This window comes from Paroedura picta, chromosome 4 (assembly GCF_049243985.1).
Source record: "Paroedura picta isolate Pp20150507F chromosome 4, Ppicta_v3.0, whole genome shotgun sequence".
Taxonomy (NCBI): Eukaryota; Metazoa; Chordata; class Lepidosauria; order Squamata; family Gekkonidae; genus Paroedura; species Paroedura picta.
In genome coordinates this window covers 54,871,878-55,159,507 of record NC_135372.1, presented here as the reverse complement: position 1 = coordinate 55,159,507, position 287,630 = coordinate 54,871,878, and the positions used below count along the sequence as shown (strand labels likewise).

General features: G+C 41.8%; 10 protein-coding genes and 1 long non-coding RNA gene across 23 annotated transcripts; 8 read left to right on the top strand and 3 right to left on the bottom strand.

The window, feature by feature from the left end:
* Positions 1-390: 390 nt before the first annotated feature.
* Positions 391-45,354, top strand: LOC143836790 (uncharacterized). Of its 3 annotated transcripts, none has more exons than XM_077336311.1 (31): positions 391-457; positions 12,959-13,154; positions 16,086-16,222; positions 17,888-17,979; positions 18,482-18,830; positions 20,313-20,345; positions 21,246-21,275; positions 21,802-21,843; positions 22,706-22,747; positions 23,611-23,652; positions 25,323-25,361; positions 26,559-26,585; positions 27,033-27,071; positions 27,834-27,851; positions 28,759-28,791; positions 29,358-29,384; positions 31,117-31,158; positions 31,647-31,688; positions 31,787-31,828; positions 32,794-32,844; positions 34,511-34,540; positions 36,653-36,688; positions 38,945-38,989; positions 39,281-39,337; positions 40,931-40,969; positions 41,748-41,780; positions 42,960-42,989; positions 43,147-43,182; positions 43,482-43,523; positions 44,288-44,326; positions 45,197-45,354. In XM_077336311.1, exons 2-30 carry the CDS (start codon positions 12,959-12,961, stop codon positions 44,321-44,323), a joined length of 1,707 nt encoding a protein of 568 aa, XP_077192426.1. In that variant the 5' UTR covers positions 391-457; the 3' UTR covers positions 44,324-44,326; positions 45,197-45,354. The 3 variants fall into 3 exon arrangements, with proteins under 3 accessions (XP_077192426.1, XP_077192424.1, XP_077192425.1); XM_077336309.1 differs by having other exon boundaries at positions 40,928-40,969; XM_077336310.1 differs by having other exon boundaries at positions 392-457; positions 12,936-13,154; positions 40,928-40,969.
* A 53,677-nt stretch (positions 45,355-99,031) lies between these two features.
* Positions 99,032-101,842, top strand: LOC143836789 (uncharacterized). Its single transcript, XR_013230736.1, has 5 exons — positions 99,032-99,050; positions 99,712-99,750; positions 100,440-100,478; positions 100,581-100,619; positions 101,803-101,842. It is a non-coding gene; the product is annotated as an uncharacterized LOC143836789 (long non-coding RNA).
* A 5,502-nt stretch (positions 101,843-107,344) lies between these two features.
* On the top strand, positions 107,345-125,630 carry LOC143836661 (uncharacterized). Its single transcript, XM_077336210.1, has 15 exons — positions 107,345-107,398; positions 108,587-108,637; positions 109,185-109,217; positions 111,818-111,859; positions 111,993-112,028; positions 112,754-112,795; positions 113,835-113,876; positions 115,412-115,447; positions 115,987-116,025; positions 117,904-117,936; positions 119,029-119,055; positions 122,661-122,696; positions 122,970-123,014; positions 125,301-125,342; positions 125,451-125,630. The coding sequence occupies exons 1-15, from the start codon at positions 107,345-107,347 to the stop codon at positions 125,523-125,525; spliced, it is 633 nt and encodes a 210-aa protein (XP_077192325.1). The 3' UTR covers positions 125,526-125,630.
* A 138-nt stretch (positions 125,631-125,768) lies between these two features.
* On the top strand, positions 125,769-128,258 carry LOC143836660 (uncharacterized). Its single transcript, XM_077336208.1, has 9 exons — positions 125,769-125,802; positions 125,933-125,971; positions 127,329-127,373; positions 127,471-127,506; positions 127,606-127,650; positions 127,757-127,792; positions 127,905-127,949; positions 128,059-128,094; positions 128,210-128,258. The coding sequence occupies exons 1-9, from the start codon at positions 125,780-125,782 to the stop codon at positions 128,256-128,258; spliced, it is 354 nt and encodes a 117-aa protein (XP_077192323.1). The 5' UTR covers positions 125,769-125,779.
* A 1,025-nt stretch (positions 128,259-129,283) lies between these two features.
* On the top strand, positions 129,284-149,612 carry LOC143835382 (uncharacterized). Its single transcript, XM_077332898.1, has 12 exons — positions 129,284-129,315; positions 130,585-130,620; positions 132,677-132,715; positions 132,825-132,857; positions 136,088-136,126; positions 141,612-141,641; positions 144,832-144,873; positions 145,476-145,517; positions 145,617-145,682; positions 147,302-147,328; positions 148,331-148,360; positions 149,492-149,612. The coding sequence occupies exons 1-12, from the start codon at positions 129,287-129,289 to the stop codon at positions 149,544-149,546; spliced, it is 468 nt and encodes a 155-aa protein (XP_077189013.1). The 5' UTR covers positions 129,284-129,286; the 3' UTR covers positions 149,547-149,612.
* Positions 149,613-155,077: 5,465 nt separating this feature from the next.
* On the top strand, positions 155,078-185,622 carry SLC35A3 (solute carrier family 35 member A3). 6 transcript variants are annotated; one of them, XM_077332893.1, is made up of 9 exons: positions 155,078-155,202; positions 159,423-159,555; positions 172,999-173,203; positions 173,657-173,811; positions 173,903-174,025; positions 177,092-177,263; positions 179,283-179,401; positions 181,110-181,243; positions 183,504-185,622. In XM_077332893.1, the coding sequence occupies exons 3-9, from the start codon at positions 173,017-173,019 to the stop codon at positions 183,592-183,594; spliced, it is 981 nt and encodes a 326-aa protein (XP_077189008.1). In that variant the 5' UTR covers positions 155,078-155,202; positions 159,423-159,555; positions 172,999-173,016; the 3' UTR covers positions 183,595-185,622. The 6 variants fall into 6 exon arrangements, with proteins under 6 accessions (XP_077189008.1, XP_077189010.1, XP_077189011.1 ...); XM_077332894.1 differs by lacking the exon at positions 155,078-155,202 and adding an exon at positions 155,224-155,427; XM_077332895.1 differs by lacking the exon at positions 159,423-159,555 and having other exon boundaries at positions 155,109-155,202.
* An 8,262-nt stretch (positions 185,623-193,884) lies between these two features.
* SLC71A1 (solute carrier family 71 member 1) lies at positions 193,885-219,150 on the top strand. Its single transcript, XM_077332885.1, has 12 exons — positions 193,885-194,149; positions 203,278-203,373; positions 205,083-205,145; positions 207,799-207,926; positions 209,627-209,741; positions 210,570-210,788; positions 211,007-211,120; positions 211,459-211,530; positions 214,097-214,209; positions 215,201-215,298; positions 215,656-215,819; positions 217,657-219,150. Exons 1-12 carry the CDS (start codon positions 194,063-194,065, stop codon positions 217,861-217,863), a joined length of 1,476 nt encoding a protein of 491 aa, XP_077189000.1. The 5' UTR covers positions 193,885-194,062; the 3' UTR covers positions 217,864-219,150.
* Positions 219,151-221,732: 2,582 nt separating this feature from the next.
* Positions 221,733-241,915, bottom strand: SASS6 (SAS-6 centriolar assembly protein). The gene is made up of 17 exons (XM_077332880.1): positions 241,768-241,915; positions 238,284-238,344; positions 236,383-236,462; positions 234,955-235,059; positions 234,412-234,583; positions 232,478-232,555; positions 231,523-231,642; positions 231,228-231,419; positions 230,786-230,980; positions 230,018-230,107; positions 229,753-229,932; positions 228,908-228,989; positions 227,231-227,352; positions 226,547-226,672; positions 225,986-226,080; positions 223,387-223,481; positions 221,733-223,286 (listed from the first exon to the last, which is right to left on the bottom strand). Exons 1-17 carry the CDS (start codon positions 241,833-241,835, stop codon positions 223,207-223,209), a joined length of 1,941 nt encoding a protein of 646 aa, XP_077188995.1. The 5' UTR covers positions 241,836-241,915; the 3' UTR covers positions 221,733-223,206.
* Positions 241,901-254,214, top strand: TRMT13 (tRNA methyltransferase 13). Of its 2 annotated transcripts, none has more exons than XM_077332884.1 (11): positions 241,901-242,051; positions 242,615-242,661; positions 244,046-244,112; positions 244,696-244,758; positions 246,216-246,285; positions 246,564-246,670; positions 248,280-248,447; positions 248,736-248,802; positions 250,085-250,159; positions 250,884-251,313; positions 251,893-254,214. In XM_077332884.1, exons 1-11 carry the CDS (start codon positions 241,923-241,925, stop codon positions 252,086-252,088), a joined length of 1,419 nt encoding a protein of 472 aa, XP_077188999.1. In that variant the 5' UTR covers positions 241,901-241,922; the 3' UTR covers positions 252,089-254,214. The 2 variants fall into 2 exon arrangements, with proteins under 2 accessions (XP_077188999.1, XP_077188997.1); XM_077332882.1 differs by having other exon boundaries at positions 246,213-246,285.
* On the bottom strand, positions 252,267-264,884 carry LRRC39 (leucine rich repeat containing 39). 5 transcript variants are annotated; one of them, XM_077332886.1, is made up of 10 exons: positions 262,647-264,884; positions 262,087-262,368; positions 260,823-260,928; positions 260,110-260,266; positions 258,355-258,491; positions 257,942-258,087; positions 257,660-257,716; positions 255,931-256,083; positions 253,685-253,824; positions 252,267-252,404 (listed from the first exon to the last, which is right to left on the bottom strand). In XM_077332886.1, exons 2-10 carry the CDS (start codon positions 262,209-262,211, stop codon positions 252,364-252,366), a joined length of 1,062 nt encoding a protein of 353 aa, XP_077189001.1. In that variant the 5' UTR covers positions 262,212-262,368; positions 262,647-264,884; the 3' UTR covers positions 252,267-252,363. The 5 variants fall into 5 exon arrangements, with proteins under 5 accessions (XP_077189001.1, XP_077189002.1, XP_077189003.1 ...); XM_077332887.1 differs by having other exon boundaries at positions 262,087-262,307; XM_077332888.1 differs by having other exon boundaries at positions 262,087-262,275.
* A 138-nt stretch (positions 264,885-265,022) lies between these two features.
* Positions 265,023-287,005, bottom strand: DBT (dihydrolipoamide branched chain transacylase E2). The gene is made up of 11 exons (XM_077332881.1): positions 286,892-287,005; positions 284,788-284,911; positions 282,421-282,496; positions 280,320-280,501; positions 277,980-278,107; positions 276,612-276,867; positions 275,389-275,555; positions 270,617-270,694; positions 269,793-269,984; positions 269,363-269,434; positions 265,023-267,242 (listed from the first exon to the last, which is right to left on the bottom strand). Exons 1-11 carry the CDS (start codon positions 286,940-286,942, stop codon positions 267,075-267,077), a joined length of 1,494 nt encoding a protein of 497 aa, XP_077188996.1. The 5' UTR covers positions 286,943-287,005; the 3' UTR covers positions 265,023-267,074.
* Positions 287,006-287,630: the final 625 nt, after the last annotated feature.

The following is a 287,630-nucleotide window of genomic DNA, read 5'->3' as shown; positions in this document are numbered from 1 at the left end:
TTACTTAAACAGTACACAAAAATGCTTTGAATCACATAGACATCCCCTCCAAAGAGAGCATATTAAAAAAAAGAAATTAAAGCAATGCCATGGGTCCTAGGTTGTCCCATTTACTGTAAGACTTTGAAAGCTGGTAATCAGGTATGTGAAGCTAAAAATTGATGTGAGAATTTTTTTTTAAAATCCTTCAGCTAGTAGCTTTGCAAATCTCAACAGAAAGGTGGCTTAAAGGTCAGGGATGACTACTGCCAGAGATCATTTCAACAGACCTGCTCTTAATTTCTGGAGATGGAGATGCACGTGTTGCTGATTGGCTGCTTTCCATCTCCACCTTGTGACCGTTTCATCCTCCTGCATTCTTATTTGACTCAGTTCCCATTCAGTTCTACACTACGAGGCAGTAGTACACAGGGTACAGAGGTACCAAGGCTGACTGAACCAGGGACCAGGCATTAAGGTAGGTTGCTGGGACTCTGCAAAGGAACAATTCATCTGTATCATCCTTTTTCATAGATGGTGGATGGCACTTGGTGGCTTGTCTAACAGTGCTATCCTAAACAGGGTTCAATGCTTCTATTGAAGTTAGTGGGCTTATAAGGGTGTCACTTCATTTAGGATTGCATTGTGCATCATTTAAGGCTAAATTATAGTAATCCACAGCTTTGATATCTACCCTAGTATATGACATTAAGCAGCAGTTGCTTCTCTGTATCTCAAGATGCAGGAGACTAGAAGCCGTAGTATCCATTTTCATCATGGAAGCAAACGTTTAGATTTAATTTCGGATCAATATTTATTTGTGTGTAAATGTCTAAGTTTTCTTACATCACACCCTTCAACCAGCTAGTGAACGGCTACTCTGTATGACTGAACCTACAACCCGTGGGACTCTATGGAAGTTCTCATATCTCTGTTTCTCTGGAAGAAGTAAGAGAAAGTCCTGAATACAAATATTATGCTAGACCCAGAAATTCCTGTTGACAGATATGTGATGATTGAGTATGCTAACATCAAAGTGAACAGGGCAAACTTTAGAACCCTGAAACTCACCTGGTTGTCCATTCCAAGATCAGGGAGAGAGGTGAGTAAAATAGTAGGGCACTAGATGAACAGCATTATTTCAAGATATTTTAAGCTTCTTTGCTTCTGCGTTCCTTCCTTTTCCTGGACACTCTGAGGACTTATTCCTGCTAGTGCTGACACCTATGTTCATAGGAGTTTATGGAATGTACTTTCTCGGTATCACCTCAACCCCATGCTGGTTATTCTGGAAGGCTGGTTCTCTGTACGGATGGATGCAGAGAAATTGAATCAAAATATGAAATACGCCCCATCTAATCTTCAATGACAAACCAGATTTCTAAAAAAAATTCTGTGGCACCACACTGTCTGCTTTTCACAGTCATTTTTTAAAAGACTGTAATTCTTTTTCTAGAAAAGAGAAAAAGCTCACTCCCGCCCCCTTGTGCCTGTTGCGCAAGGGAGAATGCCTCTAATATTGTAAGTGCGCTCTTCTCTCTGCAGTTAGGATCATCGGGTGAGGAATGCAGTCCCTGAAACTAGCCTTCATGGGAGTGGCGGGCTAGAAACTTCGATAAATAGATAAATAGATAAATAGATAAATAGATAAATAGATAAATAGATAAATAGATAAATAGATAAATAGATAAATAGATAAATAGATAAATAGATAAATAGATAATAGCAGCATCCCAACTGGCCAGGAAAGAAAAAGAGTTACAGGCAGTAATGTGTTTTTCACTGAGACATGAAAAAATAACAGACTAAAGAATCCAAACTGGTCCAATAGCTGCAACAAAGAAAATAAATACAACTGAATTTAGTAGCCAAAACAAGTAATTGTGCACATCAGTATTTTGGGGGGGGGGTAACCTGATGATAGACGGGTCATTGGACTTAGTCTCCACATCAGCGAGAGGTTGGGGACATCTTCTTCAGTCTGTACAAAGGTTTCCATGTCTGTCTGGGGAAAGATGGCTAGGTGGAGACCAGGGGGCACTTAGGGGGTGGATATCAGCTCTGTCTAGGAATTGCTGGAAACTCTGTGGTAAAACTGTGGTTTCCCCCCAGAAGTGACATCATGCTGTCAGTGGAGTGATGGTGGGAAATGAAAGAAGAAACAGGGGATCCTGTTTCTGGCAGGCAGCCCTAGCCTTAGGGAAGGCTGACATCAGAAACATGTGATGCAAGAAGGGGGAAAGGCTTTAGATTGGAGAAGCAAAAACTGAAAGTCTCTGCAATATTTTTGCATTTGTCAAAACTTGTGTGCATGGCTCAGTGTTGTGCTTGTGCTGTAGGCATACTGCGTGTTCCTTTGAGCACTCAGAGTACAATGTGCTCTGCCTAGAGGGGCAATGCAATGCTTCTCCCAGACAGCACGTACATACATTGCTGCAGTGTTTGTTATGTGGAATGCAGTTGTGCAAGAGGGATGGTGGCACCCAACCTGATACAATGAGCCATGAGTAACACCACATGCACAGCCATCATGGGCTTGCCAACACACCTGGAGAAAAATGTCCTGTCCTTTTAATAGAAGTTTAATGGGTAAAAATGGGCAACTGAAGCTTTTCATGGCACACAGGTAAATTACCAGGTAAATAACATAATGTAAATCATCAGATAAACAGCATAAGTGGATAAAAAGTGGATAATTACCAGGAGGTAAATCACTGGGAGCCAAATGACGAAGTAAATAACGACTGTTTCCACGCAAGGAATTTTCCCCTGGACAGCCTCTGGTTGCTGGCAGGTTTTAGAGTCCCCTCCACATGATCCCGCCTGCATCCCAAGGCTATCCAGTGGCTGGCTCGAGTTTTGCCCAGGTTTGCCTCAGGATTTGAGAAATGGCAAAAAGTGGATTTGCCACTTTAAATCTTGCATCCCATCAGTGAGCAACCAGAGGCAAGCCCCTATGGAGGGGGAAAGGTGCAATAGTCTCTGCAGCATAGTCACACCCTTGCACCCGCCCTAGCCCTCTCCATTTCCTTCTCAATTTTTTTAATGGTGCAGTCCATGTTGCAGCACGACCAAAAAGCTACATTGTCAAAGGTGAAATAAAATTTTCTGCAAAATGTCCAATGTCTTTTTGGGGTCAGGCTGGCAAAACGAGCCCCATTTCTGTTTTCTGGAAGTGGGGAATGAGCTGGGAAAGGGGAGGGAGAGATGACTGAGCAACCTTCTCCTTATCATACGGGGGTCTGAGCACTTTGTTTTAAAATCAATCATTTACACAAAATGACTTTTTGGGCCCCAGGGACCATGTTCAATGTCTCAGAAATTCACCAGATATAAAGTCCAAAAGAACACAAATCCCCCCCCCCAAAAAAGGGGGGGAGCCATGCTGTATCATTCTGGCATTTTTCTATAGCAACGCAGCAGTGTTCATCTTTATTAAAAATGCATCTGTGTTGTGGCTTTACCACATAGCAACACAGAAGTGCCTTAAAAAATAATTTTGGGGCTTGTGGAGGAAGAAAGTTTCAGTCCACAAGAGAACTGCTGTGACAAGCCAAGGAGTGGGGGAAGAAGTTTGGCTTTTCCCCACTTGCAGCCTGGTTGGGAAGCGAAAAGCCGTGATGGGAAAGAGGGACAATGCAGGAGGAGTCTCCTATGAGGAAGGCTGCAAATGCAAGGTTTACCATCCCGTGTTTGCAAGTAGGAAGCCATGCACAGCCTCCATGCCAACATGTTGCTATTAAAGATTTTTCTATATGGTAATTTTTAATGGGGAGGAAAACAGTAGTAGCTGTGTTTTTCCCTTTGTTGTACAGCTCCAGTGCTGAAGCACCCATCCAGCATTTTAAAAAGTGCTAAATGAGCCAATCCACTCCCAACACCAGCAGAAATTAGGCAGGATAAGCATTTCCTGGAACTCCTTCCATGCCAGGAAAATATTCCGCTGCAGAACAGCTGCATCTTAATGTTCAGAAGGACCCATTAAAAAGGGAGCAATGTTCCCCACCAGCATTCCTCTGCAGCCATGTACCACCATTAAAAAAACATAACTATAACTTTTCAAGGGCTATATGTTTTCATCCGGATGGCTGCATATAGCCTTTCCACTCTAGGAACAGAAGTGGAAAACTGAAGACAGGTCACATCTTTTTATTTGTTTTGTGTGTGGGGGGGGGGGTAGGGGGGTGTTACTTCGGCACATGACTACCACTGACTACCTTGAACAAGTTCTTTTCCACCAGGTTTTTCAAGCTACTTTGAATGCTACAAATTCCTTCTTTAAATTAGGATATCAAGAACTCTCAGAGACATACATAATTTTAGCAATTAAGCATTCTGCTCGAACAATTACCATGTTCCCCAGAGGCAGAAAGAGTGACTTCATTAAAACCGGTTTTGCTGGCTGCCTGCAGAAACTGTCAGTGTGCACCCAGCATGGATTGGCTCTCATCTCTGTGACGTCATGGGACTACTTCTTTCTGTTTTTAACACAAAACAAGGAGGTGAATGTACAGTGCAGTAAGCATGCTAGATACTTGAAAAAAGAAAAGGGCAGACAGGGCGAGGCAGGGGTAGGCAAACTGTGCCCCTCCAGATGTCCATGGACTACAATTCCCATGAGCCCCTGCCAGCAAATGCTACTTACCCTTGGGAAAGGAGAGGGACAAGCCTGAGAACTGAATCTGTGTAGAGATCACTGTTATTTACACCTGATGTCATGATGCTAAGACGGGGGGGGGGGAGCAGAGCTTACTGCTCAAGAGATAGAATCCATGTGTTTACCACCGTCTGTTTTTAAGGTACATTTGGACTAAACTATAATTAGAAATGGAATTATAGGAATGTGTTAACAAGATGAACTAAAATCAGCTCTGAGTTCTCATGCACAATATGTTAGTGTTTCAAAGGATTGTACAGCAAGCCTTTCATTTGTGCAGGCTTTCTCAACCTTGGGGTTTCTTGAGGGCCCGGGAAGGGCTTCCTGAATGGGAGGGAGTTAATTAATTTTTAAAATATATGTTTATAATTTATTAAATATTTATGGGGTGATATGACCTTATATGGTTATGTCAACTTGCCCCCCCCTCCTAAAATGGTCAGTGATGGGTCTGGGGGGGGAAGGGGCTGGATTGAAAAGGTTGAAAATGGAATCGCCCATTCCTTTGATGTTTTGCCACCAGGACAGCTCATGAGATTGCTGACAGCTGGCAAAACTCTCTTAGAAATATCATCCAAAAGTCTCTTCCAGCGTTGAAGGATGCAACTTCCTGAAACAGTGTAAATTCAGTGGTGGTAGATGTAGGGTTGCCAGCTTCCAGGTGGGACCTGAAGATCTCTTGGGATTACAAGTATTCTACATACAACAGAGATCAGTTCCCTTTGGGAAAATGACTACTTTGGAGAGGAGACTCTATGCCTTTATATACCACTATAGAAGAGGTTCCTCTCCTCCCTTAACGCTACCCTCCCCATACTCCACCCCTAAAATCTCTAGGAATTTCCCAACCCCCAGTGAGTAATTCTCATGTGCACTTGATAGCATCCATGTTCCTCCCTCAAGTCTCTTTCCCCACTAGGCTATTGGGAAACAATTTAGGAAGCTTGCTGTTTAAATCACACAGGCAAAGGAACAACAGTAGAAGGGAGGATAAACTTCTCTCTCATCTCTTCTGCAGTTCCTTGCCAGTCATTTGCTCGAACACTTTCAATATTAATATTTCCTTTTTGCAGTTTAATTTCGCAGTGTTAATTTCCTGATTTCCTCAAGGTGTTTTCCCTCTCTTTTTTCTAAGCAATATCTGATTATTTGGTAATTACCGTCAGGCTTATACCATCATTTGTGTCCCCAAAAATGGTTCTTCCAAGTAGTCCTTTCTGGAAAATGGCTTTAGGTAAAGTTAATACCTGGGAACTAATTCCTTTAATGGTTAATTTGCTAAATATTTCAAGGTTTTCCTCTCACTCTTTCTCCCCTGTAATGTAACTCTAATGTCTGTTTTCCCCATGGTGGTTAAAAACTCTAGGGGCAGTTCCGCACAATGAAAAAATAGCGTTGCACCAACGCAGTGATGTAACGCTAAAAAATAACGTACCTCCAGCCATTCCTTACCTTTTGGCTCTCTCGCTTTCCTCTGTCACCTTCTCATGCTTCTTAGCACTCTGCATGCCTGCTTGAAATGGCAGAAAAGAGCAACATGTTTACATGGGACTCTCCTCTGCCTGTCTATCAAGCCAGGCAGACAATCACCTTTCTCCATGTTTTAAAGGGCCTGTAATGGCAGCTAATTTTTTTTTTAAGTAAAACTTCTCAGTTGAGACACCTATTCATATAATCATAGGTGCATAGTGCTTTTTTTAATGCCACCCCTTTTCGAATCATGAGCCTTGAAACTTTTAAAAATGAATCTCGTTCCCGATTTTTTTTTGGAGGGAGACATTAAAGAGGCATATTTTAAATATGAGACATGTTTAAATAGAGAGGCATGTTTTAAATGAGGGGGATTTTTTTTTTGCTTTGCCTGCATGAATGAACACCTATTTGTTGCTCCAAGCAGTTTGCTTTTAAAAAAATACCCGTCCTTGGGAGAAGGGAGAGGGAGGCAGGTGTGAGGGCGGGCATTGGAGGCGGGGATAGCACTACTTCGGCTCCACACATTTTCTTGGCATGTGGCTTGCTGGTTGCTCTCCTCTGGCTAGCGCTACATAGTTTGGGGAATCTACTTTATGAAATCCCTGAGGTAGCGCTTTAAAATGGAGGATGTAGCTATCAGTTTGCTGCTTGGACACTGGATGTTGGTGACATCATGTAAAATGCCAAATATATGGTGTCTACATAAAGTAAGCGTTTCACTTTATTTCTTGGGTGTGGAATGGCCTTAAGAAACAATGTCCTTTAGCATACAAACTACAAATGCAAATTTCCTTCAGTGTATTGCATGAGTGACAATTTTCTGTATAGAGTTCTTTGACACTGTTAATGCATTGGCATCCATAGCAGCATTAAAGTATCCATACAGCAGTTTTCCATGTACTTTCCTTGAATCAGCCTCCAAAAGGCACCATTTCTCCCCATGACACCTGATAGCTATAAAAAACCCTCTAATAGCTATATGGATTTAGTGCTATATAACCTTTTTGATGCTGTTGAGCAGACAAAATTGTGGTGGTGGGGGGGGGGGGCTGCAACAAGGCAAATGGCACTGACGTGGACAAGACCTCCAGAAACTCATGTTCTCATTCACACAGCATACAAAGGCACTTTGACTGTTAATTTCTGCAAAATATGATCTGATATTGAACCATGCTTTAGAAAGATTGCTGTAACAACGCAGGAGAAAACCTTATGGATGGATGATTAGGGGTTGATATTGCATGGATACCCCAAAAAAATTATGTGTGGAAGCATAGATTCAAATGGGCAGCCATGTTGGTCTGAGTCTAGCAGCACCTTTAAGACCAACAAAGCAAAGGAAACCCCCCAGAGTATTAGAATATTTTTACAATTTATACATCCAGCAATATGATGAACTCTGTCTATGTTCCATAGATTTAAATATGCAAGGGTTATTTTTTTAAATTAGGCTTTTCCTGAAGCATGGCTTTTAGAGGATGCATTAACATTTAATATTTTAACAGAATTGCAAGTTTTTGATAACAGTGGAGAAAAAGGCACACAGATGCTGTAGTTATTTAGCTCCCAAAAGTCTTGTAGGGTCTTTTCAATGTGGCAAGTGCATGGCCCCTGCTTTCCAGAGCAGCTCCACCTGCATCTTAAATATGGAATAGGAGAAAGAAAAAAGAGAGAGAAATTCTTGGCCTCTTTAAAAAAAGGAATCTTGGACTAGGCTTTTCCTCCTCCCTCTGGAGTTGAATCAATCGATACCCCATAAGACAACAAGAGTCAGAGGTTGTGAAATGCCAATTAGAGTTGGGTAGGGCATGAATTACATCATTTATCCGAGGGAGCAAAACTACCTGTACCTGAAAACCAGCTTATTAGCATTTCAAATGGAAATTCCTGAAGGAGTTTTCCTGGTTACCTAAGTCAAAATTCACATATGCCAACTAAAAAAAAAAATTCAGCTTCTTTCCCACTGTTGGTGAGATTGTTTTTGTAAATATCTCTGAAAGACAACTTTAATTCTCTGAATTTACAGTTTTCATTTGGAAAAAGGACAGAGATATGCCTTTCTCCTTATAGCTCTGAATTGAAAGGTGATAGGGAGGTAATCTTTTTTTTAAAAAGCTAGGAATTCAGAGAACTTGTAACACACACAGAGTTATAACATATCAGTGCAGTGATATCCAGCTACCTGTAAGAAGCCCTCCCCCTGGTGGCTGTGGGACAAAATGGCTGCTGTGAGGAAAACATTTGCCATGTAGGTGACACCAGATTTGAGCTTTCCTCATCCTCACAGTAGACATTTTGGCTTTGCTGTGATCTAAAACTATTAAGCAAAGGTGTTTGAGAAAAGATTGGTAGGGCTGCCAGACTTTGGGGGCGGAACCTGAGACGGCAGAGTTTGGGGAGGGAAGGGTCTTCAATGAGGGAGAATACCCCAGAGTCCGGCTTCCATTGTGGTCATTTTCTCCAGGTAAACTGACCTTTGTCACTTGAAGATCAATTGTAATAGAAGATGTCCAGCTACCACCTAGAGGCTGGCAACACTAAGGGGCTTTCCGCACCGGGATCCTTGTAGCAAATTGTTTGCTGAACGAAAAATCGCCATTTAAAATAGTGGAATTCGTCATTATGCATACCTGACTTTGTAGTGGAATCCAGTTGCGTTTCCATCGTTTCCCACAAGCTTCCGGTCTCAGCAAAAATCGCTAGAAAGGAAGCGCTATTGCCGAGCTCGTCCCGCCCCTGGCCGTCAAGCAGCCAATGGGCAGCCGTTAGCATGCTCCCAAACAGCCCCTTTCCCTTTAAGAAAGGTTTTTTAAAAAAAAACACACCCATTGCAACGAATCTGTGTTGATTCGTTGCAACGGAGAGACCCATCCAGCTGGCAGGTGTGTTTGAGCTGTCGTTTCATCGTTGCCACGCTCCCCCCGAGTGAAAAAAAAAATCCCCCCCCCCTCACCGGCCCGATTTTCGGCCGAAAACAGTGTAAAAAATAAAGGGAAAATACATCAGCAAACAGGCTTCTCTGTTGTTTGTGCTTAGTGACTAAACAGCTCTGGGGAGGGACTGAAGCCGGGGAAGCCTCTAAACAGGCTCGCTGGTGGGTTGAACTCCGCTTGCTCGGAGAAAAAAAAATGGCGATCGCTTCGCCGGAAGATCAGAGGAGAGAGCCAGGGGGAGGGACTTTGTAGAAACCACAACAATGGTAACGCACAGAACTTTCCCGCTAGTGTTGCAGATTGGTTGCAGGAGTGTAGCGCTTTCCGGAGGGTGAATCCACTTTTGGGGATTTCCCTGAAAGCGCTACAAGGAAGCACTTTTTGTGGATCGGTTTCAGGTGTGTGGCAGATTGTCAACGACGTTGTGCATAATGGCAAATCAGTAGCGTTTTCAATTGGCAACCATTGTGCGATTTTGAAGGCGTGCGAAAAGCCCCTAAGGATTGGTGGAAAGCCAGGGGAAACCCCAGCAGGTACAGAAATGGACAATGATGCTGTGGAGAAACAGGATTAAAAAGCCTTCCAAGCTACATCTAACTTGGGACAAATGACCTGTATGGAAATATATGTAAATTTAAGCTGGCTGTCTCTTTTTCTTGAGGGCACCTAGTTTTCATGTATAAAGGATAATTAAAGCTCATTATAGGCTCCTATGGTGAAAGAAAAACCTCCTTGACAAAGAAAACGGGCTGTATACTGAGTTATATGCTTCTGTGCTGAACTTTTTTAGTACAAGAAACTACAGTTTGGAAACAATCCGTAGTGTTTCCTGCACATTCCCCTCTCAGAGGGCTCCCTCTAAACGACTCTCTTTGGTTCACGGTTGTTTTCTGGATGCTGATGTTTCCCTGTGAAAAGGCTTTTGAAATTTCATTCCATGTTTCTTAGGCCTGACAGACCAGCTTCTTTTCTGTCACCTTTTCCTTGAGCAGGGGTGGCCAAACTGTGGGTCTCCAGATATCTGTGGACTACAATTCCCATGAGCCCCATGCTGGCATGGGCTCATGGGAATTGTAGTTCATGGACATCTGGAGACCCACAATTTGGCCACCCCTGGCCTAAAGGAACTCTTACATATAGGTACTCTCTGAAGTCACATGACTTTTTGGTAGAGGTTCCTCCCTTTCATGGGTTTGAGAGAAACCCCTAAGTTACAACAATGGAATAATTAGCTTTTCTGAAAATACTGGTGCTGCTATTTTGCTTTTGGTTATATCTAATACCAGTTCTTAGATATTTTTAGATGGATGTGGGAGAGGTAGCAATTTTTTTGAAAGCATGCTCTGGAATTCTACAGAAATCAGCTGGTAAAGCCCCATGCTACATGAGAATCATTTAACGGTAGGGTTGCCAGGTCTGGGTTGGGGAATACCTGGGGATTTGGGGGGGGAGGAGTCAGGAGTGGGTGAAATTTGGAGTGGGGAGGGACTTCAGTGAAGTATAATACTATGGAGTCTACCTTCCAAAGTAGTCATTTTTTTCCAGGGGAAATGATCTCTTTAATCTGGAGATGACCTGTAATTGCAGGGAATTCCCAAGTCTTGCCTGGGGACTGGCATACCTATTTAACAGGAAATTAATTAGCAGCCACACGAAGCTTTTTGAAGGCTCCTCTGATCTTCAAGGCAGCCACATAGGGATGCTAATTAGTTTATAAAACATAAGGGATTATAATGGATTCCATGCAGTTGGCTCTTCATTACATTTCCACACTTCTACCTCTTTGATTATCAAGGACAGTTATATACAAAAAAACCTTTGTAAAAGAAATACTACTTTCATGAATATTTCTTACTGTCTGTAACTTCACCAGTGCCATTATGATTTCTTTTTACAGCTCTTATGGTCTTCCCAAAGAGATTCTTAGAAAACTACATCCAAAATCCTTCCTATGCCAGAATATCAACCTTTCCATAAATCTAGGTTCTCGGACTCCTTCTGTAGTGAATTTCCTTATAATAGAGGAAGAGGCATGCCATCCCTTAGATGCTTTCCTGCTCCTACATCTACTCATAGCTCTGTTTACTTTCATCCTGGGGGTATTATCAAAAATGGGTTCCCTGCTCGAAAGCATCCTGAAAACAGAGATAGCCACCACCACACTCCAGTCTTAAACCGTGTTAACAGTTAAGTGTCCCGACCCAATGAACCCAGAGATCTGATTGAGAGATTAAAGATTTAGAATTAGTTTTTGAGGGAAGTCGCGGTAGATCAATCAATATTAAACTAGAGCGAGTTTGGTGTAGTGGTTAGGAGTGCGGACATCTAATCTGGCATGCCGGGTTCGATTCTGCACTCCCCCACATGCAGTCAGCTGGGTGACCTTGGGCTCACCATGGCACTGATAAAGCTGTTCTGACCGAGCAGTGATATGAGGGCTCTCTCAGCCTCACCCACCCCACAGTGTGTCTGTTGTGGGGAGAGGAAAGGGAAGGCAACTGTAAGCCACTTTGAGACTCCTTCAGGTAGAGAAAAGCGGCATATAAGAACCAATTCTTCTTTTTCTTCTTCTAACTCCATCCACTAATTCATCAAAATTACTTCTGAAAGGAAGAACTTTACACATTTTAACATTTGATCTGAGTATAAAGGAAGCAGGTGATGGTATGCAGAAAACAGGGACTGTTAACTATGTTGGTGTGAACTGAGTATAGGGTTTTTAAAGGTACAGCTATGGGAGGGACATGGAGAAGAGAAGGAAAGTAACTAATTTTAGTGTGGTGATACCTTCCATCCTTCCGAGGTCGGTAAAATGGGTACCCAGTGCTTGCACAGGAGATACCTTTACCTTTAAAGGGGCAGGTGGGGAATGGCATCATGAAACTTGGCATTTTCAATATCCAGTTGCTCCTTCAGGTTTGCTGCTTCTGAGAAGAGATCAAAAAGAGCTGCAGAACTCAGGCTAGGGAACATTTATTTGGGACTTTATATTGGGTTTCTGTCAATCTTCCTGTATCTGAGTGAAAAACCATTCAAGATTAGAAGCTTTTCTTAATTTTTTCCTTCAAATAGAATCATAGAATCATAGAGTTGGAAGGGGCCATACAGGCCATCTAGTCCAACTCCCTGCTCAACACAGGATCAGCATCCTAAAGCAATATTGCTCACACTTCGTACTCTTGAGCTGAGGCTTATACCAGGGTAGTTCCATCCCCTTCTTCATCTCCTTCTAATCCCTCCATTCTATTTGGAATTTTCGTGGTTTGCTTTGCAGGGAGATAAAAGGTCTTCCTTCTTATCTGTTTTAACATTAAACTGTTTATATACTGTATAACACTTTGCCAATACCTTCTGAGTCATGCTTGCGGGGAAAAGTCCTATAAACAATCAACATTTTAAATATGACCCATAGCACAGCCTGCTTGCTTGCTTGCTTATTTAGTTAGTTAGTTATGTGTGTGTGTGTGTGTATGTATATGTGTGTGAGTGTTTGTTTGTTTGTTTATTATATTTATATACTGCCCTCCCCTGAGTATCAGTGACCAAGTTTGGTGTTGGAAGAGCCAGAGTTCAAATCCCTGCTCAACCAGGGAATCACTGGTACTCTTGGAGAAGTCATTCTCTCTGTTTCATATGTGTCAAACAGATATCACAGTGAACTTCTTAAAGGTTCATTTTTACCAGATAGGTTTTGCCGATAATATTATGAATTTCCTGCAATTTTGCTGGGGGTTAGAGTAGATGAACCTGATGGTCCCTTCCAACTCTATGATTCTATGAAAAGATATATACGCACACACTCACACATACTGAAGAATGACAATACAGTAATAATGCATTTATTACCATCTTTTCTTGTTTTTGTCAACAACAGTTCTATTTTCTTCTTCTAGCTTGCCTTGTTCTGTTTCCTCAGATGGAGAAATATCCTTTCTTTGTGGTTCTGTTTTGTGCTGCATTCACGTCCACTGTTCATGGATACCCATATGGTGATGTTTCAATAGCTTGTGACTCCATGTTACCAGACCATGGAAGAGCACCACAGACGTCCTCCCCGCCTTTTGTTATCGCTGTATCTTTTGATAGATATGATCCAGGAAATGAAATACAAGGTAAATTAGATATGAGTATACATTGCATGAATTTACTGAGATCATATGTGGTCAGCTGGTGGACTGGGGAAACATTCAGCTCACCATAGATCTGTGTTTAAGGCAGAAAGATAACCTTGTAACTACCAAAATGACAGATGTCTGAAACAGGTCCTAGTTGTTGTGAAACATACTGACTTCTGTACCATAGACACAGATTTTGTAATGACATTTTATCATCCAAAGGTGTATAGAAATTTAGCTGGGAATACTAAACATGCCCCCAAAACAATTTGAGTAGATTTTTTTTCCACAATTCGCTAACAACAGCTGCTTTCTATCTTTTGTGTTTGCAAAAATACACTTGAAAGTTTGTAGGCAATGCATTCTGAAACAGGATTCAGTGTGGGAAATTCCTAGGGGCTTTCCGCACCGGGATCCATGTAGCAAATTGTTTGCTGAACGAAAAATCGCCATTTAAAATAGTGGAATTCGTCGTTATGCATACCTGCCTTTGTAGTGGAATCCAGTTGCGTTTCTATCGTTTCCCACAGGCTTCCGGTCTCGGCAAAAATCGCTAGCCAGGAAGCGCTATTGCCAAGCTCGTCCTGCCCCTGGCCGTCAAGCAGCCAATGGGCGGCCGTTAGCATGCTCCCAAACAGCCCCTTTCCCTTTAAGAAAGGTTTTTTTTTTAAACACACCAGTTGCAACGAATATGCGTTGATTCGTTGCAACGGAGAGGCCCATCCAGCTAGCAGGTGGTGTTTGAGCTGCCGTTTCATTGTTGCCACGCTCCCCCCGAGTGAAAAAAAAAGTCCCCCCCCTCACGGGCGCGATTTTCGGCCGAAAACAGTGTGAAAAATAAAGGGAAAATAAATCAGCAAACCGGCTTCTGTGTTGCTTGTGCTTAGTGACTGTAAACAGAGGGACTGCAGACGGAGAAGCCTCACTGGCTAAACGGAGGCTCGCCGGTGCGTTGATCTCCGCTCGCTCGGAGAAAAAAAATGGCGATCGCTTCGCCGGAAGATCAGAGGAGAGAGCCAGGGGGAGGGACTTTGTAGAAACCACAACAATGGTAACGCACAGAACTTTCCCGCTATTGTTGCAGATTGGTTGCAGGAGTGTAGCGCTTTCCGGAGGGTGAATCCACTTTTGGGGATTTCCCTGAAAGCGCTACAACAAAGCGCTTTTTGCAGATCGGTTTCAGGAGTGTTGCAGATTGTCAACGACGTTGTGCATAACGGCCAAACTGTAGCGTTTTCAATTAGTAACCATTGTGCAATTTTGGAGGAGTGCGGAAAGCCCCCTAGAGCAGTGGTCCCCAACCTTTCTGAGGCTGGGGACCAGCAGGGCATCGGGCCGCGCCCGCGCAGACCGCACCCGCTCATCGGGCCGTGCCCGCGAGCAGCGCCCCCGCGGGCCACGCCCGCGGGCCATGCCCGTGCATCGGCCCGTGCCTGCACGGGCCACGCCCGCTCATTGAGCCGCGCCCGCACGGCCGCGCAGCCCGACCCTGATTCCCTCTCCCCGCCCTCCCGCAGTAAGAAGCTTCCCGGGCCGCAAGGTTAGGGCCTGGGAAGTTTTTTACTGCGGGGGGGAGGGGAGAGGGAGCCGAGGCCCGGCGCCATGGCCTTCGCGGCCCGGCACCGTGCCGCGGCCCGCAGGTTGGGGACCACTGCTCTAGAGATCTAGGGGTGGTGCCTGGAGAAGGGTGGAATTTAAAGGAAGTTGGAAGATCAGTGGTGATATGATGCCATAGAGTTTGCCCTGAAGCTGCCACTTTCCATAGGAATAGAGGCTTAAAAGGTCAACACCAGAACCTTGAATTGAGTTCAGAACCAGAATGGGAGTTAGTGAAGATGGGACAAGACTGGGATTATATAGGCCTTACCACCCACTCCAGCCAGTACTATGGCTGCAGCATTGCATACTAACAAAAGCTTCTGAGCAGTTTTCAAGGGCAGCCCCATGTAGAGTGCATTGTAGTAATCTAATTTATGTTGCCAGGACATGGACCACAGTGGCCAGATCCGGACAGGGAAATAGGCAGCTGATTATCTGCTGAAACTGGCAAAAAGCATTCTTAGCCACAGTTGCCCTCTTCTTATCCAGCAGTTATTCCTGTTCCTTGAGCTCCTGAAAATAATTGAAGATCAATCCACCTATTGTGTTAATTGGAGTCCTTCAGTTCAGCCATATACTTGGCTGAACGAATGGTTGTTTCATTTATCATTAAAATAGAGATTATATAAATATATTGGGGTTTTTTTGTTAGGATATTTATTTAGACTTTTTCTGTTAGGATATTTATTTAGACTCACCTAAAAGGTAAAGGTAAAGATATCCCCTGTGCAAGCACCGGGTCATATCTGACCCTTGGGGTGACGCCCTCTAGCGTTTTCATGGCAGACTCAATATGGGGTGGTTTGCCAGTGCCTTCCCCAGTCATTACCGTTTACCCCCCAGCAAGCTGGGTACTCATTTTACCAACCTCAGAAGGATGGAAGGCTGAGTCAACCTTGAGCCGGCTGCTGGGATTGAGTGGGTCAAAAATAAAGCTTTGAAAAGACAAATTCCCATAATTCCCTTTTCCCTCAAATAAGATATTCTGTGAACATCTGTTCTAGTATTACATAGTTGTCTAAATCAGGGGTAGTCAACCTGTGGTCCTCCAGATGTTCATGGACTACAATGAGCTGGCAGGGGCTCATGGGAATTGTAGTCCATGAAAATCTGGAGGACCACAGGTTGACTACCCCTGGTCTAAACTGCTTTTAGATGCTGACAATTGCTGTTCTACACCATGAGTATAATTGTTTACAATGGAGAACACATTTGATGAATGCTTATAACTGATTGATCAGTCAGTAAAGTTCCTGTCTAAAATGAGCTCTCCATGTCAAAAATTTGTGATGGAAAACTTATAATTGTATATCTGTTGTTTTTCCCTAGTGATTCTAGAAGGAACATCACAATATGGATTTAAAGGATTTATGTTACAGGCCCGAGAAGTTGATGGAAATATTCCTGTCGGTACATTTCGCATCATTGATCGAAACACACAAGGTCTTGCATGTGCCAATATTTCGGTATGCATTCATTTACTTAGCCTTCTAAATGGTACCACTTGAATTTATAATAAGAAATATGTTGGGTTATTTAGTTTTTTAATTTGTTAGGGACTTGTTGCTTTGTTAGCTAGTGTCAAATTGCTTCTGACCAATGATGATCTTATAGAATCATTCTGGTTCTATTCCAAATTACTAGGCAGACAATACCTTTAATGATCTTATGAATTCATGATATCCAAAATGTTCCGCCATTAATTCAGCCTGGAGAAAAGGAGGTTGAGAGGGGACATGATAGCCCTCTTTAAGTATTTGAAAGGTTGTCACTTGGAGGAGGGCAGGATGCTGTTTCTGCTGGCTGCAGAGGAAAGGACACGCAGTAATGGGTTTAAACTTCAAGTACAACGATATAGGCTAGATATCAGGAAAAAGTTTTTCTCAGTCAGAGTCGTTCAGCAGTGGAATAGGCTGCCTAAGGAGGTGGTGAGCGCCCCCTCACTGGAAGTCTTCAAGCAAAGGTTGGATACACACTTTTCTTGGATGCTTTAGGATGCTTAGGGCTAATCCTGCGTTGAGCAGGGGGTTGGACTAGATGGCCTGTATGGCCCCTTCCAACTCTATGATTCTATGATTCTATGATTCTATGATTCTAATGATCTTGGTCAGGTCTTGCACAGTGGCTTCTTTGATTAAGTCAATCAATCTCATGTTGGTTCTTCCTCTTTTCCTATAGCCTTCTACTTTTCCTAGTGTGATTGTCTTTTCCAATGAGGCTTATCTTCTCACCATGTGATCAAATTATGATTACCTTAGTTTGCCTGAGAGAGAATTCAGGCTTCATTTGTCTAGATTGCATTTGTCTTTTTGGCAATCCACAGTAGCTATAAAACTCTTCTCCAACGTTACATTTTAAACTCTTTTATTCCAGTCAGCTTTCTTCACTGTCTGACTTTTGTATACATGCACAGTAATCAAATTCTATTGTATAGCATATTTGGTATTAAACATCACTGTTTGGTATTCAATCCAGTAGCACCTTTAAGACCAACAAAGTTTTATTCAAAGTATGAGCTTTTGTGTGCGTGTATCTGAAGTAGTTTATGTACACATGAAAGCTCATACCTTGAATAAAACTTTGTTGGTCTTAAGGTGCCACCGGACTCAAAAGCTGTTCAGCTGCTTCAGACCAACATGGCTACTTGCTTGAATCTGTTTAATACTCAGTTATTTTGATGAAATCTAAAATAACAGTCAACATTTGACAGTATCAAACTTGAAATTATCAGTATTGATAGTTTCTTATAGATAATTTGCAACAGTTCTTAGTACATTTTTTGCTAATTTCATTCATTTAACTTATCAGGAAACATCCCCCAGGGCAAAAAACTGTGATCCAAAAAACCCCTCTAAAAATCAGAAATGTGAAGTCAAATTTTGCTTCCAAAATTCAAATATCAAACTTTGAGGTCAGATTTCAAAATAAAAATCTGAATTGCAAAATTTGAAAAAGCACTGATTTGTTTTATATTTCAACTGTAATTGTAATATTGATGTTTGATCAAATGGCACAAATAGTAATTGCAGTAGTAATTCTTAGCTACTGTATTCATAGAAATGCCTTGACTTTCATGAGCAAATATGCTTGTGTTTCCATTATTCTCAATGTTATGCATATTTCCATTTCAGAATTCAGCATTAAGTCACATAAATCCTAGTGTAAAGTACCAAGTTAAAACGGCCTGGGTTGCTCCTCATAATACAAAAAGGATACGACTTATGTAAGTTGTAAATGTATTGTTATAAGATATTTATAAAGAGACTAACTTTTTACAAAGAAAGTGGCATCTTGAAATAAATTATTGAAAACTTGGTTAAGGCTTTTGATTATAAAATTGTAGTTCAGCAAAATTAATGGAGGGGCATGTTATCAAATAGGTAAGGATCCTGAAGTATTGAGGAACCATTTTTATAAAGAAGAGTAGATATTAAGGGGTCAATAAACAAGGTAAACACATGCAATTGAATAAGGATTAAAGATAACTCTGTATGCACAAGCACTGTATGAGCATACAAAAAAGAAATATGGTAGGTCTGAGCCCTGAATTAACAGATGGTTCAGCTGAATAGAAGCCTGGCAATTAAAAATTAAGGAATTCCTCTATATCAGTCCACTTACTGCTGAAAATAATTTGAGAAATGTTTCTGCATTTATTATGTGTAAACATAACATGTTAGAAAAAAGTCACACACAGTCATTATATCTCTATTTTTTTCCCTTAGAGGAACTTTTGTTCAAAATCATGATATCTATTGGGTTGGTGTTCACAGCAAAACCCTCTCACCCAGATATTCAGAGGCAACTAATGATTCCAAAACTGTCAATGATTCTTTGACTACTAATACCTCGTTGATAGCCAATGACTCTTTAAGAGCCACTGTTCCTGAGAACACTACGGATTCAGACACATATGTTGAGAGTGATGGAAATTTTGATTTCAACTCCTTGATGGGGCCTGAGATAGACTTTGAGACATCTGAGGAAACCGATGATTCCAACAGAGAAAATGAGACACTTGACAAAACTGAAACCCCCAAAAGAGGAAATTCTACAAGGAAAGGCAGGAGGAAGGTACCTATGAAATGCTTATTACACCTACCTATTTATATATGAAGAAAAATGGGGTTTCAAATGAAAATTACACATGCACATATTCTTAAAAAATGTGACCAAGAATCAATTGCTCCAGGTGCATATATGAATACTTCCTCAGGATCTGTTTTTATGTCATTTTTGTACTTCCTTATGTTCTACTATCCATATAAGCAACAGGGATTATTGACAATGGAACCAAACTTTATGGTTACAGTGGGGATTTCATCAAAACAAATCCCTGTGAGTTCTTCTCACGCACATAAGTACTGCTAAATATTACCTGATGTTGAGCAACCAGCAGAGACTATTTTGATTGTATGTCTGTTGGTAGAATTTGCTGGGAGAATTCCTTTTTATTGGCATCCCTGTGTGATCATAATGTTTGGTAAACAGCCAGTGATTGGCTGGTAAACAGCCAGTGATTATCTACTGGACTGGTTGCTTGGGGGAACAGTCTTAGCCAATGGGTGAGAGGGGCAGCTTCTCTGGGCCCTTAGCTGGGAGGGGCCTTGCCATCAATGGGTCTGCTCCCCAAGATCAAGATCAAGAAAAGCAGACTCCTGCCACCGCTCATACTCACCACACCTGTGGCTCAGGCAGCAAGCTTGTCATGGCAGCTGTTTGCACCTGCTCCATTTCAGGCTTAGGCAGCTGGCTTCTGGTGGCAGTGGTGACTCCTGATTGAGATCCCTCCAATTGAGGGCAAAGCAGAAATGGCATGGCCATGATTCTGGAGCCCTAACTTGGAATTTTGCCTATGGCCCTAGAATTACTAATACTGATCCTGTGGTTGCTGCTGATGGATAATCACCTGAATTAACAAATGACTGGTGTTACGTGATAACTAAGGGTGAATTTATGCACTTAGCAGAACAAGGGTGAAATGAAGTGACGGAATGGATTATAGCGCTTCTGAATAAAGGTGAAGCATTCTTGTTCAACTGTTTCCCCATCTGAAAAACATGTCATGGAGAAATGATCTAGTACAGCTCTTTGCCTACTATGCTAGTTTTCCATTTCCATGTTATGATAAGCACTGGAGACCATATCAATGAAATCCCCTCACCCCATGCACTTCTGTGGGATTAAGTGGTCCAATCAGTTCCACTATTTCTGGACTGTGCCACATAATGTTTTTACACGAGTAGTCTGGCCATATCAACTGGCATTTTTACATGTTGATTTAATCAAGGATAGCAACAATTTTTGGGTTAGATCCTGTTTAAGATTGCTGTGGGTGGGAGGGGGCATTTTTCATCTGACTTCTCCTCCTATGCTGTTCATGGGTGTAGCAGGAGGCTGAGATAAGAAAATCATTTTTGAATGGGATCATTGGAGTTCACAGTGAAGAATTTCATCAGTAGAACCATTCATATAGAATCATTCTGGTTCTATTCCAAATTACTAGGCAGACAATACCTTTAATGATACATTAACATTTTTAATTTTTCTTTTCAGTCCCTTGTGAATGTGCAGATCAGATGTGGAGAGGTAAGAACCTTTTCTTAATAATTCCTTAAAGTTTCCCATGCCAGCTACTTTTAATTGCATAGTGACCAATCTATGTTTTGTTGCTGGATAATTTCATAAAACATAGCAATGTGCACCTGTATCTCCCTCCCAAAACAATATTAGGACAGAAATCCTATGCAAATTCTCTTGGGAATAAGCCCTATTTAACATAATTAAGCAGAGATGGATCTCTGAAATACTGGGCTGCTTAGAATCAACCAAGATAGGAAGACCTCAATTAATTTGACTTAACAATATTCATTACTCTTTTGTACAGTCTTGAAAATCCAGAAAAGTTACATTTATCTCACAATTTTTTGGAAAATAGAAGGATAGCTGTATTAGCAAAAATAAATAGAAGGCTTCTAGTGCCTAACAAGATTTTGTTTCTGTTATTTGTTTTCATGGACTACCATTTCCACACTGGGAACTTTGCTGCCCCAGCTCCCATGCAGGAGGCCAAATCTGGGACAGACAAAATGCACCGGGCCAAATGCTCCCCCGCGCAGGAGCAGAATGACTCAAACACCAGCCTACAGTCTGGTGCAAAGCCTCCAGAGTGCAGAAACAACCGTTAGTGGTTCTAGTTCGTGAAATATAATTTTAGAATTAAAACTCATTAGCATGCAAAGCACTTCAAGACTCCCAGTTATTTCTTACTGACAGCCCAGAAGTAATTTTTACTTACTTGAGGCAATGAGAAGAGTAGCAGTTTTACATTTCTGATTTCATAAAAATCGACTGTTAGCTTTATATTAGCTTTATAGTAGCGCACATCCTTTTATGACCACAAGTTTTGAGTATTTTCTTAAGCCAGTAAAATAGTTGCACAGTTCTTTTGAAAAATAATTCTTCATGTTTTTTTTTGTTTCTTCACAGGGTGGATCAGGCAGTGGTTCTTGTGGCCAGGTAAGCATTAATTGTCCAAAACCTGCTATTCTTCATAATATCTTTGCATGTTTATACAGGGTTGAATCCCAAGGTTATCTTTTGCTAAGTCAGTGTCTGCCTTCAGTGGAAGAGTCTTCTTTCCATCCTTCATTGGAGGAAGACTTCCACTTAATAGAAGAGAATAGAAATCTAAACTATTTACCATCCAACAGTATTATTTGAACAACAAATTATTGCTTCATATTTCTGAAAGTCTTAGTCGACATCTCAAAATCTGGAGTCAGAAAGTCTACTAGCCTGGTTAAGAAGTGCTGCCTATCTCTCTTCGTCATTGTAGTCTTGGCCTTGTTCATTCACACCGCAGATGTTGCTAGATTTGGTAAAATGTCACTTTAAATTAAAGAGAATTTCAGGATCATTCACTTTTTAAATAAATGCAATGTTTTTCTTTTTTCATTTTTAAATTATGTGATTACAGTTGCTTTTGATCTAAGTATATTCCTTGCCATATTCTAATGTATTTGAATGCTTCATTTATTTCCAGGGGTCCAAAGGATACTCTCAGAGTGGTGGCAGCCAGTCCAAGGTAGATGTAGCTTTCCTTATATTACTTAATTTTCCTGTCCCTTCTCAAGGCTTATTTAGGGCTGAGTTATACTATTATGCTTTAGCAGATGGCTACTTTCCCCCTGCAAAGAATCCTGGGAAAGGATTATTTGCTCTGGAGTGCAATTAAAAAAAAATCTTTCCCCCCTCTGTTGTTTTCCCCCCGAAACATCCCAAGCTGCTTTTGCCACTCTGGGATTCTAGATATATGATTCCTACTTTGGGATGGTTTAGAGGGGGAATATCTGAGGGGAAATGGCATGAGAAGAAAGGCCTGATGCCATTCTCACCACCTCTCTACTGTTCTACAATGAGCTTTAAACCACAGTTTGAATCTAGTTTCAAACTCAGCTTTTAAACCAAGCTATGTATAATGTTTAGGTTTGTGCAGATGTAACACTAATAGTAGTTAGTACTCCAAAGGGGAAGAGGGGGAGAAACCTGAACGTTAATGGGAGGTGGGGTGGACATAGGGTTGCCAGCTCCAAGATGGGAAAAACCTTGAGACTTTGTGGGTAGAGCCTACAGAGGGAAGGGTTTGGGGAGGTAAGAGAAGAGAAGGGAGGAGAAGGCCTTCAATGGGTATAATGCCATGCAGTCCATTTTCTCTGTCGCCTGGAGATGAGCTGCAATTCTGCAGGATTCGAGGTCCCCCCTGGAAGCTGGCATCCCTAATTGCGCACAGAGCACACTGTCCTGAGAAGCACATTCAATCCCTTAACATGTTTAAGTGACCAGGAAACATGATGTTTGCCTGAGCCTCTCAAATGCCTATAATTTCTGTGCAGTACATAACAAGTAAGGGTTCTCTCAATTTATTACGGATTTTTTAAAAATTGCAGGTTGTTGTAGTTAAACAAGGAGGCAGCACTGGCTGTGTTGGAGTAAGTATTGTCTTGATTTAGAATTATGTCCTGGTGTAAATTTTATCTAATATATTTTGTTACCAGAGGCCTTCAAATGTGTGATGTGTGTGTGTTATTGCAAAATAACATGGAGTCACTTTGCAAATGTTCTCAAATAGGCCACCATGTTTCTCCAAATTGTGGGCATTTTGTCATCAGTGTGCACTGAGACCTATGTGAATTGTTCAAAGGGATCCATTAACAGATTGACTCTGAAGACACTTCATTTTTCATACTTTGCAAGAACTTAGATTGTTGAGGATATTTTGTGCATTTCACCAAAGATCTGTTGCTTTTGAGAATTTGCTTCCGCACTTCTGAAATCAGGTTTCTTTGATATCTTTTACTCTCTGCACGGTGGATTTCTGGTGAAACAGTCCCCATTCCCCATAGCTACAAATTATGGGTGAGACTGTGATAAGCTGAATGCAAACCCTTGTGAAGTCCCATCTTCTTCTACACTGGGCAAAAAATCTCTAAGATAACATGTTTCTACAGCTCTTTCCTACAGCCCATGTTACTTGTCTTACAACATGTATCTCCTGCAACTATTTGCTTTGTGTGCCCTTTCCTGCACCTGCTGTCTGCTCATGATACATTGATTTGGTACATAGTTTCAGTGATGCAAGGATGGAATTTGGCATATACTTCTGCTCTGCCTTTGGTTGGACTTTGAAGGACTTCCAAGACCATGATTCTGTTAAATTTATAGAGGGTCACCATCCCCTTGTCCCGCAGTGGGGAAATCCCTTTAGTGATTCGCTATTCTATACTTATTTTGTATGTCGTGTATGTTGCTTAGTGAAAAAAAAATAACATGATTCTTTTATATTTATCCTCAGGGTGGCGTTGCAGATGTTTACAACAGACATGCTTGCAGAGATGTAAGTCTTGCTTTGTCAATTGTTTCTATTTTATCAATGCTTACTGCTCAATACAAGTATTTTCATGAATTCTAGAACAGTCGTGATAGCACTTATACTTTCTGAAAAACATAGCTGTTGTACTCTGTCCAGAAAAAGAATGGAAGGAATCCATTAGTTTTGCTAACTGTCTTGACATGCCACAGAGAACCTTTGCTCCTAAACAACTGGGTATTCAAAACAGGCAATATTTTTGCTTGAAATGATTTCTGCCTTTCTGAGTCCATCTAGAGCAATGCTGACTCTGACATGATTTTTGGATGTTCACAGGATGAAGAAGAGCTGGGGGTTTTGTACCCCACTTTTTACTACCTGAAGGAGTCTGAAAGTGGCTTACCTTCCCCCCTCTTTCCACACAGAGTCTTGTAAAGTAGGTGGAGCTGAGGGAACTCTAAGAGAACTGTGATGGCTCAAGGTTCCCAAGCTGGCTGCATATGGAGGAGTGGGGAACCAAGCCCAGTTCTCCAGATCAGTGGCCACTGCTCTTAACTACTACACAAAACAGGATCTCAAGCAGAACAACAATTACCATCCTTGAAGGTGGGGGAGACATTTCTAGGGCAAAAATATAGAATCATAGAATCATACAGTTGGAAGGGATCTCTAGGGTCATCTAGTCCAACTGCCTGCAGAATGCAGGAAATTCACAACTACCTGTCCACCCACAGTTACCCCAGTTCTATGCCCAAATGATCCCCCCGCAAACAAACCCCAGAATCCCTAGCCAGTCTGGCCTGGAGGAAATTTGTATCCCGACCCCATAGTGATGGTCAGCATTTCCCTGGAGATGAAAGAAAGAGCTACAAGAGCCAAGCATGGACACAATTCCTTCTGCCCATAGATCTAAAAACTGTCAAGTCACAGTCAAAGGTGCAGGAGCAGGAAGAGTCATGAATAAAATTTCAGTCATTTTTATTGCTATACAGCAGGCATTTGAAGGAATTATTTATATATGGTGGAAGCTTTTCCACTACCAAGTGCAGTTCTCTCTTGCACCTCCTATTTCCTTTTCCAGAAGAAATGAACAAATTGCTTGTGTCTTGCCTGCATAAGTACAAAAACAATATTTATGGATAGAATATTGTAGACAATACCATGTTAGGTAGGATTCTTCATTATGAGATAATTAACAAATCCCTGTTTTTCCATGCTTAAAAAGTTATCAATGCAAATACTTATGCAGGACTCATGAACACATGAAGCTGCCTTATACTGAGTCAGACCATTTGTCAGTGTAGCTCACTATTGTCTGACTGGCAGCAGCTCTCTGGAGATCCAGGGAGGAGTCTTTCACAGCACCTTTCTGCTAATTCTTTTAGCTGTAGATGTTGTGGATTGACACTGGGATCTTCTGCATAAGGAGCAGATGTGCCACTAGCAAAAAATGGCCTCTCCCCTAGATGCTGCCACTTCTAAATCCTGAGAAGCAGAGCAGAGGCATCCAATTTCTTCTAATGATACAGATTTTACCCACTCTTGAACATTTACAGTTGCAAAAAGCAAATCAACAACTTTGCTTTCATTGTGTTGGCTGAAAAGGCCACCACCCCAGGCTTATTTGAACTCCCAATATATGTTGAATCAAACTATTTGGTGAAAGGTATTTTAACTGAATTTTGGTTTGTTAACAGAGTGCTGCTGACATTAGTGGTCAGTCTTCTTATGGCCAGGTAAGAGTGCTCCTTGTTTTAGGTTGTTGGGGAGAACGGGTTGCAAATATAACTTCTCCTCATGATTTAACTGCTCTTGTGGGTGGTTCAAAATACATTCAGGCAGATTCAGCACAATTTCAAAATGTGGATTGAACTGGGATATACAGTGTCAGAAGCTTGATATACAATAAACTATTCACAAAGGGGTAGATTAAGCAAAAAAAAGTTTTACTTATGACAGGGAGACCATTTCCATCATTTCTACCCACATACTGTTCCAGGGGGATCCACAAGAGTTCTGCTTGTTGTTAGTCACACACACTCCACCCTCTAAAAGGGACCAACTCCCATCAGGAGGCCTGGACACCTAATAGTGGGGAGGGGTTTGAGCTGCCTCAAAGTCTACACAGAACACAGAGTCTTGGAAGGGCAGATGCTGTGGGTGTTCCCTGCTAACTGGTGGGCATGCTTCCCAGTAGCCTGGACGTGCTGCCTTCACAACCATGTCCCACTGGCCACCCCTGCCAATGGCAGAGCAGGATCCTTTATGCACACATTGGATAATGTTTTTTCAGTGTGCTTTTGCATCTGAATTGTCCTGTGCGGAACAGAACAATCTACTTCTAAAGTGCATTGAAAGCGCATTATCCAAAGTGTGCATAATGGGCCCAGGAGTGGTGGAATGTGCAACCCAGCCCTGCTTGTGCCTTGTGACAGCATAAACACCCTTTCCACTGGCATAAATCAATGTAGGGGTTAGTCAGTCCCTTACTTCAATTTACCCCCTCCCCTTCCTCAGGATTGCTCAGTTAAGCCTAACTATTAAGTCTTGACATATATGTTGACAGTAAAACAATGTTTTGTTTTGAAAATACTCTGGTGTTCATAGTGATTTGGCTGGGGAAAACTTTCTAATACTTTTTAAAGGTATTTTACCTGAGAAGAGCAATAATAAATCAGGCTAACAATCTTAGCTGTTTTGTGCTTTGTTTAATGGTTTGCTGCTTTTTAAAAATGAATACTTTATACTTTCAATTTTATTTGTGCTATGGATTATTGTTTGTTGTGTGTATTTGATTTTATTGTTTTTTTATTCTGTTATCACCTTGAGTGATAACAGATAGCAGAGAGGCAGGATATAAAATTGTTATATGGGTCATATGGTATATATATGTAAATAAATAAGCATATATTTGATTTCTCTATTTCTTGCAGTCGGTGTCTGTAGAGAAAGGACCCAAGGTATGTTTTCTCCCCATCTTCAATAAACTTTAAATGTCAGATTAAATTTTAATTGGCTGTAAATTGCCATAAAGTTATTGGAGTGATGATATTTCAACAAATGCTTTTATTTATGCTTTTCTTCTGCACAGCTGTAATTAAGCCAGTCAGATAATGTCACTCAACAAATCTTTCCATCATGGGAGGATCGTACTTAGCCATTACTCTGACTTGGGGTAGGGGAAGAGAAGGAAGATTATTTCCTGGCATCTGTAGTGGTATTCCATGTGTTACCTATCCAAAATTAGTATACAGGGAGTGCCTCTGCAATGCTATGTCCTTATCTAGCACTCCAAATACTTTCACAATTCTTTTTTTACTTGCACAACTGTTAATTCTTTTCTTTGCCTTTTCTCCCTCTATTGGAAATAAGTTTTCTTGGATAATCACAGTGTTTTCTTTTTGCAGGTGGTATCCTACCCAGAAAGTCAACCTTTCCCACCTGAAGTAAGCACTTCCTCTACTTTACATTTTGAACACTCATTTTTGACAATTCCTAGAATAGAGAAACAGACATGATGGCAGTTGACTATTTTGTTTCAACCCATATAATTACCTCTACAGGAAGGAACAGGAACAGGGGCTTTTCTCCTCAAACAAGCCCCAGCAGCACATTCTGCTATTTTATAGGCAACTGATTTAATTTATTTAAGAACATTTGCATATACTGTGTTTTCCCTGATGCAGTCAGGACTTAAGGCAGGTGATATTAGCAGATAAAATACAAAACATCTATTATTTAAAACACAGAGTTTAAAACAGGTGACTAAAGGTGCTAATTGAGAAGATAGTATAAAACAGTTAAACCAGAATCTATCAAACTGTCCCATACGTTTTAAAAAATAATTTCATTTTATGCATGAAAAAGTATGCATCCATGTTAAAAAAATGGATACGTTGCTAAATTGGTGCTCCTGCATCTTATGTTGCATAGTCATGCCATTTAAGCATTTACACTTATACAGTATAAATGCATTGCTAAATCAGTTGTTGTTTTCATAATCTGTTACATGGTTTCAAGACTGCAGTGATCTTGGGTCATATGGTATTTGACCATTTATTCCAAACCCTAATCTTGCTCAGCATCTCTTGTGATAAGGGCATTTGTGAAGATTTGGCAGCAAAGTTTGAATTTTCTAACTTTGTCTACTTTATGTAAGGTAAAAGTAGTAATCCAATAATTTCTTTTTCTCCCCTTTCTCCCAATAGCGTGACCCTTATTCATCGGTAAGTACACTTCCTTATTAAAATATGAGAGAACAATTAGAATAAATCATTTGCCTATCTACTCTAGCTCCTCCACCTAAGTATGAATTCACACATGCTGATTAAACTATTTTATTCTTCTGTCCTGTTTAAAAAGAGAAAGTCAATTTTAAATGTGCTTATCCTGGGATTCTACATTCATTGATGGCCACGTGGGAAGGCAAATTTACGACCGCATTTCAAAACCTTTTGAGCTTTACAATACACATGCTGTTTTAGTTTAACTTCGCTGCCTTTAGCTTGAGACAATATTTTTGTTGATTGCAGAAAGCACATCCTCTGCTAGTGACATCTAGGGAGATAACAAGATCCTGGTTGAATTAGGTCATGTTTCATAACAGCACACGAAATTTAAAATAAGGTATTTTGCAATATTGCCTTGACTACATGAATGTGTGGTTTAGTTTACTTGAAGTTATTTTTCATTAGTGTTTTAATATTAGCAGCAGCAATGGAGAAGCTTCACCACTTCACTAGTTAAAATATCCTTGGGTGGCATTTAGCCAACCACCAGTATCATTTATCTTGTGTAGGACCTAATTCAACAGAACATTTTCCCAACTTGCATGCTTATGAAGTTGGAATGACAAATAATTTAAGCAAGAGTCATCTAGATCTTGGTCATCTTACTCAACATATCTGGCTCATTTGCTAGGACCAGCTCTATGAGAATCCAGTTTACTTTGGAATTTGTAAACATCTTTGTATTCATATACACCCTATACATTCCTACAGTCATTCAAATTTTGACTGTTTTCAAATGCCCACGCTTCAAGGCACCCTTTGTATGTCTCTGCTCTACAACCTTAGTGTGTTGCATTGGATTTTGGGAAATGAGACAAATTAATGGTTTATCATTTCATTTCAGAAATATGGTCATTCCAAAGTCATCTACTCCCAGGTAAGAATCCATCTAGCATATTTATGACAGACATACAACTGCAGAATGGGGCTTTGTTAATTAGATTGGGAGAGAGGCTTCCTAATGTGCTGACAACTGTTATTTTGATATTGCCTTTATTTCCAGGAATATGTAGGCACTTTTCTTTCATTGATTCATTCATTAATTCCATGGAGTGATCTGAGAGATGATCATCACCCTATGGAAAGTTAAGCTGGCATTTCTCTTTGTATCCTTGTTTACTGGAGACCTGCTGGAGTAAATTGAAGGATACTTATTTTTGTCAACACAAAACCTGCTCATTCACATCGTTCCATCATAAGAGATGTTATTTTAGAATGTAGTCCTAAGCATACATCCTACAAAGTATCACTGTAATCATAAACAGATTTAAACCTTCCTAAATCCATTTAATTCAGCGGGCTTAGAACACTGTAACTCGGCTTAGGAGTGTTTTGTTAGTCCCCTTCAACAAAGTACAATCCTGAGCAAACACACTTTCAAAAGTGCTGCATGTCACACTTTTATATACAATTTTTTTTACTATTTTCTTGGTTCTTCCACAGAGTTCCTCCAGTAAAATCCAAGTCCAGGTAAGACTCTTTCAAAAAGTTCCAGGATGATATCAATTTGAAATACCTTTTTAAAATGTTTGTAAAAATGCAGTTCCCTACAGCCATCTCTGTGTTGGGAAATATCTGGATATATGTGGAGTGGAGCCTGGGGAGGGCAGAGTTTGGGAAGGGACCTCAGTCGGGTATAATACCAGAGAGTCCACCTTCCAAATCAGCCATTTTCTCCAATTTTGGTCAACTGGAGATCAAGCATTAACAGTGGGAGGTCTCCAGGCACCACATTTCTAGAATCATAGAATCAGAGAATTGGAAGGGACATCCAGGGTCATCCAGTTCAACCCCCTGCATAAAGTATTCCTTCATTCATTTGTTTATTTATTACATTTTTATACCGCCCTCCCTTGTGGCTCAGGGCTGTTCACAACATAGTGACTCAAATATAATATACGATACAAGATGCTCCAAAATTGGACTCAGTAAATTGCATCAAGTTATTGAACATTTAAACCATTAACCATTTAACCATTTAAATGTGTAACCATACTTAATAGATTGGCCAGACTGAAGATTGCCTCACAATGTATCCAGTAGGCATATCTAATGCGAGTGGATTCTGGAGGGCCCAGTAGATATTATCAACTCAATGGCCCCTACCTAAAGCTTGGAGGAAGAGCTCCATTTTACAGGCCCTGTGGAACAGGGCTCAGATCCCCTTTGGGAGCTCATTTCACCAAGAGAACATTCTGGCCCTGGTTGAGGTCAGACATGTTTCCTAAGGAGGTTGGCAACCCTGAAGAGCAAATGTTTAAAGAAACACAATCTAAAAGCTTCGTCTGAAAGCACACCCTTTGATCCAGTATGGACAAGATGTGTTCTTGTAGTTCTTGTGAAAATGTGAGCAGTATTCTTCCCCCCCCCCCGATATCCCCTGGCCTCAGATATGGGAGAAAGGGTGTTAACAGTTCTCCTCCTGGCTTTACTCCTTCCAGCATCAGGAGATAAGGTTCTACATGTCATCATCTATTGGCTTCCAACCCCCCCTTAACCTCAGTCCTACTACCTGCACTGAACTTTGGCCCTGTTCTCAGCCTCTTATATTGGGAAATCAACCCATCAGATCCTGGAGCCAATTGCCTTCACTGTCCCTAGGAGTTTACCTCTTAAGTCCTGCTCCAGTACCTGGCCCTGCCTGGACTATAAGTGGTCAGGTCTGATCTCCCTAGAGAATATCCTGTTATCATACATTTTGTCCTTTCATGACCCATCACCTGGCTGGACATTGGTAAGACCTTATAGAATATTGGGCTGGAACCGCCACCTCAGCCATTGCCCAGTTCCCACTCCCATCATCAGAGTAAGATTTGGGCAAGTTCTAAAGAAACCATCCTGCATGCTGTACCCCAGAGCTGGTAGCAATCCTTTCCCTCTCCTGTATAAGCCACCAATTGTGGGTGGGGGTCAGAGCCAACATTCCTCAAGAGTTGGATTCTTCTGGTGCTTTCAAAGCAGGAAATTCTGCAGAGTGGACGCCATTGTGAAGAAGGTTATATCCCATGTTAACAAGATTTTGAGCATCACTTAACATTGTGCTCAAGAAACTATATAACACTTTCCTGTCCATTATCTATCCTTGTTAACATATACATAAAAAGAGGTCATTAAACCTTTTGCATGCAACAATCCTGTCCTAATTTTATCTTTACATCATTTTGGAAACAGCAAAACAACTGAATCCTCATTCCTTTAACAGGGTGGCCAGATTTCACCAAGTGGTGGCTCTGTATACGGACAGGTAAGTGCTCTGTATTTTCTAACAACATGAACAAGGAGTTCTGTCTTTAAATCATTTTGGAATAAGGTTGCTAGTAGAAGGAAGGAGACTCAGGGGGGGGACCAGGAAGTAAATGCAATGCCCCCGTGTCACCTGGAAGTGATATAGCATGTTGTGGACATCAGGGTTGACACTCTGGTCTGTGGGCAAAATCCTATGGTTGAATTAACCTCTTACCATAGAGTTTTGTCCAGAAACCAGATTGCCCCCCCCCCCATGTCACCAATATTCCTACATTGCTTCTGGGTGATGCAGGGATTTTGAATTTACTTCCTGATTTTCCCTCCCCATGCCTGGTATCTCCCACCAGTTCCTGACAGCCCTAAAATTGGGGTAGGGGCTCCAAACTGTGTGTGTGCGGGGGGGGGGGTGTCCACAGGCCCCAACTGGGGATTGAGAACCCTATTTTGGAAACAGCAAAATAACTGAATCTTCATTTAAAAAAACAGGGTGGAAAGATTTCAACAGGAGGTAGCTCCATATATGGACAAGTAAGTGCTCTGTATTTTCCCAACAATATCAACAATGAGTTTCATCTTTAAATCATTCTGCAAACAGAAAAACAACTGAATCCTCATTTTTTTAACAGGCTGGACAAATTTCATCAAGTGGTAGTGCTACATATGGACAGGTAAGTGCTCTGTGTTTATCGAAGGATTTGAACAAGGAATAGGGATTCCACTTGAGGCAGGAGATCCCCCTGACACTCAACCGGCCAATCAAAGGGAATGGTAGCAACATCCTGATGGCATCGGAAGTGACATCAGCGTGTTGCTGGAAAACCCCACAGATGTTCTGGTATTTGAAAAAACTCTATGGTAAACCAGTACATATTGGAAACGACATCAGTGTGTTGGTTGGGATGGGTCTCTGCTACCTGGTAATTCCCTTTGTCCCTCCCCCGGTTGCAAGGGGGCACCTGGGAACGCTAACAAAAACTAGGAATGTTCTCTATTTTATATTTATTTGAATATTATCCCCGAACGTCCTATGTTATTTTCTGTCCTATATGTGACTAAATGATTCTGTAATGTTTGACATATGGAATTTTAAAAAATTATTTTTTTAAAGGAATGAGAACTGCATCTTTGTGCTCATTTGTGATAGCTACTAGCTACTTTGTGGGGCAGAGACTAACATTTTGCCAGTGTAGGATGAGCATTTAATTTAATAATTTTCTACCACTCAGCCTTTTCTGGCAGTGTTATACAAGTTGTGCCTGTTAACTGCTAGCATTAATTTACACATGCCACGAAGCAGCACTTCCCATGATAAGGACAGGAACAACAGGTGACTACCATCCACCTACATTACATGAAGTTTCACACTTTCTTCCTTTGATCTCATTGCCAGTCTCATCGGGCTGCTGCCAACAGCGATTTGTCTGATAAGCAATTAAAAGAGTCCATGAAAAGGCTGTGCTGAGGATGAGATTTAGCAGGGGCTCCATTTTACTTGCCTTACTTTAAAAGTTTTTGATTATTTCTTTTAGCTTTGTTATTGTGATTTGGAGGATTTTCTTTTTATATATATTATAGGAAAGCGGCTACCCCTCCCCCCAAAAAATAACCCTTCTCCTTTATGCTTTCCCTTTAGGGTTCATATCCTCAGAGTGGCCCATCAAAAGGCATCCGCATTACCATTGAGGTACCACCATTCAGTAACAAATCAGTAGTGGAATGTTAAAAGTGATATATCTCAAATATATGATGTACTAATCCAACTCAGAATTTAAAATAATATTTCCATTTAATTGCCTTAGAAATCTTATCTACAGTGGGTGAGCAACAGGGCTGTGAATGTCCTGTACTGTGCGGAGGGTTGTACTAGTTCAGGGGTAGTCAAACTGCGGCCCTTCAGATGTCCATGGACTACAATTCCCAGAAGCCCCTGCCAGCAAATGCCCCGTACTAGATACTAGATACCCCGTACTAGATGATGCAGGAGGTCCCTTCCTGTTATTCTGTGATTCAGAAGCAGATAGGGAGAAGCTGGGGGAGATTGAGAAGTGGACTGTGTCTCTAATAACTAATAGATGTCTACTTAAACAGTCTACTATATTGTATATTCTAATAGCCACCTGTGGACCCTTCAGTAGATAACTAAATCTGTGGACCTGTACTCTAGGGTGACTTCCCAGAAAAATCTGACTTAAAAAAAAAAACACCGGGGCGTGGGGGTTAAATTTCCTCTCCTATCTGATAGGGACCAATGGCAGTGACACAGCATCCTGGAAGCCACACTATGCATGGCGGTGGAGCCACAGTGAGCCTGGTGGCAGGGACACAGCAGCTGGGAGTTGCTCTGGGACCAGTGGCTGGAGATGCAGCAGCCCGGGAGGGGTACTGGGCCAGGCATTGACAGTCCAGCAGCCTATGAGCTGGGTTTAGTTGCAGTGCAGGAGACACAGGAGATGGGGGAGGGGATATGATTTCCCATCCAGCAACTTTGGCACTTCCATCAAGCTAACTGCTTACCACCGGTCTACTGAAAGTTAAGTAGGAAGAGCAGCAAGAGTGGGATGGGATAATTGGGAAAGATGGGGGTAGTGGAGTGCCGCTAGGAAGGCTAGGTGAGAAGAGATCAAGGGCTGGGGTGAATGAATGCCAAGGGTGTGGGAGGAGTACAGTGCAGAAGGGGGTAGGTGGGGAAAGCAGCAAAGGCGGGTGTGAATGAAAGCCAAGGGTGGAGAGCGGTAGTATCATGATAAGGGTGGGGTACTCAGGGAGGGCAGCAAAAGTGGGTTGAGAGGAGTGCCAAAGGTGGGAGGGAGATGGGGAGAGCCAGCAAGGGTGGAGGTAAGTGAATGCCAAGGGTGGGGTGGGGTGAGGTAGGTGAGGTGAGCAGCAAGTTTTGTACAGGTCCCCTTGTCTATATATCTGTTTCTTGAGTGAGGTTAGATGTGCAGAGATCTAAATCCTTGGACCAGGCCCACACTGAGATAAAGGACTTGGGTCCCCCCAAGTTTGCAGAAAAAACAAAAATAGTAAAATATTATATAATATTACATAAAAACAAAAATGTTATCTGTGCAAGTGCAGACAATGCAGCTACCTCTGTTGGAGTCTTAGTGATGACAGTGGGATGGGAGGGCCACTGCGGGCAAAGTGTGGAACCACCCTGGGCTTGCCAGCATTGGTGGTGGTGGGGGGGGGTTGGAGATGGGAGCACAGCATCTCAGCAGCAGAAGCTTTAAGGCTGGAGGGCTTTGGGAACCTCAATGAGCCTGGCAGCAGTTGCCTAATCCATGCTGGGCTTGACAGAAACAAATCCATTGCTAAAATTAGTGAGCACTTGCTTACTTCTTTTGCAGAGTGGGCCAGGCGGCCGGGTGTGTGATAAGGTAAGTCATCCTTTTTCACCAGCGTGGATTAGAACTGTTTAAAGAATGAGATTGCCTTACAAAGATGGTGCCCCTTACAAAATGACACTCTTTTTCTCCCTTAAAAGACAATGCCTACTAGTCCCTAGTCTCATCTCACTGCCACTAGCATAGTTTTCAATGCCACTATTTGATTCATTATAATGTAATTTTAATTATAACATTTAGCAGTTAAATAGCACTTGAAAGTGTTCAACATGTCACATTTAGTTTGGGATTGAGTTAAGTGAGCTGGTCATTTTGGATTGACTGGGAAATAGCCAATTGGAATTGAGTTGATCAGAGGGTTGTGCGAATTGATTTGCTTGTGTAGTTTAATTCGAATGAACTTGCTCAGTGGGCGGAGTATCTATATTGACTTGAATTGATCAGTCATTTGGATTAATTACTTAGGATAATTTAATTTAGTTGATGTGATCAGAAGGTGAAATTCATTTTGGAGGTGAATACTGGGTTGGATGTCTCTGGGTGCACTTTTTCTCTCCTCCCCCCCCCTTCTGTTTCCCACCTGTGACAATGTTTTCCACTAGATTTTTCTCTGCCTGTGCCTCTCTCCTCCTTTTTTGACAGCCCCAGGGCCTCTTCTGCATGATGGATAAGCTGATGAAAACTCACTAAATACATCGTTGTTTTTCTGATCTCTGCACAGAAGAGTTAATTTACTCTGCAAAACTGATTTTGCTCTGCATGGTGAACTGCCTCTTCGGTGCTTTAAGCATCTTTTAAGCGTTGTTTTTGAAGGATGCTTTTCACCGATTCATTTCTCTCCTGCCTGTCTCAGACGCTGTATTAGCCATGCAAAGAAGATCTTTAATTATGCAGATTAGTGACTGCATTCAAGAACAAAACAGAGTTGGCAAAACTACAGGGGGCAGGGCTATGAATTGTTTCATGCAGAGAGCATTGCAACATAGTTTTTCAACATATTATATTCAATGCAGAACGATTGTAATATAATAAAGCGGTCTAAACTGGTTGTTTTTTCAACTGTTTTATTTGGCTCCATGCAGAATACCTCCAGCAAGGCCCGTGCTTTCAATGGCAGTGGAAATTAGATTTTGTTTTCTACCCTTTTATGCCTTTTGTCCAATTTCTCCCCTGCCTCCCACAATTTTGGTTGATTCCCTTCTTTGTCCTTTTTGCTTATTGCCCTTCTTTTGTCCCCCCCCACCTTCTTCTATTTTGTTTCCTCTGCTTTTTCCCCTGCACTTTTCCCTTCCCTCTGTTCCTTCTTCACCTTCGCTCTGTTCAGGGGAGGTGGCAAGGCTGGGCGTGCGTGCGTGCGGACATCAGTGTGTGGCATCTCTGGCGGGGTCTGTCCCAGCTCTGCTCTCTCTCCATGCTCTGTTTGGCACAGCCTTCCTGCTCCCACTGACGCTTGCAGACGCCAACCCAGCTGAGCAACCCGAGCCAGCCAATCGCTTCCCTGGGTCAGGGAACATGTGGGAAGAGTCTTTCCCATCCTCTGGGTGCTGGGAAGCCAGACCTTGTGCAGGCTGAGGGCAATGTGCTGGGGCAATGGCACGCATGCCCACAGAGAGGGCTCTGAATGCTGTCTCTGGCACGCGTGTCATAGGTTCACCACCACTACATTAGATGTTTGGTAGTGGTGTCAAGTTACAGCTGACTTATGGTCACCCTGTAGGGTTTTCAAGGCAAGAGACTTTCTGAGGCAGTTTGCCATTGCCTTTCTCTGTGTTTCAGCACTGATACTCCTTGGTGGTCTTCCACCCCAATATTAGCCAGAGTTGACTCTGCTTCCAAGATCTGATGAGATCAGGGTAGACTGGGCTATCTAGGTCAGGTTAGAAGGCATGCTTAGTTTGTCCTAAAGCATATTAGTGCACATTTGTGCAATTTTGTTGATTGCCAGAGAAATTAGACAAAGTTTTATGAGCTAGGCATACAGGGTTAGTTTCTTCTAGACCAAGACCCATATCTGACCTGGAAACTTTGTATAATCATGCTAGAAGAAGCGTAGACTGAGTGGAGGCTGTGTGCCTGTGCCTGTGAATGAGAAAGACCATGCCACCTTCTCTCAATGAAGTAATGACTGTTACTTTTCTTTTACAGAGTTCATCCACCTATAACCATGAAGCTTGTATCAAGGTATGTATCTTCAGGCCAGTTTTGAAAGTGGTAAACATGGTGCCTCTTTGTAACCACTCAAGGTGGTGTTCTAGTTGGCTCTTACACTAACATGTATTGTGTGGGCAGTAAGTTATGGCTGCTGACACGATAGCTCCTGGCCATATAATGTTGGCTCAGAGTAAACAGCACATGAGGCCCATCAGTGAAACAATGTGTAACCAGAACAATTTAACACTGCCAGTGGGTAGAACTAAAATTAATCAAACACCATCCTGAATAAAATCGCCTTCAGCTGTCTTCTAAATGTTGAGAATGAGGAGAACAGGTGCACCTCCTTGGGCAAGTTGTTTCATAATTGAGGGGCTACTGTGGAGAAGGCCCTCTCATGCACCCACCAGATGATGTTCTCTGGTACATGAGACAATCAAGAGTGCCTGTCCCTGTGCAGGAGCATATGGGAGAAGATGTTTTTTCAGATACCCCAGTGTCAAACCATATAGAGCCTTTAAGGTCAAAACCAACATCTTGGATTGGGATCAGATAAGAAGCCCGAATAATTGTTGTAATATTGAGGACACATGATACTGATAACTGGTCGTAATCAGCAGTCTGCACTAGCTGCAGTTTTCAAACATTTTTCAAGGGTATTCCCCAATACGGTGCATTGCAATAGTCCAGTGTGGATTAACTAAGGCATGGATCACTGTGGCTAGATCTGAATTAGACAGGAACAGGTGCAATTGACACAACAACCCAAGCTGGGCAATGGCTCTCCAAAACAACAGTCCCTGATTTTCTAAAGGGACTGCTATATCGGGCAGTACTCCCAAGCTGGGAACTTGACTTTTCAAAGGGATTGTAAATCCATAAAAGGCAGGGGAAATACTGATCTGTCTTGTCAGGATTAAGTTTCAACTTGTCCGTCCTCATTGTTTAGGACAACAGCTTCCTTGGAATTGGGTGGAAAAGCAAGGTAGAGCTAGTTATCACCTGCATATTGGTAACACTGCAGCCCATATCTCCTGATCACTTCTTCTAGTGATTTCATGTAGATATCAATAGAACAGGGGATAAGTTTGAACACTGCAGAACCCCAGATAGGACTCAAATCACTATAATTTGGTGCCCTTTAGGCCCATCACCAAGAGGTGGTATCTAAATCTGTTGATCTGCTAGACCTCCTTGTTCAGCAGAGTCACAGCTCCCTTGTCTAGTTCTTGGAGGAAGTCTTTGTTCCAAACTTCAACCTAAAGCCAGATTGGAATGGGTCCAGAAATCAGACTCTTCCAAAAGCACCTAGAACTAAGAAACAACTACCTGCGTTAGTTGGCCAAGGACACATGTAGTAGGTCTCACTTGTCCAACCAACCAATCTTTATTTACGGTCATTTAGACCAAAATTTTAAATGCACTACTATACAATAGCAGTTAGTAAACGGGGAGGTAATACATTAAAAGGTTAAAAATGCATCAACAATATGTTCCACCATAAAAGCATTAAATACCGTTGACTATTTTACAAGGATAAAATGAGCCATAAAAGCAATAAAACTATTAAAGCTGTTAAAATATAAAGCAAAAAACAAGATTAAGAGACATACCATATCCTCATATTCAAACAGCACAAGCTGAAAGGTGCCCATATAAATAGGACAAGTAGATAATCAAGATACATCATCTGAACATATATCCATACTAGCATCTAACCTGGAGCAAATCTTGGTAATTTTGTTTCCAAAGAAATTAGCAAATTTTCATGTAGTCAGAATTCACTGGCACTACGATGTATGAATCCTCAAACCATACAGAACAGTTCTGTTGGAAGACAGCATGCAGATGAAATGGTGACCATTAAATAGGCTCTAATATTGGCTCCATGGCATGTTCAGTCAGCCCTGCTTTGACTTTTCTGCCAGTGACACTCTAACATCCCTCTTTTTTCATTGCTGTCACTTCCCTAATAAACCAGGGAAACTGCATGGCTCTATTGTGTGTGTGTGTGTGTGTGTGTGTGTGTGTGTGTGTGTGTGTGTGTGTGGCTAAGGTGGGGAAATCCCCAAGCACATACATTTAATGCAATAATGACAAATACTTAAATATTTGACTCTTTTCCTTTGTAAAAATAATCCTGTCCATACTGGGTTGCCTTTTCGTATGAAAAAAATGTATTCGGTTTAGTGTGGTTTGTGTTTTAACTGTTGCTTACTTTCTCAAACAAAATGCTACTTGATCGTCCTTTGCAGGCGGCACTGCTAATTTCCTTCTTCCTTACAGGTCCAGACTGCCAGCTCACAAGGCAGCAGCACTTATGGCACACAGGTATGGCACACCGCGATGCTTTTTCCACTGCACAAAGAGACAGCATTACATTGTGGATGGAGTGGTGGATGTGGAGTGGGGCGACCCATGTTTAAATCCCCATCAGCCGTAAAATTCAGCGAGTGACACCGGAACAATTACCATGTTTCAGCATAACTTTCTTCACAGAATTCCTGCAAGGATGGGGATAGGGCTGGGGGTGGGGTGATTTTGTATGCTGCTGGGTGCTTTCTGAATCAAAATGCCCAGATAACCCTTTAACCACTGTATGGCGGTCTGTTTTCTTTATAGGGCCAGTCTTCACAGAGCAGTAGCAGCAGCAGCAGCAGCAGCAACTATGGCACACAGGTAGCTATACTTTCACAATGATCGAGTCAGCCAGTGTTATATAGTAACTGGAATATTGGTTCAATCTCCATTCACGAAGAAACTCCATGAGTACTACTGGATCTGGCACGATGCCTTAACCTATCTATCTATCTATCTATCTATCTATCTATCTATCTATCTATCTATCTATCTATCTATCTATCTATCTATCTATCTATCTATCTATCTATCTATCTATCTATCTATCTATCTATCTATCTATCTATCTATCTATCTATCTATCTATCTATCTATCTATCTATCTATCTATCTATCTATCTATCTATCTATCTATCTATCTATCTATCTATCTATCTATCTATCTATCTATCTATCTATCTATCTATCTATCTATCTATCTTTATATACCGCCCTCCCCCGAAGGCTCAGGGCGGTTTACAGGGAACAAGAAACAGGTACAGATAACATAAGGAAACACATGTGACAAAAGCAATAACAATACAGCAATAATAACTCCAACATGATAATAGCAGTAATAATAAGATAGAACTGCAAAGGAGCCTCAGCTCAACTCTTACTGGGACCCAGTGCGTTAGGCAGATTAGTGGTGGTCATAGAGGAGGCGGGAGGGGGGGCTGAGGGCCAATTGGAAGCGATGGTCCAGGTCAACCTCAACCAAATGCCTGGTGGAGAAAGCTCCCTTTTGCAGGCCCTGCGGAACTGTTTGGGTACCATCGGGGCCCTGATCTCCTCTGGGAGCTCGTTCTACCAGGTTGGGGCCAGAATAGAGAAAGCTCTAGCCCTGGTTGAGGTCAAGCGGGCTTCTTTGGGGCCAGGGACCACCAGGAGGTTGGAGGTAGTAGAGCGCAAGGCTCTTTGAGGGGTGTAGGCGGAGAGGCGATCCCTCAGGTATACTGGGCCCAGGCCGCTTATGGCCTCAAAGGTTTGCTATTTTGCTGTGAGGCATGAAAGGATGCACAACAGCTCCTTGAAGAAGAAATCATGTATGTATACTTCAGCTCCTTGAAATAATTATGTTTTCATTTAAATCGCAGTACAAAATATTCTCAGCAGTTTTTCATTTTAACTTTTAAAATATTGAAAATTATTCAGACCATTCAAGGGCATCTAAAGTAGAACCAGTAGTAACAGTTTAGAACTGATTTGAGGGTCTATGAAATACCACTGAAACCTGAACGATTGCTTCATACAATTAAGATCTATGAATCTGGTTGTTTACAATGAGCCTTTTTGCTAAGGAGTACAAGATGGGGGAGGTACTGACTTTCTGCCGCCCCTTTTGCATTGGGAACTACTTAGGAGTGGGGCTTCGGAAAACAAATTGAACCCTATGTTGGTATTTTAAAAAGTACTCTTGATTTCTTGGCAGACCTCATCTTCCCTCACACACACACCAAGTAATAATCCTTTTTAAACTGTTCTGTGTGAATGATTCCTGAATGAGTGTTTCAGGTTTTTGATGTTTACTGATTTTGAGGCAGCTGTCTAAATTCTTTCATTTTAAAGCAATTCAGCAAGATACTAATGAATAGTATGAATATAGCTTTTAGACACTAGCAGTACAGTTTTTGTTTCTTGTTTTTCAAGCAGAGTGGATCGTACTCAGGCAGTGGCAGACCTTGTGGTCAGGTATGTTCTGATATTTAGAAAATTATCACAGTGTAATCTAATAACAGACCAGTATGCTCAAAAAGAGGCAAGGGCTTTACATGTGTATATTTCAGGGAGGGTCTGAAATGTCTTGTTGCTTTTAATAGTAAACCATGGAAAAATTGACAGGTGCTACAGATGTTGCAAATTCTTCAGTTCTGGCACAAATATACCGCATTTGAGAATACATGCTGGTCTGAGGTGTGAAAGGAGTTTTTGCTATCAAATTTTTTTCTGGAAGTATAATTGGTTTCAGGGCTTCATACAATGAGGCAACAGGTTTCATTTATTTCACTGAGTTCATAAATTCTGAATGCTCTCCTGATCTTCCCAAGAGTTGTACCTGAGGAAGGCAGAGTAATCTCATTTCCTTTGCAATGAAGCAAGACTTCCCTGCCTTTCTTTTGTAGCTCATCTGATGTACTGTAAATATGAGCACATACTGGGGAAGGAGGATGGGGGACTTGCATGGCACAGTACCTTCTAGGTTTCCAGTACGGTAAGGATACAAAAGAGAGCCCAAAGGAGCTGTAAAAATTCAGCAATGCTATGCAGATCAGAGCAGAATTCTGAATAGCCTTCTTTCTCTTCCCTCTGATCAAAGCCTCAGAAGGCAAGTTCTATAAAAAATGGAGGCATTTCTTTATTGTAGAACTAAATGCTCAGAATCAATAATGTGGGAGTTTAAAGGAAGAAACTTTGAGTTCAAATACAACCCTCTCCAACAGCAACAACAATAAACTTTTATTTTGAACAGGGAACTACCTATGACAGCAATCCTTGTAATCAGGTGAGCCTCTATTTTTTCTTCAAAGACTCATTCTTTCTAGTTTTAGGTAGTTTGGGTACATGGCCCATACATAAGAGCAGTGGTTCCTCAACCTTTTTCAGGCCAAGGACTGGGGGGGGGGGAGAGGGAGGCCTGGGAGGGAAGAAGGAGAGCAGCGCTCTGGGGGGGGGGAGACTTGGGTGCAAACGTGCAGGTGCAGCAGCTCCGGGCCTGCACATTTGCGCCCGCTGCCGAGTACTGTGCTCCCTCTTCCCCCCCCCGTGGCCTCCAGGCCTCCCTCTCCCCTAGGCTTCAGTGATTTGGCTGATTGCAGTGAGCACCGCACTGCAGGGGGAGACAGAGGCACGCCCAGTGGCGCACCGGCGCTCGCGCCTCCCTCCCCCCGCCATGGGTCGGTACCAAGGGCTCTACGGCCTGGTACCGGGCCGCAGCTTGGGGGTTAGGGAACACTGCAGTAGAGTATGTGTTTGGCCTAAGCCATGTAAAATCAGTGTGGGGTGTACAATCCTTTCTTCTGTCCATATTTTGTTACAACTTTGCCCCCCCTGTATTTTTTTCTAAGAAGAACTAACCTCAAAGCTGGGGGGGGGGCAGGAAAAGGACTGAATGGAAAATGTAGTGTCCTTTCTTATCTACCCGTTCTCTACTTGGAATCACAGTTCATTTTCCTGCCTTATACTAGACTGGTGATGTCTCATCTTCTTGAAAACAAGTCAGCCACATTCCATCTAGTTAGCTTGTGCAGAATCATGGTCAGCAAGCCCAACAGTTTTTAATATTAATATTGAATGTGGTTCGAATGAGCATCAATGTCACTTCATAGAATGGGAACAGACTAAGTTAATTAGAAAACATGTGGGAATTTCTCAGATGATCCTCAATAAAAGGCCATCAAAGAAAATATTTACACAGAAGATGGGGAAGTGAGAAGGGATCTTTAAGTCTTATTCTTCATGTGGGTAACATCTCACCTTTGAAGATTTGTATGAAGACAATGAAGGAAATTAGTCTGAGGGAAAATCGTGCAAATACAAAATATGGATAAATGGGGAGACACAATAGAAAATACCAGTTGAAACCTCTGGAATCACTGGGTAATTGAGATCATGTGAGGGAACCAAAAAAATTTTGGAAGCAGATGCAGCTCTGTGAAATAACTGGTTTCTCGATTCTTCACAGGGCCAGGCATCACAAAGTACATTCAATCAGGTATGTGTACTTTCTTTGTGTTGTTTCTATTTTAATAGGAGGCAGAAACAAAAAATGCTGCTAAGAAATATTTTGGCTCATGTGGTAGTCAAGCCTTTTTCCAGCTTCTCACTGGACAAAGAATTATGTAATAAAAGATTTTGTGTTTTTTTCATAGGGCCAATCATCATCTTCAAAGGTCACTTACAACCAGGTAGGGGCACTTTTGTTGTCATGTTCTGGTTAGATAAAATGCAGGAAATTGCATGGGGGAGACATGAACAGAAGCTATCAATCTGGTAAAGAGACAACCAAGGACACACCCAGTACCCAGTGGCAAATTCTCCTGTACAGTTCACAGAGTAACTTTTGTTTCCTATTATTTTTTTGCTATTCCTAGGTTGTTTTAAACTATAAGCACTATAGTTTAATATCTAAACATTAGACATATTTTGAAACTCAGCTGAATATTTAAAACTATTGATAATACTATTCCCCATTCTTTTTCCATAGGCTGGTTCCAAATTTCAAGGCAGCACTGATCCCTGTAATCCGGTAAATTTATTATTATTTCTTATTCATTACTGGAGAAACTGACTTCATGCAAATTAGATTGTGTCCCTTTAAGGCCCTAGTGAGCATCTACTTCTCATGGTGAGCATGTGTGAGGAGGAGGAGGCCAGAGGTAGACCTCCTGCCTCCTGAAGTAACCTGCCAGCAAGTTCTGCTGGCACTGGTACCACTTCCTTAACACCTCCATTGCTGATATGTTGGCAACTGGGCTGCCAGATCTAAGAGATAGGACCCTTTCTATGAGGTAATCAAAGAGCATGTGATCTGGAACATGCAGGCAGTGACAAAATTGTCTGCTATAATAAAATTAGAGCATCATTTTCCCGTGGAGAAAGAGCACTGGAGGAAGGAGTTATTTCCCACCATTTTGCTGTTCCATATGGAAACAGAAAACCAACTACCTGAGTCTGAACCAGCAAGACAGTGCTTACCTTCTTAACAATTATGTGGATTAGATATACTTTACTAGTTACATTTTGGGTTCCCATGGTCATGATTTCATTGAATAAGTAAGGAAGCGGGCATCTGAGATTTCTGGGGAGTCCGTGAGGAGTCTCTGTCAAAAGACATATATATGAGTTAGTCACAGTCCTGCTAGAGGTCAGTTCTGTCAGAGCTCACTCAGCCTCACTTACCTCACAGGTTGTCTGTTGTGGAGAAAGGAAGGGAAGGTGATTGTAAGCCGCTTTGAGTAGTGAAAAGTGGGGCATAAATACCAACTCTTCTTGTCATTTTCTTCTCTCCAGAGCAAAGGTACTTCATACAACAGCAACAGGTGTTAACTGGTAAATATCTGTTTCTTATTACATGGGTGTAAAGTATTGGCTACAACATGCATAACCTAAGTCATTAGCTGACTTTACTGACTACAAGGAAAACCAGGGGACTATGTTTATTGGAAAACAACCAGGTCTAGAGCACGCAGCTAACTGCAACCCCTAAACCTAATACTTTGGGGGCTAGAGGAGAAAAATAAGAATGGTTCAAGATACAGTAAAATGATTTGCAGAAGTGTTCCATGCACCTAAGGTTGTTGACTCTGGGCTGAGTGCTACGTGGAGATTTTGGGAGTGGAGCCTGAGTAAGGTGAGGTTTAGTGAGGGGAGGGACTTCAACGGGGTAAAATGCCTCCTTCCAAAGCAGCCATTTTCTCCAGGTGAATTAATCTCCTCTGTTGCATGAAAATTAGTTGTAATAGCAGGAAATCTCCAGCAACTCACCTAGAGGTTGGCAATCCTAGATACACCACTTCTAAAATATTTTTGGTGGCATTTGAATTGCATAATAGTTTATGCTATGGCCAATTGTCAGGAACATTACCTTGCTTGCCTCTCTGGAACAAATCTCAGTTTCAGACATCCAGTCTCTTCTTGCTCCGTCCATTACATGGTTTTCTTGGGTTTGGGGTAGCAATGTCAATAAATACACAAAGACGTTCAGTACACTCCTGTATAGGCATCCAACCTGTCCACTGGAACAGCCAGCCCTAATCCCTAGAATCCAGAGTTGTCTGGGATTGATCCTGATAGATGCTCTGTCACTGACCCATCATGTCATAGTCCCAGACACCATATGTATTTTGTAATGAATCTGACCCAATTGTTATAAGGAACTTGAAAGATATACTTTATGATATGTATATTCTTGTATTGTAGCAATGAGTATGGAAACAGAGGATGTATCTGAAGCTGCACAAGACTATATCTAGCATAAGAGAGAATGAGGTTTCAGCACCAGAAGAGGACTGGCACACTCAGAAGGACAAATGCACTGGAAAACATTTATCTGTGTTACTTCTTTGACACATGAGGTTGGCGGAAAGAAACTTTCTTGTTTGTACAATTCAAATTCAGAAATAAAAGAAGTTTTAACCTACAGTTTCCTCAAACTTTCCCATCATTTGCTTGAGACCAACATGAGTCCCCACCTGAATCTATCTGCTGTCTTCATTTATCCTATGGAAGACTTCTTATGTGTAGAGCTGGCAGCCATAACTGGAAATCAGAGCCAAGGGCTAATTCAGCTCTGACAGCAACAGTTCTGTGTGTTTAAGTGGAATTGCCCCATTGTGTACAGAAGGAGTACACAGGAAGAAATGCAGAAGTTTTCCCTCTTGGCCACTTGCTTCTTTCCACAGGCACTGTGTCTGTCAGTACAAGGCAGTGCCACTAGATGACACTGTAAGGCAGCTTTCCACTGATGTGCCAATTATCTCTTACTGGGGCCATCAGAGCCAGTTGGGATTTATCAGATGCCTGTATATTGTATTGATGTGGGCCTGGCGTATCCTAACACTGAACCATCTTCACATTGGTAGACATTGCTGGGGAATGCAATTGATTAGTGGAGGCCTTTAGAGTCCCAATGGCCAGGAGATGCTGTGAGAACTTGGATGTGGTCCAGGAAAGGCCAGGCAGGCCTGAGTTTAAAGCATTGCCAAACATGATAGAGTGCTAGGGATTCCTGACCCTGGCCTCTGCTAAGATTGAATGAGAACTAGAAGTCTTATATGCTGTGATATGGCTCAACAACATAGTGAATCTCACCAGATATATTAATAAGCTAAACTAATTATGGCCTATACCAGGAGTGGCCAAACAGTGGCTCACCAGACATCCATGGACTACAATTACCATTAACCTCTGCCAGTACCATGCTGGCAGGGGGGCTCATAGTAATTGTAGTCCACGGACATCAGGAGAGCCACAGTCTGGCCAACCCTGGCTTAAACATGCCAACCTAATCCAAAATTCCATTATCCATTTAATTCTTCAGCATTGACTTGCAGGAGGACATTTTGGACTGGAATAAGATGTGACACACAGTTATTGTGTATAAACATGGCCACAACGTTATTACCTCCCCAAGGGAGGGTTGGCACAGGATGGGAGAGGGGGCCTGACCTAGCAGTCAGTGGACTGCACCAAAACCTGCGGTTTCCAGAGGTGCCCTAGGATAGCGGTCCCCAACCTTCTTCTGGTCGGGGACCACCTCCAGGGGTGGGGGAGAGCCAGCGGCCCGGAAGCCGCAGTTGTTCATAAACGTGCATGCCCAATTGCTGCGCATGCGCGTTTTGGCCACCAGGTGGCGCTAACACGCATGCGCAGAGTTGCCGTGCATGCGCATTTTGGCCACCAGGGGGCGCAAACGCAGTTCCGCGCGTGCATGTTTGCGTAGCTGGCGCGCCAGCTGCCACACCGGCTGCCACGCCGGCCTCTTTTCCCCCATCTCACTGCAGGGGGGGAGGCAGGCGCGGCCGCTGGCGGCCCGGTATGATGGCCTTTGCGGCCAGGTACCAGACTACGGACCGGGGGTTGGGGACCCCTGCCCTAGGGATCCGCACCATCCCCAGCTGGGAGAGCAGATCCCCTTGCCTACTGAAGTCAACCCTTCAGGAGGCGACCTATGTGGGGGAGCCACCAGGTGCCCACCTGCTTTGTCTGCCCCCCCAGGTCACCTGGCAATGCATTACTATTATAAACCTGGACATCACAAAGAAGATGAAAAAGGGCCCTGCCCAAGTGCCTATCAGGGAGAAGACCCCCAACATTTCTGCTTGGCTTCAAACAGATCAGCTAGTTCCATGATATAAAGAATAGCTGGGTGGGTTGGCAGCAAGCAGCAAAAGCTGAAGTATTTATTTATTTATTTATTTATTTATTTATTTATTTATTTATTTATTTATTTATTTATTTATTTATTTATTTATTTATTTGATTTCTATGCTACCCTTCTCACACTGCTTTTGCTGGGGTGGCAAGCTCTACCCCTCAAAGCAGTCATTTTTGCCTTGGAAAGCGATCAACATAAGTCTGGAAAACAGCTGTAATTTGGGGAGATTTACAGGCCCCACTGGGAGGCCAGTAACTCTACATTTGGGTTAATTGAACAACACCTCACCAGGCCAGATGCACTTGAACTGTCTCTGAGTATCAATGTGAGAAAAATAAAATTTAAAAAATGGCAGCTGGCTGATATCACACCTATCTAGTAAGTAATAAAACCACAGAGAGAGAATTGCATGCCCCTCTGACAGGAAAAGCCTCCTTCTCTCTCTTTATGACTAACTAGGCTGAGCACAAATCACAGTCCCCTATATGGCTGCTGAGAGCTCAGTAACCTCTGGACTCTGGGTTGGGTATATGGTTTCCAGGAAACAAATTAAAATGATGAACAAGGATATTATTATATTTAGATTTATTTCCCACCACTCTCGGTGAAGCTGGCTCAGCATACAAGAAGTCCTGACCATAGATTTACTGGAAATACCTAGAGCTTCCTGGAAGTGATAAGTGTAGCTCTAGGGTCCGTTCCACACCCAGAAAATATAGTGAGTCACTTACCTTTTGCAGATGCCATATTTTTGACATTTCAAACGATGTCGTCTGCATCCAGCTTCCCAGCAGAAAACCGGCAGCTACAATCTACAATTTAAAGCACTAGCTGGGAAATCCTGAAAACTGGATTCCCCCAGCTTCGTAGCGAGAGCAGCAAGAGAGCCATCAGCAATTACTCACAAAATGTTTGTGCATGACCAAAGCAAACAAAGTAGTGAGATCTCCATGTTAAGTGCCTGACCACCCCCCTGCCTCCCTCTTCTTTCTCCTGGCAATGGGTTTTTTAAATTCTTTAGCAAAGTGCCTGGAGCAACACATACTCGTCGCTCCAGCCAGGAAGTACAAAAAAAAGTTTCCTCCAATAGTTGATGCACAAGCATGCCTCTCAGATCACCCCCCCACCTCCCAAAAAAGGTGAAAAAATTACTTATCCTAAGCTTCAAGGCTGGGGGTTGGAATTAAAATAAGCACTATGCATCTATGAGTAGATGCATAGGCGTAGCAATGGAGAAGTTTCACTTTAAAAAAAGATCACTTTCCCTTTAAGACTGGTGAGAAAGGTGATTGGCTTGCTGCCATGATTGACAGGCAGGGAGAGACTTGTGGGTATGGCGAGTCCCTCTCCTCCATTTTAATCAGCTGCGCGGAGTACCGGGAAGGGTGAGAACAAAGCCAGAGAGTGAGGTGGTGAGGAATGGCGGGGGGCATAATTTTTATAGTGTTAAGCCATTGCACTGGCTTAACACTATATTTTGAGAAGTGCAGAATTGCCCTAGGAATCACCGGAGATTGTGTGGTGATGAATTTCTAGATATTCCTAGAAGTGACCAATCCTTGTCACTTCCAGGTAGCTCTAGGTATCTCCAGGTTTTTTGAATTGGAAGTCATTAAGACATTGACTAACTGAAATTAATCCTTCTCCCATTGATTTTAAAGGGTCAAGCACTATGAACCCATCAAGTATACCAGTGTCATGTACTTGGAAACAGCGTGCACGCTGGTGGTTACATGGGACCCCATACACATAAATAACAATACTATTAATGTTATAGTTATTTATATGTATGGTTTCTTGTATAGTTTTCACTTCTATGTAAACCGCTCTGAGCCTTTGGGGAGAGCAGTATATAAATGTGACTAAATAAATAAACAAACAAAAAATTAAATAAAACAGGGAGAGCTGAGTTTTGAAAATTGCTGGGACTCCTTACCACACATCTTACTGGACCACATTCAGCATGGACCTAGTCCCAGTATAATGAGTGGTTAGGCCTTGATACAAACCCAGAAATCCCCAATTGGAAGCTTGTCTCTGCCATGAAGACCAACTACTTTCATGAAGCTTCAGCATCTTATCCGCAGTAGGAGTTCATTATTATCACTAATCTGCTCCAGAGTGTTGTTGTAAAGATTACAAGACACTGCATGTGAAGTTTGTTGAACACTTTACAAAGCTACTCAAATGCTAAGTAGTATTATTAACATTATAATTATACAGCCAGAAATGAAATCTGGCAATTAGAGATGATATAGCAGGAAAATTTATGGAGCTCCCGTTTAAATGTGGATCTGCTTTTGGTATTAAACTTAGAGATTTGGTATAACATGAAAACACTACTTCTTTGTCACTGGGCTGCAGTTAAAAATCTATCTATTCTTAGCTATAAAACTCCTTCAGTGGTTCCATTCAAATAATGATTTTCTAACTGAACCTACTTCCGAGGGCTGTTTGAAAGTTAAAATGGGATCTGCGCTATTGGAGATCTACCCTTAAGGCAAGGCAGGTTATTTTAATAAGCATTTTGTTGTTATGTGCGAAGTCGTGTCCGACCCATCGCGACCCCATGGACAATGATCCTCCAGGCCTTCCTGTCCTCTACCATTCCCTGGAGTCCTTTTAAGTTTGCACCTACTGCTTCAGTGACTCCATCCATCCACCTCATTCTCTGTCGTCCCCTTCTTCTTTTGCCCTCGATCACTCCCAGCATTAGGCTCTTCTCCAGGGAGTCCTTCCTTCTCATTAGGTGGCCAAAGTATTTGAGTTTCATCTTCATTAACAAGCATTATGGATCACCAAATACATTTCCTAAAACAGGTAGCATTATATCTGTCACTGTCTGCCTTTTCAGAATAAGAGGGAACACAGGTCTGATTTACACATTCACATATTACTTGATGGTAGCCACCTCAAGGGATTCTTTGCAGCTGTGAATGGGGCCACTGGAGTCATCACACCATAAACAGAACTTTCTTTCTGTCTAGAGTACAATTCATTTTTCGATGTTATTGGTTCTCACATTTAAACCATTGGTCATCATGCCCAGTAACTGGCCACATTGGGGATCTTTATGTCAAGACTGCAAGACAAATATGATTTGAAAGAAAGAAATCAAGTGTCAAATGTGCATGGTTGAAGTAAACCAAAAGGAGTTAGGGGTATTTTGCAGAATTGCTTCTCTTTTTTAGTCTATTTGCATTTCAGGCAAATCAAACAAATGGGGCAGCAGCAAGTACCTTGTGCAAAAATGAATAGTTTGAGCATTAAAAAAAAATCAGAAAATTTCAGAAAATTTTGCAAAATGGCTATACAAAGTCAGCAAGCTCCAAAAGTGATGCATATTGGCTGTCACCTTTTGTGGAACAGATTAGTAGTTGTGCTGCTGCCAGCCTCTGTTTCTTTGAGACAAAAAGTCACACAACTGGTAATATTTCCTAGCTCAGAATCCAGATAAGAACTTAGCCAGCTTCTAAGATCCTCCCGCCTCTTCTTCCTGGCCCTGGAGCTGTAGTTTTTGGGTTGGATGGGGGAATATATATACAGCTTTCTTGTCTTAAAGGACTATTAGATACTGGCATTAACTGGTCTCCTAAAAAGAACTTTTACCCACCCCAGACACCCAGGCAAGTGGGTGAACTTTCATTTAGTCTCTTTTAGTGTTGTTATTTTCATCATTTAGGATTTATATCAAGAGGTATTACACAATCAACAGGATGAGATATGTAATAAACAATGTGATAAATTTTAGATAGCAGAAATTTGAAACCAAGCAGAAATTGAAAAACCAATCTTGAACAAAGAATAATATGATGCACTCATGTAAGTTCAAATTAGTGTTACCACACTTAGTGAAAAGGGAGATATACCTAACTCCAGGACTGTGGCTGCTGAAAAGGTTGACTCATAGCCATGTACAGACTTTCCTTCACATTGAGCTCAGTTTGTTAACCTAGTTTCAGCAGAAACTGGATTCACAGATTGATGTCCAGCTACATCTCTGATTATCAAAGCAGGGCTGTGCAAAGAGCTGACTGGCTGGTCTATGTGTCAGCCCCAAAGCCAACTCCTCTTGTTGACTAAAGTGTTCAAAAACACACTTTTTAAAAAGCTATTTTACTAGGTAAACATGCCAGTAAACAAAGCAGATAGCATGCCTGAGGCATGTTGGAAAGAAGAAGAAGCAGTCAAGATTTGATCCTTGGCTACGTGAATGGATTTATTAAGACGATATGTGTGTCATTATAGGCAAGATGTGGACAATTGAGGAAGCAGAATTCACTCCACAACCAAAACCTTACACCTGCTTACGATACCAACCAACATATTATCTTGTGGAATCTATGACTATATTTCTATTACAGCTTGCATTCCCTTTTTAATCCTGTTACTCACTTAATGCTGTGATTCCCCAATGGACCCACCCTTTTCTTTCTTAAGGAAAATTACTCTTCTCCCTTTAGAGGCCCTTCTTTGGGACTACCAGCCTCTGGCCATTATTCTAAGACCTGATGTAAACATTCAGAATGATCTAATACTGTAGCACTGCTGCGACTGTTCTGCTTCAAACTGTAGGTGAGACTCTATTCTGTTTCAAGTGAAATCCCTCAAAACATATCTCTACAGAATATTTGGTGGTAGAAAGGGCCATCAAGTCACAGCTGACTTTTCATGTCCCCGTTCAGAGGCAGTTTGCTTAGCTCTGCATAGCAACCCTGGACTTTCTCATCCAAGTACTGCTGTCAGAGGTTGTTTCCCTGAGACAAAGTCACTCAGCTGACCCTGCTTAGCTTCCAACAACTGACAATATGGGTATATCCAGGTCAGGGCATAGAAGATTTACATACTGAGAAGAAGGAAGAAGGTGTGGAACCATCTGAATGTATTGATTCTCTGTGTGCATCAGACAGGTCTTCTTTTTTTAAAGGGGAATGATAATGAAGTGGTAAAATCACTGTAGAGCTAGAATGCTGATTTTTTCTAAAGATGTATATAGTTCTAATAGCGTGAAAACAGAGAAATAACATACAGTGATAGCAACTTTTGTATCAGACTTCTTATTTACCTTATTCAGTCACTTGCTAGAGTGCTCTTTAGAACAGGAGATGAAAAGAGTCACATTTGTATTCTGTCTCACAGCCTGTGAGCTCATGAAGTGACTGGCAACATCTCCAAACCAGGATCTGGCAGCAATACCCTCCCCCCTCCCCCTTTGTATCAATCCATCTAAATTCTGGCATCCATTGCTAACATCCTGGTGACACCATTAGGAGAGTTGGATGTACGGTGTAATGAATCTGAGGAGATGCAGTAGTTATCCATAATCAAGTATTTTTGAACTGCAAATGAATGTGCATAACCATTTTCATCTAGATTTAATCAACTATCATTTATGCATTCGATACTGGTCATTTGTAACTAGAGTGTGTCCATCAATTCATACTGTGCTATTGCTGAATAGTTTAATTTTTGTTTCCTCCTGCCTAATCAACCTTAGTCCCTCACCTTTGTTTTTCCTCAGGAACTCCAAATCATTTCTACCATATTGTTGTTGTTGTTAGGTGCAAAGTCATGTCCGACCCATTGCAACCCGATGGACAATGATCCTCCAGGCCTTCCTGTCCTTCACCATTCCCCGGAGTCCATTTAAGCTTGCACCGACTGCTTCAGTGACTCCATCCAGCCACCTCATTCTCTGTCACCCCCTTCTTCTTTTGCCCTCAATCGCTCCCAGCATTAGGCTGGGATAATTGATAATTTAAATAAATGTGCATATTTCTAAACGCTCAATAGAGACACCTTTTAATACTATGAAGAGTGTAAGGTAACTTGACTTTAATAACAAAAATTATTTAGATGGTCTTTAAAAAAATCATACTCCACTATAATCCCACATCAAGAACAAAGTGACTTCAAAAAACAGACAGATATGGTCTTAATTTTCTGCTATGCAAATACGGTTTGCTCCCAGTAATTAAAATTGGTTCTACCTATAAAGTTTTAGTTGACCGACAGTGCTGTGTAAACAGAGTTAACATCCTTTGAAATCCATTGAAATCCATCGGCTTAGAATGGTGTAACTCTGTTTAGGATGGGACTGTAATTTATGGATTAAACCAATTAAAACTGATAGCCCTAAAATAAACAAACCATTATACTGAACACTTATGCAAGGTCCACTGATGCATGAATGTTATATGGCAGTATTGCTGATTGGTGCAGCCAGGTTTCTGTAGCAAACCATCTGATTTAGAGGATTTCAAACTTTTCTGGGCTTCACTGTTGACCAATGTTGACTTGGACTACACCACAGATTACACCCAGCAACCCCTGTGGAATACATCAGGTTGGTAGTAGTAGGTAGTAATAATACGCACAACATGTTCTAGATAAATTTGCCAGCTACTAAACCTTCTCCCTGATGAACCCCTGCATGGTGTCTGAGGAGCCCCAAGGCTGTAACTCAGTTAAAATTTCTGATGTAGAGTCAGCTTTTAAAAAACCAAAACTTTGATGTTTTGTTTAGGGGACAATGCCACAGCACTTGTAGATATAGGCCGGACTTATGAAATCTCTGACTTGTCTGATAATTTAAATATTAGTTGTCTAGTCTAGTGGCACAGGAACAAAGAGGGCTTCCCTCTGCACTGGCCGCCTTTTAAGTTTATCAGGGGGGAAGCGTTCCCTGCCCCAGTCACGCACGTGAGCAAGTAGTACAATATCCCCCTTCCCACTAGCTCCGGCACGGGAAGCGTGATATTCCTGCCACAGTGCCCTCTCACCTGAGCAATGTTGGGCCACTGCTTTATTCTGGCACCAGTAGTAACTAATAGCCGGAACATTCTCACAGTACTGAATGTCACCATCTATGAGTAGAAAGTATCAATTTGTCTGTAAAAGTGAATTGTTATGCCATGTCTAGAAACAATGTATTATCATGAACTGTGGAAGAATCAACAAAGTATTTATTGTATATGAATATGTAAGCATGAGACATGTAAAGGTAATGTGTTACTATGCTAGCTCTGCATTAGATGTCTAATAGACATAGCTGCTGTGATTAGTACCATATAAGGATTTCTTCTAGTTATTTATAAAGATAAAAATGCAGAAAGATTAGCAAACAAAGGTTCCCAGATTGTACAACAGATTATTTATGTGTCAGTAATATTCTATTATCATAAACAATCTTACATATATTGCCAGACTGACTCTAATGCGCAAAATTTCCGCTGTCAAATATATGCAAATACAGCAAGGGTTGAATGAAGTTGCTTTCCATTGTGTCAGACCATTGGTCCATCTAGCTCTGTATTGTTTACTCTGGCAGTTGTTTTGTAGTCTGTCAGACAAATAAAGGTCTTTTAAAATATCAGCCATCCTTTAAATAGAGCAGGAATCTCCAACAGATAGCTCACAAACTTCACGTAGTGCCTACAAAACCCAGGAAAAGATTACACTATCTCTCAAGACTCAAAGAGCTTGGGCAGTAGCTTGGGTTATTTTTCATTATTCAAACATTGTTCCTGTTAAGGAAAAGGGTAGCAATCGAACTAGAGATACCAAAGAATGCAAAGCTTGTGCTTTTCCACTGACTCCCTGAAGATGGTTCACAAATGAAGCTGAACTAACCATAAATAATGAAAATCCATACTAATTAATTGTGCTCATAGTGTTATGTGTTTCTTACCTTTCTGACTGTGAAAAAGTTCCAGGGGCAACATTGCATGGGCTGAATTCCCTTTGGAAGACAGAGCACTAGAGTCTTATGGCTTTTAAAAATATTTGCTATATTTACAACTATACAAGCAGAGAATAGATGGAGACAAATAGATGAAGACATTCCTTCCAGGCAGTACATCTGCTGCCCCATATCAGAGAGATTTTGCACCTCAGCCAGTTTTACACTTCAACCAATTGAATCTATCTTCTCAGTCCCCTAAATTGGAAGGGATCACTTCCTCCATGATCTGATGGGCACTTGACAGAGCTGTCACGGGGCCATCTAAGAATTAGTGTTCATTGAAAAATGGAAATTCTTTTGTCTTGGGCTCTGGCTCTCACCAGATATAAGCAATTTTAGGCCAAGTGCATAGTTATAGACCCATTCACAGTAATCAGATGGGTCTTTAAAAACAGATAATAATATGATTCTATTTTGAAGATGTTGCTTGGCCCAGGTGACTTAATTCTTTGCTTAGCAGGGAACATGGGCTTATGCTTCCTTTCCAACAATCTCATCTTAATCATGAAACTATGCTGTACACTATTGAAGGTTGCTCAGCAAGATGCCTAAGTTAACACTAAATGAGAGGATAAAACATACATTCTCTTTTGAATCATACTAGACAGCAATTCTGTCCTCAGTTCTGTGGCAGATAAAACTATACTTCTATATATTCATGGATGCGATAGAAAGATGTTACGATTCATTCTGGGGCCCATCTTCATGGTGATGCACAAAAAAGATCAGTCAAAATGCATATATAGGGAAACATTGTATTGAGAGGGCTCCTATGTAGAGATGGCCAGATTCAGTAATTCTGAGGGCTACTCTGGCCCCTAAATTGTCTATTTCCTTTGTGTTTTCTTTTCACCACTGGCTTCCTCTCTCTCCCTCTTCCCACCCACTGCTGCTTTCTTTCCCTTTTCTGCCCTCTATTATCCATTTCTCTCACTTTTCATCTGCCCCACTGTTTTCTCTCCTTTCCCCATCTCCCATTGGTCCTTTCTCCCTTCTGCATGCCCCTTAGCCTCTTTCTCTCCCCTGTCACTTTCTTTCTTATTTTGGCACACACACAACCTACACACTGTGGTATTTCCATTTGGCCAGTGTTGCCACTTGATGTACTTCCTCCATGAGTGCTTTCCTTGAACTCTATGCTGGAGTTGCTTGGTTACCCCAGAATGCCATCCGTGATCTCATGACGTTTCATAATTTTCACCATAATTTGATGAGGAAGACCGTTTATGCACTGGAGGTTTCATACTGAGCTGCAGGCTGGAGTTTTAGTCGTGGCAAGTTGCCCCACCTCTTCCTGCATCCACAGAGGGAAGCATTTGGCCCAGTGCGCTACATCTGCCCCCGATTTGTGTTCCTGCACAGAAACTGGGGCAGTGAAGTTCCCAGTGCATAAACGGTCAAACTGACACATTTGGAAAACACAGCTGGCCCAGAATGTAGCAGTCCACCTTATATTTGGATCGAAACATGGAGGACATATTAACACCCTATGATCTCCTCTGTATTGCTTCCTGTTTCCAAGCAATATTCAAGATGCTGATTTTGACCTTTAAACTTGTAAATAGGGATATCTTAGAAACATCTCTGAAATCAACCTCAGGAATAGTGGTTTCTAAGCAAATATGCATATTATTGGTCTGTGACACAAGTGGATCTGAGACGGCAGGCCCAATGTCTGAACCCCCCCCCCATGACCTACATGAATTGACCTTTCAGAGGAAATAAAAGAAAGCACTTGAGGGAAGACAATATACATCTTATTACTAGGAAGGAAATTATAATACATTATCTCCTCCCACTGGATTTCTGCTCTCAACTGCTTTTTAAAAGATGGATAGTTGAAAAATTCCTTTGAGTGCTAATTGGCTAATTTGGCGCACTGCGGTGATTATGATGTCATCATAACTCTGCAACAGACTTTGCAACCAAAATAATAAACTGTGACTATGAATCATCATCTACAACCCATTTCTCAAAAGGTTAAATGAGGCGTCCACAAAAGCCTTATGACATACTCAATTCATAATAGAAGAAACTGAAACAGGGAAACTTTTATCTAAATTCTCAAAAGTGACACAGAAAGCATGTCTCCTTCTGTACTTAAAAGTTTAGAGTTCATTTTGCAAAACTACCTAGCACCTGATTGCAACCATCATATTCTGAAATAATGGTGAATCCTAAACTATTTCTATTAACAAAACAAATCTGGGGGCCATTTCGCACGGCTTAAAAATAGCACAATGGTTGCTAATTGAAAACACTACTAATTTGGCATAACCCACGACGTCGTAGACAATCTGCAACACTCCTGAAACCGATCAGCAAAAAGCGCTTCGTTTTAGCGCTTTCAGGGGAATCCCAAAAAGTGGATTCACCCTCCGGAAAGCGATACACTCCTGCAACCAATCTGCAACAATAGCGATAAAGACCTGTGCATTAACATTGTTGCGGTTTCTTCAAAGTCCCTCCCCCTGGCTCTCTTCTCTGAGCTTCCGGCGAAGCGATCGCCATTTTTTTTTCTCCGAGCGAGCGGGGATAAACGCACCAGCGAGCCTCTTTCTGTTTAGAGGCTTCCCTGGCTTCAGTCCTTCACCTTTAGTCACTAAGCACAAACCACATAAAAGCCCGTTTGCTGAAATAAAGTCCCTTTATTTTTTACACATTAATTCAGCCGAAAATCGGGCCCGTGAGAGGGGGGGGGATTTTTTTTTAACACTCGAGGCAGCGTGGCAACGATCATACGATCAAACGACAGCTCACATTAGGCAGCTGGATGGGTCTCTCCATTGCAACGAATCTACCCAGATTCGTTGCAATGGGTCTGTTTTTTTTTAAAAAAAACCTTTCTTAAAGGGAGAGGGGCTGTTTGGGAGCATGCTAACGGCTGCCCATTGGCTGCTTGACGGCCAGGGGCGGGACGAGCTTGGCAATAGCGCTTCCTTTCTAGCGATTTCTGCCGAGACCGGAAGCCTGTGGGAAACGCTAAAAAACGCAACTGATTCCACTACAAAGCCAGGTATGCAAAACGACGAATTCCACTATTTTAAATGGCGATTTTTCATTCAGTGACCAATTTGCAACAAAGATCCCCGTGCAAAATGGCCCTGGGACAAATCATTTTAACCCTTCTTTCTTCTGTAACAGTTTCAATGAAGTTTCTTAGTAAATCAAATGCAATATCTAGACCAAAATGAAACTTATTCAGTAATTGTGTGAATTCGGCTTACCTGAATGATAAAGGGATTGTTCTTCTCATCATAGCTATACTTAGAGTGCTAGGCTATGGTCGGTGAACCAAAATTCAGATTACTGGTATCAAAACTTGTTTTTCAATATGAATCACGGCAGTTTTGAGAGGATCATTTTGTACTATGAAATTGAAATGGAAGCTTAATTCTATTTGATTTCTGTAACTTGTTTTCCTCTTTATTCTTATTTTAGCATAATTTGTGATATGGTTTCTTGTTACACGGGTTCTCTCACTCTCTTGTATCAAGATCATCTGCTTTTTATTTAAAATATTTATATCACAGCTTTTCCACAAACAATTCAAGGTGGTTGACAGTTGCAATACCTTCAGGAACAAAAATTTAAATAAATGATATTGAGAACATTAGCCAATTTAATGGGGGTTTTAAGGGATTTTATTGTGTTTTATTGTATGGATTGTTTTGTGTAACCCACCGTGAGCCATTTCCGAGAGCAGTGGGCTATATATCCAATTAATAAATAATAAATAAATAATAAAATGTCCCTCCACACAAAATTTGTCCCATCTTTTTAGCCATTTTTAGGGGTCTCTTCTTGGCTTTTTATTTTTTCTGAAGAGGAGGGCTCTGTACAAAGGGAGCAATGCCTTGAACCCAAATTAGTTTTGTTTCTATACAGTGATGTCAGGGTGTAGCCAAATCTATTTGACTATTGTAGCTCTGCTTTTATATCTTGTTTATTTTTCGGGTGCTTTTCATTTATTTTCTTTTTTATTCTGGCAATGTGGCTCACCAAATGAAAAATACAATACAGACTATTGCTGGGAGGTGGTGTGCATAAATTTAAACAATTATAAAGAAAAAGACAAGCCTCCAAGTTTTTTGGGGGGGCTTACGTGGAGGAAGGGGCTGAAACAAAATAAGACATAAAGCATAAAACTTGCTGCCAATTGGAGCAGGGAACATCAGTGGACCTTCACACACACAAAATAACACACTTGAAGGCTGTTTGTATTCTCTTCACACTGGGTTTTCTTTTTGCATTGGAAATATTTGCTAGAGATAATTTGGCTCTGCCCTACTTTAGTACAAATTGTTAGGTTCATTCACAATGCAAATCTTTCCATCAATTTGGGTTGATAATCTTTTAACAGGAAGTCTTTTGCACATGTAATTAACATGGCAATATATTGGGGAAATGATAAATGGGAGTCAGAGAAAGACAGAATATCTAAAACATGTGTTCACAATAAGAGCTGTTAGAAATGTTTAGATTTCTGAACTCATATACTCGCTCCTTCAAGCTTAAATGTTCGGAGAAAAATACAGAATCCCACTGAGTACTGAGGGAGAGGGAAGTAATGAAGCAAACTGCTATTGTACCAAAGGTGATAGAAACAACATGGTAGATTTTATAGAATGGTCTGCATGATATTACAGCCATCTGAAGGTGTGTGTATCTGGAACTGATTGGCACTTGGATGGAAGATCTTCAGTTTACACGAACACATGAAACTGCCTTCTAATGAATCAGACTCTTGGTCCACCCAAGTCAGGGCCATTCTGCACCTGATAAATATAAGTAAAGGTAAAGATATCCCCCTGTGCAAGCACCAAGTCATGTCTGACCCTTGGGGTGACGCTCTCTAGCGTTTTCATGGCAGACTCAATATGGGGTGGTTTGCCATTCCCTTCCCCAGTCATTACCGATTACCCCCAGCAAGCTGGGTACTCATTTTACCGACCTCGGAAGGATGGAAGGCTGAGTCAACCTTGAGCTGGCTACTGGGATTGAACTCCCAGCCTCATGGGCAGACAGCTTCAGACAGCATTTATGCTGCCTTACCACTCTGCGCCACAAGAGGCTCATCTGATAAATATAGTGAAACGCTTACCTTATGAAGATGCCATATTTTTGGCATTTTGCACGACATAGCCAACATCCAGCATCCAAGCAGCAAACTGGTAGCTACATCCTCCATTTAAAAAAAAAACACTAGTTGGGGAATCATATAAAGTGGATTCCCCAACCTATGTAGCATGAGCTACAGGAGAGCAACTAGCAAGCCATATGCTAAGGAAATGTATGGAGGCAAAGCAGCGCTATCTCTGCCCCCAATGTCCCTGCCTCCCGGGGAAGGGTCTTTTTCCCATTTAAGCAAACTGCCTGGAGCAACAAATAGGCATTCAATGATGCAGGCAAAGCAAAAAAAATGTTTTCCCCCACAGTTTAAATACAAAGCATGCCTCTCTAAAGCCCCCCCCCCCAATCAAGGACAAGATTAATTTAACAGATAACAGACTTGTGATTCCATAAGGAGTGGTATTATAAAAAGCACTATGCATCTATGATTAGATGCATAGGTGTTTCAATGGAGACATCTTACTTAAAAAAAATTAGCAGGCACCGTGGGCCCTTTAAAGCATGGTGAATGGGAATTGGCTGCCTGGCTTGATTGACAGGCGGAAGAGAGTTGCGTGTAAAGCGCATTGCTCTCTTCTGCCATTTCAAGCAGGCATGAAGAATGCAAGGAGCCCAAAAAGGCAGCAGATGAAAGTGAGAGAGCCAGAAGATGAGGAATGGCCAGAGGCGTGATTATTTTTAGCACTATGCCATTTCACTGGAGTAACGCTATTTTTAAAAATGTGCCGAATTGCCCTCGATATTGTCTACTCAGACCGGCAGCAGGTCTCTAAAGTCTCAGGCAGCAGTCTTTCACATCACTGACTGCCAAAATGAAACTGCGGTAAATCTGGTTGATAATATTGTTTTTAGAATATTGTTTGTCACATTGAAAAGGGGGCTTTTGATTAAGGGATCGTTCTCTGTCTTCCTATGAGGTGAGATGTAAAAGTTCCTCTGGAGAAAAGCAGGGAATGGGAAACACAAATATAGTTCCCTCTCACATTTAAAGCAACTCAGCCTGTTTGGCCATGCATTGAAGGACAAGGATACCACTAGCAAGATGCTGCCCTTGGAAAGGAAGACTCGCCTAGTCTAATCATGATGCATCATAATTTTCTTCCACACATGTCCTTAACAACAAACCCCATAACTTTTGTTTAATTTCCACACCTGTAAAATGGTGCTAATAGTTTCCGGTTTCACAAGTGTGTTATGGGAGTTGGAGATTAAAGCACTAATGTCTGTCTGGAGATCTTAGTAAGGTCCTAGACATGGAAGTACAAAACAGTTTACCATTGAAACAGAATAATTAATCACCAGTCATGTGATGGAACTTGTGTCCTTAATTGGATATTATTGAATGGTGATCTGAAGCTCTCTGAAACTTCTAAATCCAGTATATCCTTTGTGGCTCACCTATTACCTTTAGGGCTTTTACTCATGGGGCAGTCATCTATGAATCATAGGTGCTTCCCTTGTCAATGAACAAGTACATGTTTCTCTGGCCTTTCCATTATGTGAGCATTTTTTTACATATCAACCAATATGCTAAAGACCAATTCACATGCTTTGTCAGCCCAACAAATCTTTTGGAGTACAGCACGCTTTCTCAACCAGCATTTTGTGAAACCCTGGGATTTCTTAATGGCCATGGAAGGGTTAAGAACCCAGAAAGGTCAAAATAAGGGAAATGAATTTAAGCCTCTGCACGGTAGAACACAATTTTAAAAATTTAGTACTAATATTTATTAAAATTAAAAACCCAAGGCTTATTGCACAGCCTCAATAAATCAGTGCATACACGCATACAAATGCCTCCACTGACCAGGCACATTTCAGTGTTTTTGCCTTTATCAATGGTCAGGCAGCCAATAAAAACAGCATACGTACAATACAAGAAATACAAAAATTGTTATATACAGAGTTAGCTCCTATACATAAAATGATATTGTATACTCAGGACACTGTTGGCCATAGTCAATTTTGTGGACTAGAAGGCCTCTAATGTTTCAAAAGCAGGCCCTGGTCAAGGTAAGCACTTTTAGTGTCCAGGAAGTGTCATGTAGGAGCCAACCTTCATTCAAAGTATGCTGTAGGCCATGGAAGGGTTTCCTGAATGGTTGGGAGTTAAGTATTTATATATATATATATATATATTTTAATCTATTCAGATTTGCAGAGTGAAGAGCTTTGTGAGGGGCATAAGGAACTAGATGGTCCCACAGATATGCTGGACCCAACCACAAAAGTCCTTAAAGGTCAAAAGTCCTTAAAGGTCAATACCAAAAACTTGAACCTAATCCGGAATGCAACTGGCAACCATTGCAGCTGCCACAGCACCGGCTGAAGGTGTTCTCCTGAGAACCCTAGCAGTTGAATTCTGTACAGCTGTAATTTCCAGGTTAAAGGCAGCCTTGCATAGAGCAAGTTATAGATATCTAGTCTGAAGGTGACCATCATATGGATCACTATGGCCAGATGTTTCATGACTAAGTAGGGTATTAGTAGCCTCGCTTGGCGAAGATGGAAAAATGCCAGCCGGGCTAGTTTTGTGACCTGTACCTCCATAGATAGGGAGGCATTGAAGGTCACCCTCAAATTCCTTGCCAAGGGTGAGATCTCCAACTGCACCCTGCCCAGGCAGGGAAGATTCACTTCCTGATCTGGCTCTTTCCTACACAGCCCTTTCTCCCTTCAAGTGGTCCAAGGACTGTGACTGGTTATTTCTGTCCCTCATTACTATACCAATTACTATACCAATAGGGTAAAAGGAAGATTTGTAGAACGTGTATAAGGGGGTGGATCACTGCCTAACCACTCAACCCCCCACAACCCCAGCTCATCTTCTTTCAGAAAGCATGCCTAAACATATTTCCCATACAAGACCAGCTAGGCTCCTGCATGAAAGACAAAACAGAATGGCTGAGATATTGTCCATTTTGGGCCCATATGATTATGGAAATGTCTCATAGAAAGCAAATTCCCACTTGCCCCCAAAGTTCACATCGTAATTGGCTGATCGTGGAAAAGGTGGGTAATTAAATTCTGCCTGGTGGCAGCCTGAGAAGGTACGGGAAGTGCCAAGGGCTAAAATCCCCTCCACTGATCCTCCGCTCACACCGCTCAGGCTGCCCTCCAAATTCTCCACTGGGCAATGCATGTTTCTGCATGCCATTTCACAGAGGCCAAGGCAAATGCCTCCCTTTTTTTTTTAGAGGATTTTTCCATTTAAATAAAAGGGGCCTTATATAGCTTAACTTTCAGTAAAGAATAATCTGAGGAGGACTGCTATGCAAGGAAATGTTCAGGCTACAAGAGAAATAAAACATTACTGTGGGATTTCTTAGGGCAGGAAGTGTCTAATTGTTTTTGACTTGTACAAGAGCTGCTGCAAAAGGATTTGGGCTTTAGTTGCTCTTGCAATATAATATTTAATAACAGTTAATCATAAGTTCCTCTGAGGCAGATGAAGGGAAGAGAGCGGTGACTGAAGCATTCAGGTTGCAGGTGCTGACATAGCCACAAAATTTCACTGCCCAAAACCTCACCCAACTTCTTCACCAATGTCACAGCACACAGGAATGCACTACCAGCCTCTCAACACCTTCCAATAAACAGTTCCTAGGATGACATCACAATCCTTGTTTGATTGACAGATTTACTTTATTTATAGCCCACCTGTCTTAACAGCAGTCAGGGCAGTCAACTTATCTTAAAAAGACATGACTTTAAAAAAAGCAGTATATGCAATGAGTATGTCAACAGATGTTTATATATATATATATATATATGCTACAGAAATGTAAGAAATGTAAGAGCAAGAGCCTCTTGTGGCGCAGAGTGGTAAGGCAGCCGTCTGAAAGCTTTGCCCATGAGGCTGGGAGTTCAATCCCAGCAGCCGGCTCAAGGTTGACTCAGCCTTCCATCCTTCCGAGGTCGGTAAAATGAGTACCCAGCTTGCTGGGGGGTAAACGGTCATGACTGGGGAAGGCACTGGCAAACCACCCCGTATTGAGTCTGCCAAGAAAACGCTAGAGGGCGTCACCCCAAGGGTCAGACATGACTCGGTGCTTGCACAGGGGATACCTTTGCCTTTACCTTTTTACAGAAATGTTAAAGAATACACACATAAGGAATTTGTAATCCAATAGATTCCATGCACAATGGCACAGGCTGCATAGCAGATATCCACATAAAAATGCATACATCTCGCTGGTTTGACAGTTGTGGAAGTCTTGAGGCAAATCTGTTATGATTGGACACATTTGTTTGCTGACAAAATTTCTCTTTTCAACTTTTATTTGCTGACTGAGTCTCTCAGATTCTGCCCAATTTGGATATCCAGTTTTGCCATCTGAGAGGTAGGAAAAAATAAAAATGGAAAAGCACATATTTTGACATATTTGAGGTTCACACTGGCTGTGAGCTGCTTTGAGATTCCTTGTAGGTACCAATAAATAAATATGTTTTGAAACTGCAGAGAAGTAGGTCCTTTTGAATCCTGAAAATGACAGCTATCTCCCCTGAAAGTGGTTATATTTCTTCCATATCTGTAGTTACTCCTATATATTTTCTAAACTTTAAAATTTTGGGGTATTTTTAGTGAAATAGTTATGCAACAAACAATTGGTCTCTTTATACAATTTTATGCTTTTTATAAACAGCTTGTTGCAACTGTTACAATAAAACTATTTTTTAAAGTATGTAACCTTTTTGTAAACATTACTTTCAAAAATTCTCCTTCCTATGACCACATTATCTGGAAAACAATTAGAGAATCATGTCTAACAACTCTGATAATTTTAAATTTAAAATTGCGCTTAAAGGTATGTTTATTGTTCACTACCCTCAACTTTTCTAAAACATCTGGAAACATTATTTCCTTCCCAACCACAGTACTAACGTGGTTCTACAGGACTAAACAATTTAATAAAAAGCTAGAAAATACACATGTATTCCAACTACATTGTAATTCTATTTGTCCATTTTACTACCCTGGAATATTCTCAGGAGCTTCCTGTGTACATTATTCTAAATGGAAATGTTAACTTGAAACAAATCTGTTTTGCAGCCTCTATTTCCATTTCAATTCAGGTAATCTGAAGGTCAGGGAATACATGACTCATGAACACTGTGAGCAGCTATCGCTAAATCTGATGGAGGATTCCACTTCTGATGTCCTAATTTTTGAGGAGGAGATGCTGATGTCACCGATTGGCTCATTTTCCTCCCCCACCCTGCTTGTGATTGGAAGAACCACATATTTACTTCACCTCTGCTTTGTTTCGTTGTCATTTTCTGCTCATCCTCTGGCACTCCAGGGCTGTACTTACTACACACCATTCACAGGTTTGCTCCTGGTTGCAAGACTCAAGAAACAAAGGTGTGTTGGCTGGAATTTGTGGGATGAGAGGGAGAGGCAATGTAATTTCATCTGCTGGTTTTCCTTTCCCATACTACTGGTTCACGTAAGGATTCAATTACAACAGGGGAATGCTATTTTGTGCTGGGCAATGAACTGGATGCTCGTCTTTGAGCCCTGAATTCATTAGGATAATGCTGAAAATCAAAAGAATCTTGGACTTAATCAGAGTGCCATGCTTAAATATATGTCGGCTTCTTCTCTTTTTTGCAGTGAATATGATTTTGAGGTTTTCTCCCTAGGGATACAATTTTTCTCTTTGAGTTGATATTATATGATATTTACAACTGAAATGGTAGAAAACATGTACCAAACTATCTAAGCTTAAAAATTATTATAAAGTCATGCTAAATCACAAGTGGGCTGCTGTTTGAGGCAGATGCTCTGTTAAACACATGGTTGAGGGCAAGACCTCTGAGATTTCATAAAACAGTATGATTCTTGCATTTATAGAGCTTGCTCTCTTCAGGTCTAGATTGCAGGATCAAAAAGATGTTCACCTGGAAACATCCTTTAGTAATCTTGGAATTATTCTTTGTGACCTTTTACAAACTAGAAGAGAGTGATTGCCTGACTTTCCACTTCTCTAGCTCAGGGATCCCCGTAATGGTACCTATGGGTGCCCTGACACCTTTCCTGCTGCCTACCTAATGTTTTTAGGAAGTGGACTGGGCCAGATGGGGCTTCTATCAAGCAAAACCTCTGACTGGCCGCTGGTGATGTGATTGGCTGTGCAGATTTTTGTAAAACTTGCTTTGGCAACAGCAGCCACCACAGCACAAGTATATTCCCTATGTCAGTGAGGGTAACCCCTGGCAGTCATTTTGAAGCTGGATCCACCTCCTGCAGCAGCCATTTTGTGGCATTCTGTGGCAGTGCCCACCACACACTGTCAGAAATGCAAAGGTCCCCACAGGCTCAAAAACATTGGTGATCCCAATTCTAGCTCATGTGAGTAATAGATTAGATGGCAACAATGAAACCCTAAGCAGAGCTACCCCTTTAGAAGGGTATAAGTCTGCTCAGGATGGCAATGTAATTCCTTTAGTGCAGGGGTGGTCAACCTGTGCTCCTCCAGATGTTCATGGACTACAATTCCCATGAGCCCCTGCCAGCAAATGCTGGCAGGGGCTCATGGGTATTGTAGTCCATGAACATCTGGAGGAGCACAGGTTGACCACCCCTGCTTTAGTGGACTTTACTAATTTCAGCTGCATGAGAAGGAAATGCTGAATGAGGAGGAACAAATTCCATGCATGCATAGAACTAGGATATCAGCGGAAAGGATAAACTAGGACATTCCCCCCTGAAATCTAACTTTGTATATATAGTGAATTTTTAAAAATTATGATGGAGTAGCATTCAGTCATACAGCCTTTGCAATTGTGATACAATAAAGGAATAGTTTTACCATCTAAAAGGCAGTGCATGAGGACTTGGATTATAGAAATCTGAGTAAGCATAGCAAATTAGGCATCATGCTGAGGGGATATATTGATTTATAATATAGAAAATGGTATTATAAGAATTCCCTGAGTTTTATCTGGTTAGACCAGGCTTTCTTGGTTTCTTTATGATAGGCTTGGAAGGGGTAGGAAGGGGATAGATCCTGAGTGAGCATGTAGACAACTATGCTTCCTTACCATATACTGCACAATTGTGCAGCAGTTTCTCAAAGGCTGAAGAATGTTTCAATGGTTTAAAGTTTAAATGGTTTAAAGTTGGAAAAGGCTAGACCCTGGAAGGGAGAATAGCGGGTGGATGGAACTTTTCTCTACTTTATTGTTGTTGTTGCCCTAGGTGATGTACGAGAACAGTTCGGGTGTCAAACATGTTGCTCCACTGTGACCCTTTCCACACTGGCAGAACTGCTCCAGGCTGCCTCCAGTTCTTTGTAATGGGGCAGCTTGCTCTGCCTCTTCTTGGATCTCTACAAGGAATGATTTTCACTGCAGGACCCAGGCCACTCTGGACTATTCCTCCACACGAGGCAGCCAGGGTGAAGAGGTTCCACTGGGCTTTGCTGTGACAGGAGTGGGGGAATTGCTGCAATGCAATTCCACCTTTGTGAAAATTTTTAAAAATGCCCCAGTTGGCTCAGCACTGCTGCGAAACACTGCGGAGCTGACCGGGGCATTCTTTGTCCCTTCTGGGATGCCTTAGGCGGGGGAGGAGCTGGGCCTGGAAGGGCTGACTCTTCCATATGGGCCTGCCCTGAAATAGGCCCCATTGGCATCTGGGGTAAAAAAGGAAACATGGAGATATCCGCATTCCCTTGCCGTAGGGCAATGGAGGGCCTGATTTGGGCGAGGCCTGGGCCAGTGCCAACATCATCTGGAAGTGGGGATTAACCCTGTTACCAGATGAGCACTAGCCCGGTCTTTAATCATCATGTGGAAAAGGTATCAGCTTTCTGCACCTGAGCAAGATTTTTTTGAAGATGCCATTCTTATTAAGGATATGATTGGTGGCTGCCTGTGATTATTCTCTATGGTGGTCCACCTGGTGGAACAACTTGAAGAAGTCTGGAAAGTTTCTCCACTTTTATCCTTAAGCAGAATGTATGGAACTCCTTAGGATGGTGTTTTAATGAAGGGGATGCTGTTGTACTTTTAAGGTTGTATTTACAAGCTTAAATACAACATTAAAAAGAGCCAGTGTGGTGTAGAAGTTAGGAAAGGTGACTTCTAATATTCCCTGCTCCTCCACACACAGCCTGCTGGGTGACCTGGGACTTGTCACAGCGCTAATAGAGCTGTTCTGACTGAGCCATAATACCAGGGCTCTCTCAGCTTCACCTGCCTCACAGGGTGTCTGTAGTGGGGAGAGGAAAGGGAAGATGAGACTCCTTCGGGTAGAGAAAACTGGCACAGAAAACACAACTACTACTACTCTTCTTCTAAATAGTATTTATCATTGGATTAGATTTTTGTCTTTATGGAAAAGATGGACAGGAAATCAATTAAACCAGAGTCCAGTAGCACCTTTAAGACCAACACATTAATTAATTTGCCTTTCTCCTCCTTTTTGTGTAATAGCTGCTACCTGTGGTCAGGAAGAGATTTCTTACTTTCCCAGATGTAATTTATGCCTTTCACTTATATTTCCGTTGGAGGAAAAATGTGAAGAGGAAAATCAGATTAAGGAAGACGAGGAGAAAAAGGGAATGCTGCATCCTTTTAAATTAAATTCAGAATGAGAGGCAGGTAACCTGGCTGGGATGAGAAAGTGGGAAAGGAATGTGGCAGCCAGGCTGCTCCAGTGTTCCACCCTAGGTGACGTGCCTAAGGGCGCTGCTGTGAGAAAAGGGAATAGGCCAGATTCTGAACAATGTTAAGGCTCTGAATTTGATAATCTGACAGTGGTGCAGTGCCTGGTTGTAGCAAAAAATAAGAGCACCTTGAAAGAACGTTTTGTGGTTTAAAGTCTTAGGATCTATAGCCACCACTCAGATTCATGAAGCAGTTTGGAAAGAGCTGCTAAGCACAGGAATTTATGTAGTTTTTTGCAAAAGGAATTATTTTTCTTAATGCGGTCTCTATTTGCAGTTTGCATGCAGCAAGGTATTTAAAATCCCCACCATTCCTTACCTAATTCCAACTCACCAAGCTGCTATTTTTCCTGTCTGTCTCTCTGCACACACATGTGACTCTCTGATCTTCTCTATCCATCAGTTGGTGGGCTGCTTCTCACACTGGTGAGAGAAACTTGCATTTGCCACCAGCAGGCCACTGTAGCGCCCTGCTGAGGCTACTAGTGTGATACATATCCTTTCCACATTTACACTTGTAAATTTACACTTCAGGCATCTTAGATGTATACTGTAAAATTACTACAACAAAACTGGGGTCCAATGGCACTTTTAAAACCAACAAAGATTTATTCAAGGCGTGAGTTTTCGTGTGCATGTCCACTTTCCCCCTGCTCCTTTCACAGGACTATGTGGTGATGTGTAGGGGGAAAGTGTGCATACACACAAAAGCTCACACCGTGAATAAATCTTTATTGGTCTTAAAGGTGCCATTGGGCTCGGATTTTGTTGCACTACTTCAGAACAACACAGCCATCCACTTAAATGTAAAATCCCTATAATGTGAAGCAGCCCTTCAGCACATCATTTTGGATGCTGCTTTATGTTCTAGGTCAGAATAAAGCAAAAAAGCAAAATGTTCAGGGGGAAGTTTCCTTCCGTGTATCCAGCAGACATAACACATATTATTTTAAGATCACATTTTTCCAAACCTGTGTAATGTAAATGCTGCACAGAGCAGGTGAGTCAGAGAGGAAGAGTTCAAAAACACAGCAGGCAAATCACATGAAACCATTGTTTATCACACTTCTTAATAGAACAGCACCCACATGATGTACTTATATTTTAATTAGAGGCGGGATAGGTCAATATCCTCGCAGGAAAGTGTGCAACCACACCTTCCTCACTGATACTGATGCAAGACTTACATGGAGGAATCCCATGGGAATGCCATTCACCATGCCAGCCCAGTTTCTATTTCTCTCTCCATTTTCCCCCCTTCGATGTAGTGATCATTTGTCTCTATGAGCATCTCATCTTTCACTCCCATTTATTGTTTGTGACAATGGGAAAGCCTTTACTCCTCCTGTGGCCTGTTTCAGTTCTTTCAACATCACTTTCACAATCGCCTCATTTATTTGCTGATGCTGTAACTTATTGATCGCTGAGTGCTTGGTGGTTTAGGTTCCACCTCCAGCACAGAAGAGGAACGCGTTTAGGAAATCTTCAGCAAATGTGGAATGTTTTCTGCTTAGAATTCATGCTTGCAAATGTGGGAATGATAGTGAGCATCAAACTCACTCATGTTTCTATACTTTAGGGATCTCTGCATTGACGTTGCACACAGTGCTTCCTGTGCAGACCCAACTGAAAACCTTGGGCTTTTTGCTATGTGGATAACCATTGGAAGGGGGACATATCTCATTCAGGGAACTGATGGGGATTCAATAAATCATTATACTGAATAAGTCCCTCCAAGGTCCTCGTGATTCCCACCTTACCTAAAAATCTGTGTGGGTAAGCCTGTAGGGAAGAGGCAAAGTTGTACCTAGAATATTTATTTTTATTATTATTTAAAACATTTGTATACTACCTTTCTAACTGACTCAGGGCTCTCAGAGCAGATACAGACTATGGACTCAAGATATAGATTTGGATCACATAAGTGTGAAAGAAAGGAATCTCAACAACCTTTCCTTTTCCATTGGAGACCCTTGAGCTGCTTCAGGGATGTTCAAGACAAGTGAGGGATGCTGGAGTGGTAGGAATTGCCCCCTCCCTCTACACTTGCATAAGTGTTTTGCACAAATGAAGCACAAGTTCACACAAAGGAAATTCTCTACTCTTCATCTCTACCCACACCATTCATGAAGAGCCTTGGCGACTATTGGGGAGGCTGAAGGGGGCTGCAGCAGGAAGCAAAATCAATAAAGATCCCTTGTGGTCTATGCATGATTGATAGGATCAAAAGCCTTCTTCTTTCTCTGTGCTGTTCTTTTATATTCTATTTTTTTCCTGGCTTTTGCTGACGCATTGGAATTCCCTTATTTCTGTGGGATTTTGTGCAAAATAGCTTCCCTTGTCCATGTCTTGAAACACCTGTAGTGAAGAGTATTTCCACCCAGCAATGCTTGTGAAATTGAAAGGAATGGGGAAAGACTATACGTAATCTCAGTTTTAATGACGGAAGTTGATGGGCTCTGAATCAACATGTCAATCCAGGTTCTAGGTAGGTGTAAGTCCAGATAGATAGCTAAACATCCAATAAAAATGAGCATGATTCACCAAAGGTGAAATACTGCACTCAATTGTCCTCTTAGACTTCATGTTGGCTCACTGTAAATTACAAGATTGCTCTTCATAGAAGCAATAATTTCTAAGACAATGATTCATAAACCAGATAAACCTTGCTTAGGGTAGCATTCTTGACAGTTCAAGCTTTCCTTCGAGTCTTAGGAGCCTTTCCCCTAACTTAAGTGGCTCTTCTGCTGGCAGAGGAAGGCTCCTTAAACTGGAGGAGGGTTCCTGAACAGGGTGGTAGGAAACACATACTGGTCTGGTTGATAAAATCTAAAATGACAGTAGTCTTTTGTGCAATGTCATTGTTATTTCTTCTTGGTCATTGGTCAGCTCATAGAGTATCATGAGTAACCCCTGCTGTCCTTTGATAGATCTTGCTCTAATTTATGTTTTATTTATATTTCTAGACTACCCCCATTGACCCTGTCATCCCATAAAATAAAATTATGGTTGATTTTACTTCATGTTTTATCTTATCTGATAGTTTCTATTCTTGTTAATCTCCTTGAGGCCAGTTGCAGGAAGAAAAGAAAACAGAAAATTTTAAAATAAATAATAAAATAATTCATGCTTTATGTTCCTCTCTAACTTCAGAACCTACTGTTTTGGAGACCCTCATTGGGCAGAAAGGCAGGATATAAGTGTTTTAAATAAATAACCTGCCTACAAAAAAACCCCCAAAAAACAAAGAGATCTGAATAACCCGCCAATGATTCCCCACATGGGATTTGTTCAATGCCTTACCATTAATATCTCAGAGACTAAAGCCTGGCTTCCTCATTACAATTTTTAAAATCCAGTTGCTTGTATGGGGAGATTGGAATACGCATGATCCTGTGGATATACATGGCCACAATTTAGTGAGAATAGGGCAACATGCTTCAGTATCAGAAATCCAAGTTTTTGTAGGTGCATATACTGAAGTTAAAAAATAAAAGTGGATTGTCTTATTCATACAAAGTGGTGACCACACATGTTGTGGGAGGGGGTCAGGGGTAGCGCACTGTCCTGTTTGTGAAGGTGAAATACCAAAATTCTAATGACTGAAGGGGATTATTTTTCACACATGAGACTTAAAGTGCATTAAGGCTCTTGCATGGCATTCTTGCATGAATAATGTTAACCAGAATAGATTGTGGAACAGAAAACAAGGCAATCATTTCAGATTTCAGTCAATGCAGACTATATTTGTGTCAGAGGCAGATTTCAAGAGAAACCAATTTAAGCCTCCTTTAAGAAAATGCTTTACTGTCTTCAATCAAGATATTCTAGCTTGACTGGCATAAGGGATAAATTTTGCTTATAAAAGGTGCACCAGCACAATGATATATTAATGCAAGTTACCAGTCTACAGCACAGGTGTGATGTTCCTGGTAATCTTGTAGCCCTGGCTTGTGACTTAGAATCTTGCCCACACTGTTGTGTGCCTTTCTAGACCCTTACTGCTTTCAGCTCATCAGCTAAGCAAACTGTGTAAAATCACTTTGAAGCATGGTGGGCTACATATGTCTAAAGTGCACTAGAGAACGGTATTGCCTATTCCACCCAAAATCTGGTCCCTCACATTCCATTATCCTGCTTTGTTTTTATTTGGCTCCAAGATGAAGCACTATCTCTTCTTCGCATTTCTGCTCTGTGGAGTCTTCACCACACAAGTCTTCTGCCTTCCATATGGGAATGTTTCACTAGCTTGTGAATCCATGTTGCCAGGCCACTCCATAGACCCACAGGAATCCGAATCACCCTATCACATTTCTGTATCATCAGATGAATATGAACCAGGAAGAGAAGTAAAAGGTAAATAATATAATAACCTTCTTTTCACTATTATAGCTCCCCCCTAGCTTGTTGTCCTTCTTATTCAGAACTTCTTGAACAGAAATGGAGCAGGTTAATCTCACCACCTTGTGAGTAGAAATGCAAAGGGAATATGACGCTCCAGGCTAATGAACTTATATTGCCACTTTTACATCTGCTACCACTGTGCTGATATTTCAGAAGGCTCTATGTGAGGGTGTCTCCACGCTCAATATTTTTGGATATGTTTCCTGAGTCAGAGACTGTTTTGTCCTCTTTATCAGAGTTCATCTGGGGGAGTTCACTTACCAAAGTCTCTTTAGTCTCCCTTAGTCCTCAACTAAATGTGTAGGGCAATCAGAAAGACAATGCAAGGTTCTAGGTTCATATTCATGTTGTTCAGCAGTTTGAGTTCACCATACAGATCCTTATTTTTTTTTGCAGCTGGTATGCATAGAATGAACAGTTCATTTGAAATTATTGCTTTAAATGGCTCTCTGTGCCATTTGCATCCATACTGCAAACTGATGATATTAAATAACTTATTATGCATGATAAAGGTTTTTTATCCTTCAGCCGTTTTACCAGAGTAGCAATTGTGCATGACGTATTTTACCAGAGACTTATAAAACACATTGGATATTCCATATTCCACAACTTCAGAAAGCACTATTATAGATTTCACACCCATTTTAATATACCTGACAACTTGAAAAGAGGTCTCAGTGAAGCAGAATGTAGTCCGAGGCATGATGGAATACAGCATTGTGTGAGTGGGTGATAAAGTCCAGGGACTAAAGTTTACCTGGGTTGATTCCATTGTCATGAAGGAGAAAACTGGAGATATTTTGTAACTTTGTAGCATTTATTGGATTTACAATATCAGCTAACTCTCATCAGATACCTATAAAAAGAGAGATACTGCACCCTTTAGATGCTCCCACCAATGTCTCCTGATTGTCCTTCTTTATTTCTCATTTTCTTAGTCTAAAATAGCCTATTTCAGCCTATTTTTCAGGCTTTGAGGCACCAGGAAGTGATATCAGCTGGCCCCATCTCTCTGACACGCAGCCTGGAAGTGATAGGAACCTTGGGCGGCAAAGGCTTAAATGGCTGCAGCTCCTCCCCTTCCCATTCCCTCCAGGCCCATCATTGGTCACTTTGGTCCCATCAAGCAGTCTAATTAAGAGTAGAATTTTTTTTACAATTAAAACCCTTTTTCTTTCACAAGGTAGGTGGGTTCTCTCCAGCCACAATTTGGGTGGGGGGAAACATGCTGCGGTACCACTGAGGCACCTTTGTGGTACTGCATGGTACCTTGGTTGGGAAACCCTGATCTAAAGGCTATACCTTCTTTATACCGGAAACCACCCCCACCCCATACCTTTTGCTTGGCCAGAGATATTCAAGGCCATTCAAAGCACATGTTGAGTGGTAATATCTCCAAGCAATTAAGGAACATTAGTTATTATCATCAGTCACAGAGGTCAAGCATATATGAAGGAGCCATTTCTAAATGTCAGGTTTGCTACATCTCTCTTTAGTGAAGTTAAAATGAGGTATATATATAATGTTATGGTACTTATGATTTTTTCAATATTTATTTATGTATTTGTTTATGTATTTGTTTGTTTGTTTGTTTGTTTGTTTATTTATTTATTTATTTATTTATTTATTTATTTATTTATTTATTTATTTATTTATTTATTTATTTATCAAATGCTGTTTTTCCAGTGAACATAGAAGGAACACCTGAAGTTGGATTTAAATGGTTTATGCTACAAGCTCGAGACATTGAGGAAAACATCCCAGTTGGTTCATTTCAGATCACAGATCCAAATACACAGGGTGTTGACTGTCATAACCTTTCGGTATGTGCTTATTCCTTCAGCTTGGACAGTTAATATGTATAGGCAGACCTCACATTCCTGCTCATCCTAAGAAATCCCTTTCATCTCCCAGAAAAATTATTCCTAGAATTGTGGGATCCATATGGATGGGAACAGGTAAAATCAGATTTCTTTCCTCTTCCATCACTGCAAAAAAAGGGATATTTCTTCCTCACTCCAGGACTCCAGCTCATACTGAATTTTGTCTAAGTGGGTCCAATGGGTCCTGTGACCCCAGAAGTAAACTTCCTGGTGACTTAAAGAGATTGCAGAAAGAGAGGAATGTCTACTACTGTTTGTAATTTTGGGGTTATTGTTTGAAGTATTTACAGTCACTGTAGAAATCTGGTGAACTGTGGTTTATAAATAAGAATAGGGTCAACCCTGGCTAGTATTTGGATGGGGGACCTCCATGAAATACCAGGATCATGATGTGATAGCAGGTAATGGCAAACCACCTCTGTATGTCTCTTGCCTTGAAATGCCAACGAAGTCTCCATCAGTCCACAGTGACTTAATAGCACTTTCTACTACCATACTGAAGAAACATGGTGCTTATAAAGCTCATCATGCATTCATTCCTCAGATAAGCAATTTGAACTGGAATGGGACAAGACTTCTGGTCCTTCGCATCTAAATAAATTGTTTACTGTGGAAGTGATAATGTTCCTAAGCATTGCCCAATATCTGGTGGGAGATCTGAGCTTCTACAGAAAATATAGCCAGAATATTTTTAAATAAAATAATAAATGAAGAAAAAAGCTTTAGAGTATTGCATCAACAGGATTCAGCAGTGCTTCATGGTGCTCTTAAATGCCTTGTTTTTGGATGGAATATAATTTCAAAACTTTGAGCTATGTATTTCCTGTGCAAGTTTGGTCTCCAGCATTGCTGTCAAGGGCTTGTATTTAAATTAGCAAATGTACCAACATCTAAATGACAGATTTCATGTCTGCTTTTAATTTTTCAGAATTCAGCAGTAATTCAGACAAACTTAGATGTGAAACAGAATGTAACGGCACTTTGGGTTTCACCTGATGCTAAAATCATTCAATTTATGTAAGTAGATATTTGAAAATCTTCATTTTAATTTTTACTTTATTTTTTATCCTCAAATTTCTGTCTTTTTCTAACATCCATTGATTTAAATTTTCCTTTTCATATTTTCTTATTTTATGTCGCTGTAGTTGAGGGGGGAGCTCAGCCTCAAGCTCAAGGAAGGCCTCAAATATAGACATTAATTTGGGGGGGCACTTGATAACTTTTGCTACTTTGTTTGTGCAGCCTTATTAGGACACAATCTGAAATACTCCCCTTTTTATTTTTAGAAAAACTAGGGACCTGAAAAGTTGGAATTTATCTAGGCCTCTCTGAAAAGGCCTAATTGAGCACCCACAAAGAACTGCTGAGGGACAGCATGCGTTTGGAAATCCCACACCTAAATGTTTCCCTCGTATTCATTCCTCATCAGGCCTTCTGAGTTTCTCCCTTTTATTCCTTTGAATAAATCCCAAAGTCTATTTTTTTTTGGGGGGGGGGTGGTTGATACACCTGATGCTTTCAGATTTTTCAAGAAAATAAAGCTAGGAGCATTTGCTTCCATCTTTCCCTATTAGAATTACTTCAGCTGTAGTTAACCCTGGTTGATCTAAACATCTTATGTAGAAGCTGTTTTGAAACAGCCACTGCATGGTGAGGACTGAACACCATGTTTGACATATAAGGTAGGTTTCTCTTGAAACTGTTGCAGCAAAAGTTTCCACAGCATCACCAAATGTAGCACCTGGAGATCTCCTGCTGTTGCAGCTGATCTCCAGATAATTAAAATCAGTCCCCCTGCAGAAAACAGCTGCTTTGAAGGGTGGAATATATGATATTGTACTCTGCTAAGGTCTCTCCCCAGGCTCCATCCCCCAAATCTCCAGGTATTTTCCAAACCAGAAGAGGCAATTAATTTTTAATATTTTTAATGTGTTAAAATTTATCAGGTATATGACTATATATGGTCATGTCAACCCCCCTCCATCAGGATCAATATCAGGATCCAGATGGTATATTAGTTTTAGGAAAGAAAAGCTAGAAAATGCAAAGGTTGTTCAGAATTCAGTGGGATTATGATTTCAGATTGTTTGAGCAAAATAATGTGATATAATGTATGCCATTAATGTTGCTAAATAAAATTAAAATACATAAGACATTTGACATTTTTGGCAAACATTGGCCCTCATGAGATAAAACAGGAAGCTCTTCTCAACCCATTGCTAAGTATTGTTTCCCCTGACTGGCTCTCCAAGGTCACAGGCAGAAAAAGATCCTTCCCAGCACCCTTATCCAACTTCTTCTTTGGAGTAGAGTTGCCAGGGATTTAGCTAGGATCTTCTGTATGCAAAGCATGTGCTCTAACACGGAACCCTAAACCCATCCTTAGTCAACTTAAAAAAAAACAGTTTCTTAATAATTTGTTGCCCCATACCATATAATCAACAGAATATAAAATGTGATTATTACCTTTTCAGAGCGACCATTTTTCAAGATCCCGAAACATACTGGGTTGTCGTTCCCAGTGTAGTCCTCATTCCCAGAAATTCCAGTGAGGTGGCAGATGATTCCAAAACTGATGGTGACTCTCAGTCAGCCCAAATAACACCCAAAAGCAGGAAGAAGGTTTGTTGAAATTGCTTGGTCTCCATTACTTTTCCTTTTAAATATTCTGGTTTTGTACCAAATGTGTTGTTCCACTGCCATAGCAGAAGTTTTGCAGGCAGAACAGCTGTATGTCCTTTCCACTCCCACTCCCCTCACTTTGCCCACCATGCTGTTCCTTGATCTCCAGTAGCGGAATGGGGTTGGAGGGGCTCAGAGGGCTTCAATACAAGAAGCTGTTTTTTGCACCTCACTTTTCACTACATGAAAGTGGCTTGCAATCATCTACCCTTCCTCTCCCCACCACAGACACCCTGTGAAGTAGGTTAGGCTGAGAGCTCTGAGAGAACTGTGACTGGCCCAAGGTCACCCAGCTGGCTCCATATGGAGGAGTGGGGAATCAAACCCAGTTTTCTAGATTAGAGGCTACTGCTCTTAACCACTGCACAAAGCTGACTCTCTGAAATCATGCACCTCAGTTTCACGGTGATGACAGTAGTTTATCTCCAGGCCTATGGATACATTTCTGTTTTCAATGTTGATTTAAATGGGAATTAGCTAAACATGTGCTTAAATCTTACATTAAACACAACAGGGGGATTAAAGGTGCTCAATTTTGGCTGGGAGGCCAGTAAACGTGAGCTTACACTTCTGGGCCTTGGTTTATGCTGTTTCGTTTATGTACATGGAGAACACAACCAGTCTACGAAAGACTTGGCTTTATGAATTACAAGCCAGCTGTGATTCCCATATCCAGAATTGTAGAGAAAGCTGCTTTCTTCTGCATCTGTGCCTGATTCATGCTAATTCTCCCACTGCCCCTGCTGCCATGGTCATTATCCATATTCAGTGTTTTATTGTGGCAGCCTATCATTTGAACTAGCTTCATGTCAATGACATGATCCTACATGAATAAATTCTAACTTGAGTCCCTTTCACTATACATCAGATATTTTGTTTTCTTTACAGTCTGCTGGTATTACTCTAAGAATAAACTGTGGCCAGGTAAGTATTTTTGAACTATGATTCTCAAGATATCTTTTATACATCAATTGCTTTTGATTTCATTAAACCCATTAATTGTCTTGTGAGTATGGTTAATTTGAGACAATACTTCTTAAAGATAGCACTTTTTTTGCTAGATGTTTATTTAAGGTGCCTCAAGATAACTGGTGCAATTTGAAGCTGGCATCTTTGCCAATATCTTTAAAGATATAAGGAGGGAAAGCATGTTCTGAAACATGTATCACTCTCTCTTTTCCACACTTCTTTGCATGCTTGAAATTGAACTTGCACATTTTCCCCGTCTTGGTCCAGGCTTATTTACTCAACCTTGGGAAATTCCTGGAGATTTGGGGGTGATGCCAGCAGGTGGTGAAGCATGAGGAGAGGAAGCTATAGCCTCTATGATACTGTAGGGGAGACTTTTCCTTCCAAAGCTGATCTTCCTGGGGAACTGATCTCTGTAGCTTGGAGATCAGCTGTAATTCCAGGAAATCTCCAGACCTGACCCGGAGGCTGGTCCAGGGACACAGAAAGAGGTTCAAAAATTCTATTTAGCCGTTACAAAGGCATTAAGAAGCATGAGGTACTTTCCTTCTTCTGAAGCCACTCTAAAGAGAAGCCTTCTTTGTTATAATCTTCTGGCACTATACTGAACCAAAGGATGCATATTTGGGTGAAAATTCTATTGTATCAATAATTTTCTGTTACTTTCAGGGTGGCAGTTATGCAAGCAGCAGTGAGTGTACCAAGGTAAGCAATCCCCCCCCCCCAAATTAAGTGCCATCAAGTTGCGACCAAATTATGGTGAACCCAACAAGGGAATTTCAAGGCGAGCATGATGCAGAAGTAGTGAGCCATTTCCTCTCTCTGCAGAGTTTTCACTGGTGGTTCTTCCAAGTACTGACCCTTCTTAACTTCTGAGATCAGATGAGACTGAGCTATACCAAGCCACCTCCTCCCTGGTGACAATTTTAGTGCCTCAGTTACAATTCTTTGGACTCTTTCTTAGTATTATTCATATAATCAGTATTTCCACTAGCAAACATAATGGGCCTGTGCCTTTTTTTATATGGCTCTGTAAATTAAAAAGATCAAGAAGAAATTTCAAAATGATCTAAAGAGGGCTGAACTTACTCAAGGTTCTCTACTAGGCATCACATGTTGATGGCAGTTGAGCAACAGTTAAACAAATGGAAAATAGAATGGTGAGGAAGAATTGGCATGTTGAATCCCCTAAGATCTTATAGTATTTTGGAGGGGATATTTATATTGCGGGGAGTTTTTAATTGTTCATCCCTCCCCCATTCCTTGAAGGCCCCTCAACTTCTTGTTCTTGCTACTGCTGTATTGTTTCCCGTAACACCTTTCCCTAAGTAACATGCCAGAAATTTCTTCTCTCTTCTGATTTCTTGTTGATCTGCTACAGCAAATTTATTCTTCTTGAGGTTGCAAACTGTTTGCATGTGCTCTCTTTTCCATCATATTCAACCTTCCCCTGACCCAGAAACCCAATTACTTTACAAAATAGATAATTAAACATAAATATTATTTATTTATTAAATCTGATTGTTGCAGGTATATCAGGGTTCCTCATCAGCCTCTGGCAGTCAGGTAAGTCCCAATTGCATCGTTTGTGTGTGGTTGTGACAGTTTCTGTCTCAAAAATACTCAAAGGCTGGCTGGTCGTGCTGTTGGAATGTTGCCTTCATCTGTATATCCATCAGCTATGTCATACTGCAGCCCTGACCGTGATCTTGCCATAATGCAATGAGTAGTACATTCAAACAATGTGATTTATGTGAAGGGCAGCAAGTCTTTGGGCTGGTTTACAAAGTATACCCATTGCAATATTAAATAGTGCTTGTGGAAGAAAAATACCATAGTGGCTACCCTAGATAGCTTTCCCTTTTTACGTGGGAATCAGTTTACATATCTGCAAGTCATCAACAAATACCAAGCAATTAATAGAGATCCTGTGCAGAGTTAGCTTAAACATGTCGATTTGAATAGGCTGAGACTGGAATTGCACTTATAAGAGATGACAAACCATAGTATTGTAATATATATATTTTAATTTCAACGTAAGTACAATTTGCCAGGTACCCCCAGATGTCCCTCCAAAAGTGGGACAATCTGGTCACCTTACCGTATGGTAAACTGCTACACAAACGTAGGATGCTTTGTGCAGAAATCAAAATATAGATGTACTGCAGAACAACTTCCAGTTGGCAACATTTTGTGTGAGTTTGTGCTATAAGGGCACTCACCTCAAGTCATGTTTTTACTTTCTGACTTCCCATATTCAGTTAAGATTGAATCATGTAACCACACAAGGGCTTTGAATAGACTAATAGCAAAGTGAGGTGGGCAAACCATCTCATCTCATCCTGCATTCTGTCTAGAATGCACAGGATATCCAGGCTGTGAAAAATGGCATTCTTTAACATTGTATTTGAAAAACAGTGAAATTTGATTTCTTCTCAGGGTGGTAGCAGGCAGCTCCAGGTAAACTGCTTCCTCCAAGTTACTAGAGGTTACTAAAGCTCTGCTCAAATGTAATTTCACACAAATACAATCTGCATACTGTGTGTGCATGATTGCCTTTCAACATTTCTTGAGTAATTCTCATTCAATGCATGTATAGTTGAACATGTGGTTGAAATTGCACTATGTAGATACTAACCCCTGATTTAATTTGTTGTTTCCTTTTTAAAAACTGATCAACACATGTACGTGCAAGATGTACATGGGTTCACTGCAACATGCAAATAGGGATTAATTTGGTATCCCATTGAGCAAAGACATAGCGTGTGTGTGATGTATGGTTATGAGCAAGCTACATGTATCCTAATTACGTTTATTTAGAAAGAACATTCATACCTGCATGGGGTAATATATTGTGTGGATTTGGGATTGTTGTATTCAAACATCTGTCAGATGAAACACGCCAAAATAATTTGAATGTCTTGTGTCTGTCCATCAACCTCATGCTTGATGTATCTCCTGCTCTGCTCTTAGGTTGTGTCACATTATCTGCAACAATTAGGACTACTTTTTTGAGAGTGTACCCACAAAATTGTCATGGGACGCTTTTACCCCTTGGGAACCACTGCTCTAAGGAAATAGACTAAAAGAAGGAAAGCACATGCAAAACAAAAGGCTCAGCAGATCATTAGCTTGGATCTATTCTTCCTTTTGAAATCATAACAAACAATCCTGGTTCCTTTAAAGAGATGTTCTCCCAATGACAACAGTTACTCCCAAATAAGCCTTCTCTTTCCAGAGTGAATGGATTGTGCTGCAAACAGCGATCGCATTAAGCATTTTTTAAAAAAAAAGAAATAATCCATTTTATTTTCTTCCAGGGTGGTGTAGGATACCAAGGAGGTTCCCAAAAAAGTGGCTGCCTTGGTGTAAGCATATTCTTTTTAGAACTATTAGTCCTTATTAAACTATGGCCGTGGTATTGTGAGCATTTGGATATTACTAGGAATGGCCATGAACCTAAAAATTCTGGCTTGGTTTGGGACGGCCCCCAAACTGAACCCCAAATTGCACAGAGCCAAAAATGCCCTGAACTGAACTGACCTGTTCAGGTCCCTCTTTCTCCCAGCCACAGGTTAAATGCCTCAAAGCCATTTCAGCCTAACAGTGGTTCTGGTGAGCCTGTCAGTTGTTAGGCGGAAATGGCTACAGGTCATTTCACTGGTTCATTTAAAAGCGGGGGGAAGCAAAATGAACTGGTGAAATTATTTGCTGCCATTTCAGCCTAACAGCAGGGTAGGTATGCCCGTCAGCTGCTAGGATGAAATAGCTAGCAGCCATTTAAACCTAGCAATGGGGTGGGGCAAAGCAAAATGAGAGGCAAAAAGTAAGAAGCTGTTTTCTTCTCTATTTGTTACACAGGGTGGAGTTTCAAGTGTCTACAGCAAGTACGGCTGCCGTGATGTAAGTTTTCTGGGAGTTTTGGTGTGTGGTAGAAGGCTGGTGCCCTTAGCTCAGCACTTTTTGCTGGGTAGCTGTCCTGTTCTTTGCAATAAACCATATTTTTTACAAGCATGCTACTAACCAACATCGCCCTGGATTGTTTTATCCATGCAGCAGAATTGAGAGGTACATTGAACTGGATCATTTCAGGTTTCAGTAGGCAGCTCACATTCTTAATGTTCCCATATGTAAAAATTCTCTGTAAATAAAAATTCAGAATAAAGGATCTAGAAAAGCCCATATTTGTTTTCCACTTGATGTTTTCCACTTGATGTTAATTTTTAATTTAGGATGAAATTTGACAAATGTAATCCCTGCTTTATAGTTTCGTAAAATAGAAGAACAGAATTGTAATGACTTTCAATAATGAATAATATATTGATCTAAATAGATTGGATTAGATCCTAGGAAGGATGGGGGAAGGGAAGGGGATTGTTTTGCTGATTCTTCCCTCATGCTGTTCCTGGGTTTTCCCTCTCCCTTGGGAACAATGTTTTGCAGGGATGTTTGGGTATACATTAGGAGCCAAGAGGGTAAGTTGTGCTTTGAGGATGAAGATCCTTCCATCAGTAGAAATTTCTAAACTATTGAGCCTAGATAGTAAATGCACATTTAAACTTAAATATGAGTTGCATGTAGGGTTGCTATCTTCCAGGTGGTGCCTGGAGATCATCCAGAATTATAATTGAAATTTAGGCTACAGCGAGGGTAAACTCTACTGCTTTGTGCCCCCTTGAGATCCCTCTCTTCCCCAAACCCCACTCTCCCAAGGCACAACACCCAAATCTTCAGGAATTTCCTGAGCTTAGCTGCAATTTAGGTACAGATGTAAAAATGTATAACAACCTTTACATTTTTTTTTCACGAGGGGATCTTCTTTTTCTAGAGCACGCCTGGGTTAGTTGTCCCTGAGTTCTCACTGAAACTATCAAATCTTAATCGACATAACAGTGCACCTTAACAGATAACAGTTTCTTAAATTCTTACTATTAATAAATTAAGGTTTGCTTTATTTATAGGGAGGCATAGAATACAGTAGCAACTCATATGGACAGGTAAGGATGCTTTATCTATAATATCAAAACCAACCAAAAATTTTATGGTATTTTAAATGCTAACAGATAGATGAACTATTACCTCAGCAGACAGAATATTTTTTAAAGCACGTACATGAACACAGATTTTTTTCTCCATGAATCTCTTACTGATAATAGCATTCATAAATCTGATGAGGCAATTTCTCATCTGCAAAAAGCAATTGCCTTACCCTGGGGTCCTTCTTGTTTTGTTCATTAAGGCCCTGATTCTGCAAACTGCTAAGTATTGTACTCAGAACTAGAAAACTGTATACAGATTCATATATATATAGTGAATTCTGTGTACAGAACTCCCTGTATTTTTTTTAATTCAACAGTGCATGGGGATTATTTATTCATTTATTTAGCACATGGCATATGTGCATTATAGCCAGGAGATCCTAAGACTGTCTGGCTGCCAGGCCATAGACATGTGAAGGTGGTTTGCCATTGCCTGCCTCTGCATCATGACCATAGTGGCTCTTGGAGGTCACCCTTCCAAGTACAAACCCGGGCTAAGCTTGGGTAGAATCTGCACTCACATTTTTTTTCCACTGTAAATCTTGCTGAATTCGGGTCAATTTGAACCCGTATCTACAGCCTTCCTTTCCTCTGATTTTAAACATTCTGCATTTGCATTGTCCCAATTTTCAGTCTACTTCCCGCTTGATTGGGGGGGGTGGTTTGGTGAAGCTGCAGCAAGCGTTGAAGGAGCACAAGGCTGGAGAATGCATTCTTTCCTGCTTTTTTACTCCCGATGATACAGCCAGAGCAAGCTGGGGGAGGGGCAAGTGGAGCATGAGGCTGCTTGTTTATCATTCTTTTCCTGAAGGCTGGCGGGGGGGGGGGGGGGGAGCAGCAACCTCACAGAGAATGAGGAGGGGAAAGTAAATCCAAGAGGCAAATCTCTGCTCATAGAAGTGTGGGCTTTTGGAGTGCAGTCACTTCAAAACAGGCCCCCAAATGTGGGCCAAAATAAGTCTTATGAGGGAATGGCAACAGGGAACCAAGAAGTCTTTGAACTGACACCATGACCAATCAGCAACAGACTGGTTCACTAAGTGCTGGAGGCATGGGGCAGGAAGTTAATCCAGCAAAATGCTAAGATCTATACTTTATACTGGGTCTCTTGGAGCAGTTTCTTCAAATATAGCGAGTTATATCCGCTCCTGGATATTGTAGGGGAAAGGTAGTATCACTGTGAATCAATCATAGACGTTGCAAAGGGAAAATTTAAAGCAATAAATATAAAAATGGAAATCGAGTAACATGTAGATGACTTTCTTTAATTGGGGGTCACTGGGGATAAAAAGCCCAGTGCAGATTCACCCCTGCTTCCCTCAGCTATCCAAGTCAGGAGATGCATGGAGACTTGATTCAGATTGGGCGTGTGGCACAAGCCTCAAGGTACAATTTTTCCCATACCCATAAATTATTTTGACTGATGTTTCTAGGTTAACAGTTTGCCAAGTGTGAAGCAAACTTCCTACAAAGGTGTGGTAGACTCTTAGGAAAGACAGGAACTGCTTCTTGATTGCCCATCCCTGCCACAGATATCAATATTTGCTTTCTGTTTTCCTTACAGTCCGTTTCAACTCTATCAGATACAAAAAAGGTATTTACTCCTTTTGAATTAAAACACTGAAGTATTTGTCCACAAGATGTCCTTCTATACAACCAGCACACCTAATGATCTTCAGACCACACTGAGACTGGGGACAGGACTAGGGTAGAGTACAATCTTCATTGTATGAAATGTGATATTAGGTTCACTTTTCTCGCTTGGTATAGTGATTAAGAGAGGTGGCTTCTAATCTGGACAGTGGGGTTTGATTCCCTGCTCCTTCACATCCATTCAACTGGGTGACCTTCAGGTTGTGGGGAGAGGAAGGGAAGGCGATTGTAAGTCACTTTTTGAGACTCCTCTGGGCAGTGAAAAGTGGGATATAAAAACCAGCTCTTCATAACACTATAGTTGGTTGAAGTTATAATGTTACAGTCCTATTAGAGCTGTTCTAATACAGCTGTTCAGTCAGGGCCTCCTCAGCCTCACCTACCTCAGGGTGTCTGTTATGGGGTGAGGGTGAGGAAGGGAAAGGTGTGAGCTGCTTTGAGACTCCTTTGGGTAGTAAAAAGCAGGGTATTAAAAAAAACAGCTTTTCTTCTTCTTGCACCCCATGACCACAGTCAAATGTGCCTTTCAAGACATTAGACACTTCATTGAAAGCCCATGTACATTAAACGTCCCCCATTATGACTGATATCTGTTGATAGACTTCTTCTAACACTCATTGTGGTGTTAAACACTGAACTGGAAACAGGAGAAGTTCTTATATTGGTATTCTCCAAATAAACCATCAAGTTACCTGATGCAATTCTATTGAAAAGAGCACCGTGACCCTCAAAGCAGAATCTTCAACTTGAGGAAGCTTCCTCCATTCCCTACTAAAAATTTGGGACAGACATAGGCATTAATTGTAACTAGAGCCAGAGTGCCCTCCACCCCTGTCCAATGCTGCTGTGTGCCCAGCCAACTGGGTTGATCTAATACACTTTGACAATCACAGTAGCACATAGGATATGGGCATCTGAATCCAATGCAGAGGCACAGCACCTCCCATTCTGGTGCAAGAGCTGAAACTAGACTAACAGAGCTAGCCTCAGCAGTGTTACACCCTTCTAAGCTCATTGAAGTCATTGGGTGTAACTCTGCTAAGTCTGGGGAAGCAACAACCATTGCCACATTCCCTTTCCCATCTCTCCCTCCACCCTCACAGTTCAGCAAGAGAAATCCACTTACAGAAGAAGCCATCTGCATATGCTCCCAATGTGGATGTAAAATACACACCTGTATCTGTGTTGCGACGTTCATCCACAAATATAATTGTTGACTAGTTAGTGACGCTGATTGTAGTTGTGCTCAACTGGAGTTGTGCTCAGAGATTCTAGGCATAAGCCCTCTTTCTTGTTGATTGCCAGGGTACAATATTCTCTTCCCATTGGCTGTAATGGCAAAATTATAATTTATCTAATAATGGTACTGGACAATACCATTATTTTGGAACTATAAAACTTATTAAAATTAGAATACTTTGGTTTAGGTGCATTGATTTATTTGTCCTTTTGATTATTTTCCAGATGTTAGGGCCAAATCTGTGTTTCTGAATGAGCTGGCTGCATTGTTTGTTTTATGACAGTTTTGTTTTTAGTTGAAATTTCTTTGCATTTTTCTTTTTATACATTTCTTATTTTATGAATCAAAATGATATAAGGCAGAACAAATTAGTACTATATAAACAATTCCTGTGATTAAATTCCAATATGATTTAATTTGGTTGTTCTGTTTTGGCAGACTTTTCAGTATCCTCCTAGCAAACCCTACCCACCAGAAGTAAGTTCTTTTACAAAACTTCATTGATTCATTCCTGCAGTGTTCTTGAGCCAGTTTGGTGTAATGGTTAGGAGTGCAGATGTCTAATCTGGCGAGCTGGGTTCGATTCTGCACTTCCCGCATGCAGCCAGCTGGGTGATCTTGGGCTCACCACAGCACTGAAAACTGTTCTGACCGGGCAGTGATATCAGGGCTCTCTCAGCCTCACCCACCTCACAGGGTGTCTGTTGTGGGGAGAGGAAAGGGAAGGCAAATGTAAGCTGCTTTGAGCCTCCTTCGGGTAGAGAAATGCCGCATATAAAAAGCAACTTCTTCTTCAACAGGTTTCATTTATTCCACTGAGTTCATAAATTCTGAATGCTCTCTGATCTTCCCAAAAGTTGTACCTGAGGAAGGCAGAGTAATCGCATTTCCCTTGGAATGAAGCAAGACTTCCTTGCCTTTCTCTTCCCTCAGATCAAAGCCCCAGAAGGCAACTTCTATGAAAAACTCAGGCATATCTTTATTGTAGAACTAAATGCTCAGAATCAATAATGTGGGAGTCAGGGAAGCTGACTATAAGCCACTTTGAGCCTCCTTCGGGTAGAGAAAAGCGGCATATAAGAACCAACTCTTCTTCTTAAAGCTTTCATGAATGTAACATTCCAACAGAGCACCTAACTGGAAGTCGCCTAGTGACTCTTTGTTTCCTTGTTGGATGCAACTTTAAAAAAAAAGATATTTGGAAAACTTATGAGTGATATGCTTTCTTCACAGCGTACATCAATCACATCGGTAAGGATGCTTTTGCTTTCTTTGTTCTGTCCTAAACAGGTCAATTCACACTTTAGATTACTAGTCATAATGAAATTTATGTTCAGTTGCCCGTCTTAAGTCTGGGTGCCTGCAGACCTGTAATATGTGAATACATTACAGTTGCTTTCTGATACTGCTCTCCCACTAAATTTTCAGTTTTGTGGGGAATAATATGTGCATCTGAGAAATATGGAAATGCCATTTTGCATAGTTTTTCTGATATGTATGATTTGACGTGCTAGAATTGTTAGAAGAGTAAATAAGGCAGTGAGGTTGCAAACCCTGATTTAAGAGTGGGTAAAGGTTTATTCAGGAATTGTCATACTTGATAGTGCAGAGTTGGGACAGAGATAGGAGCTGACTACATGCCTGACTAAGAGAGAGAGAGAACTGTGGCTTCCGAGAAGAAGCAGGAAATTGCCCCTAAGAGTAGCAATCTGGAAACAGACAAGGAATAACACAACAGGAGAGAAGTTCCTGACCTCACTATCCTAACAGTCTTCTTGCTGTCCCCTGCAGGGTCTTCTTCTCTTCTTCTTTGTACACCAGACATTGCCTATTCCAAGAAGAGCTTATATTTCATTCCACCCACATCTGTCACATAAACCATGTGCAAGCCCATGATACATGCAGTAACAACATCCTGCTATATCAGACCAGTGGTCCATCTAGTCTAATGATAGGGATGCCAACCTCCAGGTGGGACATGGAGATCCCCCAGAATCACAGTTCATCTCCAAATTACAGAGATCAGTTACCCCGGAGAAAATGGCTGCTCTGTGAATACTAACTTGCTGTTGATCCCTGACTCTAAAGTGGGACACCTGGCCTTGACCAGAGCTAGGACCTTTTTGGCCCTGGCTCTGGCCTGGTGGAATGAGTTGCTGGTTGATATCTGGTCCCCAAAAGAGCTGTCAAAGTTCCTTGGGGCCCGAAAAAGGGCTCTCTTCTGCCAGATCTATGGTTGAGGCCATGGTGGCTTAAAATCATGTAGGCCTCCCTCTTCTCCTCTCCTCTCGAATGTCCCCCGGCCCGCCCCCAGTATTTTACCATTACAATGATTAATCTGCATGGCTGGACAGCAGTGATTGGGGAGAGGTGGGGCACTTAATAGGACTCTTATTGTCTTTTTAATATTGCATGGTGTTTTTATTTATTGTTGTAAACCATCCTGAGCCCACTTGCTTGGAGGGGTGGTAAAAAAAACATCAGATTATAAATAAAAATGAACAGTATCTGTGTGTGAGCATATAGTATGAATGAAATTATTGTTGGTTTCCTTTTAGCAACTTGCCAACTCTCACTATAAGCATATTCAGGTAAGCATTCGTTCCCTACTTTATTCAGAGCAGATTCAAGAGCCCTTGGTGCAGAGTCTTCATGGTAAAATGTAAAATGAGGAATGAAGTGAGAAGAGGTTGCCGAGTTCATTGTTTTAAACCAGTGGCCTGCTCTTTATGGCCTGAAAGCTGCATGTGGCTGCTCATGTGCCGTCATCACTGACTGTTCTTCTGATTCCAATTCCTGGGGACTCAATTTACTTTAGAAAGCAAATTCCTGGGGACTCGATTTACTTTACTGGTGTGCCTCCAAATAAATGCATGCAACAAGTTTCACTAATTGGCACGGCAGCCATGAAAGCTGTAAAACTGTATTTAAAAAATGGGGGATGACATTCTCAGGATGCCTAATTCTGCACAGAATTCCAGAGTCCTATACCTGTAAAATCTTCAGGAACATGGAATACCCCAAATGTTTAGCCGGGTGTAGATCTCTGAAAAACCATTGTCTCCAGGGCTAATAAGTAATAAGTCAGGTTGGCTGGTCAGATTCTGCAGCTGAATTAGAGGAAGTTCTTTATGTGTGGTTCTGATAAGTTTGCAAAATAGTAGAAAGAATGCAGTATTCATAATCACACTATTTCATTAATGTAAGAAAATTCACTTCTGTTTCCTGTGCAGAGCACTCAATATGGCAGTAAAGTACAGGCCCAGGTATGACTTAATCTTTAAAAGTTTTTTAAACATGTATACCTTTATAATAACAATAACTGGCTTGTAGAAAAGAGCAAGAGCCCAGTACTAGCCAGCATCAGCCCTACTTAGCTCCTGAGATCTGACAGATTTGGACTTGTCTGGGCTATCCGAAAGGTGAAAAAGACAGGCACAGTACTGGGTCCAGTGGTTGTCCTGCCAAGGCTCAAAGCTACTCATGTAGATTGAGGCCTATAAATTAACTTCACAAAAATGCTGTAGAAATGATATGTGATGATAGTTCACATGCACACACACACATCAGAATAAGTGCCATTGAAATCAACTGAATTTTAGAACATGGGCGAAGTGCTAGTATATCCAGGATTTTGTGTACAACTTAATAACATTATTTTTACCATAATATTGTGCTTACTTGCTTTTTTGTTGCAAAAATCCAAAACCAACCAGACATAAAGTTCAATAGTTATATTTTCCCCTCAAATGATTATTATTATTCCAGTAACTGTTATGTTATACACTGTGAGTAAATACAAGTAGTTACCATCACTTATTCTACTAAGTATGTAGGCACATGGGAAATACTCATTTATAGCATGTTCCCCGTAGCAAGGAGACTTTTAACAAATGAATATTTGTTCCAGATATCCATCTCCCTATTTGAGTATGAGTACACTGTGATAGACTACCACCTCAGGAAATCTCAGTACAAATTGTGACAGGATACAGCTTGGTAATCAACTGCTTTTTCCCCTACAGAGTTCGCAACCCCAGAGTGGCATCCGTATTACCATCCAGGTAGATATAATCAGCTTTCATTACCCTCCAACCAATAAAAATGAAAAAAAAAGCTATGAGTCCAGGGGAGCAAGGTTCCTTTTGCTGGAAGAATGCCTCACTAACAAAAGAGAATCAGAAGATCTGACCCAGTTTGTTTTTTAGTCAGGTCCTATCCATATTGCTGTGTAACATTTGAATCATCACTTTCAATAGTTTCTGATTTAGACAACCACTAGATTTCAAGCCCATTTTATACTGTCATAAAATGGGCGCTAGACAGCTCCCCCCGAGAACGGAGAACGACGTTCTCTCGCCCTCCGGAGCGCCCTCGCTGCAGCGAGGGGGCTCCGGAGGGCGAGAAAAGGCTTCACGCAGCTCCCCATTGCCTGCTTCGGGCGGGATGGACACTTGGAGGGGCTAATCAGGAGCCGCGAATCCCGGACCGGTCCCGTCCTAACTCCTCCCCACTACCCCTTACTCTTTTATTCACTCCGTGGCGCCCGTGGCGCCACGGGCTGTGTACAGATAATTATTAATTTCAATGTATTAAGCCAGAATGTTCTAAATGCTGGATTTAATACTAAGCAATGGAGGGGCAATAGCTTGTAGCTATTGATGGGACCATTATCTGTAACCCAGCTTTATGAGAATAATTGGTGGTCTTAAAACAAACCTAAATTGCATGAAACTGCTTGGAATATTTAATAGAATCATGGAGATGGAAGGTACCTCCAGGGTCATCTAGTCCAACCCCCTGCAAGAACTCACAACTACCTGCCTACCCACAGTGATCCCAATTTCATCCACACCACCACCAAAAATCTCCAGAATCCAGCCTGGCCTGGAGGAAATTCACCTATTATCCCACATCAGCAATCAACAATTCCCTGTGTATGCAAAGAAGAGAGACAAACACTGGCACATCTCTTCCTGCCCACCCACTCACAATCTACTTAAGTTCATAAAATCAGCATTTGTCTCAAAAGACTATCTAGCCTCTGCTTAAAAACTTCCAAAGGAGGAGAATCAACCATCTCCCAAGGAAGCATGTTCCACTGAGGAACCACTCTAAATGTCAGGAACTTCTTCCGGATGTTTAGCCAAAAATTCTTTTGAATTAATTTAAACCCATTGGTTCTGGTCTGACCCTCTGGGGCAACAGAAAACAACTCTGCTCCATCTTCTCTATGACAGCCCTTCAAGTACCTGAAGATGGTTATCAATGGAGGGATAAGGAACACCTGGCTTACTGATTGTGAACAGAAACCTGATTTACCAACAATCAGCTTGATAGATTGTCACTTTCTTTCTGGGTGTCCCACCTCTTCCTGCTCCTGCATGGGGGAGCATTTGGCCCAATGCATCTTGTCCGCCCTGGATTTATGCTCCCACATGGGACCCAGGGTAGCAAAGTTCCCAGCGTGGAAATGGTCATTGACATGAACCTAACAGATCAAGTGATTGGCTCACATTTGATTGCCACCTTCAAACACAGTTTGTGGTGAAATTTGCAGTTTCCTTCAAAAGAACAGCATTGGATAAGGAATTGAGGGACTAGTAGTCAAGCTCTCCACAACTACTTCCCAAATTCAGCTGCTCGCAAATCCCATAGTCACTAAGCCACTGCTCCTTCTTTTCCTCATCCTTGACTATGGTATTGAAAATATCTGATAGAACTACACGGGGCACAGTCATCTCAGTGGTGATCCAATTGCTAATCTTTAGTTTAGTCAACTGATTACAGGTAATCAGAAAACAAGCTGTGTATTTGCTTGATACCTTTAACAACAAAGAGAACCCAGGGCTACAATTGACCTCTGTTTCATGTGTTCCTCTTCCATATTTTTCAGACTAGTACAAGTGTTAGATTTCTGGGTTTTCCCCTTTAAAAAGATTTAATTTTTTTTTCTGCGGAATTATTTGCTACAGCCCTGATGGCCCCCTTGCATTATAATCCATTTGCAAGCAGGTTGTGACTCATTTTTGGATGCCAACCCACAGTTTGCGAAAAACTGCTATACCAAAACATTTAAACTATGTTCTAAAAGTGTCTCTATTGGTTTATTTTCCCTCAGACTGGACCAGATCCACGGTTCTGTGATAAGGTAAAAATTATTTCATTCTGCTCAGAGTTGACTGAATCTCAGAAATCATTTCCACACAATTTTGTTCACATTAAGGTTGATAAGGATTTTAGTAAGCCTGAACTTATTTTTTCTATGTTCTGCTAAGAGGTTATATGAAATACCAGCTGCTTTTGAGCTCAGTAAATGCACTCTTGATCTCAACCTGATTTAATAGTTAATTGATACAAATATACCATTAGGCCTAATTTGTACACGTCCAGCAACAAAGCACAGTTAGGTTTTCTGAGATAAGTCAGGTTTCTACCAGTCCATGTTGATGATTCACTTCTGTGCCCAGAAGTTATATGCACAAATTATATAGGATAGAGGCGGCCAACGAACATGTGTTCCAAAATATTTTATTCCTTCCCCCTGGTAGCCATACCCAAAATACTTCCATGTTGTAAAAAATTAAAATTCCACATTGATATCATCCAGTGTATAAATTTCTGCAGTTGTGTATCAGTACTGAGGAAATTCCCAAAAAATATAAATCTCAAAGATTATGGCTAAACTAATGCTTGATTTATGATTATTCCATTGTTTACTTGCAAGAGAACCACTTTTTCATATTAGGTTACATAAAGGCAATTGTGACTCCCTATTCTAGTCAAATACATGCTAATAGAGCTTTTAATGCATTATATAACACTATATAATTTTCTCTTCAGGAAATAATGGCTTTAGGGTTCTCTTTTTCTTTTATAGACCTCAACCTCCTACAGCATCCAAGCCTGTAAACAGGTAAACATGTTCAAAGCATGATTGTGCATTTCAAAAACAAAACCTGATAAACACTTTCCACCCCTTATGAAGCAGGTGTAAGAAACATGTATTCTGTATTATCACATTACCCCCTAATGAAACATACAAGATTAATGGCTGGCTCATGTAGGGATATATATAAAGCACTAGATTTCTCAAAAGTGGATGATTTGAGACATAATGCCTAGCAGCTGATTGTAGATTCGAAAACAAGCATCCTCCCATGACAGGGCATAGCTTCCAAATGGGCACACCCTGCTGATCCAAAAGTGATGCCTTTGGCAGGTTTCTAAAGCACCTCCTGCTCCACTGCAGTAGAGAAAAGCCATGACTGTGAGAAGAAGAGGATGTGGCTCAGTTAAAGAACATCTGTACGGCATGCGGAAGGTCCCGTGTCCAATCCCCAGCGTCTCCAGTAAAAGAAGGGGTGTGTGTGTGAAAGTCCTCTGCCTGAGACCCTGATGAGTTACAAGCCAGAATGAGCACATAATATTGGCCTTGATGGACCAAGGGTCTGATTCAGTATAAGGCAGCTTCATACCATTGGCTCTTGGCTTTGGGGAAAGAGTACTTCTGAGAAGAAGCAAATGGGCACCAGTAAATCTCTTTCCTATTGTTTTTATAAGTAGAAGAACACAAATGAGTAGCACATCTTCCTCCTTGGGCATTTTCCATAGTGTCTGGAGTGAAGTGGTGTCATGTTAGAATGGAGAAGTTTCCCCCCCCTACACATTCAAAGAGAAGCATGCAGGAATCATGGTGCAGTAGAACATAGATATTAAGTATTGAGAAGGACCTTTCTCTGCCTGAGATTCTAAAGAGCTACTGCCAGAGCAAAAAATATAGCCATACCAGCGATGCAACTTAGTGTAAGGTTTACATTGTATATTTTCACATACGTTTTTCATTACCATGTAGAAAAACATGTCAATCTTGTGATTTTTGCACATTCCATTTCTGTTTTCTTCCCAGAGTATGCAGTCTACCACATCACAGAGCAGCAGTTCTTATGGCTCACAGGTAAATTATCTATCAGTACCTGGACAGATATCTTGAAACATGATCTACTGAAATCAGTAGGACTGCAGAGGGCTCTTTTAGATGTTATCTTAGTGGTAAGGGAGCTGCTGGAGGTTGCGTCAACTTGAACTTCCATGGGAGGAGCTCATGATGCAGCTTCTTCCCATGCCAGTTGACACTCTGGTTTCTGGGAAGGGCACCCTTTAACATGGGAGGTAACCCTTTGTGGGTTCCTCCCATGTTCTTGTTTCTCCATAATAGCAATCTTCTCCTACACAAACGCTTTGATCCAAATATATGCATGTGCAGTTGAAGAGTTTGTGTTCATAACAACTCTCTCTTACAAAGCATTCATTGCACTGATACCATACTTGGCAGGAAGAAAGTAACAGCAAGAACTAAATCCATCCCCTACTCTTGAAAGTGATTATTGCTTTTCTCAGAGGACTTTTTAGTCCTGGTACTAGTTTCAGAGAGAAGAGGCACATATACAACACAGGTTTGCACAAGATTCCTCATGTATCTACAAATATATGCATACAACTACTTTGAGTCTGTTGTCCCTACCTGGATAAGCTGAGAACATCAAAGCAAGTTTACTTACAAGGCTACTACATACAAGGATGGCCAACCACTGGTGGTAGTAGTCACCATTGGATAACCATTGTGGATAACCAATGTGCTAAGAAAACTCCACGGAGTGCAACATAGTTTACCTGTTACTGTAAAGGGTCTCAGAATAAACCCTAACTCTGCCCTCTGTTAATAAAAGTGATGAACATGCCAGGAGCAGAGGTGAAATAACATGTCCCTTGACATATCAGTAGATGAGGGAGAGGAAGCAGAAACAATCAGTATAGTTTTGTACTTGTATCTCAGCACTGCATTCCAGACTGCACTGAAAAGTCTATATGTACATATGAGAAACTAGCAAACACACTTGAAGTTTTGAAATACCTGCATCTTGCTAAGGTTTTTCCTTAATAATTAACTTACATGCAATCTACCACTAATGGAGCAACTATCTGTGAGCAAAACTCCGCTAAGTAATACTTGGATAACATTAACTAGCTTCACATTGCCTAGCAACAATCTCTCTTTCTCAACTTCTGATGCTCAACAACCTTCTCTCAAACTCTTGTGCTTTTCCTCTTAAACTAAACAACAAAATAAAACAACCCACCTCCTTTTCTGCTCTTGTATCTAATAATAACAGACCCATGTTTTACTTGATTTTTTAGTTTTTCATTCAGGTAAGAAAGGGAGCATTTTCCCCATGTCCATTACGCACCAACTAAATTGTGAAACGTGTCTATGGCTTTGCAGTCAGAAAGCACTGTGTGTCTCTCCTAATCCCACTCATTTTAGGAAAACAGTCCTATACTATATGGGCCGAGTGTGAAATGGGGGTAGTTTATTCCAACTGGAGTATAATGCATCTCCCCCAGTGAGACGAGACATTCTCTGTGTATAAGAGAGGCTTAGGACTAAACTACATGATAGGTTTGTTTACCAGTTGTCTCAGAGTTTACCACTTTAATCAAATTCAGCTCCAAGAATACCACTTGAAAGCCTTAGACGCTGATTTTGCTGATAAGCAAGCAAAAGCATGGGTGGAAGCATGGGTGGAAAAGGGGGGTCCTGCTTCCCCTCTCCCTTGCCTCCTGTGGAAAGCTGTTTGCCAGTCATATGGGAGTCGTTGAGGAACAATTTGGGAAACAGGAGCTCCTTCATCCACGCTATGGACGCTTATGGACAGCCAAATCAGCTTCTGGGTTTTTTAAAGATTTTAAAGGCTTCTGAGACATCTTGGAACTGAGGTTTGACTGATCAAAGTGGTGAACTTGGGGTAGCTGTACCAAGACCTTAAGAAGCTGTCTGGTGAAATACTAGAGACTTCTCCTCCTAGGATCTTAGAGACAAACAAGCAAAAACAATTACTTCGGAAAATTATGTGAGCTCTACAGGTTATCCTAGTGTTTGGTTCTGTAACGATGTTGCCTTCATACACTTATTTCAGTAACCTGCACATTAAAGAACTGAGCCTATATCATGTGAATTTCATGGGACCTCCCTAATCTTCTGGCAGTGCTTTAATTCTTTTGGTGTAAAGAAACACAGCTTAATTTTATTTTGTCCCTTTAAACAGCAGTTTACAGAACCTTCACAGGCTGTTGACTATAGAAGCTTCTAGCCATTTTTAGGGTAGCTTGTTCAGCAAATTGCTTATTATACTTCATGAGCGGTACCTAGAACTCAGCACAATATTCACATACTATTGCCTTACACATTGGTAGATGGGGGTGGATGAATCAGCAGCTAATTTAAAATATCAAGCCCTGCCTCTTGGAACAGATGGGAGGAGTAGCTCACATGATGAACTCCCTCAATCCTCTAATGAGAAGGACTTATCATTATTATGCTTAAAGATCCTTTTTCAAATCAATATTTGCAGATGATTCCACCATACACTTGAAAATAATTTCATTTTGATAGCAAAATTACTAACAGAGTAGTCTTTTCCATTTTTCAGCAGGGTGGATCATCTTCTTCATTTGGTAGCAGTGGATCATCTTATGGTGGCAGTGGATCCTCAAATTTCGGTGGCAGTAGTGGATCCTCAAATTATGGTGGTGGAAGGCCTTGCAGCCCGGTGAGTAAAAATATTTTTGTTTTTGAGGAACAGTGCAGTTTAACAATAACAAGAAGATGTATTAAAATTGTGCTATATTCCCTAACTGTGAAGAGAGCTTATTTTTTCCGATGTTTACAGACAAAATTATATTATCATGACAATATCATGTCCATTCTGGTAATTTTGATTAGTACAATTCTTCAGAATTTATATTATGGTAACAATTTTTGCATGAATAATTGTAACTGTGATTGTTTTCCTAAGGGCTAGAAATTTTCCCTTATGTCACAGTATGTCCCCCAATGCACTGGGATTCCTAATGAGAAATTTAAAAAGAGATCTAGAGGATAGGATCCAGGCCTGAGTATAAACCTATCCAAGCATGGATCATTAACTGAGGTGAAACTGAGAGACACGGGATGGTTTACTTTTCAAAGTCAACAAGATCAAAGTTTATTTCAGAGAAAACATAACAGGAGTTATGAGATGCTAGGTTTTGGTATCAGGAAATCAGGATAGCATATCTGGATAGCACTCTGTTGCAAATAAACTCTGTGCTACACCCAGCAAAACCCTGCCAGCCTACTATCATCCACTCTGTTTCCTTTACAGAGGCCCTCAACCTAAAGATCTGACCTCTCCTCAGATCTTTAATTCACACTCCCGTTAGATTAACTCCTCTGTCACAGCCTCAAAACGTGGGTTTTTCCCTAAATCCATTAGCCCATGTGTTACCTGCCTCAGGCTCAGCAGATTCCCTCCCACCCACCCCGCTTCCCCATAGCATTGTGGTGCAGTTGTGAACCTACTGAAGTTTCCCGAGCTTTTCTCTGATATTTCTCAAACCTGCTTTTGCTAAAATATTTTGGGAAATATCACAATACAGCCAGGATGGCAGCCACAAGAGATTGACTCTGTCTCTGCTGTGGCCATTATTTTCCTCCTGCCACCATGTATTTTTAAAAACGTGTTGATTTAATATCTTTATATTGGTATATAGTTATCTACTAAAGAAACTGTTTCTGTGAATTCTTAGCTTTCATCAAAAACAAATGAACTTCTGTTGTGGATATATGAAAAGGAAACTTTCTGGGTGACTTGGGCAGGAAAACTGCCACAGGGAAGCCACACAAACGTATTGCCACGTGGAAACTACCTGCACCTTCAAAGCCCCACTACTTACAACCCCTGTCAGAGCTTAATTTTTCCCAGCACAGCTCCTACTGTCTGATTCAGAGCACTGTTCTCATTGGCTTCTGTACCTCTGGGATATATTTCTGTGCTCTGTCTGCAAAAGTAATGATCAGTTACCCGCATTCAATTTTTTAATTTATTTTTATTTTTTATTGTTTTGTTGGTTGATGAACCAGCAGTATGGGAAGGTGGTGATTTTCATTAACTAAATTTTGCTTCCTTCACTAATAAATACTACTTCTCATCTTGACAACTAATCTCCAGTTAGTAGCGATTCTCCATCTAGGACAGGCTTTCTCAACTAGGGTTTATGAAACCCTGGGGCTTCGCAAACCCTGGAAGGGTTTCACAGACCGGGTGGGAATTATTAATGTATTTTCTTTTTAAAATATGTATATTTATGTAATGTGACCATATATTTCTATGTTGTGACTTCTGGTGACATGACTTCTGGGGGTGTGGCAGAGAGATGTAGCCTCCTGACATCATTTCCAGGGTTTCTCAAAGCCTGAAGAATGTTTCAGGGGTTTCTCAATGGTAAAAAGGTTGAGAAAGGCTGATCTAAGAAAAACAAATTATGATAAAAAGTCCTCAGACATGATGCTATACTTCTCTTTTTTTCAAAGAAAATGATGATAGATTGATTTCTTCCTTAGGGGTATACGTATGATGGTAATCGTTGCAATCAGGTAAGTTTTTGGTTTCTAAAACCTTTATCTAAATCACCTCTTATGAGTTGAATCCATTGACACAAGAATCATGGCTCTTTCCTGTGTCCTTCCCCTACAGCCCTTTGTGAAGAAAGTTTATTAGCTACAAGGGTCAGAAGGCTATAGTGGGGAGGGAGAAAAATTATTCCTTCTTTATCCCATCAGTGAAGCTTCTCTGATGAAAGACAAAAAAAGGTTTCCTTCTCCACTGCCACCTCCCAACCCATATGCCTATTAGATCACCTGAGTCCTGTGATCTTGGGAATAAACTTTCCCAGGTCAGAAAGGACTGCTGCCAAGTGTTTGTGTGTGTGCAGGGGGTGGACTGACAGCATTTTCTGCTGACTGATCATGGAATCCAACCCAGTAGTTAGAACTGTGGTGTTGCAGAACTCATGCACAGATTTAGGCTTCTGTCCATGAATCACATTTCTGGATTAAGTCCCTTCATATGCAGAATGGTTCTCTCTAAGGAAACCCCCACATCTAGTGCTCAAGCTGGATATTCCTGTTTCTCTATCTCTAAAAACTATTTTGGTTGTCCAGGAGATACACCTACTATCTGTTGTTTTATGTGTGTTGAATGAAATGTATTTTAGGTTTTAAATTCAAATTCTGCTTTGAATTCACTTGCCGGCAGGTTGGATCATCATCTCAACAAAGTTATGGAAGTAGTCAGGTAAAGAGATTCCCTTCTCTTTACATCTCAGAATATTACACTCCTAGAACTATTGTTTGGCTTCTCATTCTTATAAGTTCTGACACATAACGTATAGTTTGCTGGTTGTTCTTTGCCTTTTAATGTGGAAAAATCTGGATAAATTCCCCTTGCCTTATTCCCATCTTCAAATTGCATTTTTTGGTGTAAACAACTGTAAAGAAAAATTGATTGAAATTGTATTCACTAACTATGTGGTACTGAGGAGCAAGATTGTGTCCACTGCACTTATCCCTCCACTCAATTAGGAGAAGCCATGACTGTACATAGGATCAACATATGCAGTTGTTGGCCCTGCTTTTTGTAAGGCATCCAGTTGCGTGAAAGAGCTTGTGAATGTTCCATTGTTTCATACCTCCTACAGAATGTATAGAGGGGAAAGTCAGGGGACACAATCATATTTATCCCCTCTGTGCATTCTGAGAATGCAGCCTGAAGAGGTGAACTCTTGTCTTGATCAGTTCTATTCCAACTACGTGTACTGCATATTTTATGGGGGTGGATCAACATCTCAACAAAGTTGTGAAAACAACCCGGTAAAGAAGATTTTTCTTTTCATCGTATGCTATTGTAGTTCATTTTAAAAGGCTTCTGAGCTAGCCAAAACATTTTTGAATGTAATGAAATATTTCTAATTGTTTTCTTTCTAGGGTGGCTCATCATCCCAGCAAAATTATGGAAGTAGTCAGGTAAAGCTGCTTTTCAAGTACCTATTTCTTTCCGTATGGCTACTGCAAGCGTTTCCACTTTAAAAGGTCCCAATTTGAGGCAAATAATGTTTTCTCTTGCAGGGTGGATCATCGTACCAGCCAAGTTATGGAAGCAACCAGGTAAGGTAGATCTCTCTACTAGTCTTCTACTATTACAGACCTACACTGCTGCTTAGCTTGTAATTTTTAAAGGTACTGGCAAAATGAAATATTTGTATTTTCATTCCAGGGTGGAAGTTATGGAAGCAACCAGATAAAGCTGATCTTTCTATAAAACTCACCCTATTGCAAAATTGTTGCTTTGCTTGGCATTCTTAAAGGTTCTGGTCTGGAAGACCCAACAAGACAGATCTGATCTAGGATTAGGTTTGTGGAAAAGGTTGTGTTTCCCATGAATGGTCATCACAGTCTCTACTGGATACTACTGGAACCAGCTTCTCTGCTTGAGAAACAGGTGGAAGAGATTGCCAGTGGTGCTTTCCTACAGTTTAGGCTCATCTGCCAATGTTGACCATTCCTGTAGAAAGTGGATCTGGCCACAGTTATGTATTGTATACCATGTGCAGATGTCTTCAGAAATGTTTTGGAAATTTCACGTGATGCAAACTGAGCTCACCTGGCTGAGCATATCTCCCCAGTGTTACATCAGCAGTACCATATCAATTTGTTTCAAGGACCAGTTTAAACATCTAGTGCTGACTTTTAAAGCCCTAATCAGCCCAAGACTAGGGTGTCTGTGGGACCAGAGTTTCACCCATATGAACCTGCTCATAACTTAAGGTCATATTCTGAGGTCACAGGCCTGCATGGAGTGAAATCATATTGGTAGCTTGAGGGGAAGGGCACTTTCTGTTGTGAATGAGTTGACTCAAACAACTTCTTTGGCTTCTTTGTTTGGCCTTCTGGAAATTGATTAAAATGTTATTCTAGTTGAGGGGGTTTAATGTAAAACTTTGCTGCAATTTGAATTGGTGTACTGCCTATTGGTTTGTTTCTTTTTGATCTCTCATTTTGTTGTTATATATTATGGAGGTTTTATAGCTGAGCAGTTGTTTGGCATCATCTTTTGTATTTTTAAAAATATTAATCTTTATGGTAATGGTATTGCAATATTGACCTCTTTTAGCTATTTTTTACTACTCGGGTTATCTATGACAGTTTGTCAGGCTAATTTTGTAGTTTTCTAGTTTTGTTTCTTTGTTTTTGCTTTAAATTTTGTTAGCTATTCTGGGTACCCTTGAGGCAGAATGGAGGGGCAAACATGTCTTAAATAAGTAAATATTTTCATTGGCTTGTTTTCTAGGGTGGATCATCATGGCAGCCAGGCTATGGAAGCAGCCAGGTGAAGACACTTCTCTCTAAATCTCACCCTGTTGCTTTTTGTCCAGGATAGGGTCCTGTGATCCCAGGCAAATTTTGCAGGGGTGCTATAGGGAGGAAAAAGCTCTGCTTGCACAACCATTGGGCCCATTTCTGTGTGATCAAAAACACTAGGTTGCAGAGAGCAGGGTGTTGCATCACAGTACAGTCATGTAGCTCAGCAATAAGGAGTTGCATGACATTTTTGTAAGCATCTCCTTAGTGGTACCTGCTTCCTGGAGGTCTGCATTTGCCCCCAAAATATAATTTTTTAAATAAACACAAAATAAATCAGAGGGAATAAAACATTTAAAATCAGGACAATGGGGATACAGGGTTAATAACAGAGCTCTAAAACTGTTTTTATTTATTTGTTTGTTTGTTTATTATTTTGACTTATTGCCCGCCACTCTCATAACTGGCTTGTGATGGGTTACAACAGTCCATTAAAACCCCCATTAAAACCCATCCGGATATTCATCAGTACAGACTCCTAAAACAGACTCCTAAAACAATTTGAAAAACCATGGTAGTCACTGACCCGCAAGCCCCTCAAAGATCTAATATAGGAGTGGGAGGAGAGAGCTCAGATCACATGGCGGGTGCTATGCCCTTAACGCTGGGAGGAGGCATCAGGTATTCTATCTAAATTGGGAAAGCTAGAGGTCTGTCTTCAGTTTTGCCATAACAGAAAAGGCACACACAGAGAGAGATGTCATTCTCTATTGAGAGGAGATGCCGTTTTCCTTGCCTGACTGCAGCTTCAAAAGGTCAATTGTACATCTTATTGTTGCCATGATTGTTGGCCAGTTGGTGTCTTCCAGTGTGCTCATGCCCCACAGAGGGCAAGAGGGTGGTGTGCACACTGGAAGGACTGTGTGACCAACAATCCAATTTAGAGGGCCATTTCGCACGGCTTCAAAATAGCACAATGGTTGCTAATTGAAAACGCTACTAATTTGCCTTAACGCACGACGTCGCAGACAATCTGCAACACTCCTGAAACCAATCAGCAAAAAGCGCTTCGTTGTAGCGCTTTCAGGGGAATCCAGAAAAGTGGATTCACCCTCCGGATAGTGATACACTCCTGCAACCAATCTGCAACACTAGCGCTAAAGACCTGTGCGTTACCATTGTTGCGGGTTCTTCAAAGTCCCTCGTCCTGAGCCTGTCCTCCAAACTTTTTTTTTTCTCCGAGCGAGCGGGGATAAACGCACCAGCGAGCCTCTTTCTGTTTAGAGGCTTCCCTGGCTTCAGTCCTTCACCTTTAGTCACTAAGCACAAACCACATAAAAGCCCGTTTGCTGAAATAAAGTCCCTTTATTTTTTACACATTAATTCAGCCGAAAATCGGGCCCGTGAGAGGGGGGGGGATTTTTTTTTTATCACTCGAGGCAGCGTGCCAACGATCATACAATCAAACGACAGCTCACATTAGGCAGCTGGATGGGTCTCTCCGTTGCAACGAATCTACCTAGATTCGTTGCTATGGGTCTGTTTTTTTTTTTTTAAACCTTTCTTAAAGGGAAAGGGGCTGTTTGGGAGCATGCTAACGGCTGCCCATTGGCTGCTTGACGGCCAGGGGCGGGACGAGCTTGGCAATAGCGCTTCCTTTCTAGCGATTTCTGCCGAGACCGGAAGCCTATGGGAAACGCTAAAAAACGCAACTGATTCCACTACAAAGGCAGGTATGCATAACGACGAATTCCACTATTTTAAATGGCGATTTTTCATTCCGCAAACAATTTGCAACAAAGATCCCCGTGCGAAAAGGCTCAGAGAGTTTACTTGTACATATATGATTCCTTGCCAGAATGAATAAAGGTAAAGATATCCCCTGTGCAAGAACCGGTCATGTCTGACCCTTGGGGTGACGCCCTCTAGCGTTTTCATGGCAGACTCAATATGGGGTGGTTTGCCAGTGCCTTCCCCAGTCATTACTGTTTACCCCCCAGCAAGCTGGGTACTCATTTTACCGACCTTGGAAGGATGGAAGGCTGAGTCAACCTTGAGCCGGCTGCTGGGATCGAACTCCCAGCCTCATGGGCAGAGCTTTCAGACTGCATGTCTGCTGCCTTACCACTCTGCGCCACGAGAGGCTCTATGAATATATCTTGATTAATAAAATTCTATAAAATGAAGAGATTATAATGAATATTTTCTTTCCTGGTTTTCCACAGGGCAGTTCCAGTTCTCAAGGAAACCGCAATCCTTGTGATGGGGTATGCCTCTTTCTTGTGGTTTGAGACATTTGGATAAAAATAGCCTGATAGTGGGAGCTTTCGTATGTGCAGTGGGCCTATGTGAATACAGAGTAATCACTGGGTTATCTGAATCTAGTATAAAGTTGGATTCACACAAACACTGTTTTCCATATGACATGTAACATTTGGCTAATGGTAGAGGTAATGGTAGATATTGCTCTTAGAAATTAATTTAGCCTCAGTTCTCTCAGTGTACCCTGAAGGACTGATTTTTAAACAAGGGTGGGATGTGATGTGTGGAAGGAATCTGATTTTACAAAATTGACATACCTGTTGGCTGCCCAAAGTAGTTGCTTTATTGCTTTATTGCAAAGGCAATTTTAGAAACAGACTAGAATGGATGATTGCTGAATTACAAGTTATTACAACATTTAGGACAATGGCACTCCCAGGGCTTAACAGAAATATTGAATTTTTATCTTAATACACATGCTAAGTCACTCAATGTTTGTATCTGTTTGTTAACACTTTTATGTATGCTAATTTGTTGCTATTTGCTAGGTTTTACTTACCACTTTCACCCAATCTTAGCTATAGTTATCGTTATAGTTATGCATCCTGACACCAATTCGCCCTTTCTGGCAACTAACATACCTTCACACCTATATGTAATGGGTGGCGATTTTCAACATATCTGAAGAAATGCCCAGGCACACAACAGCTGATACCCAGAATTAAACTTTGTTGGTCTTAAAAGTACCACTGGACTCAAACTTTGTTCTGTTGCTTCAGACCAACGCCTGAATCTATAATAACAGATTAGACAGAGAACTAAATTTGCATCCTAAGTCAGTCCGTATGCTTCCCCAGAAGTTATTTTCAAAGAGGGGTATGTTTACAATATTTTGATAGTATTTCAACTAAAATTTTGTTTTCCCTCCCAGAGCAGTTATTCTGGTACAGCATATAGCAGCAGCAACTGTCCACAGGTAAAACCACTTCTTTTCTGCTCCCTTACTTCTCATTGCTTAAATAGAGCACTAGAAGGCTCCTGTGATACATCTGTCTCTGTGCTGCAGTACAACTGCCCAAACAGTTTGCATAACAAGCTGTTGATTTTCTGATTGTTCCTTTTGCAGGGTGGATCTTCCCAGCAAAGTTTTGGCAACAGTCAGGTAAGGCACAGCATTTATGTTAATGCAAAACTGACTCCCCCCCCCCCCCCCGTACACCATAAAAAACTAGGTGGGGGGGGGGGAATGTGTTACATTTGCACAGCTATTTCCAGTCATACATGTGTGTGCGCAGACACACAGATCACTATTAAGGGTTCTTATATTCAGAGTTGGGGTGCTCATAGGAAACCTCATTCATATGACTGTGCTCAGGCATGGATCGGGCAAGGGAGAATTTCCCAGCAGAGTCATTTCTGCTGAGGAAATGGATAGTTTACTGTTTTTCATAAAATTGAATGAGTTCCCAAAAGTTATAGCTGTTGGTTAGCCCCATGTATTCTCAACTTCTGATATTGGAAGAATACTTCTTCCTCTGAATTGAACTTTAGGGACTCTCCACTTTTACACACAAAACACTTAATCATAGTGCACACAAAATGTAAGGCTACCTGCTCTCTGAAGAGCCCAGTCCCTGTGTCCCTAAACGAGACCCAGTGCTGGGGCCTGCCTCCTCCGAGAGCACGGCGTTGCCCTATCTCTCTGCAGTGGGACTGCTAGAATGATCCATTTGCAGGCTTCAGGCAGCATACGCTGGGCCTGCAAAAGAGTTTTTATTTTTTTAAATTAATTTATATCTTGTGGAAATACAGATAACAGATAAATACACCCTAGCATGTAGTCTGGAGACTGCCCTTTTAATCTATCAAGTGCTTTAAAAAAGGGGTTGCATTCAGATATCATAACCCTCTATTTATCCATGATGGACATAAACACAGCTTGTTTTTGTGATCACATGCTCCTTTGCTCCCCCCCCCGCCCGCCCGCACACACACACACACACACACACACACACACACACACACACTTCTCTTCCCCTTGCACACAGAGTATGATTAAGAGCTTCCTGGTCAAACCCTGTTGTGATGCTCAAATATAGGAACCTCAGCAAATAGGAATTTGCTTCCAGTCCTCACCATAAACTGAGATTCTGAGCCATTCCCAATTTAAAATCCCAGTTTGAAGGGTGTGCACAACTGTGAAAACAAGCTGTGTTCATGCTCTTCATGAGCAAATAAAGATCTGCATGACATTTGAATGCACCTTTACTTCAAATCCCAACTGAGAAATGTGTGGTTTATTCTTTTTAAGGGTGGATATCAATCATCACAAAGCTATGGTAACAAGGTATGTAACTTACCTTTTTCTCATTTGGAGCCATGACTTTCTGTTTCCCTTTTAAAAATCTGGAACAAAAATGCTGTTAGTCCATGTCAGAGGAAGTGTCATAAGAATCCATAGGATCATAAACCTTTGAATTAATATAAAGGTCCCTACAAACAGGTATTCTAATAACTGAATTAATGGTGCAATCATACGAAACATTGTTTCTAGTATGATAAATTATGTTGACCACATTTAGTTCCCAACAATGAAGTACCCGTCTTGTATAATTTTTGACAGAGAGGACAAATCAGGAGAACACCTAAATTTCTGGTCTTCCATAAATATTCCATAGAGATTTAGGAAACTCATGGTTCCTAGATAAGGAAAATCATGGGGAAGGCAATGCCCTATTCAGTTATTGATCCAGACTCTGAATGTCGGATGTGATTCAAATGGTCTTACACATGTTCCATCTGAGGCTGATTCTGTGGGGACTTCCCCTACATGAACAGCAGTATGCTTCCATAATAAAGGGGATAGTCCAAATAACACTGTGTTCAGTTCAAGCACAACTCCTCCAGCATCCAGCACCTTTACTCTGGAGAAAATATAATCTAATTTTCTTCAAAGGAGAGAGTGGCTGTGAGTGGAATGTCCATCTGGACACTTTCCGGTAGTCATCCCAGGGAAGGGGTAAGCACTTCAGTGTGACAGGTCTAATTTAAGCAATGCCCACTTTCAGCTCTTTAAAGGGTTCCTTTAGTTTCTTTAATTAGCTGCACTAAAATCTTTCAGTGCAGCTAAACGCGGGGGGCAGAAGGGGAAGGAGTCCTTTAAAGGGCCAAAAGGGGCTGTTGTTTGCTGGTGGGAGCCCCTGCAAATTGTGGCAGGAAGCAACATTTAGTGGGGTGTGACAGTAGAGCAAATATTATGGGAATAGGTCATGTGGACACCGTTTTCACCTGTTCTTCTGTTGCTTGTTGTTGCTTCTTCCATGGTGGGAGAACATTTCACATACCTATATGGAAGCAGTCAGAATATAAATTGCAGGTGCATTCTAATTTAAATACTGTGACATTTGTACAGCTTTAAGTAGTTTTCGGTTTTATAGGAGAATCCATAAACAATTCAAGGCAAGCATGACTACTTTCACCTTATGAGCCGCACTCTCTGGGTGCTCTGAAATCTTAGCCAATACTGCCCTCTGTAGTCTGCTGTGTGCTTTCAGAAGAAGACACATTGCAATTAAGAATAAAAGAATGAAAAACTGGTCAAATAAACCTGCAGACAGCTCATTCTTGATGTTCCTTCTAATTTCACACCACCACCACCCATTGAGTGGAGCAGACTACATCCTGAGCAGAATGTAACTGCCGTAATCTTAAAATGAGCTACGGGTAATGCAAGACCCTGAGTGGCTCCAGAGGGCTGCTGAACAGGGCTGCCTGGGTTAAGAGTCCGCTTGGCATAGTGGTTAAGAGCAGCCGCATCTAATCTGGAAAACCAGGTTTAATTCCCCACTCCTCCACATGCAGCCATTTAGGTGACCTTGAGCCAGTCAAGTTCTCTCAGAGCTGTCTCAGTCCCTCCTACTTCACAGGGTGTTCATTGTGGGGGGAGGAAGGGTAGGCAATTATAAGCCATTTTGAGACTTCTTCACATAGTAAAAAGCAGGGTACAAAAAAAACAGCTCTTCTCTTAATAAGTGGCCATTCCAACGTACAGCTCAGAGGGAATACTGTTCACCATGAGTTGGTTCATCATAGATAACTCTGGAAACAAGTGAGGAAGTGAATGAACCCATCTCCCAATCAAAGACAGATTCATATCTCTTCACATCATGCCAAGGGTGCATTAAGTCTCCAAGGCTGGAGACAGATAATCTTTTTTAAAGACAACTGAAGCCACCATGATAGAGACATCAGGGTCCACAATACACATGTACAGGTGCTCTGCTCTTTTGACAAGAGTTGACAGAGGGTAAAGAAGAAGGCATTTGTGTGAATTTATGAACATGAACACAAATGGCTCTAACATAATGGCTCTGATCATCTACTCCCCACCAGAATAAGACCGCTCTTTTATGAAATTGCCTTAGTTGGACCATTGGTTTCCATCTCCATCCGCTGTATTGGGATAGCTCTTCTTTTGTCAAAATAACTGATTTCCTATTTTTCGTTCTCAGCCGGGTTCTCAGATTTCTGGCGGACGCTACAGCAGTAATGATTGCAATGTTGTAAGTAATCTTTCTATAACCCATTTTATACATTGTCCTTAGTCTTCCTCAAGCCTGCCTCTTAATCAGTTAGTGATGTCACTTCCGGTGTGTGTGACAGGGAGACATGACCAGTTGGCCACTTCTGGATTTTCTTGAAGCCTGAAAAATTATTTTGGGGCTCCTCTATGGTCAAAAGGTTGAAAAAGGGTGGGGTAGAGTGTTGGACTAGGGTCCAGGAGACTCTGCTGTGGAAGCTTCCTGGGTGACCCTGGGCCACTCTCAGCCTCATCTACCTCACAGGGTTGTTATGAGGATAAAATAGAGCTTGGGCCCCCAATGGGGAGAAATGTGGGGCCTAAATGAAGTAAATAAATACCATCCTTGTGGACTAGTAGCACAGTTTATTCAAAGATTTGATTGTCTCTTTTAAGTGGTTAATGTCTTGTACAATTAACATCAAGTCTGAGGATTCAAGTCATTTCCTATATACCACAAATAGACATAGCTTTCTTGGTGCTCTGGTACAAAACACTAAATCTCCAAAACCTCTGTTTGTTTCTCCCAGGGTGATGCCAAAAGTTACGGTGAAAAAGCTCTGGTAAATCATACTTTCAAAATTACATTCTAAGCAGCTTGTTATTTTAAACTGTACGTATTGTAGTTCCAATTAGTCAAAAGATATTGACTGTTTTCCAGACTTGAGCACTGTGGTCATCATGTATGTCAGGGCTTGGCTAATGCATATAGGGTAGCTGATGCTAGTAGTAATTCATACCCTCATAGGCTTGGTTTGCTTCAAAGAATGTTATTCTGTGAGCTTTCATAGAACCCAGAAATACCTTTTTGAAAACGCTACAGAAAACACTACTGAAGTGGAAAAGTGTAGAGTACTTACTTAAAATAGGTTTAAGTGATAGTCACTTATGGCTCAGGACCTCATGTGGCTGTTTGAGGTTCTACATCTCCTGACCACCATTCTTCAGTGTAGCATCCACCACTTGTTTCAGGAATGTTGTCAAGAGCATTGTGCAGCTTTTAGTTGGCAGGTGGTTCCCATCTTAAATCAGCTGCCACTGGAAGATGTGAACATTCCTGAGCTTCAGGCCTCATGCCAGAGATGGATATAAAGAGATAGTTGACTCCAACTCTCTGCAACTTCTGGGCTCTCAAGTAGGGTATCCAACCTCCAAGTGGGACCAGGAGACCTCTCAGAAAAACAGCTGATCTCCAAGCTATAGAGATCAGTTTCCCTGGAGAAAAGAGCTGCTCTGGAGGATAAGGTCTATGGAATTACAACCCTCTTCTCCACAAACCCTGCCCTCCACAACTCTGCCCAACTCAGAGTTGGAAATACTAACCTCAGCACTTGGGTGTCTTTTAATATAGGGTAGCATTTCTCTTTTAACATTTCATCTAATAAAGAACTGTGGAGAACATGAAAGCTTGTGCATAATTTTGGCTCATAATTTGGACTTGTAAGGCCTTCCCCTCACTCCAAGTAAACAAGGTTAAGGCTAAAGGTTCAGTGGTGCTGCAGAGAGACAAATAAATGTTTTTAGTTATATCTTTCCAAATAATAAAACATGTACCATACTGGCTCATGACTCGCCTCTTAAAACAGGAGATGATTGGCCATGATGGGGTGATATTCTACCAGTAGGAAAAAGGCAGTCTGAGGACTCTGCCCAGCAACCACTGACAAAACAGACTGACTTTTTCCTATTGGTAGAACATGCCCCACTATGGGAGAAACTGCTTCCTTCCCAACTGGAGTTTCTCTTTTGCTGCAGCCAGATGGTGTGAGGAGATGTGACCAACGCTGCTCCTAGCTGTTTGGACATGAGAGAGCCCATGCCCCTGTGTGCCTGCCCTGTGCTTCTCCAGGGGTCGCCTGTCCCAGGATGCAGCTTGGCCTCCATGGAGCACCCCAGCCCTTTGGCCCTCCTGTGCCTTCTCTCCCTCACTGACATGCACACTGGCAAGGTGGAGGGGTGTGACACCACCTGCCCCACCGTCTCCAAGAGATGCCCACCTGCACTCCCTTGCCAGGCAGCCAAGCTCAGACAGGCCTCTGAACCACGTGGTGAATCAAGGAGCCAAGCCAAGGCTCTGGAATCCCAGAGGTATAGACTCCCCCATCCCCAAGCCTTAACAAGCACAGGAGCAGCCCTAGGGCTGGCTGCCTTGGTGTGTCCACTGACTACCTTCTGTTCTGTCCCATCCTCGAGGGGGGCATTGCCCTGCTTCGTTCACACAACAATCACCCTGTGAGGTGGGCCAGGTGGAGGGAGAACAGTTTTCTGGAGTCCATTGTATTTCCTCCCACAACAGGCATCATTACTAGTATTTACTATAATTATCATTCCCACCTACGGTTGAGGACATTCCTGGAGATCTGCAGGACAGAGCCTGGAGAGGGCAGAGTTTGAGGAGAGGAGGGAGTTCAGCAAAGATTTGCTGCCATAGAATCCACCATCCACATCTGCCATTTTCTCCCCTGGAACTGATCTCTTTGGTTTGCAAATTAGTCATAATTTTGGGAGAACTCTATGTCCTCCCTGAAGGTTGGTGACCCTAACACTAATAGCTATATCTTACAATGTGTGGTGTTTGATGGGTGGGATGACCCACTGGACACACAGAAGTCATTGAACTCTTTTGGTTGATTGACATTGCAAATGTATTTCACAATTTCACAATTGTGCTCATTGATTTTTATATTATAACATTCATAGACCTACAGCCAGCCAGCACAACTTCTACAGTGCCCAATTAGGGCCTTGATAAACTTGTGTTTGTCACCCACTTGGGACTGTAAAATGAAAGAGGCATTGTCAAGCATCCAGCTATTTGGAGGGATGTGGCTTGCTGGAATAGGGTTGCCAGACCAAATCTGACAAATTATTGGAAGGTTGGGGGTGAGGACATGTAAGGCATGACATTTGCTACATCACTTCTGGATAAAACCAGAGTTTCTGGTGATTCCTGGAGCTATTTCTGGGTTCTTCCGAGAAGTGACATTGCAACACAGCTGAGGGTGCCTTGTTTGCTTGTTTAAAAAAATTCTCCTGCTGTCTCTCAGAGCAGTGCCAGGCAACTAGGGCAGCCCTAATTATGAAGGTCCCTCAAAAAATTTGGAGGGGGGGGGAAATCTGATTTCATTTCATTTACTTCATTCCACCTCTATTATTTTAACAGAGCTCAGCAAACTGCAGAGGCAAAAGGGCTGTTGATGCTCAAGTAAGTACTCTCTCAATTACTACAGATAGGATGAATCCCCCAATATGCTTCTGTACAATGTTAATTTGTAGAACAAGAGAAGCATGGCTTAGTATCTGTTAATTTTGGTTTATGCTTTTTTTCCTGTTTACAGAATGCACCTAAAGATTTCATCACAAAGATTCAAGAAGTAAGAGAGACCTCCTACTATATCCCACATATGCTACATGTATAAACTGACCTCCTGCTCCTCTTCAAACTCCCTCACTGAACTCTCAACTCTCAGCTGCCATGTTGGAAGCCCCTGTTTCAAAGTACAGGGTGTAGGCCCTGGGGTGCCAGCCCCAAGGAAACCGGTGTGCCTTTTCGTGGAGCTTGACCTCTAATGGATGCTGAGTAACATTTGTGAGCTGTGGTTCCACCCCCTGGAGTTACAGGAGTCAGGTGACTCTCTTCAGGCAGCAGATACCCCTCCCAGCAGGACCATGTTCTTGAGTCTACAGCAGGAACTCGAAGGAGATTTTCCGACAACAATACTTCAAACACCTGAAGAGTGACATGAGCTCAAGCACATATAGGCACACACCCCTCTGTGCATTTCGCAACAGTTCCAAACTCAAGTCCCCTATTAGAATCCTCCATTCCAAAGGTTTAGATGCAAACCCTGGGACACCATTGACAAAAGCTCTTCCAAAGTAAAGCCAAATGCACACCAGATAATCCTTACCAGGGATTTTGGCAGCATTGAGCCTTTTGCATCCACAACGGCAGATGGGTGATAGTGAAATGATTGTTTTCCAGCACTAAAAAAAGAGGAATATTCATGAGCATTCTTATTAAAAGTATAATAGATCACAGTGATCTGTTCAGTGATTCCTATAATTAGTACTTAGCATCCTTTACTTTTTTCCACAGGCTGCATCTCGTGCTCTAATAAGGAAGACTCGTAGTGAAAAAGTAAGCAGTGCCCTAATTCTGTAGTCACTGGTTTGTGAAGCAGACCCTAATGTCATGTACTGCATTAAAGTTCCCCCAAATAGGCAAACTCAGGACTTTAGACAAGAGATTCAGAAGTTTATTTCAGGTTAGAAACTTACAGGAACACAGCATAACTGGAAAGCCCTGCAGTGCTTTAGACAAGGATCTCACAGTTCAAAAGGTACTTTACAGAAAGAACTCCCCTGCCCCCAAAAATGCGCAGCAAGGAATCAATGGGGCCGCCAGTTGCCGTGGAGGAGAGCAGGCTGGAGGGAGACGCGAATGCTCCAGCAGCCCGTAGAGGGTGTGCACTGCACTTACGCAGCACACACAGCGTAAAGGAGGCAGGCAGGACCCACGGCACCTATAAAGGCGCCTTGCATATGGGTCCTGGCCTCTTCGCCCAGCACACCGCAGAGCAGCTTCCCTCCCACCCTATGTGATAGATAAACAGCCTTGAGGCTGTGTCTGAGGTAGATGGTTCATGGTTAATATTTCATCACAGGTGCGGGTTTCACATGGAATGGAGTCTTTTAGCAGGGAGTCTGGTGGGTGATCGGACTCCCTGGGGTTCAGGGCCTCCATAAGAGGCAGCATGTAAACAAGTGCAGCTGACCTGGCTGGGGGCCACGAGCTCATTTCCAGGCATCCTGGGAGAAGCCAAGTGAGGTGGGCGCCAGGTGACTCCCCCTTATAGGTAGCCTCCTGTAGGGCGGACTTCAGTAGACAAGGGGATCTGCTCTCCCAGCTGGGAATGGTGCAAGTCCCCAGGGTGCCTATGGACTCCACTGACTGCTAGGTCAGGCTCCGTCTCCCATGCTGCGCCAACCATGCTGTGGGGAGGTAATAAAGCTATGGTGTGGCACTGGTTGTGGCGGGAGCGAACGGCCGCTTTGGGCACCGAAGCGCCCAACCCTACTTGTTATTGATAAGTATCCTGATTTAGAGAGCAAGCATAAAGGTATTAATACATAGCATGAGATCAATTAATATTTGGTGTACTTTACTCTTTTCACAGGCTGCATCTCGTGCTCTAGTACGGAAGGCACAACATGACAAAGTAAGCACCACTCATACATGTTTCCTTGGCTTTTGATACTGTGTTCCATTGCTGTGTTCCATTCCATTCCATTTTAGCTGAGTCCCACAATCTCAAAGAGCCTCTTGTGGCGAAGAGTGGTAAGGCAGCCGTCTGAAAGCTCTGCCCATGAGGCTGGGAGTTCAATCCCAGCAGCCGGCTCAAGGTTGACTCAGCCTTCCATCCTTCTGAGGTCGGTAAAATGAGTACCCAGCTTGCTGGGGGGAAAATGGTAATGACTGGGGAAGGCACTGGCAAACCACCCCGTATTGAAAACGCTAGAGGACCCCCAAGGGTCAGACATGACTCGGTGCTTGCACAGGGAATACCTTTACCTTTACCTTTACAATCTCAAAACATGAAAGAAAACTGCCAGAAGATGACATTTTACTGCAAAGAGTCCTCTGCTTGTGACAGCCGTCTTCTTCATGTGTACTCAGTAGCTGCTTGGTCACAGATAATGGATTATCTCACTCCTGCCTGGTGTTGCAATTTCTTCTTTGTGCTAAGCAATACTATGTAACATTTTGTCTTTCACACATGTAGGATAATGTACTTTCAATCTGCTTTTGCAGCTTCTAAAGTGCATTGAAAGTGCATTAACCGGTGTGTACAGAATGGGCCCCAGTCTCTCTGCAGCTGGGTGGCACAGCCATCAAAACACGGGACCGGTGTTACATAACACGGGGAAATGAACTTAGAAAATGCATATAGAAAGGAGCACCTGTGATTCTCTCAAAGAGGGTTTCTGATATGTTATCAGCCACAGTCGGATGCCTCCTTCCTCAGTGTTTGTGAGCTGGCAGTAAGGTTGGCATCCACCTCACCAGGGCTATTGCACTGGAATCCCTTTGCTGTAACTGCTAGGCTACTTGGTAGTGGCTAATCTGAATACATTGGTGGTCTTTTTCACCATGACGGTATGTGCAGTTCAGGCTCTCTTTCCATTCCATTTTCCACTGCCGATACAAAGCTTCATTTTATGCTTATCAGTTCAAATGTCTGAGCTGGCTGAGGCAGGTCATGCTACACTATTCCTCCCCCCCCCCCTCCAGTCAGGTCTGCCAATCCGTTTTGGTTTGCTTTGTCTATCAGTGCAAGAAACTTGTAGGAGTTGCTCCAATAAACCCCTCCTCTCTCACTTTCCTGTACCGTGTTATGTATAAAAAGTAACTGGATGATACGGACACATTTCTGATCTCACCCCAGTTCTGCCTCCCCACCCACCTTTCAGCGCTGGGATAAAAATGTATGCTGGCACATGCGGGGGAACTCCCAGGCAGCCATGTTCATAGGAGAAGATGTGATCAGACATTTCATATGAGGAAGAGTTCATTCGGATTACAATCTGTGCAACTGCTTTCTGAGGAGTGTTCCATATTGTAGCACTACACAAAGCGGCTGAAGAGTTAGAATATACCTATTTATACCTTGTTAGAATATACCTATTTATCTTCAAGGCTTTAAACAAAACCAGCACATTAAGTTTCCTTCCTTCGTTTTTTTTTCCCCTTCAGATCCGTACTCTAATCAGAAAAGCTCGGAGTGAAAAAGTAAGCACTGTCTGAGATGATGTCTTCCATTTTGACTTTGACTGTCTGTCTGAGAACCTGGCAATGTGTGCTATACATGGGGTCACCCTAAACAGAGTTAAAGCCTTCCTAAATCCATTGAAGCCAGTGAGTTCAATGAGTGCTAAGACAGCACTGATATACTAACCAATGTCAAAATGAGGTGAGTTCAGAATGCAGAGTGGGGGGTTTCTGTTACATGTGGATGTTGGCCTAGGTGTGGTCTTGGGAAAAACCTGACAAAGAGCATGCCGTGGGCCTTGTTTCAGAGAGGGCTTCATCCACCACAGTGCAAACCCAGCCTTCTTAGCTCAGAGTATCCTTCTGAAAGACCCATGCCTATTACTTAAATTTATGGCATTTTATTGCTAGAACTGCTAGTCTTTTAAGTACGTGGTTTGTTTTATTCTTCTGGAGGCCAGTTAATAAGATTTTCCTCTTTCATTTCCTCTTTCAAATAACGTCATTGATTTAGCCCATTTTTATATAAGGAAATAATTAGCATTCTTGCTTTGTTGTAGAATGAAACATCTGCTCCACAAAGCAATAACAATGGCCAGGTAAGGACGTTAATTATGCTGTTGAAATTCACAAACACTAGGCTCTTAGTATGAATTTGCTTGCAATATGTGAGCGCTTTCTGCTAAAAGCAGAATATAATAATTGAAATAATTAAATAAATAATATGCATATATTGTGGGTATGTATTGTTGTCCAGGGGAGGGAAGGGTTGTCCATCATTAGAACGACATCCCCTCTATGATGTTTAAATGCTTGACTGCCAGCTAAGAGGGAAGAAACTAATATTTGCTATCATGCATGTTGGTCCTGCAAACATCACTCTATCAGACTGGCTCGTACAGAATGAAGGCAGTGGGAACCTTAATTACTGATAAGCAAGGGCCCCAAACTCCCATGGGCCCTGTTTTGGGTCTGCAGGGGCAGAGAGAGCGAGAAGTTATGAGGAGTCGCCAGTCCATCTGTGTCTCATGGCACAGCACAGCAGAGGTTGAGGAGAGGGGGGTGGGCTCCGTAGCTGCTCCATAGAGACATTTCCACAGGCCTGCCCAATCAGACATGGCCTGTTGTGGCAGCTGGCAGGACCTAACCAGTGGACTTTGTGGAGGGAGTTTTCATTCTGGTCCAGCTAGAAGAGTTATTAAGGACCCAGCTGTGCCACCTGGATAAGAGGTCAGGAGTGAACATTGCCTCTCACATACTTTCTTCTCCCCAGAGCAAATTCCATCTTCCCATTTTCAGTGCCACTGAGGCATTCAGTGAACCAGTAGGACCTGTATGGCACATGCATAGCTGCCTTCAAAACCGTGGTTCCAAGCCACCCTCTCTGCCTCTTCCACAGTACATCCCTCCTGCTGTAAAATATAAGGAACGACCAATTCAACAACCTGAGAGTAGGAAAACTCAAAATTCAGTGATGTCAGATCACATGGATGTTTTAGCACTGTACTTTCTGAGGAAAGATGGAAAAGAAAAGGAAGATACAGGGGTGCTCCTTTTCACTACAGCTACACAGCCTTTGTTCTTCTTAAATGAGGGATCTTGATGTCAGTGCTAAAGTATCTATTCAATATAGTCAAGGGAAGGGGTGCCCCCCAGGGGGCAAAGGGACATCATAGCTGACTTTCATGGTCACCAGAGATTCACCAGATGCAATGTTGTTCCTTAATTGCCTCTCTTTGGGATGCAGCAAATTCTACACAGGCTTCCTCACGAGTGCACCTGCCCATTTCTGCCCCTTTAGCTCCAGGAGGCTGAACTGTTCCTCTGCCTTGGAGCAGTTCCCTTAGGCCTGTCCCAGTCTTGTAGCCTTATCTTGCCTAAGGGCTCCATCTCCTCCTTTAGGCTCCTCTTTCTTCCTTCTTTGGACCATCAGCTTTGCATAGGCAGCTTCATTCCCTACCCAACTCCCCTGTCTGGCATTTCCCTTTTTATCCTTGTGTTGATCAAGCCTTGTTGCTCTCTTAACTCCTTGCCTTGCCTTACCCCACACCATCTGGGTTTGCACAAAGGTTGCTACTATCTTATTGTGTGGTGTCCTGCTCTATCCTAGAGAACCTGCTGCCTTTTGCCCAGTTAGTGGAACCTCCTCTGGCCTCCGCTGCCACCTTCGTGCTGCAGGGGGATTTAATTTAAAGGAGGGTACAGTCCCATGACCCATTTCCGATATCCTAAACAGTATGGTACTTTTTAAACACTTTTACTACTTCTGTGTTATGAAGATGTTCTTGTTGAATAGGCCTATATAATCTATGGTATATATTTTATACAAAAATTAGTAAGCTCTTTAATCACTGATATGTAAATTCAAAACCTTGGCCTGAATGGATGAATGAACAAACAAATGAACAAACATTTTATTTATTTGTTTAGATAAATCACATATTGAGACATGAATTTCAATTTTGCCTTCTTTATAGGATGGATCATTTATGATATCTGCCTATAGACAGGTAGGCAAATTGTCCCTTTGACTAAAACTTGATATTACTGTTTCTGTTGACTGAACATTAAAGTGGAGGCAAAAACCCTTGATTTTCTATTCCTGTCTGTCAAAAGCTCACCCTCCTACATCTAGCTGCCCGTGAGAATCCTCTCTTGCCTTTTTGTATCCTTTCTGTAGCCCATTTTGGTCATCTTCACTCATCTTGCCTTTGTCTCCTTGAGGAGCTAAAAGTAACAAATCTCTTTCTGACATTAATAGCATAACTTCCTTTTTCTTTCATTTCAAAGTCGTCAGGTACAGCATGATGCTATTGATGCAATCTGGTAATGCATACTGGTCAGGGATAAGATTTCACACACAGTATTCAATTGTCAAACTTTCTGAACACCATTCAGGAAAAAAAGTACCTATACAGCTAACCAGTGCTTATTCTCTACTCATTGTTTACTTTGGCGCAACTGTTAATGCCATTAATATACATTTGTGGCAATTACTTTTTACTGTACTAGAAGATTCCCAAACATTTTTATTATAGAAATAATAGCGACTTTTATCATGATTTCTGTGAAGATTAATGGCATAATTGTGCACATAGTAGAAATCTTGTATACTTTGTCTTCTGGTACAACTACTGAGCTTCAGAATTTCTACATGCATATGTTTTCCCATGGTTTTCTGTGCCTGCTGAAGTTTTCACGTTGAACTGAAATATGGACTAAACCAGTTCTAAAGGCACTCTTATATCTCATACAATTGTTACAGCTTTGTTTTAAATAACACTACGTGGAAATTTATATTACACTTTTTAAAACTTGATTTCTAAATATTTTCTTTATAACTTTAAAAGAGACTATGGAGAAAAATAAGGTCCTCTGTTCAAATAATATAATGTAAGAACCATTATTTCAGCATCACAAATGAAGAAAAATAGAAGACACTAAATATAAAAGATTGTGCAGTGGGAGTTGACTTATCTCTGCCATCTAGAAGGGAATAGGAATTCAAGTGGGAATAGGAATTCAAGGAATGACGTGTAAATGTTCCATTGCATGAGACTTGTTACAACAAAGATGCAACTAAATGTTTTATATCTCTACAGAGAGAATGTGTTTGCCCTGGTGCACAGGTAACAGATATTCTTCTCTAAATACATAGCATTTATTGTTTGTCACTTAATACATCCCTGATCTGTGCTTTTTTGCCATACATAACACAGCTCTGTTTCCCCTAAGATGTGATGGTTTTTTTGCAGTAAAAGGAAAATACATACTTGGAATTTATGCAAAAGAAACATATTGAACCTCAGGCTTGGTATTCACAGTGGCTTGGGAGCTCAAAACCTGATACTTTCACAAAACCCATTTCCACATGGATCTTTATTGCAGAATGCACCTCATTGCACCGAGGAAGAAAGCAATTGCACCAATCGTTTTATTAGTGTAACCCACAAAATTCTCCATGGATGCAAACAACTCCATTTCTTGGTTAGGATAGTTGAACTTTATTTACCCTGTGGTATTTTACTCACTGAAACACTGCAGTGAGAAAATAACACCATTGCTGGGAACAAAGGAAACGTCCTGTTCTTGAAAATGAATGTGATTACCATTTTTACAGGGCTCTTTTTCTTACAAATATAGAGGTAGGAGAGAAGTAAGTACACTTTCTACGCTTATTCCAATGTGTCTTTATCTTTTTTTTTTAAGGCTCAGTTCAAAGAATCCACTGTATCATTGTTTGGACAGCCATGAACAAATCACAGATTATTAATGCACTCTCCCCCCTCTACTTTCACATGCAGCTTCTTTCTCAGTTAGCTGTTTAATGTTATTTATAATTTGCCATCAATCTAACAACCTAGTACTCCCCCACACACACGCACACATACACACCCTTTATACAGATTAAAAAATCCATGAGGAGCACCTAGGGCTAGGTCAGATGTTTCTGAGAATTTATTAAGCACCTCCAACTAAACAGAAAAGATCTTCAAATTGAAAAGGAAAAGATTAGCTCACTAGGTCTTGTGAGTCTTCTTCATGAGCTTTTGGCCACCATTTTGGTTGCCTCAGTAGCTCTAGCCAACCCAAAGGTGGCCTTACAAGCTCTCCGTGCTTTAAATTTCTTTTCTGTTTTATGGCAGAAATAGAAGTCAGAAAAAAGAAGAAGAGAGAAACCACAGATACTGTGAAGAGGAGTAATGACAGGCCATGGGGGTTGCAGGGGTGGGGCAGAAAAGTGATAATTGGAGAGAACGGAGAGGGGAAGGAAGCAGAAACAAAGGCAGAGGGCAAGATAAAGCAAGGGCTAGCATAGGGAAAAGAAAAAGAGTCAGAGGAAGTGTAGTAAAGCATAGTAAAAGGTAGGACAACTAGGAGCCAGCAAAGAGGGGGAACAGGAGACAACATGGTAATTGGAAGAGATAGGATTCCCCCCTTGTGTCCATGTAGCTCCTGATTCAAGCCTGCAAACCATGGTGGTATAGTGCTTGCTTTCCAAATCAGATTCAGAAACTATGGTTTGATGTAGTTTGAGCTATGGTCTTTCTAGTTTGCTTTTCTGAGTCAAATGTTGTGTTGCAAACTATGATTGGTGCTAAACAAGAAGCAAAGGGAAAAGCTGCATTGAAGAGCACATGAGGGAATGTATTACACCCACATTTAGTTAGGACAAGGTAGGATGGGTTGCACACTGACCATAAAACTGAATGTTACTGAAGATTTTATTGCAAACTGTACAAATGATCACTGCACTGTAGGTGCCTTAGTCAATAGTACATTTGTAGTTGTGAGCAACTAGGCCAGTGTTAAGAACCAGTGGCTCAACTACAGATATGCATGTTCTCAAAAATTGTATTTAACCACTTCAGTTGGGAATGGACACCATGTCAGCAAAGTGTGTGGACTTTACATAGATACAAGGCTCCCGCTTACTAGCTCGGTTCATCAAGGTGTCAAAGGACTTAAAGACACAGATACAATACTTAAGTTAAATGAACATTTTAAATACATTGTATAATCATTAAAAATATGCCGGGTCCTTGGCAGGTGGAGTGCCATTGTATGGAATGAGTACAAAGGTACTTGAAAGCACAATAAAGCTGAGCTTTGTGCTGGGCTGCAGGCTGGAGTTTGAGCTGGGGCAGGTTGCCCCACCACTTCCTGTTCCCGCATGGGGGAATATGTGGCCCAGTGCACCTTGTCTACTCCCAGATTTGTGCTCCCACACGGGAGCTGGGGCAGTGAAGTTCCCAGTGTGGAAATGGTCCAGGAAAAGCATGCCAGTTAAGGACCCTTTACAATAAGACAGCATTGAAACAAATGGGACAAGTGGCAAAAGACACATGAGTCAAAGTATGAGTGCTCCCTTGAAGCATTTCTTCTCACTTTGGTTTTGGCTCCCTTGTTCCAGTGTCAGTCTTTTGCGTGTTCTTTTCTTCATTACATATAGTCTGTTCTCAGAGCTGGTTTTTTTTAATTTCTTGATTAAATACTTGCTGGATGTGGTTGTATCCAGGAGTGCGTTAAGGATTTGCGGGGCCTGTAACACCAAAGTAATTTTAAGGATTTGCGGGGCCCTAGCAGAGTACAGTTGCAGCAGTTGCAGCCAGACTGGAGGCAGAGGGGATCTCCCACAGTGGAAGGGGCGTCACTCCAAATATCCTTAAAGAGAAAAAAGGGGGCAGAGAAGCTACAGCCCTGATCCATGGGGGAAAGGCACTGTGTGGGGCTCCTGGAAGCACAGGGGCTGTAGCATGTGCTACAAGGATAAACCAGCCCTGATTGTATCTATTTACCTTTCTGCTCAATTTTTCTTATTCTTAGATGTTTGATGTACTGTACTCAGTCATAGGGGAGTAAAGGGAAGTTATAGCCAGGTTTAATTTCAAAACAATTGTTTTTAAATACTATGAAATGCTGGAGAGGAAGCACATGGGATGCTGGTGAGGAAATAATGATGTACAGTCCACACATGCATTTCCTTTCATTTTAAAAAAGATTGTGTAACAAAGAGTGGGGCAGTGGTTAAGAGCTTCTTAAGTGGTTAGGTGTGAGGCTTCCATCCTATTCTACTCCATTGCCGTACTAAGAAGCATCAATTGTGTCAGACCCTTGTATGTTATGTATAGAGTAGAAATTTTATTACAGTTTGCACCAGGCATATAACAGAGGAAATTATACAATGCATCCGAGATAAAACATGATATTAAAATGCATATATATATATATATATATATATATATATATATATATATATATAATTAAAAGTTATTTTAAAACTTGGTAGTAAAATGTATAGTGGATTTTTAAAACTAGAGCAGAAATAACTTTGAGCTTGAAACAAAATCCTCATTTTTCATGGCGGACCCTACCAGCTCCACAAACTCTACATACTATTGAACAAAATTTAGCAACAGGTTTAGTGATTTTGGGGGATTCTTGTATGTTACATAGATAATGCCATCTTCTTACATGCATAGTTGTAAATTGCTAGCATGTGTGCATCCTGTAAGCCTACTTAATGCCAGCAGGTTTACAACATTCAGGAATATATGTTGAACACTCGTTCATACTACTGAATCACATCAGAAATGCATGATGGGGACCTTTTACATATGGAATGCTTCCAATAAATAACTTGGGAAGTATATAACTATTCCCCCCCCCCCCCAATAAACACACATACCAGGATTTAGAACAGTATAGCTAAACTTGTTTTCTCTTTCTCTAGGGATCTTCCTCTTATGGCAGCAGTACTTATGGTCAGGTGAATATTTGGTGCCCATTGCCTTAGAGTTGTACTAATATTATATTTACTGGCCACCAAAGATAAGAATTAAATAGTATTTAAATGTTTCCCCAATATTGTTACTGAAGCGATAATATGATAACACTGGTGTAACTGCCCCTGGTTTTCTTGCAGGGAATATGCAAAATGCATGGTTCCTTGTCGTATGCTGGATTTTTATCAAGTTGTATAAGGTCCAGGAAAGCATGTTGATGAGATGATACAAATACTCTGTTTTGTTTTTTAAAACAGGGTTCATCTTCCACATATGGCAGCAGTGGGAGCTCTTATGGACAGGTAAGTTTTACAAATTAATTTAGATACCTTATGCTGCACTCTTTCACTCTTTCTTCCCATGAGCCTTCCAAATTATGTACTGTTGTTGTCTTTAAAACATACATTTGCCCTCTCAGCTCAGCTTGAAACATATGAAGGTGGCACTTTCTTTTAACTATGATAGATATCTGATTTAAAACACTTGGAAGCCTAGATCCAACCTTTGTAGTCATCCTCGAAGCTCTGAGAGGAGGTCTGCTGGAACAGTCCTAACAATGTCTATGCTTGTGGTGTAAATGCCTGTAAAGGAGGTGCTATCTGAACCCCTTACAGGGGTCTCAGATTTCATAAGGCACACTGTTGGGTAAATCCCAATGGGTACACTTTTCAGGATTCAGGGATAGAGATGTACACCAGGAAAAAAATTGGTACTTTTAGGATTTGAGGTTTCCTGAATTGAATAAATCAAATTACTGATTTGGTATGTTAATTTGAGTTTGGCTGATTTGGGTAACTTGAGCCTATTTGGCCAAAAACAGCTGCCACGCAGTTGATTCTACTGTGGGGGAAACACTCTCGGGGGATCAGTTGTTTGGCAGCTCTGGAGGCATTTAGAGGGCCCTGGGTGACTTTAAATGCCCCCAGTTCCCACAAAACAACTGATCCTCAGGATCAGCTGTTTTGGCAAGGGCCTTTAAATGTCTCCCAGCATACCCCTCTGAGGCTATGGAGAGGCTGCTCTCTCTGCAGCCTGGCAGGTGTCTGGTAGGAAGCATTTAAACAGCCCCCCCCCCCTCAGGCTGGGGAGAGCAGATTCTCCACAGCCTGGACGGGGGTCAGGGAGGGATTTACAGAGCCTGCCAAACAGCTGAACCTGAGAATCAGTTATTTGGTGTACTCTCACTTCTCAACCCTTCCCAGGCTGCAGAAAGCAGGTTCTTTGTAGCTGCTTTGTAGATCAGCTGTTTGGTGGGCTCTCCCCCCACCCAGGCTGTAGATAACCTTCTATGAATTGCCTGCATTCTTCAGGGAGTTGAACTATATGACCCTGTGGATCCCTTCCAACGTTATGATTCTATGAATTCCCATTGTGAGCTGTATGAATTCCCAGTGCAAGCTCTCTAACTCTCCCATATGGAGGCAGTAGATAAAACACACAAGTAGGTTTTCACCAACAGCTCCTATGGAACAAAACTGAGCAAGTGGTCTGCAACATAGCTCTGGAGCTCAGGTATCTGGATCAAGTACATTCTCATACATCCGGTTTCATACTCCTTCCTTCCTTCTTTCTTATCTATTTCTTTTCTTCTTTCATGTCACCAGGAGCCAATGGTCCATTAAGGCAAAGGGGGCAGTGTTCCACCAGCCTTGGCTCCCCACTTTGTCTCTTTTAGAGTAAAACTAAAGTACAGTCACAGCCTCAACAAACTCACTTATCAACTCAAGGTCCCCTTCTTAATCAAGACGGGGTTTTTATTCTGAACCCAGCCAAGTTCCTCCCTATACTCACATCTAGAGGACTCTTTTTCTTGATGTCTCTTACTGGTATGGGCTGTTTTCTGAAGTTCTCCACAGCCTGGAAAAGGTCTGGGGGGAAGGCATTTAAAGAATCTGGCAAACCGCTGATCCTCAGGATCAGCAGTTTGGTGGGCTCTTTCTCAATCAGCCAAATTTCAAATCAGCCAAATCAAATCCAAATGAATTTGGGTTTGTCTGAGTCAACTGGTTTAAACTGATGTTTGATTTGACTTGGGTAAGCCTGAAAAGTACTCAACTTAACATTCATTCAAGTATTTTTGGTCTTATCCAGAAAAAATTGTTTATCGGGAATGCTCAGAAAGTAGTATTCTGTCCCTTTCAAGCCATTCTTAGGGCTCTGACAACCAACCTGCAAGGATTTGCCCAAAAATGTACTCTATTTCTTGACAGTGGGGAAAAATGGAGGATGAGAAATATATTGTACAAGTGGGAGGCCCATAAGACTTGCAGGGGGGAAGTCCCATGTCCCCCTCCCCATGGCTGAACTAGCAAGGCTCCAGGCCCCACCAACTAGCAGCTTGTGTTGCTGCCACTCCACCCTCACCCCAGACCCAGACCCAGAGCAGCTGCCAGCATCCTCTTCTTCTGATTAGGGCCTGCTGTAATTTTGTGCATTATTTTTAAAGTTATGCTAAAAATGTGCATTACTTTATCTCTAGACTAAATTCTTTCTGGTAGTTTTATATAAGCATAAAATTAACACCGTATAAAACCACCCCTCTCATGATTACAGTATCTTTTCTGAAGTTTTCTCTCTTTTCTGCACAGAGTGGATCATATGGCAGTGGCAGCCCTGGATCATATGGGCAGGTAAAAACTTGGAATATATTGTAATATTTCAATAAAAGTTTTTTTTTTTTTAATTGAAACCTTCTCACCCTGCACCTTTTTTTGAAAATAATGTCTCCTTTTGCACAGGGAAGACCGTATGTTGGCAGTGGCACGTCATATGGGCAGGTGAAAACTCATAAATATATTGCATTGTTCCAATAAAAATGAATGCACTTTTTAAAGAGGATGTTTTTTTAACCAGATGCATTTCCCCTCCTTGTAAAAAAAATATCTCTTTTTGTACAGGGTGGACCATATGCTAGCAGCGGTGCATCATATGGACAGGTGAAAACTCTTAAATGTATTGTTCCAATTATGATACTTTTAAAATTGGAACCTTGTTTAATTGAAAACATTTCCACTCTCTAGTACAGTACTTTAAAAAAAAAAACCTCTTTTTGTACAGGGTGGACCATATGCTGGTGCTTCATATGGACAGGTGAAAACTTTTAAATATATTGTATTACTCCAATGAAAGTGAATGTGTTTTCAATTGGACCCTTGTTTAATCAGAAACATTTCCCCTCCTTGGTACAATACCTTTTCTGAAGATGTTTCTTTTTGTACAGGACAGACCATATGCTGGCAGCAGTGGATCATATGGACAGGTGAAAATTCTTAATACTTCGTATTTTCCAGTAAAAGTGAATGCATGTTCAATGTGTTTTTGCAGCTGGATTTTGCTGTGCTGTGTAGAATGAGGACAGGTCAGAGCACGGAATAAATGCCAATTAAAAGGGGGGGGGGCTGATTAGAGGTAATGAAGCTTATTGGCCTGGACAAGGTAGCTAAATGATAGTTGGAACACTCTAAGAAGAGAATACCTGAAGAGGCGAAGGTTAAATTGCCTTAAAATGTGTAAAGTGAAATCTATTGCTTAGGAAGTATAGGAATATGCAGCATAAAGGACCAGTTGGACACTGTAGCATGTTTGCAACTTTTAACATTTAAATGGTTCTCTGCAGAACATTAATTCATTCTGGAGGAAATACTTTGTCTGGTTTTAATGAATCTGCCACCCTTGGAATATTTAAATTGAAAAGAGCAAAAGCACTGAAACATCAAGGGTCTTAGTGGGGCACCAAAATCAAGTCAGGGGCTGTCTGTTTGATGACTCACCCAATAGATTGGGAACCCATGGCAGAATCCATGACAGCATCTATTTGCAATACTTGGTCTCCCTGTTTTAGTAGGCATCTGCCCCTTTTTGAAGTGAAAGGATAAATGCAATGTTATTTGGCACTTACCCCAGGTACCACTATTGGCTTTTGAAACTTTTCTGACCAAATGAGAAAAGTGCACAAAAACTGATGGAATTATGACCATAGGAATAAATGTACCTAACATTTAGAATGAAGTTTATTTCAAATATTCTTTTCCTATAATAATCTGAATAACTTCCTCTTGGTCAGTTTATGACATATACATGTTAAATTATTATGCAAGGAAGGATATTAGTTTGATCACAGAAGAAGCCAATTGCTGCAATAATATTAGTTTGACCACAGAAGAAGCCAATTGGGCCAAAACATACCTGGTTAGAGTCAATATTGGTCACTTTTGTCACTTCGGAATATCATTACAGATTATCAGTGCTAACTGAGTCTATTGTAATGGCCAATATTTGTTTTTAATCTATTGTGAAATAAATACATGTATTTTCATATATTCGTTACTTTTTAAATTGACTAGCAGAATCATTTGGCCTGTATGTTTGTGTCTTTTAAACCATTAGGGACTTAATTTAAGTTCCCCCAGATACACACAAAGTTCCCGCTTATGTGTGGGTTGCCTCATTTTGCTGTCTTATTGATTAGTGTAGGGCCACCTACTATATTATTAGAGAGTTTTGAGACTAAGAAATATATAAAACAAAAAGTTTCTGAAACAAATGGAGTGATTGTAGATATATTATGCTCGTACGGTATTCTAGTAACAATAATTAAATAATGGTTTCCTTTACAGGGTAGACCAAGTGGAACATATGGCAGTGGTAGTCAGTATGGACAGGTAATTCATTTTATTGTATTGTTTCTAACAACAGTGAATGTGCATTTTGAGTTATAACTTCCCAATACACTACACTTAAAAAAATACTTCCATCCAGGGTTCACCATATGGAAGCAGTTCCCAGTATGGACAGGTACTATATTTTATTGCATTCTTTCCAACAGCAGTGAACTTGAATTCCCTCCCTCCTCCAAAGAATCTTGGTTGAAATAATCATTTTTTTCCTCTGCAGGGTGGGCAGAGTGGGGCATATGGTGGCAACACCCAATATGGACAGGTAATTATATTCTCTACGTGTAACCTAGAAATGCATTTTTAATTGCAACCATTTCAGCTTCCCAAGTGTAGCACCTTTACTGAAATAAAAATTCTCGTCTATCCAGGGTGCGTCATATGGAGGCAGTTCCCAATACGGACAGGTAATATATTTTATTGCTTTCTTTCCAGTGACAATGAACTTGAATATTTACTTCCTCCCCCCCCCCCTTCTCCCAAGAATCTATTTTGAAATTTCAGCTTTTTTCTCTATAGGGTGACCAGAGTGGGACATATGGTAGCACCACCCAATATGGACAGGTAACTATATGATCTCCCAAATAAACCTGAAAATGCTTTTTTATTTGTGACCATTCCTTCCTCCCAATTATAGCATCTTTTTAAAAATAAAAAATTATCTTCTATATAGGGTGGGTCATATGGAGGCAGTTCCCAATATGGACAGGTAATATACATTTTTGCATTTTTCCAGTAACAATTAAGTTGAAATTTTACTCTTCCCACCCACCAAGAATCATTTTGAAATCAGCTTTTTTTTTCTTTTCTTTTTTTTGGTACAGGGTAGACCAAGTGGGTCATATGGAGGCAATTCCCAATATGGACAGGTAATTGTACAGTTTTCAGTAAAGGAATGCATTTTCCAACCTGAAGATGCATTTTTAATTGAAACCATTTTCTCTTCCCAAGTACAGTGTGTGTAGGACAGGGCCTTTTCCATGTTAGCCCCTCAATAATGGAACAGTCTCCTCAGGGAGGTGAGCCTGACCTTCTGTTGATCTTCAAGAAGCAGCTGGTTTTATCTAGGACTGTATTTTGATTGATTTGGCTTCTGTTATCAGAGTTTTTAAACTGTGATTTTAGTGAGATTTTATAATTGTGTTTTTCATATATTGTAAGTTGCCTTGAGCTTCACAAAGACAAAGGTAGCTAACTAATATTTTAAATAATAAAACAATAATTTGTTTCCATACAGGGTGCACAAAGTGGCTCATATGGTGGCAGCAACCAATATGGACAGGTAACTATATATTGCATTTTTCTCAATTAAAGTGAAATGCGTGTTTATAATTGCTACCCTTCCTCCCTCACAAATACAGTAGTTGGTGTTTTTTGGGGGGGAAGGGGTTAAAATAAGTCCTTTCCATCAAGTGTGGACAAACTGAATCAAATGGGGGCATCACCTAACCTGAACAGGTAAACAGTCATAGTTTGTATATTACATTATATGAAATGAACGTGAATGCATGTTTTTTACTGGAACCCTTTCCCCATATGAAGATCGATCTCCTACCTGTATCAATGTCTCTTTTCTGTACAGAGTGGATCATATGGCAGTGGATCATATGGGCAGGTAAAAACTCTTAATATATACTATTTCAGTGAAAGTGAATATGTTTTTTTAACTGAAACCTCCCCCTCTCCAGTATATTACCTTTTTGGTAGTGATCTCTCTTTTCTGTACAGGGTGGGCAGAGTGGCAGTGGTGGATCCTATGGGCAGGTAAAAACCCTTAATTTATTGTATCATTTCAATAAAATGGAATCTACTTTTTTTAAAACTGGAACCTTCTCCTCCACTCCAAAGTTTCTTTTTTGAGTAATGACTCTTTTCTGCACAGGGTCAACCAGGTGGATCATATGGTGGCTCCAGTGAATCATACGGACAGGTAAAAAGTCCTAATACATTGTTTTGTTCCAGTGGATATGAGGTTACATCGCATGATAATGATTCTTCATGCTGCTTTTATTGCTACTGCAAATGCGTTCACAGTGGCAATGGAACATCCCCAGGATAAGCGTAGAAATGGATTCCTGCCTCACATCTGTTGTCTTGCAGCTTTCACTTTCCATTTCTTTCCTGTCAATCTGGGCCAATAGAAAAACAAACCGCTGTTTGTAATTTCCCCCTCAGATATGTAATGAAAAGAGCTACGTCTGGTTTTCTCTTAAATGAAAGTTGGAAATTCAGAGGAATTAGTTGGTCAGTACAATGGAACATTCAACAGTCATTGCTTTATAGCACAACAGTAATTACAGATTTTTGAAATCAAAACAAAACCCCAAAAAGACTTCTGCTGGCATTGAAGGGAGACTGGTAGTCTCAAGAGGCTGATATAGCCTTTCTCAACCTTATGTCCATTGAGTAACTCTTGAAATATTCTTCAGGATTCAAGTAACCCCAGAAGTGATGCCAGCTGGCCACACCTCCATGCCCTGCCCCCCAAAGTCATGTTTACAGTGTGTATGAGAACAGTCCTAGGATTGGCAATCCTAGCAAGACCTGAGAATATATTTTCCAGGTTTGGAAGTGGCTGCCAGGGCAAGGGGAAACCTGGGAAGAAAGGAATCCCTGTGAAGGCCTTGCACAGTCCTTGCACTGTATCTAGGTGTAGTAGCTCTTGACTAGGGATGCCAGGTGGGACCTGGGAATTGCCTGGAATTATAGCTCATCTCTAGATTACCATCAGTTTCTCTTGAGAAAATGTCTGCTTTAGAGGGTAGACTCTGTGGCACTGGACACAGACCTATCTTGCTTGAATATCTGACCTGGGCTCTGGTGTAACCCTGTTAGTAGTAGTAGTGGTAGTAGTAACCCTGGTTGAAAATAACTGGACTGATTAAGGAAAACAGCATGGCAGGACAGCATCTAAATGCACTTGGAGGATTGTGTTCTTGCAAACACATTCTCAGGTCTTTGTAACCCGCCACAAGCCTGCTCTGGGCAAAAAATCCAAGTAATAATAATAATTTTTAAAAAGACAACAGCAATTCTTGTCTGGGGAAAAATGAATGTAAGGCAGAGAAAAACATAGAGAGGATGATTAGAGGACAACATACTAAAAAAACACTCTATTTCGGAAGAAAAGATTTTTGTGGAAGCAAGATTAAGAGAATCCTTTTTCCTAAGTATAATTTCTTTTGTCTTTTCTACACAGGGTGGATCCTATGGTAGTAGCAGTTCCTTTGGAAAGGTAAAGACTCATATCTGTTCCACTTAATATTTCTGGTAAAGGCTTGGAGGAGGAGCTGGTCTTATGGCTTAATTGCCATTCAGCTCTTAACACCCACTCAGGGCAGCTGTCCCACCCATGAGTGCCTCCTCCTCCAACCAGCTTGCCTGTCTCTCTAGCGGCCAGCCAATCACCTTCCATCCCCCACCTCTGACCGCCTCCCTCTTCCTTCCACTTCCTTCTGAGACTTGGAGGCTGCAAATCCCTGCTGTATGAGAGTTGCTCCTGCCGGTGAGTTCCCTTCCCGGGGGCCTCCAGCCTTTCGATGTCCCCTGGGGGGACGGAGAGGCCATTCTCAGAGTTCTTCCACCTCAGCCTCCCCCAATCTAGTGCCTGTTGTATTCCTGAATGCAAAAGGCTTTGCCCCTAGTATGTAATATAATGTCCAGTAAATGTATTTCTTTAGTGGAACTCTGGTCCCTGTCCCCCACTACAAGTTTAAAACATAACCACATATGGTTACTCATAATCGGAATATCATTCTTTTTCAAAAATGGGGGGAAATCTTACAATAGGAATTGATTTATAAATATGACAAATACAAGCCCCATCACTATTAAAATGCATATGAAAAGAAACATAAAATGATAAAGTAATGATGAACAATAGACCAAGTTTAAAACACATGAAAGCAACCTTTCCAAAAGCAACGTGGCTAAATAAGATATTTAAACGTTCAAATACAGCTCTAGCCCATATTTTCTTGACCACCAAAGCACAGTGTACTACTGTAGTAAAGACAAGCTAATCACAGTGTGTGAGAAGTAAAATTAATTTCTCTTCCACTGTGGAAGGAGCTGTGTCTTCAAAATCTCAGCAAAAAGTTTGCTCATAGGCTATATTTAAATATGACAGAACAAAATTAAATGCAAAAGATCTTCCAGAACTAAGGTTCCATAGATACATAAATATGAAACAATTGGTAGTTCAATGTAATGTAACATCCAAAACAAAGGAACCCATTGACCTAAGTTTGCAAGACCTGAACAAGGCTGGTAATGATAGGCCATTTGGGAGGTCTTTAGTTCATAGGGTCACCATAAGTTGGAAGTGATTTGACTGCACATAACACACTCTAGGTTTTGGACAGCTGTATTGGACAGATAGGAAACTCCACTGTAATCTCTTTTAATCTCTTTTAAACAATTTGAATCAGGAAGAAAACCTGGAGCAAGACATAGCATTGTCTATCCAGCCTGGCATCAGTTTTAAGGCTGGATATATTGGAACCAGCCAAAGGAACACCTCAGGGTCATCTAGGAATTGTTATATAAAGCTTGTAATATGGCAAGCTAATATTATGCCCTTCAAAATGTTTCCAAAAGTCTGGAATAAATTTCCAATTAATCAGTCCTGTGTTCATGTAGCCATCAGAAACTGTCATGTCCACCTAATTACTGTAATTATTTTTAAAAACCACAAGACCTTATAGATATCCAGTCCAATTGCTGTTCCTTTGACCATTGTCATGAACAGAAACCATTTAGGACATGAGATGCACAATTCTGAGAATATTTGCCTTATATCAGAATATTTGTTATCAATACAACCATTATCACTATGATTTTCTTAAGCCTTTGAGGAAAGGATACTCTTTCCTAGGTGTTCAGTTTTCCTTGAGATAACTCCTTTCTTGCACAAAGAAGACGCTCACTGTTAAACTTGTCACAGACTGATTTAAATATGCAAATATGTAAAAATGTAATGTAACTATGCATACATAGCAGTCACCTCAGTTGAAGTAGGGAGTGAAGGGAATTCAATCCTGTCTCTCAGTGCTTCCTAACAAAGAGATGATAGGTGTGATTTCCAGTTGACCGGCTAGTGCATTATAAGAGCAGTCCCAACCGCTGGAGGAGGGAAAGATCTAAATTTGCACCATCATTTTGAATATATAAGTCTTCAACTGGCTCAGTAAAGTGTGCACAGAAACCTCCTTCTGCATACATATACCACATACCCCAGAAAGGTTTCTCAATCAAACCAATAGAAATAAATTATTCCCAATCTTTCACAGAACTCATCTTCCTCTGGAAGCAATCAGACTAGTGGACAGGTAAGAAATGGAAAAAAGGACTTTTTTTCAAATAGATAGGGAAAACTGGCAACTAAATAAATTTTTGTGTACTTTTTAAATTTTTTTCTTTTTTTTCTTTTTTTTGCAGGGATCCTCAGGAGGAAGCCAGTCTGGTGTCCAGGTAATTTTTAAAATATTGACCTTGCTGCCAGATTTTATATTATACCTAGAGTACAGGAGCAATTTACCACCTTCTAGGTTCTCCAGTCACAGTTCATCAAAAAGAGTCACATCCATGGCAAAGAAGCCATGGCACCTTTGATGTCCTCATTAACAGACTGGACAGACTAGAGGAAGCTTGCCAACTCAGGGTTCAGAAAAACCTGGAGATCTGAGAGTGGAGTCTGAAAGGGAGAGGTTTAGGGAAGGGAGGTTGATTATGAGTCAATTCAATTTCAAAAAACTTTAATGGCATAGTAACAATCCAAGTGCATAATCATAATCAGATATATTCAGACTACTTGGAATAAGACTAATTTATCCCCATAATAGCCTTATTTGTCAGAACCCCAATAGGTCTGAGAAGACCCTTAAGGGCCCTAAACCCGTACTGCTAAACTAACAGCCTGGTAATCAATCATAAGAAGATCAAGATCATGGTATTCAATAATAGACCGGATCTCCATGTTTGGAGACTTAACGGATGCCTGCTAGAAGAGGTTCAACAATACAAATACTGTGGGGTCATATTCCAGGCAAATTGTGCAAGACCTGCCCATATCAATAACATCTCCTTAAGTGCACAGAAAAGTGAGGGTGCAATTAAAAAATTATTTTGGCTGAAAGAAGGTCTCTGTATACCAGCTGCAATGAATACCTTTAAAGCTAAAGCTCTTTTAGCTGAATTGACATGGAGCATCAATCAGGATAACTGGCAATAAAAGGTCCAATCTAAATTTCTGAGGTCAGTTTTGCAGGTATCAAACTATGTTTCAAACGCAGGAGTTAGGATTGAGGTGGGATTGGTAAATGTTCAGTCCAGGCATGGGATTTCTACCTTTATCTTTTGGTTAAAATTGCTTTCCTGGCAGCAGGGTCTTGCAACTTTAATTCTGATGGACTCTTTTGTCTCACCCTGACAAATGGCACTCACAAAAAAGCTGTGCTACTATGGTCTCTCACACCAACTGATTTTGGCCATGGGCTATGACAAGGCTATAGATCTGATCAAGACAAGGGTGATGAAAGAAGAGAGGCAACATGATCTCAATGAAATCCAGGATCCATTCTTTAGAGAAGATCTATTAATTAGGAACACATTAGTGCCATACCTAATTAATGCTGCAAATTCTGAGCAAGTTAAAACATTCAGGTACCTGGGAGCCCTCTTCCATCACCAATTAAATTGGTCCCCACATCGAAAAGTTGCTCTTTCTTCAGTTAAGTAGGCTATAATCATTCATACAGTCTATCTTCCAAAAGCATCCATTTTCTCCAGGACAAGTGGAACACATATGCAAATAAATAAATAAGGAACAGCAATCTATGTAATCTGGAGATCAGTATTGATTCTGGGAGATCCCCAGCCCCCACCCCCAAGGACTCACAGCCAACAACCCAAAGGTCGGGTGGTGTCATAAATTACAGCACAGATAAGAGCTGCCATTAAGGCTGCCCAGCATCTTCCTGCGCCCCACCCCTCCCCTGGCACAAGGATCATGCCTTTTTAATAACATCTAGCTGACTGTTTTGAGCAGCATTTCTATTGCCTTGTAAAGCAGGGAAACACAGGTGAGAGAGTCTGGCAATGAATGGCATGCCATTGGATGGAAACAACAACTCTTTGATATCTCAGATGTCTGCCATGACTATCCCAGCCTTTTATAATCAGTGGAAGGAGATCATGGATAACCATGATACTACTGAGGAAGAGAAAAATGTCATGAGTGGACAAGAAGGATGGGGAAAAGTTGATGTAGTAGATGCGCAAACTTTGTAAATCAGTTCTCAATTTTTAACTATTTTATATCATTAACTAGAATTAAAGCCCATTTTATGGCGAGATAAAATGCCCTCCGAGTTTTTATCCCGGACAGGGCCCACCCTAACTCCTCCCAGGCAGCCCTTACTCTTTTATTTAATCCGCTCCACAGGAGCGGTTTAAAGATGGAAGCAGAATCTTCCAGAAATTCTATGCTCAAACAATAGTAACCCTTACATATATAAGCTACTTTTGTATGGTAGCATTTCAGATACTTGGGCTACATACATACTATTGCTTTTCAGAAATTTTGAAAAAGGTAGCAGCTCTAAAAACCTGCAGCAGCATCCATTGTCTTTGTTTGAGCTGTTTTTTCAGTACACGCTGCTTCAAGCTATAACCATGAAACACCAAATACAGTTTCCAGATGTAAGACTAGTTAATAAGTCTGCAGGTACGGTGGACACAGACTACAAGTTCTTTGAAAACACATCTCTTTTATTGAATCTGAACACCAACCAAATACTGAACAAGAACAAGGGGAAAACACAGACCTAAATATGTCAGTGGGCCCACCAAAAGCTCCGATTGGTCCTGAACGTAGCCCTAGGATTGTTTCATAGAGTCCTGTGTCTAGTGTCTTTGACTGGTCCTTTTACAAGCCTTCATTTGCATGGTGGTTCGTATTAACACCATTCTGTCCACATACATAACACTAGTATTTTTGTAGAGATTGTGCGAACCTTTTGGTGTAATTGTTGCAGTTGCTTATTGGACAGTATTATATACTCTTAGCCACATTTATGTCCATGGATATGTATATCCATATGTAGGGCCAGGAGCCTTGCCAGCCTCAGTGATGGGAGGATCTGGGATTCCCCACCCCTTGCAAATCTCATGAGCCTGACTCTTATAATGCATATTGCTTTCCTCCCACCCATATTTGGAGCAGTTTAGAAACTGAAGGGCTTTGTGAAATTATTTTCCTTTCAGAAATGTTAAGGTGTTTTGCTTAACTGCATATCCACATTGCTTCCTCACCCTTTTTCTAATGGACAACCACTGAAGAAGAAGAGTTGGTTCTTATTTACCACTTTTCTCTACCAGAATGCAGCTACATACATGAGAAAGTGGTGGCGAGGGAGTTTATTTTTTAACAAAAATGGAGCATGTGAGGAAGGGAAGCTAAATCCTCATTTCATAAGAGCATATGTTAACAGTGGAGGCATTCAGGATGCTCACAGGCATCCATAAATAATCTTCAGCTTCACTTTTTATCACAGCATTTATCACTCCATTGAGGCAGTCAACAGAGGGGTCCAGTGAACATTCTCTCATCATAGCAGTGCTATTGTAATTGATGGGTACTGTTTGTGAGTGCCCTTGTAGTTATTTAAAATATGAAAACCTATTTGTTTGGTAAATAATAGGGTTCATCATCTTCTGGAGGCAGACCGTCTGGAGGACAGGTAAGGACCTTCTTACAGTGCTAGCTTGTAAGTATGCATTATATATTTCACAGGATTTTGCTATTAGCACAAGTGAAGTGGTTACACTCTTCAGGCACTTAGAAAGAGATGAAAGACAGCATTGGTTGCCAAGGTTTTTAATGGGATTTGAATTATGTTGTTGGGACTCAGGAGGATCATTTTTACTCTGTTTATTATATTGTGTTTTGTTCTGTTGTGATGGGTTGCCTTGAGTCCATTAGAGGGAAAGGCAGGATGTTATTGTTTCAAATAATAAAGAAATATGTAGACATATAGCAAGTGTGCATGTACACATTTTAGAATTATATTAATAAATATATATATTCTACACTTAAAAATAGTGTCAATAACATGTAAATAAATGGGTTCTGCCCAAATAGGCTTGCAACAAAAACAGTACAAAATATTTGAAAAATGTACAAAAAACCAGTGCCAAATTAAAATCATAGAAGTTTAGTTATAGGTTAGCTTAAACAGCTGAGCTTTTAGATGGTTTATAAATAAGGGGAGAGAATAAATTAATCAGCTGGCAAGGAATTTCATAAATAAGAAGCAATAAGAAAACAAACATGAATATGCAATACAGAAGCAATCTGCATATGACAAATTATAAAACGGATGATATTTACAAATTACAAGATGAATGGAAGAATGGAAGAAGGAAGCAAGCATTACAATGGGGAAGAATGGAAAGACCCGTAGAAGAGCATTCTGATCATAAAAAAATAGACCAAAAGAAGAAATCAAAGTTTGAGTAGAATCAAGAGAGAGAAAGGATTTAGGCAAAGCCACTGAAACTACAGGACCTAAGCTCTACTTCAGATTTCTGCTTGTTTTCATATTTCCAGAATCCAAACTCTATTGCATCATTTACTGGCTGTCCCGTCCTGTTTGATTATATTTGGCCTTCACTTGTAATCTAACTCGAGACCAAGTAAGAAAGGTGGACTATTAATTAAATACATAGAAATGAATAAATAAATTGAAAAGAAATAGAGATGGGGATACCATAAAGTAACTCCAACGTTCCAAGTCTCAAAAAAAAAAAAGTAAAATCAGCAGTAGACGAAGAAAGAGATGGAACAAGGGAAGGAGGATCCAGGGAGAAAAAAAGATTATTTTTTAAATCAGTCTTTTAAAATAGCAACAAGTGAACAAATGACACAGTAACAACAAAGCAAAATGAGAGGCTACTGAAAAAAGAAAAGTGTAAAAGAACTATTGATCATCTCTATCATAGATGTGATCACTAACACCAAAAGACTGCCTGAAGATTAAAACAAAGTGGGGGGGGGGAGGCAATGGACAACAAAAGGAAAGAACAGGAAAATGCAAATTGATTTTTCCCATTTATATCTGAGATACACATTACTATCAGCAAACAATCCTTTTTCAAGGGCTTAGAAGGTTGCCCCCGCCCCCACCCCCACCCCCACTATGGTTTGTATCCTACAGATCTGTCTTCAAGAAGAAAGATATTTGCTATATTCTCCTTCCTCCAGAAATCTCATCCAAATGCCAAGAAAGTTGATTCCCAGAGTCACTTGTATGGACTAAAATACAGTAAGGTTGGGGTGCTATAGTGAATGGGCGAAGGGAAATTACCCTTTCTTCCACAAGCATAACTCAATTGACAGAAGGGGGAGGATGAACAATTTCACCCCTATCCCCACTCACTGCAGCCCCCAGTCATGTGGCTGTCAGCCTGCAAAGATGCTGTGACCTTGGAAATCAGCTTTCCCAGGGACAAAGGGACTATTGGGGGAAGGGGGATGTCACAAACAGCCACCGCCACCTACTCCTTCCATTGACAGATCTCTAATCCAGCCCTGTGAATTCAGTGCTACACAACTCCCATGAAAAGTATTCAGTATATATGAAGACTGAGAATTTTAGGATAGAGTTTCTTCCTGTGGTTATCAGAAAAATTTCTTCTAGAGCTAGCATTTGTTGTTGTTATGTGCGAAGTCGTGTCCGACCCATCCGGACCCCATGGACAATGATCCTCCAGGCCTTCCTGTCCTCTACCATTCCCCGGAGTCCATTTAAGTTTGCACCTACTGCTTCAGTGACTCCATCCATCCACCTCATTCTCTGTCATCCCCTTCTTCTTTTACCCTCGATCGCTCCCAGCATTAGGCTCTTCTCCAGGGAGTCCTTCCTTCTCATGGGGTGGCCAAAGTATTTGAGTTTCATCTTCAGGATCTGGCCTTCTAAAGAGCAGTCAGGGCTGATCTCCTCTAGGACTGACCGGTTTGTTCGCCTTGCAGTCCAAGGGACTCGCAAGAGTCTTCTCCAGCACCAGAGTTCAAAAGCCTCAATTCTTTGACGCTCGGCCTTCCTTATGGTCCAACTTTCGCAGCCATACATTGCAACTGGGAATACCATAGCCTTGACTAAACGCACTTTTGTTGGCAGGGTGATGTCTCTGCTTTTTAGGATGCTGTCTAGATTTGCCATAGCTTTCCTCCCTAGGAGCAAGCGTCTTTTAATTTCTTTGCTGCAGTCCCCATCTGCAGTGATCTTGGAGCCGAGGAAAATAAAATCTGTCACTATCTCCATTTCTTCCCCATCTATTTGCCAGGAATTGAGAGGGCCGGATGCCATGATCTTTGTTTTCTTGAAGTTGAGTTTCAAGCCAACTTTTGCAGTCTTCTCCTTCACCCGCATCAACAGGCTCTTTAGTTCCTCTTCACTTTCTGCCATTAGAGTGGTATCATCTGCATATCTGAGGTTGTTGATATTTCTCCCTGCAATCTTGATCCCAATTTGTGACTCCTCTAATCCCGCCTTTCTCATGATGTGCTCCGCATACAAGTTAAATAGGCAAGGCGACAGTATACAGCATTGCCGAACTCCTTTCTCAATTTTGAACCAATCCGTGATTCCATGTTCAGTTCTCACTGTTGCTTCTTGACCTGCATATAAATTTCTCAAGAGAAAAATAAGATGCTCTGGTATTCCCATCTCTTTAAGAACTTGCCACAATTTGTTGTGCTCCACACAATCAAAGGCTTTAGCATAGTCAATGAAGCAGAAGTAGATGTTCTTCTGGAACTCCCTAGCTTTCTCCATGATCCAGCGTATGTTGGCAATTTGATCTCTAGTTCCTCTGTCTCTTCGAAATCCTGCCTGTACTTCTGGAAGTTCTCGGTCTACATATTGCTGGAGCCTAGCTTGTAGGATTTTGAGCATAACTTTGCTAGCATGAGAAATGAGTGCAATGGTGCGGTAGTTTGAACATTCTTTGGCATTGCCCTTCTTTGGGATTGGAATGTAAACTGACCTTTTCCAATCCTGTGGCCATTGCTGAGTTTTCCAAATTTGCTGGCATATTGAGTGTAGCACTTTTACTGCATCGTCCTTTAAGATTTTGAATAGTTCAACTGGAATGCTGTCACCACCACTAGCTTTATTGTTGCTCAGACTTCCTAAGGCCCATTTGACTTCACATTCCAGGATGTCTGGCTCCAGGTCAGTAACTACCCCATTGTGGTCATCAGGGATGTTAAGCTCGCTCTTGTATAGTTCTTCTGTATAATTTTGCCACCTTTGTTTAATCTCTTCTGCTTCTGTGAGGTCCCTACCATTTTGGTCCCTTATCATACCCATCTTTGCATGAAACGTTCTCTTCATATCTCCAATTTTCTTGAAAAGATCTCTGGTCCTCCCCATTCTATTGTTTTCTTCTATTTGTTTGCACTGTTCATTTAAGAAGGCATTCTTATCTCTTCTAGCTTTTCTCTGGAATTCTGCATTCAATTGGGTGTATCTTTCTTTCTCCCTTGCCTTTCACTTCCCTTCTCTCCTTAGCTATTTGTAAAGCTTCCTCAGACAGCCATTTTGATTTCTTGCATTTCTTTTTCTTTGGGATGGTTTTAGTTGCTACCTCTTGTACAATGTCGCGAACCTCCGTCCATAGTTCTTCAGGCACTCTGTCTATCAGATCTAATTCCTTAAATCTATTTGTCACCTGTACTGTGTATTCGTTGGGGATATGATTTAGTTCATACCTGAGTGGCCTAGAGCTTTTCCCTACTTTCTTCAATTTAAGCCTAAATTTTGCAACAAGAAGCTCATGATCTGAACCACAATCAGCTCCTGGTCTTGTTTTTATTGACTGGCTAGAACTTTTCCATCTTTGGCTGCAGAGCACATAGTCAATCTGATTTCTGTGTTGACCGTCTGGTGATGTCCATGTGTAGAGTTGTCTCTTGGGTTGTTGGAAAAGAGTGTTTGCTATGACCATTGTTTTCTCTTGACAAAATTCTACCAGCCTGTGCCCTGCTTCATTTTGTACGCCAAGGCCAAACTTGCCTGTTATCCCGGTTATCTTTTGGCTTCCTACTTTAGCATTCCAATCCCCCATGATGATAAGCACATCATTTTTTGGCGTTGCTTCTAGAAGGTGTTGTAGGGCTTAATAGAACTGATCAACTTCATCCTCTTCAGCAGCAGTGGTTGGGGCATAGACCTGGATCACTGTGATGTTGAATGGTTTGCCTTGGATTCGAACTGAGATCATTCTGTCATTTTGGGGATTGTATCCCAAGACTGCTTTTCCTACTCTCTTATTGATTATGAATGCTACTCCATTTCTTCTGCGAGATTCTTGTCCACAGTAGTATACCTGACGGTCATCTGAATTAAATTCACCCATTACTGTCCATTTTAGTTCACTGATTCCTAAAATGTCGATGTTCAGTCTTGTCATTTCTTGTTTAACCACGTCCAGCTTGCCTTGATTCATGGATCTGACGTTCCAGGCTCCTATGGAATAAAAATCTTTACAGCATCGGACTGTCTTTTCGCCACCAGTTACTTCCACAACTGAGCGACCTTTCGGCTTTGGCCCAGTCGCTTCATTCATTCTGGCGCTACTCGTACTAGCCATCTGCTCATCCCCAGTAGCATATTGGACACCTTCCGACCTGAGGGGCTTATCTTCCAGCGTCATAACGTTTTGCCTTTTGGAACTGTCCATAGAGTTTTCATGGCAAAGATACTGGAGTGGTTTGCCATTTCCTTCTCCAGTGGATCACCTTTTGTCAGAGCTCTCAGCTATGACCTGTCCGTCTTGGGTGGCCCTGCACGGTTTAGCTCATAGCTTCACTGAACTACGCAAGCTCCCTTGCCACAACAAGGCAGCGATCCTTGAAGGGGGAGAGCTAGCATTAGTGACCCGCTATGTTAATCCTCACTGTCACTTAGTCAAAAGATAAAGGATAGTGAATGTCTGCCATGTTAGATCCCTCAGTGTGAAGATAACAATGGATCATAGCTGGGAAAATCTACCATGAAAGATCAACAGTTTTTAGATGCAAAAGAATGCTGCATTGTAATACTGGACCCATAAAAGAACATTGTTTTTAGAAAAGAAATGGCATTAAAATGGCATTCCAGTATGATGACAGGTGTCCTTTTTATAATGAAATAGATGATGGATTTTCTGTTTTCTTGACAGACTGGCTGTTACTGCCCAGGTGGGGTTTCTGTAAGTACTTATTCCTGGCTATCTTATTTTGGAAACCAAGTGAACTGGAACATGATACATTTGTTCTCGAGAATGGACTTTTTGTTTTTAAGGCAGGTGTTCTCTGAATCCAAGGTGCAGCAAATTCTATTGCTTTGGACACTCACAATTCTTTGCAGTCTCAAGTAGGTTATGCTTGAGGCTAGATTAGTTCTACCAGGCTGAAGTTTAAAAATAACGGTCACTGAAACTGAAGTTATGTTTCATGGGATTTGGCAGAGCTGGTATATTAGGATAAACTGTTTGATGCTATAGTGTTCCAGTGTAAACAGAAGTGCCTTAAAATAAAGTCCAATCCATAGGCTGGGGCAAAGTGGATTATTATTTGCTAAAACTTTGTAACATAGTGTCGGCAGAAAGTAACAGAATAGAGAAAAATGGGAGACAGGTTATCAAAATATTGTTCTTTTGAGCAAGAAATAGACCACAGTGTATGATGTATACTATATATACCACAGACCTCATTCCAGCTCTTGAGATTCTGTGTCTAGTTGTACAATGTGTAGCCACAGTGTGTTTTTTTTCTTCAAAAGAATCAGAAAGAGGTGACTTTGGATCCTGTTCCATCCTAGGTTTAAAAGTCTTTGCTTCTTTACTTTCTTTTCCACTTTTTTATTGCTGACAAGCTACTTGTGAACAATAACCAGCAATTAATATATAGTACTCAAATATTTACAGCCCAATCCTAAACATGTTGATTTATAAGTAAATCCTACCTCTGCAACCTTAGTGACTCCTTCCTCACTATAGATAGTATCACTGAAATGCTGACAGTCTGAGATATGATAAAGTTCCTTTATAAATATGACCACTATTAGGTAACTCCATATGCCCCATATGTGAACTATGTTGCATGATGTGTACAAAAGGGTCTATTCTAGCCCATGTAAAAGAACTTCTGTCAAGTAATCCTTCCCAGCTCTATTCTATGTTTATACAATGAATGAACACTCAGTGTACAAGATGGCATAAGTCTATTGTAAAGGTAATTTCCTACACAAAAATGATATCCACATATCCATGTGAAACATGGAGTGTTTTGAAAAGTTCCCATTTCCTGTCCTATCATTGCAAAGGAAAGTTAAGAAATCTTTTCCCATTATATGCAACATGTTTACTATATTTCCTCATACTGCCACTCTCTAGAAAAAATGGATGACATCTATACTCAGGGTTTGACTCAATTTTGTTTTATGGTCTTACGGTTATTTATTTATTTATTTTATTAATTACATTTATATTCCGCCACTCCCACAAGGGCTCATGGCGGCTAACAAGATAAAACCCCAATACATAAAAACCCCAATAAAATAAATAACAATTTTGATCAAACTAGCCAATCAACTAAAAATTTTCAGTTCAGTTCTAGTCCAGTGAATAAGAGACACCAATTAAACATCACAGGTCCTTGAACATAAGTGAAATATGTACTTACATAGATTTCACTCTTTTTAATCACAGTGTAACTGCAACAAATTACTTTTAATTTCAGCCCTTATTGATAATATAGTATTTGTTGCTCTGCATGTTAGCGGAGTAATTACCACAACAATGGTGCAGAATCTGAATAAAGATCAGATAAATGCTTATTTAGTAACTAATATGCTTGAAAAGAAAGAGGAGACAGAGACCAGTTCCTAACTAGCTGAGAGAGAGTAAACCTCAGTGTGGCACTTCTAAAAAAGGGTAATTGCCCTAAGAGTAGTAATCTGGTGATAGACGAGGAATGATACTTAACAGGGGAAAGAGCTATCTAATTGTCTTCTTGCTGCCCCCATCAATATAGTATAGTAGTTGAGAGTGGCACCCTGTAATCTGGAGCACCATATTTGATTTTTCATTCCTCCACATGCAGCCAAGTGGGTGACCTTGGCCTAGACATAGAGCTCTCCAAGCCCCACTTACCTCATAGAGTGCATCTCATGGGGAGAGGAAGGGAAGTCGATTGTAAGCTACTTTGAGACTCCTTTGGGTAGTGAAAAGCGGGGTATAAAAACCAGATCTTCTTCATTGTACCCCAGACATTGCCTTTTCTGGCATTCTAAAATATCTAACACTACTTAATGCAATGGTAGCAGTGACAAATGCCTTGTTTGCCCTAAGCTCACGGGCTTTCAAATACGCTGTATGCATTCTTTGCTGGATTTGGCATGAGTCTTCCACTAACAGTATCCTAGTTCATGTGTCAACCAGGGGGAAGGAAATAGAGGGGAAAACACCATGTCTCAAGCACACATTCCAGGCCCTTACAAGGACCTCTATGGGATCACTGTTGGGATTCTCCAAATCCTCTAGGAGTTTAACTTTTCCCCTACCCCTTAATAGGAAAGTTTGGTACCACTCTTGTATTCTAATCATTACATGGGTTTCAACTCAGTCTGCACATCCAGATCATCAGAAAATTGCACAATACTGAAAACTATATGCCCTTTTCCATACGTATGACACAGAGCAACCTGCGATAATCCATTGAAACCAGAAATTCCTGAGCTTGCCCAAGAAGGCAGTCTCAGCATGAATATTGTGTCCTCAATAGCAGATCCAAAGGGCACTCTGGCAGATTAGCAATGGAACCTACAGGCAAGCTAGACAGACAGTATACCAGTAAGATCCCTACCATATTCTTGCTACTCAGTACAAGGTATATACAATCAAAACTTGGAGATGTTTGTACTGAACATCTACCAGAGATAGGAAACTCATGAAAAATGCAACTCCCCCTTCATGATTGACTTGTTGCAGCACTGCTTCAAGGCTGAAGTGACAGTAAATAGGAATTTCTCTATACATATTTCTTAGGATGTATGAGAGTCTAGGGTGAGCATGAACACATCTCACACATCTCCCATTACAAACCCTTTCCCTCATTCCTTACCCATCATTCCAAAGATATTATACCTTTACCAGCCTGTTGCTGCTCTATACCTGGTGCAAATGGGTCATCCAGCAATGAACGAGAGCAAAAATTATTCTCAGAAAGTATTTTCTTAAATCCCCCCATCCCCCATCACAACCCCCGAGGATTGACCCAACCCATGCCCAACAGTGAGTTGAGTAATTACACAGGCCTAATAGGTCTATTGAATGTTGGATCTCCTTGTCAGAGGGACATACCAGATATGTTTATAAGAAATACTTTCTTTCTTAACAGGGATCTTATGGCGGACAAGGCGGCCAGTATGGTGGCAGACAAGTAAGAAATGATCTTCAATAGTATTGATAGATTAAGGCATGAATAGTCTATGGATAAAAAGCATGAGCATGCATAAAAAAGGCTTGCTTTTTTCACAGGAGTCAGCAAGTAGCCAATATGGTGGTGGAAAAAAAAAACAATATGGTGACAAAAACCAATATGGTGGGGGAAGAGGCACCTCCTATGGTGGCAGCAGCCAATATGGAGGTGAACAAGGAAGCTCCTATGGTGGTGGACAAGAACGCACCTATGGTGGCGGTAGTCAATATGGTGGTGAACAAGGCAGCCATTATGGAGGAAAAGAAAATTGTATCTACAAAATGTACATCTTAGAATAAAATTCAATTTTCTGACCAGAGAATTGGACTCACAATAAAGCAGTAGTCCGTTGCTCAGCTAGGGAGTAGCAAACATAATTGTGAACAAAGTACTCCTAACTGTGGACAAGGCTACCAATATGATGAAGACAAGAACAGTGGATACAGTGATGAGTAACGTAGAAATATTTCTCAGCAGTGTCTACATATGATCAAACGCCTCTTAATATTCAATGAGTTTTATCTGGATAGAAGAAAATCTCAGAGATTTCTTCTTTTTTGCAGGGTTACAGCCAATATGGTGGTAACACATATGGTGGTCGACAAGTAAGGAATGGTCTTATAATATTCATTGAATTTTTACAGAAATTTACAGTAAATTCACACTAAATGTTTTCTTTTCCCAATTTCTTTTTGGTTCTATAGGGATCTCATTATGGAAGTAGCCAGTATGGTAGTGGACGATACGGTGGCAGCCAATATGCGGGACATGTAAGGACTGTTTATCAAATGTATTTGTTAGCATTGCAGTATTTAGTTGATTAATTTAAAATGTTATGATCCATTTAAAGTTTGTCCCCAGTAAATAGGGCAGCATGTTTGTAACATAAGTACTTATAAAACTTATGGATGAAATATGTCAACTTAGAAGAGGCATTTCCTATTATCTCTCACTAGGAGGGTCTGGGGTGAATCCAGCCATCTTCCAAATAGCCTTCCTCCAACATGGAGAATGTGGCTGTGAGAAAGAGAGGGAGGAGGAAGAAGCAGGAAGGAAGGAATTTCTCTGAAAGTATCACTCTATATAACAAAGATAGCAAGGATCTTCTGTGTCCTGGCCTATCTGTCTTTCTGACTCTCTGGTAACCCCCGCTGGAGTCTATGGCTAAAAGACATCACGGTGTCCTTCACTTCCAAAACAATCTGCCTCTACCTTTAGTATTTTTTCCAAAGGAAGGGCCACAACTTGAAGAAAGACTTCTTTGATCAGAGGAAGTTCCAAACTTGAGCCAAAAGGAAAGTTTGGGTATAAACATTTTAATAAAGAGATAAACTTTGCTTGGTGTCTTAGTAAGATAGGGGTAGGATCCACCCCCAACACCTCCTCTAAGACAGTTCCTGCATTAACTAACAAAAATGAATTTTTATTTCAGAACTGTTGTGTTAATTTGTTAGGCCATGGCTCATGGTTCTGCTTATAAATCAAATTTATACTAACCCAGTCATCTCATCATTAACCAACAAATGCTTCTCCATCCTACTCCCCCCAAATCTTGCTTAGATTTTAAAATAAACATGGAACATACCTGTATAATGTGGGAGGGGCATCTTTGGCTGCTGGCCTTTTAAACATTATTTTTCTTCTGTGCAATGGGTTGTAGATTATACCCCAGATAGTCTATGCACAATTACTTGGGAGATAGTTCTATGGAGCTCACTGGGACTTTCAAGTAGATAGACATGGGATTGTACCGTGGCAATGAGTAGTTTATCATGCAATGCTACATAGAGTCAGTGTGTTTTAAATAGTATTCCAGGGAACTTAGATTATTCAGTAGCTTTTTGACAGTTCATCACTGCATAGATCAATGATGGTGGGCAGTTTGTCTACCAATATCTTCCACAGAGTAGTGTCGGCTGTGTTTCAAATGAGACAGTGAAACTCAACAGTCCTGGCCAGCACCCTGTGAAAACTAAGGGTGTGCATAACTAAGCATGGTTTAATATACTCTCTAATCCTTACATAGGTTCCATGGCAAATACTATGGGGAGTCCTTCAGAAAACAAATAGATTTGGGAAGGTTTACTTGAACAGATCTCAAAACAATAGGCTGAATTAATTTGCATTTCCAGTTTGAGCCATTCTTAAGGATGGCTTCAAGGAAGTGATAGTTTTGTTTTTACTTTAAGTTAAAAAGATACTATAATGCTTTGGACCATAGCAATAAATACCAACTCATTTGGAGGTAAAGTCCACTGAAATCAGTGGCCATTTTGCCCAAGTAATATGGCTTAGAAATAAAATGAGTAGATGAACTTTCCCCCTGTACAATGAATTATTACCAGGTGGTTTTTGATATAGAAATAATGGGGGTTCATCATTTTTATAGGGTTCATCAGGAGGCGGTCATTACAGAGTAAGCAGCTTTTTCCCATTGGTTCTTAAACTATAATGGAAATTGGAGCTTGGACACCCTTTCCTGGGAGTTAGTGAACTTTTTATATCTGCAAAGCTTATTTCCAAGTAAACATGTTTTAGATTATATTGTAAGATGGCAATCCTATGGGTACTTGCTTCAAAATATGTTCTGTTTAACAAAGAGCCAAACTATACGTTACCATTTTTCATGTGTTTTCATGTGTTCCCCACAGCTGCCCAGCAGCTATGGGGAACTACTTCTAAATCAAAAAAGGAGAGTCCAAACCAGGTCTAAATGGCACCCTACCCAGCAGCAGTTTTCTGGTGCAAAAATCACAACAAAATATAACTTGGCTCAAAGTAGCCCATGTAATATTAATTTAACATAAATAGGATTGAACTATGTTGTTAATATTCTATGTTAATGTTATTTGGGAGTAAGTGCCACTGAAGTCAATGGGACATATATATATAATATATAAATGAATAAACATGTAATAACCAGGAGTGGCTAAGGCAGGTGCGAACATATTGTACTAATGCATGCCATAGTACCATTTCTTGTACCCGCCTCCCTTAGGGAGAGCAGAAGTAGCTTGAGGGTGGAGATCTTTATCAGCAAAACATTATGAAGGGAAAGTGTTAAATGGCCCCAACTCTTCCGTGCCAGTCTCCCTCTCTGAATCTTCACCAGCAATGATGCTTGTGTAAACTACAGCTCTGCCCAAAGAGGACAGATGTGTGCAGTGATGTGGGAAGGCCATGCTAAGGATGAGCAGTCATCCTGTATGCTGAATAAAGCCCAGGGCACCAACTTGCTAAGCAACAGAGGCGTTAACTCAAAAGCCTGATTTATAGCAATGTACAGCCCTGAGGGAAGAAGCTGTTAAACTGTGGACTGAATTTAACACCAAGTTTAGATCAATACTAAATGTAGGCTGTTCTTACAACTTTCTCATTTTACATTTCTAGAAATAATTTCTCTCTGGTATTTTAACAGGGTTACCAAAGCGGCCAGTCTCAGATCAAAGTAAGTTCCCAAAGCAATCTCCCCCCCTTTTTTCCCAACCTTTCTGCTCAATCTGCCCATAAAAACTAGGAGGCATGGTTACATGTTCATGTAGGGACAGACCTTTAAAATGCTCTCCATTTGGCTGCAAATGGGGCACGGGGGAGGGAGAAGTTTTAGGTGTCTCTGCTGCAGCATTTTTGCCCCTAGTAACTGCCTTAGGCATGTTGTCTCTTCCTCTGGCTTCATGTGGCCTTGAACAGGCCCATAGCACCAGAAGAAGAGGGCAAGTGAGCCCTCACTATTTCTGGTGGAAAGGCCAAAGCCCTCCATCCATCACATGCCATTTGTAGCCAAATATAGATACAGAGGTTTTGAGTCCCTGCTTAAATGTATGACCATTTGTTACAACAACATTTGAATCCAATGGCACCTTTAAGACCAACAAAGATTTATTCACAGTGTGAGTTTTCGTGTGTATGCATACTTCCATAGACTGGCTAGCCACTTGACTCTAGCCATTAGTTGGGCTGGGAAAGTTTCATTCCCTGATTGAGTGCTGGGGTACCTGTCTGGCCAATTTGCAGAAAAGTATGCTGTCCTAAATGGACATTGATGTAATACAACGTGGCAATTCTTGAGTTTGGTGTAGTGGTTAGGAGCTCTGACTTCTAATCTGGCGAGCTGGGTTTGATTCCGCGCTCCCCCACATGCAGCCAACTGGGTGAACTTGGACTCACCATGGCCCTGATAAAGCTGTTCTGACCGGCAGTGATATCAGTGCTCTCTCAGCCTAACCCACCCCACAGGGTGTTGAGGGGAGAGGAAAGGGAAGGTGATTGTAAGCCACTTTGAGACTCCTTCAGGTAGAGAAAAGTGGCATATAAGAAACCAACTCTTCTTCTTCTTCCTCTTCCTCTTTGAGTAGTCACATACATTCCTCCACTATGAGAGATCAACCCCTGACACAGCATTTGTGTGAACACAAGTGAATACTCTCCAACATATGTATAGGTAATTGCATAGTGTATTTATTTTTATCATGAACTTCACTGAATCTGCTTTTTGCTTTCTTTGTAACGAACTGTGCTAGTCTGTCTAAGAATCTTTTTCTACAAAGGAGGTCAAGCATTTTTTTTTTCTTTTATATAGAATGCTGCTGGGAAACAGCCAACCTCTGGCTTTTTGCTGCTTATCAGTGTTCTGAGTGCCTTTGCAGTCTCTTCTTCAGCTGCATCTAAATGGTTGATATGATATCCTGAAGCCATACCAAGAAAACAGAATCTCCTTCTTCAACGTAACACTTCATGGTTTATTCTAATGTGCAGCTAGACACTTTTTGTGCAGTGTCGTAACAAAGACGTGCGCTGTAAAATAAGTTTTTTTCCATTGGGCATATAATATTTCTTTCTTGATGTGGAAAAAATAAAAAGATAAAATGATTATTATTTTCTTTTCATCTTCACAACCTTATGTTATGTACATACATTGAATTCTACTTAAAACATTGTACCACACCATTCAGCAAATGTGGGAGCCTTCCTTGAATGGAAATTGTTCTTCCAGTTGAGCACGAACTAAGTACCCTAGTTTGTATCTTTTATCTGCTCCAATGCAGTTGAATACAGCACCTGGACAGGTACTTAGCTATGCTACAATTAGATAACTTTATTTGTTGCATTAATCAACGCCTTTCAACATGTAATTCAAGAGGCATACTTTTGAAAGGCCTCTTATTGGGGATAAGGTCATGCTTTTGGAGAAAGCTGGTCCTAAAAACACAAATGTTTAACATTATGTGTTCATTGTCCAAGATTACCTTGTCCACAAGAAGACTGATCTGCTCTCATATAGTTGCACACTGCAAAACTTCCTATGTGACCTGGGGCCAGTCATACACTCTCAGCCTAACCAATTTCAGAAGGTTGTTGTGAAGACAGACATGAAGAAGGATCCCATTTGGGGGGGGGGAGTGGATATAAATGAGGCAAATAAAGATAATGAAATTAAATACAAAGGTGGTATCCTGAACACAATGGACTGGACCCCACCAGCTTTTTCACTCACCTAATTCACATCAGTAGAGCCATATGACTTTTGTCCACACAGGTCCCAAGATCCCCAGCACAGCCTTTGTGGTGGTCAAATAGGGATCACCTTCCTCCCTATCCAAACAGCAGAAAAGCTGATTGGATCCAACCCAATATTTTCCAAGTACATCCTTATTGTATGGATTTTGATAGCTGCCCACTAATATTTTGTTTTCTGTAATAGAATGGCAAGCTTTTTTCATAATAAGTCAATACCTAAAAGTTCACAGCCAACCAAAGGAAAGTGTATGCACTATTAAGAGTTAAAAGCAACGTAAACTCTGATCATGATTACTATGGTTGATATTGATTCCTATAAACAATGTAAGTAGATTTAGTTTCAATGTTTGGACAGGACCAAGACTTCAGAACAACTTAAAAACCAAAGGTGTCATCTAGACTAGGATTCCAAGAGACTGAATTCCATTAATGGCTAAATTCCAAACATGTTTCCTCAGAGGTAAACTATTAATAGGTACAGAAGTACTATTAATAGGAATTCCTTGCCAGTGATTGCATGTAGGATTGCATACTTAGGTTGTAGTAATCCTAAATTCTTTTCTGGTTTGTACCTTTGCTGTTTTATAATAGCATTAACTGAAGTTACAGTTTGTAGTAGTATGCTTAAAAAAGGTTTTTAGGATTCTATCTGTAAGGATGATATTAAAAATAAATCCATATCTACAGCTTTAAAAGACCCTTACATATAAAATGTATACAGTATTAATTTGAATAGGTATTAAAGCAGCTAATAAATTTTCGCTTGGTTTAATGTACTTGCCCTGTTTGTGTGTGTGTGTTTTATGTGTGTGTGTGTGTTGGGGGATTATATGTTCACTAAGTATCTTTGGAATAATATTGAAAACCCCCTTATGACATCATAAATTCTCATTAAGGAATGTGGAAAGGTTTGATAAAATAGATTTCCTGGCCATAGATTAGGCCAATAATCTCCCCAGATAGACAAAATTGTTGGCAGCCAGGATGGGTTATAGAACATTCCCAAACAACACTAATATAATGCCTCTTTACAGGTGTCAAACAAAAATATTAGCAAAACTGAGCTAACATTGAAGTTCTTTATAACATCATGCTAGATGTTCAAGTACTAAAAACAGTGGAAGGGTGAAGCATTTTTAGGGCACTGCCAGTGTCAGACTTTTCTCCCATCAGTAGCACTCCTGTCATATTGGTATTAAGTTCAGTTTGTTATCCCTCATTCATTCCAAAACTGCATCCTGGCAGTTCATGGTTTCTGCAGCCTTCCTGGGATCTGCTGGTAGTTCATTTGCAGGCAGCCTGAGATATACATGAGTTCCATCTGCATATTGGTGGCAGCTCAGCACAAATTTCTGGATGACCTCTCCCAATGGCTTTACATAGATGTTGAAAAGCTTGGGGGACAAGATGGAACTCTGGCAAACCCCAGAGGCCAAAGGCCAGAGCAACAGGACCTCAGCACCACACACTGAAACCAACCCTCAAGGTAGGTCCAGAACCACTGCTGAATGATGCTTCCCAGTCCTGGTCCCAAAAGATGATCAGAAGACTACCATGCTTGATGGCATCTAAAGCCACCAAGAGGACCAGGATAATTGACAGGGTTTCATTCCCCTTCTCCATCTCCCATAGCATGTCATCCACTAGAGTGACCAAGGCTGTTTCAAACCCATAACCACATTGGAATGAACCTAAACAATCAACTTCTTTCAGGAGTATCTGAAGCTGGCTGGTCATCACTCACTCAGTCTGCTTGCTCAGGAATGGTATATCTGAAACTGGATGGGAGTTATTCAACTCTCCTGGGTCCAGAGTAAATATGAATTTAGAATTTCACAGATGATTTATATTAGTACAACTTCCATTGCTGAAAACACATTGGCATCCCCCAGAATAAAAGAAACAAAACTGCAATATCCCCCTCATATTTTCCCTCTAGATGAATGCACTATTGTATTAAAATATATTTTTTCTCACTCTAGTCTGACGGATAAAGCAAAACAAAAACCAAGAGCAGATGCAAAGGCTTTTGCACTAGTGCAATGTCACAAGTCATGGTGCTGTACCAGTGCACAAAACCAATCCAGTTATTTCAAAAGCACTCAACAAACACATCCATGAATCAGATATGGGTAGAGAGGAGGCATGCTTAGGAACAGAAGGATCAGAGACTCCATAGGTATTATCACAGTGCTATGACCACAGTAAAGCAAATGCCAAGGGCAAGGTTCTGTGCTCAAGCTACACTGAGTAGGAGAAGGATGCAGAGTCCCTTGCCTCTATGGAGGTGCAGGTACACTCTGTAGGCCAGGCAGAATAAGCTGCAACCCTACAAACATGTATACAGAACTGTGAACCGTTGTGACTAAAATCTTTCAGTGAGATGAAGATAGGGATGCAAGCCACCAGATGGGGCCTGTGGATCCCTCAGAAGTACAGCTCATTTTTCTTACACTGGTCTGATGGATAATGCAAAGATCAGAGATCAGTTTCCCTGGAGAAAATGGGTGCTTTGGAGGGCGACTGTATGGCATCCTGCCCCACTGAAGTCCCTGTCCTGCCGAGTCATTATCCCCCAATCTCCTGGAATTTCCCAGCCTGGATCCGGCAATGCTATGCCCCCATTCCTTGCCTGTGGCTGGGGGGAACGGGTCACCTGGCAACCCTAATTTAAGACCATTTCTGAAAATAAAGGAGCAGGATTTTTAAAAATATAAAAGGACAGCTAATTTTCAACTGTAGAGAGAGCATGGTGACTTACTGCAAGTAAACAGGATCTTTCACCCTTTTCCAAATGTCACGTTTCCCATTAGGAGAGGCTGACTATCTGGGAGGAGAGCAGTGAAATTCCTCTGAAGTACATGGCTAAAGCATGAACTGGTAGTTCAAAAGCCATACACACTTGGTCTAGAACTATACTGTACTCATATATAAAAAAATTGAGTGCCCATTTGTACATTCCTGATAGCCACAGTATACAAAGTGCCTTTATCTTTTCCTAATTACTATAGTTATTCCCACTATATAGATTTAAAAGGACATTTACAGTAGCAGCTGTGTGGGTTATTTCCTAACATAACTACCATTCTTTCTTATAAAACAAAACAAAGTGTTTAAACAGATCTAACTGTACAATGATTATTCACCAAACTGGCTTTTCCTGTTCAAAGTTCGCAATTCGAAATTCATTCACACAGCATGGGTGTGTGTCTTTGTTTTTAAAGGAAAGTAATGACGAAGGTACATGCAGAATCCTGTGCCCATTCCTAATCCATGATTGCCCTAATTTAAAGGCACAGCTACTGCTTTTTGTGCCCTCTCCCATGTCTGTTACAGTTCCCAGCAACCAGACACGTTTTTGGACGTTGGTGCTCAAATTTAACTCTCAGGCAGGCTGTAACGCAGACTGGAACAGCACAGCACAGAAGCGTAAAGCTTTCTCGTCTAACATTTTACCAGCCTGAAACAGCCATGAAGAGCCACTATTTGACAAACTGGGGAAACCTGCTCTTCATGCAAGTTACCTGACAGTGGTTCCCCAGGGTTTTTCAGGTTGGGAAAACAGTACAAACAGGAAGGTATGTGTGATGCAATTGAACTCTGACAATATGCACAAGATATGAATATGTGACCTATGAGATGTGACCATCTCAGCACATTATAGCCCCACCTTCATATGTACAACTGGCTCGTGAACTAGGAGCAAATTCTGTTTTCATGCAAAAAATTCTTCTTCTCACATTATGCTTGAGCTATAACAGCAGTGAGACTTATTTTGCCCAACAAGGATAACATGACAACAAAATTAAATGCTGATATGCATGCATATCGGGAGAGTGTGCTATGCATAATCAGATCTTTGGTCCACTAAGATTACTATTTCCAGCTCTGACTGGAAGTGACTCTTCAGGCAGAGAGTTTTCACAGTATGTACTACCAGATTATGTTATCTGGTTCCAGGGAAAGAACCTGGGATATTCTGCATGCCAAGATGTTCTACCACTGAGCCACAACCCCTCCTTAGACATTGCATTGGATCCAGACCCCCAAAACATTGCTTTGTACTGGAGGAGGACATGCTGCACATGTCCTGAGACACATAGCCCGATACTCCTGAGTTACAAATGCTGCACTTTGCTAGCACACTGCAGAATAACTTACTTTATGGTCTCTTCTTAAGTGGCGGGATTATTATTTTACATTAAGAGAAATGGGACTTACATGCTCACCAGGGCAAATTTTTACACTTCTTTACACACCAGGACCCAGAACCGAGAAGACTGCAAGCCCATTGGGTGGTCAACTTTTGTCAATTAAGAAATAAAACAGACCTTTTTTTTTTCTCCCGATTCCCGGGAATACATGGTTGGGATGGATGCCTAGGAGAACCGGGAGGGTCAATGGAGGGGCATATCACAAGCCTAGACGAGATGTGATGCTGTTAACAGGTGCACACGCACCGCACGCCCTTCAGGTGTTAGTTGGTGGGGGATGAATGAGTTCCCATCGTTTCAAAAAAGAAGCGAGACGCCAAGGGCGAGAGCGCGCCGGTCCCTTGGCGCGCTTCGCCCTCCTCAGCCTCTCCCCGTTCCCTCGCCCACGGCTTCTGGCGCCGGCACCCTTGGCAGCGTCTCCGGCGGAGGCCGAGAAGGCGAAAGGGCCGGAGCGGTGGGAACGGAGCGGGCGGAGCTGCGGCTGTAGTCGGAGGCTTGTCGGGGCGGGACCGGGGAAAGACACCCGGAAGGGAAGAGCGCGAGGCTCCCAGCGCGGCAGGTGAGGATGGGGAGGGAAGACCCGGGCGGGCAGGCAGGCAGGCAGGCAGAGGGAGACGGGCATCCCCGCAGGGATGGAGAGGAGAATTTGGTGTGGGGCGGATGCAAAAGGAGGTCTTGGTGCCGTTGAGCTAGCCCAGCCTTCAGTTGCCAGGATGATAAGAGAAGTAGCCCTCAGGAAGAGAGTGCCTTTGAGCATGTGCAGAGTCCCTTTCCTCGCCGCCAGGTAACCGCAACTAGCGCTTCCTTACCTTTGGGACGGAGTGTCAGGGCACTCGGGTCGAGGCAGTGGACCTTGGAGCTTGTTTTTAACGCTAGAGTTCAGTGCCACTGGGATAGGGGAAAGAAGGGAGTGCTTTAGTCATGAGAGTCAGGGTTTAGGGTCTGGCTTAGTAGGCTCACTGGAGACACCCTTGGCAACCGCTTTTACAGCAGAATTAACAGTCATTGAAGCCGTTAATTAAAACTGTCAATCGAATACAAGTATGTCACTGACAAACCAGGCAACATATTTTTTAATAAGCTGATAATGAATTTTTAGTGACCCATCGTTGTGCCTCCGCAATAGGCTAGTTTGCCCCTTTGTCACGTCAAGGAATGCGTTGTTAGTTGTGAATTTTTAGTGCAAGAACTTACAAATACTGGGCGGTAGGCATGTCATCTTATTGTAGGAGAAACCGTTCCCTTTTTTGCACCCAAGGACATTCACGGAGGATAAGTCAATAACTATTAACCAGAGTGGTCAAATGAAACTTCCATGGTTGGAGGCAGGTTACCTCTGAATGCCACATATTGGCGTGCAACCTCTAATGTGAAGAGCCCGGTTTGATTCCCTGTTCCTCCACATGCAGCCAGCTGTGTGGCCTTGGGCTAGTCACAGACCTGTTAGAGGTATTTTCACAGGGCAGTTCAGTCAGAGCTCTCTCCACCCCACCTACTTTGCAGAGTGTCTGTTGTGGAGAGAGGAAGGGAAAGCAATTGTAAGCTGCTTTGAGACTCCTTTTGGTAGTGAAAAAACTTTTGGGGCATCTGGTTAGCCACTGTAGGAAGCAGGATACTGGACAAGAGGGACTATTAGCCAGAGCTGCTTTTTTTAATTCTTTGTGCCTCTTTTAAGATGGCACAAGTCTTTTTATTCATTTAACAAAGTGTCTTACTTCAGAAGTTATATTTTTATTCATATATAACTTATGGCGGTTTCTTGTGGCGGGGCAGAGTGCCCTGCCGTTTCCTATGTACCAACAGGGAAAGAAATCCCCCCCAGTGTACACAGTCTGCCCCAGAGTTGTGCATGTGCATACACATCTCCGATGCAGATAGGGTCTGATACGCGTCACCACAGGGATGGGGGGGCGGTGGGCAGGAGTGGTTTCACTGCATGAAGGTGGGATAGCGGCACAATGCTCTCCCACCATTATGTGCCATTCAGTTCCATGGTGCCAGAAAGCGCTGTGAAGCCAATGGGCATTTTGGGCCTCTCCGGGGACACCATAGGCAAGGTGACACCTGTATGTACAGGCTTGGCCGGGCATAGCCACCAGTAGCACCTGTGTTACAAAGGGAACGTGTTCCCTTAACGTGGGACATTGGAGGCTCTAAATCCGGCCAAGGCCAGGAGGAGTCTGGACCAGTGGCGATGTCATGCATAAGCGGGGATTTGCCCCACTGTCATGCAGGTGCCACCCCAGCCATTTTCTCCCATGCCTAACTGGTTGTTGACAGACAAAAGTTAGCAGTGCAACATTGCCACTATCTGTCTTAAATAGGACTCTTAGCCACCCTGCATACAGTGTGGCATGCTAACCTCGCACATGTAGCATGTAAAGCCCAAATTAATCGGGATGCTGGGTTTGTTCAGCGTTTCACACATAAGCACCTTCTGATTTTCCTTACATTTTACTGCCTATTGTAAGGTTATAGGAACTATGTGTAAAGCGTTTTTGCACAAGATATGATTGGAATCAAAGGCTCACTGCTAGAAAAAGCCTGTTGCTAAAAATGTTAGCTTTGGGAAAGTAAGCGGAGTGGAATTAGACTTTGCCCAAGAGAAAGAAAAACACATTGAACTCCTGCCATATAGCACAAAAGGTTGTGACTTGTCACACTGAAAGACTCTTTAAAACAAACCAGAGAAAAAACTGGACAGAATTCCAGTGGGCAAAGTTGCAGACTGCAGTTTCTTCTAGATTACCTATTGTATAAATTAATGTCAGTTCTTGGTTGCAAATCTGCAGTGTACTGCAGAAAGAAAACATTAAATTTTGAGTAACTCTGAAACAAAAGTGTAGACACAGTGCCATGAAAAAGCTTTATGACTGCAGGCATAGAAAAGCAGTATGAAATAGACACAGACGGGAAAAATAATTACAAATTATTAATTTGCTCTGTATATAATTTATTTTTTAATTATGGGGCTTTGCTCTTCTGATATGTATGTGTTAATGGTCTTGGATTAACTGGCTAGTAGGTACCAATTTTGGAGAGAAATTTTTCAGTTACTGTGTATAGTTTACCAACTAGGGCCTGTTGCTGCTATTATACACAGAGAAGACTGTGAGTGACGTGAACACAGTGAAAACTGTGTATGCACCATTTATTAATAACGAGGGAGGAACCTGATATACATACTCTACTGTTAGTTTTGGCACAGAAATTCCTAAGTCAATATAACAGCATTGCTTTACTGTGTATGCACAGTGACTCTTAATCAGACCAGCAACACTAATGTCAAAGCCAGTGAGAGCCAGAATTTCCTGTGTTCCAGGATACTGAGTCCCCCCTCCCCCCCCCCCCCCCGGTATTTGAGCATTTTAGTTACAGTTTTCTAATTATATTTTTATATAATTTGTTGGAGTTTTCTGTGTATGTTGGGGAGGAGGGAAGAGAATTATGTGGCTTAAAATATATTCCATTACCAAACTTGTTGGTAAATGTTGAAAGCACCCCCCCCCAAAAAAAAAAAATCATGGATATTCCACTTCCTCTGAAAAAATGAGATTTTGAGGAAAACAGAGATATTCCAGGCACGGTCATCATGTAAAATAGAACCGCCCATGGCACCACATACAGATACAGGAGAAACTAATGTTATAGAGATGCAGCTGGGAAATATTTCCCCACCTAAAGAACTCAGAGTGCGTAATGATATGCTATTTCTAATGGTCATGGGATATGAGGACAAGGCTTAAAAATGGTTGAAACGGAAATGCAGGGAAGTGAGCTGTGCTATTTAATTTCTTTTAAAGGATTTGGGGGTGGAGCAGTGTAGTGGCAAAATTTGCAGAAGACACTAAATTATTCAGGATGGTTAAAACCAAGGTGGATTTTGAAAAGCTACAAAATGAGCTCTCTAAATTGGATGAATTGGTAAGAAAGAGGCAAATTAAGTTTAGTGTTGGTAAGTATATGTTGTTATTCATACTGGAACAATCAATCCTAATTTTAAGTGTATGTTGATGGGTTCTGAATTGGCTGAGATCAATTTTGAAAAAGATCTTGGCACTACAGCGGATAGCTCAATGAAAATTCTATTCATTGTGCGGTAGTGGTGAAAAAGCAAATACCATGCTGCAAGTTACGTACTAGGAAAGGCATTGAAAAAAAACCTCACAGGATTGTCATTCCCTGGTATAGCTCAATGGTGCCTGCATTTGGAATATTGTGTACAGTTCTGGTCACCATATGTCATGAAAGGTTATTGCAGAGCTGGAAAGTAGAGCAGAGGGCAGCCGAGATGCACAAGGGGCTGGGTGCCTTTTGCATGAGGAAAGCTGGAAGACTCTGGGTCCTTGCAGTTTAGGAAAAGTCCAAATGCTAGCCATGGCAGGACCCTGCTTCGTTTCTGAGATCAGAAGGGCTAGTCTGGGCCATCCAGGTCAGGTTTTATTTAAGAAGAATCTATATAATACGAGAAGCCTTTTGATTTTTATGATAAGAGAGCCAGTTTAGTGTAGTGGTTAAGAGTGTGGACTTCTAATCTGGCACACCAGGTTCGATTCTGCTCTCCCCCACATGCAGCCAGCTGAGTGACCTTGGGCTCACCACAGCACTGATAAAAGTGTTCTGGCCGAGCTGTAATATCAGGGCTCTCACAGCCTCACCCACCTCACAGGGTGTCTGTTGTGGGGAGAGGAAAGGGAAGGCGACTGTAAGCCGCTTTGAGACTCCTTTGGGTAGAGAAAAGCGGCATATAAGAACCAACTCTTCTTCTTCTTTTCTTAGTCCTTTAATTGACCTCGATCTGCACCTGATCACCTGAGAGGAAGTGAAATGCTAGAGGCATAGCTGGAGTGAAGGATGAATCTCTTCCTGGTGCTGCCAGTGACTGATAACCAAGCCTCTTCCAATTTTCATAGTAAGGGAGACTCCATTTTCTCTAGCATGTTTTCGTGTTCTTAGCTTTAGAATGTTATTCTATAATGATGATAATAAGTCATTTGATCTTTGTGACAGACTGTCATTTCGCAGAAAAGCTCTGTTGAAATAGAGAGTACAGAATATGTTTCAGTTCTTTGTGTAGTAATTAAGGAGCAAAAAAATTAAGAAACAGATCTTGTTTTAGGCAATGTTTTCAGTGCCAAGAAAGCATTAGAAAAAAATTAGAGGGCAAAAGAGAGTGCCATGGGTGAGATAGAAAGTGACAAATTGAGTGAGTCTGAAGCTTAAACGGGAAAGAGCTACAGTTCAGGGTAGAGCTGGCAAGTGTTTTCAGATGTCAGTGCTTCTCCACATCTTGAAAATGGATCTACCTTTGTTGAGTGCTTTGTAGAAACCATTTCAGGCTGCACTCCAACCAAAGTTGTCACTATATCTCACTGCAACATGGATCCTTTTATTTATGTGGAACGTCAAAAAGGTTCTGCACTACATGAGTGGTAAGATGTTCTGATTTGTTCCTGCTGCTACTACTGCTGCTTGGGAGTATCTGTTGTTAGTTTAGTCTTGCACCTTGTCAGACATTATAGAGACTTTATTATTATTATTTGTTAAATTTCTATACCACCCTCCCAAGATGGCTCAGTGCGGTATGCATGATAGGTTAAAATTAACAGTAAATTAACACCTCACACAATAACATTGACATTAACAGTATAAAATGTAATTAAAACAAGGTAACAGTTAGCAGCATTTAAACAATAGCAGCATCTGGATATTGTCTGCCCCTAAGTCTCCAGATTAGGTGTCTCTCAGTGAGGGTGTTTTGTAGGGGAGGACTATAGATGTTATTAAGTCAAATTCAAAAATCTTTAATGGCACATAATGTATGCTCTGGTTTCTCTTCAGATTGTATGTTATTAAGCCACTGGCCCCAACCCAAAGCTTGGCAGAAGACCGTCTTGCAGGCCCTGTGGAACCATGCCAGCATTGACAGGGTCTCTCATGCCACCAAGTAGGGGCCAGGACTGGTTGAGCCCAAACTTACTTCCTTGGGGCCAGGGGCCACCAGCTAGTTGGAATTTGCAGAGCGAAGAGCTCTTAAGGCAGAGCTTCAAAACAGAGCTCTTGTCCAGAGGTCTTCCAGTAATAGACAGATAGGGCAGAGGTAATGTAGAATGGTGACAATGTAGTAGAACAAGTTTAACAGGTAGCACAAGGAGCAGGAAATGTGAAGTGCTGATAACTCATGTCTTGCCCAAATAGTATCAATTAGTCAAAATTCAGAAATAACCCTAAACTGAGTTTGATTCTCAAAATTTGCCGGCTTCTGCAAAGGCATGAAAGAGTGCGCATTTTTGAGGAAGCTCTTTTGTTGAATAAATAATGAATTCTGTTTTCAGATGTTTACAATATTCACTTTTATTTCCTGATTCCAGAGTTATGACATCGAAAAAGGCATACTGCAGTCCTTGTAGGTATCTTAACTAGCAAGCTAGATTTGAAGGTGTCTCTCCACATGCCCGTCCTCTGCCCTAGTTCAGGGGTCTTTATTTATACACAGTGGTGTGTTTGGAGCAATAATAAGCGAAAGTAACAAGGTCAACTGCATTGATTATAAAAGCCCTCGAGAGAAGCAGTCGTAATAATAAAACTTGCAGTTTAAGCCACAAGACCTTAAAACAATTCTAGTGACAGTAATTACGCCTCTTGGTCGTGTGAAGTCCAAAATAGAACAGACACATGTGTGTACTGAATCCCCAAGATAGAAGTTGTGCACTGGGGGAGAAAAAGAAAAGTAAGGTGGCTGGAATGTATTTATTTATAAGAAGCAGTTTGGTGGGGATAAAAGGGGGAGAGTGGGGTTGCCAACTTTGGGTTGGGAAATACCTGGGGATTTAGGGGGTGGAGCCTGGGGAGGTCGGGGTTTGGGAAGGGAGGGTATAATGCCTTAAAGTACACCCTCCAGGAGAACTGATCTTGATCGTCTGGAGATCAGCTGTAATAGTGGAAGATCTCCTGGAACCACCTGAAGATTGGCAGTCCTAGGAGAGTGGGGGGCTTGGGTTTCATATGGAGGAAGAAAAGGATGGAAGGCTGAGGCACTGCAGAGTGAGGGACCTTGCAACTGGGTCACAGATGGCGAGAGGGACACGGTGTCAAATCTTGTTTCGTGTGAGGGGCCTATTAGTTGTTGGAATGGCAGAGAGCAGTTCTGGGGCAGGAACCTAACCTGCCCATCTGAAAGCAGCCCTGTGTGACCCTTGAATTCATACACTTTCTGAATCTTGTGATAGTTGTAGAGGTTCACAGGTTTCATCAATGGGAATTATTTCTGGGACCTATGCTAATAGCTACTTTTGCTGATTAATACAGAACAATAAAGCTACCTTCCTGTCCAAAGGCCTATATTATTTTGGAAATTTGTCACGTGTGCTGGGATGTATGTTAATATCCCACAAGCACCAGCTAGTCTGATTTCGTTCGTTCGTTCATTCGATTTTTTTACCACCCTCCCGTAAGCCTCAGGGCGATCTCCTGGAGTCTAAATAAATGTATTTCCTCCAGAAGTGGATTGAAACTTCCTGACTGTCCCATGAAGTTTTCCCCTGCACCCTTGCTATTTATTTGATGACCCTGGCCTTGTAGTGGTATGGGGGCATCAGTTATTTGAGAGGGACTTACCTCTTAATCATAAAGTTTAAGATTGGGCTGCAAAGCCTTATTTTCTTGGAGATCTAGAATATCCCCCAAAATGTTATGATCCAGAAAAGTCTGAATAAACAGGGTTGTATTTACACTGACATATAGTATAACATATTTATGACTCATAAATTAAGTTGGCTAACTTGGTGGTTTGAATTTTGTTTTTAAACAAATGAGGATGCTTTTGAAGGGCAGAAGGACATCAAAATGAGCACTGAATGTAAACTTGGAGAGGGAAAGTATAATTGGTCTACAGAGAACACAAAATACAAGGAACTCTAAGAACAAAGCACAGTACTTGGAAAGATTTCAAAAGCTATTATTAAACAGTGGAGAAATGTTACATAAAATAAGCTAATCCATCTAGCATGACAAATGCCGCTTTTCAGATTCTGCAGTGCAAACATTACGAAGTGATTACGAAGTCACAACTTCCAACATGAGCTATGACCTTCTCATGTATCTTAGTACAATGGGAAACGACATGCTGTTTCCCACACTCGGGTTTGTAATTTTATAAGTCATCCTTATATTCCTGCATGGCTGGAAAGTGTAGTGATGGTTGTTAACTTGGAGCTAGATGGATTCACAGAAGGTAGCTTTGCCAATGGCTTTTTTATCATCATGGATAAATGGAGCTGCCACATTCGGCAGCAGTGTATCTCTCTACCTGTGAGTGACAGTTGCTAGGGAATAGGGGGAGGGGCTAATGTCTTTATGCCCTGCTTTTGGGCTTCTTCTAGCTATCTGGTGCGGTGAGGAAAGGAATTGTTTTATTCAGCTATACTGCCCTACAACACCATCTTTCTCCCGTTGTAGCCCCTCCCCTTTATTTTTTGTTCTTTTCCTCTGTCTTTGGTGCAGCCCCTTTTCTGTATTTAGCTACTGTGAGAAACAAAATGCTGGACTGAATGCTGATTTGTTCTGATCCAGCAGGACTGCTCTTATGAAAACTTTGTTTAGAAAAGAGCATCTGATCAGAGGGTACCATAATCACTAAATAATAAGAGGGACACTAATGTTTTGCCTTTTTTTGAGAGGGGGGGGGAGTAGAACCAAATAGCAACACAGCAGATTTAAATTGGTAGTCTGCAAAATCTTCCTCCTTGCAAGAACAATTGGGCCTATCGGGCCTATAAGCTATATGAACAATTCCCTGGTAGCCTTTAAGCAATAATGGGATTCGGAGCTAAAATCAAAGACATTGTTCAGCGATTAGGAATAAAACCTTGAATGTTGAAACAGCGAAACTATGCTACATAACTTTTATTTAGCATATACACAGTATTTTTTTTAAATCTGATTTCAGGTTAGTGCTGAAGATTTCAATCTAAGATTTCTGGGCAGGAGGAAGCAGAAGGAAACTGTTGTACTTACATTGTGTGGCATAATGGGCGGTGTATTGTTCCAGTGGAACAGAGAGATTACTGTTGTAAAACATTTTCACACGTCATTCGCCTTATAAGTTAAATACAAGGCATACCGGATCCGTGTGGCAGTTTGTTTCTGTCTGCTTGGGAGACAAGCTATGTAGAATCACTTTTTTAAAGTCAACTTTTTAACTTTGGAAAGATTTTCTCTGCAACCATGAATTCCTTTTGGGTGAACTCTGAAGTTTGGTGCATACTGAGGAATGCCAGCATGAAAAAGTGGCATGTGAGAAGCTGATACTCCAAAGGGGAACTTTATTTTGAAACTGGGGAATAATGATCACAAGGATAAGGTGATCCATTGGTAGCCAATGTGCCCCCCTTTGACAAGCCCCGGATAATGTTATGCGCTTAACATTCGGAATCATGTCAGCCAGCGGAGAGAAGATTATATTTGAAGTTGGTATATTGTTATGCATTTTTACAGGGTTCTAATGTGTGCTTATGTTTATTAAGAAGGTTTTACAGGAATTAGTTAACAACGCTGAATTCTTGCCAGTTAAATTCTTCAGATAAGCAAGATCCAAAGAGCTTTTCTTGATGCTCCACAGGGCTTGGACATGACTGGTGGTAGTTTTGGCTTTGCTTATGTAAATAGTATTGAACTGATTGTGGAAGTTCTGGAAGTTTGGTATTGCTGTTTGAGAAATGCAAACCCAGAGAGTATGCCTGCAATGGGGAGCTTTGGAAATTTAGAAGCCAAGATCAATGTTATATTAGGGCTCATATGATTGCATTCTAAACTTCTGTGATTTGATGCAAGGCAGGCAAAGACCCTGTAGTGTTACTAATAAGGGTTCACCCATCCCAGGCTGTCTTCTGGATAAACCCGGGGGGGGGGGTAACCTGGGGTTGTTGTGGCATTTAGTAAACCAGCTGTGGGTTTATGTGCTCATCTCCCTGTGGGCATATCAAGTCCACACGGAATTCTTCCCCCATTTATGATGATTTGAAGGAAAAAATCTCATTTTGGGATGCTAGTTCTGGAAATGTGTTTTTTTTTTAAGGCATTAGGCTCTATTAGATCTTTCAAAAGAATATTGTAGTAGACCGAGAACTGTAGGCATCTGAGTGAACTAATCTCTGAAAACAGTTCCCTCCTCCCCCTACTAGAACCTGTTTTTAAAATTTTGTTGCTGCTCCTGGGATCTTAGTAGATGAGTGAACATGACTAAATATTTTGTGTGCATTGTTAAGATTACCCAGTATATTATTAGTTAATCTAAGCATTTGTCATAATGCAAAACCTAGATTGCAGGGCCTCAGTCTTCAGTCCATTTTGATTTGCACTAACAAATAGATATGTACCAGATGATGTGGGTTGTTTTTTACTCCCATCTCATTTCTTTAAAATTTAAAGGTCTTTGAGAGAATATATTTTGATTTTTTTTTTAACTTGGCTGAGAGGAGGATCTTTAGGTAGTTTGGCAAAGAAGTTGTAAAACTTGACATTCAAGCAAAATAGTCTGTATTCTTCACTAAGCAATTTATCAGGACATAGTACACCATTACAAAATAGCGTAAAAGAACGTTAGTTACCCCACGAGAAATCCCATAAAAGTGACTAAATAGGTACTACTTGCATCTTAAGATTTCTGCAGATGCTGTTTGAGTAAGAAAAGTATGTGTTTTTTAATTGCATGGAGAATGCCAGAAACGTGATGGTATGGGAAAGTTCTAAGAACAGGTAGGTACACAGCTTCCATTGCCAAGGTGCATATCTGGCTCAAGTTCAAAAGCCAGCTGGTGGAACGCACATCATTTTATATTGAAATTAACTATTTTACAGTGAGTTAAATAATATTAATATTCTGTTTAAATCCTGCCTGATAGCAAAGACTTAGGAAGGCTGGTAATAACGTGTGCCCTTTAACACATATCACCATTTCTAGACTTGTCCTAATCAAGCCTTTCTGTCTATTTTTAATAAGCCATTTGCAGTCCACAAACTAAGTTTGAGTCCAGTGGCACCTTAGAGACCACCAAGATTTTGGGGGTATAAATTTTCAAGTGTCAAACCAAAAGCTCATACTCTGAAAATCTTGTTTGTCCCTAGGGTGCTCCTGGACCCCAACCTAGCTGTTCTCCTGCAGACCAACAGGGCTACCCTCTGCAACTATTTTCAGTCAAGGGTTCTCATGTCAGATGAGGTTGAAAGACCATGGCTGACCCAAGCTCACCCAACCAGCTTCTTTGGCAGAGTGGGGATTCACACCTGGTCAAAGACCATGCTGGCTCCCATTAACTTCTCCCAGGCCTTGCTTCTGGTTATGTGGGATGAAGCGTGACAGTGTAATGATGGCAAAGGAGAGCAGGCTGACTAAAGCAGAAAGGAACACCGGAAAGAAGACGCACCTTGGAGTGTTGATTCCTTTCAGTGCCCGTCTATAAATGCCTGTCATGGCTGCCGGTTGTAAATTATTATCATTATCATTATCATTATCATTATCATTATCATTATCATTATCATTATCATTATCATTATCATTATCATTATTATATTCCCCGCCACTCCCTTGCGGCTCGTGGCGGGTTACAACATCTTAAAAACCCATTAAAAGTCCATTAAAGCAATAATTACTATCTTAACATTACTAACTAACTAACTAACATGGCAAGATCAGCTAATCAACTTCCCCCTCCCACTACTGGCGGGTGGAGAGGGGATCCTGATGGTTCCTAGTCCCAAATCCCGGGGGGGGGGCATAGGTGTCAGCCTTGGCCTCAACCATAAACCTGGCGGAAGAGCTCCGTTTTGCAGGCCCTGTGGAACGATGGAAGATCCCGCAGGGCCCGCAGCTCTCCTGGGAGCTCATTCCACCAGGCAGGGGCCAGGACCGAAAAGGCCAGACGTGCTTCCCTAGGGCCGGGAAAGACCAACAGATTTTCACCCGCAGAACGCAAGGCCCTGCGGGGGGCATAGGGCGATAGGCGGTCCCTCAGGTATGTGGGTCCCAACTCACGTAAAGCCTTGAAGGTTAGAACCAAAACCTTGAACCAGATCCGGGAAGCAATCGGCAACCAGTGCAGCTGGCTCAGCAGTGGCTGAATGTGGGCCCTCCATGGTGTATCAGTGAGGACCCTAGCAGCAGCGTTTTGCACTAGCTGAAGTTTCCAGATCAAGGACAAGGGAAGGCCCGCGTAGAGCGAGTTACAGAAATCTATTCTAGAGGTGACAGTTGCATGGATCACTGTGGCTAAGTGTTCAGGGGACAAGTAGGATGCTAGTAGTCGGGCCTGGCACAGGTGGAAAAATGCCTGGCCCGCTACTTTTTTGACCTGTGCCTCCAAGGTCAGGGAGGCGTCAATGATCACACCCAAATTCCTGGCCTGGGCCGCGATGGTAAGTTGCGTCCCTCCCAGGGTGGGTAAGCGCGCTTCCTGATCCTGCCCCCTACGTCCCAGCCATAGGACCTCCGTCTTGGAGGGGTTGAGTTTCAGGCGACTCTGCTCGAACCATTCTGTCACCGCTTCCAAACATCTGGCAAATGGTTGCGGGGGAGAGTCCGGGAGGCTGTCCATGAGGAGATAGAGCTGGGTGTCATCAGCGTACTGGTGGCAACCCAGCCCAAAACTCCGCACCAGCTGGGCCAGAGAGCGCATAAAGACATTGAACAGTGTGGGGGAGAGGACCGCGCCCTGGGGGACTCCACAAGGAAGTCTGTAGGAGCGCGAGAGCTCATCCCCCACTGCTACCCTCTGGGTCCGGTCCTGGAGAAAGGAGCGTATCCAGCGTAGAGCTGTGTCCTGTATCCCCGTGCCGGCGAGGCGGTGGACCAACAGTTCGTGATCCACGGTGTCAAAAGCGGCCAACAGGTCCAGAAGAACCAGCACTGCCGACCCGCCCCTATCCAGCTGGCGATGGAGGTCATCCAACAGGGCGACCAACACCGTCTCCACCCCGTGACCAGGTCGAAAGCCAGACTGATATGGATTGAGTGCCGAAGTTTCTTCCAAGAATGCCAGGAGCTGGTCTGCCATGGCCCTTTCAACCACCTTGCCTAGGAACTCCAAGTGCGACACTGGGCGGTAGCTGGCTGGGTCCCGCGGGTCCAGCATGGATCTTTTCAGGAGAGGGTGAACCACTGTCCCCTTCAGCTGCTCAGGGAACTCTCCGGAATCCAGGCAGAGGTTGATGATGTCCCTGAGCTGGCCTCCTATCCTCTGGCCACCTCCCTTGAGGAGCCATGACGGACAGGGATCAAGGGGGCAAGTGGTCGCCCTAACCGAACCTAGCAACTTGTCCACTTCGGGTAAGGAGAGCCGTCTGAAGCCATCGAACGTCACCCCCAAAGGCGGCCAACAAGCCTCCAGTTCGTTTACTGTATTAACTGTGGCGGGAAGATCACGGTGGAGTGACGAGATTTTGTCCACAAAATAGCTCACTAAAGCCTCACAGCCTAGTTCCAATTTGCTACTATTTTGGCGCCCCTCAAGGGCGGTAAGAGATCTAACTACCCTAAATAATTGGGCCGGGCGAGAGCTTGCGGACACGATTTCCGCGGCAAAAAATTCATGTTTTGCCACTTTCACTGCCATCTCATATGCCCTCATAAGCGTGCGATAAGATGTTCTCATAGCTTCGTCGCGAGTCTTCCGCCACACTCGCTCCAATCGTCTCACTTCCCTTTTCTTCTCCCGAAGCTCCCCGGTGTACCAGGGAGCCCGTTTGAGTCGAGGGCAGAGAGGACGTTTAGGGGTGATTTTATCTATAGCAGCTGCTAGGCGGGACTGCCAATCCGCCACCAAGGCCACTAGTGAGTCGCCAGGAGTTATCGGGTCCCGCAGAGCATTCCGGAATCCAATTGGATCCATGAGTCTCCGCGGGCAGGCTAAAATGCGCCCGCCGCCCAACTGGGGGGGGGGTGGCATCCTGAGCCTGGCCCACAGGGCATAGTGGTCTGACCACGGCACAGCTAAAGCTGTATCCAGATCCACTTCTATCCAAGCGCCGAAAATCTAGTCAAGTGTGTGGCCGGCGTAATGGGTGGGCCCAGTAACAAATTGCGAAAGTCCTAGTGTCGCCATGGATGACACCAGGTCTCCGCCATGAACTGAAGGGGGCGCGTCCGCGTGGACATTGAAGTCACCCAGGACAAATGTATTGTATAACATTTTCTAAGGTTATACAAACCCTTGCTAAATATTTAAAAACTCCTCAGGCATTGTGTGAAGACTCTGTTCAATTTAAGATAAATGTGTGCTCATGGTTATACCAACAAATCAGTGTGCACTTTTATTTATTTTGCCAAGTTTCATGCCACTGACTACATTGTGTTTCGGTCAAGTTATACAGAGTTAACATGACGTTCACTGCATGATAGCACACATGCTTAGATCTATGATTTAGAAGAGTCTGTTTAAAACTGTCATTGAATTGGTTCCAGACTGAACCGTCAGCTTCTACCAATTCCTCCCTCCTATGAAATATCCCCTGTAGACCATGTCATTTCTCAGGGTCCTCCTCTGAAGCAACATTTCATTGTGATCAGTGGAGAGAGGCCTTTCCACTGGCAGAAAATGTATTCTGTATTCAACTCATTGATCTACTACTAGTTTTAAGAAGTTGGGCACTGTAGACAAACATGGATAGGAGCACCAAACTCTTTGGTGGTGACAGTTGTTTTTTAAAAATTATACACCATTTAAAATGGCTTCCTTCATTTGATTAATTCTTTAGAGAGCTCCTAATGGTCCAATCAAGGCCATCCGTTGGGGGGGCGGGGTGGGAAATGAAATGGATGAAAGCTAAGCAATATTTTGAAGCGGATCAGTCCATTAAAGTGTTCAGATATAATTATAGGCCAGAGAGAAGCTATAAAATGTGCTCTTGATTTGCCCATGTACAGTTGTTGGGCCACATCTCTAAAGTTTATGACCCTTTTAATTTGTTTGTCTTGTGTTTGACACGCATAGTAACTCTGGATGACTGAAAGCATGAATTAGTTACTCATAAAGGTAGGCAGCTTTATGGACTGTGTCAAAGAGCTAATGCTAGTTTTGGCCAGGGCTTGAACAGGGAGTCTCAAGGTCTGGGACTGAGATCTAAACTAGAGAGGTATTTGCACTGTCTATATGTTGTTCTCCCCTCCCCCATTTCCCCACAACAACAGTCCTGTGTGGTAGGTTAGGCTGAGAGTATGTGACTAAACTAAGGAAAAACATTCGTTGGCCCTTGAAAAATTGTGGTGAGTTAATTTAAAATCTGAATGCATATTAAACAATGTGCTGGAGTTTCTTTAACTTGGCCCCTTCTCTCTCCCAGGGAGGGTCGAACTGTGGCTTTCCAGATGTCCATGGACTACAATGGCAATGCGTCCCTGCCAGCTGGCAGGCGCTCATTGTCATTGCAGTCCATGGACATCTGGAGAGCCACAGTTTTGCCACTCTGACTAGACTTTTATCAGTATTTATTGCTACATATCAGACTTTTATTTGCATCAACACTCCCCCCCCCCTTCCTTTTAAAGGGCTGATCCCCAGAATCTGGGCATCGAGCACTACTGGGGTGAATCCTACACCGCCCAACCAGCCAACAGTTTATTAATTCATTAAAATATTTATGCTTCATCCTTCCTTTTGGCTCAGGTCTGAAACCTTCTTCTAGCTAAAGGAGGCTTCCTCCAGATTAAGTGGTTCTTCTATTGGAGGATGAGTTACTTGAGTTGCAGGGAGATTCGATCAGTACATTACTGCGTAAACACTCCGTTTCTGGCATCTTATGGTCTAGACGGCGTTGGATGGGGAACAGGGATGTACGTATCCTGCTGAGTAGCCTCTGAACTTGTGGCTCGCTGGAAAAACCATGAAGCATTTTCCAGGTTCAAACCCTGTTTGCCACACCTGGGCTCTGCTCCTTAAAAATACGTGAGGCCCTTTCTGCGCCAGGGATCTCACACAAATTGTATCCCCTACAAATAAAGAACTAGAAAGTGAATTTTGGGATAAAAAGGGATCATCTGAGTCTGTCATGTACATAGTGCAGAGCACAATTAATCTTTTAGGGAAGGCAAAATGGAAGGGAGGCAGATACTTAACTAGCAGGTAACTTTATCATCCGAACATCCAAAGCAGTGATCCCCAACCTTTCTGAGGCTGGGGACCGGCAGGACATCGGGCAGCGCCCGCACATCAGGCCGCGCCCGCGCATTACGCATGCGCGAATGTGCAGCCCGGCCCTGATTCCCTCTCCCCGCCCTCCCGCAGTATGAAGCTTCCCGGGCCGCAAGCTTGCGGCCTGGGAAGTTTTTTACTGCGGGGGGGCGGGGAGAGGGAGCCGCGGCCCGGCACCATGGCCTTTGCGGCCCAGCACCGGGCCGAGGCCCGCAGGTTGTGGACCACTGATCCAAAGCACAGAATAAAGAGCAGGCTGCAGGATATTAATTTGAAGACACTGAGGCTTCACCGTTCAATGACAGTGCTACAGCAATAATTTACATATGGCACTCCAATAAAATGCATCCACTTTGTGCAATCCTAGTGTATTACTTTAAGTTAAATGCTGGATTTAAGTTCCTTTTATATTAAATTGCATTCTTCCCTTTTGGCTACTCCAGAGAACCAACCCGAAGAGAAGAGACAGGTGATGGGTTGCCCAAAAAGGCATCCAAAGATGAGATGAGAGAAGTAGGAAAGGATTTTTGTGATAAAAAAGGAAATAATTCCTAGTCATGTAACGATGCTATTGTGAAGGTCTCTTGGCTGTCAGGATAGCCAAGCAAATTGGGGGAAAGATGCTAAGAGAAGGGGATCAGCTAGAACAGCATAGAGGGTTTAATTTGGGGAGGAAAGCAGAGCAGGAGAGGGGGGAACCAGACTGTGTCCCATGGGTTTAGGGTTCAGTGGTTTTAGCAGAATCAGTAACCAGATTTTTTTTTTGGGGGGGGGGGCAATGGAAGAAGGCTCAGGATCAGAACCAATTGCAGTAATAGACCCGAATTTACCTCCACACAAATTGGGGATCTCTGGTCAAATTTGATGCAGAATAGAATCTGTGTCAACACTGGGCCAAAAGTACAGCATCTACCTGCCCATTGGTGGCATTTGGACTGCACTCTTATAGGTGCAACTTTAATGTCTAAGTTTCCTTTGATGCAAGGGTCAAAATCTGGGCTGTAATAGGACAGTTCGAACTTTTTATTTTTAAGAAAGAATATTTGGATGAGGTAATGGATACTAGAAGATTGATCTTTTAGAAGATGTTTCAATTAATTGGGGTGAATGAGGCCAGTGGAAATGGCCAGGGATGGGTCGATGCCCTTTCTGGGATTATGATTGAATTACCACAGACGTTTGTATTGTGAGGGAGATTCAGCGAGCTTTGGGTATCATCCTGCAAGGCTGGGTCATAGCAGCAGGCATGAGAAGCTCTGGAGGGTTAAACAAATGAGCCTAGATTAATGTTTCCTTGGCTACTTCCTGTTTAAAGTAACCAGAGAAAAGCATGCCTTAATGAAAAAATCTTACCTTGATATCAAAATGAATAGAATCCTCCACACCTCTGCCTAAAGAAGTTTAGAGGATCTTGAGGTACAAAAAAGATACAGGCGTTTTTTGAGGGTGGGGAGGAAGGTGTCCTGGGGGACAAACATATTTCTCAAGAAACATAAAATGCTTAATTTCCCAAACAATAAGGAAATTGGAATTGGTACCCTTATCACCAATAGCTGTTTCTAAAATTCTATTTGTATTGAGATTCTCTTATTTATTTATTTATTTATTTATATGCTGTTTCGTCCACCCTTCCCCGGGGGCTCTGAGCAGGTTACAAGCAAGAATATACAATTTCATAATTTCATAAAATTGCATTATACTTGAATTAAATAACACTATAAATCTAAATTTTAAAAATAAAATAGAAAAATGTGTAACTTTGCAAACCTAACATTGTTTGACCAGTTCTGCATCTTGAGAGAGGAGTGGGTAATATGGATGGAGTCAGGCAGGGGGCCACTTGAAATCAGAAGTATCCTAAGACCTCAGCCATAGACCTGGTGGAACAACTCCATTTTATAGGCCCTGCGGAGCTGCTGAATTAATTAACTATTCAGGTGAAAAGAGTACAACTGAATGAACAGCCATTAGATCAGCTGGCATGTGAGTGAGATTGTTTCCTTGATGTCTATACTGTCAGTATTAACCATTTGCTTTGCATGTACCTGAGAAATTTGGTTCTTTGTTATTTGTTTGCAAAGAATTCTGTTCCTAAATAGATTTCAATGGGTTGTTTGCTTTACATTTTAATGTATATGTCTTTCCACCCTCCTTTTTTTATTTTTGGTTTTCAGAAAAGTGAAAGTCAAACTATGTCTACCAATTTAAAGTACCTTTCCTTGGGGATATTGGTCTTCCAGACAACGAGCCTGGTCTTAACTATGCGTTATTCTCGGACGCTGAAAGAAGAAGGACCCCGTTATTTGTCTTCAACAGCAGTAGTCATTGCTGAACTTATGAAGATTATGGCCTGCGTTTTGTTGGTTTACAAAGACAGCAGTAGGTGTCTGAGCCTTTCCCTCCCTCCTCTGTAACCCTAGCAAAGATTAATTACTTTTGTCGATATATTGTTTTGTATTTTGGTTGCAGCCTGAACATTAAATCATGCTCAAAAGAAGGGATCTGTGGGGATGGGAGGGAAATGCCTAACAAGGAGCCTTACACATTGATTTGGCTGCACAAATCCCCATTCCTTCTAGAAGTGCAGAGTCTTTTCTCTTCAGCAGTAAGAAATGAATGTAACTGTACTTTCAATGGTGGAACTCAGTCTGTGCATAATTATAGCTTTGTACACTTACAGCATAGGAATGCCCCTCTCCTTTGCTATATAAAACCATCGTGCTTTGAACCCTGACTTCTAATTCCCATAACATTTTTACTGAGCAGCTGCAAATTGAAAACCTGTCAATTTAGAGATCTTAAAATATTTTGTGATTCTTTCTCTTTGCATAGAGTGCAATTTAAGAGCATTCAACAGAGTGCTACATGATGAAATCCTTAACAAGCCAATGGAGACCCTTAAGCTTGCTATTCCATCAGGGATTTATACACTACAAAATAACCTTCTGTATGTTGCATTGTCAAATCTAGATGCAGCCACTTACCAGGTACTGTGTGCTCCAGAGTTTGTTTGTTTGTTTGTTTTTAAATCTACAGACAAATAAGGTGGTCTAGTAATCTTGAACTTTGTCTTTGCAGGTCACGTATCAACTGAAAATTCTTACCACCGCATTGTTCTCTGTTTCCATGCTCAGTAAAAAGTTAGGGGTGTATCAGTGGCTTTCGTTAGTGATTTTGATGACTGGAGTTGCATTTGTACAGGTAAATATTTAATATCAGCACAGATGCTTCTGAATATGAATAGTGAAGGTTTCCTTGGCTTTACTGATGGGTGGTAGGTTTTTATGTTGTGCCTCAACTAATCTCGTCTTGGCCTAACCCAGACTCACCATAACATGGAAGCTAAGCAGGGTTGGCCCCGGTTACTGTTTGGATGGGAGACCACCAAGGAAATCTAGGGTTGCTACACAAAGGCAGGCAATGACCTCCAAAACTTTTTTTGCCATCTATCACAGCCAACTTGGTGACCCCCATAAGTTTCAAGACGAGAGACGTTCAGTGATCATTTAGCATTGCTTGTCTCTGCGCAGTGGCCCTGGTATTTCTTAGTGACCTCCCATCCCATATTTACTAGGACTGACCCTTCTTAGTTTCTGTGATGTGGCAAGATTAGACTGTCCAGGTCAGGGCTGAAAAACCTCTGGAGCTACCATAAGTGGGCTGTGACTTGATGGCAAAAAACAAAAAATACAGAAAAGCAAATAGCTGTCAAGCAGGGTGTCTGTTGTGGGGAGAGGAATGGGAAGGCGACGTAAGCCGCTTTGAGCCTCCTTCGGGTAGGGAAAAGCGGCATATAAGAACCAAATCTTCTTCTTCTTTCTTCAAGGACCCCCTTCCATGTTTTTGAGGCACCCCTGCATATTTGCCATAGAACCCTTGTGTGTTCTAGAGCAGGGGTGGCCAAACTATGCCTCTCCCGATGTCCATGGACTACAATTACTATGAGACCCTACTGTCATGCTGGCAAAGGCTTGTAATAATCATAGTCCATGGACATCGGGAGAGCCACAATTTGGCCACCCCTATTCTACAGACTTTAGGAGAGGTACCAACCATCTAGACCAGCGGTTCTCAGCCTTTGTCCCACTGTGACCCCAACTGCGGTGGGGTCGGCACATGCATACGTGGGGTGGCATGTGTGCAATCATGTGCGCAGGCGCCTAACGATCGGGAAGTGGTGTGGAGGCTCTGCTCACCTCTGCCCGCCTCCACTCGCTTCCAGCTGCCTTCGCTTGCCACCACCACCTGCCTCTGCCCGCCGCCGCTGCCCACTGCCACCTCCTACTACCACAGACCACAGCCGTCGCAGCGGCCACCAACCTGAAGACCCCACGGATGGGGCTAGGTGACACTAAATGGGGTCGGGAGAGAACCAATGATCTATACTCTCACTGATGGTATGGCTTACAGCAGTAATTCTCAAACTTTTTTGGTTTGATGATCTGCAAGTCAAATTTGTTTTTTACAGTGACCCATTATGAACTCCAAGCAAATGGGAGTTTATCTCCTCCTCTACTGCTAGCTGGGCCACAGCTGGGATTTGAGAAAGTGCGTGGTGGGAGAGATGCTGGGTTGAGTAGATAAGCAAAGATGGCATTGAAGTGGTTAGTGGCAAGGAGTTCAGTGTCATATATCTCCCATAGCAGGTAGAGGGCAGTGAGGTACTGCAAGAGGTTGGGCTGCTGAAGGACCGAGCCTACACAGGCACATACGTCTTTCAGTCCTCCTCAGTTGTTCCCATGACATGCTGAACAGCTGCCATCTACTCTCCAACCTCCCTCTCCCAGTCAGCTACTACCATGAAGTTACTCCTTCTTGGGCAGCATCTCCCCCTGCCTCCAATGTCACAAAGAAGAAGGGGGAGGTAAGAATGCGAGAAGTTGGTGAGGAGGAAAGAAAGAGAAGAATCTAAAGGGCAAGGGCTGCCATTAGGGAGGCCTGGACTGTGATGCCCTTTCACAGTCTTTGCAAGCCACGTTAGGTCCCAAATGCATAGGCTGGGAAGCACTAGCCTAGAGCATACTCAGTGGCCCCATTTGGCAAGACATGGTATATAATGTTATAGTGTTCTGTGTAAACTGCCCAGAGCTGCAAAGAAATGGGTGGTATAGAAATCTAAATAAATCTAAATAAAAATAATAAATAATGGTAGTGACTGATAAATTGTCATTCTGGAATGTTATTACACCATTATTGGTATTTTCATGGGGGAATGACTGAAAGGCTTTTGAGGTCCTCTATAGTTTTCAGAGGCATGGTGCGAAAATTAATCATTTAAAATAAGTGTTAATTTCCAGAGCAAATTACATGAGAACATGTATATTTGCCTGGCCCTGACTTCAATGGCCCAAGCTAGCTCAGTCTCATCCGATCTCCAATGCTGAGAAGGGTCAGCCCCTAATGAGGATTCGAACGGGAGACCACCAAGGAAGGCCACGGTTGCTGTGCAGAGGCAGGCAGCAGAAAACCATCTCTAAATGTCTCTTGCCTTGAAAACTCTACGGGGTCACCCTAGGTCAGCTGTGACTTGATGGTACTTTCCACCATCATATTTGCCTGGCTTGGGCACTGTCATCTTTACAGCGTTAGATAACATTGATGCTTTTTAACTGAAAGATATACTCCTACCACAATGTCTGTGAGACAGGCTTGGAAGTCACAAGCTTAGCTGTTACGTGTTTGCACGTGGCGAACTCTCCTTGTGAGATTAATCACATATTTTATAGCCCATAAAACTAATATTCTAGAAAACTTGGACAGTCAGAGGTATCTTTTCTTTAGCACAGGTAATCTTCAGTAATGATTCTTGCAAACGTTTCCCAGCGAGGATTTGATCTGAATCTTTCTGCAAATTCAAGAACACTTGATGCCACTGGCATAACAGAACCTGCAGAACTTAAATCTGAGTGATTGTGCAGAGACATTGTTTGAAAGTTAAAATGAATGTGCATTTGTAAACTGAAAAGCATTTCCTTGTAGAAGAGGCTGACATTTAAAGCAACCTGTAGCTTGGCACCAAGATTAAAACTTAAATGAACAAGGTGTTCATTTAAAACATGACTGAATAACACAATCACATGCCTGCATATCAGGAAATGTTCACTTTCTGACCATGAGACTGACCTTAAGCAACAGCTGCATGGGAAATGTTTCTTGTATTATAGTGGTGTGTGACTTTTTTGTAAGCAACACACACACTATTTCATTCTGTTCAGTAACATGGTATGGATTCAAAGTAGATAATTGTCGTTTGCTTGTTTCTTTTAGTGGCCGACTGAATCACAAGTAGGAGCCACCAAAGAACTTTCAGCAGGATCCCAGTTTGTGGGCCTTGTGGCGGTCCTTATTGCCTGCTTTTCAAGTGGCTTTGCTGGAGTTTATTTTGAGAAAATCTTGAAGGAAACAAAGCAGTCAGTTTGGATTAGGAATATTCAACTGGGTAAGTCTTACTTGGAGAGAAACTGAACAGAGATTGATTAATTTAGAGAAATTACATGCTGTCTCTCAAGATATCTGATCAACGCGACTCACTAAGTAAAAAACCATATATAGATATAGATATATAGTAAAAATATATATGAACCACCTTGAAACTACCAAAATCAAAAAGAGCACCCAGCAGCCTAAATAGCACTCAGGCTAGAAGCATATAAGAACAGCTATCTGCAACCTAATGTAATCAGAGTACTCCAGCTTTTACATACAATCTTATTGTTATGGAAGCAAATGCCAAGTTTGCCATTAACTTTTGCTAACAGGAACTCCAGGAACTTACATCCTGTTTGAGACGTAATTGCCATTGCTAGTTCATCAGCTTGTATTGTTGCGATAGCATTAAATAAGTTCTAGACAATATGGGTGGAATACAGAAATTTGTGTAACTGATTCCATTTGCCCCAGAGAACTTTTTGCCATCATTTTCTCAAACATCATTTTCTCAAACAACTATATCTTGGTCCAAACTTGCTGTGTGAGGCTGAATCTTTTCCCAGCCTTACTTTGGCCACAGTGCTGGCCTTTAATATGCCTTCTGGACTGCCTTGATGGCATTTCTGGGACAGGCAATGAGGCATCGTTCCTATCTCTCACTGAGCAGGTCCCTTTAAGGAGCTGCCAGCAGCAGCTGCATCTGGGCCACATTGGTTATGCTGTCAGACAAAGAGTGAACCGTTGCCATGGAAGGCTGTTGAGCATGAACATGAATTAGCCTGGCCTCTGGAAGAGGCTCAGTGGCAGGCCAAAGGAGGCTGTAGCCTGTGGAGAAGAGATCTAGGAATAGAGGAGAAGGAACAAGATGTGGTTGACTCTCTTCCCTCCCTGCATTTGAGGCTTTTGCCTGCCCTGGAGTCTCAGCTGAAGCCATAGATACAGACCTGGAAAGACTGAACTGACCTCATACTCACTTTGAAACTCAAAAATAGTTTGTAATTTGGTGGGGTGGGGATGTCCACTTGGGTGACCAAGCCCTGCCCAGAGTACTACTTTGAATCTCATCCAGTAGAACTGAATTTTGACCAATCCTATTTAAACTATAGTTCACATACCCCATGTAACATAAGAACAACATAAGAGGTACTCTGTTAAATCAGACCAAAGGTTCATCTAGTCCTTCATTTTCCAGGTGTCCTTGGCAGGCTGACAAGCCGGGCATAGAGGCCAAAGCCTTCCTTTATTGTTATTACCTAGCAACCAATATTCAGATGTGAGTAGAGATTTGAGTATAGTCCTCCTGAATTGTAGACCAACCAATCATGATACCACATTGACTTTCCAGTCCCAACAAGCACCCAAACCAGCCCTGGGCCCATTCCACACATGTTCATTAATGCACTTTCAATGTGCTGTTGCAGCTGGGTTTTCCTGTGCGGAACAGGCTAATCTATTTCTAAGTTTCTATGAAACTGCATTATCCAATGTGTGCAAAATAGGCCCAGGTGTCATGACAAATAGTCAGCTCATATAGCTAAAATGGTTTTGCTGTGCCATCCTAAAAAGAGTTGCACTCTTTTGGGTCCCATTTTTATTTATTTATTTAGGGATTTTTATACCGCCTTACACCCATAAGAGTTCAGGGCAGTATCCAACACGTTTGCAAACACATACAAACTGAGGTATCAAGTAGGTCTGGGGACTTTAATGTATAAGGCCGGAGCATGCATGCAATAGCCCTGTTCACGGGGTAAAGTGAATACATGCAGATGTCTGTTCAGAAGAAAAAGCCAACATATGTTCATAGTCTTAGACAGTGTCTCTGTAGGATATTCCTGTGCGGTTGACCCCTGTCAGTTAACAGGCTGTTGCATCCTGTATTAGCAGGCCATTGTCAAGGATAGGCAGGTACAGAGCCCATTACAGCAACAGAGTATAGGAGGTAACTGGCTTGTGTGCCCACATGTGTCTGAACAGAGAATACATTAATTCTTTTGCTGCTTATTTCATTGCCTATCTTGTGTTTCAGGATTTTTTGGCAGCATATTTGGATTAATGGGTGTGTACATTTATGATGGGGAGCTGGTGTCGAAGAATGGTTTTTTCCAAGGTTATAACAACCTCACCTGGATAGTTGTAGTTCTGCAGGTAACTTACCTCTCCCCCCACCCCCATCACCAGTCAGCAATGCTTGTTTGGAATGAAAATGAGTGCTGATATTTTCTGAGAAGTGAAGCTGCTGTGAGTTATAATTAACTCTAAAGGGATACTTTTGGCACGTCACTTTCCCAAATGTTTGTATTAAAATAAACCCATAGATGCTTTATGAGGTGTTGCATGAAGACATTGCCTGGAATGTAAAAAATGAAGCAAATATTTCCATTTTGATGTATGAATACACAGCTGCTTGATAGTGTTTTTAAAATAATTATGCTTGAAGTGTGCACTGGTAGGTCCTCATGCATGAACGGATCAAGTGATCTTAGATAAGCCAGTCATTCTAAGGATGCTTTCCTGGGACTAAGGTGCTGGGTATTGTCATTTAATTAGAAGTAACCAGTCAGTCACTTCTTGGCAGGAGAAAATAATGCATTGCCAGCATAGCTTAATATCCTTGTAGGAAGCAGATGCTTTTATTCAACCCAAAGGATGACCATCCTGGGACACTTTCTACATTGGGTATAGAAGCAGGAGTTGGTATGAAGTCTGTTCCGGGGTCTAGAAAATCTGGGATGTCCACACACATGAATACTGGGCTCCAAGAACTTGTCCACCTTCAAGTGCCTTCTACAGCCATCATTTTACCTGTTTTATTTTAGAAAGAAGTCTCTAGGCCTTTCACCTACATAAGTAAAAGGAAAAAGAAATGTGGCGATAGTAATTGATTTAGGTGCTCAGCTAAGAGGTAGATTCCAGTGTTCTGGCCCCTGAGTGCACAAATACTGGGATAATCCACACTTAGGCCCCATGTTTTACCTTAGCTGAAACTGTTTCCATAACTGTACAGTTGTTCCACCACTTCTAAATAGGCTTTTGTTGTTACAAACTGACATACAGTGATCCTTCCAGTAGCGACTCGAACAAATATTGGTACCCCAGCATTTCTGGCTAGTCTCCTGACCTAGCACCAAATGCAACAGAGAACACATGCTTTCCCCAAGTCCTTTCCTTCCAGTGTAGCCTTTTCATGCCAGCTGTGTGTGAAAAGTCAAGGGAAATTAAGGTACTACTGAATGGTGTTCCCTCCTGTCTTTTCCACAGATGTTCATGGAGATCCCCAGTTAATGTCATGGAGAATTACAGAGAACTAATGTAGTAGTAGGACTAGGATCTGGGAGACTCACATTCACACCCTGCCGTGATGCTTGCTTGGGTGACCATGGCCCAGTCACATTATTAGCCTAACCTACCTTGCAGGGTCATTGTGAGACTAAAATAAGGTGGGGAGTAGAACTATTTAAATTGTTTTGAGCTCCCTGAAAGGAATATGGGATAAAAATGTACCATATAAGTCTGAGAGCCACCAGAGTTCTCTCGACTGAGTCCCCAAATCAGCATTTTCTGTTTCAGAATTCAAAAAACAGTTACAAGGTATCCCTGATTAATCGGAGAACAGATTTTTTAAAAACGAAATAATTTTTGTACAAGTACTTCCAAAAGATGCAGGTGGAAAGTGCAATCCTAAGGAGGCATTTTTCCTTCTCCAACATGCAGGGGATGCCTCAACTATAATAATGTTTACTGTATCTTAAAATGACTCCCCCCCCCTTTCTTCAATATGTAAATGTTATGGTATGCATATATTTTGTTGGTTAAAGGCCATACAGTTAAGATTTTATTTTAAATAATTTTTCAGGCACTCGGAGGCCTTGTGATAGCTGCTGTAATAAAATATGCAGACAACATTTTAAAAGGATTTGCGACATCTTTGTCCATCATATTGTCAACTTTAATCTCATATTTCTGGTTGCAAGATTTCATCCCTACAAGGTAAGAGGAACTAGTTAGGTTAAAGCTCTGTCATGTGGCTCTTGAGGAGCTCCTAGAGGACAAGCTGTTTCCCCTCAGCCGGCATACCCCAACATTTTCAGGCACATGTATGGGCTACTCCTGCTTTTCTAGCTGGCCAGCCTGATCCTTGTAGTCATGACAAGGTGTCTGAGGGCCATGCTTGTGTGTATCCTTCCTTGCTCAGTCTACCTGCCTGATGGCCCCCAGGAAGCTGACCTCTTTGCCTGTCTGCTGCCTAGCATGATTAGGGTGGGAAGGGGAAGGGTCCTGGTGTTCTAGTGAGAAGGGGAAGGGTCCCCATGTCTCAGCAGGGTGGGGTGTGCTTGCTACAGATTCTTCTGTGCTAGGAGACAGGGAAGAGCAATGAGCTGGAGTATCTGGAATGTTTTAGGAACCATTAACCCCCCATTCTCCACAACTGCTGGATGACGAAACATTTACTGTATATGTAAACAGATAATCTAAATGTTTGGTTTGGGGATTGATGAATTAGAATTAAATAGTTTTCAAAAGCTTGAGTTTATAAATACTACATAATACTACATAATAAAAATGATTACAAGGGGGCACTAGAAGTCATGGGAACAGAAGAATAATTTATTGGAAATTTTCGTATGCCTGACCAAAATCTTACTATGATTGTCTGATCAATTCCCCCCCACCTTCGGAGAGAGTGATGGTTGTTGGCAGGGAAAATGCTCTGTGGAAGCTTTGTTACCACTGGATCAGCAGCAGCCAAGAAAACCTCTGCATATCATCACTGTACAGCAGATACCTTCCTGTGGGCTACAAAATCTAAGTTTGTATTAGAAGTTGATCAGGATTTACATAATGCACATTTATGCTACCACTCCTGATGTCCAGACTGTTGTGTCTGCAGACCTGCCAAGGACCAAGCTTGAGGTCTGCTGCAGGATCACTGTAATCGACCAATATGCTGATAGAGCCCATCTGCTGGAGCCAGTCAGTTTAAACTGAAACTGACCAGTAGCACACCGTGGGCAAGATCCATTGCTTCCTTGTGTATATGTTGGGGGTTTGGGGGGGGGGGTTCAGTTTTTCTTTGTGGCATGCTGGGGTCACACTAAAGAGCCCAATCACTTCCAGTGTCCGTGTCTACCTCTGGACCCATGGATTAAACACAGACCCTTTAAAAACTTCCCACCTCCTCGCTGACTCCTCTCTTGTGCTTCTTTTGCATTGGTTTTCCATTCATCTGTTTTGTGAACAGTTTGTACTTGTGAAAAGGCATGAGACATTTCCTGGGACTGTGCTAGTCCCATTCCCACCTCCGAAAACTCCATGTGACCCAGGCCCTTTGCAGACTCAGGTTAGCTCATGCATTCCCCAGCAGCAGCACAGCTTGGGGGTGGAGTGAACCTCCTAATATAATATCCCTACTAGATTCAAGGCAGATTGAAGAGGCCCTTTACAGCCCTCCTTCAACTGGACAGCAGTGCCTCCTCCTCCCTTGCCATACCTGCCAATTCTGAGGCCAGCTTCAGAGGTGCAACAGGCACAAGCGTGCCTGTTGTCTCCTCCCAAGTGCCAGCCTGTGTCTGTGTGGCCCACCCCAGGCTATGGCTTTTAGAAAGGCTTAGAGAGGCACACCTCTGGGAGGATTCTGCCACAGGAAGCTCCATTTGGCAACTCTGGGCTACCATCTTCCAAGAGCAGTGATGATGCTTCAGGGTGGATTCTTTAAGTTTCTACTTGTTTTCATCAGTTTCAGGTGATAAGCATCTGCAGAGTGAATCAGCTAAGAATACGCACCTTATATTTCTCAAGAAGGCAGACAAAGAAGATGGCTTTTCTTCCCTTTCAGTTTTTTTCAGGGGGGGGGCAGGGGAGGAGGATTCCCTTCTGAGGCACTGGAAACAGCTTACAATCATGCCTGTGATATTGATAGGAAGGAAAGAAAGGGATTGCGCATTTGATTAGATTCGATCTCCTTATCATGCAGAAATGCCAGTTGACTAAGGTATTCTTTTGATCTCTTAGCTTTTGTTTGAATTATCTCTCACTGCCTTTCATTTAACAGGCTATATTATGGTAACTTAAAAAACTAGGCCACTTTTTAAAGAAGAGGCAAAGAAGAAGAATAGGAAATGCAAATACACAGTTCACTCCTAAGGGACTAATGCCTCCCAAATTACGTGATACACAGTATAGAAATGTGAAAAACAAAAATGAATGCATACTCAGCTTTTTATGACCTCCTCTTTTTTTTCCTCTTTAGTGTCTTTTTTTTGGGAGCTGTCCTTGTAATAGTAGCCACATTCCTATATGGGTATGATCCAAAGTCTGCAGGAAATACCATTAAAGCATAGCAGACTCCTTCATGCCAGCCTGTTTTGCCAAGACTGTTCATTCAAGGACTTCCAAATAACTCTGTACGGAGCACTTCACCAAGCACTGGAACAGAAGAGTTTACACTGTATTTGAAGAACATGTTGAATAATTCACAGGAGCCAATATGCACCTCTGGGAAAGAAGGATGGCCTAGTACAAAACTTGAAAGGAAACTACTTCTTCTGGTACCTGAAGTTAGAAATACTTCCAGACGGAAATCTGAGGTTACATCAGAATGCTTTGATGTGTTCGACTGCTGTAGAAATATCCTATGCACTCTTCTTGAAAGAGCACATGACAACATTTTGTTGAATCATATAGCTTTTTTATTTGGCAAATTGACTATTTTGTTTTAGTATGAACTTGCTGAATATTGATAAATATCCAATCAATTCAAAATAAGATCTTGTTCTACAGTGATGGCTCTAATTAGGTATTCCTATTTCTTTTCTTTTTTAAAAAAGAACAAAAAACCTCTGTTAAACATGATTACAAGGCATTATTGTTTCCAAATTTCTAATATTTTATATTGAAAGGTGACTTAATAAACATAAACTGGTGTTGTATAACATTCCATAGAATGGTGAGGAATGAAGAGGGAAATTTGGTATTTTTAGCATTTGTCAATCCAGTGAAAAGTATTGTGTATATAAAGGGATTGGGTCACCAACAGTGCTGCTGCATCATTCCCATTCACTTCTATGGAAGCTGCGCAGGAAGCCCATTAGAATGAATGGCAGTTGCATGAGTGCAGGGCCTGTTGGTGTATCTCTGCCACTCTTATTCCTGCCTTCACACTGTGCTCAGAGAACAATTCCATTTCTTGATAAGCAAAACCTTCCTGGGATAAACATAATAATACTTTTCATTATATAAAAAAAAATTACTTTGAAGATTTTTTTTTTAATGTACATGGCTGATTTTAAAAATGCAATGTGTAAAGGTATTATAATAGCTCCTTTTGGAGCCATGGTGGTATATAATGTGTATATACTGTACAATATGACAGAGCTTTAAAAAAAAATGCTGATGAATTATACTACCAAGAGTGGTTCTGTTCAGTCTTGAAATTCTGTTGTTAGAATTGTGTTAACCAAGAAATGAAGAACAAAGTCTGTGCAATAATTACAGGGCATGAGTCTTCTTGGTGCAAGTGGATGATTAGCTATAGGGTCTGATGGATCCCCCTTTGTTGCACACCTGAGACTTGAAGTAAAGTCTGGGCCAGAACGCGCACTGAAGAGAGAGCATTGCACGTGTTTCTATTCCACCTAATTAGTGTGGAATGGGTGAGAGGAGAGAAGACTCCTTTGGACTTTCCTTGTACTGTTAGGGATCATGCCTGTAATATTGGGAATGGGGTGAGATTTCACAAAGTCCCAAAAGTAATGGTAATGAGCTTGCTCACACACCGCAGAAGGGCTATATCTTGGCTTCCTCCATGTATTGCTTTGGAGAATTGCAGCACTGGAACCAAGTACTTCATAGATATTGCCATTGTTGCGTTGTGAATTGTCATAATTGCAATAGTCAAGTGTACTCTGCTACAGTCACTGGAATTGCTTTTGAGAAGATGTGTCTGTGAAGGGCTGGTTCACATACTATGGTTCTCCATGCAGTAGCTCCCCAGAACAAATGTAGCTTTGTTGGAGCCATTTAAAAAACATCATCCATCTCAAGATCATAGACAAACCTGTTCATAAGATGCTTACAGTAACCTATCCAAAGTGGAAATGTCCGAAATAATCAGAGGGAGTCTGTCAGTGAAACTTGTTTACAAGTGGTTTGCTTGAAAGATCTTATTCTATTCAGCTAAAACACCTCAGTACTTATATTTATCAAGGAGTTCTTTCAGCCAAACATTCTAAGGAAAGTATTAAGTTAAAACATTGGTGAAGGACAAATTTATAAACGAATTGATTATCATAATGGTCAAGATAAAGAGAATTTTATGTTCCATGCATTGGTCCTGAGAAAGAAATAAAGTTTTTTTTATGATGGTGAAAGAGATTTATAATGTTTTCCAAAATTATAGTATGCGCTCTCATGGAAAATACTGCATAACTCTGAAGGAAAATGAACTATTCCAGTGGAGGAGTCACGGCTCAGTCATAAGGCTTCTGGTATACATGCTGAAGGTCCCAGGTTCAGCACCTTCAGCTGACATGATGTTCTGAAAGACCTCTCTGGAGAGCTGCTGCCGGAGTAGACAAGATGTATCTTAATGGACAAACAGTCTGTCTGGTTCAGGATCAAGCAGGTTCATGCATGTTCATGGACTGAGATCAGCAAGCTTGTGGCTCATTCATGAGTTGGTTTTCTTTTAATGTTACAGCAAAGAAGGGGAAGCCGAGATGTTTCTCAGCCAGACTGCCACAGTGCTGGCCTAGCTATAATAATACCCACAATATGTTGTAATGATCTGTGTGGCAGGGTGGGCGGAGCTTTGCATAAGGTGCTCCGTCTTGTCCTGTACTGGTTTCCCTGCCACAGACTTTTCAGAATTAGAAATAATCTTTAATACACATGAGTGGTTTTACATTTTTTGGTTTACCTTATTTGGGGGGGGGGGGTCTCATCCTTAAAATTCTGTTTTCCTAAAAGTAAAGGAATCATCTTATTTAGCAGCACTTTACCAAATCAATGCATGTGCTAGATTTTGACCCCAGTCTCTCCATGTACCTACCCCCTATGCTTGTAACAGGCAGGTGATTGATTAGTGCACCCATATACCATATGGGAAGTGGATTAGCATTTTGAACTACCTGATTGTGTATTTAAATGGGAAAATGAAATATCATCTGAGGAAATAATCGCTTCTGCAGCTGCTGCTGTATTGGGAAAGCCTGTAAGAGTAAGAAAAATTGTTTTAAAAGACTGGACGTTAGGGGTGGAGGAATGAATTCAAAGGCTTGTATAACACAAAATGATGCCTACTTGTCTTAACCAAAACCTCTGAGTTATGTTGCTATTAAATCTTATTTTACAGATGAACTAAGGAAGAATGCTTTGCCTAAAACGCTATCTCTTTAGCTTCCTGATGAATAATTTGAGTCCGGCTCTCAGATTTCAAAACAATATACCTATGCGTCTTTTGAAGCAGGTGCAAATGTTACTACAGCCACCTAATCTCTAGAGATAATTGTTCACAGGAGTGCTGTGAAGTCATGGGTGAGCACAGCAGCACTTCCTGAGATTAGAAAAACTGGTTCTTCTGGGTTTTGGAATGCTCCTGCAATCTTGCATTCTTCCCCCTTCACTTGTGAGTTTAATTAAAACACAGAGAAGAAATGAAAAATCTGGGAAAATGTAATGTTTCACTTTGTTGTTATTGTTGTTAGGTGCGAAGTCGTGTCCGACCCATCGTGACCCCATGGACAATGATCTTTCAAGCCTTCCTGTCCTCTACCATTCCCCAGAGTCCATATAAGTTTGCACCTACTGCTTCAGTGACTCCATCCAGCCACCTCATTCTCTGTCGTCCCCTTCTTCTTTTGCCCTCGATCGCTCCCAGCATTAGGCTCTTCTCCAGGGAGTCCTTCCTTCTCATGAGGTGGCCAAAGTATTTGAGTTTCATCTTCAGGATCTGGCCTTCTAAAGAGCAGTCAGGGTCGATCTCCTCTAGGACTGACCGGTTTGTTCGCCTTGCAGTCTAAGGGACTCGCAAGAGTCTTCTCCAACACCAGAGTTCAAAAGCCTCAATTCTTTGACGCTCGGCCTTCCTTATGGTCCAACTTTCACAGCCATACGTTGCAACGGGGAAGACCATAGCCTTGACTAAACGCACTTTTGTTGGCAGGGTGATGTCTCTGCTTTTTAGGATGCTGTCTAGATTTGGCATAGCTTTCCTCCCCAGGAGCAAGCGTCTTTTAATTTCTTTGCTGCAGTCCCCATCTGCAGTGATCTTGGAGCCCAGGAAAATAAAATCTGTCACTATCTCCATTTCTTCCCCATCTATTTGCCAGGAATTGAGAGGGCCGGATGCCATGATCTTTGTTTTCTTGATGTTGAGTTTCAAGCCAACTTTTGTACTCTCTTCCTTCACCTGCATCAACAGGCTCTTTAGTTCCTCTTCACTTTCTGCCATTAGAGTGGTATCATCTGCATATCTGAGGTTGTTGATATTTCTCCCTGCAGTCTTGATCCCAATTTGTGACTCCTCTAATCCCACCTTTCGCATGATGTGCTCCGCATACAAGTTAAATAGGCAAGGCAACAGTATACAGCCTTGCCGAACTCCTTTCTCAATTTTGAACCAATCAGTGATTCAATGTTTCACTAACTTTTATAAAAACCTGTCATGCATTGTAGGAGTCATGGTCATGTTGCTGCCCAGATCCCTTTCCTGCTCAGGTTGATAATAACCATATGCAGGGCAGCTGACAGAGTATTGTTATGCTATCCCTGCATATAGATGTAGTCATTAGCTTATGACTTCCTGTTTTCTAGAGAAGGGTGGCATATTTTCTCATATGTCATCACATGCAGCATCATGTATTGGAGCTGTGATGAAAAGGATCCCTTTTCTCTAGCCCAGGAGAAGTTGGGCTGAGATGATAGAGTTTTAAAAAACCAAGTTTATAACAGTGGGCCCAATCGTGTAGAAGTGATCACGGCTTGGCTGGGAGCTGGAGAGATTACTGGTTCCAGCAATACAATAGGGGGCCTTTAAATATTAGAGCTGAACCCTGGGATGAACCCACAGGAAGGCAACAGCTGTGTCTAAAAACAACCCAGCTGCCTATTATGTATTTAATTTATTGCATGTATATAGCGCCCTCCCCTGAGGCTCAGGGAAGTGTACATAGTAGAACAGAACAATACAGAGAATTGGTAACAGTAATAACAGTGGTACAAAATAGTACAGTTGAACAACAGAACAATAAAGAGAACAGTAATTCCCAGCAAGCATATTGATGGACCCGTGGTTGGTCAGTTCATGCATGGAGTTTCATGAGAAGGGTGCTCAGGGGCCTGTGGAAGGTGTTGATTCAGGTCAACCTCAACCACATGCCGGGTGGAAGAGATCCCCTTCTGCAGGCCCTGCGGAACTGCTCTTCTGTGTTTTTAAATTCATGTAACAGCAGGCTCCTTGAAATATTTCAAGGCAGGTTTGATATGCTTGAAATGAAGCATGGGACAGTAGCATATCTAGAGTAGGGCAACCAGGGCATGTGCTCTGGGCATCAGTTGATGGGGGGGGCACAGCCCAAATAGAGTGTGCTGGGAGAGGAGTCGGGGGCTGCAGCAGTACTAAACCGGCAATCAGCATGTGATCAGCCCTGTGCAGGTTGAGGTGTATTCGACTGGGTGCCCCCCTCGCCCCTGGGAGGGCAGCCAGAGACTTGCAGCCTGAGGAGGCCCATCCATGGCTCTGCTACGAGCTGTCTGGGTATCCTCACCTGCAGGGAGATGGCGAGGTTTGCCAGTTATGATGGTCCTGGGCTACTGCTGCTGCCACTGCTGGGCTTGTAGAGGGTGAGAGCACTCCTAGGATGCCCAGAGCCCACTGTCTGCCTTATCCCCTTTGCTTGGGGGCCACTCTGGCTGGGCTCATTCCCTGTCCTGCATGCATGCTCCCACCCTCCATGTGAAACTTGCAGAGCCAATGTTTGCAGCTCTATGGCAGACACTACCTGCTGCCATTATGCATGCCAGTCCCCCCCCCAAAAAAAACTTGCAAAGCTGGTTGCTGAATTCACAAGTTTCTGGTGTGGGAGCAGATGTGTGTTCCCTGTGGCAGAGCCACAAATGCCATCTCTGCGGGTTGGGGGGGGGGTAGCAGGTGTAAGACTGGGTTTGGGGCAAAAATCTGCCATGGAGTTTTGCCCAAAAGCCAGAGCATCACCTCCAACATGCCATCATTTCTGTGTGATGCCAGCACATCAGGGAGCTCCTGACCATGTCTCCAAATCCCGTTGCCGCCAATCTGCTCCGCCTGGCAACCCTACAATCAGTACACTTCCCTTCTGGCCCTTCACAGAAGACAGAGCTATACAGTTTACCCTAATGAATGGGTGTAGAAATATGGACCCACAGCTCCAAGCAGCAGGTAGGTGAGGCAACGGTGATTGTTTCTAACCTGTCAACACTTGTTATCACATGGGCATATAATGCCTCCATTATACAAATCCAACAGTTACCTTTGTAGGTAACTGGCTGGTATCCCAGCAATGTCTAGGTGACAAAAATTCCAACCTGCAGACAAAATTCATTTAATAGGTCCTTTTAATTATATTAAAGTTTAAGAATTTCAGTTCCAGCAATTTCAAGTCGTGCCACTAAAAATAATTACAAAATCCTGTGAGCTCACAGATTCCCTTAAGGAAGGCTGTGTCCCTGCAGAAGTCATGGTTTTGATCTTGCTTCCCACCAAATGCAGGAGAACTCTAAGGGAGGGTAATTCATACTAGAACTAAGCTTTTTAGAACTCAAAATGTGATGTGTCCCTCTCATAATTCAGGGAGGAAATTGCCTCAGAGATCAGAAGTTTGAGAACACCATTTTATAGAGTGTTTTGTGGCACCTTTGGAGAATTACAGATTTATTATGGCATAACTTTTCATGCCTTAACCTGGATGGCATAGGCAAACCTGATCAGATCTTGGAAGTTAAGCAGGGTCAGTTCTGTTTAGTATTTGGACGAGAGACCAGGCTCACTATGCAGAGGGAGGCAGGGGCAAGCCACCTCTAAATATCTCTTGCCTTGAAAACTCAGATAGGATCACCATATATTATTATTATTATTATTGTGATTTGATAATATATAATTTGATTGCATTTTCTACCTATTAAACTGCCATGATTCGGAGCCCAATGAATTTTGAGAGCTCTGGCTCATGGAAGTATACAGCATGGTGTAGTGGTTAAGAATGGCAGCCTCTAATCTGGAACACTGGGTTTGATTCCCCGCTCTTCATCATGCAGCCAGCTGGGTGATTGCATGAGCCTTGGGCCAGTCACAGTTCACTGAGCTCTCTCACCCCACCTACCTCACAGGGTGTTGGTTGCAGGGAATGGAAGGGAAGGCAATTGAAAGCTCTGAGGCTCTTCAGGTAGTCAAAAGCAGAGCATAAAATTCATTCATTAATCTCTTCAAAGCCTCTCTGCAACGGACGAACATGTCTACGCTTTTACAATAGCTCTGTAATAGGCAATGCTTGCAACATCTAATGACACTAACCAACAAACTAAAGTCCTATATAAAAGAAGCCAATCAAAAGAAGGTCCCCTACCTCTCTTTGGTCTTTGAGGTTCCTAAAGGAATGTTATATTGCTGGTCACTTATAAAGCATGACAATTCTTTCAGGGTCAAATTCACCAACAGGGCCATCTTAAGCAGGCTGTTGAAGTGAATGGGCTTAGACGGGTATCATACTCCTTAGGATGGCCTTACAAGGCTGCTCTGCACACTGTGTGTTGTCTCAAGGGTTGCTTCACATGGATTGTACCCTCCATGCAAGCACCACTGGGGGAAAGGGGAACATTATTTAGCCAGAATCACGTTGGGCTGCTGACTGGATACCTACATGAAGCACAGAAATGTGTGGTGGGAGGGAGGCTGCTGTTGTAGCTTAAGCAATATCACCTTTTTTCCTGTGTGCCAAAGTGTGGTCTCATATGGTCACTTAGAAAAAATTAAACTGGAGTCCAGTCATATCTTAAAGATGAAAAATATTTATTCCAGCAGCTACTGAGCTGCTGTTTGGTTTTGTTGCAACAAGCTAAGACAGCTTCCCTCTGGAATTACTGCCACCTGGAAGTGTAAGTTGGTATAACAAGCACATCTGTTTGGTTCCAGCCAACTTACTAGTGGTCCTGTATGCATCAGGGGGAGGCTGCCAGAACATGAATTGCCTCTTGCAAAAAGACAGAAAGCAATGGACAGAAAAATGTAATGCAGCCATGTGTTTTTCCCTTTTAGTGAAACAAGGATGCACTGTAGAAATCTGCAAGTGCTTTTCTGAATGGCCACAAGGTGTCACCCATAATTTGCTGTACTTTCCTAGCAGTACAGGATATCTACAGGAACCATATGTACCATAAATAAAGCTGGACAGGGATGGTGGGAGGAGTTGGGACTCAGGAGTCATTGCATACCTGATTGCAATGGGGGCATGATTAGACTTATTTCAGGCATCTGTCTATAAAATTAAAACAGTGCATTTCATAGTGCTATCCATGAGCATGACTATGAACAGTTGATTTTTGTAGCTTATCTGCATCATGAGGATTCATTACATTGTTTTATTAACATGCCCCTTGTACCATTGCAGTTTTTAAGAGGTAGCTGATCTATCATTTTGCAATTAACCATGTGAGCTTTGTATAGATTTTTGTGGTCTTGGCATGAAAGTATGTATATGTGAAACTTATGCCTCAGATCTAAGCAATGTTTATGGTGCTGTCTCTGGACAAGGATGTAGTTAAGATTTCAAGAGTGAAGTCTCCTTGGGAAATATCACTGGTAGTTTTACAAAACACTGAGCCATGGTGTTCCAGAATATATCCACAAGCTAGCAATTACATGTTGAATTTTGATAGCCTGTGTGAGCATTATGAGAAACTGTCAAGTCACAAAGCATAAAGCTCTGAACCTGTAATTTTCACAGTAGACCCACAGGCCCAAATATGCCTTAAGTAAGTCATATAGGTGTTGTTTACCAATAATGCCTTAGATTTTTATTATACAGTACCCCTCCTAGCAGTGAATCTGTGGTTTTACATTGCCACATGTGAGTACAGATGGGTTACAGGGTGGACTGAAATGGCTCCATATTAAAATTATGCGGATCTCTGCCCTTAGGCTTACGCACCATGATGAATTAGATGGTGGATTTGGGGTGCCCCTACACAAATAATCATTACTTTTTGGGCATAAATACATGCTTTGTTTCCCTGGGATATCCCTCAGATTAGAGAATGCATGTGAAGCTCTGCACTTGCCATACACACAAGGCCAATTTGGATTAGGACCTCAACACACACTGAAAAGAGACTTAGCCTGACTGTCTGCATGTTTTCAAACTGAAATGGCCCTGGGTTGTTGCTCCACTGGAGCATGTTCCTGTTCCTGTTCCACAAAGAAAGTCTTACTCTCCAAGCTGTCTGAAGTGCAGGGGAAGGTCTAAGGCCCACTCCCTTCTCACAACAAACCAGGCCTGCATATTCCCAGGAGAAGAGTTGGTTCGTATATGCAGCTTTTCTCTACCGGAGGAGTCTCAATGCGGATTACAATCTTCTTCTCTTTCTTCTCCCCAGAACAGACACCCTGTCAGGTGGGTGAGGCCAAGAGAGCACTGATATTACTGCTTGATCAGAACAGCTTTATCAGTGCTGTGATGAGCCCAAGGTCACCCAACTGGCTGCATGTGGGGGAATGCAGAATCAAACCCAGCTTGCCAGATTATTGCTAAAGGATGCTTTGGGCTGATCCTGCGTTGCGCAGGGGGTTGGACTAGATGGCCTGTATGGCCCCTTCCAACTCTATGATTCTAAATCCACGCTCCTAACCACTACAACAAACTGGCTCTCAGATTCTAGATCATTCCTCCCCAACCCATTCCCAAACCAAGAACATCTTTGGGTAAAATCCACACTTAGATTTCAATCAGAACTCGCATCCCTTTTTCCTTTTCACAAACCACCTCTTGGGACCATGAAAATTAATGAAATTTAATCCCAATACAAAAAAATCCCAATACCAAAAAAATTGCACACCGTCATATAGAAACTAACAAATGAATAGACTGGACTTCAATTTTCCTTACTAAGCAGTTATTTTTGGCATCCCCTAAACTAGGGGCGGTCAAACCCTGCCGGGGCTCATGGGAATTGTAGTCCGTGGACCTCTGGAGAGCCAGTTTGGCCACGCCTGCCCTAAACCAATCCGCAGGGTAAAAGTGGCGAGACACGGAGGCCATGGAAAGTGACCTGTAAGAACCAAACATTAGTTCTAAATGGCTGAAAGGTAAACCCAATGAGTCCGAAACACAAAGCCCAGCCTCCGCTTCCTTTTCGAGGACTGTGGCGAGGAGGCCTCCTCCTCAGCCGCCTCCTTGCCTTCCGGTCCCGCCCTGCTTCAGCCGGCGCAGGCGCCCTCGCTTCCCTCATCTGCATTCCAACGAGGGGGGGGGGGGAAGGCCCGCCGAGCCCTATCGGCTCCCTTTCACCACCGAACGTGGGCGGGGCTCCGGAGCCACGTGGCCCGCGGCCAGGCCAATCGGGTGATCGCGTGATGTGAGCCTCTCTTGCCGCGCGGTTGCTGGTGGGTTGTTGTTTTTCCCTCCCCTTCGCCAAGATGGCGGCGCCGGCGGGTGCTTGAGAGGAGCTGTTGCCGAGAGCCGGAAGCGGAGCCGCCGTTGCCGCCGCCGGGAGAGGCTTTCCTGCGCCTCCTTCCCCCGCGGGCCGGTTCCCTCCTCGGCGGCCTTTGAGAAGGATGTCAAAATGACGCAGGCCGGGAAGAAGAAGAAAAGGGCTGCCAACCGCAGCATCCTGCTGGCGAAGAAGATCATCATCAAGGATGGGGGCACGGTGAGCCGGCGGGGGGGGGGGGAGGGAGGGGAGACCTGGCCGCGTGTCCCGCCTCTTGGCGCTTGTTGCTTGGATGGTCGCGAGTTTCCCCGGAGACGAATGTTCCTGGCAGGGGTGGCCAAACTGGCTCTCCAGAGGTCCATGAGCCCCGGCACGAGAACTGTAGTCCATGGACCTCTGGAGAGCCACGGTTTGGCCACCCCTGCTCCGGATGCTCCCGGTTCCCAGCCCCTCTTTTTGGCTAACTTGTCCTTGGGACACTGTTGCGCCCATGGTATTCTTTGCCTTTCTTTACAAGAAAATATTTCTTTGCCCTGGGTACTAGATGTCCCTTGTACACACCCAGTTCCCATCCAGATGGCATAGTGTGCACTTCATCTTGAGCAATGGCGGGGTTAAATGTTCTGCCAAGTGAACTCTGTGGGGATTTTTTTTAAGTGAGGCCTTTAACATTCAGCCAGCCAGCATGTTAGATATTTGAAGGGTAGGGCACACATCTTGGAGAGGAAAGGAATACAGGAGTAGAGCAGCTGGATAGTGTACAATGGGATGACGCTGGTAGTACTTGATCTCCTGGTGTGAAAATAGGTGTGTTACAAGTATAAAGGACATCTGTTTTCACCTGTGAAATGTTTACAGCTGTGTACTAATCTGTGTTTACCTACCATGTGAGTCCCAATTAAAATTCCAAAGACAGTTGTAAATTTTAAGGATACTGAGATTTCTATGCTGCAGATCCTTTGAACTATAACTGGCTTTCCTGTAGGGCTGTTTTAAACAAGTCTTTGAGGTGGAAGAACACTGCACATCTTGTCACATCCCAAGGTGGTCTGGAAGCACATTTTGTTGCAGCCTGTTTATAAAGGTATTACTACAGTATGGCAGCAGCACAAATTGAGTTTATGGCTACTGTTTCCCTCCCCCACTCAGCACAAGTTACAGTTATGGTTGCTACCTCTAGCCAGCAAAAGTGAAATTTAAATTTTCACATAATTATTTCTGACTTTTAGAGGTTTTGCTGCCATCTGCCACTTATTTGTTGTTTATTTCAAAGCTGCACATCCTGCTTCTCTGCCTTTTAATTCTTCACGGCAGCTTGCAACAAAGTTGTTAGTGAATTTACATATGTAGATCTGCATAACCACAGAACAAACTTGTAACTCCCGTGTGCCATATCTGATTTTTTCACTAGAAGGCCAATACTCTTTCCTTTGTACTGCCTTTCAAACAGTGGGGGTGGGTGGGGGCACAAAGAGAAAGTTCTCCCTGGAAGCACCTGTCCACTATGAACTACTGCCAGTTGAAGAACAGATAAGAAGGGGTCAGGGTACTTGCTGCATGGACATATGGCTTGGTCGAACTTAGAATCCTCACAGGCTAGATGGAGAAGAAAGCTTGGTGTAGTTGCTGTTTTCCCTTTATGATGTCTATAGCATTTCAGGCTTTTGTGATGATAATGTGTAGGCCCTCCCTGGAAACACCTAAATATAGATAAACCCAAAAACAGAACCAAGAACAAAATGCATGTGAGGGGAGTGGGTCACAGGTGTTTCAGTCCTCATCCTTATATTTCTTCCCCTTAGTTGTGAGCCTCCCTAAAAGTCTGTATTGCTTCTGTTGGAGGACTGCTTAATGCATCATATTTCTTCTGCATGGGTGTAGTTGTATTATAGGAGCAAATGTGATCACAGTTATTGATTTGGGTTTTTAAATTTGTTTATTTGTTAGGTAGCTGGTGCACTGGTCAGATGTATTAGATCTGTTCTTAAGTGTAATAGTGTTACTTTAAATGCAGCTCTTCACATGTTTTTATTACATACTGATGAAGTGCCTGAGTAAAGTTAGTATTGATGGCCAAGAGGGCAGCCTGGCCCTCCGGGACTCAATTTGAGTCTGTGTTCCCTTTCCTGCTTGGTGTGGACTCAGAGCTGCTTCAGATTTAATTAATTTGTCATGGCCGCACCAGATTTTTAATAAGAAGACTTTTGTGTAAAAAACAGATAATTGTCAGTTGAATCCATTGCACATTTTCTGCTGGTGGGAAGGCAGTTCTGCCGAGGGTCTGCAAAGGTGGGCAAATTTGCTTATTTCCCTTTCCTATATTATGTCCAGAGCTGTTTTTGGGAATCCCCTTAGCCCCAAGAACTGTACTTTGAGTTTGCTGGCATGATGGGCTGTAGCAAGAGGGTAAAGTAGGGAAGTTCTGTTCTACAGCAGTAGCTGTACACATTGTACTTGGGATTAAACTCAAAGTTGACATGTATTGAACTGCAGCCATTCTGGGTCCCTTGATGTGTAACCCTGGCTGTTCATAGTAGCATGTTTCTGTGGTTCATATTTTGCATGTACTGTGACAAACACAATTGACCTAGCAGTTAGTTGAATTATGTAGTTAAAAAAGCATACAAGTGGTTAACAACACTTTTTATTGACGTGTCATCAGGTGCATGCTAAGCTTGTTCAATGATTTTAATTTTATTCAACCCCTGTATGTTTGCAGAATGCTGTGCTCAGTATTCTAGAGAATTAACCACATTAGTCTGTTGCAGCAAAAATGAAGTGGAAAGTAGTGGCTTAGGAAAGGCAGAATATTTCATTCCAGCATAAGCTTGCTTAGCTACGACTCCCTCGGATACAATGGATAGTTTTTCATTAGCCAGATGCTTTATGCAGGAAGTACTAAAACGCAGTAGGTTCAAGGGACTGTGACATTCAGAAAGAACAGAGTGAAATGTAATTATGTCAAATTTAAATCAAATCAAGAAAAAAATATAAAGGCTATTGGATTAGATCTAAATTTTACATAATTATATTTCATGCTGTACTTTCTGCATTTCATGACTCTTTGAACTTTCTTTCCATATCTCCTACCTAAAATGCATGCATACTGAGGACTCACTCATTACGTTTGAAGACGTGTGCTCTAAGCTTGTCTTTGGTTCCAATATATTTGTTAGAGCATAATATTGACAGCCATGCTTAAAAGCAGACTGAGCACCTGTGATAATTCCAATGACTTTTACAATCCTGCATGTACTATTTGAAACTAGCTACATTTGAAGGGCATCGTATCTTCCCATGCCACTCTCGAGATGCTAGGTACCTTTAATTAATTAATTTATTTATTAGATTTTTACCCATCACTCACAGACAAGTTGGCTTGTGGCGGTGCACAGCATAGTAAAAGCATTAAAACCCCCAATGGAAGCTGGTGAGCATCAGAAGTGGGGATGTTTGTTTACTGATATCAGTTAGGACTGTGTGGTAGCACAGGTGCTGTGTGGTAGTATCTGCCTGTGGTAGTTTAAAAAAGCTTAGGGTTCATGTCTGCAAATTAGTCAACAAATGTCTCATCCAGTGTGTTAATGATGTGATACCTCCTAGATCACAGATAATGTGGTCCTTAGGACCAGAGACCATCTCTAAGTCTTCATTGTTCTTGGCAAGCTGGAGCAGTATACAGGCTCAGTTTTTTCCTCATAGACCGGAATCAGTCATAGGGCAATCAGGTCCTGGTAGAGAGAACCTGTAGAATAGGGGTAGTCAAACTGCGGCCCTCCAGATGTCCATGGACTATAATTGCCATGAGCCCCTGCCAGCAAATGCTGGCATGGGCTCATGGGAAATGTAGTCCATGGACATCTGGAAGGCCGCAGTTTGACTACCCCTGCTGTAGAATAATAAGCTGCCCCTTTGTTCAGTGTTTGTTATTAATATGCAAACAAATCAGCACAAGTTTGACCTCACAGCTTCTGAATAAATGGAGTAATTTTGGTAAAGGACAGGTTTCTTGCCCAACAAAAGCTTGTGCTGACTAGTTAAGAAATTTATTTTCTTTTTATTATAACTCTCATACCTAGGAGCTCAGTTTGGTTGTCACAGTTTCATTATTGATTGATAAATATAAAACATGTATAACCTGCCTTTTCTTATATTTCAAGGCAGCTTACAATAATAGTTTAAAACATTTTCAGTTTAAAAACCAAAATAACAAACCCCAGATCTCTCCTCCCCCTTTCTTTCCTGCTTCTGTTCTCCATTTGATCGTCACAACAATCCGATGAGAAAGGTTAGACTGAGAGAGTGGCTGAACTAAGGTTATCCAGTGAACTTCCATAGTGGAAATGGGGATTCTGCTACTCTGACCACTAGGCAATGCTGGTTCTCAAAAGAAATCAGAATATGATTGAGGCTGGGAAGAGCATCCATGAAGGAGCTAGAGGAAATTCTTAAGTGTAAGAACGTATTATTGGTGATCAAGATCAAATAGATTCTTGCTCCAGTATTCCCCATTGCTGTGTGTGGGTGTGAAGTTTGGACATTGAGGAAAGTTGACAGGAAGAAATTTGGTTCCTTTGAAATGGGCTGAAAGAGAGTTTTACAAATGCCATAGATCACCTAAAAGATGAATGAGTTCTAGATCAAATGAAGCCTGGACTCACCCTAGAGCAGCCTTTTTCAACTTTTTTACCATTCTTCAGGCTTTGAGAAATCCCAGAAGGGGTGCGATAGTGCAGAATATGGTTGGAAAGCGTAGCTGTGTATACATCTACCCGGGGTCCCTTCCCATTATCTCCAGGCCTATCACTGGCCATTGGGGGAGGGGAGCAACATGACCATATAATGCTATATCACTAGACAAATGTTTATCAAATAATAGAATAAGAAATTAACTAATTCTCACCCATTTGAGAGACCCTCCCAGGACTACCAAGAAACCCCAGGGTTTCATAAAACCCTGTTTAAGCAAGCCTGCCCTAGAAGCTAAAATTACTAAACTGAGGCTGAAGACCCTAGCCTCTGTGCCCTGTTTGTTGGCTCTCAAAGGCAACTAGTTGGCCACTATGTGAAACAGGGCTAGATGGATCCTTGGCTTGATCTAGTAGGACTCTTCTTAAGTTCTGCTTTTGTATTTCCCCACATTGTTTGCTGACTTGGATTCGGTTGTGGTAGCCTGGTACTCTTTCTTACAACCCATCTCCCACTTGCCCTTTCTTTGTTTGCCTCCCATTCAGTTTATTTATATTGTTTAAAAGAGAGCCCAAGTGCTGTTGTATGTACTTCGGTTGAAAGACAAATATTTTGATGTCATAGAAACCAGTTTCAACGGCCGGGGGGGGGGGGCGGTCATGATTGTATTTTTAAGCACCAGCTCAGTACAAGATTGTATTTTGCAAATTCATTTGGTGTCTTACCAGAGTTTCAGAAACTAAGTACAAGGTGTTTTGTGTGTGTTAAAAAAAAACAAAACACTGGTAATTAATTATCCTTCCTGATCCTTTCAGGCTGGGAGGAATAGCTGTGGTAATATCACTTTACTCATTCTGATCCTTTAATGAGCAGTAGTGTCAGTAGTATGATCTGTTGCTGTTTTCTGGGGAATATGTACACCTGACAAAACTATGACTCTCCCCCCCACCCCCCTTCTTAAAGGAACTGATGAGACAGCTGCAGTATTGCTTCATATGCTGCTTACACCTGAGATGCTGTCTGGCACTTTCTGCTGCACATGTCATAACTCCATGGTAGTCTGAGTGTTTCTTATGTAGAATGCCATGTTCGATACTTTGAATTAACTCAATCCAGAAAAGGGTAAATTCCAGTTATTAAAGAACTGAAGAAAGAACTGTGTCACCTCAACAGGAAAGAGTTGGATAAAGAGCCCAGAGTAGTTTTATATAGAAAGAGAAATGGGTCCTTCTGTCTGCTACCAGTCTCAACATATATGTGTGTATTTTTTTTCTCCTGCCGTAGAGAGAGAACAGTCAAGTAGAACATAGTTGCAGCAGCTTCAAGACTCCTGGAAAACAGCAGAGTGCTCCTTGGATCTGTGTGTTCATTTTCCAAGCAAGAGTTAGTTTATATAGATTTAGGGCTACAAGGGGTTGGTGAGAGACTTTTACTTGCTGAAGCTAGCTAGGCTATTGCCTGATTACAAACCCAATGCATGGCTCAATTCAATATAATCAGAGTCAAGTAGCACCTTTAAGACCAACAAAGATTTATTCAAGGCGTGAGCTTTCGAGTGCAGGCACCCTTCATCAGACTATGATCTTCTTACATGACATATATATTCCCTTGAATAAATCTTTGTTGGTCTTAAAGGTGCTACTGGACTCTGATTTTATTGTGCTACTTCAGACCAACACGGCTACTCATTGAATCAGTTCAATATGTAACACTGGAGTACAAATCTTCCGTTTCCTGTATTATAGAAGACAAAAATAGTAGTTATCCATTTTGTTTCAGTACAAACATCTGCATCAGGCTGTGATGCTTATAATCATTCTTGTTTTAATGCTGAGTTTTCAGCTCCCCCCCTTCAAAAAAAAATCATGTGTTACCTTCATAATCACAATACAGTGTGGCCTCTTGCAAAGTTCATGGAGAAATAGAATGTGGGGGGAAACAATAAACTTCCCACAAGTGAGCCTTTTCCTGTTGGAATTCCTAGCAAAAAGAACAGTGTGATGATATAAGCTTGCATCTGTCATGCATTCCTAAACTTAAATATGATTCCTATCCAGAACATCAGAATTCATTTAAGTGAAGGCCTAACCCTAAGTACACAAAGTATTGTTTCTAGGTCCACTCTCAAGAATGTCAAGCAGACATGCATTGGGAGGTGTTCATGAGCCTGATTTGGATCAAGAGTACTGCATGCAACAGAATGTAGGGGTGTGCAACCCCCCCACCCAAAAAAAAACACCCTACATTTTTCAGTTTTAGTCTAGTCGAGCCAAAAAAATCCCGGGTCCCAATTTCTGTATGGTATTCAGATCTTGGATTTTTCAGAAATCCTGGATTTTTCCAGGTACAAGAGACCCGAGAAGGAAAATGCAGATTTTAAAAAAAGCCAGTCTGATCCTGGGGCTGGCTTGGCTTCTCCTGTGGTGTGGCTTAAATCACTCTGCAGGAGAAGCTGGTCCCAGGATCTGTGTACAGCAGGGAGGTCTTTCCCCACCTTATGCAGACCTGGCTGGGAGCCCACAGCTCCCACCACCCTGGCTAAAAATGACCTGGCTCCTTTTGCAGCATCCGCCACCCCAGCTGGTCTTTGGTATAGCTGATTATCCCCAAATACAAGTTTTTTTTAAAAAGTCAGCTTTTACTCAGCAGCTATACTGGTCTTCAGTCAGATTCTCTGATCTATAATCAGCTTGGTTTATGCCAAATGTACACCCCTAGCAGGAAGGTGCTGAAGGTGCTACTCAGGTGTTGTTTTCCTACCCTGAAACAGCCTTGAATAGCCACCACTTTTCCCTTTGCAGAAACTTAAATATTGTATATTGGTGCATGCCTGGCCTCAGACTTTGTAACTGAGATTCACCTGGGAACATCTGCTTGTCAGTCCTCTGGATGTGTTCAGAGATGGACTCAGTGTATCATCCATGAGGGCAACTTGAAAACTGGTCAGTACAGTACAGAATGCCACAGCTTGGTTACTGGCATTAATTCAGTTTGAGATACCTTTATGGCCTTGTGCCCACATATCTACTGAACTGCCTTGCTCTGCTTTACTGTGACAGCTTCAGTAATCTGAGCAAAGCCTTCTGAAGGTGCTACTTTGCAGATGGATAAGATTGACAACTGCCTGCTTGTTCTTTGTTGTTACTTCCACTATGTGAAATGGCCTGCCTTGGAGAAGCCAGGCCAGCGTGGCTCTCACACTTCTGTTCTACAGACTGTGTAAAACAGAATTGTTCAGGAATGCATTTTTATAAAAGGCTGATGAAATAACCATTCTGGAAGATGCTTCTGTATAAAAAGGAACAGGATTATAGTCAGCGCTTACAATATTGTCTTTGATTTTTTTTTTAAATTCCACTCTTGACATGTGTGTGATACTTTTTGCTTTTGCATTGTTTTTCTAACTTTGTAATCCTAGCCCAATTGTATTGTTGGGTATTTTATGCTGCCTGATTACATTGCTTATGTTGTGTGATTTGCTTTGAGTCTAAGTGAAAAGGGCAGGCTAAAATGTGAATAAATGAATAAATATAGCCAGGTCATGTGACAGTTCTTTAAAGCCCTTTTCAAATATTGACAGTAACTGAAAGAACATAGCTACCGTTATTCTAGGCTTTTGCAAGCAATGCCTTCCTGTGCACAACTTCCTGGTTGATAAATTGTTTTTGGATTGAAAATGCTGGGGTTTTCCATTGGCTGTGAAGATCTGTAACAGTCATGCTCGCAAAGAAGTCACAAAAAAGTCGCAAATAGCGACTTTTAAAATAATTGAATGGATTATTCAGGACAGGAAAAACATCCTTGTTTTGATGTACTAATCTAAATGTAAACAAATAAAATTCACACCAGTGCCATGAGCACAACTACAAATTCCACTAAGACAGTAGGCTAATTTTTTTTTTACAAAGAACCGATACTGGAGCAAACAGTGAAATCATTATAGAAGAATTAATGCAGCTTTTTACAAATTGTATCTGTAGACTTTCCATTTTGGGCAAAAAATAAATCATGAAAATTGAATGGTAATCTTTGCAGCACTATAAAAATGCACTCTGACCATGTTCAGCCATGACTTGTGACTGACATGAGACCAGGGTGTAAATCAGTCCTGCTGGGCTTGCATGTCTGTTCCCTCCCTCCTCTGTGTGTTGAATTCCTGTTAGAGATTAACTCCCATTACCTGTGATGCACAGATGCAGACATCTAAGTTTAGCACCTCTTCGCACACCTGGCTTAATCTCAGTTTAGAACCCTCAGGGGGGGTAAACTCCAATTAATTTTTGTGCCAGCATTCATGCCTCTTGGGCATTCAGATACAATACAGTCCTAAAGCAGTTACACCCTTCTAAATTCATGGAATTTAGTGGGCTTAGAAGCATGTAACTCTGTTTAGGATTGCACTGTTTTCTAACCACGGTTCTTCACATAAACGAGTGACAAAAGAATAGTGTGGTTCAAGTATGAGTCCAGTCACAAACTGGATTTATGGACACAATCCCAACTTGGTAAATCTGCTAAAAGTGACATGTGAATGTAGACTCTATCTTCTTTGTTTGTTCTCAGTGCCTGATTTTGTTTTGTTTCCCCTTGAACTGTCAGTGCGCCTAAAGCCACCATTTCAGGTAATCTATAATAATTAACTTTCTTTTTGTTTTTAGCCTCAAGGAATAGGCTCACCTAGTATCTATCATGCTGTGATAGTTATATTTTTGGAATTTTTTGCTTGGGGTCTCCTAACTGCACCAACTTTAGTGGTAAGTGATTTGTTTGTTTAATGTCCTTGTATGAAATTGAGATAAGTTGGCCTTAGTTATTTTGGTTATGGTTTTCCACACTGAACACCACTGAATTAAGATATTTCCAGTAAATTGGTCTGTCTTGTATTTGGTAAAAGGTTAAAAATTTTTGAAGATAATGTATTTGTTCAACTTACTAAATAAGCTAATCTGTAATTGAACTAGTCATTGGTGACTCTGGAGAACAGGAAACATAAATTAATCCATTAAATAAGTTTTAGTATATTGGTTTTGCCATACAATTTCAGGATTTGAACTTCCAGAGGGAACTCTCCTCTGAGTTTTTCTGTGAAGGGATTGTATAGCTCTGTGTTGGTCAATAGATACTGTTGTGTATCCTAGCTTGGAAATCCTCATGATTACACTGTGCAACAATCCAGAATTCTGAGCATTTAAGTCTGAGTGAATTTTAAATTACCTTTAAAGAAAGATCTGCTTAGGGATTCTACTAATATTTTTCTTTAACCTCTGCTATGTCCACTGGCTTCATCTTCTACTTTTCTAGTGTAGCTAGAGGTCACAGAAACAAATTGTGTAGCACATGCCAATAAGCTGCATGAGTGGCAAGTGAATTCATGGTTATTATAGGTAATCCTATGTTTTCACTAAGAGCCTCTTGTGGCGCAGAGTGGTAAGGCAGCCGTCTGAAAGCTTTGCTCATGAGGCTGGGAGTTCAATCCCAGCAGCCGGCTCAAGGTTGACTCAGCCTTCCATCCTTCCGAGGTCAGTAAAATGAGTACCCAGCTTGCTGGGGGGTAAACGGTCATGACTGGGGAAGGCACTGGCAAACCACCCCGTATTGAGTCTGCCATGAAAACCCTAGAGGGCGTCACCCCAAGGGTCAGATATGACTCGGTGCTTGCACAGGGGATACCTTTACCTTTTACCTTTATGTTTTCACTGTTGATGCCAGTTGTGGTTATAACTGTGTGTATTTGTATGTGACGAGTTAGAAATGAACTAAATAGCACCATTTATTACACTAAGCCTCCAAACCTTACTGGTGCCCAAGACCCAAAGTGGCACATTCTACAAGTAGGAAAGTTATCAAAAAGATCAGGGCAAGAACAATTATCTCCACTATGCTGCATTGCCACATGATACCCTGTTGGGGCTTTCTGCTCATCTATCACTTGTTGGGTTATTCATGTTAGAAACCATTCCCATGCTGATTGTTGCACTTGCATGCCACAATGTGGAAAAGAAACCATGCCCTCCACTGAGCAGTGTTTGCTATCTCTGTCCCCAATCTAATGTTTTATTGCAAATAGCCCGCTGTATCTAATAAGTAGGAATGTCCCCCTCCCCATGTAGTATTCATTCAGATGAGCAGCTTTCTGTTTGGATGGGAAAGTTGTCAGTCCTCCTGGTAGAGAACCAACTTGGAACTGTTCCACAGGCAAGGAGCCCAATTCCCCTGCCTGCTGACCTCCAGCTCTCTTCCCGTGCTGCTCCTGCAGGTCACCTTTCCCCCATTTATTTCAGCTCTTGATAGGAGAGGAATGTGAAGGCGACTGTAAGCCGCTTTGAGCCTCCTTTGGGTAGGGAAAAGCGGCATATAAGAACCAACTCTTCTTCTTCTTCTTTAGACAGGCTCATGATCTAAATGTTGTCACTTATGCTCACCTACCACTGTTTAATATAACGTGTGCATCATTGTTCCACAGGTTTTGCATAAAACGTTTCCAAAGCATACATTTTTAATGAATGGCCTGATTCAAGGAGTAAAGGTAAGATAATTTGAAATCCTTTTCCATTGGCATCACCACATAATAAATGTTGAGCATTTGGCTGTTCAGTTTACAGTGATCCATTTTTCAGTTTTCTGAACATGTAAGGACAAAAGCTAGAGGAGGAAATATTCATTCCTCTTGAACCTGGAACATAGTTTTTGCTGAAGTGGTAAACGAGTTTCTGGGTACCTCACTGCAAACTGAAAGTGGAGGCTTTGACTGTATGCTCTGCCAGAGTCCCTGGATGGAAGATAGAGGAAGGGTTCTATCTTAGCCTTCTGCATGACATGTTGAGTTTCTGTGCAGAAGGATTTTTGTGTGTATGTTGAAGAGCATGGAATCATACAGAGACATTCCCCACTTCAGTGAGAACTTTCGTTGTTGCTAGATTCCATCAAGTTGTTTCCAAGTCATGTTGACTTTATGAACTGTATCATCTGTAGTCATTTCCTTTAAGTTTTTGTAAGATCTTTGATTCTATCAATCCATCTTATTTATTTTATTATATTTGTATACTGCCTTCCCCTGAAGCTCAGGGCAGTTCACATGGAACTTTGTTTCTTCATAACATATAAGTGGGCTATATCGTTCTTTGTCTGCCTCTTCTGCTTCCCAATGAGAACTAGACCAACCCAAATTAGAATGTCACAGAACTGTGTTTCTTCATTTCTAGGGTAGAAATTGAAAGGAGTCATCTGACTCACTATTATTGTCAAAGTTGGAGAGAAGCTAAGTAATGACCAAGGGCATCATATGAATTTGAGGGCCAAAATCTTTGCTTGGGGAAAGCATTTATCCCATTTTCACCAACAAGACCATTGGTTTGTTGGGATACTAAGTAAAAATAAGCCCTTACCATTCTTCCACACATCCCTTTCTCAGTACCATAACTGAACCTACTTGCTAATTTTCATCAGTCAGATCTGACCTCCTTGCATCTCCTCTCTTGATCTGGTAGGCCTTGTTCCTCAAGTCCTCTTTTGTTTTCCAAACCCCATTAATTTGTTTAGGCACTTTTATCTTGTTTTTTTGTTATGCCAAAGTAACTTGCTGGACTAAACTACCAGTCCATATGTCACTTAGGCCATCTTCTCAAAAAGCAGCCATCACCCCCTTTTCTGTAAACTTTTGTTTGTTGATGAAAAATGCATGCATTCACATTCTGCTGACTTCATTCCACTGTCCATGCTGCTTGATGTTTGTGCTGTGATATGAGAGGTATGTTTTATCTGCCTTTAAGTCTGCCACTTTCCCCCAGTAAGGAGATCACTGTCTAACCTTGAAAATGACCACTTTGTGTGTGTCGTGTGGCAGGAATGCCATAAGTAATAAACTGCCCCCCAGCTTTATGTTTAGCAGTCCCACCTTTGACTTTCACTGTGGTCTTAATTTATTTTCAATCAATAGTTCCTTTTGAACTAAATGGTCTATACTGACCTGCACTGCCCACTTCCTCTATGTATTTTTATTCCCCGCCTTAACATTCTGCTACATTTTCTTGCATGTCTTAGAGACACTGACATACACACCTGGGCTCCAAGCTAGCTAAACATTCTTATATACTCTTTTTTCCCCTCCTGGGATCGGTTGAGCTTCTTCATTTCAGGTCTTTTTGAAATGTTAATAATGAAACTAGACTTCTGATGCATTGTTTTGAGGCAGGAAGGGGTGGAGGAGGATGTCAAAAGGATGTTTTTTTGAAAAGCTTTTTTGCCAAATAGATGCTCTAAAAATGTAGTATTGCAAATAATTCAGTTTGCCTGCCAGCACCTTTCCTTGTTACCACTGCATATTTACCTTGGTGTTGCCCTCCCAGAATGTTGCCGCATTCTTCTTGCGTTCATCCCCTGGCCCTTCCCTGAAAAGTGAGGCAGCCCGGAGAGCATGGCAGTATTCTTTCCAGTCTGAGAAATGGCACTCCATTACCTTTATCAGACCAGAAAGATCACCATGGATCAGCAACCTCAGCCTGTTTTTATAGAGCCTGTAGAGGTAACTTTGATATCCCGCCTCTGTCTACCCTGCAAATAGGACTGCAGAAGTTACTAGCCTGCTTGCTGACATGTGATTCACTTGAGCATGCTGATGGCCTAAAGGGGACACAATCGCCTTGTTTGGTTTGAATGAATTTTCCTGTCTGGTGGCCTGAAGGCTGATCATGCTTAGTCCAGCCAACGTGGCAAGCAGCTAACAAGCTTGCTTTAGAGCCTAGGGAAAGGCACCTTCAACAATCCAGTCTTCCCAGGTCGGAAAGAGTTCCATGGATTGCTTGAAACAGCAGAGAGGCTCCCCTACCACTCCTGTGGCACACTGACTCTTTCTGGAAAAGAGTGTTTTGCTGGCAGAGGCAACAAGCAGCATAAGGTGGCTGCTGGCTATCTCATGCTGATTGCTGCAAGGAAGTGGTCAAACTCTCACTTGGTTTAAAAGGAGGCTTGTAAGTCCCACAGATCTGCTCTTCTAATTGCAGAGCCTTCCCTGGGGTATGGAGCCCTTTCCAGCAGCAGAAATAGCTTTTGCATCGGTGGAAGGCTCCTTTGGCTGGGAGTTAGAGGGCTGCCATTTACAGAATCTAACCCAGTGTCTTAAAACCTTCCACCTTCCGTTTGTTTGCCTTCACTCACTCAAAATATTTGGGTTTTCTTCACAGGGTTTGTTGTCTTTCCTGAGTGCGCCCTTGATTGGGGCCCTGTCTGATGTCTGGGGCCGAAAGTCCTTTCTGCTGCTAACAGTATTTTTTACTTGTGCGCCAATTCCACTAATGAAGATCAGCCCATGGTTAGTGGCCATTTCAGCATTTGCCTTTGTATGTTGACTGTGTGTGCAGTTAGGTTTCCCCCACAAGTCTGGCTTTAAATGTCAGGCTCCCCTTTGATCAGTTTCAGCCGTTTTTGTGCAGGCCTTGATTAGGCCTGTTGGCAGAATGCCAGGTCACCTACCAATGAATGCATTGTATGTGGTGCAGAAGACTGTGTGTCCTTGGCGTCCTTCCTTGTTTTGCTGCCTGACAATGCTGAAAGCTAACAAGGTAACACTCCAAGGGGGGTTTGGGGCATTGTTTTGTTTTGTTTGCCTACTAGACGCACCCGTTAGCTTGTTAAAATCCAGACCAGGCTCATGGGGTCCTACCGTCTCGCCTCTTGCAGCATTTACGTGTTACTGGCATAAAAGATGAGCTATGTATTTTGCCATAGGGCTTCTTCATATATGTAATATGTACTGCTGAAGCCAGTGCCTGCTTTGGCAGGCATTATGTTATTTTAGGCTCAGGCCCTTTCAGAAATACTCTTATCAACTAAGCAAAGCTCAAAAACTCCCTTTTTCCCTTGATTGAAGTAGATTTATCCCTTGTGAAGTTTGGAATTCTCTAAAATTACAAATTCACAGACTGCTCAAAGCTGTTCTAATTAAACTATAAAAACAACTGGAAGCCTGTGATGATTTTCTGGGCAAACTTTCTGTGGCATAGTAGACTGTTTAAAAGCTTATTTGGCTGCAGTTGTGGCTCTATTTTGGCATTATAAAGAAGGCATCAGCAGTAACAAAAAAAGAAAGGGGGAGAGCTGTTTCTTATGCATCTTTAGACATGCCGAGTGTCAGGTCTTAATTAGACAGTGGGTTACTTAATGCCCATGAGCTCTCATGGCTGAACGTGGATTTGAAGCTGTAGTTCCGCAAACCAATTCCGACATCTTGTTGAATACCCTTAATATTGCCAGGGTAGGAAGTGATAGTCTCTGTCCAGTGGATTGATGGTCTGTATTAGATTATTGTTGTTGCTAGTTGCGAAGTCGTGTCCGACCCATCTCGACCCCATGGACAATGATCTTCCAGGCCTTCCTGTCCTCTACCATTCCCCGGAGTCCATTTAAGCTCTCACCAACTGCTTCAGTGGCTCCATCCAGCCACCTCATTCTCTGTTGTCCCCTTCTTCTTTTGCCTCAATCGCTCCCAGCATTAAGCTCCTTTCCAGGAAGTCCTTCCATGAGGTGGCCAAAGTATTAGATAAACATGCTTAATGCAGAACACAGATCAGGGGTTGCTGTGAAGTGTCTTGTTCAGAGGCAGATCACTGCTCCGTCTAGCTCAGCAAGGCCTTTCTCACAGCCCAGCTTTTCTGGGTGATGTATTGGGAATGAGGAGCAGGTAAAATAGCTAAGTGTCAGAATGGCAGAAGAGAACAGTTGAGCTTCATTTTGTGAAATAAGGTTGCTGAAGGATAGCAAGCAGCCAAATACTGGCAAAGTCTGCTAAATGTTTTGATCTCAAAATCTCACCACTGAATTCCCAAAGGATTTTTGAAGGGAGTTCTGTTTTAATTGCATCTGCAGAGAAGTGATGGCATTGTAATTAGCAATCTTAATAAAGGGTATATATGCGAGATTAAATATGGACAGACTGTTTGGAGAGGCAGAGTTCAGCCTGGGTAAATGCTTCAACTGTTCATTTAATCCTGAGCCTATGTGTTTTGCTCCTAGGTGGTACTTTGCAGTTATCTCTGTCTCTGGAGTCTTTGCTGTGACCTTCTCCGTGGTGTTCGCTTACGTAGCTGATATAACCCAAGAACACGAAAGAAGCATGGCATATGGCCTGGTATGTCTATCTGAATTTTTCTGTACATTTTAAACACAACTGTCGTTGGCAGTTAATGTTCCTTTAGTATGATTATGTATCCCTTTGTATAAGGCACATGATTCACTTGAGGTTTTTCTCTTATTGACATCAGTATTCTAAAATTATGTTCTGCCATTTTTTCTGACAGACTTCAGAGCTAGGGAATATTATTTCTGTCTTCTCCGTTCCTACTTTGATCTGCTGAATCCACCTTACCTTAACTCATTATATTAATTCATCCCTACTGCACATCAAGTCAGTGATGCTTTTTTGAGTTATGATGCTATATTTGAGTTATAATGCAATAATGCTATAACTCAGGGGCACCCAGTGAAGTTGATGGGTAGTAGGTACATGACAGACAAAAAGAAATACTTCTGTACTCAAAGTGTGATGGTGGAATTCATTGACAGTGGATGTTGTGATGGCCACAATCACAGGTGGCTTCAAAAAGGGGCTAGACAGATCACAGAGGGTAGGTTGCTCAGTCATTACCAAGTTTAGTGAACTTGGGGAACCTCTGCATTCAGAGAGAGTTAGCCTCAATACCAGTGCTAGGAGGCAACATCAGGCAAGGGCCTTGACCTTAACCCTCCAGGGCAAATTGATTGACCATTTTGTGAAACAGTATGATGGACTACATAGACCACCAGTCTGATCCACCAGAGGCACTCATGTTCTAAGCTATACTACAGAAATGAAAACTGTCCCCTTCCTCTGATAAAATAATTGATCCGTGAAATTGTGGACATATTTAGTAAAGTATACGGTTCCTTGCTGAAAGTATTTTATCTGCCATGTTTGTAGGTTTCTGCAACGTTTGCCGCCAGCCTAGTTACCAGCCCTGCCATTGGTGCCTACCTCGGTCGAGTGTACGGAGATAGCCTGGTGGTGGTCTTAGCTACAGCGATCGCATTGCTGGATATTTGTTTTATCCTTGTTGCTGTACCGGAATCATTGCCAGAAAAGATGAGGCCTGCATCATGGGGAGCACCTATTTCTTGGGAACAGGCTGACCCATTTGCGGTACTGTATTTAAGAGTTTTCATTTCATTAATACATATTTTTAAAAAATCATTGCTAATTGATGATTCTTGCAGTGAATGTCAAGAGAGTAAGTTTTGCATACATCACTTTCCTGTTCTCCAGTTCTATTAATTGTTCAATATATAGTTTTCTACTAGTGAAGGGAGGAAGTTCTGTGTATACAGTCTCTGATAAAGATCTTCCACCCTTTTCCTTAGTCTTTAAAGAAAGTCGGCCAAGACTCCATCGTGCTGCTTATCTGCATAACAGTCTTTCTCTCCTACCTCCCTGAGGCGGGCCAGTATTCCAGCTTCTTCTTGTACCTCAGACAAGTAAGCATTTGCCTAACTGTTCTGATTGTGGGGAAATGAATGAGGGACGGCTAGCCAGATTGACTCGGTGATAGGGTTCACTTGCTCTTCCTTGTATTGTCACGCTCTTGACTGCTGTGCATGAAGGGAATTAACTATTTTTGTGGAATTGTTTGCATTTCTTAAGAGTGAACTCATTTCCTGTGGAAGAAATGAGGGTAGTTGACATGTGCAGTTCAAAAAATTGTTCTTCATAACAGTTAAGTCAGTGAACTAAAATGTTCTGTGACTTGAGTGCGTTGACCACAGTTCAGCATGCTCACATACAGTCCAATGACCAAATAATTTTTCTCATCTAGATGATGAGCTTTTCACCGGAAAGTGTTGCAGCATTCATAGCAGTCCTCGGGATTCTCTCCATTGTTGCACAGGTAAGGTTGAGGTTCTGTTTGTAGAATCCTGGCAAAAGAGGGCTGCCTGTTTGCCATCAGGTGTTAATGCATCCTGAAAGCCTGAAACTTGTATATGTATTTTAGGATAGCAGTTTTTAGAAGTGTGGTCTGTGGAACCACAACAAAAAATAACAGGAATGAAAGATTCTCCAATGCATACAGCGAATGCCAAGTTAAAGCAACTTTTCCTGCACTGCAGTGCAGTAGTATGGGGAAATGCATGGGGTGAAAGAAAACAGCTCCTTTTGCTATTGAGCCCATAGATATTGTTTTGTGTTTGCTTTGTGCCGCTGAGACAGAATCCAGGGCTGAATCTTCCATTATGGCTGTATCGTGTGGCACCTTTTGAAAGGCTTCCCTGTACAGATTATCATACATTATATTTTGCAAGTGAGGAGTGACACGATAGAGATCAAGAAAATTATTTCATTGTCTTCTTCCTTTTATTGCATTATCTTCTACCTTGTAAACCACGTTCTGCATTATGGTATGTCATGCCTTAGATCAGGCTTTCTCAACCATGGTTTCATGAAATCCAGAGATTTCTTGACGGCCCCGGAAACATGGGAGCTAATGTTTATATATAAATTCTCACATCCATTTTATCTATAAAAATTCTTAAACATTTATTGAGTGACTATGGAAAAAGCCCATTTGTAAAAATGGGCGAAGCAAGTTAGGGGCACGCAGGGCGCTTTGGGCTTACCTGGAGGGGTGGGCAAAGTGTGTAGGGGCACGTGCGGTGGGTGCCACGTAGACTAGCAGCATGGGTCGGGCTGGTGGGCGGCGGGTGCTGTTTGGGGGAGGGGAGGGGCGGAGACATGAGCCAGGCAGGCGCGGAACAGCACATATGCCTGGGGGTGAGTAGTCACGTAGTGGGGGGGGCGAGTGTCTGCGATGGTGACAGACATGCGCGGAAGTCCGCGCACGCGTGGTCTCAGTGGGCATCGTAGTGGCAGGTGTGCGGGTGGCAGGACCAGGCCGTGGTGTTCTTAGGCGACGGAGTGGCAGGGGGGAGAACGGAACGGCATATAGAAAGGCAAGTAGGGGCACGGGGGTGGGTGGTCGGGCGGGGAAAGGGTTGCGTGGGGGCGTCGATTGGGGGTGGGTGGGGAGAAGGGGGCGTTGCGCAGGACCGGGCATCGGCGTGTGGGGTGACGGATGGCGGGAAGGAGATGCGGAGAGGGAGTTTTTTTTGAGGTAGGAAGTGAGTTGGGGTAGGAAGAGCGATGGGGTGGTTGTGGGTCGCGGGGGCCGGACGTCCACCTGGGTGGGCTTGTCGTGGAGGGAGGCTTGGAGGGGCGCAAGGAGGCCCTCTCCAGGCCATGGGGCCAGCGGCTGTGGGGCGCAGGAGTCCGGCACTCCTGCTGTGGTCGGGGGAAGGCGCGCTGGGAGGCGGGGGTATCCCTCGGCACTCACTGGGCAAGTTGGAAGGCTCTGCGGCTGGGAAGAAGCAGAGCTGCCGCATCTTCGACTTGCTAGGTGAACTTGGTCCAGTTGTGTGACTTCAGCCTAAGCCGCCTGATTGAGTTGTTGTGAGGATAGTATATGTTGTGAGCTGTAGCATGTGACAAGGCAAAGCCATGGTGTGCAGTAGATGTTGCCAGCATTGATGTTTGACTACATTTTTGCATTCTGGGATAGAAACATTTGATAATTGGGTGTGGAGGGTTTCAGTTTCTCTTATCCCACCCCTTGGTCATTATGAGGAGAATGGAGTCAAGTGTTTCTCTCTGTCAGGTTAGATCCAGTGGAAAATTTCTATTGAGGTAAAGGAGAGAGAGTTTTGTCAATTTCCTCTTTGCTGTTTGTAGGATGGGGGGGGGGTCCTCAGGAGCAGCATTTGGGGGGCATTTTAGGCTGCAGGAGAAGTGGGAAGGCAAGAAAATTGTCTTCCACTGACAGAAATCCTTGATTGCAGGATTTATTTATTCAAAACATTTGTGTGTCACTTTTCCACCCCAATAGGGTCCCCAAGGTGGTGAACCTAAACACATGACAACATTTTAAGTGTTTAAAATATATACAAGTATAATAATAATAAATTCAATATAATATAAAATAATTATAATTTGCTAAAAACATATCAAAACACAGCACCAAAGATCCAAGCCATTTCTTTGTTTTCCACTGCCACCACTTACCCTTAAAGGTAAGCTACAGAACTCAGTGGGACTCACTCACTTTTAGTTGTGTTTAAGACTGCAACCTTAGATGCTAAATCCACTATAATAATTACCCATGTATTTGCTTATTTCAACTAGAGAAGAAAGATTGGGGGGGGGGGATAACAGCCATGGTAGAATTTAACAGGCAGTACTTGATTGTGAAACAGGGTGGGGCCTTTTCCTAATTTTTTACAACAGATTGTTCCAAGCTTTCTTCCCTCTCCCCCCCCCCCCCCGGAGTACTACTTAAGACCACATTTTTATTGTTCATTGTGTACTAGCCATACATTTCAGTAGAAAATCTCTCTGTATCCTGGTTATTTACAGTAGTCGAATCTGCATTGCCAACTAAAATACTCACGTTTTCCTCCCCACAGACAATAGTTCTGAGTTTACTTATGCGGTCAATAGGAAACAAAAACACGATTCTTCTAGGACTGGGCTTTCAAATATTGCAGCTTGCATGGTATGGCTTCGGCTCAGAACCTTGGTAAGTAATTTTTCAGGGTGTTGTGGGTTTTTAATATTGTTGCATTCCGGGGACCACTTCGTTCTTTAAATAAATCTCTCTTGATATTAAGTGAATTAGAGACTCTCAGATGCTTCATGGTACTCGGGCCTTCTGTGCAAAGCTGTGTGGCTGCAGTTAGTGGTTCTTGTCATACAGTCTCTTTGCAGCTAAACTTTAAATAGACTCAGGTGTGATTGAGAAGACATTCCTTGACAATAATGAGCCGTCAGTCTCTTGATAACCCAAATGCACGATTTTGGCTGTAGAGAGACTATGTTACTACTACTTTCTGCATTGTTTGCACTTTGAAATTTGCTTAGGGCATAGCTACCAAAGCCACCCTACTGGATGCAAAGGCTTTATTAAATATGTGCAATATTAAAAAACAAGCATACATGATCTTGGAGTAATGCTGGCTTTCTCAACCAGCGTTTTGTGAAACCCTGCAGTTTCTTGACGGCCCTGGAAGGGTTTCTTGAATAATTCTTAAAATATTTTTTAAATTTGTTAAACTTTGCTCAGTGATATTGCTATATGAGGTCAGGTTGACTCTCCCCTCCCTCTCAAAATGGCCAGAGATGGACTTGATGGGGGTGGGAAGGGGAGGGGCCTCAGGTGGGCATGTACACAGCTATGCTTTCCAACCATATTCTGCATGATCGTGCCCCTTCTGGGCTTTCTTGAAGCCTGAAGAATGTTTCAGGGGTTTCTAAATGGTAAAAATGTTGAGAGAGGCTGAAGTAACAAATGCCTACCTGGAACAATGAAAGAAGCTCAAATTGTATCAAATTAGCTCCAGTTTCTGTTGAAGGATCACAAGTGGTTATTTTTGGGAACTTGATGTGATTATTATTATTATTATTATTATTATTATTATTATTATTATTATTATTATTATTATTATTATTATATTTATAGCCCGCCACTCCCTTGAGGCTCTCTGATTAGCCTCTCTGATTGTGCTTTTCAGGATGATGTGGGCAGCAGGGGCTGTTGCTGCCATGTCAAGCATCACATTCCCGGCCGTTAGTGCTCTAGTTTCGCGGACGGCGGATGCTGACCAGCAGGGTAGGTATTTGAAATGGTCTGTCCCTGTGTCATAAGATGGACTTTTCAAGTAAAAAAAATAGTTCTCTGCTTAGTGCTGAAGACGTTACCTAGGCCACAAGGGGACAAGCTGAAACCTACTAACCCAAATGCATTCTTTAGCATCAGTAGATAACTGTGCTTTACAACCATGTTCGTTACTTTAGAAATAGAAATCACAAGGTTTATTGGTGGTCTATAGACTGCTGGGAGATTGCAGTTTCCAAGCAAGACAGGCAAAAGGGTTGAGCATACTGTGTCTTTTTATCATGACCCCGGTGTAGAAAAGCAGATGTTTGCCTGTAAAAATAAAAAAGACTTCTGAAAATTCTTTTCTAGGTGTTGTCCAAGGAATGATAACTGGGATTAGAGGACTCTGCAATGGCTTAGGACCAGCACTTTATGGTTTTATATTCTACATTTTCCATGTGGAACTGAATGAAATTCCAGAGCCTCAGAATAACCCGGCAGACAATGTGGCTGTGCAGCACCATTCACAGCAGGTATGGTCTAGCCTACAGGAGATGGGTGTGTGCGTGCATGTGATGACAAATGGGATCACTGTTTGGGCATGAGCCTAGAAATAGAAGCTATGAATGTATCAAGCACATGCTTGGCAGATGCGTATCATACAGGTGTTGCAGTTTTTGTCATACTTGACAGGCCGTCATATGTGATGGTATGTGCATCAGGTGGCAGACCCAGGCTAGCTCCTGTGAAGTATGTCAATTGGCTCAGGGTGTGGTTCTAAAATCATGTAAGCTTAGAAGTTGCTATTATTAAACTATCTTCTCCAATAAGAATAGGCATGGCTTAAGCAAATGGAACACTTGGTACATCCTTAATTGTGAGGGTTTCAAAGCTAATTTGCATACAAGCCCAGTGCATATGTTCTTCAAATGCTGGAGCACATAAGCATGTCTTGAGCTCTATCAAGGCCTGGAGTGAAGGTTGGTACCTAGTGAGTGTGTCTTACATGGTGAGAGGAGGTATAGAATGTAAGGCTCACTTCTGCATCCCACTATAATCCAAATATGTATACATGGGCTGGATTTATTTAGAAAAGACTAAGAGTCCAGTAGCACCTTAAAGACTAACAAAATTTATGGCAAGGTATGAACATTCATGAGTCACTGCTGACTTCTTCAGATACTAGATGGATCTGAAGAAGTGAGCAGTGACTCACATGAAAACTCATATCCTGCCACAAATTTTGTTAATCTTTAAGGTGCTTCTAGTCGCTTCTCAGTTGGTTACATACAGACTAACACTGCCTCCCATCTTGAATGTATTTAGTGACAGAATTTATACTGTGCTTCTCTGCCCTCATCAGCACCATCAATGCAGCTTACAGGATAAAAACATACGTAATTTTTTTAAAGTTCTTAAAAACCACAAAAGCCAACCAAAATTGTGGATCTTTCAGACAAGACCAGGCTAAAATACATGTACAGTATAATAAAATACACATAGAAAAACAAGTAGTAAAAATGGGGCAGTCAAATGGTACAGTTCAGGCAGCAGCAGTTCACAGAACCTATCTGCACATATTTTATTCTTAATTCTGTGTTCCTGGTTACAAAAAGGGAGGAGACTCAGTTTCCTTCACTCCTGTTACTTCTCCCCATCTGCCACAACAGGAGAATCCTGGCAGCCTCTTAAACGAATGAGAGCAGACACCAGTCCCTTGTGCTTGTTGTTGTTGTTGTTATTATTATTATTTAATTTTTAGACCGCCCTTCTACAAATTTGTCTCAGGGCGGTTTACAACATAAACAGTTAAAACACAATAAAATCCCCATAAAACCCCCAATTAACATCAACAACAAGTTACATATAACATATAAGCGGCGGTGGTCACAAGTGTTTCATCGCAGCACAGGGGCTCATCCAGTTTGAGATTTTTGCTCCTCCCTGTCCATGGTGTCACTGCTTGCAGGTGATCAAATTTTGCTGCCTTTAAGGCCTATGGGATAGCTATTATTTAGAGAGGAACAATAGGTTATGAAAGTGCATCTTTCCTTTTCAATTACTGGTTAACTAGATTAACCTGTTATCTTGGCACGCTGTAAGATTTGGAGCACCCAGGGGCAAGTTATTGTTTGCATTTAGCAGCTCAGAGTTCAGTGCCTTCTAAGTATTGACCGGTACAGACAGGGAAGGAATTGGCATAACCTTCCCTTTCTCGTACACCATGCCAGAGGGGGTTTTGTGTGTGCGCGCATTCTGCTGATGTCTAACATTAAGCAATCTGAAGTAGAACATGGCGTCAAGTAAGTAAACCAAGTTCATGTTGTATAAGTTAAGCTTATTTTGTTTGTGTGTGTTTTTTCCCCCCAGAATGCTATCATTCCCGGTCCTCCTTTCCTATTTGGAGCGTGCTCCGTATTACTGGCTCTGCTTGTTGCCTTGTTTATTCCTGAACACACCAACTTAAATGTTCGGTCCAGCAACTGGAAGAAGCACTGTGGTGGCCACGGCCACCCACACAGTCCACAGGCCCCTGGGGAGGCCAAAGAACCTTTGTTGCAAGACACAAATGTATGACAGCAGCACTCAAGGACTCCTAGAGCACATTTATTTTTTCTCCTTTTTCACCTGCAGTTCAGGATGCACATTCCATTTCCATTGAAAAAGTGACATTTCTTAAGAGGGTCTTGAGAAATTCTCTTTGCATGAAAATTTTGAGAACCACAACCGGGAAGTGGAAAATCCTCCAAAGAAGTTTAAATTATTTGAACCTTTTAAACTCTGCTTAGGACTTTTGTGATAAAGTCCTCAGTAAATATTAAATCTTTACATCTTAATTTTGAAGCTATGTATATCTCTATATCTTATATATTCAAGGTATCAGCATGTGTTCCTGCATCAGTTTCCTGAAGGTGTTGAGCTTTATTCTCTTCATGCTGGTCTCAATAATATGAGCAGGACTTGAGGACCCATTTAAAAATCTTGGGTTAGATTAATTCAAAGCCTTAATGTAAATGCACTTGACTAAGTGATGAAGCCGGGTTGACCTTGGACTTTGTGAATCAGTGTCTGGCAAGGTTTTGTTTTGAGTTTTTACTAACACAATCATGTGTTAAACACACATCCTTAGCAGTGCACACACTTTTAAGTGCATTACTCCAATTCTTTTGGTTCTTTGAACTAAGTATAGTATCCATTTGTAGTACTTGGAAGTGGGTGGTATGAGCCTATGAGATTTTTGTTACTGGCTCTGAAACTCTTTATCTTCCCAAGTAGAATTTGATACCACTACACTTTCAATGTTTTGCATAAAAAAACCTCAAAACTTGAATACAAACTCAACTCTTCAGCTGATAGCCTTGAAGATGTCCGTGTGCTCCATATGGGATTGCCATTTCAGCTGTGGGACAGGCTAACTGGAGACCAAGGTGAAGAGCTCAGGAGTGAAGGAGCAGTTGATCTGCTTTTCCCTGCTTTCTGACTCATATGATGGGGGGGGGGAGAGCTGGCTAATAGTTCTGTCTAGGAATGGTAATGGCAATCCTTGCTCTATAGTGGCCTTTCAGGACTGTCACAAGTAACACGTCACACAGCCAAGGGTTAGTCCTGCAGTTTCAGGACCACAGTACAAGAGAGAGCTTTATACAATTACTGATGTGAATTTCTCTAGAAGTGTATATTTTTGTGTCCAGTTGTATTATTTAAATGTTTCTTTGTATAAAATGTGTATAAAGTATTGTATAGTTCAAAATGTTTTCATCTTGTGCTGTGGTTATTGTTTAAGCTTTTTTAACTTTCACCATGGTTGAATAAAAATTGGCCAATATGTAAATACATTGTTAATAAAGTTGAATATTTTAGTGATTTTTTCAGAATTATTTGCAGTGTTATGCTATATAGGAGCATATTTAATGGTATGCATTTATGACTTTCAATTTTTACTTGCTCCTGGTACTTGTACCATATTTCTAATTGGCTTAAGTAAAAATAGACCCTTGAACTAACCATCAGTCCAGTCCAGCAGAATTCCTAATGGGTTAAAAGTTTATATACTGTATGACCTTCTGAAGCAGAAAATAAGATTTGTAAAGGAATTTGATTACTTATACATACACATTAAGAGCCTCTTGTGGCGCAGAGTGGTAAGGCAGCAGACATGCAGTCTGAAGCTCTGCCCATGAGGCTGGGAGTTCAATCCCAGTAGCTGGCTCAAGGTTGACTAAGCCTTCCGTCCTTCTGAGGTCAGTAAAATGAGTACCCAGCTTGCTGGAGGGTAAACGGTAATGACTGGGGAAGGCACTGGCAAACCACCCCGTATTGAGTCTGCCATGAAAATGCTGGAGGGTGTCACCCCAAGGGTCAGACATGACCCCGTGCTTGCACAGGGGATACCTTTATATACACATCCCCTGTAACAAGTGTTAATTTATTTAATAAGTCTTCTGTTTAGCTGTCTTTTAGCCATACCTAACACTCAAGATAGTTCACAATCAAATCCTAGAAATGTGCAGTGTCTAAAAGAGATTGTTTTCCAACCTTGAGCAAGTTGGTTTGTGTGGGGCTCTAAATGCAGGAGGGTATTTTTTTTTTGTTAGAGGTGGCAAGATTCCCCTGCTATAGCCAACCATGCTTCAGATAAGGGCCCTGAGGAAAAGCCTCTTGTTCAGCTCAAGTGCTGGGTCGGAAAGTAAGATGGAGATTATCCTTTATCCACTTGTATTAGGCTTGGGAACTAAATGAAAGCTGGTATAGGTGCAATTGGCTTAGCAGGATCACCATGTCCCTAGTAAGAACCATTGCATTGGTCTTAAAAGTGTATGTATGTTTATATATATATAGAGAGAGAGAGACAGACAGACAGATGTCTATAATATATGTTTACTGTTAGAAGCCCCCAAGAATAGATCAAGCTCACCAACAAGCCTTACTAGAAGTATCCCCAAGCTGCATATCTGATTTTAGGTAGAATGGAACCCACTTCCATCCTAGCCCCTTACCGCAGAGCTTTTATTTTTAGGTAAAATTTATGCAGGCATTTAGAATTTCAGCCACCTTCTGTGATTTTGCTGGAAAACAAAATATCCCATTATCAATGAAAGATTACTCCAAATTTCCAGCTCAATCTCCCAGTATTTTATGTAGAAGTTAAAACACACTGGGAATAAAATCCCTTCCTATGAAGGAGCTAGAAGTGATTCTTAAGTGTCAGGATATGTCACAGGTGATCACGGTATTTCATGCCGTAGTATTTACCATTATTATTGTTTGGGTGTGAATATTGCACAATGAAGAAAGCTGATATATTTGAAATGTGTTGGAGGATAGAAACCATGGACCTCCCAAAAACGAAATGAGTTCAAGCTTGATTTGGTCTAGAACCCAATCTAGAAGCTAAAATGAGGCTCGTACTTCGGTTACAATATGAAAAAAGGGTGTCTGGATAATGGTAGGACTGTCAAGGAAGCTAGCTTTTAGTATGCAAGACCTGAGCAAGAATGTGTTTTAGGATGTTTGAGATCATTAAAAATTGTGACTTGACAGTGCCCAACACACACACAGGAAACCCTGTGGCACTCCATACACAACTGTAGGTCTAAACAATAGTCCCTAAGCACTATCTTCATTTACTCTTATATAGTAGGTATGACAAGCTCCTAAAGGACAGAGCATACCAGGTCCACCCCTGATAGACAATCTAAAACAGGGATTCCCAACCAGAGATCAATGGCCTTTCCCTCCTACCTTAATGGGCCACAAGCTAACAAATGGGCTGCCTCTGCCCAGAGAGCTTGGTGGGTAGGCCATTAATGTAAAAATCAAAGTAGGGGAGTTAGTTGTGACATGGCGTGAGGATCCAGGCTGTCTTCTCAGCTCCCACCCTTTCTTCCAGCCTACATGGGGCAGAGCAACCATGATAGTAAAGGTTGGGGGAGGGAGTAAAAGGAGTGCATGTTGATTTCACTTACAAGGAGTATGGTAGGGAAGCATGGCCAGCTGACATCACTTCCAGGGATCCTCGAAGCCTAAAAATTTCAAGGGCTCCTCCATAGTCAAAAGGTTGAAAAAGGTTGGTCTAGAACAATGGTATCAAAGGTCAAGGAGGGCCAAAAGGGACATAGATTCCTTGTCAGTCAATTGGAAGAGAGCATCTTAGAAGAGAACAAGAGTTATTTCTATGACATAACCCAACCGCAATCCCTGATCTAGACCCCAATTACAGCTGTGCCTGGTGTGATTTAGCTACCATGTTCCCCTTTCCCCAGCCCCCCAGTGTGAAAGGATTATAGTATTCTAGCAAAAGTTCAATATAATAGACCCAGTACTGTATAAATTACAACAGTGCTACATATAGAGCAAGTGCAGGTACACATTCAACCTTCTGCTACATTTTTCATCCCCTGAATTAGAACTGTATCTTATCACTAAATACACCCACTCTTAAAAGGTTTGGGAAAACTCTTGTTAACATTACTAAAACAGTCAATTTATTATTCATTCGAAGCAAGTATAAAAACAAAAATTAGGAATACATAGCTATATCACACACAAAATTTTAGTGTAGACAGTTCACCCTACCACCATCAGATAGGAAATCCAATTTATTAAAAAACGTACGAGACCATTTATACAGATAAGAACACTGCATTCTGATTATAAACAAATGTACAAATTTTACACTGCAAAAAATGATTTGTCGCAAATTATTTTAGTTGTATTTACACACCTGTAAATTACAGAATCACAGCTTTGTCATCAAGGTGTTAAAACACAAACATATACCAAGTTTGTTTATAATTTTAGTCCAGCCCAGATACTAACCCAAAAGACCAGAATATAAACATTTTAAATTTTTCTACCTTGCTGTGTGGTTTACAAGTAAAATTCAAAGTACAGCTAATAAAATATTGATCAAACGTTATAGACAGAACTTAAGTGTCCATAACAATTCTATCTGCATAGAGCAGGGAGGATAATAATCGAACCCTGGTGCAACGGATGGGATTTGTGTAAAAATATAGAACAAGAATGACCCAGTTGTACTTGAAACAGCTCAATTCCTACTGATTTCAAAGAGCAAGTTAAGTGAGTTTCATAAACCTTTCCCTGGTCTCAACAGTAATTCAAAACCATTTTGACTGGGATCAAGTTCGCAATGCTGGGTGAAGGCCCTCTATAGAATTGCAAAGTGTAAAGTGGCATGATGTGACAATGGCTTTTAACCGGCTTTCAAGTACTTTATAACTTTTTAAAGCTATTATAATGCTAAAGTGAGCGTTTGAAAAGCAGCAGCAGAATTCTATTTTCCAGCTGTTTCAATTAAAATGCTGGATTATAGCTTGACATGAACAGATAGACTGGTTTAATAATATGATAACTCCCTCAGTAGTCCAATAGGGAAAAGGTTTATTTTCAATGTACATTTTAAAACTAAATGCTATAAACACTGTAATAGTATTCTGCATGATGGAACTAAACTAAGTTCAGCAGCACATACAAAGCATGGCAAGAAATCTAGTGTCCATTCAGTATGGTCAGGCCTCAAATCTGTCATGCCCAGGTCTGATGAATTGATGCCGTAGTCCAATGAGAACCTGCATCCACTTGGTTATTTTGAGGTCAAATGAACTGAAAAGTTGTTGTGCCCCATTGATAACGAATATTCAAAACTTGCTTTTCTGTACTGATGACATGGACAATTAGTAAAGAATCAGTTTTAGCCTACAAGCATTTGAAGTCCTTGTGGGGAAGTTTATGCTGTCCACATAAAGTACGATACAAAAAATAAGAGGAATATTAGCTTTCACATTTGAATGCACCCTGAAATTTATACTTCATTCATTGTCCCCCTAGTATACCAATAACAACAATAAAATCCACAACTTCTGATAAATGTATTGCCTGTAATAAATATATTGTCTGCTATCCAGGAAAGTATGCAGAAGGTAATGTGGATTTGGATGGTATATGTGTCTTTTTCAATGCAGATGACTTCACATGCCCTGTTAATGAGGAAAGAAAGTATGTCCTTTATTAGTATACTTAAGAAATCTTTAGAGCAATTTGAACATTTCAATAAAATGCTTATGCTTGCTTGCCTACCTGCATTGTGAAATGCATTTTGGCTGAGGCCACGTAAAGGAATGCTGTCTTCCCGTTTCTTCAGATACTTGGCTTCCAATCCTAAATTTTCACCACTAGTCAAAAAGAACAGATGACATGATTTTTAGTTTGTCTACCCTGAGCTTGCTTCCTCATTAATTTGATTTGTTCATAGGATTTAGTATTTAAATCTTCTATTATAAAAGTCTACTTCCTTTAGCAAGTAACTGATCCCCCAAATACACACATTTTTAAAACCGGAAGCTTTTTTATTATCCCCCAGAACAAATATCGAACAACTGCCTTCAAATTCCAGAAATACATTGGCAAGGTTTACAAAGATAGCGCTCACTGAGGTCTGGTGCAACAACATGGGTTAATGACAGACGCTAGCATGCAGAATTAACCAAGATTGGAAAAACATAGCAGGATTTCTAAACTACTGAGGCCAATGATTCATTCCAATAATGCTGCCTTTCTCGACTTTTTTTTTTACTGTTGAGAAACCCCTGAAACATTCTTCAGGCTTCAAGAAACCCCAGAATTGGTGCGATCGTGCAGAATATGGCAGGAAGCATAGCTGTGTACATGCCCACCCAGGGCCCCTCCCCTTCCCACACTTTACAGGCCCATTACTGGTCACGGGGGGGGGGGTCAACATGACAGATATGGTCATATCATCTGAGAAATGTCTAACAAATTAAAAACATTAATTAACACCCAACTATTTGGGAAAAACTTCCAGGGCCATCAAGAAACCCCAGGTTTTCACAAACCCCTGGTTGATAAAAGCCTGCCCTAATGCAAGCAGCCTTTCTACTTTCTACACAAAGGCTCCTCCATCTTCTAGGGCCAGTTAATGTAAAGTACCACCATTAGAAGAATGGGACCATCAGCATAGCTCTTTGCACACACCAGGTCTGTAAGCTGCTGGCCACCAAGCATGACCACAAAACCAACAAACTGTGATAAGCGCCTGATTTTGCATTCACCCAAAAAAACCTTAGTGCAGTAACTTATTCTGCAAATTTTGGAATGAGAACACATTTTCAGTGTAAAGCTTGCATCAATTCTTTCTATAACAAGGTTTTGTTTAGAATACAGCTTTTCCAAACAGAAAAGTTCACAGTATCATAGAGATCTCCAGGGTCATCCAGTCCAACTCCCCACACAATGCAAGAAACTCACAACTACCTACACACCCACAGTGACCTCAATTACTTGTCCAGATGATGCCCCCCTCCCAAGCAGAATCCTTGGCCAGTCTGACCTGGAGGTTATTGCCTCCCAACTCCAAAGTGGTGATCAGCATTACTCTGAGCATGCACAAAAGCGCCACAAGAGCCAAGCACCAACACAGTCCTTTCTGCCTACCCACTTAAAATCTGCCTAAGTTCACAGAATCAGCATTTCTTTCAGATGGCTCTAGCCTCTGCTTAAAAACTTTCAAAGAAGGAAAACCCACAACCTCCTGAGGAAGCCTGTTCCACTGAGGAACCACTCTAACTGTCAGGAACTGCTTCCAGATGTTTAACTGAACATTCTTTTGAATTAATTTGAACCCATTGGTTCTGGTCTGACCTCCTGGGGCAACAGAAAACAACTCTGCTCCATCTTCTATATGACAGCCCTTCAAGTACTTGAAGATGGCTATCATATAAAGTGTCACAGATAAAAATCCAAGAAGATATTACTCACATCCACCCAAGCAAAACATCTTTGGAAATCCACTTTATATAGACCACTGTAATGCTGGAATATGAATGCATGCAACTAGCTCAACATGTCAAAGAGTATTTGGGTATATTTCTCATATAAGCAACAACGCGTGATATTATTATTATTATTATTATTATTATTATTATTATTATTGATAATGATAATGATAATGATAATGATAATGATAATGATAATGATAATGATAATGATAATGATAATGATAATAATAATAATAATAATAATAATAATAATAATAATAATAATAATAATAATAATAATAATAATAATAATAATAATAAATGTTTAGACCGCCCTTCTCCAAATAGGTCTCAGGGCGGTTTACAACATAAACAGTTAAAACAAAATAAAATCCCCATAAAAAACCCAATTTATGTCAAACAAGTCACATATAACATATAAGCCGCAGTGGTCACAGTTCTAATCGTATTTACCCGACTTCCCCCCTATACTTCCAGTTGTGCCACAAAAACTGTGAGCAACATGGGGAATAGAACAGCGACTACAAAAATCTCAGTATGGGCACAGAGATGCTTAGATTTCAATCAGCTGTCACTGAAGTCTGCTTTGTCACACACTAGGAATCTAATCAAGACTGGACATAGCCATTAATAAATTATTAAATTATTTGTCTTGTTCTAAGTTATAAGAATGAGAATGGATCATTAACTCTCTAAAACACTGCTGATACTGTTTCTTTGTATTTGAAAAAATACATTCAATTAATAAAGAGATATTAATATTTGAGTTCCGCCTTGATGTGTGAACGCTAGTAACAAATCCAATTTCAAACCAAAAATATAAGTACAGTGAAATTTAACATCAATCAACAATGATCCACATGTTTATCGAAAACACTCACTTTTCTTTATTTGTTGAATGAGTAGGCACAACAGAAAGTCCTGGCTGAGTTTCTGGACATTGGTTGGTTTCTGAAGGTGGCATACTGAAATGAACCTGTTGCGACAGCATAGATTTCACACATTATTTTGGAAGTATGCTTTTGGTCATATATTAACCAACCCTGAAGAGATTGTTCTTAAAGATGTTAACAAAATAATGCCTTGAAGGCCGAGTGGATAATACAAACAAATTTTAAATATCAAGAAAATACCAGTTTAAATTAAGTTTCCCACATGTACTTCACATATCTGCTGACCTAGTGCATGGTCATTCCTTGAATGTCATAATTCTTATTTATTGAATAGAAGCTACAGGCTGAGCATGTCAAACTTTTGCTCATGCAGCCTACATGCTTTTTGCATGGAAATATTTTTTATATATATGCACGGACTCTTGCTGCTCATTTTGCTTAAATTACAGTCATTGCAGATGCAGCTTTCTTCTTTGGTATGAGGATTACTTGAGGGTATAGCTTCCCTAAAAAAAATAAAGACTCGCATAAAAAGATTTAGATGCTTGCCTTTGCTCCAGAAGCTGGCTGGCTGGCACTTTTGACAGACGCTGTATCTGGGAAGCTTTGAAAAGCTAGCAATGGGGAAATAGGATAACCAAGTCCTGAGTTCAGAAAAGGCATTCTGCTGTCAATCTGCAGAACACAATGAAACTCATAAAGACAAATCAGTGACAGCACAACATCTGTTTTCAAGCCTCTAACTCTAAGAATAAACACACTGGAAATTCATCAGGTATTTATCACATACAAAGCTCTTCAGTTAACATAGTCCTGGACAGTCTTTATTCAGTATGTTTTTATTTGCTTGAAACCAAACCCCGCTCCCCCCAAAAGCCACACATCCACTCCTATTACTGAGCATGTGAGAGAGTATTATAACCTAAAAGCCAAAACCTCATTCAGGACAGGTGCACAAAATATATATTCTTGCAGTCCTACCCTAGGCCTTTTTTCTAAGAACCAAGCCTAACTGATTGGCTTGGACTTGCTTCTAAGTAACTAGATAGCAGCTTCACAATCAGCCATGTTTCGTGGTGGCGGAAAGTGCCATCAAGTCACAGCTGCGTTATGGTGACCCCATTGAGTTTTCAAAGCAAGAGACATCAGAGGTGATTTGTCATTGGCTGCCTTCGCATCACAATCGGCTATACTGGTTTACAAACATACTGACAAAAATGTTTGCGAGGTTACCATATTGTGAGGTGAAATGCCAGTTCTTGTAGTAGCATTACTAGGAGAAGTAGATGTTCCTAATACTTCTTGCTTCTTTGTCATCTGAATTTCATTCAGTTGTTTGTTTAGCCACGTGATAACTGTATGGAGAAATACCAGTCAAGAACTTTGCTTTTCAGTTCCTTTTATTTCTATTTCACATCTAACCTGTAGTTGAAGTATGTGCTTAGGAAACCATATGAGAAAAATTTAGTTTCTAGTGTGTTGAATTACAGAATAGGAAGCCTAAGAAAAATAGAATACTCACAGAAATCATAAGCACAGAATGCCCAGCTCCTAAGTAAGGTAATCTCTCAAATGGTGAGCTTGATAAGAAAAATTCAAAAGAGTATATAAGCTACCACAAACATTGGCCACTAGGGATAGGCACAAACTGGATCACAAATTGAAGTTCAGCACAAACTTTGCCCAGTTTGTAGCCACTGAACTAATATTTTGGGAAGGTGCCTTCCTCAAACATTTACCGGACTTTTGTCCAGTTAAGCTATTTGAACCATTTAAACCTAACAGCTAAGCAGCGTGGGTCCACCCATCAGTTGTTAGATTTAAATACCTGCAAGCCATTTAAACCCAATCTTTTGCACAGTGCAGGGGGTTGGATAGATCAGTGGTCCCCAACCTTTCTGAGGATGGGGACCGGCAGGGCAGCGGACCGCGCCCGCGCACCGTACATGTGCGATTTCGGCTGCGCATGATGCATTCGCGCGTGTGCAATGCGCAGGCATGGCCCGCGCATGCGTGATGCACGGCCCTGATTTCCTCTCCCCACCCTCCCGCAGTAAGAAGCTTCCCTGGGAAGTTTTTTACTGCGGGGGCGGGGAGAGGGAGAGGGTGCCGCAGCCCGGCGCCATGGCCTTCGCGGCCCGACACCGGGCCGCGGCCCGCAAGTTGGGGACCACTGGGATAGATGACCCAGGAGGTACCTTCCAACTCTATTATTCTATGACTAGCAAGAAAGCCCGTTGCACACAGGGATGCAAGGGGCACTAGTGGGGGGAGGGCACAGTGGCCACAGGTAGGGTGGTGTCTGTGTGGGTGAGGCGGCTGGCAGGCCGCCGAGCTGGTGAGCGTCTGGAGCGGTGGCCTGGCCAAGGCACCGCAGGTCCACCGCCCACTGTTGCTGGGTGTGCTTCGCGGCCAGCTACCGGGGGTTGACGCTGTAGGGGCCGAATTGGCCTCCTCAGCCGGAAGCAGTATCGGGACACCAGACATGTGCCAGATGCCCATCTGGACAGCACTTCACCCTTAGTGCCTTTTCTCAAATATTAAAGGCACTAATGGTTACAGATTCTATGATTCTATGCTCCCCCCCTTCCAAGTGGAGGGGGGGGGGAGAAAAATGATCCAGTGATATGGCTCAGAGCCAATTCAGCTTAACAGCAGACGGATGCATTCACCCTACTGTTAGGCTGAAATGGCTGCATGTCATTTCACCAGTCCATTTCGCTCCTCCCTAAAAGCAAAACCAATTGGTGAAATGGCTGCTAGCCATTTAAATATCCACCCATCAGCTGTTGGGTTTAAATGGTTATGAGCCATTTCACCTGTCCTTTTTGCTTGGAAAACACCCCAAACCAAACTGGTATTTTTAGGTTTGTGTCCATCTCTACTGGCCAATACATCTCATATAATTACCATTTTCATTTGTTTTAAGAAGATGCTTGCTTTCTTCCAGCTTCTGTACTGTAGTTTCCAATTGTTCCTGCAGCTTGCACACCTGAAATGTATGCACATTTACTGTCCATGCTAATTTACTTACATTAAACATTTCTACGCCAACACCAATACTGAATTACTTAGAAACTAAACAGACTGGATGTCATAATATACTCAAATTAAGGGTATAGTCTTCTGTTGAAATCAGTCAGTATCACTAAAATGAAATATAATCTTCTATCCGAAGTATAAAAGGCATTTTTTGGGGGGGGGGGGAGAGATCAAGCTAAACATTGCTTTAAATCGAGGCCCACAATGTGGTGCCAGCATGTTCCACTGATGCCTGCTAAATGTTTGTAGAATTAGATGGGACTTTTGTCCAGCAAGCCTTCTGATTGGTTCTCTTGCTTTGGCAGCAACTGCCATCACAGTACAAGGATCTTCACTATGAGATTGAAGGTAAGCTTGGACAGCCATTTTGTGGCTGGCTCTGCTTCCTGTGACAGCCACTCTGTGCCTGCACCCACCCACAGTATGTCAGAATTCCAAAGGTGCCTGCAGGCTTTAAAAGTTTGGAGACCTCTGTTCTAGATCATGTACCTGTTGAGAATCCAGACATAACACTCTGGATTCCATGTACTTGTTCTCTTTATGGCAGGGTTTCCATTGCTGCAAGGAGCTTTCTGCCAAAATAAGATGCTGCCATTTGAAAAACAAACCCACCAGATCTAGCCCATAGATGCTATTCATATAAACTGCTTCAAGTATTAATCCAACAAGCCCCAGTTCAAACACTTCCAGGATATATCTGAACTTTAATGTACCTCTTGCTCTTTCTCTCGAAGAGAACTTTCTGCCTCCTGCAGTTCTTTTTGCTCCTTCTGTAGTTTTTCTTCTCTCTCAGCCAAGAGTTTTTCTTGCTGAATTGTAACTGTATTTTTCAGCTTCAATTTACTCATTAAAGTTTTTACATCTCCTTGCAATCTTTTAATAATTTCATTAGCCTAAAAAACCAATATTGTGCTTTAGAATGTTAAGGCCACAGAAAACCAGTCTCATCATCAAGGACAAATGTATGTTTGAACAAACCTTAAGGAGTTCAGCTGATAGTGACTTCAATGTCGCTTCTAGTTTTCCTATTTGAATTTGTTTCTTTTCTGTATTTTCTTCTAAAATTGCCTTTTTTTTAAATAAAAGAAAAAGATTGTTATTAGAGGACTCCTTTTTTGCACAGGAAGAAATAACCAAAAGCTATGTTTCATACTGATCAATCAATCTCAAAGAAAACCAAAACACATTCATTTATACTCCCATTCAGAAATCTGAAACATTAGCAATTCAACAGAAGCTGCCCTTCCTTAAAATCATGCATTGCCTACAATAATCCCTAAAGCTTATTAAAAGCACGCGGAATGCAGTATGGCTGGAGTTTTAGAAGCTTGACCACAGACCAGAGAATCATCTAGTTAATTCATACTACCTAGCCACAAGCTGAACATGTCTGTCTCAAAATTAGTGTGACCCATTTATATATTATTTATTTAAATTATTACATTTTATACCACCCTCTCTTACAGCTCAGGCCAGTTTAAAGTGAATTCATAGAACAATACAGAGAATACATTATAATTTTGAACTTCTAACATTTTAATCTTATAACTTTAATTGTATAACCATTAACAGCATAAATGTGGTATGAGTTTTTGAGAGTTCATGCTGCACAAGACACATGCAAATCCTGAACACCCACAACTGCTCTTGGGATCCTAGTCATGCTCTTTAATTAATTCCCCCCCCCCAATATTTAAGTTCTATTATTGCGTTATTCCAAGCTAAGTAAATTTAGAGATGGAGAACCTTTTGCTCATGAGTTGCATCCAGTACTTCTTTTGTCCTCATAACAAGCTGGTCTTTGTCTTTGATCTCCTGCTCCAAAACAGCCACTCGTGTCTGCAGTTGATTAACTTGTTTCTCCTTTTCATGGCATTCTGCATCTAGAGTAGCATTCTCTCGACGCAGTGAGATAACTTCCTGCTTTGTTCTTTGACACTCCTAGCATGTTAGGAAAATATTTTTTTAAATACTCTTTAAAAAAAAAGTTACAGTCATTCCTGCATTAAGAATTATTCTATATGAAAAGCAATAGTTTTAAAATAGAATGTTTCATCCACAATACTGAAGTACCATCATCATTTCGAATATTAGCTAGACTTTTAATTGGTCATATTATGTATGACTAGTGGCTGTGGATATAATTAACTCTGTGCCAATATAATCTCAGTAAATTAACAATTCATACATCTTCTATGCTGGATAGTTTTGCTTTAAGTTCTCTGACAGCAGAATCGCCTTTGTATCTCCTTTCTGTTAGCTCCTTGTTGGCAGCCTCCAGGTCCTTCAGCCTGTTTTGCAGCTGCTGGACCGTTTTCTGATGCAAGGTTTCAAGTTCTTTCTTCTGTTGATCATATTGCTGTTGATACTGTGCTTGCATCTGCAGTGCAAAACAATTCAGATGAGAACAATAACAAGCACTTTAATGGATTACTACATTTGTACAGTTTCTACTAAACGTACATAGCCTTTTGTTTGCATACCTGTAGATACTTCTCCTTCTCATTAGTCAATTCCTGAGTATGTCTGTTGGTTAAGGATGATGTATTTGATGTCCATTCATTTCTTAACTTGTCCAATTCCCTGCTCTTTTCTGACAAGTTCTGAGAAAATAAGAACTTGTATGTTAAATTCTCAAGTATGTCAGAAATCTTCAATATTATTCCAATGCTTTACTATAGCGATCCCCAACCTGTGGGCTGCGGACCACATGTGGTCCTTCGACTAATTGGAGGTGGGCCCCAAGGATGCCTTCTCCCCCCACCCCCTTGGCCCTTTACTTCATCCCCCCCGGCCCTTTACAACACACTTCGGGTGTCATTGTCTCCCATCACTCCCAGATGAGACTATCTCGTTGCAGAGAAACAAGCTCAGGGTTCCCATTGATTTGTCATTGTCATGAGTTAAAATTTCCATGAAAATAAAATGATCCTTATGTTCATTGTTGTGGCGTGTCTGTATCTTATTTTGAAGGGATGTTTAAACATTACCATAGCGATCAGAGAGCATTAGGGCAGTGGTTGAGAGTAGAGGAGTAAACTACCCCCTCACCGGGCCTCAGTAAAAGGCGTTGAGTGGTCCCCGGTGATAAAAAAGTTGGGGACCACTGCTTTACTAGATTATAATGGATAGGGTTTGCTCTAATTGAAAATGTATCTCAAAACAGAGATTGTTCTATTGACCATTTCTGAACTTTGCACCTGTGTCTCAGAAAAATCACAGAAGAGCCTACATCAAATAACGTATGATTACAACTACAAAATCCATGGCACAATAAAGTTATTAATTTTGATTTGAAGGTGCTACGAGACTTAAAATGCTCTTCATTAGCATCAAGTGCCAAGATAAGGATGTGAAAGAAAGAGTAAAGCAACAGTGTTTTTTCCTGCAGGCAGGTACAATGCTGGAAAATGGCCCAAGTTGAAACATTGCTATTACCTGCTGGGTATAGCTCAGCTGCCGAGTAAGTTCCTCTTCTGTCTTTCTAAGTTTTTGTTCCAGCAGCATCTTTTCTTCCTATAAATAATTGATAAATCACATTAATATGAATCAATATGGACCTCCCTCCTTCTCCTTGGCTTTCTGGCTTTCTTGCTTTCTTTCACTTTCAGCTCCGGGTGGTTTACATTGTAACTCTCATAAAGCAATGCAGTACAATAAACATCTTGATTCAAATAAACATTCAACAGTGAAACCTGTCAAGTCCCCACTGCACTGTGGTTCTGTTTTTCTGTTGGTGCCATTGATGGGGGCATCTGCTTAATGGTTGGTGGCTTGTTTACTTGTTTTGACCAAAAGCCTGGTAGAAGAGCTCCTTCTAGCAGGCCCTGCAGAATTGTTCCAGCTGCAGCAGGGCCCTGGTATCGTCTGGGACATCATTCCACGAGGCGGGGGTCAAGACCGAGAAATCCGTAGCTCTAATCATTGATAGATTAGCTTCCCTGGCACCAGGGATCACCAGTTTGTTGGTGCTGATGGAGTGTAATGCTCTTTGGGAGGCATAGGTAGAATGGCGGTTTCTCAGATATTCAGGGCCCATACCACATATGGCCGTGAAGGTAATTACCAGCTTGGTGTAGTGGTTAGGAGCGCCGACTTCTAATCTGGCGAACGAAGTTTGATTCTGCGCTCCCCCACATGCAATCAGCTGGGTGACCTTGGGCTCGCCATGGCCCTGATAAAGCTGTTCTGACCACGCAGTAATATCAGGGGTCTCTCAGCCTCATCTACCTCAAAGGGTGTATGTTGTGGGGAGAGGAAAGAGAAGGCGAATGTAAGCCACTCTGAGACTCCTTTGGTAGACAAAAAGCAGCATATAAGAACCAACACTTCTTCTTAAGTCTGATCTGGCAGTCAACAGGTAGCCAGTGCAGATGTTGGAGTGTGGACCAAATGCGTGCCCTCCAAGGTATTCCTGTAAGAACCCTGGTTGTCGCATTCTACACCTGTTGGAGTTTCCAGGTTAGGGACAAAGGTAGGCCTGCATAGAGCAAGTGGTAGAAATCCAGCATAGAGGTGACCATTGGCTGAATCACTGGGGGTTAGTGTTCTGGGGCCAGGTAGGTCACTAGTAGCTTGGCCATCCACAATCTGATTAGCCAAGAGGAGGGTATTTAAGATGCTAGGGGGAGGGGTGTTGGTTTTAACAGCATCATTATTATTGTAAACCATCTCGAGCCCACTTGTGGGAAGTGACAGGATAGTAGAAAACAAGTAAAATCAAAGTTTTAGAAAATCATTAACTTAGACATTATTTTGCAAAATAGCTATAAATATACATTCCCAAGAGCCTCTTGTGGCGCAGAGTGGTAAGACAGCAATCATGCAGTCTGAAAGCTCTGCCCATGAGGCTGGGAGTTCAATCCCAGCAGCCGGCTCAAGGTTGACTCAGCTTTCCATCCTTCAGAGGTCGGTAAAATGAGTACCCAGCTTGCTGGGGGGTAAACGGTAATGACTGGGGAAGGCACTGGCAAACCACCCTGTATTGAGTCTGCCATGAAAAGGCTGGAGGGCGTCACCCCAAGGGTCAGACATGACCTGGTGCTTGCACAGGGATACCTTTACCTTTACCTTATACATTCCCAATATGGGAGTTAAAGTTAGTTAAGCTCTGGAATCCCTTCTCTTTCCATCATTGTGGAAAAAATAAACTGACATCTGTTCAATTCTAAAAGCAAGCACAACTGAGGCAGAGGTTATCTTATCATTCTCCTATCTTTATAAGGGAAATCTAAAGCACAGTATCAGCAAAAGATGCAGTGGGGAAGCCCACAACTTTTAATTTTAATTTCTCATTTAAATGAATGACCAACAATAATCATTATGCAAAGAGGACAGTATTCCTGCATGTGCAGTTCAAATCCTCATCTTACCTTAATGCATTTCAAACAGGTTGCCAAAAATTTCTTGATATCTGTATCATTTCCTGGTAAGAATTTAAGTGATAAATGAGTAAGATGTTTAAATGGGTTTGTCTCTATCACATTTAAAAATGAAGGCGTGTGTTCTAGACTAGATCCTGATGAGACCAGCTGAAGCAGAAACCTGAAGAGAATGAGAAAATGCATTACAAAGCATGAACTAGGTAAGCCTCTATATAGAAGTGCAGACTGATAAAGGGACATTACGATGACTTTATACTTTTCTTATTGCCACTGCAGCAGTCAATTCAGTGTAGTGGCAACAAGGCTTCCATATGGTGGAAACGCAAAACAGATTAAGACAACTCCACAATAATTGTATTCTAGCCACTACATAAAGATTGCAAAGCAAAACAGAACAAACAGAATCATGCTCCCTACTTGATACTGTTTACTTTACACCTCAAATGAAATTATAGACTAGTGAGAGCTTTACACTGTGGTGACACATTATATTGTTGGATAATCATTTTCCTCTCTGTGTTCTTTACTCACCTTGGAATATCTTTATTTTGTTCTTGTATACACTGCTGAAGCAGATCTATAAATCTCTGAGGAAAAGCAGAAAAATCTACCAGAAGACTCTGCTGAAGTTTTAAGCTACATATACAAAGGAAAAAGTAATATAAATATCTACATAACATATATAGATTATATTGATGCTACTAAATAAATTTACTAATAATTTTTTAAGTACAGAAGTAATGGCATGATTGAGATATTAAACAGAAACAGAGAGGCATGTTTTAATCACCTTTTTGAACACAATCACACAATGAACACACAGTTCAGTTTACCACTACACTACTATGTAATGATACCCATTCCCCATGCTGGCATATCACTGACAGATTAAATATACCTTACCAAGCCATCTGCACTGATCCACAGTGGCTGACTACTCCACCACTTGCTCCATTACCACAACCAAATTTAAGGATAGCTATTGGTTTGCTTTAATGATTTCTGGTGATCTGCTAAGGAGATTGATATTTCAACCTATGCAGTGGTCAGATCAATTAGGAAGGTCTAACCCAAGAGGCTGATGGATCCAAGTCAGCTCTAGGACATTTAGAGAGTCTAGATGGTGACCCTGTAGAAGTTTATGGTAAACAAACTGAAGCTTAGTCCAGACAAGACCAAAATGATGCTGGTTGGAAAGGAAGAGTGTTGGCTGGTATTGACATAGATGGAGCTAAGTTTTTCTCAGTAGATCAAGTTATGAGTTTGAATAACAAGTTGGCACTGTTGCTAAAAGCACTGTTTTTCAATTATGTCTAGTTTGCAAGTGGTCTGTACTGTCCTAATCACACTGATCCACAGTATCATCAGAATGAACTACTATAACATCTGCTATGTTAGGCTGCCCTTGAAGGTATATCAGGTGTAGCAACTCGTACAAAGACTCCTGTCTCAGATCAGCCACTTGGAATATATAACTCTTGCACTCCACCAACAGCTCTGTTAACTTATTTGCTTCAGGGTCCAATTCACAGTCTAAATACAACCTTAAAAGCCATTTATGTCCTAGGGCCATCATATATATCAAGCCTGGTATATTCCTCAGACAACCTTCTCATTATTCCCTCTTCCAGGACTGCCTATTTGACAATAGTCACATTATGGTATTTTGCTGTGCCATGGCCCATGACCAATACTTCGGAATGGTTTACCAGAAAAATAGATGACATCTTTTGCATAAAGGAAGGTATATAAAACAGTTCTATTTCAGAGGACATTTGGTGATAAGTTGTTTTGTAGATCTATGGTTGCCACACAGAAAGTAGAATAAGCCTGAACTCAAAAAGTTTTAATAGTTTGATCTATTCATACAGTCAGATCTGTTTAATTTTTTTAGCTGTACCTGAGCATATCTTTTATACCAAACATATTCCTATCTGTACATTTAATATGAAAGCTTACCTTTGAAAATCTTCCTCAGAAATGACAAGGTTATATAGAAAAAATGGATCACTATCCTCAGTTAGTCGAACAATCAAGTCCTAAAACAGAGTTTAGGTTTAAAAAAAAAACAACTATAAAACTAGCCAGAGCAATATATTCCCTATATATTAATGCACTGAGTAACAGCCTATTAAATGTTTTTAACAGAAGTGATGAACAATTCTATGTACTATATACACAAGCTGTATCAAGAAATTAAAATAGAAATATTAATTCTGAGGTCAGTGCTCTCTTCTAGTGTGCCAGCTTGGTGTAGTGGTTAAGAATGGCAGCTTCTAAAATGGCGAGCCCGGTTTGATTCCCCACTCCTCCACATGCAGCCAGCTGGCAGTGAGCTGAAGTCTTCAGTAGAAATATACTTACTCCAACAAAACTGTTATTGGGAAGGCTTTAAAGTTTGTTTATTTATTTATTGGACTTATATGCTGCTGCTCCCAGACCAGCTAGCCGGCAGCACCTCATAACATTCTATCCATAAAACCACAACAAACACTTTAAAATTTTCCTACTGCCCCAACCACCATCCCCTACCAGCTGCAAAGTTGGTGTTGTATATATGTGCCAGGGAGATGTACTACAGGCAAGATGCCTGAAGGCACTGAAGGAGGGCCAGATATTTTATGACCTGGCCTCAACCATAAATGCCTGACAGCTCTGTCTTGCAGGTCCTGTGGAACTGAAGAAGTTCTGGCAGGGCCTTCAGCTCTTCTAGCTCATTCTACCAGGCAGGGGCCAGGGCTGAAAGAGCCCAGGCCTTGGTAGAGGCCAGAAGAACCTCTCAAGAACCAGAGATCTCCATGTGTGTACCCATGGAGCACAAAGCCCTGTGGGGGCCTAGGGGGTTAAACAGTCCCTCATGTGCCCAGACCACTTATGGTCTTGAAGTAAGGTGACCAGATTGTCCCACTTTTGAAGGGACATCTGGGGGAACCTGGCAAATTGTACTTGTGTTGAAATTATATATATACAGCATTATAAAGCAAAGCAGTACAGTGGGGCCCTACCTACACAGCCACTCACAGGAAAAAAAATGTAAATTACCAATACAATTAAACTTATATTTATCGATACCTCCAACAAAATCAGTGTTTAAATATTTTTAAAACATAGTATACAGCAAAGATTAACCAGCACAAACATCTGGACCACATAATATGTTCCTTGAACGGAAAAAATAAAAACTTCAACATTTAAGTGGTACTCAGTTGGTAAATCACACAGATGAAGATGGCACAATATGAAACTGCAATGAATTATTCATTATTAATCATGTGTTCAGCACAAACATTTGTGAAATTTCTTTGCATAGAATTGCTCTATAATTGGCTAGAAGTCAGTGGTTGTCAGGATATTATTTTCCCATGCACATGTAAAAGCCAATTCAAACATGTCATAAACTGTCAATACATATATAGATTAGAATGGGGCTCCTATGCTTGTGGGGCCCCTGGGCAACTATCCAGAGAGCCCAGTTTGGTGTAGTGGTTAGGAGTGTGGACTTCTAATCCGGCATGCCGGGTTCGATTCTACGCTCCCCCACATGCAACCAGCTGGGTGACCTTGGGCTCGCCACGGCACTGATAAAACTGTTCTGACCAAGCAGTGATATCAGTGTTCTCTCAGCCTCACCTACCCCACAAGGTGTCTGCTGTGGGGAGAGGAATGGGAAGGCGACCGTAAGCCGCTTTGAGCCTCCTTCAGGTAGGGAAAAGCGCATATAAGAACCAACTCTTCTTCTTCTTCAGATTGCTCATGTGTTGCCACATGAGTTTACTTGCAGAAGTAACCATAACTACAGGGAATTCTGTATAATAAAAACTACACATGACAAGCAAGGGAGAAGCCTTTGAGATACAAACCTTTCTATGTATTGGATTTGAAGTTGACTGGAGTTCAACATTCACACGAACATTTATTCGCCTGCAAAACAGACATATAACTACACTCTTGCCAAATCAGTATCAGCAATTTACTCTTTATGTTACCAAACAAAATACTCTATACTTTGGCTAAAATCTACAGGATTAACTTTTTTTAGGAAGAATAAAGATAACGAAACTCTTGCAAATGAAAGCATGAATATCTAAGATATGTAAGTTTCACAGACTAGTTCTCACAGCATTATGTTATATGATCTAACTGTTCAAATTTGAAATCATACAAAATAATCTTAGATAACAGGCACACTTCTATCTGCAGTGGCTCATAATTCCTCCATGCCACTTTTAATTTTAAAAAAAACATAACCCTGTGTATTTCATGCAATTACTTTAAAAACCAGAATATATATATATTGGAACAGATTCAAGCTAGCCCTCTTACAAATAGAAAGCACTTCCAATTTTTTTTCCACCCTCTTTTACCACACTTTATTGTATGCAATTTGAGAGGGGCTAGAATCTCTGACTATCACCGATTAATCACAACTACAATCTCCTTTTTTCTGCTCCCCCCCTCTTTCTTCTCCCTTCTGTAGTTTTCTGCATAACGAGGAAAATTATTGTCTTTCTATTGCATCTGAGGAAGTAAGCTCCAAGTCATATTGGAATAAATGTTGTATGGCTGGACTCAATCTGCTACAATAGACTGTAATCCCACTGGAACTTCCAGTAACACAAAAGGGTAGGATCTATGATATCTGCAAATTTCCCATTTGGGCTGTAGCAGCCCTTGGCAAATCCTATGTCATGCCCTAGGGCCCCCATGTCCTGAAGAAACAGCTTGTTAGGAGGATAGGAGTCTGCAGGAGGAAGTGGGGGAATATCTGTTGTACTTAAGACTTCTGCTTGAGTTTCTGCAGATCCAGAAAGTTATTTACAACGCAATCCTAAGGGGGGAGGGGGGAGTTGAACACATTCAGCGAGCTGACTGTCATATCTCCAAGACAGCATATCTCCAAGATAGGCTAGTGAAAGGGCTAGTTACGACAGTGTAACTACCAACACCTCTCTGTGTCTTGACCCTGGCAGAGGGCCACCCAGCAGTGAAACTGAAGGGTAGGCCCCTGCACCAGCATGGGTGCTCCCTGAGCCTTTACAAGCCTGGGAATGCTTCATCAGAGATGGAAAGTTAAGACAATAAACAACATGAAGTGACCTATAGGTCAATTAAACTTAAAAATCAAAGGCCCTTCCCAACTGCTGCAGTCATGCCTATTGCCTGGAAGAACTCAGGATGTCTACTACAGGCTCAACCAGTCACCTCCTTGCCCAGGGGTGTCTAACCCACCCCCCAGCATCCAATCACAATCCCCTCCTCCCTACAAAAACCCCAGCCAGGACATCTTAGAACTCAGAAGTTAGGGTGCATGACAAGGGAGTCCATCTCAGAGCTCCCTGCTATGTGGACTTCGAAGAAACAGTGAGGCACTTGGGTGATGGGCAAAGAACAGAGAGAGCACTTAGTGCTAACACCCAACGAGGAGAGCAAAGTTCATACTCTGTGGCTAACCATTCCCATTTCAGAACCCAAACAGGTACCGCACGTTTGGGGACTCAACCCAAACCACATACTGATAGGTAAACAAAGGCAAAGATGCCAAACCTGCTCCCTCATTTCCTTTGCTTGAGGTTGAGCCCCATGACAGCACCTCTGGAAGACACAAGCCATGGCCTCCCAGCACTATGGCACCTGAAATGCTGACTTGGTTAAGAGCTTAGGGACTATACCGGATTCAACAATAGTGCTAGAGAAGCAAGCTAATGTGGCTGCAAAAAAATGCTTTATTCTAGCGGAGAAGATCACCCTCATTTATAACACGGCTGATCTGACCCTATACCATGGTAACATTGAGACTTGACTAGTATAATTACATTCTACATAAGTCTCCTCTTGAACTCCCAAGCTTGTCTGGAAGTGGTGGGCTATAAATTTTAAATAAATAAAAAATAAATTCAACTTTGCAATTCCAGTTGGTGCAGAATGCTACACATTATCACAAACTAGGTAGATCATGCATACTACTACCATTCTGAAGTCACTCTATTCTGTTACTAAATTCAATCAAATATATTGGTTATCACATACAAAGCCTTTTGTGGCTTTAGTCCCTCATATCTACAGGACCACCTCTCCCTCTATGCTCATCTGAGCAGGGTCTTCTGCCGGTGCTCTCTGTTGTGGCCACACCTCCTTACAAAACCTGAAGCAGTAGGGATTTTTTTTTTTACACAGGAAATATAGCTGTAGTTTGACAAAAAGGTTCGGAAAGATGTTTTGGGAAAGGAATAAGAACGGTGGCCTATACTAGTGTATCTACTGTCTGAAAGATGATTCTACTATGTATTTTCCATATCATAACATACTATGTTAACATAACATGTTATGTTAATGCTTATGCTTTATTTCAGCTCTTATTTCCATTTTCTGCTTGGTTTCAGATTTTTGCCATCCAAATCCTATTATATTGTTTACTGGATGCCCTGTCCTGTTTATTTTATTGACTTGTAATCTGCCTTAAATTTCAGTGATAAAGGTGGACTATAAATAACAATATTATCATTACAGTACTTCCCCACTTTTAAATGCCTTTACAAATACTGGAGTACAAAGCTTGGGATACAATTGTTTTAAGTAAATTAAACACCATTTCAAGATTTACAATGGAATATTTGCAGTCACTCCAGTGTGGGCTTAGATTAAAGAAAATCTACATAGGATTGCACTAGTATATTCTATCCTAATAGTTATACCTTCAGCAACTTATCCTGAGGGGGAAAAAAAAGACTTGATCAACGCAAAACGCCCACTACTAAAGCACCCTGAGGAACTAAACGCCAATCCTAGTGATTGGAGGGTTCCGCCAACCCTCGTGGTAAGCCAGGCTCCCTCCGTTTTCTTTCTGGCAGCAGGGCTCTGAAAGCGCAACAGTGGCATAAATCTGACTGTTGGACTCTGGCCTGCGGCGCAGTTCTCACAGAAACGGGCTTCTTCGCCCAAGACAGACGACGGCTTCGCGTCACTTCGACACTACCAGAGGCCGTGTCGCTATTGAAAACGGGCAATCCGTTAGGGAGAACGCAGGTAGGCTGCGGGGCGCACCTATCAACGGAACACGCACTGGAGAGTAAGTGCGCAGAGGAGTGGCCATATTTCACACCCCCGTCGCTTCCTCGGCGGCCTTGGAGGAGTTCAGCCGGGGTCGCGTGAAGGGAGAAGACCCTTCCCCACCTGCGGGCCCGGCCGGGAACGGCCAACCGCCTTCCTTCGCAGGGGCTGACAGACCGCCGCCTAAGCAGGGACAAGCCTGACAAGACAGCCCCGGCGAGCGAGGAACCCGGCGCTGCCCCTTCCCACTCAAAAGCGCTAAAGCCTTATTTCTGCCGCGCCGGCTTCGTTCCTTACCTCTCCTCGCAGCCCTGGCCCTTCACCTGCACCGGCACCAAGCGGCTGAAAAGGCTCTCCGACGCCATCTTGCGCTTTGAGTTTGGCGCCGGATTCCCGCGGAGAGGAAGAAGAGGGCAGGGCCGAGGCGACGGGCGGGGGGAGGCGGAGGCAAGATGGCGGAGGCAGCGTCCGTTTCCCCTCCGCCTGGGCGCTGCGCTTATTTCGTGGAGCGGAAGAGGCGCTTCTGCAAGATGGTCCCGGCGCGCGGCAGGCGCTTCTGTGGGGAACACGCAGCCCTGGAGGTAGACGGGCCTTAGTGCCGCGCAGAGAAAGCCGGGGGCGAGCCTGGCTCTGCCTTGCTGGGCCAGGGCCAGAACAGTACCTCGACGGGTCTTAGCATCCCGGCTGGGTTTTGTTTTAATAGGCTAGAGATTCAAACAGAAACCTGCTCAGAGAGATTGGCGGAGTGAGGAGAAGCAACTCTGGCCATATTCAGTCATGCTCTTCATCACCCATGGCAAATCTCTTCCGACGTGGCTACAGTTAAGGCCTGGTAGTACTTTAAAGGCTAACAAAATTTGATTCCAGCCTAAATTCTTGTAGAAGTGGGCTGTAATCCAGGGGAATTTAGGTTAGGAGAAAAGGCTGTTGCCCTTAAAGTAACCCCTTTGCAGTTTTTCTGCCAAGGGTTTGCTGCCTTAGCAGCAGGTACGGATTCTGTAGATATGGCCTTATCCCTTCAGTTGCAGATTTCTGGCACACCCCAGTTCTCATTATGTATCTGGGCAATTCAGATGCATTGCATACCTTACCTGGAGTAGCAAATGACTGCACAGTTCACACTTAAAATGTTCTTTTTAATCAGGAAGAAAATGGCAGGAGAAGAATTCCTTGCCCTCTGGATTCAAAACAGTAAGCAAGTTTAATGTATTATTTATGTGAAGGTTTTTAATCCTGCCCAAAAGATTGCAAGACAATTTACAACATTAAAATAATGCCAGAAGCCTTAAAATATCATAAACCGGTGAAAAAAGCACAATGAAATACCCACACCATGCAGATGTCCTTCAGCTGGCAACCAGCTGATTGTTTTTAAAAGGTCATAGATATATGCCCTTTTAAAGGCAGGATGCTGCTGATTGTTTTTGAAAGGTTAGAGATATATGCCTTTTTAAAGGCAGGATACTTCGGGAATGGTAGAGGACAGGAAGGCCTGGAGGATCATTGTCCATGGGGTCGCAATGGGTCGGACATGACTTTGCAACTAACAACAGCAAAGGCAGGATGTGCTTCTGACTTCTTGGAGTGGGTGTGGTTACATTAGGATATGGGAGTTCCAGGTTTAGATCTAATCAAAGATTCACAGCTAGTATTCCTGATTGTTGTGAGGATAAAATGAAACAAAGAGAATCCTGTGGGCTGTTTTGAGTCTGCATATGAGTGAAATCAATAAAATAAATACACGCTGTAGGGCTGCGACTGACTGCAATCCATAATTGAGCTGCAGAGATGGTAGTCCCTGGAAAGTGGAACTACAAGGCATTGACTCAGATTATGTAACTGAGTGTATGTTCATACAAGGAGAGATTGTCTCTAAGGTAGATGGTTCCCAACTTAAGAAGGGCTTTAATTTTTTTTTAAGTGCCTTGTATTGAGCCTGGAAATAAATAGGTAATCCATAGCAATATCTCAAGATTGGCGTTGTTCTACCCAAAGCATAAGCAGCTGAATATTGTACCAACAAACTTTTCAATTTACCCTGAAAGTTTCCTTCAGAGGAATCTACTTGTTTGCTTTGATTCCTATGGAAATTACAAAAGCAGTCATCAAAACCTATGGGGAAGGGGCTGTGGCAGCTGCTTGGCATGCAGGTGGCCCCAGGTTTAGTCTCCAGCTAAAGAAAGGGTATCAGATACAGAAGACCTTAGCCTGAGACTCTGAGGAGCTGCTACCTTTTTGAGTAGACAGTACTGACCAATGCTTCAACCAGTATAAGACACCTTCATTGTCTCCTTTGCTGATCACCTCCTTCTTAATTAACTCCTTGAGGAAGGCACAGCAGGCTACTTCTTTCCCTTCCTTTTTGAGATGTGCAAACCCTTCTGTTTTATAGAGAATTTGTATGCAGGGGAGTGCTAATCTAGTTTTGTGATCTTTCTCAATTTTTTTACTTTATTGACTTGTTTTATCATCTTACTTTCAGTGTTGGGGGGTGAAATGGTAGGAAATAGATATATCTTTTAAAATTACATATGGTGAACAGAACATCTCGTTTAATTTCTGTTTCTTATCTTAGCACAGTATATGAAGATCAGCTACAAAAACATCTGAAAAAATGTAATTCAAGGGAGAAGCCAAAGCCTGTAAGTGTACTTGGAATTGCTGCTTTTAGGAACTGATGGGACAGGCTGCCTTACGCAGTTATGTGCCTGCACAGCATCCAGTTGGGTAGAATATATATGCAATAATAAATGCATTATTTACAGAGAACAGCTTTAAAGCTGTGGATATTGCATTATGCACGGGAGTATTTTCAGAAGGGAAAAGGAGAAATACCTATTAAGAAACATACAATATAAAAAGGATGATGCTGAAAGAAAAACACAAATGGGGATAGGGACAAAGCCTTTTTGAATATATGGGAATAAATTTTAATCCTTTTTTTAGTCAAACGTTTAATCCCTATGAAAGATTAATTGGCACTGAGTGGTGCACTCATGAAGGACTTTTTCTGGCTATAGAACAGGAAAGCTCTTAATTTCACCTTTCCCTATGCTGTAAAGTTCCTGAGCACTGCTAATAATTGAGTAGTTGTAGTTGACTATTTCAGTTAAGGCTTTTCTTCTCATTTAGACCTTTGCAGTGAAATTGGCTTATTGTTCCACCGTTTGTGTCATTGTGTCACCGTTTGTGACTTTAACATACCTTTCCTGTGATTTTCCAAAGGTGTACTTTGCTGAAGATATTAATGCTGGGTTGAAAGAGTCAACCAAATTGCCCGAGGAAAAGGTGAATAATTAAGTACACATGTATTGCAAATGTTAATCAAGGAAGTAAAGACTATCTTTCAGTTATAGTGTGCTCTGAGCCTTCAGGGAGGGCAGTATAAAAATATGAATAAATAAATGTAGAAGAATGTATTAATTGGGGGGAAGGGATCCTCTCTTGTGTGTGTTAACCATAACAGTTTTTTAGTTCTATGACCATACCATTTCATAGGACTTGATAATCCCATAAGATATATGATTGTTTGAGCCTCCCATCACTTAAGGACAGAAAGTTCCATTTCTTTATGGTGGCACTTGGACTCTTTCTTGAACAGATCCATATACTTCTGAATGGTTTGAAACATAACCTTTGTACAAGATCCAGCAAGTTCCCCCCCCCCCGTGTTCTTGCGTCTTTTTCATCCCACGTGACCAGAGACTTGTACAGGTCTGTGTACTTACATCTTGACCTTTCTGCCTACACCCTTCAAAGAGCTTTATGCTCTGCTACTTCCAATTGCCTAGTAATCCCTGGCCCCAAGGAAGCTCACTTTACCTCAGCCAGGGCCAGAGCTTTCTTTATCCTGGCCCCCACCTGGTGGAACGTGTTCCCAGAGGAAATCATGGCCCTAATAGAACTAGAGTAGTTCTGCAGGGCCTTTAAAAGGGAGCTTCTCCACCAGGCATTTGGCTGAGGTCCACCTGAACCACTCCTTCCCCTGTCCCCCCCCCAGCCTCCCTCCCATGTAAATCATCACCTGTACTGTCCAACCACAGGGCCTCAGCATGCTATATTCCGTTTGCTATGGTTCCATTGTTTACTATTCTATCATTCTATTGGATACTATTCTGTTGTTGTTGCTGGTTACTATTGTTATTTATAGCTACTGATTTCTCTGTACTGTTCCTGTTCTGCCAAGTTTTATGTAAACCGCCCTGAGCCCCAGGGGAGGGTGGTATTTAATTTTAAATTAAATTAAAAATAATGCCCAATAAACCTACTTGGATTTGTAGTCCAATCCAGTGCATGTCTAAATAGAAGTAAGTGTTCATCCAGTACAGTTAATACTTGGAATCTGATGATAAAATGAATTTATAAAACCGTGACAGGGACAATGAAATATACTGCCTCAAAAATAGAAAATATGTTTGTGTTTTCATGGGTGAGTTACGTGTTGGGGATCTGTTTGCACACTCTCCTGCTCAAGTGGTTTTTTAACTGAAGCCAGAAATGTAGATCTGCGAAAACTGTACAGTTCTTGCTTTCCTTCAATTGAGTATCATGCCTGGGGAGCAGAATATAAATGGGTCTTCTTTCTGATGACTACATCATTTGGATCAGGCCAAATCCTCTGCTGCTTATTTGAATTTTATTCTGCCTGGCTTATATTAGTAGCTGCAATCTACAGGGAAGTTGTTATTACATTAAAAAGTAGGAAAAACGAAACAGTGTATGACTTTCCGTACCCTCTCTAGCAGGTTTCAATTTCTGCGCTCTCTAAAGAAATGTTGGAGGACTTAATTAGAAAGCTGAAAAGAGCAAGTAATGGTATGTCTGCTTTATTTGTTACGTTAGATTTATATGGAGTATATCCAGCAAAGATCACATACATAAACTTTTGTAACAGAACAACTGTTAAATAAAAACAGCTTCTTAAAATATATTTGTTAATCTGCTTAAGCTCTCCATGATTTCTGGCCCAGAGAATTCACTTTTAAATATATTCACTTAGATGGAAGTTCTTCTAGTGTCACCTATTTAAATGTGAGTCAGGATTGTAACTACCTCAGATGAATCTCAGAAATAATTCAGAGTTTTTTTTTCAGGTATAAAGTCTGTTCTTAAAGACCAAATCTGTTCTCATCAGGCCTTACACGAAGCCTTAAATGACCCCAGAAATGGAGATGCTGCTTTTAAGCATTTGAAACAGCAGGTAGAGTCTCTCTTTTAGCAGTAAACATTGTTGTCTATCATAGTATTTGTTAGCTTTTAATTAATTCATATTATCAGTAGTTTTCCTGTAAGGAGGTGGTTCCCAATCTGGGGGGAGGAACCTTGGGGAGTACAACAAGGTATCATGTGCACTAGAACTGTCATTTTGATCTGATTGTCATTATGTATTTTCTCAGTCAATAGAGCAACTGCTATCATGTGGGAGGGGGCACAGACATTTTAAATAATAAAAAGGTGTCCTCAAGAAAGTAGGAACCACCACTTCGGCCCATTATGCACGGGGGGAATAACTCACATTCGGGGTGGAATGGCGGCAACTACAATCACCGATAACGCATGGTGCCGGCTGCAACCAGCCGCAGCTTCGGTGCATGCCGCCGAAAAAGCCGCATTCGCGAAACGCGGAAGAAAGCGCAGCTTCCGGGTGACCGGGGCGCAACCAGAAGTGGTGCCGGGATCGCCGCGTGCATAATCGGTTACTCTGGGTTTTGCCGCCGTTGCGCCCTGCCCCGTGCATAATCGGTGTGCGTTGCGTCTTTTCCCTCTCCGCGTTTTCCATGTGACCCGAAATCGCCGTGTCGGCGGCCGTGCATAATGGGCCCTCAAAGCACTTCTCTTTTAACAGTTGATATTCATTTCTCAGTTTAAGCATTATCTGCAGTTGTTGTGAAAACTGCTAAATCTAATACATAACTGACTGTTGATTTTTCATAGAATCATAGAGTTGGAAGGGGCCATACAGGCCATCTAGTCCAACCCCCTGCTCTACGCAGGATCAGCCCTAACCATCCTAAAGCATCCATTTGTTCTAAGTTTTTCACAATAAATAAATGTACATCTACTTTCAAGAGCTGGATTTATTTCTCGTGGAAAATCAGAACGAACAGGAAATTCAACAAAGCTCTGTCATGTATAGATTAGTTTACAGCTAATTCGCCATATCCAAGCCAGAGAAATACTGATAAGATCCCTTTAAATGCCTTTGGATGCAGTTCATTCCAAAACATGAAGTCACTACAATACAGAGATTTTTGTATCTCTGTTGTTCCATAATTACAGGCAGCACCAAAACCAGCCAGTATAGATCAGTGGTACTTATTGCCTTGTCCTTTAGCAGGAATTTATCAGAATCAGGAAAAAAGCTGATGGCTCTGTACTGTGAGAAGCTTGATTTCTGATGTCTATGATGGAACTGACCTCATGGCCAGTCAATTCGAAATATGGTTTCTACTGTCTTATGGACAGGAGTGGGCATGTTGATCTCACCTGCTTCATTGTTTTTTTCTCCTTAATTATGTGGGCTGTTTATGAGGAAAACAAGTTGTTGTTTAAGACGTTATTAAATTATCCAGTGGATTCAATGTAAACTTACTTTTGATTTTAATGTATATATCAGATACATATATGTCTGCTTATTTCATATTTTCAGTAATAGTTCCTTTGTGTATAAAGCATTAAAAACGAAAAAAAATTATCCATAGTAGAGACTATGGAAAATATATTTACCATGAGTTGTATTAATATTTTCCTCCAGATATCACAGAAAACTAGTTTCCTGGGTTCATAAAATAATCTTTTGAAGTCTGTAGGCTTCTATATTAGGTAACATGGAAAGATTAAATTTGCTTGGACCAAGGAGATGTTTTGTTGAATTTGGAGCTGGACGAGGAAAGCTGTCTCACTGGGTCGACAGAGCCTTACAAGATACTAAAGATGTTCACTTCCTTCTTGTTGAGAGAGCAACTACCAGATTTAAGGTACAATATTATTGGAAGTTTTCTTTTCTCTCCTTCCCTTTTTGGCATTGTGCCATCTCTTATAGTAGTTTCTTTTACAAAAAGAAGATTGCAAATAAAATAAATAGTTTTAGATACAAAGCTTATCAAGTCTAACAATATCCTAGTAATAAATGACTCTTGATATTTTCTGCTGCTGAATTATTTTTTGTTTCCAAACACCTAATGATAAAATGGAACTATAAGTTTCTGAATAGGATATTAAATATGACTCTGACTTCATAATCACAGATTGTTCTATTTACACAGGTAGATGGGAAACACAGAAAAAACAGTTTTGAAAGGCTTCAAGTTGATATACAGCACTTGTGCTTAAGTAAGTAGCTCTGATTACATTGTGCTATGTCTTTAGAAAACAGAGCAGAAGAATATGGTTATTTTTGAACAGATTAAGGCAGGATAAGTCTCATTAATCTCAAAAGACTGAGGGCCAGTGTCATTTTGTAACTGAAGTGTTGGACTGTGGGTGACAGTTTCAAAGGTTTACCAGAGTTGCTTAAGGTGCGTTCTGTTACTTGTCAACTGAATTTGTCTCAACGTTGTTGTTTTTTAGATAACATGCTAACTTATGAATAACCTGCACCAAAAACATGTGGACTGGAGATCTGGGAATCATTTTCATTCTTTTTGATAGCACCTTGTGGTCTCTATGCATGCATAGAAGGGAGGGTTGGGATGGGATGGGATGGGATGGGATGGGATGGGATGGGATGGGATGGGATGGGATGGGATGAAAGGGCTGTGTTGAGCCTATGGGAATGCTTAGCTTGCGGATGCTTCCCTTTCTGGACAGGAGCATTCCCAAAGCATATAATAATATGATCATGTTAGAGTAAACTCATTTTGGGTTGAAGCAGCAGTTTTTAATTTACAAGGGTAATTCATAATCTTGATCAGTAATTCTAGCTATGATTTAGCTAACAAAGCCTGTTGCTGAGAAAGGCAGATATTGCCACTGGTCTGTATCCTGCCCCCCCCCCCAAACAGTCAATTGTGAAGACTTGCTCCAGCATGAAGAAGCCCTTCTTGGGCTGGAGGATGGCTTCCAAATTGGATGATTGGCAGTGTACAGGCCATCATTGCTGCTTACTTGGTTTACTTCATTGGCCTTTCCCATTGGAGAGTTTTTTTCATCAGCTGAATCATGCCCAGAATCACTTTGTGAAAACAGATCACTAGTCCCTGAGAAGCACCCTTAAAAAGTAGTAATTTTTGTACATGAAATATACAAAATCCAGGTTAAATATACAAATCAGTGAAACAGTGCTTTGCTATAGTGTGAATTATTGTATTTATTCATTTTGTATCTTGAACATTCACATTGCCTAATTTGTAGATTACATTTGCAGAATATTTCCATGAGGCTAAAATGAATTAATTGCATTGAACCACACTGATTAAAGATGTTATATCAAGATAGAACACTGGATACTTTTGACTACGAACCTGTGTTTGATTTGTTTGCTATTTGAATAGGTTCTCAGTGGAGCTTGTTTTGTGCTTTTTCAACCTGTGGTTTATCTTTTGTCACACACACACGGTATCTACATTATTCAGAAGGAGGTAGACTAAAATAAGTAATTTGGACTTTCTTTCAGATAAGGTACCGGTTCTTGTGAAAGAGAAACTGCCTGCGGTAGGCATTGGAAAGCATGTGTGTGGCTCTGCAACAGGTACAAATTGTACAGACTATCAATACTGGTGAAAAGAAGACAGATGAATGCACACCAGGAAAGCTAACTTTGCTTAAAATTACACAAGGCAATGTGACCAAGGGCAGGCGCTGACTTGTGGGATTTCATTACCGTTTTTTGGTTCTGAATGTACTGGATTTGCTTAAAACAGCCATTTTGGTTTTATGTCAAGGTAGCTATAAGTAATTTGAAGAAACAAATTAGTGAGACTTACCAAATAGTAACTATATATGTAGAATAAATTGCTGTGATTTACTTGGACTGCAGTTCTGTGCAAACTTACTTGGTAGAAAGTGATAGGTTTGTCTTCCGAGTACATATGCACAGAGCATTGTTGTTAGGCAGCATGCTGAACAGAAAAAATGCTGTTAGGTCTGTTAATGAGCCAGACTGTTCCCGCTGTGTATAGATAATATCCAGGGAAAGGTATCTGATTTTTAAATGATTTTATTGGTATTTCAAAGGTATTTGATGAAGGGAGTTTGGGCTCTTGAACGCTTATACTAAAAACATCTTGATCTCTAAGGTGCTACTGGATGAATCTAGCTGTTCTATTGCAGATCAACATGGCTATCCTCTGAAACTATTGAGGAAAAGGATTTTCCAGGCATCCGTTATTATATTAAAATATTGTAAAAAAAAATAGTTGCTCTTGTTATTTGTTGTGGGGGTAAAACAGTCAATTCATATTGTATGTTCACAGATCTTGCTCTGAGATGTTTGGCTGAAACCTACGTAAACCTCTGTGACGATGATGGAAGGGAAAGTCCAGCAGCTAAACGCTGGAAGAGCAGTGGAACCCACCAACCATCTAATGATTCTCCCAGGGAAACATGTAGCGGGTCTTTAGCTGAGAACTGGAGCCCTGTGTTTGGCATTGTTATTGCACTGTGTTGCCATCATAGGTGTGACTGGAAGCATTATGTAGGTCAAGAGTTTTTTACCGCAGCAGGGCTTGGGGTGACAGAATTCAATTATTTTAAAAGAATGACAAGCTGGGCCACTTGTGGCATGAAAGAAAGTTATCCCCAAACCCCAACAATTGGAACAGAGAGCAAAGAGCAAGATGGTGAGGCTGATGAACATGACTCACATGACAGAAGTTTGGAGTGCAATACAGATAGTCTGCAAGGGTAAGTGAGTGGCTATTTGTACCATGAATTAGTCTTGTCAATGATAGTCTTTCAAGTTGATCTCAGAATCTTGAATGCTTTCATAGGCAGGGTCTATATTTTAAGAAAATTTGAACTTTTGATGCATTAAAAAGTTCTAACTTATTTTTATTCCTTGAAATGTTATCCTTTCCTTTATTAACAAGCTCCTTCAACAGGAGGACTTGATCCATATAGTAAAAACATAAACAACAATTATAGAACAGTGATAAAAGAAAATTATCTCTAGTAAAATTGTGAGATTGTCACTTTAATACGTGGCAGGAAAGTGTCACAAAAGACATTATACTAGACAAGATTGTGTAACTGTAGGACTAACGTCAGCCAACAAAAAGAAAACTGCTCACTGTCCAACAGAAATTTGCTACTTGTTCAAATGAAATGTTAGCATCATTTATTAAAACATCTCTATCCCACTTTTCATTATGGATTCAGGGTGGCTTACAGTAATAGTTTAAAATATTTCCAGTCCAGCCAAAATAAAACAACAATTCCAAATCTTTATGTGGTAATTAAATATTTTTCCTCCTTTGGTTCTAGGCTGCTGTCTACTGAAGAACGGAAGCAGATAGGCCTCTTATGTAAACTGTTGATTGATCATGGCCGGATTGAATATTTACAGCAAAGAGGATATGATGCTGTGTTGCAGTACTATACAGATCCCAGTGTGTCCTTAGAAAATGTGCTGTTGACAGCAACACCACGTCAGTCTTCATTACCTCACTCAGTTACTTAAAGGGAGAGGGGCATTTTAGAAGGGTTGGACACGTGCTATGCAGAATTTTTTTTTATTTGATAACACCGTGTACTGAGCTTACCAATCAGTGTTGGCTTTTACAGTCTCCTTTGAACCAGAAGAAGAAAATATCAAAGCATTCATCCGAGGGGAGAGAATATCACAATGTTTTAGTCATAGTGTATTTGAGTGCTCTTCAGTCTTCCTAAACTTGGAAAAAGTATGACAGTTACTTCCTAGGAGTAGTAGTACAAGCAGACTGGAAGATCTTATTTTCATTTGTTATTGATGGTAGCAATATTGTTCCCTGTGTTTTCTGAAAGACAAGAGGTCAGAATGGAAGAATCCACATTCAGTTTTACATACAGCTCTTATTTACAATCTCAACTAATTTGTTTGTATGTGTTATAATAGTTGTTTTACTCCCTGTTTAGAAACTGCATTTGAACTCATGAGGTCATTTGTATCGAATTAAAGTAGCAAGAAGGCAGGATTTCTTAGGTGGCTGCTTTACTTTACTGCCTTAAAGAGCAGCATGGCATCAGCCAGCTGATTTCTAGGCTCCAAGCAACACTGTCTCCCATACTGCCATCTGCTAGCATTGTAGCATGAGGGAGAGAAGGAAAGGGTGCTACTGCACCCGCCTTGTTCTAAATCTCTAAAGTGCTACTTCAATAAGATCCTTCTTCTGGGCCCTTGGACTCTTAGAAATCAGCAAGTAATGAGAAATATCTTGCACCAGAGGATCTAGTAAGGAACAATGGTTTGGATCTCATGGAGGATTTCCATAGAAGTGGGAGACATTTTTGCCATTCCCTCTTATGCAGATCCAGCTCTCCCTCCATGCTGTTCCTGAGGCCCCCTTTCCCCCTGAGGCCCCAGTATTTTGGGCTGCAGGGAGAAGCATGGATGTTCTGCTCTATGGATGGAAATCTCCAGGGGATCCAAGCCATTAGCATTTATATGGAGAAATTCATGGGGACAGGTAGTTTAGGTGCAAATATGGCATTTGGTGCATGTTTATCCTTTCTTAGCACATATTTGTTCGTTTCACTTATTCACCTCTATGAATGCTGTGTGCTTACAAACTGTCTTAGATTTATTTTCTCCTGCTGCATTTGAAAACCTTGGCTTGGATCCTACCTTTTCTGCTTCTGAGGGAAGGCAATTTTGGTAATTCTGTCATCCAACCCCCAATCTTGCACTTTGCTCCCCCAATCCAACTCCCAATCTTGCACTTTGGGGGCGGTACAGCGGACTGCAGCTTGGGGGAGTCCCCCTTCACCCAGCACAGCTCTGCTTGGGCTAGTTAAGTTTTACCTTAAGAGGACAAAAGCATTAAAACTGCGCATATTAGCGTAGTTTGTTGTTTTCTTACCCCTCCCCCCCTCCAAATAAAAAAAACAGCTTTTGACATTCTGTAGAATACGGTGTTTGGAATATAGTCAGTAGCAATCTAAGTTGGCAGACTGTTCCTTCCTGGGCCAAAGAGAAGGAGATACATATGGAGTTGCTAATAAAAAGGTAGTGTTTCTTCTCAAGATAGATGTATGTTTTCTTCCAAAAATTCAGTGTAGTGTCAGTATGCAAAGATACCTTTTCTGCTGAGCAGTTCCTCAATGTAAGCATGCATGAATTGAATTCCATACAATTCTTGTTCTTCCTCCTCTTCCTCACTCTCACATGGAGGGAGTATAATTTGAAGTTTCAGTGGATTGTCTCTGAAGTTGACAAATCTAGTAATTTATGAGAATAATATGTTAATGGAATGATTTCGGATTAAAAGAACAAAGAAAAAGTAATTTCAAGCCAAATGGTTCAATATCCTGGAGATGCTAGCAGCGAAAATCATGTTCCTATAGGCAGTACTTCTGTTTGTATTATATAATTTTTAGCATTTTACAGAACTGAATCCCACATTTATGGTGTCAATTCATTCAAATATTTATTTACTTCCAAACTTGTGCCTGCTTGTAAAATCACTGTGGCTTTCGTGGGGCTTTGTGTCAGCTGACTTTAGCGGAGTCGGGGATGTCAAACACATTTAATAATTTAATAATTGTATCTGAGGAAGTGTTCGTGCACACGAAAGCTCATACTCTGAATAAAAATTTGTTGGTCTTAAAGGTGCCACTGGACTCTAAATTTGTTCTGCTTCAGACTAACTCGGTTACCCACTTGAATCTATATTCATTTACAATATTTCTGTGTATTCTGAGTTGGCTAATAAAGTCAGTTTTAGCCAGGGTTGGTAAAAGCATTCCCCTTCAGTAAGTAGCGATGTCCTCCATATGCTTCAGAAACCTCCACTGGTGTAAAATTCTTCAGTCAGGATGTTGACTGAACTAGGTTCCTGGACACACATCACTATAGCCTTGGCCGATCTACATTGGTTCCCAATCTGTTTCTGGGAACAATTCAAGCTGCAGGTTTTGAAAACCCCTACATGGCTTGGATCCAGCATACCGGAAGGGCCCTTAGGAACCCATGCAAGCACTAAGGTTGTCTTTGAGACCCTGCTATAGGTTCCCTTACCTTCTGAGGTTAAGTGGGTGGCAACACAGGAGAGGACCTTCTAGATTGCACTACTAAGATTGTCCCCTTCTATTGTCTTCTGCCAAGCAGGTGAATTGTTAGAATTGTTTTAATGTTTTTGTACATGTATTTTAAGAGCCTCTTGTGGCGCAGAGTGGTAAAGGCAGCAGACATGCAGTCTGAAAGCTCTGCCCATGAGGCTGGGAGTTCAATCCCAGCAGCCGGCTCAAGGTTGACTCAGCCTTCCCTCCTTCCGAGGTCGGTAAAATTATTACCGAACTTGCTGGGGGGTAAACAGTAGTGACTGGGGAAGGCACTGGCAAACCACCCCGTATTGAGTCTGCCATGAAAACGCTAGAGGGCGTCACCCCAAGGGTCAGACATGACCCGGTGCTTGCACAGGGGATACCTTTACCTTTACATGTATTTTAGTTTGATTTTAATAGTTTCAATGATGTGTTTTTGTTTTAATGGATTTTAAGATGCATTTTTATTTATGCTTTTTTTCTGTCAGCCACCTTGGTGGCCCTGATGAGGACAGAAAGATGGGGTATACATTTTGTAAATAATAAATACAAACATTAGAACCTCAAGAAAGGCAGGGCAGGCAGCAGTGTAACACTGAGCACATAAAAGTTGGCACTTGAAACTCCCAGCAAGGCAGGAGGGTGCAGGAGGCAGAACAGCACTTGGAAACCCCAGAGACAGCACATCTCTCCTGCTTGTGTTTATTCTGTGCACACAAGATGGACTAAATCAAACCAAGTGAGTGTGTTTGGTGGTAATCATTTGGTAAATCACTGTGTGCACATGTACACTGAATTGTTTACTGAGAGATGCTTGCCAACCACTGGGAACAGTGGAAGACACACGCTCTAATTAGCAAAGCACCAGACATAATACCCAAAGAGAACAGGACTAGCTCAGACATAGAGGAAAGTTTGTGGGTGCAGTGGTCTAAATGAGGTCAAGAAAGTTGTCTTTACACAGTCATGTGAATGCTGGTGAAAACAGTGAGCAAAGAAACATCTATCTACGTCCTTCTCTTTTGCTGTGCAATTAACTGATTTTGATTATTTGAATATTAAATTGTCTGTTTCAAAACTCCTGACTTTGTCCCCCTCTGAAGCTGGATAGCTTGAACACTTAGCCAGAAGCACACTACTGGTGAGCCCTCGTTTTTCATTTGGTTAAGGAATGGGGGAGGTTGATTCCTATGGAAATCTTTTCCCCAAAGCAGCAGCCAGGCTGTGTACATCTACCCACAGCTGTGAACATTGTAACAATTGTGATATCTTTCCTTTTACCTCAGGTTTGTCATGTCTTTCATGCAAACAGGAATATCCTGAAGCTTGTTATTGCTGAGGACAAGGGTACTTAGGTTTGTCAGGCTGCAAATGGCTTCTGGCAAATTAGTTATTTCATTCCGTTGGAGCCACAAAGTATGTAGGTTTTCCATTCTGTGAAGAAAAACAGCTCTATTAATTATGAACAAAACCCCTTTGGTATATGTTTCCGTAACTTCTCTTGTCACCTTTGAGTGTATCTGCAGCAAAATGTCCGTGTGTGGAGAGACCAATTACAGCAGGCTTTCTCAACCAGGGTTTCATGAAACTGTTGTGTTTCTTGAGGACCCTGGAAGGGTTTCCTGAATGGGTGGGAGTTAATCAATTTTTAAATATTTTTTAAAATGTGTTAAACGTTTATGGGGTGATATGACCATATACGGTCATGTCAACCAGCCCTCCCCCGTGGCCAATGATGGGCCTGGAAGCAGTGGGAAGGGGAGGGGCCCTGGGTGGGCATGTATACAGCTGTGCTTCCCAACCACACTCTGCCTGATCGCAGAACTTCTGGGGTTTCTCAAAGCCTGAAGAATATTTCAGGGGTTTCTCAACAGTAAAAAAGTTGAGAAGGGCTGAATGAGAGATTTTATAACAGCAAGGTAAGGAAAGCCATGTGGGATCTCAAGAGTGCCAGAACCAGTATGTTGAAGACATGTGTTCTGCCATCATGTATTTTATTCTTGCAACAATCCTCTGAAGAAAGCCAGGTTAAGAAAGAGACTGCTTTTCCCAAAATTACCCAGTAAGCCTCATGTCTGAATGGGTATATAAACTCCGGTCTTCTTGATTTACACATGCTGAATAATGTACTTTTGCAATAATTTGCCATCTCACCATTCCATATAGTAAAATGCAGTTGCAAAATGAATTGATAGTGTATTATTCAACATGTATGAAACGTTTTAAGAAGCTAGTTGTAATCTAGCATTATGACTACTCTCTCACATTGGCTTACAAAAAAAAACATATCCACCTGACTTGATGGATGATAAGTCCTTATAACTGTTCTGATATGTTTATAGTAAAAGAAAATGGTCAATGAAACATTTCCCACCAAAATAGTTCTGTCATTCACCATAACATCCATCACAGTAGGCTTTTTGGAATTCACTGATTTGTGGACCTGAAAATGCTAGCTAAATTAGCAAGCTCTGCCTTGAAGAGGCAAATAGGTTAGCATCAGCAGAAGTGGAAGGAAGGACGGGAGTTTTTACCAGATTTCTTCCTCATATTGGTAATGTCCCCTGCTGTGATGGATTGTGATTGCTTTTCCAATCCACAGAGGAATTTCAAGACAAACAGCTAGTCACTTGTGGAAGGATGAGAAGGATTCCCTTCACCAAGTCCTTCTGTGAACTTTTCTGCTGGATCCAACCCAGTATACTTCTTCCAATGACATCCTCTATTTTAAACTAGCCTTTTAGGTTTGTTAATTGACATCTTATAGACCAGGTAGCCCCATCCAAGTAAAGTGGACTAATAGGACTGAAGTGGATTAAATGTCTGCTGAGGTATTATTTCAGACCAGCATGGTGTCATGGTTAAGAGCAGCAGCCTCTAACCTAGAGAGACAGGTTTGATTTCCTACTCTTCCACATGAAGCCAAACTGGCTGACCTTGGGTCAGTCATGGTTCTCTTAGGACTGTTCTCTTAGAACAGTTCCCTTAGAACTCCCTCAGCCCCACTTACCTTACAGGGTGTCTGTTGTGGAGAAAGGTGTTCGTAAGCTGCTTTGGAATTCTTTGGCTAGTGAAAAGTGGAATATAAAAAACCAGTTCTCAATTACATTTAACGGTACATCTTTTGCTTGAGGGGGTCAATAGTGCAATCATGGTTTACTTTAATAGAGGTGCATTTCTGTTACTATCTGTGTAACAAGTCATCTTATTTTAGTGGCTTTTACAATTAATATGAAATATCCTGAATACAGCCAAATAATTGAGGCACAATTTTTCTCCAGGTGCATATTACCTGTCAATATTCCCAGGGATTTCCTTCAGTTTGTTGCTCCCCATGTCTAACCATTCCAGATTTGGCATCTCCAGGATGACTGATGGGAAGGTGGTAAACTGGTTCATACTCAGATCTATGTGATAAAGCTTTTTCAGGTTGCTGAGCTGATGAAAAGAGGGAAGTGATAACCATCAGCTAAGACTGCCAGACCAAATTTCTCAGGATGCTACGCAAGATGTCTATGCCCTGGTCTGGGAGAGGAGAAGTATATGCACAGCCAGCTTTATATTGTTTATAACAGAGAAACTGAGGGACAGACATTTTATTTCTGGAGAGAAAAAGTCACCTCAATATGAGGAACTGCACAGGGGACCTGTCATAGCCCTCTATCATATTGAGTAATGAAAGAGCGAAAAATTGTTTTCCCAGACCTGATGAGGAAGCTCACTGATGTCTCTGTTGACTGCCAGCTCCAGTCTTTCCAGACTGACACAATTGCTTAGCTCTTTAGGAACAGTTTTAATTTTATTGTAACTGACATTCAGCTCCTGGAGATTTGACAACTGACCTGCAAAAATTAGAAATCAAAACCTTCATACAATCACTTGTTAAAATAATTTCCTTTTCAATAAATAGCATAGTGTTAAGTCAAATGTGTGTGTGGGGGGGGGATGTCAAGGACATGAAATAAGCTGGAGGAGGAGGAGGGAAGCTGTGGCACTAGAACTGCCAATCTCCAGGGGCCACCTGGAGATCTCTTGCTATTTCAGTTGATTTCCAGACAGCTAAGTTCAGTCCCCCTGGGGAAAATGGCTGCTTTGGAGGGTGGGCTCCCTCCCCTCCCTACATCTCACCGCCCCCAGGTTTCTCCCCAAAATCTTCAGATATTTTCCCTAGAGCTGGCCCCCTCAGAGCCCATTTCAGAGGAGGGTTTCCAACGCACATGAAAGGCCTAGAAGTCTTCTAGAGTTACAATTGATCTCCATACCACAGAGACCAGTTTCCCCTGGGGAACAGTGCTTTTTGGGAAGGTGGACTCTATGACACTGTGCCCTGCTGAGGTTCCTTCTCTCTCCAAATTCTGGCTTCCCTAAATCTCCAGGAATTTACCAACCTGGGGCAGGCAATCCTTGTGTGGATTTTATCCCTAAAGCAGCATCCATCTTTTGGGGCACTAACCAAACTGTAATCTAGCACCGGGATCAAGGGGAGGGTTTATAGCAGTGGTTTTCAGATACCACTGGCAGTACATGTACATCATCTAGTTGGATGCAGGATTTTCATACCAGTAAGAATTTGTCATCGCCTACTGACCCTACCTGCCAGGGATTACCTTTTTGCATGCTTGCCACTCAGGGTTTCTCTGAGCACCTCATTCTCCCTGCCCACCAGTAAGGTAAGTGCTTTTGATGAGCAGTTTCCTGCCAGGGATTATACCTTAGGGCCACAGCAACCAAATTTACTCCCAACTGTACTGCTGCAATTGTTAAAGTTCTTGAAATATACCTAAATGATAAATATAGCAATGGAATCCCCATAAACATACAAATGTCCTTCTCAGAAAAAGAGGGCCTTCTCTTTTTTTCATAGTGGGACCCAGGTTCTTTGATACAATGACAGTGGAGAATGTAAGATCCCAAAGGCTGAGAACCATTGGTTTATAGGGCAAGCAGAAAGGTACACATAACAAGCAGAGAACAAATGGGAGTGCTGCTGGGTTCAACAAGATTGAACTGATTCTGTAGTTTTTAAGTGGCTTGAACATCAGTGTGTTTGAAAAACACACATTGACCTAGAGTTTAATTAATATTTTGAATTAAAGTTGTCTGTCCCTAATCTGAGAAAATGGGTGGGTACCAGCTGATCAATGGCCACTAAAATACTAAGATCAACAGATATACAATATTAGAAAACCAATTAAAACAGGTGTTCATTGGCAACTTAAAACTGCCCAGGACAGCTTATCTTGGACTAAACGTTAGTTTAAGGTGCTGCAGACTCCTGTGTTATTTTGCTGATACAGCCTACCATAGCCACCCATCTGGAATTTAAAAAAAAACAATATAACACATTTAATGTAAGTCAAGCTATTTAAAAAATATTTAAAAAAAAACAATGTTACTGTTATAGCACTTCCAGATTCAGGAATGAAACCGTGAGTGACGACTAAAGGTGTTCAAACTCACCAATCTGTGTAGGCAGCTCCACAATGGAATTTCGAGACAGATCTAGCACAATGAGATTTTGAAAGCGACTAATGAATTCAGGAATTTTTACCAAACCAGTTCTGTGAAGCTGCCATTCCTGGAGGTGGTTCAGTTTCAGCAAGCAAGAAGGTAGTGTCTAAATTTGCAAAGATAAATAGTTAATTTTAAGTAACCGAGAAAACAAATTCAAGCATGGTTTCTTAATTAGTGCAGAAAATCCAGTGGGAAGCAATTTATACAAACAATTCTAAAAGCTCTACAATAATCTACCCAAGGATAAATCATAAAATTAATCAAAGTAAAATGAACAAATTGATATACATTTGACAGATTCTCATCCCCCCCCCACCACACACACACATACCCATCCAAGGCAAGACAAAATTTTGCCCAAATCTTTTCCCCAGCAGCAGTAAAAGCAGCTGGATGAGTGTGATTAAAAAAATTGTAGAAAAAGGATTAAACAGAATCACCTCACCCCATCGCTAGTCTTCAAGCTGAAATTACTTTGCAGTTGCATTGCATTAAAAATATTGAAAAGAATAATCAAACTACATTAGTTCTACTTTAACCCACTTGCTTCAGAAAGCAAGGGGTATGTGTGTGTATAAGAATATGATCAAATTCATTAAGATGAAATGAAGCCAAAATCCTGAAATATTTTCTTAGCAGCAACCCTATGCTTGCAGTACCTTCCATTCTTCATGTTCAATCTTTAATATAACCCTTCCATCTTCGGTGACCACTTTTTCTTTGAGCTTGGTCAGACTGACCCTCTCTTCCCAAACAAGCGTCAGCCTAGAAAATAATGAAATCCCATCTTTATTGCTTATAGCCTGAAATATAGGCAGTGCCAAAGAATAGATTCTGGGACCAATGGACAGAACCTGTGGTGAAGGGCATAACAATTGTGCTTATGTAGGCAAGAAGTGATATTGGTCTCTTTCCAGGGAAAGGTCCCTAAGACCACACTTCCAGTCTGCACCAATAAAACTTCACTTAAAAGCAACGCAAAAGCTAGCTGAGGCCTGACTGATGCAAACGGATGCAGAGTTCTCTGGACTGCTATTTCAGCCTGCTAATGGGGATACAGCTGCTGCTGCTCTCTGAGACCTCATGCCAAAAATGGCCTTTCTAAGTAATAACTTCTGGTGTCAGACTTTAACTGGAGGTGTCAGAGATTTCCTATGAAGATCTCCCTGCATGAAAAGTTGGACTTCAACTTGCTTCCTGTTATGCGAGTTGTCTGCTGGTAGGGAGGGACGAGTGTAGGTATTGCACAAGGGGACATTGTAAATAGTGTCCTCCCACCTGTCACCTTCTCTGTCACCTTATTCTGCTGCATGTATAGTCCACTCTGCTGAAGAAGAAGAAGAGTTGGTTCTTATATGCCGCTTTTCCCTACCTGAAGGAGGCTCAAAGCTGCTTACAGTCACCTTCCCATTCCTCTTCCCACAACAGACACCCTGTGGGGTGGGTGAGGCTGAGAGAGCGCTGATATCACTGCTCGGTCAGAACAGTTTTATCAGTGCTGTGGCGAGCCCAAGGTCACCCAGCTGGTTGCATGTGGGGGAGAGCAGAATCGAACCTGGTGTGCCAGATTAGAAGTCCGATCTGAAAAGGCAGATCAACGGGAGAAATTGGTCTTGGAGTTTAGAAACAGAATAGATTGACCAGGGGGTGAATATACTGGTTAGAGTGTAGGACATCCATGTTCAAATCCCCATTCAGTTCTCAGTCTAGCTTAACTCACAGAGTTGCGGTAATATAAAAGGGTATAAGAATGAATCCTGTATATGCCACCCTGAGCTCATGAGAGGAATAATAATAATAATAATAATAATAATAATAATAATAATAATAATAATAAAAGGAAATAATAAAAAGGGAATAAATGATAATTAGAAATGGGATTCTAAAGATGCCTGGGCCCTGTAACTTCTAATAAGTACCTACCTCCCTGCAGCCCTCTGTCTGAATTGCCTTTCCTTCCGGAGTTCCGTATTTATTTTTTCAATTCTGACTTCCCAAAGTGCCTTGACAGCTGTAAATGAGCCAACACAAGCTGCTGTTTCGGTCATGCCTCTTCAGCATTCTGATTCAGTGTCAGATCTGGGTTGTCTGCATTGCTCTTGCATACAGGAGCTTCATGTATCAGAGAAGAAACCCTGTTGAAACTGTCAGAAGCATCAACTTAGATCTCTGGAGACTCACTTAACTTGCTTTCAGTAGGGACACCTGCAGTGATTAAAGAGGCAAGCAAAAAAGAATACCTACCCTCTGGTTTCAGGAACTAGCGGAGAGTCACATGCAGACTTCTACACTCAAGCAACATAAAGAACAAACTACTGAAGACATTTTTTTTCCTTTTCTAATAAAAGCAACTACAATAATTTCAGAATATCACACCAAATTTTAGCCCCAAAGAACAGCAAACACTCTCCATGAGTCAACAAATCTCTTTGTCACTACATTCATCTCCGGGTGTCAACAAAAGCTGATTATTAACTGCTTACCTAAATAATTGGATGTATTTAGGTGGCTTTCCATGACTTGTTGATTTCTGCTCAGTAACAGAGAGGGGTCATGAATCCTGACCACTTTGCTAAAGCCATTAACAGCTCACACGTGGGCTTTGACAAGAGTGAAATGTAACTCCAGCCGAGTTCTAATTTTAGCCTGTGACTCTTGCTGCAAATAGCAAGTACAGCCACAGTCCCCAGAAGTATTAATCTACTCAGAAACTGTCTTTTTTTCAGAATTTTGTTCTGCTTCTCCAAATCAAGAATCAGCAGACTATGCTAGATCAAGAATTGTTTTTAAGTTACTGTAGTTGTGGTAATGATGTAAAACCAACCAAACAAGGAATTTAGGTTAGAAAAACTAGACCCCCCCCCAAAAAAAATATAATGCATTACAAGAAGAAACATAAATTACTTTATTGAAAGTATTTTCCATGACCTTTATCTGGAAAGAACAAAATACATCCATTTTAGAACTCTTTGTATTATGCATGGGTGTTTTTCCTCACTTTCACTGTTTTTTCTTTGTCATTCTTTACTAATTTTCCTCCCTTCAGTGCTCAGTTCAGCTTCTGATCGCTATTTCTCTGGGTTTCTGAGAGTGTTTTTGTGTCTATTTTCTATTTGTGTCTATTTTCCCCTTGTTCTGCTTCTAATCAAAGGTATTTCAAAAGTGTACAGATTCCCTCTGATCCCCCCTTGACCTTTTGCCACCCCTGAAGGTCACTCCCCAACCACACAGAGGTTGTTCTGCCCGCTCTGCACCTTTCACCATTCTCCCCTCCCTTCATCTGTGTACAAGCTCCATTTCCTTCTCATTTTGATGTGGAACACATCTTTTGGCGTGCCCCCTGAAACAGAAATGGCTATGGACGTGACATCCATAGTCCCATCCCAGGGAGCATGCCAGAAGAAGCAGGGAGGTGGCTGGCGAAGACGGTGGTATTAGAGCAAGGCCCAGCACTGAGCCCTGTTGCCACCACCGCCCATCTTCTGAGGCCAGTCCCCCTCTCCTGAGAGTGGCAACAGAGGCGGTGGCAGCAGAGCAACGAGGCCCAGCACTGAGCCCCATTCAGTGTTCTGCCGCCCATCTGCCATAGCCAGTCCTGCCCTCAAGAGAGCAGGGATGGCCTTGGAAGATGGCAGCTGATGGTGGCACAGTCAGCAAGGCTCAGCACCGGTTCTAACCAGCGGCCACCTCAGCCGTTATGTGGAATGTGTTCCACATAATGGCCAAGAAGCTGCTTGTATGAAAAATTGGTTTAACTAATTTTTTTTACAAGCAGTATGAGTCTAGTAATATGAAACTCATTTGTCTCAGACTGCCGAATAAAAAATCAAACAGGGTGAAAGTTTAATGGGAGTTCTGTGAGGTTTAGTTACCTGATTGTGTTATCTACAGGTGGATTTGGAAAGGAGACAAAGACAGAATCCACAGTGCAAAAAGAAAAAAGTAATATTTCAGTGTTGCATGAGAACAAAATAAAAGGAGGTAGATCCTCAGTGTGAAATTGACATGCCATGTACAGAGAGACAATGGGTTGGGAAGCCTAAAGCCCTTTCTCTTTAATGATTTAGTGAACATAGTTTTTGGGGAGACCATTTTGACAGACCCCAGAAGCCTAACATTAAAATGGTGGCTTAGACTCATGGACCTTCTGAAGTCAAGAATCACTTAGGATTGATCCATTTGGAGGACAGAGTGAAATTGGCACTGGACAGACTTTAAAAAACTGCCACAATCATGATCAATTAGAGAATCACAGAGGAAAAAAACATGCAAATTTGCAAGGAAGGGCAGGAAATTATGGTTACTATGTAGCTCTACTAGGACACTGGGGGGGGGAGGGAACCTGTTTTTCAATTTAGTAGCATAAGACTACAAAAGCAGAGTTTATGCCAGAGGACTCCTCTCCCCTATAAATTGCAGCCCCGGGCAAAGCGTGGTAAAGTTGCAGCTGACTTTGCACAGGTGTGCAACACACACACCTAGGTTGTCAATGATCACAACTTGCAATGCCAATGGGTTCTACTGTGCATTCTGTAGACTCAACACATTCTCCCATATTATAAGATTGTGCGACTCTTTCCCATTTTACACAGTGGGGCTGATAACACAGCAGAGAATCCCCTAGTGCTTGGCAAAACAGACAATGGGGCTTCACAGCTGCTTGCCAATTTCAAAAACAAGTCTTCTTCCCCAGCCATCTTCAGCTTCTCCTAAGCTCTAGTGCAGAACAAAGAAACATACACCAAGGCAGTATAGACTGACAGTGATCCAAGCCAACCAGCAACATCTGGCTATAACAATATTTGTTTATTTATTGACTGAACATGTATCCCCAGATAAAAGGCTAAAATCACAGAGGATGTAATAAAACAAGCTTTATTGGAGAATGGAAATCAAAACAAAATTATCCAATATAATTAATGGTTAAATCAGCCAAAGCTAATAGAAAGTTTATCATGAATGTACAAGAGATGCAAGCAGTAGCTGACATCTCTCTTCCTCATGGTTTTCACAGCAACAAAGACAGGTGCTCCAGTCTGATCCATCTACACATTACAAAGCTTTGTTTTGGCTGGGCAACACAAGTGGAACTTTGTGCTTTCTAGACACACACTGGCTCGTTTCTGCTTGCAATCACAGCAGGAAGGGTGAAGAGGCTGTAACCCCCTGTTGCTGGCTTTCTCAAGCTGCCCCATTGAGCGGCTATTCGGTCATTTTCACTGTGAAGCCTAAATGTAGCCACAACTGAATGGTACCTTTCTGCTCATCACCAGGGGATTTTGTAATGTGTATATGAAGCCTTATCTTGACTTTCCCCCATCAGGTTACATCTCACAAATGCCTTTTTTGTTTCTCTGTATTACTAAGTCTATTTACAGAAAAATTCAGTTTGTGGGGAGTGAAATCTGACTCTTATATATGCATCTAGGCCTCTGTCAAGTATTTTATTCACATTGCTATTATTTCTGGAAGTCTTTTAAGGAATATGGCAGTTCATTTATAGCCTGTAAACAAACATAAGTAGCTTTTAAGGCCACTTTTAACCTTGACCAACAAGTGGCTGCACACCAAACTAGCATGTTCAGATCCCATTTCTCTCAGCCATGGCTTGGGGGATTGCCTAGGAGCCATTTAACCCGTTTTGTTCCCCCTACCCCTCTTGGAAGCAGTCGGGGGAGCTCTCAGACATTAAGCACAACAGCTGATGGGCAGATACACCAAGCTGTTACGTATAAATGGCTGGCAACCATTTCATCAGACAGTTTCACTTCCCCTCTGCTTTAGGGGGGCAGGTGAATCCATCATCTGTTAAGCTGAAATGGCTGTGAGCCATTTCATCAGTCAGTTGTGCTTCCACCCCCAATCATGGAATTGAAGGGGAAACAAAACAGACAGGTTAAATAGCTTGCAGTCATTTAAGTCTAACAGCTGATGGATGAACCCACCAAACTGTAACGTTTAAATGGCTGGCAGCCATTTCAGCTTAACAGCAGGGTGGGTGCACCTATTAGACTGAAATGGCTGTGAGTCATTTCACAGGTCATTTTTGCTTTTGGGGCTACAAACTGGGTGAAGTTCATGTTGAATTTTGGCTCATGAACTGGTTCGTGCCCATCCCTAGTATACAATGTAGGTATACAGGTGTCTAGCTATTATATAATCAATGCCAATAATTAATGGTGTGCCCAAGGATTATTTTAGGTTATTTTAGGACTAAATAAAGCCGTAAGGGCTTAGTGGGAGGAGTTAGGGCGGGCTCTGTCTGGGATGAAGAAGGGTGCCGATTGGCCCCTTCCTCCGGACAGACCATCGGCCGGGCCAATCAGCAGGCGTGAAGCGCCTGCCGATTGGCCCGGCCGATTCCTGCCCTGCTGGCAAGGGAGCCCCCGGCAGCCGTGCAGAGTGCGACTGCCGGGGGCTCCCTTGCCTAGCGCCCGCTGTATTTTAATTACAGCGGGCTTGATTACTAGTCTTTTTATAATTTGTCAAAAAGAAATTATTTTTCCTCCAGCAGTTATTAACATAATTAATTTTCTAAGCAATTAATTAACATTAATTTTCTAAGCAATTAAGGTAGTTGAAACAAAAGTATTGCAAGTAACAGCAGCTTTCTTCTGATAATGTCAGTGTGGAGGAATACAGTACTTTTCTCATAATTAAAAGTCTTCCACTGCCTTTTTCAGGAGTCATTCTGCCCCGTAACAGCCCCTAGCCAAATAACTTACAGTTACAATACTTATCTGAGCCAACTGTAACAGGGTCAATGAATACCCTGATTGGAGCTCTAAAAGGATCAATCATTCTCACAATGTCATAGTGAATTATGAAATGTAGTATTAAGGACACTTGCTAGCAAAGCTAGCTGGATATTATCCCCAAATTAAAAGAATGTGATTGGCCATTAATCTTCATTACTTAAGATCCAGCAGCATGGAAGCAGGGTTCTCCAAGTAGGATTTCCACAAGTTAGAAAACCGGGCCATGGTGGCACCATCGATAATCCTGTGATCAGCAGACCAGCTCACGTTCACTATCTGTGCTTTAACTACTTCACCCACACTGTTAAAACGAGGAAGGACCTAGATATGGGGGAACAAAAGAACAATACATTTCTTGTATACATTGTGTTAATACTCTACTACCATTATGTAAGAAATCCTGGAATTCTCCCAGTCATTATTTAATCAGGTAGTTACTGCTTTAATGCCCCCAAATTACCCCAAGCAGGAAATATAATTATGGGTATTAAGATGACAGAGGGGGAAATGTCAAAATTATCTTCCTAAAAAATTACTAGAAAACATCCAAACTGCTACCAAAAACATATGGTTCTTGTGGTTTCCACATGAGAGCAAGTCTGTGTGACTTCCCAGGTGTGGGTGTGACTGCTGAAACAGTCCAGCGGGAAGAGGCCTTCCACCGGTCAGTTTCCCTGCTCCAGTCCTTCAGTGGTAGCCATTCACACTTCTTGGACCACTGGGGCCTTTCTCCCTTTTTGTATCCATAATTTAATAACTATATAGATATCCTGTTAGAAGAACGGATTCTTTGAATTCCCAATGTTCATTATTTTTAAGGCATATGGTCCCTTCTGTTACAGTCATGCTTTCCGCCTTATATTTCTACAATGCAAAAGGCTAGAGACTTTTTGTTTAAAGTGAAAGCTGAAAATTCACACAATATGTTATATTTATTATTGTAATACTTTACCTATCTGTATCATAAATAAAACCAGCAAGGGGTGGTAGGAGGAGTTGCACTCATCACGAACCTGATTGGCTGTCTGTCCAACAAGCAGCCAGTCAGGTGGCTTGTCCCACCCCTGGCTGCATCCCTCTCCAACTGGAATCCCATGCAGGGACAGAGGGGTGCAGGGGCGCTGCCGGGGCTCACTTTATAAGCAGCCTAAGACCAAGTCTCAGCACTGCCCCTTCCTCCCATCTCTACCCATGCTCGCACAGAGTGCTGGAGGGAAGGCACATGGCCCCACAGCCTGCTTTTAACACAACCTTGAAGACTTCTCCCCCCTCCCCCCCGCCAGTGGCCGTCCCTGCCACCTCTTCCACCTCACTTTCCCCACTGAGAATGCTGGCAGCCCTCCTTCCCAGCAGTTCTAGAGGGACCATATGCTGAGAGTGTTGCAGGAGGAAGAATGATAATCCACCTTTTAAACATGCCCTGCAAGAGCCACCAGCTTCCCTCTCGCCATGGGGGCAGTGGGAGGGGAGCTGCTATTTGAGCCTTGGTGGCTCCTACAGTGCTTTTAAAGTGGGGTTTGCCTCATGACCGCTGGCAGGAGGGGGGGGGGCTTTTAGGCTGCTTTTAAAGCAAGCTTTGCCCCCTATTATAACAATATGACTTTTCAAATTTTAAAAAGTCACAGGAGGAAACGCCCACTACAGGGACAGTGTCTAGGAATATAGTGGTCGTGGGTGTGAAAATCTGAACTTTCTCATCTACACAACAGTTATCCTTTTCCAAAATTCTGTAGCAAAGCAACTTTGAAGAAAAAAGCCAATGAAATCTTGGGAGGCGCACAAATACACCATGATGGGGTGCAGAAAAAAACCCTGTTTCCCAACAACATTGAACCCAGGACAGATAATCCATGTGGAAATTGCTAGTATTTCTAATCCCATGTGCAGCAGGACGAGGAGACTTTCCTTGGAAGTAAATCCCACAGTGTTTAGTAGGATCTATTACTCATTCTGAATAGGATATTGCTTCAGTCATTTAGTGATTTTTATTTATGCTGAAGAAGAACAGGGCATAGAGGCTGAGGCCTTCCCCAGATGTTGCCTCATGGTACTGCTTTTCAGAGGCTTACTACCTCTGAATGTGAAGGTTCACTTCAGTCACCATGGCTTGTCACCTTGAATCTGCCTAATCCCCTTCTAAAGCCATCTGTGCCTACATCCCTACATCCCCTGGCAGCAAATTGCATATTTTAATCACTCATTGACTGGCAACCTATGTGCTGCAAAAGCACATCTTATATCATACCATGCAGAATGGTGCCTTTTTGTTTATAGAAATGAGGCTGCCAGGCAGAGATTTGGGAAGTAATAATTCTGCTGATTGTATTTGCATGGATAATATTGACAGTTTTCACTCAAAACTCAGAGAATATAAAACAAATAGATCTTTCATTTGGCAAATGTTGCCATTACAACTGAAATTTAATTAAAAATCAACATACTTGTGCTTTTCCAAGAGCTCCAATGGCTACTTCAGGAGGTAGTATCACTGGTTTGGTATAGGTACCACCAATCTAGGAGAGACACAAGGAAGAAGAATGGAATAGCCATAATAATTTGTGGCGAGAGCTACAGCAAACAATTACCAAGTTAAAAACAATAAAAGACATAGCCGTTATGGGAGTGGTGGGCTATAAGTACAGACAGACGTAGATGTACAAGAAGGACAAGAACTCTTCTTCCCTTTTATACTTTTATATCCCTACAATACCCCAAACAATATTCTTCAAAGGAGACCCCATGGGCACTTTCCTACAAGGGCCCCACCCACAAATGACTTATGTTCCTGACCTTCCTCCCCCCCGCTGAAAGGAAAGATGCCCTGATTTTTAAAACAATATAAAACATGAAAGATATCGTTATTATACTCACTGTGCCAATATTAGAAAGAGTGAAAGTTCCCCCTGTGAGGTCATTTGTTCCCAATTGGTTTGCGGACCCCAACTTCTGTAAGCGGTTTAATTCTGAAGCAATTTCAAACACGCTACGGACCTGCACATTTTTTACATTAGGGACAACCAATCCTTGTCCTGTATCCATAGCTACTCCAATGTTGTGAGACGCCTGAAATGCACATTCAGGATTAAAAATGAGAACCTTTCTTTTGGTTCGACACTCTCACTGATTTATTGGAAATGTTAAATGTTTTACATCCCACCCCTGCTTTAAATTTACATTCTAGGTATATTGCTCAGTGCTGCATTTTGTATGATTTACATAGCAGTATTTTAATATTCCTGTTTATTGGAATATGCATAATCCAATAATATTCCAATAATCTTATTGGAATATGCATAATCTTCTTAATTATTCCAATTTCTGTGCTTGCTTATTTTTGCGTTACCTGGAAATATGTTATTTTTGTCTCAATCAAGGTAAACTACTGACTTCTTTTTAAAAGGTTGTGCAACTCCCATGAAGACACATTCATCTTCTATATATTCTCCCTTCTCCTCTCTAGACTTAGCTGTGACTATTGTGGCAAATTGAAGACATTCAAGATACTGTTCAGAAACCAAACACAAGACAAGCTGTGTTTTTGGAGCAAACAAAATACACCAAGGATATAGACATACCCATCCATAAATATTTCCTGCCTGCAGTACAAATATAAACACACGCTTATAAAACTTAACAAACCTGAAGAAGCTACTAGTAGTCACAAAAGTAATTGAGATGTTTTATTGTCTACAAACCTTATAGGTGATGTTTTCACAGTTTTCGTCCACAGAGGCATTAAGAATAGGGTAGTGTAATAAACCCAAAGAAGCTGCCTGTAAAAAATAAATGTATATTTAATATTAGGAGCCAAAAGGCAAATTCCTCGTAATTTGTAGTATTCAGAGTGAATATCTGCATGTGTGTGCATTGTGATCAAGGTCATGTTTCTCTCTTGAAAGTGCCCATAATCAGCCTATATGTTGTATATCCTCTACCTAGTAATTTGATGCCAAAAATAGAATTTTGTGTGTGTGTGTGGGGGGGGGGGGCAGAACTTACATATCTCATAATATTTTGGATATCAAGGAATTTAAAGCTTCTTTTAAAAGGTTAGTTCTCTTTTATAATCAATCCTAATTGAAAAAGGAAGTATTCTGTCAACCTGTAACAAACTGGGTTATTTATTTATTTTATTTTTATTTATTTGATTTCTATACTGCCCTTCCATATTGCTCAGGGTGGTTTACATACATCATGGGGGGATACATGGAATGAATTAATATATAACAAACAAATACAACAACAATAATCTAAATAACACAATTTCAGTGATCTTAAACAACAATATAACAAGAACAGGAACTTTGCTAAGGCCCTTAGAGAGGTCAGACTGGTTCAGGCCATGGAGGGGATGTCTGAGGGAGACCTGTGGTTGGTCTCAGGCAAATGCCTGGTGGAGTAGCTCCCTTTTGCAGGCCCTGCGGAATTGTGGGAGTTCGGACAGGGCCCTGATCTCTTCAGGGAGCTCGTTCCACCAGGTGGGGGCCAGGACAGAAAAAGCTCTGGCCCTTGTTGAGGACCGATGTGCTTCTTTGGGGCCAGGGATCACTAGCCAGTTGGCGGTGGCAGAGTGTAATGCTCTTTTGGGGGTATAGGTGGACAGACGGTGTCTTAGGTACACTGGTTACCTGTTGATTAAATATATTTTGGTTCATTGTTATTTATCTTAATTAAACCAACTCAATTTCAGTGCACTTGCAGATTTCCAAAACTTCTATAGAGATGCTGGGATATTGTAGAAGTGTGAAATATCAGGTGCTGCTTAATAATCTAATGCTGCCTCTGGTTTTGGAGTTATTCCAGTGGGACTTACTTCTGAATCATGCACAGGATGGGGCTGTAAGAACAGCATGCGTTGATTAAAAAGTGATTTTAATGCTTGCTCTTCAGTCCATGTTAACATCACACCATTACTTCAATAAATAAATAAGTTGTGCCCTTAGCTTCACCCATTAAAACCAGCCCACAGTGCTTTAATTAGCAAACTAACCAACTGAAGTTTATGGCTCAACTTTTTTCCTAGTAAAACCTGGGAAATTAAGATAAGGAAGCAGGCTAATGACTTGTGCCAACGTATCACCATAGAAATATCCTCAAGAAAGTGAGGTCAGTCATTGGCAGCTGCCACTTATTTAGGGATTGGATGCCAAATTCAAGAGGACTTAGCAGCTCTTCAGAATGTCAAGTTATCAGCCCAGCTTCCAGCCAAAAGACAAACACAACTATAACGTCAGCCATTAATGATTGAAGTATATTTAGTGGATGATTACTGAAGTCCAGAGTTGCCCAATGCATTACAAATGGCAAAAAATATCAAGCCTGCGTTCCTGTAATTCATGGTGAATTCAGATGACCACGATCCATACTGAGGATCATCGAAACCCCTGTTTACATAACTGACCACAAACCTGCAAATTTCAATAAATACTGAATACAGCTTAGTAACTCTCAATTTTTAAAATATCTTTTGATATTCTGATTTTGATATTCTGATTTCTTAAGGCTTTGATGGTACCTTCTGGTGCCTTGCAAACTTAATCCTGTCCTCTGAAAACTTGTAGAAAACAGGATCTAGTACCTGTTTTTTATGTTCATTACAGAATTAAGAGGACTTAACATAAAGTATCAAACCACAATTTAGCATCTGTTAGTGTGTTTCTTGTACCCACTTGCTTCCTGAGTCTTAACATTTGAAAAGTCTTGAACACAAAAGAAAGAAAAATGTTCTAAGCAGGTGTGTCATGACATGGCCATAGACACAGAAGTCTCTCTGTTTTGTAAACTCTTCCCAGGCCCTTATGGGTAGCAAACATGGTACTAAACAATACCTCTTTCTCAAAGTGAACCACTGATTCCGTCCTCCACAGCAGCCATTTTGAAAATTCAAAAAAAAAATGCACAGGCTTAACAAAGATGGGGATCCTGCCTGGCATGGGCTATAACAGAAGATCTCATAAGACTTTGTTGTCTTCTTGGATGTTAAGGCAGAAAAGCTCAGTGAACCTTCAGGCTGATCTTTCTTTGAAATATTCTTCTGTAAATTTGTGTTGCATTTTGACATATCATTTATGCTACTGCTTCTTTATATCAAATAAAATACAGCATATTCTCCACATATACTTGTTTCTCAAAAATCTGTTTTAATTTAAGTGTGTAATGCTTCTGATAATCCAATATTAAAATGATCTGATCTATAAATACTGGGAAAAGGGAGGCTTTCCCCTGATCCTTTTAATGATTTGGTGATGAGACAGTTCCATTCCAATAACGCCCACTATTGCTTGGGGAATCTTCTCCTGTACATACCTGACAGAGCAGAAAACTGCTTAGGTTTCGAAGAGCTCCTCAGATGGTGTTAGGAAGTAGAACCAAACTCTTAAGCAAAAGCACCACATGGACTTTGCTGTCCCCTTACTGTTAGACCCTTTATCGCCAGTTCCAAACTTTCAAGTGCCAGCTTGGTGTAGTGGTTAGGAGTGCGGAATTCTAATCTGGCAAGCTGGGTTTGATTCACGCTCCCCCACATGTGGCCAGCTGGGTGACCTTGGACTTGCCACAACACTGATAAAGCTGTTCTGATCAAACAATAATATCAGGGCCCTCTCAGCCTCACCCACCTCACAGGGTGTCTGTTGTGGGGAGAGGAAAGGGAAGGCGAATGTAAGCTGCTTTGAGACTCCTTTGGGTAGAGAAAAGCGGCATATAAGAACCAACTCTTCTTCTTCAATACATTCTGGAACTTTATGTATATACTCTATTAATTGACTAGCCTGAATCATTTGGCAGAAGACTACAATGTGCTCCGTCAGACTGTAGCTTCCACCTCTCTTTGTCCCTTACTTGCACAGCAAGTCACTATGCTCCCTTCTGAGACAGTACAAATAATGAGGCCAGGTGATATGCCTTTGACCTTCCTCATCTGCAATGCAAAGTCTTTCCACCCTCTGGCTTGCTAACTTTATGGAAGCAAACCCCACTGGAATTAAACGGAGCTGAGTTCCTGGAAATTATCTTCAGGATGACCCATACAAGGTTTTTATTATCGTTTGTCAATTAAAACTCTGCTATCCTACCTTTCCTCTCCCCACCAAGGGACCAAAATCTTATCATGCTAACTACTGTAAATGAGAAGCTGGTTGCCTTATGAAAACACACCCATCTACATGAATACTGCCATAAATGCCACGTTACAGGGAAGAAACCATTTATGGAGATAAACGTCAAGAAAAGAAGATGCCACTCGGCCACATGGTCAAGGAAGAGAAGCATCAAGTAAAACCCATAAAAATCAGTGGAGCAAAATAATGTGGGACTGGGCAAACCAGTTTGGCTGGATTTGTGGAGCCCGCCCCAAGTAAGGATTGGTCCCAGAGAAACTCTCCCAACAGGGAGGCAAAAAGTTAAAACAGTCTTGTTTGAAGAAAATTACGAGATGGGGAAATTGGGAGAGAGTACCTTAAAGCAGTGGTCCCCAACCTGCGGGCCGCGGCCCGGTGCCGGGCCGCGAAGGCCATGGCGCCGGGCCGCGGCTCCCTCTCCTCGCCCCCCCCGCAGTAAAAAACTTCCCAGGCCACAAGCTTGCGGCCTGGGAAGCTTCTTACTGCGGGAGGGCGGGGAGAGGGAATCGGGGCCGGGCCGCGCCCGTGCGGGTGCGGCTCGCGGGGTGCGGCCCGATGTGGCCCGGTGCGGGGGCGCGGCCAGATGCGTGGGCGTGGCCCGCGGGCCGCGCCCCAATGCCCTGCCGGTCCCCAACCTCAGAAAGGTTGGGGACCACTGCCTTAAAGTACCATTCTGCTGTTGCTGCATGTCCATCTTTTGGGGAGAAGAAAGCCAAGGTAACAGTGTACTCAGTATGTTGTTGTTGTTAGGTGCGAAGTCATGTCTGACCCATCGCGACTCCATGGACAATGATCCTTCAGGCCTTCCTGTCCTCTATCATTCCCCAGAGTCCATTTAAGTTTGCAGTACTCAGTATAGGCCAGTTAATTATTCTTTTGGGAGTTATTTCTTAAGTTCTGAATCAACTCTCACTGTAAGCAGATGCTATTCATATCTAACCTGCGTTCACAGTACATATGTTAAACAAAAGCCTTTTTGTGACAGGTGTTTGATAATTCCTACAGCCCCTTGCTGTCTCTGGTGCAAGTGACACAGGAAGAGAGAAAACAGGTGATTGTGAGGGGAAAGTGAGTCTTTATGGGGCATATGCACCAATTGATCCCTTATTATATAATCTTCGGGTGATGCAAAGTATTTGAAATATTTCTGACAGAAAAAAAATATTACATCAGAATACATAAGCATGGACCATTGCAATGTAACATTTTTAATATGCATTCTATAGTCCTCCAGAGCAAATAACTTTGCATGTGGGCGGGGGGAGGGGTGTCCTCTGTTTCAGTGGACCAGTATCATACAATATAGCTGCCAGGCCACTTTACACATGGTTCTGCCTGCAATCTCTCACCTTTATAAAGAAGGGCATGAAAGAGAGTTTAACTCCCCGTGCATCTGCTACTGGTTTCAACTCTTCCCTCAGTTTGACAAGTTGTGTTAGATCAATCTCATCACAATAACCAAAGTGGGGAATTTTCATTGCCAGAGTCATGGACTTGACCATTGCCTTGTGGAACCCTGGAAGAAGGGGGAAATTGATGTTTTTAAAAAAATGATATTTAGTGATTCACCTGATCTCAGTTATTTTCTATGAAAATGATCAGCCTTTGGTATCACACAATTTAACAGTATGCATATTGCAATAGGGACTATGATCATGCAGTGGGACATAGCAGAAACTCTATGAAATAGCTTATGAAACATTCCTCTCATCAGGAATTACAGTACACTTAAGGACAGCACCTTCCACTGAATGGCCTGGGAGCATTGTTGAAGGTATGTGAGCATGGAGCTGACCCAGTGGCTAGACGGGAGAATATCTTGAGCTTTGCACAGCAGCTGCCAGGAGACCATGAACGGTGCTGGCTTCAACACCTCAAGAAAGCAACACAAAATAGGGAACAACTTTGCTTTCTAAAGAGTACAGCTGCATCTTGTTCTTCAGGCCCCAGCAGCTGCCACTGATGTAAGTGCACACTGAAGCCTAGAGTGCATGCCAGTCTAGATTAATTATCTGGGAAATTAATTTGTTCACTCTGTTATTTCTGGGAAATTAATTTGATCACTCTGAGGCTTTGGAACTGCCACCACATGCACCAACTCCCTGAACGCACTTTACCCAAACACTGCACTGTAGTTTACATGCAGGCCAGCCCCAAAACCACCTCTAGTCACACAAAAATACTGGCCACAGATGGGGGCACACATCCTCAAGTACCTTAAAAGTGTGCTCCGCTCATTCAATACTGAACAAAAGAACATCATGATCCAGAACTGGATTGGTTCTGTATACAGAAATCTGCTCCTGCATACAAGTTTCTCTTGGTGGGTTATGATTATTTCATTTTCCATGTACTACTTCTGTTTTTTCTGGCATGTACATTGAGCTCATCACAAGTAAAAGATGCACGTGAAGTGGCCCTCAGCATCCCAAAAGAATACAAAAGCATTGTGTACTTTGGTATAATAGCAAGAACTGATAGGAATGTTTCACATTTTCCGCGACTATCTACTATGTTACGATTAATTATTTATTACAAAACAGTACCAGTTTTGGGGGGGGGGGGTTATTACCTGATAAGGCCTCTGTTTTATCTTTTCCTGAAACTCCTATCGGTATGGAAGCAGGTATGGAAATAGGTATTGGGATTTTCGAAGTCTTTTCTTCCAATTTGTCACTCGCAGGGTCTGTTTTTGGCAAAGATGGGATCATTTTAGGTTTGGTTGACAGCGGTAAAATGGCACCTGTCTGCTTGGCCAAATAATTGAGAATGTCTTCTTTGAGGATGCGATTATCTTTTCCTGTCCCAACAACTTCACTCAGTTTAATCTGGAGAAAAAAAAACAAGGCACAGATATGAAGTGAGCTAAAAAAAATGCCGAATATAGAGCACAGGCAGTAAAAAGCCATTTTCAGCTGAACTAGACTGTTAAAGACAAGATGGTGACCAGATATTGGTTGCCAACTGCCTGGAGAACACCAATTCCCTGTCCCTGTAATAAAGGCAGAATTTACCAGATTATGCTACTTACCTCTATACCATGTGGCTACATCTGTGGACAATGCTAAGTTGCTCAGAGAGGTGAGCACCATGGAGGACTGTGAGGCACTCCAGAGGGATTGGGGCTCTTTAGCTTGGAGAAATGATAACTGAGGGGTGACATGATAGAGGTTTACAAAATTATGCATGGAACAGAGACAACAGAGAAAGAAGTACCTCTCTCACAAAATAAGTATTTGTGGGCATTCAATGAAATTAATGAGCAGTGGACTTAGAACAGATACAAGGATGTACTTCACTCAAAAAGTTAAAATGTTGTTGTCTCCTAGCTTGCTGACACCAGTTATGCCCACCATGTAAACTGGGCCATGAGAGCTGCTTCCGATCCACAGGAGGGTTCTCTGCCGGTGTTTGGGGATGTTGAATGGAGCACTAGAGCCCATGTATCTCTAGCATTGCTTAAATGTCTGCAGTATTTGACATCAGGTATCAGAAGGTGGGGAAGTCTGACCATAAGCAAACCGTACAATTTGAGATGCATTGGCATGACAAATGATAAGAAAGGCTGGGTTTTCTGGCTGTCCGGATACACATTACTGGGCTGATAGGAAAGGAGAAAAAGAAATCTTGATCAAAAAAAAAATTCAGTGAACTCTGTGTTTTTACCATGGCCATTATGTTAAAACATAATTTCTCTAATGAAGGCAGGTCACAGAGTGCTTAGTTCCTGACAATGGATCTGTTCTGCTAGGGGAGGTGCTTTGCTGTGGCACAAGGCACCCGCCCTCCCTTGACATGAGATACTCGGCAAATGCACCTTGCTTCAGAAGAAGGTCCCTTCCAACAGGAGAAAGCATTGCTGCTAGTGGAACGGAACTATGGAATCCAGCCCAGTAGATACGAGAAGTCACAGAGAAGGCGGCCTACCAAACGAACGCACATTGTTTTCCATGGCAAGGCGGCGAACAGCTGGGGTTGCCAAAGTTTTGTGGCCTTTAATCTCCTGGTGGGTCTGTTCTTCGTGGGACACTGCAGGTGTCTCCACCACATCCTCTTCAGGAGCTACATCTGCAGATTGAACCAAAACAGTGTAAATTAGTTTTGAGTACACAGAAGTTAAATAGGGCTATTTCCACAGAGATTATACTGTGTAGCAAGAACAGTTTTGTTCAAATGGCTTCATTGTGGCTCAGTTGGTAAGGCAGACAATAGGCCTGAAGAAGATGTCCTGGGCCTTTTGACAGGTAAAAATGGGACAATTTATAGCTTTTCCTGGCCTAGAGGTAAAGAGCATAAATCCGAATCACCTGGCAAGTATTTATTTTATTCTATTTTGTTACCTTTATATACCACCCTCCCCTCAGAGTGGTTTACATTGCAATTTGTGGTGCGGTACATCCTATTAAGCATCTATTGTATGGAAAGCCGACTGCATGGAGAGTGAGACCCATACCTGAGGTATTTTTATCCCCACTCAGCTTCTTCAGGAGATTTTCTCTCCTTTTCTCTCGGCCAGCTCCCCTTTCCAACAGTCAGTTTCCCCTCACTTGTCACCCACTCCCCAGCATTCTGTCACCAACCTTGCAATCAGTCCCTCTCAGTTAATACTTCGTCCTTACCTGGCCATTGCTTGTATTATGTTCATTGCATATGAGACTAGTCTTCTGCAACTCGCTCTACGCTGGCCTGCCCTTGACCCTGATCTGGAAGTTACAGTTGGTACACAATGCGGCTGCCAGGGTCCTCACTAGGACATCTTGGAGGGCCCATATATTCAGCTGGTGCTTCATCATCTGCGCTGGCTACCAGTCTGTTTCCCGGCCACGTTTAAGGTACTGTTATTTACCTTTAAGGCCATACGCAGGCTGAGTCCTGCCTAGCTGCAGGACCGCTTTGTTACTTATGCCCGCTGCAGAGTTCTTTGCTCTGCAGGTATGAATCTACTGGGATGTTCACCTGGCCACGACCCGGGCCAGGATCTTTTTGGTCCTGTCTCCAACCTGGTGGAATGAGCTTCCGGAAGAGCTGAGGGCCCTGCTGGAATTACCAGCTTTCCGCAGGGCCTGCAAGATGGAGCTCTTCCGCCAGGCGTATGGTTGAGGCCAGGGCAAAACCCCAGGATTTCAATCTCGGATTCCCAAGGTCCATCAGACCAGCTCCCTCTCTCACTGGAATGATGGTATGACCCTCTGGCTGAACAAGTGAGGTCAGAATTTAGTATAAAGGATATTGGCCACTGCTGCCTATTGTTTTCCCCTACTGGGGAAATTATGGGATTTTATTGTATTTTAATGTTTTATCATGTGAACTGCCGTGAGACCTGTCGGAGAGCGGCGGTATACAAATTTAAAAATAAATAAATACATAAAATATCCTAAATGTTAGGGAGAATAACTATGAACATGAGTAAAATGGGGTTCCTGCCAGATTATATTGCACAGGCATGTTCTTTCTTCGCATGCACACATGCACATCAGTGCAGTGTTATGTGGGAGCATCACAGAAGGCAACTTCTATGTTGCTGCAGATAAAGCCTGAAACAATTCTTTGCTTATTCACTTTATACCTTTAGACAGGAATCCAGTAGCTACTTGACAAATGTCATGCCTCCCTAACCACTGTGGGCTTGTGCTTCTTAACATCAGTTCTCTATGCCAAACCATGAAGCAAGCTGCTTTTGAAACTGACATGACTTTCAAAAGCACCTTTTGACAAAGCATGGAGCTTTGCTCCTCAAAGATTTTCTTAATAACAGTTGGTTTTTATATCCTCCTTTTTGCTACCCAAAGGAGTAGTGAAAAGCTTATAATGGCCTTCCCTTCCTCTCCCCACTACAGACACCCTGTGAGGTAGGTGGGGCTGAGGGACTCTGACAGGACTGTGGTCCTCCAGCTGGCTGCATGCGGAGGAGGCGTGGGGAATCAAACCCTGTTCTCCCGATTAGAGACCACCACTCTTAACCACTACACCAAGCTAGCTCTCAAGGACAAAAGTCCTGATGGATGGAAATTGCTAGACCTAGAAGCTTTAAAATAAATCATTAGTTACCTAGGAGCTGAGAGGGGCTGCCGGAAGACTAATGCCCAATTACACCCAAATAGTTTAATAGAAAACACAAAATATAAAATACTGCCCTGCCTACTGAAAAATCACGCCTAGTTAAAGGCATTCTGAAACAAGAACCTATTTTTTTACAATTGTATATTTGTGCATAGCTAAGTTTACAAGACCAGGACAGAATAGCATGCAGGACATAAGGATGAAAATTAGATGCCATTACCTTTTAAGGCATCTGTTTCTATATCCACTAAAGGTTTCCCCACATAAGCAATATCATCTAAGTTATAATGGAGTCTTTTAATGACACCATCGTAACGACTGGTAATTGTAACGGAGGCCTTGTCACTTTGAACCTCACAGATGCTGTCAAACTGAGATACGACGTCACCTTCTTTTACATACCTAAGGAAAGAAACAGAAAGGCAGGGTTAATATACATAATGGTAACGTTTGTCGAGCAGGTAAGGTGACATGATGTGGGTGTCTATGCTTTGCCAGAGTAAGAGAAAGCCTGTGTTCAAAAATAGATATCACAAGTGGAAACAAGTGAAACATTATGGAGTTACACTGGTGGTAGCCTGAAGTACTACAAGTTGTATCAGGCCTTCACTGTGTCTTCAGCATGGTCCACTAAAGTTTAAGTGGCAATCGTGACTTGCATGTGACCACAACCACTATTTCACATCCACGTGCAAACCGCCAGTGGATATTCAGATCGTGGAACTGCTTCTGAAACACTTATCAATGTGCTTCCACAGGATAGTGGATGCTGAATAATGGTTTGGCTGATTATGAACATCCCATTTTCATCTTGGAAGATGATGAAGTGTTGGTTTTTATACCCCACTTTTCACTACCCGCAGGAGTCTCGAGTGGCTTACAATCGCCTTCCCTTCCTCTCCCCACAACCCAGACACCCTGTAAGGCAAGTGGGGCTGAGAGAGCTCTGATAGAATTGTTCTGTGAGAACAGCTCTAACAGAACTGTGTCTAACCCAAGGTCACCCAACTGGCTGCATGTGGAGAAGTAGGGAATCAAACCCAGTTCTCCAGGTTACAGGCTGCTGCTCTTAACCACCATACCTGGTTGGCTCTCAGAATCCTTGTCTAAGGATAACTAAGTCTATATTACCTGTGCTCTTAAACAGCTCTTGAAAGCAGGATTTTTTTCATGACTTTGAATGCAGTGAGTCAGTTTGGATCAAAGGGCACATACAATAAATAAATTTGGTTGTGCTCGTGCAAATATATTGTCATGATCTACCCCTCTATCCTTCCCTAATTGTGGGCCATTCACTGTCTAAATTCATCATCACTATCATGCATTCAAACTTAGATTGCTTCCAATGCCTAGTTTTTCTAATTTATCCACTGCTTTTAAAATCAATTAATATAAGGCTCTATTAAACAATTCTGCTCTCTTCTCCCACAACCAGCACAACAAATGTATGTAACGAATATTAATTCATTCCTCTTCCCCTTACCAACAGTTTTACAGTCAAGGTATTTTTTCAATCTCTCCTCAAAAACTTTTGTTCACATCAAAATAATTAACATGACTGTCAAGGATCAAGTCCGCTGGGCTTCTAGGTTCTCAGGGCAGAGTACGCAAATAAAATAGACTAATCAAAATTTTATGAATTCATTACAGGCATTTAGGAAAAGGAATAAGCATGCAAATGTCATTCAGTTGAGCATAGATTTCAGAAAGCATGAAACATACAAAGACAGTCTGACATTTAGCCTCCCTTGGGTCAGATGGTCCTACCTTCATTTCATCATATGAAAACAAGCTTCCATTCATTCATCAGTCCTGTACAGACCTCAGGTGCTAATCTTGTAAAACCTTCCTGGCATCTGGTACTTACTCAATATGGGCCCTAACTTATTAACCTTTTGGGTTTGTCCAATCAGGTGATGCTTCCAAACCAATCAGGTATGTCATTTGATGGAGCCATCAAGATCATAACTTCACCTCTTCACTCTTCCCCCCCCCACACACACACACAATCTCTTAGGCTTTTTCCCATGAACCATCGTCTGTGACACAAATGGGCATAGCTAGCTGGGCACTTCACAGACCAGGCAGTAAATCTTAAGAGGAACAAGGGATACCCCCAAGATGCCTTGTCTGACCTCTTCTCCTAAGAGGTTTCAAAAAATCAATTAAAAATGAGAATGATCTTCCTGACTGATGGCCCTCCTCTGACACAACTGTAAAACTGCATTTTTCTTTCCTTCCCCATTATCAAGTTTTCAGGGTGGCAGAAGCTGATTATTTAGGGCATGACTTGTTCCATGGCAGAATGCAAGTTAACTTACCATTCCTTCACAGTCACCTCTGTGATTCCTTCTCCAATATCTGAGAGCTTGAACTGGACAATCTGGCTATGGGAAACTTGAAAAAAAGACACTGGTACAAATTAGAGAGTTGAACTAAACAAAATCAATTAAAACATCGCTCAAGCAGTCAAACAGATTGGGTATGCTTCTTCCAAAATGAAATCATATAACTATAAAACTTCAACAATGGCTACTTGAAAACACTGAAAATGGACCTCTAGGACACCAATGTGATAAGAAGATTGTTTTAAAAAGTTGATTTATGGATAACTGGCCTCTGTCAGTGTCTTAACAAGCTTTGCAATTAAAATAATGGCAATTTTGAAAATTGAAAAGAAAAAGAAGAGGAAAGGAATCGCTGGATTACTTTATATGCAGTCTGATTCAATACATATTTACACATAAGTGCACTGTGTTTAAGAATACTCACTTGAGAATAAACATAAAACTGTAGCCTTAGTGAACTTTCAATCTTTGGATGAATTAGAGTTACCATATTTCAAAAAGCAAAAAAAGGACATTTTCTGACTACTTCAAACAGGAGATCACAATGACAAATCTCATTTTAAATACTCCTGTTATTTAAGCTTGTCAATAAGCCCTGGACCTGTTTGTATTACTATATTGTTTTACTGTTATACTGTGCTGTTATTTGGTTACAATTATTAGTTATCAGTTATACATGTTTTACAGACTGTTCTATGTATTGTTCTCTGTTATGATGTAAACCGCCCTGAGCCTCCGGGGAGGGCGGTATATAAGTATGATAAACAAACAAACAAACAAGCTGTAATATGCAATAGGAATATTCCTAATGTTCTAACTCAAAAGGAGGATACTTTCATCCATTTTTAAAAGATCCCCAAAAAGGACAGACATAAAAAAAATAGAACATGTCTTTTAAAAAGAGGTCATCTCATAATTGTACAAGAATACATATATTGTGTTTCCCCCAAAATAAGACAGTTTCTTATATTAAGAAAGCCAGTATGGTACAGTGGTTAGGACTGCAGACTTCTAATCTGGCATGCTGGGTTCAATTCTGCACTCCCCCACATGCAGCCAGCTGGGTGACCTTGGGCTCGCCACAGCACTGATAAAGCTGTTCTGACCGAGCAGTAATATTAGGGCTCTCTCAGCCTCACCCACCTCATAGCGTGTCTGCTGTGGGGAGAGGAAAGGGAAGGCGACTGTAAGCCACTCTGAGCCTCCTTCGGGTAGAGAAAAGCAGCATATAAGAACCAACTCTTCTTTTTCTTCTTAATTTTAGGTTAAAAAAACTGCACTAGGGCTTATTTTCAGGTAGGTCTTATATTTCTTCCTTCTTTACAGTGTCCGGCTTGGCGTGCTCCCCCCCCCCCCCGTGTCTGCAGCGGGGCAGACACTCTGTCGGAGCCTTCTTCCCCCAAGTGCTCCGGCGCAGATTGGGGAAGGGGGGGGGAGGTCCTAATGATAAAACCAACATCCATGTAGGGCAAAGAGTGGGTCGTCTATGCAGGGAAGCCCATGTCCCCCTTGCTCAAACCACTGGAAGGACACCTGCAGAGAGCAGCTGGAGCTTGGGCACTAAGAGGAAGCTGGGCAAACTCTCTGGCTATGACTCTCTGCCCGAGATCTGTACAGAGGGTAGGCATGGGGGTTCTGCCCTGCAGCACGGGGATGCCGGCCTGGGGACTGTCGCTGGGCTCTCCGGGAAGGGAAAGCCCTCCCCTCCCCTCCTTCGGCTTCTCGTTGGGCCAGGAAGCCCTCACGCCGCCTCTTCCCAGCCCAAGAGGGAAGGGACTTCCCCCCGCCAGCTGGATCCAATGCTCTCCACTGAAATCCTTCTGGCCGCAGTGAGATGGGAGCTGGAGAGTTTGCCCAGCTTCCTCTTAGCAGCCAAGCTCCAGCTGCTCTTTGTAGGCATCCTTCCAGAGGTTTGAGCAAGGGGAACACAGGCTTCCCTTCTCCCCCATTAACTTTTCTGTCTTTTGAAAATGGCACCGCAACATTAATATGACACTTACATGTGTCCTGGGGAGCGTCCAGGGGCAAACTGCCCACAATGCCAGCAGACAGCCCCTGGCCAGCTGGGTGGGTGGGAGTGGGCATGGCTTGACCGAGACAGGACCAATTAGAGGTAGGTCTTATTTTGGGGGGAGGGCTTATACTAGTGGTACATGAAAAAGTACTTTCAGAGTAGGTCTTATTTTCGGGAAAACATGGTATTTCAAAAGCTGGAACTCCAGATAGAAGTTACTCCAATAGAATATAGAGGTTTTTTTCTTTTTTGTTGTCTGCCTTTGGACACAATAGAGCAAATAAATGTCCAAACAATAGCAAATGACAGGTGTAAAAGAAACTTACCAACACTTGTTCTGAACAATCTGTGCTGATGTCGATCCTTCCATGTAGACTTATCAAGTTCCAAAGTGTACTTTGCTTTTAACAAATGAAAGCTGTTATACAGTCTAATATGGCGAACACAGAGCTAGAAAGGGAAAGAAAGAACAACTCTGTTAATGACAGCTCTTATTCTAACACGCCAAATGACAGAATAAAGTGCATAACATGAATTTTAAAATCATTAATCCCCACACAATGAAGCATTTCTCACATGTGAACACGATACCCTCAGATAAAGAAACAAAGAAACTATGACGGGTAGTGATTCCAGTATTATAAACATATGTACTACTTTAGAAAGCAAATTTCTGTCTAAATATTTCATATAGCCCAAAGTCAGTCCAGATAACAAATATATCTAAACTGTCAATTACAACAGACCAAAAACATACCTGATGCCAATATTTGATTAGACAGACTAATGTATTAATTGAAATCCATGCCACAGTATTATAACTGTAGTCTTTCACTGATGTATGCCATCCAACAGTGGTACGTCACGGTCCACACTAGAGCTCAACATGATTAGTGGCTTAAAGTTAACTAACCAGATATACAATGATGTTACTACTGTACTTGAAATAAACTGGGTGTAGATGAAAGTCTACTCTATGAGTCAAAGCGAAATGCCATACATGGAGTTAACTTCAAGTCTGCCAGTTTGAATGTGAATGAGTCTCATTTATCACAAATGGAAATGGCATATGTGGAACGGGTTATCTGCAAATGCCAGATCAGGCTCCATCAGTGTGATGTGAGTACACCGAGGACAGGCCACTGGCTGATAACAACAGGAACTGACACAAGTTTGGTCTGAAGGCACATGGCGCAAGACCATTACTAAATCTAAGCACATGAAATGTAAGGATAGAATCTGCAGACAGCTATGCTGAAAATACCACATTGGGAATAACATTGCACAAGTCCAAGGAGACTTCTAAACAGCACTGTAGAATCATCAGTCAGAGAAAAAACATCTTTAAATGATACCAGCTGTAATGGCTGATCATTATTAATTTAATTATCTCAGGCATTTCTGGATATCAGGCTGTTTTTTGTTTTTTTAAGCAAGCATTCATTTCCTAAAAGGCTTGAAATGCTCAGAGAGATTCCAGTGTTATCCTGTCAAGTTCCAGTGTTTTTTTTAACCATTGGATATGACTGAAGGTGCACCCAGAAGTCAGAAACATATAGGGAAAAGCATGAACTTATAAAAGAAATGAGCAGCAAAGATGCATTATTAAAATTGAGACTGCAAAGATGCATCATTAAAATTGAGACTGCATGGCATTAGCTGTCAAGGGCACTTCAGCAGAAAGGTGCAGAAATCAACAGAGATATGGGAAAAGGCAATTACAGTGTGTATATAATATCACACCTATGTATTTTGCATCTATTAGTGTAGAATATACAATCTGCCTTGCCAGTGCACACCAATATCCTTCTACTCCAATGTTCTGTTTCCAACTGAGTTCTCAAGGTGCCTTTGAAATTCCAGTTACAGCATGAAAGAGAGCCCCACCTCCTGTGGTTTGTGCCAAGCATCCGATCACCAAGAACACTATCCCATGTACATGGAAACATATTACACCTGATACTTATCATTCCCCAACTTCTTTAATCCTTTTCTTAAAGGCACCCGCAAGCACATGCATATAAGATGCCGACTCTGGTAGGCTTTTGAGGTTGTAGAAATGAGTGACAGCCAATCTTGCAGTGATGGCAGGGCTGATCCAAAAGGATCCAACCTAAACAACTTTGCAAGGAAAGGTGAGGACACGCACAGGGCGAGGTGTGGACTGGCCGTAAACCCTTTGGTGCCGAGCCCAGATCTCCTTTCCGTTTGCATTTTGCCCAGGGGAACATGTGGAAACAAACAGTGGATTCGAATGCATACGAACTACAGCTTTCCCCACAGCCCTCAAGGCAGGTCTCCCTAACTCTCTGCAGAGAAAAGAGAAGCAAAGGGGAGCGTAGGAACCTGCGACGTGCTAAGCCCCTGGCCCACCCCTTGCTCCCGTCTCTTCGGTCTGCCGCTCCAAAGCCCGCTCCCCCGCTCCCTTACCAGCTGTCCCACAGCGCGACAGTAACTCCGAAGCGCCATCGGGGCCGCCATTTTATTCCGGAAACAGGCGTGCCCACACACCCCTACTCCTCCCACTTATTAGCCAATCGGATTGCACTCTGTGCACCCACTAGCCAACCAGGAAGCGGAAGACTGCCGCGCCCCTGCTGTCCACAGCATTCATTCAGTGGCTGAGGGGTGGAGTCGCTTTGTTCGGAAGGGCCGGGATAAGGTCGTCGAAGTTACAAGGGAGCGTAGCCAAAGCTGGAGTTGAGGAATGCTGCGCAGACGCCTTAGGGCTTTGCTCGAGGAATTGCAGAGGAGCGGCCTTCTGCCTGTCCCAGCAAAAGAGATAGGCTGCGGTGGCATGATGCACCAGCACTGCCTGGGAAGTGCAAGCATAGGACGAGTCGATTGCCACGACCGGCTGCTAGTCTGAGTGGGCATTCATCAGTCGAGGTCAGTGCTGCCTACTCAGGCTAGCAGCGGTCCAGACTCAGGTCGAGGTCTACCACCCGCGCCTTTTAAATGGAGAGGCTGCTGGGAATTGAGCCTGCCAAGCATTGATGGTCTGAAGCAGCAGAACAAATTTTGAGTTCAATGGCACCTTAAAGACCGAGAAAGATTTCTTCAAGGTGCAACCTTTCATGTGCATCATGCCTGTGTATGCACACGGAAACCCACGCCTTGAATCAGTCTTTGTTGGACTCAAATTTTGGTCACCTATAGGTATGGTTGA

Bases quoted from the DNA above. Each gene is read 5' to 3' on its own strand.
- LOC143836790 (XM_077336309.1), top strand. From the start codon at position 12,959: ATGGAGAAATATCCTTTCTTTGTGGTTCTGTTTTGTGCTGCATTCACG. The intron at 23,653-25,322 runs GTAAGTCTTGCT...GTTTGTTAACAG, and splicing joins ACAGACATGCTTGCAGAGAT to AGTGCTGCTGACATTAGTGG. The intron at 43,183-43,481 runs GTAGGGGCACTT...CTTTTTCCATAG, and splicing joins CAAAGGTCACTTACAACCAG to GCTGGTTCCAAATTTCAAGG.
- LOC143836661 (XM_077336210.1), top strand. From the start codon at position 107,345: ATGTGGACACCGTTTTCACCTGTTCTTCTGTTGCTTGTTGTTGCTTCT. The intron at 109,218-111,817 runs GTAAATCATACT...TTATTTTAACAG, and splicing joins GTTACGGTGAAAAAGCTCTG to AGCTCAGCAAACTGCAGAGG. The intron at 119,056-122,660 runs GTAACAGATATT...CTCTTTCTCTAG, and splicing joins GTGTTTGCCCTGGTGCACAG to GGATCTTCCTCTTATGGCAG.
- LOC143836660 (XM_077336208.1), top strand. From the start codon at position 125,780: ATGCTGGTGCTTCATATGGACAG. The intron at 125,803-125,932 runs GTGAAAACTTTT...CTTTTTGTACAG, and splicing joins CTGGTGCTTCATATGGACAG to GACAGACCATATGCTGGCAG. The intron at 125,972-127,328 runs GTGAAAATTCTT...TTTCCTTTACAG, and splicing joins GCAGTGGATCATATGGACAG to GGTAGACCAAGTGGAACATA.
- LOC143835382 (XM_077332898.1), top strand. From the start codon at position 129,287: ATGGTGGCTCCAGTGAATCATACGGACAG. The intron at 129,316-130,584 runs GTAAAAAGTCCT...TTTTCTACACAG, and splicing joins CCAGTGAATCATACGGACAG to GGTGGATCCTATGGTAGTAG. The intron at 145,518-145,616 runs GTAAGGAATGGT...TTGGTTCTATAG, and splicing joins ACACATATGGTGGTCGACAA to GGATCTCATTATGGAAGTAG.
- SLC35A3 (XM_077332891.1), top strand. From the start codon at position 164,057: ATGCGCTTAACATTCGGAATCATGTCAGCCAGCGGAGAGAAGATTATA. The intron at 173,812-173,902 runs GTACTGTGTGCT...TTGTCTTTGCAG, and splicing joins TAGATGCAGCCACTTACCAG to GTCACGTATCAACTGAAAAT. The intron at 179,402-181,109 runs GTAACTTACCTC...ATAATTTTTCAG, and splicing joins GGATAGTTGTAGTTCTGCAG to GCACTCGGAGGCCTTGTGAT.
- SLC71A1 (XM_077332885.1), top strand. From the start codon at position 194,063: ATGACGCAGGCCGGGAAGAAGAAGAAAAGGGCTGCCAACCGCAGCATC. The intron at 194,150-203,277 runs GTGAGCCGGCGG...TTTTGTTTTTAG, and splicing joins TCATCAAGGATGGGGGCACG to CCTCAAGGAATAGGCTCACC. The intron at 211,121-211,458 runs GTAAGCATTTGC...TTTCTCATCTAG, and splicing joins TCTTCTTGTACCTCAGACAA to ATGATGAGCTTTTCACCGGA.
- SASS6 (XM_077332880.1), bottom strand. From the start codon at position 241,835: ATGGCGTCGGAGAGCCTTTTCAGCCGCTTGGTGCCGGTGCAGGTGAAG. The intron at 229,933-230,017 runs GTTTGTTCAAAC...TTGGTTTTTTAG, and splicing joins TATCAGCTGAACTCCTTAAG to GCTAATGAAATTATTAAAAG. The intron at 223,287-223,386 runs GTAGGCAAGCAA...CCTCATTAACAG, and splicing joins AAATGCATTTCACAATGCAG to GGCATGTGAAGTCATCTGCA.
- TRMT13 (XM_077332882.1), top strand. From the start codon at position 241,923: ATGGCGGAGGCAGCGTCCGTTTCCCCTCCGCCTGGGCGCTGCGCTTAT. The intron at 246,286-246,563 runs GTATGTCTGCTT...TTTTTTTTTCAG, and splicing joins GCTGAAAAGAGCAAGTAATG to GTATAAAGTCTGTTCTTAAA. The intron at 250,160-250,883 runs GTACAAATTGTA...GTATGTTCACAG, and splicing joins TGTGTGTGGCTCTGCAACAG to ATCTTGCTCTGAGATGTTTG.
- LRRC39 (XM_077332886.1), bottom strand. From the start codon at position 262,211: ATGACCGAAACAGCAGCTTGTGTTGGCTCATTTACAGCTGTCAAGGCA. The intron at 260,267-260,822 runs GTACTGCAAGCA...TTGCAAATTTAG, and splicing joins TTGAACATGAAGAATGGAAG to ACACTACCTTCTTGCTTGCT. The intron at 258,088-258,354 runs GTCTGGGAAAAC...TCTTTTCATCAG, and splicing joins TCAGTGAGCTTCCTCATCAG to CTCAGCAACCTGAAAAAGCT.
- DBT (XM_077332881.1), bottom strand. From the start codon at position 286,942: ATGGCGGCCCCGATGGCGCTTCGGAGTTACTGTCGCGCTGTGGGACAG. The intron at 284,912-286,891 runs GTAAGGGAGCGG...TTCCCTTTCTAG, and splicing joins GTCGCGCTGTGGGACAGCTG to CTCTGTGTTCGCCATATTAG. The intron at 282,497-284,787 runs GTAAGTTTCTTT...CTTTTTTTCAAG, and splicing joins ATTGTTCAGAACAAGTGTTG to TTTCCCATAGCCAGATTGTC.